Here is a 260193-nt window from a genome sequence, read left to right as displayed (position 1 = left end):
GCTTCTGAGGTATTCATATAATCTGCAATCCTGAGCTATTCTTCTTCCCTTTCACATCCCACCCCCTCCTATTCCACCTCTGTTCCTAGCCCAAGGTAAGGTACTTTATTCAGGCTACTTTAGCATAATGCAATCTCTAAAGAGTCTGAAAAATAAAGAGGATGTAATTCCAAGTGTGAAAATCTCCCTGGGTAGAGGGCCCTGGAAACAGACTGACATTGGACAGGCTCAGAGTATTGACTTATGGGTTTTCCAATTGGAGAAGGGACTCTAAATGGTGTAGTTGGTGTTGATCCTTGAGAAACAAGTATTGGATGGTTCACAGAAGCCATGTCTTTGCTTCACATCTGCAAATGAGCATGTCACCCAGATCCCACAATAACCCTCATACTATACCAGAGAAGTAGCCTCATCTCCTTTCCTGTGGACATGCATCTTGGAATATCTGCCAGGGTTCCACTCCTAAAGGACTGACTATGTTGCAGTCATTGAAGAACATGATTGGAAGCCACTACTTTGAAAGCGTTGGAGGAATATAAGTGGGAATGGGTAAGGGTGCTCTTGGGAAATACCAAGAGGAGGACATTCACACTCCCCTTCCGGAGACATATGCTGGTGAGTGCCTCATGGAAGATGAAATAGTGAGATCCACCTGTTTGTCAAAAAGAGGTGATTATTCTGCATCTACTTTGTATTCACACAACAAAGACCATCATAAAGCCTTTCACCCAAGGACAGACCTAAGAGATTTGGCAACTTCACTCTCAAAGCCTCATTGACAGGTCTTCTCAGATGCATATGATTGATCAGTTCTCACTATCTTCTGTGGACTCTCTCTGCAGATCTGACCAGTTCTATGCCCATACTGGTTTGGAGACACTTGGTGTTCTAGAAGCAGAAGCCCTCTCCATCTTCTATTACTCATCTTTTCCTTGGCCACCTAATAAGTTGCTGCCGTGAACTTGATTGCCAGAGAGTACTGGAAGAAAGAAAAAATCTCTGGTTCCATTGCTTCCAAGATTGTATTCTTGCCAATCCTCTAGTTTCTGCCACCAAGAATATTCTCAGAAATTGTCTCAACACCTGTCCCACCCCATCTCCATCACCGTTGTGCATTTACTCCACATCTTCATGATTGGTTGAAGGCTGCAGACATATATAGGGTCATTGTAAACTGGCGTCATCAATTTCCACGGTCCCATCTACCTCGGTGCAAATGAAAGCAGCACAAAGGATCACACGGGGTTGCTGGAAAGAAGACGGTGCCTCCGAACAAGAAGAATAGGTTGGAAGTCTGTCCGTGACTTTATTCCACCAGTAAAGAGGCTCTTCTTTTCTAACTCCCCAACATACCCCTATCAACAGCAGGACAGAGAGTGACCGAAGGTGAACCTTCAAGAGGCTTGGTCCAATGCAAATGCCTGTGTGTCTACTCCCCATTTGAGAACGCCTTTTGGCTACACTGGATTCTTTGTCCAAGGAGTTGTCAGCAAAGCCCTGGTGGATTCTAGTCCTGGGGGTAGCATAGCTAAGAAGACAAGGATTTCATCAAGTCGTTGGTGTGCTATGCCCCCTGGTCTTCTCAGGGACCAAGAGGTGAAGATGGACAGTGATAACAGAAAATGTGTGCTTTCTTGCATCCTGTTCTATTGTCTATAGGATTAATTTTCAGTTTCTTCAGATCTTCCCATATTTTGGCATCAGATCATAAGGTGAAATGTCACAAAACTTGGTTGCCTAGACTCAGAATCAAATGAAAACCCACCCTGATTTCCAGAATTCCCTGCTGTTCTTGGAGTGAGAAATGGCACAACGGAAATTGCTTTCCATTATCACTGCTACATGGGAGAGTCTCTGCATGGTCAAAACAACAATTGCATTACCAAAAAAAAAAAAAATAGGACTTGATTGGAAATAGGAGATTCTATTCTTGGCAAACAAAACAGATTTCAGAGGTTAGAGTAGAAGTTTGGACAAGCTAAGGGAGAGGAAATGGGGAAATGAATAGGAAACACGGTAGGTCCAGAACAGGGAAAGTGCTGGGATCTAGAGTGGACTTCTGAAAGCAACGCCAGGTAGCATAGTCAAGGCTGCTAGGCCTGGGCCTGGACATTGAAAGTCTCAGGTGGGAGGGGAAAGCACTCTCCCCCAAGAATGGGGCCTGTTTGTGCCTCCTCTCACCACGTCCATGGGTTCACCCTGCAAGCTTCCCAGATGCTTCCAGTGATTCACGTAGCTGTGCTGTTTCCCGCTTGTCCCTGGCATGTCTAGAAGGGAGAGACCACTCTCACCTGACCCTGGAGACCAGTAGAGGGAAAGTTCAGCTCCAACTTCTCTCATCAGCAGCAGCAGGAAGAACACCCTGGAGGTATTGTGTCACTCGAAGGTGGGCTACTTGGATGTCACTGACCCATCTAAAACTGATAGTCGGAAAGTCTCAGATTAGTGGAGACAGCAACCAAATAATGGTGTGATTTCAGCTGACTGCAAGCCCTCTTGCTGTGCTAGGGATGATCCTGGTGTTGGGAAGTATGTCTGAGCGAAAAACAGGGCAGCAGGAACCTTTTGGAAGAGCTGCCCCTTTTCTGGCCTACCTGGGAACATTGATGCATTTGGGTCTCTGGTCTCCACTAGAAGTTGGGGTCAAGAAAGGGCTGTTCCATGCAGATCCATAGAAGGAGCAGAATGAACAAGCTCTCTTGCTCTTTAGCTACTATCTATCTATCTATCTATCTATCTATCTATCATCTATCTATCTATCTATAATCTATCTATCTATGTATCTGTCTATCTATCATCTATCTATTATCATCTATCTACCTATGTATGTATGTATGTATGTATGTATGTATGTGTCTATCATCTATGTATGTATTTATGTATGCATATATTTATCATCTGCCTACCTACCTACCTACCTACATACATATCTATCTATCATGTATGTATGTATGTATGTATGTATGTATGTATGTATGTATCTACTATCTATCTATAATCTATCATTTATCTATCTCAATGCAATAAAGATATCCCTTGATCCATTACCCCTTTGAAGTCCACATGGGACAAACCAGAAAAAAACAGTTGCTGCTTATATACCATAAAGATTCTGGATCCACATGTGTCTTCAGTGCCTGTGCATATGGGATGATGGATCACAGGCCTGAGTTGCATTTCTAGATTTTTAGAAGAAACAACTCAAAAACACTCTCCCTCCCACTGTTTCCTCAGCAACCTTTTTCAGTCACCAGCTGTGCCAAGAGTACATGGCAGGATATTTCCAGAACTTTTATTTGACAATAGCCAGGGAGTAAGGGGCTGCACTATAACCATCGAGATGAAAATGTGATATGTCACAAGAATGTTTTATTTTGGGGACCTTGAAATCTAAAAGAATTTAGCATAAATACAAATTTAGGGACTATGGACAACCTATGTTGGGTACATCTTTAACTCAGCTTTCCGGTCCATGTAGGGACCTTGTATTTGTCATCTTCCATGTACGAATAACTTTCAGTCTATGTCAGTCTATGAATATGACAGCCTCTCTGGTCTAGAATGTCTGGACACTGATTTAGCCTGTCCTTTCTGGAACAAAAAGGCCACCATTCAGATATGTAGCACCACAAGATTTATAAAAAAATATAATTGCCAAAATAGTCAGCAAATAACAGACTTTACTGAACAATTACTAGTTGCAGTGACTTTGCTAGGCACAGGTGATATAAAATTATAGGAGCATGTGGCCCTGACATCCAGGCTATATCTATAAAAAGATAAACCAATCAAGGAAAATTCTGCAGGTCTTAACCTTCTCACTCGGTCATTTCTCTTTTTTGTGGGGTGGGGCGGGGAGGAGGACTCAAAGTTCTGGCTGACATGGTAGCCATTTGTGGCCATGGAAATGTTACAGGCACTGAGAGGCTGAGCATGATCTGATTATGAGGTTAGGGATAGAAGATTGAACTGGACACTGTTCCACTCTTGTACACCAACACTCAGTGCCCTGAGCTCCTATTTAAGCCCCAGGGTCATATTCTCTACTGATAAGCCAGCTACTCTGGCCAGGTTGCAACCTGTACAGTTTTCAACGTAACTGCTTCTCACTCCTTTACAGAATGGACGTGATAATGTGATTTCTTAGAAGATCACGAATGACCAATTCTGTCTCTGCTCTACCTACTTGGTTCCCCTGTCCTCCTTCTCCTGTCCCTAGCCCTCAGAGTTGCAGGGAAGGCATGGGGGGAACTCTCATAACTGCAGGGCCCTGGTGCTCAGCAGTCTCTGCAGTGGCCCACACCCCTTGCTGCTGCTGCTGCGCATGCTCCAAATGCTGCCTTTCGCATGTGGCTACAGAGCTCTCACCTACTAAGCTCACTGCTTTCCTTATGCTGCTGAAACCACAAAGCCTGGGGACGCTTCAGAGATGGGACCTTAATGTTCTTTCCTTTTCTTTCTTCCCCTTGTCTGGTATCCATTTGCAAACAGCGCTCCTGTTGTCTCCAGGTAAGAAGTGTTTTGCCCCCTCTTTTTTAATTCCTGCCAGTGCTTTTATTTAATTTGAAGACCAATGTCCTTTAATTTATTTAATAGAAACTGTAAGCTCAAGTTAAACTGACACGTTCTCCTAAAAACTCAGAGATTTATTTTTTTTTGTTTGAATTAATCATGAGGAAGTAGGCAATTCCTTGGGCACCATTTCCATTGGTGGATGTGGGTACAGTCACAGACCAATCCTCTCTGGGACTGGGAAGAGAACTGAAACTTACCAAAGAGATGGTGGGTCATAGACTTCTCCTGAGTCTTAATTTGTCTGTCATCTCATATGGGGCAAGAGAGGATGAGAGTCAGAGCTGAATCTCCTAATAGGATCATGATGAGATTTGAAAGAAAATACTTTGATCCTGAGCAATCCAGGGGAAAATAATCAGTAGCTGCTGTGAGAACATGAAAAGCAATTTTTAAAGAATCTGGAATTGTAATGATCCTGGAGATCTTCCATCTTATCACAGCCAAGGTCTGAATTGCTAGAACTTTGGTTCGTCATTGACACTTGAAGTCACGTGTGCCATGAACAACAAGAATTGGGATATTATTGGAGCTGAAGGTAATTGTCCAGCTGGAAATTAAAATTTTAGAAAATTTATTTTGGAGAGATTCTCATGCAGAATCTAGATCCTATTGTAGGACATACACCTACTTTAAGAGCACTTTGGTGCAGGCAGAGTGAACTATATGAGCTGTCTCAAATTTTGTTAAAAGAACATTTCACACAGTATAAGTTCTTCAAACACATAAAAAAAATTAAGGTCATTTAAGAGGGAAACATCTTATAGAATTCATTGGTGTTCAATGCCACCTGCAGGCTCCACCTTGGGTTTGAGCAGGGGCAGTATACATAGTAAGGACATTTGCCTTTTTGGATCCTTAAACAAAAAATGTAGTTTAACCTCTACATTTTCCTTTTCTGAAAAAAAAAAAGTTACTCCAGTTTCCCTGTTCTCCTGCTTCCTTTTTATACTAATAGTGTAAGAACTACCTCCGACCCATGTATCCCACTATTCTCCCAGGGTATTTATGTCTAGTACTCCCACCAACCACACACATATACATACAACAAACATTGTGATTTAATTTAAGTTTCTTTATGCCTTCGATGTGTTTGCACAAATACCAATAGAAGCTAAAAAAGGAAAAGAAGGTGTCATTTCCTAGGTCTTTCAATCTGTAAACCTTTAATTTAAGAGCCCTTGGTTTAACTTTAAATTCACTGGAAGTTTTAAATCTTTGTTTGAGTTTTCCTGGGTGGACAGGCAAACATGGTTAACAATGCCTAGTGGTGAAAGATGTTCGTTCTGAGCTACACCACAAAGTTCAGGGACCTGGGAGTGAAAGCACTGGCTGCATCGCCACATTTCTTTCTGAGGATGCCTGTAGAACATTCGTGCCAATTTGTTCCCGTCTGGCCTGGCAAGTTCTTTGTTCTTTTCAATATTTGCTCAATCTTTCATCCTATTCATTCTCATTCTCTCTCTCTCTCTCTCTCTCTCTCTCTCTCTCTCTCTCTCTCTCTCTCTCTCTCTCTCTCTCTCCCCCCCCTCTTCCTCTCCCTCTCCCTTTCCTTCTCTCTCCCACTCCTTCCCTTCCTCCCTCCCCTCCTTCTGCTTCAGTTTCTGCCTCTGCCTCCCTCTCCCCTCCTCATTTTTCTGAATTTGAGAGTTTGTTTAGTCGCTCTGAATATCAACATCGCCTGCCATTTATTCTCTTTGCTTGAAATTCTGAAGAGTCACATAGAGAAGCGATAGGATCACTATGGTCTTTTAGGTTTGAGATTTATCACTCTCTCAAGAAATTAACTTAATTCGAATTTAAGGAATGATTATTACAAAAATAGAATAAGGGAGGAATTATTACCAAGCCAAAACACTAAATCAGAGCTGATTTAAATGGAATCCATTAACAGGTATATAGAATGTCTTTCTGGGGCTGAGAGAGATCCAAAGATAGAGGATTGATTATTTGTCAAAGACATTTCTGCAGAAGCCAGATGGGAAAACCGATTGTCACCACAGAGGTGGACAGGTCAGTAGGTTGATCAATATCCTGCCAGATGGATACAATGCTAGATTGATTGCTAGACAAGGGGTTAGACAGGTACATTTACATGTCACTGGAGAGCTCATTGTGTTGGTATGAAGTTCTTGTGGCACACGTAAAGTATAACATGGGGGAATTGGGAGGGGGAATAATACTGTCACTGTTAGGATAGTCATTGCAATATGGTTCCAAAACCCACAGGCAGAGGGAGAGCACCATGATTTTAAGAAATCTATCTATTTTTCCAAAGGCTTTTTTTCTCAGAGTGGCTTGCAGTCTGGCTTCTAGGATCACTGATTTCATAGCCAGAACCCTGGATATACCCAGATTTACCTTCAGAATTAACTAACAAGAGACTCAGAATTAATGGATTCAATAAATGAAGGCTGCTAGAGGGTGTCTACTAACTTAGAAATATACAGTAGGACATAGAACTTTGAGAAATCATTGTTTCTGAAAGTCGTCACCAACTCTAATGGAAGGACAGCACCATGGACAGCTCCTAAACATTTTGGGATTGCCTTCTACGTGTGGTGCCAGAAGCACTGAGCGGAAACAGCCAGCTCAGGAATCTTCTGCACACTGTGTTACCACCTAGTCAGGCCAACTAAGAAATCCTTATATGAGACAGGCTCCCTGCTTAGTAACTTACACACTTGGCTTATAGTCCTCTCAGTGAATTCCTTGCCTGGCAACCTCAAGAACTCGAGTCTCACCCCTCCCCACATTTCGCCAGTTCCCAAGATAGAGAGTAAAGAAGACCTTCTTGGCCTCTGACCCAGTTTGTCCTTCAGATTATCCAAAGACTAGAGGATTTCCTTAGGAAATTCGCTGTGTGCAATGAAAGCAATTAAGGAGACGAATAAAAGAATTAATTGCATGTAAGAACGTGGACTTGGATGGAAAGATGTTTAAATGAGCTCTGAAAGAAACAGGCTGCCAAGAGCAATTTTCTAATCAAAGGGGAATAAAAAGATTCGATCTCTATTTCACTCTAATCCAGAAAACATGTCTTCATGGTAAAGTGGTCTTAAAATGAACTCGTCAGCTGAAGTGGAAAATTTTCTAACTATTCATCATAAGAAGGGACTACTGGTAATTGAGTCAAGACGCTAAGGGACACAGGGAATGCTTCAAAAGAAAGTAAAGAAAGATCTTTTTGTTGTTGTGTTTTTGAACAAATATTTATGTTCCAGAAGAAATGTGCTTGCTTTTTATAGAAATCCTGAGGAACTTGATTGGAAAATCATGAAGTTTTTTGGGAAATCTTCCAAGTTTCTCATTGTGAGGATAATATTCACTTCCATGAAATGTAGATATTCCTGGAAATATCCCCCCCTTTGTCCTTTATGAAAGGGACAGTGCCAAGAGTATTGGAAATAGATGTGAATGTGAACCAATGGACATTACACTTGAATTAGATGTGCCTCTGACCTCCAAGAACACTCACCTGAAGTAGCTGACGAGTCAGGCACAACAGTTCAAAATAGTTCAAAGTCAAGAGATATGTTCCCAACTCTTCAGTATCTCTCCATATGACTTGGGCACTTTTCTTGGTATTTATCAGGTCTTTGGGTCACGTGGCCCACTGAGATATAAAATGGAAAGAGCAATGTTTATCCCAGGTCTACAAGGAACCCCTTCATGATCTGATGGTCATAATTTGTTCAGCACTTTATAGAAAGAGGCACTCAAGAATACACAAAATTCCCATTTCCAAGAGCTATTTAGTTTATGTCCACTGCCCAGCCTAACACTCTGAGCTTTAGACTTTTAGGGAATGGAGAAAGTGCTAAAGCTAGTCTGATTTTGTTTTGTTGCAGAGGTGACAGACAGGAAGCTGACTATGGAGGAAGAGGAAGCCAAGAGGATAGCAGAAATGGGAAAGCCAGTATTGGGTCAACACCCCAAACTAGAGGTCATCATTGAAGAGTCCTATGAGTTCAAGGTCAGGCCATAAGTGAGATCTAATTGAATAACAGAGTAATGGGGTGGGAGGTAGAAGACCTGGAGTTTAGTTCCGGTTTTCCCACTGAATTTACGAAGTTGAAAATGAACAAATCACTTGCTCGCCCCAGTCTCAGTTTCCCCATTTGTAACATGGAACAAATAGTGCTGGCTATTTTGTGTCCAAGGAATGTTATGAGGAAACGTAACAGCATATGGAATAGATGTGTCATTGCTATGGTTTAACTGTATTTTTAAAACAAAGATACTAAAATTTACTACTTCAGGGCAAGGTTTATTGATATCATTATTGTTCTCTATTGTATTACTCTAAATATCCAACATCAGCGGTCACAACCAAAGAAAATGGAAATAGAAGGGTTTCCCCAGAAGATACCTCCCAAGCCCACCCATGCGTAACTTTCAGAACGCATGGAGCAAGGTATCTTTCATTCCCTTGAAATACCAGAATCCTCAATGGTTCTGAGCATTCTAACCTCATGGTTCCAAGTTTTTATTTCCCTGACAGAGTACAGTGGACAAATTGATCAAGAAGACAAACTTGGCCTTGGTTGTGGGGACTCATTCCTGGAGGGACCAATTCATGGAAGCCATCACTGTCAGTGCAGGTAAGAGGTCTCAAGATAGGTACAGGCTTTGCTGGGAGAAGCAGGTAACATCGGAGAAGGAAGAACACAGCCCTATCAACAACCCACCAAATTCTGGGAGGCCTTGGTGTCCAGTCTTCCCACCTCTAGTCTTAGATGTTTGCATTTCACTAGGCCTCTTTGAAAAGGATCATGGGTAACTAAAAGAACATGGCTATCCCTGACTTCGAATCCTGGTTCTGCTGTGTAAACTAGGACAAGTTATCCTCTGTAGGCCTCAATTTCCTCATCCAAAAAGGGAACTATTGCTACCTTTCTGAGAAAAAAATAAATAGAAAGATACAGTCTGGTACCAAGTGTGAGCTCAGTAAATTCTGTTTTCCATCATTCCTTCTTCTCATTACTTTGGTCCTCATTTTTGTCAAATGGAGAACTATTCTGATTTGAAACACAGGTGTCTGGAGTTTCTAAAATCTCAGCATTGACTGGAAGACCTCTATCTGGGATGATTTCAAACTTCTTTGTCACGTACTGACCAGTTCCCTCAGTGGGGACCCACAGCACAGCCAGTGTCCCGGGACTCCACAGACATGTTGCGATGGGGATGGGAAGGCTCTCACCACCGCTGAGGCCTCCTTGCACTGCCGAGCATTACTGGCCTGGTCTCTTTTCTTGAGCTTTTGTTGTCATAGCAACCTACAGGGTCATATCCTCGAGGCCCCAGAGCCACTGCAAACGCACAGCCAGGGAGAGAGAGCTGCTGCCACCGCTGCTGCCCTGCTTTTCACATCGCCTGCTTCAAATACTCCCAGTGCCCTCTCCAATGACCTTACTTCGCCCCTAAAGAGACAATAACGGAATGTAGGCCACATAATCTAACCCCCTTCCTTTTCAAACGAGGGAACTGAGGTTCAGAGACAAGAGATGATTTACACCGAGTTATAGATTCTCTTCACGGCAAAGCTGCAGTTGGCACTCCGGTGTCCTGACTCTGGCTCTTTCGAAACCCAGCTTCCATGTGTGTATGTGCAAAATATTACAGAGGTTGCCCTTGACAAGGCGCCAGCACGCCTCAGCACATCCTCTCCTCCCGGGCTGCTGAATGGGCAAGTCTGCCCACATTTCTTGGCAAGGACAAATGGCTCTCATCCCCACTTGTCTCATGGGATATTTAGGGGATGGCACTGGCTCTGTGGTATGCCTGCATGATCTGGAATGACAGCCATCCCTCTGGGGACAGATAACGACCAGAACCATGAGGTTATTGCTACAGTCATGTCAGAAAAATTATAAAGAGCCCCACTGGTGTCCGGTGAAAAGTGGGTACCTTGCTGATTACACTTTTTTTTCAGCTGGGCAACCAACTGCAGTCTGCTCCATTCTCCTCTCTTTCTCCTCCACTGCCTCACCCCTCTCATGGTCTCCCACACTATCTCTTAATTTCTTTCCTCTCTTCCTTGTTCTCCAATTCTCTTTCTCCAACTCTCCCCTGGGTACCCTACATTCAGAATGCCCAGTGAGGCACCCCGGCTCATTTCCCATTTCCCAGCCATTTTCTGGTGCCCAGGCCCTGGCCCATGCCAGCTGCCCAGGAGAGAGCTGGAGCCTCCTTCCAGTTGATGATGTTCATGATGTGAGTTAGACTCGACTTTCTCGAGAATGGGGATCTGACCTCTGGGGATCTGACCTCGCTGCCCTTTCCTGGGCATGTTTATCTTGCCTCCAGCAGGGGACGAGGATGAGGATGAGTCAGGCGAGGAGCGGCTGCCATCCTGCTTTGACTACGTCATGCACTTCCTGACGGTCTTCTGGAAAGTGCTGTTTGCCTGCGTGCCCCCCACAGAGTACTGCCACGGCTGGGCCTGCTTCATCGTCTCCATTCTCATCATCGGCATGCTCACGGCCATCATCGGGGACCTGGCCTCTCACTTCGGCTGCACGATTGGCCTCAAGGACTCAGTCACAGCTGTCGTTTTTGTGGCATTTGGCACTTCTGTGCCAGGTGAGAGTGAGGGGTGCTTGGATTTGCAAAGAGGTTATTACTGGGTTTAAGTGACCCCTGCACTTTGCCTCATTATCTTCCTTACCATCTCAGATCAGAGCTTAATAGATTCTCTGCCCCTAGGGTACCCAAAAGTCAATCAAAGAGATTAATGGTAATATTAATAATGAAAGCTAACATTTCTTTGAGCACTTTTGATGTATCAAGAACTATGTATGCTAAACAATGTACATGTTTCATCCCTGTAATGCTCACCAAAACCCTATTCAATAGTGACACTTACTGTCCTCACTTGACAGATGGGGAAACTGAGGCTCACTGAGGTTATATTACCTGCCCAAGTAAGTGGCCCAATCTCTTAACTTCCATGTTATACAAATAGGCCACAAACAATGTAATTAATAGAATGTAGATATTGTTCTCCTTCTGTTTCCCTCTGGCAGTCTCTGAGGGGCTAAAGATTGACCTGCTCGGGGATGTTATTATAGAAATTCCCACAAACATTCTTGGCCTCCTCTGCTTATAAGGACACCTGTGAGTACCAAGTGTCTCCCAGTGGGACAGGCGAAGCTTAGTGAGCTCTTGTCCTATCATATGATGTGTTACATATTCTTTTTTTCCCCCTTACAAACACCTAAAGATGACAGGAACAGGCATGCACTTATTCATTCATTAGACCAATATTTACTGAGCCTGATAACAGGCTTGTGCTAGTTATTGGGGCTATAGTGGGAGGCAAGACAGACAGACATGTTTCTCCTCTTCATATGGAGTTCATAAGCTGGTGATGGAGACTACACTCAACTACTGTAATCAAAATCGTCTCAATAAGTTCTATGAAGAAAATGTACAGGTACCGTGCAATTATAAAACAGGAGGACCTGGGCCAGGGTAGGTCAGGGGTGACTTCCGAGGGAGGATATATATAAGCTGGGCTGGAAGGACAAATAGCAGTTAGCAGATAGAGAGAGGCCGCATTAGCTCAGGTTCCCCACTTAGTTCACTTGGAACCTTCAGGGTGTTTGAACTCTGAACTCCTGCTGGCCTCTCAATTGCTACAGAAAGAGAGAGCATCCTTCTTCAAGAGGATTAGGTTGAGTTTCATCAGACAAGGACTCTGCTGGCCGGACTCAGGAAAACCCTTCCTGGACCAAGAAAACAAATCTTTTTGGAGAGTAACTGAATTTACATCACACTTTAGGAAAACTTCTTCCCCAAACCACAGCACAGACCAGTGGGATTATTTATACACGGGTGAAGCAAGAGGTTCAGCTATTATGGAACTGCATTGAGTGGTAGAAAATTATATGCATGATCCAGAGAAGGCTTTGTGGAGAACATGCCCTGTGATCTCTGTTCTCCAGGCCTCAAGGGGCGGAACTATCAGAGGGAAAGGAATAGATATGCCAAAAGGAACAGATGTGGGGAGAAATTTCAGAGGATCAGAGGCAAAAAAAGCAAGGTCATAGGCAAGAGAAGGCAAGAGGCTTTCTCTGGGAGATCCGAGAAAACTGGCAACAAGGAGGGAAGCCAGGACAGCAGGGCGAGAGCTTGGAGCACTTCCAAGTCCTTGCGGTTGGTCCAGGGAACAGCTAGCAGTCTTAGGGGCTCGAAGAAGGTTTCAATATGGTCCACTTGGCTGATTTTGTGGCTTTGGCTAAGACCCTAGATGTAGGTTGATGGTAGGGAAAGGGCCCTGATGTGAGAGTTTTAGGGTTAAATCTCTTTCTCACTTCCCATGTGACCTTGGGTAGATTCCTTGACCCTTATTTTCCTTACTTCTAAAATAAAAGGGTGGCTAGTTGTTCCTGACAGTCCCTCCAATGCCCACAATCGATGCCAATGTCTAAACTCAAACAGCCTGCAGGCCCTGTGCTCCATATACTAATTGCAAAGGCAGAGGCCCCTCTTCCTTGAGTCCATAGCTCACCCTGCATGCCTTCGTCATGGTTCCCCATCATGTCCCCTGTCCCCATAAATCCAGCAGTATGTAGCACAATGCTGAGCTCATGGGCACTGAACAGTAATTGTCTGTGTTACGTGAGTAAAATTCTCCATGTGACAGTTGCAGTCAGGGATCTACCCTAAGCGTCTTCCCAGGATGTCATGGCTCCCTGGGGAGATAGAATGGGATAGCAAACTCCCCTTACTGGGGGAAAAAAAAAAGTTAAAAGGGAACAATAAACCCACTTGGTAAATCTCAGGACCAGAAAGGTCCTTATGAATCTTTCAGACTTCAGCAGATGAGGAACAGGAAGCTCAAAGAACTGAGGTGACTTGTCCAAGGCCACACAGTTTGTTAATGGCAGAGGTGCCTCTCCTTGGGCTCAACCCGCTGGGCCCAGTGCCTTTTGGACATACTCAAAGGTAGGCCCTCCACATCTCAGCCTCCCACCGTTCCCATTTGTCTCTGCCCCTTTCCAGATACCTTTGCCAGCAAAGCTGCCGCCATCCAGGACGTGTACGCAGACGCCTCCATTGGCAACGTCACAGGCAGCAACGCCGTCAACGTCTTCCTGGGCATCGGCCTGGCCTGGTCCGTGGCCGCCATCTACTGGGCCTTTCAGGGACAAGAGTTCCACGTGTCTGCAGGCACACTGGCCTTCTCCGTTACCCTGTTCACCATCTTCGCGTTCGTCTGCATCAGTGTGCTCTTGTACCGCCGGCGGCCCCACCTGGGTGGGGAGCTCGGCGGCCCTCGTGGCTGCAAGCTTGCCACGACTTGGCTCTTTGTGAGCCTGTGGCTCCTCTACATACTCTTTGCTAGTCTGGAGGCCTACTGCTACATCAAGGGGTTCTGAGCCACAGCCCGGGCCTCCAGCAGGGCAGGCCCATGACTTCTGAGAGAAGGGCACTTTACCAGGGACCTCTCTGGGATGAGCAGCCCTGGAGAGGCAACTTTAGGACCTGAGCCCCAGGAACTTCACCCAACCTAGGCCCTGGCAATGAACTAAACGGGCAGAGTCTTAATCAATCCAACGGGATGGAGGAAACACCACCCACTTTGCCAAGTATTTAAGTCAATACAAACCAACATCAGCAACAAATCCACCTCCGCCCATCTCCCCACCCATGTCCCTCACCTATAGCAAAGATCAGAACCTTTCACTATCTTCTATTTCTCCTTCTGATTATTCCTGAGCTTCTGCTTTCCTTGGGGGCAGAGTTGCTCCCGTCTGTCTAACTCGATGCATCACTGTTCTCTCACTCAGCTGGTAGGGCATGAACATGAGTCATAGCCATGTGGTTGCTTTGGGGTTCTCTTTTCATTGTAATTATTATCATGGTTGCTTTCTTTTTTTCATCAGGTTTTGCTCATTGTTTGTTTTGTCTTTTCTTTCTGAAGTTAGTGACAAAGGTGCTGTGAAGGAACTCAAGGTCTGAGCCAACAGATAGAGGCATTAATTTTCAGACACACATTCTTCCGCTGTCACCGCGTAACCGCTGTCTCTTGGCTCCGTGAAGGTCCTGTCTCCCTTCTCCTCTTTTTTGTATCTGAATTCTTAAGTGGGCTGATGATGTTTGGATGGAAGTAAGTTTGTACATACACGCGGGGCACTAAAGGAGCTCAAGGGGCGGTGGCTGGAGCAGGAGGACCTTCATATGCTTATGTCAAAATCAAATTTAAAGAAAAAGTCATTGTTCTTTTCCTTGCCCAAACCTTTCAAATTCCGTTTCATGGTGTCAATGACTATATGTTTATCCTTTTGCAGGATTCACCAAACAGAAGATATGGGACAATTATAGGGATGGAATGAGATGACAGAGGGCAGCTGGGGAAGTAAAAGGGTTTTTTTGCATTCTTAAGTATTTTTGGCTTTGTATTTGAGGCAGGAGAGGGAGGATGTCCCACTGGTGAGGTCTTTAAGGGAGAAGAGTATATTTAAAATGTCAGTGCTCCTGAGAAAGGTCAGCTTCATGGCCCCTCGTCTGATGCACTGTACTAAGAGGTCTGACTATATTTCCTGAGGTAATGCAAAAAGTTGGAGGTTTATAAGAAAATAACGTATTTTTCTCATTGCCCCTGAACTCCTAGATCATGTTTGAAAACATTTTCACAAGATAGGAATTGGAATTCCTCATCTCTCCCACATTCCTGCTTGGTTTTGAGCCTCCTGAAGCTCCTTTTCCAGCCCGTGGGCTATTTCTTGCCCCAGTAGGAAAAATCTTAGTTGCCATAATCCCATGGAACTTGGGTTTATATAAAAAGAGATTATCATGCCCTACAGACCTTTTCCCAACAAATTTTGAAGGGACCTGGCTTTAAAACACACACACACATACGCACACACATACACACACACACCACACACACACAACACACATGTAAAATCACCACAAAACTGCCCACAAATCTTCAGGCTTTCTGCATTGACATAAGTGAATTTTTTAAGGGGGGAAAAAAAAGAAATTAAAAAAACACCTGTTTAGTTTTAAACACATTTTATAAGAAAAAAATAAACTAAAAAAGAAACAGTGCTCATGTCATAAGATATGCTGACAGTTGCCAGTGGAAATGTTGGGTTGGTTTTTAAAAAAAAATAAAAAAAAATAAAGCTATACTTATATCTCTCTAAATACAGCTTGCTTCTGCCCATGTTTCTCCAGGAGAAGTTCCAGGGGCCACCTTGTGTTTCTTCTGGAGCAGATGTGGTTGAGGTGAAGGTGTCGTCTCATATTTGTATCTCCTATTTGTAGCTATTGTCTCCTTAGATGCCAATGTGTCAGACCCAGTATTTGTAAAGCAGAAGGCGCTTCAGGGAAACTCCTGAAATTGTCAAAATCTGGGCTTTAAGATACTGGAGGACATAAGCAATAGAGCTGCGATGATTAAAGAAGAAGGAGGTTCTTGTACTAGAAAGGCATGCTGGGGCAGGATTCCAGCTAGGCAGACAGTGCCCCGGATCTATTACCAATAGGCATATTTGTTCATTTGTTTACTGATCATTCATTCAACAAATGTAATTTGAATACCTCTATGCATTGAGCTACCTTCTAGTGATACAGGAAGAGTAAGATAGAATTTCTAACCTCAAGAAACTAACAGTCCAGCAGGAGAGGTAAAACTTCTTTTAACCAAGGCTCTTTTGGTTACAAGAAACAGAAACCCATTAAACTAGTTCAAGAAATGGAGGGAGGCAGTACTGCACGGCCTGCTGGGGGATGTCTGGAACCCAAGGCGGGAGGCAGAGCAGCCCACAGGAACCTGAAAACCCTCAGGAACCAAGGCCACTCTCCACCTCCCCAAACCATGTAGCATCCCCTGTCCTTGCTTCCTTCTCCCTCTGGGCCTTTTCCCCTTCCTCTCCTTTCCAAGGTGCTTCCTCTGCTTTGCTTGTCTTATACCTGGTCCAGCACAGCCACCAGGCCTGATGCCACGTCAAGACCTCATAGCTTTATTCCCCCAAACTAACTTAAACATCCCTTTTTTAGCCTGAGTGCAAATTCTGAATGAGGAGAATGGGGTCAATTTTCCGTCCCCAAAGGGCCATTCCCAAAAGGCGGAATCCTTCGTAGAAGAAGGCTGTGTCATGGTGGTTGGGGTGCCTGTGGACTGCCTACTTTGTGTCAGGTATCCACTCCCGGTTCAAACAACTCAGGTAAGGAGAGGAGGGTGGCAAGCACACTGTACATTCTATTGCTCTCTCCGAAAGCTAAGTGTTGGGCCACCAAGGTACAAATAATAATTAGAGTTCTATGTCGCGAGCACTCTGAGAGGCATAAACCATGGGAGCACAGTGGAAAGAAAGGCAAACAACTGGGACCTGGGAAAGACTTCAAGGAGAAGGCAACATTTAAGAAGGGTCTTAAAAGGAAGAATAAATAGTGATTTACCCTGAAGGACAGACAAAAAGCAACCGTGTGCTCAAAGGCATGAGGCGGGGTGAAACAGCATGCGGTACAGTCGTGGACCAACAGCAGTGCATGGCGAGAGCATAGAGTTCAATAGGCACCAAACAACACAAACAAGCAGGCAGGGAGAAGGGTTTGACTAAAAAGCATGTTCAGTTTTTTGCCAGCCACTAAATTGAAAGCGAAAAATGCCCTTCAGCCGATTAAACGGTAGATACAAAATCATGAAGCCCATTTGTACCCATATGTCCCCCTATTCTGAGTCATTTCTGGGTTTTTCAAATATTAGGTTTTTGTCAAAAGAGAAGCCAGGATGAACCACAGAGAATAAAAATGAGATTTGAAGACAGGAACTGTGTCCTAATCTAGATGCCACCACTGACTAGTTCTGTGTCCTTGAGCCGGTCTAGCTCCTCTCTGGATCGGTTTCCTAACCTACAAATAAGGTTTTAATAGGTGGCCTCTGAAGCCTGTTACTTCTGGCTAACACTGGGATTCTAGAATATATATACAAAAGTGGCATGGGTGTGTGTGTGTGTGTATGTGTGTGTGTGTGATCAAATTGCCTATCAACCTCATCTGACAACATCGAAGATGTTCTTTTGCAATTTCTTGGCCCTCTGGCCTATGCATTAGGGTTAAAAAGACTTCGCCAGCCATCGTGCACATGCTTATTTGTGGCACTTTTTACTGACCAAGCAATGACCTTCCCAGCCTCTTGACTCATTTATCACTTGGAGTAAGGTTAGCCACTGTAATAAATAGTATTTCCATGGCTTAGTGAAAGGAAAGTTTGTTACTCACCCATGTAATAACCCAGTGAGGATGTTTCCAGTCGCAGGTGGCTTTCTTCCACATTGTGATTCAGAAACTCGGTTTCCTTCCATTTTGTGGTTCTGCCACGCTCTGCGACCTTGGAGTTCTCTTCATCCACACGCAGGTGGGAAGAAAATCAAAGAAGGCACACACACTTCTAACTCCCTTGCTTCTGAAGTGATACTTATCACTTTTGCTCATACTCCATTAGTAAAAGCTACAACTCACCCACATGCAAAGGAGACTGGGAAATGTAGTTCAGGCTGCAGGCACGTCCAGTGACCACTCTATTCTACAGAAGGACGGATTATTTTATGAATGTGTGCCTCTACCACTACCTTTCTATGTTTATAGATAGATAATTTTAACATCAGTGGCCAAGACCAGCACCAGAATAAAGAATGAGACTCCCAGGAGGCCTGTATAGCTGGTGAGATGGCCCCTCGGAGGTGGCCGGGATCCAGGAGGGAAGGCAGGTGAAGCCACTAGCAACTGGCCCTCTTGTCCTCCTCCAGTTCCCTTCTCCTCCCCTTGTCTCCATTTTTTTTAAAGTTTTTTAAAATTTTATTTTATTATTAGTTTCAAGTATATAGCACGTTGGTTAGACATTTATACAGTTTATTAAATGACCCCCCTGATCGCTCTTTCTCTCTGCTAGCTCTACACTTAGCCATTACATTAACACTGACTGCATTTCTTATGCCATGCTCTCCATCCCTGTGACCATCTATCAGCTACTCAGTTGTACGTACTTAACCCTTCACCCCTTTCTTCCAGCCACCCAACCTCCCTCCCCCTCTGGCCATCACCAGATTGTCCTCTATATTTGTGAGTCTATTTTTTTATTAGTTTATTCTTTTTGTTCCTTAGATTCCTCATATAAGTGAACTGATATGGTATTTATCTTTCTCTGTCTGACTTATTTCACTCAGCATAATAATCTCTAGGTCCCTCTATGTCATTGCAAATGGTAGGATTTCATGTTTTTTAATGGCTGAGTAATATTCCTTTGTATATATGAACCGTAACCTCTTTATCCAATCATCTGTTGATGGGCATTTAGGTTGCTTCTCTATCTTGGCTATTATAAATTGTGCTGCCATGAATATACCCAGCAATTGTACTTCTGGGTATTTATCCGAAGAAAACCAAAACAATAATTTGTAAAGATCTATGCACCCTTGTCTCCATCTTTACTAAGCAAAGAGCTTCCTCTGGGGGTAGGAGAAGTGACTGATGTTGCAGTCAGAGCCCTGCTATACCAAAGGCTTTGCTACTGATGTTAAGTTGTCCCATCGCCCTTAGCTTCTCCTTGAGCAGTTATCTCCCCACAATACAGCCCCTCATTACACCTTTTTGCAATGGAATGTACATCTCATCATGCTATTTCCACCTCATTTCACTGTCTCAGCAAATAGATTCCATTATACCTTTACCTAAACATCTCGTGTTTTAGATTCTGACATGATGCACTACTCATCATCACAGTAGACACTGTTCTTCCAAATTAAATGGACTTTTTTCATTCATATATGTTATACCCCTCTTTAGATGTAGCAAATTGTTATCAAGAATATGAAATTAAGGTTCAACCTAAGTGGATTCTAAGTCTAGCTCTACAACAAGCTGGGTGTCTGATCTGGAAAAGGCACTTAACTTACTGAGGAATTGGATTTTTCATGTATAAATATTAGAGCAGGTGATTTTCCAGATTCCATCCAGCACCAAAGTTCATTGATGATGCAGAGGAAGAGGAGATGGATGACTCACAGAGAGTGAGCCCAGCTTTGACCAGGCACTGTGCCGAGTACATTACCCTTGTTGTCTCACTGAACTACTATGGCCACTCTGTGAGAAAGGATCATTATCCCCATTTTACCAGATGAAGAAACTTGAGAATCAGGCAGGAAAGTGATTTGCCCAGAGCCACACGACTATTTAGCAGCACAAGAATGTATATTTGGATCTATCTAACATTAAAAACCAAACTCTAAACCAATGATTCTCAAAGTATAGTCCCCAGATGAGCAACATCAGCATCACCTGGGAATTTATTATAAATGCAAATTCTCGGGCCCCACCCCAGACTTCAGACCACTGGGCACTGTTCCCAGTAAACTGTGTTTAACAAGCCCTCCAAGTGAATCTGATAGATGCTCATGTGTGAGAACCAGTGTTCCAAGCCATTATGCTCTACCAACTCTTTCTTTTTCATCATACAGATCTCATTACATGCTCAAATATGCAGATGCCAATACTGCTCCTTAAACACAGCCTCGTCTTTCTATTTGAATATCCAATTTTATATTTAAATGTGCTGGTTGCACAATTCTTCCCATATAAACATTTCAGCACATCTCATACATCCTTTAAATATTTTATGATAACTGCACTAATTCAGTTTTGCAAGGTATTCTAAGCTTTATAAGGCAGTGACTCCAGTCTAGTAGAAGAAACAGATGTGAGAATTAATGATTATTATAGATGTAGAAATATGCGCTAGGATGGATGTATGGGCAGGCTGTCAGGAGCCTGAAGCAGCAAGCAGCATTGGATTCTGAAGCAGTATATAATGAACAAAGAAGTTAGAGATTCTTTCTAAAAGGAAGTGATGCTTGGGTAAGAATTTCAAACATTTGCCAGAAGAATAATTATTGCTATTGTGATCTACTTGTTTTAATCTTAGTTCTTTATTTAAAAAAAAAAAATCAAAAAAGAAAATCTTTTTGCCAATTCGAAGATTTTAGGTGACTGCTCCCCAATGATAAATTCAGAAAAGATCCCAAAATAGAGACTCACAATTTTCACTATATCCCTCCAGAAAGCTCAGGGCTATACTGAGTTAAGAACAGGGTGGTTTGGGAGCATTTGAGATTCGGACAGGGTGAGCTAAGTTTTGAAGGACCAAGTACAATTACTTATAGGAGGAAGACAGATGAAGGTATACATTCTAGGCTGTTTAGCAATGTTATATGGAGAAGTGTTTGAGAGCAGAGAGTGTTTTATTTGTAAAGACCTGGGTTCAAGTCTTGCTGTCCTATTACTAGCAGGGTGACCTTTACAATGTCACCTAAGGTTCTGAAGTCATGAATTTTTCACTCAACTACATAATTAAGATGCTATTATCTACTTTAGAGTTTTAGGGGGTTAAAATGTATAACTGATGCAATGTATGCATCATGCTGCCTAGATTTGTGACCCCTTATGTTATAATTGATGTTGTTGTTGTTCCAGGAGGAAGCGCAAAAGGCATCGAATAGTATTTGGCCCAGAGTGATAAAATATATATGACTTGAAGAGTGCACTGAATGTACAAGTAGTAGGGTTTAACTGGATGTACACCAGTGAAATGTGTCAACATCACGGCAATGAAATGTGCAGGAAAATGAGTAGAGGAGGAGAGGTTGAAGATCAGGATCAGATCAAGAAGTTTAGTCTGTGGACTAAACACAGGCAATTGTATTTACCCTGGAAGCTATGATACTAGTCTTCTCAGGCTGCCATAACAAAATAACACAGACTAGGTGGTTTCAACAACAAAAATTTATATTCTCCCAGTTCTCGAAGCTAGAGGGAGATTCATGATCAAAGTGCCATCAGGGTTGGTTTCAGATTTGGCCTCTCTTCCTGCCTTGAAGATGGTGACCATCTCGCTGTGTCTTCACTACGCACAGAGAAAGCTCTCTGGTGTCTCTTCCTTTCCTTATGAGGACACCAGTTCTATTGGATTGGGGCTCACGCTCATAACCTCATTTAACCATAACCTCCTTGAAAGGCCCATCTCAAAACACAGTCACATTGGAAGTTAGGGCTTCAAGTGTGACTTGGCGGTGGGGGTTATACCACTCGGTGTTCCTCCCCCAGTCCCCACCGAGGGGCTTTAAGTAGGAGCTGTCTGTATTGTGGAAGATGGTGGAGGCGGGGAGTGGATGGAGTGGAGACCAAAGGCCATTTATAACTGCTGAGTATTGTAGGAAGCAGACGGGGTGGTGGCAGTGGGAGTGGAGAGGAGGGCACAGGGGAGAGGGAATTAGAAGGGGGTTATGGGACCTGGTAATGAAGGGAATAGACAGGGAAGAAAGGACATTGGATGGAGGAGGCATGGAAGGCTGTGGGATTCCAGGCTTGGGGGAGTGGCTGGTTGGTCTACCCAGCACTGATAAAAGGTAGGGGAAGATGATGTGTCCAGCTTTAGGCATATTGAGTTTTTGGGAGTCTGTGGGACACCCAAATGGAAGTGTCCAGGAGTCTGGACTCAGTAGAGACCTAGGCTGGAGTCTGAGACTGGGACAATCTAGTAGCAAATTTCAAGTGTAGTTGCAATTCTCCTGAACATCTATTCTGAACCAAAAATAGCCCACACGCTAGCCTGCACAGCCTTCTAGTCAAAAATATGAAAACCTCAGATACCAAACAAGCCTTGCAGCAACACCTCAGCCTATTTCTAGTTTGCTTTTCCAGCTCGAGGTGTCTCATTCCTCCCAACCTCAATTCTTCCATCCACATGCCCATGCCTTTTATTCTCCACCATCCCCGCCCCCACCCACACACATATACACACACACTTCCCTCCCTCAGTCGTATTTTCCCCCTGGAGGCAGCCCATCATGACTTTTCTTCATCAAATGTAATGCTTCCTTGGCACTCTCTCTGCCACTCCTCTGATTGCTTCCTGCCTCTCTCTTTTTGTCCCCTGCACATATTTTTATTCATCTTCTGTCCTCATCTTATTTCCTCTCTAAAGCATACACATCTCATCTTCTCATTTCCTTCTTCCTTTAGTATTATATTAATCACAGCCCCATAAAGTGAATCCCCTCCAAGGAGACTGTCTACAACCTGTCCCACTTCCTAAAGGTGTATTTGCTGCACCTTCCCACTCTCTATTGGCCCCTTAGCATGTCTGGACCCTTTCCTTTTCCGTGTGTGCCTCCCCCTTCCCTGAAATACACAAGCTTCCTTCCATGCAAGACCTGCTTACCCGTGTGCAGTAGAGCAAAGAGCCCAGACAGAAAGAATCTAGGGCTGTGAAAGGCAAAGAGAGTTACCCAAAGCCAAAGGTAGTTCAGTGGCTGAACCAAGATGAGAAGCTGATCTTTTGACTCCAAGTCCAGGACTCTTTCTGAGACACCTGGGAAATTAACCATACCAGATGGCTCAGTCCACACAGACTCTGACTCTGTCACCTCAGCTGGTCTCTTGCTGCTGCCCAGGGGTCCTCCTCACCATCTCCTGCTGACTCACCACCACCCTCCCAAAGAGAATGCTGCAGAGCTTCCCTGGTTCTCCTGCCTCCAAGCCCACAGTCTTGTTCTGGTCTCTGCAGGGTCTTGGTCTCCATCCCACACCTATCGAGGATTTTGAAGGGACCTATGTTCAAGAGGGTTAGACCAAGCGTTCTGGAGTCATCTCAGCCCAGTATAGCTCTACCTGAGTCTCAAGAGTGACTCTTCAGGAAGCAGACTTCTGCCTTTAACAGGGAGGGGGTATGCCTGTGGGGAAGAATTGCTAAACACAGGGTAGTGGGAAGAATGAGGAACCTAAAAACATTGAGGTTTTCATTTGTAGTTACACGTCACATCTCTAAAAGTAGCCCCCTTGAAAAGACCCTACTCCTTCCACATGCCAGCATTGCAAGGGGTTAAGTAGTAATGGAAATGGGCCACTCGTGGGGATTTAGAAGATGTGCTTACACAACACAGAGGCCTCTGTAAGGAGTGGAGATGAGTGGGTCCTTGGGGATCCTGTCTGGACCCAGGGTAGATGCTCGAGAACAGAGATTTCTAGGGCAGCAGGCTCAACAGTGTTCTGAGATGTTAGGAGTCTGGAGGTCCTTGGACCTGAGGTTAGTGCCATTGGGGGATTCTCTCTGGGATAGAGTTCTCTTGCATCTGTCACTACACCCACCATAACAGGAGTTTGAAGGGAAACATTTTCCATTTCCCTATAAGTTATTAGGGCTCAAAAGTAAGAAAAAAGAGATGTTAAGTATTTTATATTCTATAGAACAACAGTCGAGGCCCGACATCTTCCCCAAAGATGGCATGATACTTGAAATAGCTCTGCAGCTAGCCACCCAGTCCCACCCCAATCTATGAAAGAAGGCTGGGGAAAAGATAGGAGGGAGAGAGGCAAGAACTACTGGATCGTTTACTCTTCTCCTCCTTGAAGCTGAAAAAGCAAGGAGACTTTGAGAGAATTGCTCCTAGGAATTTAGGCGGACTGCAGTCCTGGCATCTTGTTTCCCTTCCGGACATCTGTGATGCTGCAGACTTGCTGATCGATTAGTCTCTTCTACCTAGTGAAGCAAGGAAGGAGAGAAGTGGGAGAGACGCAGAGCCAAGACGGGCGACACTGAGGATCACCTTGCATCTCGGCACTAAGTATGGCAAGGATGTGTGTGTTGCCCATGTGTGAATGGACACCCCAGCAGGGAGCCGGGCATGAACCATATTACAGGTACAAAACCAAAGGCAGGGTCCTTAGAACAAAGCGGATGTGGGGTATATTGGTGCGGAGAAGTATGAAAGAGGTCAAGCCAGAGCTGGACTCCTCACAGAAAGGCCCTGTGCAGAGGGATGGCCCCACCCTAGGACCCCACATGGGTCCCATACAAGAGCCAGCATTTGTGCACCTGCAGCAGAGTGGGCAAGCCAGCATGAATCTGAGAAGCTTACACAACAAATGAAGAAGGCCACAACTCTTGTCTGTTAAAGACCCTTGTGATTTCCCTTCTCTCCAGCCTACCCCATCACCTCAGAAGAGCTGAGTCTTGTTTGATATAGTGGAGGAGGAATTGTCTTAGAGTCTGACTGGAGCTCCCCTGTCCTCCTCCAAGCAGTCAGGATGCCAACTCACTTGTGCCAGGGAAGGGGGTGGGGGATCTCAGTCAAGCTGGAGATCGATGTTTTGTCATTGGATGGAACTGAGCTTGTTGTAAATATCCGAAGTCACCAGGAAGCTATGGGACCTGCCCAAGTTGTCATAAAGGATGCACCATGCAGTGGAGGGAATATGCAGCCGAGAGCAGCTCAAAGTAATGACCGCAGAGGGAAAGTTTCATATTGATCACCCAGGGTGCTGAGATCCCTCATCCAGCTATCTTCGCCCAGCCACTGGGCCAAGATCGCCAAGCTCTCAAGCACTGAGGACGTGCCCAGTTACTGCAAGGCCTCAGTTACCTTAGATATAGCTTCAGGCGGGGGCTGGGAGCCCATAGATAGGCAGGTATTGTCACACTCCTCTTTACTGAGGGAAAGGGGGGAGGAAAGGACAGTAATTTTCATAAATATGATAGATCTCTCAGAAGTAATGTACATAAAATGTACCATGTAGACTGGGAGAAGAAAGTCTTTTTGTTCTTTGACAATGGAAAAATTGCAAATTTGCAATCAATATGGAAAAGAAAACACAAAGATAATCTACGTCGTAATAGTCACCAGAGTTCACCAAATAGTCTACTTCTGGGTACTTACCAGCTGTCTTTGAGTTAGGTGGGACCATGTGATTTGCTTCAGCCATTGAAGTGTAGGCAGAGAAACAGAGATCACTTCCAGATGGAAGCGTTAAGAAACAGAGTGCAATTAGCTATGTTTCTTTCTTTCTTCCTTCCTTTCTTTTCTTTCTTTCTTTCTTTCTTTCTTTCTTTCTTTCTTTGAGGGCGGGAGGGCGGGGTATGAGAAGGAAGGAAGGAAGCGAAGGACCGGGTAAGGAATGAAGAAGGATGGGACGGGGATGGGGGGGAGGTGCAAGGGAAGGTGAACTTCCTTTTTTTTCACTTACTTCTTCCTTCACCTCCTTTCCTTTCATTTCATTTCCTTTTCCTTTCCTTTCCTTTCCTTTCCTTTCCTTTCCTTTCCTTTCCTTTCCTTTCCTTTCCTTTCCTTTTTTTCTTTCTTTTTTTTTTTTTTTGGCCTCCACAATCATGGAAAGTGGAGCCTCCCTCAGCCTGGACCCCTGAGCGAGGACAACGAAGAGGAACGAAGAGGAGCGCCCCCTCCTGGCAGGTGATGGCTATGTTGCCGAAGTAAGAACTCGGTGGAAACCACTGAGATTGAGAGGGTGTGCGTTACCGCGGCTTGTCCTGGTCCCTCCCGGCTGATGCCCCTGAGCCCTTCAGCAGTGCGCCCTCCGTCTGTGGCGAGACCGCGTCCAAGAATTCCTGCATCACCCTTGCGAACGACGGGGGCTGCCCTGGTCAGGGGCGCCACGTACAGGATTATGGACCATCGGCTAGCGTCAAAGATTTGGCTAGGAAGACACCAGGCAAACGGACCTCCACCTTGTTTAAAGAGAGCACCTTATTAAAGGAAAAAGGGGTGGTGCGGACAGGAGGCCTGAGGCTGTGTTGATGAGGTATTGGCTGGGGCCAGAGTGTTCACCCAGAGTTGATGAGAAGTAGCAAGAGATACTTAGACCCTGTACTCGGCATGGCCATTTAGTAGGCAGGCATATCACCCAGGTCATGACCCTTCTCCGAATCAATTCATGAAAGTCACACAAAGAGGAATAGTAATCCAAGCCCTAGCATTGAGGGCTTGACTTGGTGGCACACCATTAAAAAGGTCACGTTTTGTCTGCCCTCGTCTATGCAATGGGGAAAAAGCCAAATACCACAGACCAGAAGATCGGGGTGCCTGGGAAGATCAATCTCCTAGGTAGGCACACCTGTAGCTTTGTGGCGCATTCAGGAACTTAGGAGTAAATGGCCAGGTGACCAGCCTGGGTCTCTCCAAGGGGGTAGGTGCTGCTAGCTTCCTCTCAGGAAGCAGGGAAGGTACCAGCCCAGATGCCCCTCCTCTGATAGCATCATAGGGGCCCTGATAAGATGCCTGGCCCCAGAGGCAGTCATCTCATGACATCCAGACTGAAAATGTCCCCAGTCTTCCCTTCCACACAGAGGCTAAGCATGGCTCAGGAACCTCTTGGTGAAGAAAAAACAGGATGACTTGACTCTTGGTCTTGCTGTGGAGAAACTTTTTTTTTTTTTTTTTTTTTTTTTGGAGAAAGCAGAGGAAAGCCTAATGGGCTGCAGGCTGTCCTGTGGTCAAGTGTGAGCTCAGACCTGCCCCCTTCCCACACCGGGCTGGGTCTCTTTGCTGGAGGCCAGGTCGACCCCAAGTCTCCCGATGAGGTCGCGCATGGGCCAGTGCCTCCCTCATCTGTCTTCCCCAAATCCCTAAAGCCCTAGGCTGCTTTGCAAATTAGTGGCTTTTAATAAGACCCTAAACTGCTCAGAGAAAAAAGGCACTCACAGCTGAATGCAAGCACCCGAGGTCCAAGCCGGACAGGAGGGAGAAGGTTGCTGTTCTAGCCCCTCAAGGAAGGCAGCTGGTGGGGGGCGGGGGGAGTTGGTAGAGTTCTGGACAGGAACTCAGAAAATCTGAGGTTGATTCCTGGCTCTGCCTTTCTCAGCTGGGTACACCCAGCAAGTTGCTGAACTCCTGAGTTTGAATCCACGCACGTGAATGGGGTGCCTGTCTCGCTGGGCTGTGGTGAGTATTAAATACGACAGGGCTTGCGACACAACAGACACAATGTCAGCACTGGAGGAGGGACACACGTGACCACATTCAAGGGCTCAGACCTCTTCCCAGGAAAGCTTAGCTGAAGAAAGGGTTGGGGGAGAATTTTTCAAGGGGAATCGCCTTCTGTTCACCTGCAAATGACAAGGGGTCGAAGTGGGGGCAAAAGGAATGTGGGGGAGGTTCTCAGCCGGGGGCAGTGAAGAAGCCATTTCCTGGGACAGCTGTGTATGGAGAAAAGGGGCAAAAAGAAAAGACGCCAGGAGCACTGGAGAAACTCTAGAGCCTGTTGTCCACTGCCAGTCCTCACCTGAAGCCCTCCAGGTCTGAGAACGAGACCGGCAGCCTCGGCCTGAACATGCACACCACAGACTGGAGCACAGACGGCATGAACCCCATGGGGCGTCTGCTCCCTGTCCGCAGCTGCTTCCCAGCCTGGGGTCTTGTGATCTGGGTCTTGCGGCCAAGGCGCCCACTCCCACCAGCCTGAAGCCATGGGATGGGCTGTGAACAGCAACCCCCCTCCCCGCATCCTGCCCCCAAAGTGCTGCCAGCGACAATCCAGTGATGGTGCGTGGGTGGGGGTAAGAGCGAGCATTACAAAGAGGGCACAAACTTTGTAGGCAAGGCCCAAGGGGCATCACTCAATGTCCTCACAGCAAAGCACAGTGCCACCTCGTGGCCACCTCTGGGTTCCCTTCTTGTCCAGCAACTCGGACTTCCCAGGATGAGAGTGGAAGGCACCTGTGGCAGGGAAAACGACCAAACCTTTTAGGAAATGAAGTTTTTCCTAAAGGCTTCAGAGGAAGCCACCCAAACAAAGAAGGAACAGCTACCAAGGTTTACTCATTTTTATTTTTTATAAAACAAGCTACAAATAGTCTTCCCCGCCCCCCCCCCTCCTCACAAAGGAAAACCACACAACACAGCCTACACATATGAGCACAAAGATGCCTGTGGCAGAGTCCGAATTCTCTGAAAGGGGGCTGGGCTCTCCTGGAAGGCCCATCCAGCTCCAGTTTTCTGGGTTCTCTGGGCTAGGCGCATAGGTGAGGGCTCCTCTCCACCTTACCCTGTGGGTACGGGGCCTCCGGTCATCTCTGAGACAGGCTCTAGGACTTTTGCTGGAACAGCAACAACCTTCAGATCAAGTCCCAGAAGGGCTGTGCTTCTCCCTGAGGAGTCCTCCCCTGAGCTGGGCCTTGAGGGGCCTGTGCTTACAATGCCAAAGCTCTCCAGACCCAGATGAGCTACATGATCCGCAAGGTGGCTGCCCTTAGTGGCATACTAGGACAAGACACGAGGTGAGGCCAGATTCCCCAGAGCAATCCGACAAGGGCACAGTCCTGGGGTACCCACCCTCCCTCGCTGCTGCCACGGCTGCTCGTGGGGAGAGGCTCTAAGTGTCAGTTGTTCTCTGTCTGAATGGACATGGTCACCTGGACAGAGGAAGCTGTGCATCTGACCCAAAGGCCGGGCGGCCCCCACTGGAACCCTGGCAAAACATCTGTGAAAGCTGGGCCAGGATTCTCCCCTAGCTGGGTTACTATGCTTGCATTTCCTGGGAGGCAGAAGTAGGAGGCCCAAGGTCAGGGTTGCTCTGGAAGTAGCCTCAAGTAGCTCTGGAAGCACTTAGGAGCATCCAAGGGAACAGGAACAGCCTCAGTACTGGGTGACGCAATGTAACCATTCAGTTACCAACGAGGCTACCAACCCAGTTCCTCCCACAAGGATGGCAGTGGCGAGGGGACATGGAGGAGGGGCGGCCTTGAGAGGAGACTCGGGAGCTTCGCCTGTGGTCTGCAGGTGAGGAGCCCTCCTGTGGGCGCTGCACTCACCAGTACTGCTTCCTGTCCTCTTCCCTCTGCTGCTCATTCAAACATCGACTAAGGAAAAGGCCCCATGGTTTGCTTTCCTCTTCTTTGCCTCCCCTCTCGTGCTTTACACGGAGTAGATGCTAATGTGAGTGAAAACGTTTCAACTGACCTAACGCACATCCTCTGAAGAGAGCTGCTCAGTGGGTCACTAGGAGACCAGTGTACCCACCGTTCCTGGGCCACCGGGGAGTCTGCATAACAGCAACACGTGGGCGTGGAAGAGCCATTGCCTGAGCTGGCTTCTGCCCTCCCTCCAGGGCACCTCCCATCTCTCCCCAACCCAGCCTCCCTCGGGAAAGCCGACCATCACGTGGCTCGCCAGCCTCGGTGGCTGTGCTGTGGGACGGCATCCTCCTCCCGCTAGAAAGGGACCGAGGGGGTCTGCAGTATGATCGCAGGGCTCCCGTGCATATGCACACAGGGGGCAGTTTCCAAACAGCATGCAGGGGGACTGGGGGTAGAGTCTCGGTTTCCAGAAAGCTGGGCCATCTGTCCAGAGCTCCCGCAACCCAGAGCAGGGAGGGGGAAGGGAATAAACAAACAGAAATGCTGACGCCTGTACAAAAGAACTATACAATTTACATATATATTTATGTACAGTATATAAATCTCTTTCTTCTCAGTCCCAACAACACCCTCCCCCCGACAAAAAAACAAAAAAAACAAAAAACTAAAAGTTGTCAGTAGCAGATCCAAAAACTTACAATAAAAGAGAATAAACAGTCTTTCTTCCCTTTCCTTTTCCCACTGTGGTATTAGGTATTGGTGTTTACAAATGAAACCAAAAAGAAAACACACAAATAAGACTTATTAAAAGTGCAAACACGGTGGGCTTCACTCATGTTACGTGGGATGTGGCCGGGCCGCGGGCAGTGTAGCTCAGGTGTCTGGTGATCTGTCCTGCCTCCCTGGTCTCTCCACCTGCCCTTTGGTTTTCTGCTCCTTAGACGAGGCGTCCTACTGAGAAGGGAAGGGACATAAGCAAGAAGAAGTTAGAGTTGGGCTTATGAAAAATCCAACTACATTTATCTATTTCCCTGAAAGAGCGGCCTTTTTCACCTGCTGTTGGATATGGGTCTGGGCCAAACACAGCTGGCCTAGACTTGCAGATCGACCCATGTTTTACCAGCCTATCCTTTACCACGGGAGGCGTCCCCAAGGCAATCGGGACGAGCTTGGCATTTCAGAGAACTAGGCTTTGCCTCCTAAGCACATTGAGGGTGTGCGCTCTGCACAAACCATACTTCTCTCAGGTGCCAGCCTTTCAACCTGGGGCAGAAGCGCCAGGTGCTTGTTTACAGGTGGGGATGGCAGTATCCTAATAGCACTAACCAATCTTTCTTTTGTGTCCTCAGCAAAAAACTTGAAAATGGAAGGCTAAGTAACTTGGCCAATCCCTCCACTCCCGCTGCACTACTAAAGCTGCATGAGGGGTCCCAAAGATGGGACCCCAGAAAGAAGGCAACTTACTGAATGGGTTTGTGCCTGCTCGTTTTCCCTTGGAAAAGCTGCCAAGACTACCACCTGCAACAAATAGGAACATATGACACTCGAGCGGCCTCGACCCAAAGAGCTGGTAGAGTTTCTTCTATACCTGGGTCCCTGTCCCCTCTGACCTCTAGTATGAAGTGCACTTGGGGAAGAGCCAGAGGTTGTATGGTCATGCTTCCTGTTCCGTGGGTGCCAGTGGCCCTTTTATTTGTTTGTTTGAGTGAATCCATTGCTAGCATCACCTTTTAAAAAGTCCCTCTTCCACAAGGTCAGGACCCCACTAAGGTACTTCTATGGAATCCCTTCAGCTATCAGCTAAGAAGGGCTTTGGTGCTGATGGGCGTTTGCATAGGATTCTTGGGTCCTGGTTCTCCAAGTCACAGAATGTCAGAGGTGGAAAGAATCTTAGTGATCCTCTGATTTGGCCCCTTTATGTGACAAATCTGGAAACCGAGGATCAGAGCAGTCAAGTGACTTAACCAAGGCATGTTCTGCTAATACCCAATCCACCCCACAGCGAGGCTCCTGCAGGTCTCAGGTCCCCTAAAAGGAGAGCAGGGAGCTGGGCTAGTTCCAGGTGACCCCTGGAGGCTGTGTCACTTTGCGCATGCCCCTTAACCCCTCTGGGTTGGTCTAAAGAATGGAAATGAGGATCACAGCTGTACTTCTGCTCTGTCTCTCTCACAGGACTGCCTTGAAGATTGAATTTATGGAGGTGGATAAAGGTTTTCACGGAATATAAAGTGTTGTGGAATCTACGTGAACCCACAGCTCAACGTGCCCTCAGCTATGCTAACATGGGTGTGTGGGGGTGGGGGGAGGCGTGCAGAGTAGCTATTGGTATATCCAATTTTACAGATGAGGAAACAAACTTGGAAAGATAAGCAGCTGGAAAGCGACGGAGCCAGGTCGCCTGGCTCCGAATCCCAAATCGATCTGTCCCATCCAGCAGCTGGTTCTCTCAGTGATAAGCAAAAAGATCTAAGCACATGCAGAGGGGCCGACCGCAGTCCCTGCCCACCAAGCTGAGACTTGGGAAAGACAACGTACAGCTGGCAGTGACCAGCTGTCCCTCCTGAAGGCTTACCATGCCAGTCCCTTTACCTGAGTCATGTCACCGAATCCGCGGGGCAACTTTCTATGAGAGCTATAAAAGGATCAAATGATCCGCATTTTAGGATGATGAACCTGAGGCTTAGAGATGGCATAGCTTGTATGTAGCGAAGCAAGCTCAGACCTGGCTCTCTGCTTCCAGGAACATCCTCTAACCACCAAGGGGAGAACATGCCGGAACCCAGCAGCATCCTCGGGCAATTCAAAGGGAGAGTTGGCATTTTTTTAAAAAATGGAGGAACTAGTCTCCACTCTGAGCGCCTCACAGGATGGCGACAGTGACCCTGATGAAGGTGCTTCACAAACTGGAAAAGACCAGTTAAGAACAGGCCCCAGCCCTCAGAATGTCTGGCCTTTTCACGCTTTAGAGAATTTACCTCCCCAATAAGGAGTCTGGCTGCTAAAAATACCTGTGTCCAGGAGGCATTCCCAAAATTAGGTCCCTCGTACACAAAGCTATGCCAAACACCATGTCCTCCCCTGACCCCTTGTCTCCCCCTACCTGGCATGCAAGCCCCTCTCAGCCCACCAGAGGGCACCGCGTGATACCAGATGACCAAGGCATGGGCTCCATTCCCTACATGTCATCTACCCAAGTGGCTTTCTGCTGGTCCCCAGAGCAGAGGGACCACGGGACACTGACTTCAGCTCGTGGGTGTGTTCCTCTACTACTACTAATTTGCTTTTGTACGTTTACCACGAACCAGCTATTGGGCAAAGTTCTCCACATGCACCATTTTGTTAAATCTACACACCAAATCTATGGGGTAGATAATATCTCCATTTTGTATAAAGGAAACTGAGGCTCAGAAAAGTTAGGTAACTTGCCAAAAAAATACAGAGCTAATAAGAGGCAGAGCTGGGGGCTCCCCTCAGTTTCTGCGCATCAGCCGGGATCGGCAAACATTTGGTGCCGGCAAGGCTTCTAAGGAAGGTTGAAAAGCTTCCCCAAGCTCTGTGGACCTAGGGTCTCCACATGCAGCCTCCCTCAGGCCCATGTGCTGCACAGACCAGAATTACAAGCACCGGGCCACGACCGAGAGCAGAGTCACTGCGGACCTCTGATTCCACCCCTGCTCGGAGTAGACGTGCTCCTGGGTGGCCAGGTGTCTACACTAACCCCAGGTGGTCTCTTTCCAATATTGGCACTCTGCCTGTGCTCTGTGAAATGCACACCGATTCCAAATGTGTCAAAGCGTGATGTCACCACAAGGGGCGACCCCCTCATTTATTCATTCACTCATTTGACAAGGATCTAATGGATTGCTACTAGGTGCCACTCACTGTGCTAGAGGTTAGGAATTGAAAAGATACAGTCTATGGCTTCAGGGGTGAATCAGAAAAGAAAACTGCAATACATCGTGGTAAGTACTACGGACAGAGGCAATAATCTTCTGAAGAATAGTAACACTGAAATTCTATTGAGTTTTTTCAGCATCTGAGGCACTATGATAAATGCCCTCACTTATTGTCCCACTGAATCAGCACAAGGGCCCTGCGAGATGGATACTATGGCTGTTCCCATTGTACAGATGAAGAAACTGAAGCCCGGAGGGTTGAGTGGTTTGAATGTGGCAAAAGAGCCCGTCTGGCAGAGGCAGAGTTCAAACCATGACAACGCCCTACGTCCTGGGGACTCAGAGTGCTGTGGGAATACAGAGAAGCATCCTCCTCAGATAGCAGTGGCCAGAGTGATGAGGTCACTCACCCCAGAAGCAGGGCCAGAACCCAGCCCTGGAGGGGGCAGGTCCTCTTGGTAACTCAGCCACTGCCTGTGCTGCCCTCTGGGTTTACACTGTCATCCGAGGGTAGGAACAAGGAATAGCCCTTAAGTCTTCTCTTAAACAATCTCACCTTTTCCAAAGCTTCCATTTCAAATAAGTCAGCATCACCCAAATCGGTATCTTCAGCCCAGACCCTTCACCTGCATTACAGACCCATTCATCCTGGGGATGCATCCAACTTGACATGTCCTAACCAAACTCATCATCTCCCGGTCCCCCACACCCGCTCCGCTCCCCCTTCCGTGTTGCCCGCCTCAGTGAATGGCCCCACCCTCCAGCCGTCCAAACCAACCTTCATCTCTATATCCACATAGTCACCAAGTCCTGCAGTTCTACCTCTCTCTTGATCCCCACTTGGCCCTCCATCACCTCCTGCCTGGACAACACCACAGCCTCCTGTTGGGTACTATGCCTTGCTCATCTCCATTCTATTACCCGCACTGCAGACAGAATAATTTTAAAGCAAAACTGATCCTATTGTGTCTCAGACTGAACCCCTTCGGCAGCTACCCACTAACCTTACAAAGTCAAAAATCTTTCACCTTGCCTCCTGCCACCTCCCCTCTTCTGCCGTCCTCAAATATGCCCTCGGTCACACTCGCATCTTTCACTTCCTCGAAAACTGTTTCCTCACCACTGCATCTTCACTATTCATTTGCCTCAGCTGAGAAGACTCTTCCCGCCCCTGACCTCTCTGCTTCACCACCTCCTACTCATCCCTCAGGTATTGTTTAGACCAGGGTTGGCAAACCTACCTGTAAAAGGTTCAATAGCAAATACTTTAGGCTTTGTGGGCCATGTACAGTAACTGTCATTTCTTCATCGTCTTAAAAAATACATCCCTCTAAAAATACAAAAACCATTCTTGCCCATAGGCCATGTAAAAACAGGCCCTAGAATAGACGGGGCCCACAGCCAGGGTCTGCTGACCCCTGGTTTAGACATTGGTTTCTTCATAAACTTTTTTCCTAAGGCTGTCTGCCCCAGGGCTGATTTAGATGCCTCTATGTGTATTCCTACAACACTCAGCATTTGCTTGCCTGTGACAGAGAGAATTAGGTGTCGACCAGAACCCACACTCTCCTCTTCTCCCTGGGCTTCCAGCCTTCCTTGCTGTTGAGTGTGTTCTAGTGACTGAGCTCTAGCCAGTGAAATACGAGAGGTAACTGTGTCACTCACGGGCTGACCCAGAACCGCGCCCCATCTGCACTGCTCCAGGTTTCACTCCAACTGGCTGACTGGGGATGAAGACGACCCCCAAGGTGACCACATGATGAAGCGACATGATGAAGATGGCAGGGTCATTCTCAGCCTGGAGCTTAGAGCGACTGAATGAAGCAATCCCCACTCTTTCCTTCTTCTATGCACGCACACACACACACACTGACCTGGAATCATGCTAAACTATCACATGAGCAAAACAAACAAGTTTCCACCGTGTTGAGACATTACATGTGTGAGTCTCCTTGTCATTGCACCTGGCCTACACTAACACATTCTCACAGCACTTATCGCAATGACTATAAACACCTTAATATCTGTCTCCTCTGGCCTGAGAAAGGATAGGGGCCTTGTCCTTCGATTCCTCTACGGTATCAGGCATCTAGCATGAAGCATAACACACTCCCGGGAAATCGCTGAATAAATGAGTACCTGGGGATCCCATCTACTGGTCCCTGTGTCCGGTGGGGCAACTGCCGGAAGGCCAGGAGCACAGGGACAAGCACTCACCATCTTTGCTCACACCCAGGCAGCCCTTTAGCTCAGGCAGTGAGATGACCTTGTCCTTGTTCAGGTCACAGTAGTCGGTGAAGCGCCGGGCGCATTTCTTGGGCTTGGCTTTCTTCTTCACGTAGCGCTTGAAGGGCTTCATCTCTCGCTTGTTAATGTCATTGCTGCCGTTGCTGTCCAGCTGGCTGAAGTACCAATGCACGACTCGCTCCTCCAGGGTGTGGCTGGGGTCTGGCTCTGAGAACCTGGCCACAGGCAGACACCCCCACCCCAGAAAACACGGCTCAGGATCCTAAAGGTGTCAGGGCACTAGAGCTGGGCTGCCGGGAACCAGGTAGAAATGGCTTCTTCAGCCAGAGACCTCCCAGACCCACCCAGCCTGTGGCAGAATCAAGCCATCCTCTCCAACTTGAGTCTTAAGACTGGATGGTTCATTTCTCAGGGGTCCCCAGGGAGGGGGCTCTCATTACCTGCTACCATAGCCAGGAGTCTTCTTGTACTATATGAGTGCTTGAGACCTAGTGGCTGCAGTTAATTCACCTGAGAAAACCACAGCTGGGATCCGAATTGTCCTCCTCCCAGCCTAGTGTTTCCTGCCAGACGAGTAGGTCTCCACACATAAACATATACACGACCACGGGAAAGGGAGCCCCGAGCACGCGCCACACGCCCAGCACCAGGCCCGCGGAGGGTATCTGACGCGAGCGGCGTGGCCCCTGGCCTCAAGCTGACTGCCTCAGCGATACAGGGGCGAAGCAGTGAAACTAGGCAGCGACACTTCAACATCAAGTGTGACGTCCCCATGCTCTGTCACTGTCGCGTACCAAGTGCAGTAGGAATTGGGAGAAGAAGGGGGTAGGCCCAGGAAGCCAACTGTTAACTAGGGCCCCAGGGATTCTGCTGCGAAGCACTAGACCAGAGTGACCAGAAAGCCTCTGGCGTCTGGGTGTACGGCCAGTCTAACACGACCTCGTCTAGGCGGTGACCGCACAGTGACAACGGCTGCACGTGTGACTGTACACACGGCCTACCCATCCATTTTACCTACTTATGCCTCATCTCTTCCCAAAAAGGAATTCGGGGTGTTAGCTAATATTCCCAACTTTTAAAGCCAACGCCGGGTCTATGGCAGAGGAAAGATGGGGGTCTCCAGCCAGGCAGAGTTACAGGAGTCCCACGGCGCTTGCCCCAGAGGCTGGCACTGAGCGAACGTGGTCCAGGCCTTGTGCTCAACATCCTGGTGAGTAAGACTGAGCTTGGGCGTTTTATCCTTTCAGAGACTCAGTCTGCAGGGCACTGGGACAGGCTGTGTGACCGCCATTCGTAAGAAGCGCGGTAGAGGGACCGCAGCTCCACAAGGATCCAAGACCAGGGGTCGAGGGCCTGCCAGCACATTCTCAAGCTGTACCTGGCAAGAAACATATTCAAGGCACTGGCCAACACCTTGGGGTTCTTCTCTGGGGTTTGCCAAGTTTTCCAGAGGGGAAGAGGCCCTCCCTAACCCCGTTCCTATGAACGAGCCAGCAAACTCCCTCCTCTTCTAACCCCCAGGTGACTTCAACGTTTAGGGAAAAAGAAGTTTCATTACCAAGAAAAACCTGCTAAATGCCCAGGGCTCGTTAAGTGGATTGCAGTCTTGGGCAGGCCCCCTTGGGTACCCTGGACCGATTCCAAGAGAGTGCAATTAGTGGATCTGCCAGAGAGACCTCATCTGGACAGGTTTAATGCGGGGAGGACCTGAGGAAGGTGGGAAGGACTGGCTGCCTCTGGCTCTTTGGGAATCTGCTTTGTTTGTCATGGAAACCAGGCTCAGGAGGTCTTTGAAACAGGCATGGAGTTATTCAAAGCGGAACTCAGAATTTTGTCTCTGCCAGTACCTGGTATTTGTGTGTCTTTTAGATTTGTCTATTTTACCTGCAACGTTCACTCGCAAGCCTGCTCCTGCAGAGTTTACCAGGTGGGCAGCAGAAAATTCTCTATTGGGATGCCCATGGCACAGAAGGGAGGGTGGCCAGCTCCCCCTAGGAGTACCCTGTCTGTCTGCCATCCCCTAAACGTGAGGGAGGACCCAAGCTGTGGAGGAGAGCCAGGAGGAGACCCAAGGGAGATGCTCCAGCAATTCCACCAGAGGCCCCTCTGGTCAGGGGGCCAAGAGAGTCCCAGGCAAAGTCAGCTAACCTTTAGGCTCAGCATAGCGTAATGTCTACCTAGAGACTGGAATAATAAAGCCTCAGTTGCTGAGACGGGAAGGGATGAGGTCATCTCACCCTGCCACCCTGCCAGGAGAGGCTCACTGCCTCCAACACATGTTCCTGGGGCTCCTGCCAATTCTCAGCACCCCCCATTGATGGAGCCCCTGCCTTCCTTGGGGTTAGTTTGCAGCAAGAAGCCTCTCTTCTCTCTACTTCACAGCCTTTAAGAGTTTCCTCCCATGTGGAGAGTGACTGCCTTTTGGCCCCTGCTCCTCTTCCCCTCTCTTTCTTCTGACTCTCCCTTCCTGCCCTACCTCCCTTGTCTGGAGAACCATGTTCCTGACCTCCTTTCTCCTAGGAGGACTTCAAGCCCAGAGGAGCCACCACTTCCAACTGCTGGTCTTCCCCATTCCTCTCCTGACCCAGCCCCTGGAGGCTCCAGGGACCCTTCTCCAGGAGATGTCAGAGAAGCCCCTCTGAGCGGCGCCTCTGGACCTCTCCAGAACTGACGTAGCCCGCAGCCTGCTCTGTGGAGACTGAGGGTCCTGCCTCTTTTCTCTGCTCTGAACTCCTGTGACCTTCAGAAACCCACGTCTGCCCGCCCCACCCCCATAACAGAGCCCAGCTCTATGTGTGAAGCTGGCAGTGCTGGGATTCTACTTTGGAACCCAGCTCTTTGTCCAGGCCAAGCTCCAAATGAATTTAAAGTGAGAATGTCTTAGCTCTGGAGAGTCATGGACCCTTCTGAGAACCTAAACAAGCTGTAGTCCCTCTCTATAGGAAAAAAACACATGCCCATGGAACTCTGAAGATTTTAGGGGTTTAAAGGACCCCCTAAACCTCATCTAAGATCATGGACTCAGGTAAAGAACCCTTGATCTAGGGGGAAGGAGACCGTTACCATGCCCCAAAAGAATGTGTAAGCATGAACCTTCCGAAAGGTAAGATGAGACAAAAGACAGCAGCAGGAAGAGGTTAGGGGGTAGTTTCCATCTCTCCAACAAAACATAACTAAAAAAAAAAAAAAAAAAAAAAAAAAAAAAATCCCAAAGGCATCTGGTTTAAAACTCTGTAAATCAAAATTTTGGCTTCACAATAGCCTTAAGTCCCAGACCTATCATGCTTCATACAAGGTCTAGTTAAGACAGAGCTCCGTCGGGAGTCCTGGCTTACCCAGGCCCGCGGACATGTGTGAAAGGAGAGGCAAGAGCCCTCTGTTAACTAAGGAGACGCTAAGACTTTCCCAGCAGAGTGCTGAGTGGGTGGGGCAGGAGGGCCTCTCTGAGAGTTTCCAGGAATCTCTCAAGCCGTATTGACTAGAGCGCTTCCTGTCATAGTTAAGACTCCCCCAATTTACCCCTCCCCTCAAAACCATACCCCACTGATTCCTCTAGCTCTTGTAGCTTTCTAGAAGTATCCTTTAAAAAACTTTGGCAACTTGTACTCTTAGCTCTAGGCTTATACGGGCACCAAACCTCCAACTTCGCTGTCACACCTGCACACATAATCCCTACCGGAAGTCAGGACTTCTGGAATTCAAAGCCCGAAGTCAGGCAAGGGCTGGGGACCCTGTGTTACAGGGTGCAGTGGTCTTTTAAATCACTTAACAGTGATTCGCAGGTCCATGCTATGAGCCTCCCTGCGGGTGAAGTTTCACTTCTACTAAAAGAGCTAATGGGCTATAGAGCATCCAAGTTTCCTTGGATGTGGTGGGAAAGATACAGTAAAATGTCAGTGCCTGCCCTGCCTCTGGGCTGTGTTAGTGGCTGCCCTGTTGACTTTTGCCTCTAGGGATGAGGAGACCGACTAGAGCCACAGCCCCACCCTGGACTGGCCTCCAGCAGTCTTCTCCCAAAGGGAGAGGTGGCAGGTGCCGCCCTGCTCCTCCAGCACTTTCAGTTTTGCTTCTGCGGCCTTGGCTGCGATGCACAGCTGGGGAGCCAGCCCCATTTACCACAAGGAAACTTGCCTCGGCCAAGATCTTGGGCCCAGTTCTGCTGTCCCAAGCAGTTTTAAAGAAGGTGAGGTGGGAAGGCCTGGAGGCACTAGCCAAACCAAGCAGACCAACTGAGCTCCATCTGGAGTCGGGTCCGGGGCCCCGCCAGCTGCGCGGGAGGGCGGGGCTGGGAAATGCCAAGTCAGCCGCATTCCAGCCTCTTCCTTGCAAGGCCATCAACAAGTAACCGCACTGGCAGGAAAGAGGAAGCCACAACACAGGCAGTAGTCTCTCCTTTGGGGACCACGTGAAGGACCAGGAGGCTCACGTGGCCCGTCCCACCTCCCCCCAGAGTTGCCTTTCTCTAGGGAGAGTGGAGAAAGAAGACAGCATTCCTGCTCAAAAAGACGCCTCCAGCTTGGATCTCAGATCTCTTCCTTTGGACTTGATGGATGCTAATGGGTGCCGTGAAAGGACTGACCTGAGGGAGAGCTCTTCCTCAGCAGGAAGGAGCAAGAGGACAATTCAATCACCCAACAAACATTCATTGAGAACGGCTGCCAGGCAATGATACTTGCAGGCCTCCCCCTGACACACGTGCTTCCGTAGACACCCCATTCCACTTCGCCTGTTTTTAGGTTTGAGCGGCACTGCTCCCCTCCCACCCGCACCACAAATCAGGCCAGAAGGCCAGAAAAGGAAGCAGACATTTCTCTCTCTTCCATTCTCTGCATCTAAGTCTTCAAATCCTACTGATTTCATTACTAAAGAGCTTCGGTAAATCATCCCTTCCCTATAGCTTTAGTCTACGCTTCCTCACCTTTCACTCTGACAATCCCGGTAGCTTTCCTGCCCTGCCTGGCTCCTCTCCCATCCGTCTTCCATAGGAATGCCCATCAATCAGAATCACATGGCCCTGCTGTCCTCTTTGGCATGAATCACAAGGCCCAGCATGATCTGGGCTCCGCCCAACTCTACAGCCTCATCTCCTGCTTGTCCACAGCCTGCCTCTCAAATGTGAACCATACTTGAAATTCCTTCCACAGGCCCTACCTCACTCATACCTCGCTATCCCTAGAGCCCTCTCTGCTGGTATGTCCTTACCCCCGGTCCATCTAGGTCAAGGCATTTTCCCATTTGTAAGTGAAGATGTGGCTCAAATGTCACCTCCTGTGTACAGCTTTCCCTCACATGCCTTCCCTCCCCTGAGTCCCTGCAGCACGTCATCTGCCTCTGTGATCATACTGACTTTATAGTGCAGTCACATGATTAGATATCTCTTCCTCCATAAGCTCCTCTAGGCCAAGAACTATGCCCTTGTCCTCGAATGTCCCCAGCACAGAGCTTATACGAGGGGAGGGTAGAGATGTAAGAGTTTGTGCGGGAGGTAGGTGAGGCGGGGGCGGGGGAAGACACCCTCTTTCCCACATGTCCCAAACCTCCTCCCTGGTCCTTCTTTCCACTGTCCCCGAGTAGCACTGTTCCCGCTGGCCTCAGCTAAGGTCCAGCTTTAATTGCCAGATGCTGAGAGGATGCAGGAAGGACCAGATGTGGCTTGCTTGACCTTCTCATGTGCATCAAGATAAAAAAGGCTTATCAAGGCATACTTCTCTGTGTTGGACAGTGATCTATTACCTATCTACCCATCCTTCTAGCTGTTTATTCATGTAACAAATATTTATTGAGCACCTACTATGGGCCAAGTACTATTCTGAGTTCTAGGAATACAGCAAGGAAGAAGGCAGAAAATACTCCTCTCATAGAACTTATATTTTCATTGGGTGAGAAAGGCAATAAATAAAAAAAAAAACAAACAGAAAAATATCAGGTAGTGGTAAGCATTAGGCTGAAAGTTAAAAAGAGGTGCTGCGCTAGAGCATGACTGGGCAGCTCCTTTAGACTGGGTGGTGTTTGAGAAGGTGACACAGACATGGATAACCGGGGGCCGGTCAGGGGAAGGTGGGGAGTTGGCTCTATAGCTCCAAGCAGAGGGAGCAGCTGATGTGAAGGCCCGGGGCAGGCAGGAGCTTGGCCTGTTTGAGGGAACTGAGGGTCAGCTGCTGGAACGGAATGATGGGAGGGGGAAGAATACAAGAGGGGCGGGCAGTGCCAGCCAGACCCTCCCGCAGGGCCAGTGCAGGTCAGAGCTGGGGCTTGCTCCGAATACAATGGCGAGACCTGGGAGGGTTTACACCCAGGAAAACCGGGAAGCCTGGCCAGCTACCTCCCCGCCCTCACTGCCTCTTTCTCTTCCCTTCCATCCCCTTCCTTGATTTCTAAACTATTTCTTGGTTCATCTTGTCTGCCTTTTGATTACAAGTCCAGCCTCTAGGTAAAACAATTACCAAATGCAGGTCAAACCTTTCATTCTCCTCAAAACCAAACACGATGAAGCTAGATGAGCTTAAAATGAAAAACATGTTTAGAAATCATTATTTTTTTAAAAAAAAAACTTCTCCCAACTCTATATCACACCTAAAAAAAGAGGTCTGTTTGTTTGTTTGTTTGTTCGAAAGGACACGCTGGTATGAAAAGCATTTATAAACTGCGTTGTTATTTTCCACAAAATCCCTGCAGCCCGTGATTCAAGGATAAGAAATCAGTCACGACCGCCCATGGCCGTGGGGCCCACCTGTGCTCTGGCCCCGCCGGCCCCTTACCTTCGCACCCAGGATCACAGTTCAGTCCTTTGCCAGCACCCTCATCCTGCCTGGAGCAGGCCATGCGGTGCTCAAGTGCTGGGCCCCCGAGGAAGCAAAGGGGACAGAGCTTGAAGTCTTGTCTCCTCAGCTCTGAAGCCCAAGCTCCAGGAGGCTCCCCAGGTGGCTGCCCAGAGCCGGCAGCCTGTGGCGAGTTGTGGGTGGGAAGCGCCCAGCAGAGTTAAGCCCATGCCCTTCCCTCTCTTCTTTTTTCCCTCTCTTCTTATAAACATAAATATCTCATACCTATTTTTGCACGAAATTATTTTTTTTATATTCTAAGCATAACATAAAGGCATATAATATAGAATGCGCCTTTCCAAAACTCATCCCCTCTCCTCTTCTTGGGGATCTGGACACAGGCCTCTCTATTTTAGACACCCAATCGCTGAGCGCTCTGGGATGCCCATCTGGCTGCTGTCAGACCCTGTGTCCACCTTCTCAGGCTCAGTGCTGTACTCCTCCTGGAGGAGGCTGGGCCCCCTCCTCAAGGTGAGCAAAACCAGAGTCAGGCCCAAAACCAGCCTCAGAGCTCACAGGACTATGGGGGCGCTGAGAGCGAGCGCCCCGGACAAGCAGTTTCCAACAGTGGTAACTCACAAGTCAACCACTGCACTTGCTTTGATGTGACTTAAAAACTGGGATTTTAGGACAGTGGCCTTTGTCCGCCTCGGGATACAGAACCACTGACAGCTGCGCCTGCAGTCACGGTTCCCCACCCGATACACGCACCCTGAGGTCCTGCTGAGCGCCACCGAGGTAGCTGCACTGGGGCCCTCTCCGGGCCTGGGGGCCTGGGCCTGTCATCCTGGTGGCTCTCCTTGCCTTGTTGATGATAGCTCTACTTCCGGGCAGATGTCGGGGGACCGGCCGCGCTCCTTGGTGAGCCACATAGGCTCAGCGGCAGGCTGCCCGTCCCTGCCAAGCACATGGTGCTTCCTCCACTGCCGTAGGCACTGGAGCACCTCCCACACTGCAGCGCCTGCCCCTCTAGCCGCCCGATGGGAAGCACACATCTGGTCTCCCAGGCCCTCAGAGACCTGGATCCTGCCCACCTCCTCCGTCTCATCTATTCCCACTTTCAGTTCCCCCTCATGCCCCGCATCCCATCCACCCCAGCTCAGCCATACTAAACTATGGATGTGCGTTTTCTTGGAGTCACTATGTTCCTTTATATTTCCTAGAATGGCTTTCCTTCTTTTACTGGCTAAGTCCTATTTACCCTTCAAAACTCAGCTCAGCTGTCACTTCCTCCAGGAAGCCTTCTCTGACTCCTCCGGACTGAGTTAGCAAACCCTTCTCTGTTCTTCCACCTCTGTTCTAGCACTTGCCACACAGCTTATCAGTATCTGTCTATAGCCTAGTGTCCCCACTAGGCTGCATTCTTTGAAGGCAAGGACATGACTCATATCCCTGGATCTTCGATCCTTAGCCAAGTGCTTGGTGTGCCATGCATCTTCAACAGGTGCTGAGCAAATGGGTGGATGGACAAATGCGTGCTCCAACCAACTGACCTAATGGGCCCAAATTAGTGAGCTCTGCTGATGCAGGTCCCTGGGGAGCATGTGCATTCTGGCTTCCTGTCAGGACTGCCTCAGCCAGCATATCGGCTCCTGAACTAAGTTGGATTTGGCTATGAGAGTGTCCAATCCCACTGCCCAGGGCTCCTTGAGATCCTCAGGAAGCTGACAAGGCATACAGCTCCTGCCTTCTCAGAAGAGAACCACCAAGTGCTCTGTACTCCCTCCCTGCCCTCCCTGTCCTCGTAATATGCCCATCACCTTTCCTGCCATTCAGGACAATCACTCCAATGCATCCACCTCTGAGACAAAAGTGCTAGAAGCCTCCAGACACCCCTAGACTTGTCTGTAATCAAGTACCTATAAGGTAGAGACTAGCAACTCTCAAGAAATAGAAAGTGGAGGAGGGCAGGGAGATTTTTGATGGAAGATGGGACAAAGTATAGTTTTATATGGTCTCAAGAAAAGGGCCAACTTCCTCCCGCCCTGGCCCACTCTCCCAGCCTCCCACAGCATCCAGAAAATCATTCCCCGCTGGGCCCGAGTCCTGCTCACAGTCTCACCTCCCACCTCCAGTAGGTGCTGCTGAGTTAATGGCCTGCACCATGTCAGTGGTGAGGGCATCCAGTAGGCTGGTAATAAATTCCATTTTCTTCTCTTCTGGACAGCCTGAAAGATAAGGCGAGATTCGAAGACAGATGCCAGGTAAATAATCAAGTAAACGGTTTCTTCAATGACCATTTCCCAAACCTCGCTAGATCCTTCTTGTACAACAGAATCCACTTCGGGAAGCATTGACTGCTCAAACGATTCTCATAAACCTCCACAGTTCCTCTACCTGCAGCCCACGAGGGACCATCAGACTAAATGGATAATAATGCTTTCAGTTTTCTTCCATTCCACAAATTTTTGCTGACTATCAATTCAGGCACTATGATAAATGTTAGTGATATAACACAGGTTACCAGGTCCTTGTGCTCATGAAGTACACAATCTACTGGGGAACTCAAGCTACTTCTGGTACAGTATGACCAAGCGGTCACACCAGAGTGTGAAAAGGCTGCTCTTCAGTAAGGACCAGGTGCTGAAGGGGCTCAAGGAACAGACAGAACCCCAAATGGTCACGGCCGACTCAAGTAGACCTACCGGTTTGTCCGTCTAAGAACCTCCTCCTTTTCTTACTTCTCTTCTCATCCAGCTTAGATTATGCTGATCAAAGCTCCCTCACCTACAGTCCTCCTCTCTGCAGTGACGATTTCATTCTCTTCCCTTTGCGAATCCTCCAGATCTCTGGATCAGCACCACCTTCTCAGAGAAGCCAGAGACTCTGAAGTGGACTCTCCCTGCTCTTCTCACAGCGCCTGGTTCTGTCCCTGCAGAGTACCTGTCACCACTGTTTGTATGTTCGTGTTCATCTAGTTGTGTGCTCTCTGTCTCCTCCACTATATAAGTCTCATGTCAATTTTGATCACCAGATAAGACCCAGTGCCTGGCACATCTCAATTCACATTTGCTGAGTAGATAGTTAGGAGGTTCCCTGCCTCCACGAGTTCATTCTTGTGACGGGGTGATTTCTTCACACCTCACGTGGGAGCCCCCTGACTTTCAGGATCCTCTGTGTTTAGCTCTCACTTTGGAGTCCTGATGGGGAATGGGGAGGTGGTCCCAGCTCCCACCTACGCTGATCTGCGTTTGTGCTGATTGAGATGACAGTGTTACAAGCTACCAGCATTCAGTAATTTTATAGTAACTCGCTGGCAGAGAACACTATAAATAAGGGGAAATACAGCACAGTAGCCATGTAGAGGTCCTGGGCCCCCGGCCTGTACCTCTTGTGTCATGCCCCCAGGGCTGTCCTGGGTCACCAGGGATCATTGCCAAAGCACCTTGCAGGGCGGGCGACAAACACCGCCCATGCCCCTCAGGACAGCCCCTCCCTGAAAGCGCTCTTCCCTTCCCAGTCCTGGGGAAAAGGGTTCACAACCCCCAGAACATCGTCCCAATCACCAGAGGATAAAGAAAGAATTGTAGAATTGCAGGAGTGGGATTTTCATCCAATGACTACATTTTAGAGGTAAAAAGGTAAGGGCAAGGAGGAGAAACAATGTGTTTAGGGGCAATTCCCAGACTGGATGCAGATCCCATGGCTCCCAGCTCCAAGCTCCCGGGATGCCGCTGCACGGCTTACGGCTTACGGATGGGGAAAGAGGCCCTGAGGAGGGAGCATTTCATACGATAAGGAGGGGAAGGAACAGAGAGAGGTGAGGTGCCTCAAAGGACAGCGTCGTGGCCCACCTGGCAGCTCCCTGTCCTTGAAGGGGTCGTCCACCTCCGCACTCTTGGCCCTGGCATCACTCTCACAACTGGGCATCACGTAGCTGGGAAGAGAGAGAGAAGGGGGTGGGGTGAGAATGGGCTGGGAACTGAGCCGACTTCGGCCACGACTGCCAGCAATGATCTGTGTTGTCACTAAGCCTAGGGCTGCCAGGGCTGGCAGTAAAGTACCTCCTGCGCTGCCCAGCAGCTACGAGGCAATCCTCGCATCAGTGGTACCACTGAGACATGCTCAGCATGTCCTTCTAATCACTCGGGCACACCGATGTCACCTTATGTCTGCACACGGGACCTTTTCTGATCCATAGAGCCTAGTGACTCAGGCAAAGCAATAACCTTCTTGTCGGCGAACTGAGAGTTCAGAGAGGTTAACTAGTTCTCCAAGGTATCCCAGTTAGGAAGGGACAAACATGTGACCAGCATCTAAGACCCAGGTGTTTCTACCAGAACCTCATCTGCCCATGAATGGAAATGTTGGCTGCCTAGTGCTAAGACCCCCACCAGCCAGGACAGCAAAGCCGGGAGGGGTTAGGGGCCAGCCTAACAGAAAGCTGGTCCTTTTGCCCCAGGGCCCACCCGAGGGGCAGGACAGACTCAGTGGGACTTACCGTGTGGAGGTCCCAGGCAGCGGGCGCCCCGTGTCCACCAGTACACACCAGCAGTAGCCAGTGGACTGGTGGCACTGCACTGGCTTATAGAGCCCCCCAGGGGCACATTCGGGGATGACAATCCCCTCACGAGGACTCTGCCGGGCCTCTTCCAGGGCACTCTGCCTCTCCTGGTCACATGAGTGGACTTTCTCTGCAAGAGAAGACACAGCCTGTGGTGACAATCACTCCTGTGACTTATCGTTGCTGCTTTCTGTGCGAGGACCTGGTCTGGCCCCAAGGAACCGATGGCTTGGCTGATGAATCACCACAGAGAGCAGTGTCTCCCACACCAGGCCGTAGTGAGGGCCAGAGCCCTGTCCACCGCCAGGATTTGAAAGCATTCACCCCAGAAGGTTCTAGCCAGGCACTGCAGGGTTGCTCCTCATCAGAGCAGCGGTTTGCCCCGGGAGTGGATTTCCTGGCCGCTGGCTCCAGGAGAGATGGGTGCAGGAGCCTGACTGCCCTGCGAGCCCCGAGCTGCTGACGAGCTGATGCAGGAGTACCTACGTGTGGACACCTTCTCAAGCCCAGACGCAGCAGGACAAAACCACGGGCTGCCAGCTGTAGTGGGAGTCATGCTCAGTGCCCAACAGGAACAGAATCGAGGCCCCACTCCACTCCTTCCCAGCCTCCAAGAGGGCAGGACAAAGTAAGATGAATGGACTTGCTCGTTACTTGATACCGCGTCCACCCACTGCAAGAGCGAAACAGGCCCCAGGAAGGTGTGCGCACTCAGTGGCCTCAAGAAACGCGTGAACGTGTCTGCACAGCCAAACCAGGTTTCCCCGGGGCCAGGCCCAGGCTGAGGCAGTGTGCGGTGGCCTGTGCCAGGCAAGGGCCGCTCAGGGAGCCTCAGACCCACTCGCCCCTGACCTGAAAGTTCTCCCCAGCCAACCAGTCAACCTGCCTGACCTCCCTTTCTCTTTTTTTGGTTGTTGTTGTTATTGTTGTGCTGTGCTTTGTCTTTTTATTTTCTCTCTCTCTCTTTAATTATTAAAAATAAATAGCATTGGTTTCTTTTCTTGTGCAAAGAAAATTTTGAAAAACCCATAATCCCACTAAAGTTAAGCACTACCTTCCCTAGATCTTTTCTTATGCACATACACACAATGCGAATACATAAGCACACACCTACTTGTATTTTTACAATAAAAAGGATCACATCATAAACCTGTACTATTAGTTTTTATCTACTTTATCTATCTATCTATCTATCTATCTATCTATTTACTTTCTTACTTTATTTCTTTCATGAACATTATTCTAGAACTTTCCTCTTGAAGAAGATGACAGGAATACAGTCTTGGGCATGCCATAAAATTTTCACAGTGTTACAAAATGCCATTCTTAGGGCCGGGAATTAGATATCAGCAACCCAGAAGCTCATGCTGCTCACTGAAAGGCAGCATAAATGTTCAAAGCAAGAGAAACTCAACTCTAAAGGAGCCAACCCCTTTGAAATAATGGCTCTGTTAATGACACACATGTGAACAGTGCCAGTGTTTTAAACTGTAGGTGTGCACAGAGACACCAAACAGCTTAGCGCTGTCTAAGAGAGAAGTCAGATGATGGGGAAATGGTTCTTTGTCTCACTCTGAAGAAAAATGCTGAGAAGCAAAATAAATAGCCCAGGAATTCTCACCGCAGGATGAGGGGAATATTTGCTTAGGGGCATAAGAATATCTGAGGGTCAGGAGGCAGGTACAGATAGCACATTCACTATTAAAAGATAATCTTCAACTTGGAAAATGAAAAAAAAATACTATTGTTTTCAGAATGCAAACACAGCAAAGCTAGACAGAATGTGCTTGGCTAGTGGAACAGGAGTTTTCAACAGTTGACAGATGTTAGACTAGGTAGGGACTCTGAACCCAATTATAACTACCACCAGAACAGCCTCTCAAGGCAGAGACATATACAGATGGGGGAAGCCTGACTTGAAGACCCAGAGCTTTCCCTGGAGCCCCAGGCTGGGATGGAGCCATGGCACCTTCCAGGAGATTACGTAAGAGTTTTCGACAGCTCCCCGAACCCAGTTTGGTAGCCTTATTTTCCAAACCTCATATTTCATGCCACAGAAAAGGTGACAGAGGAGCAAAACCAAAGGCAAACAGCTTTTGACTGGCACCATGTTCATTTGTGCAACAACCTCTGACAGAGGCTTTAAATTAGATCCTCCAGGCCAACGTTCTAAAGCCATAAATCAGACGGAAAGCCAGACGCAAAGAAATGGGGGAGGACGCTTCCCCAGAGGCAAAGCGAACAACGGACCTGACTGCACACCACTGGGGATCCTGAAACTGCAGAAGTGTGGAGAGGCACCATCTAAGAAGAGGTGGGAACTGTGGTTTGGGGGCTGTCGACAGTGTGCTGGAAGTCCCGAGGCTGTTCTGAAATGCTTGCAACCAGCTCTCATAGAAGCTGCACCAAGTTCAGTGGAGAATAAAAACCATACAAATGAGAAAGCTCTCTAATTTGGAAAAATGGGGGCTGGCGTGGAATCAGAGAGAAGGTTAAATGTAGGGTTTATTACCCTTTTGTTTGTTTGTTTGCTTGGTTCTTTGCTTGCTTATTACTTTATGACAGTTCCCTACAAGTGCCCCTCTAAGAGAGAGACTGGAAAGGTTTATGATAATAGCACCAACTGTTTGGGAAGAGTATACAGTTTATTTTCCAACAGAGAGAAAATCTCCTTTAAAACTATCTTTAAACTAATGACAGTCAAAGCAAATATTCACAGAGTAGTATGTGTCAGGCAATAGACTAAGGGCTTTACTTGCCTAATCTCTTTATCTGTGTGAAGTGGCCACTATTATTCTGCCCATTTTGTAGATGAGAAAGCTGAGCTTTGGAGAGATCCATGAATTTTTCCAAGTTCACTCAGGCCAGAGAGAGGAGGGCTGGGGTTCCAGTTAAGGGCTTTTGAAAATCAAGCCTGCCTTGTTAACTTCTAGATAGTCCTGCCTCTAATTATTTGCTCTCGGGGAAAAAAATATATTTCTTTTTATAGTGTGAAGTTTTTCCAGGTCAGTCGCTTTGCAAACTACCCCAAACCTGCTATATTCAAAACCAAGTGTGCAAGAACATGTACTTGCCCATTCAACACAGCACAGCTTCTTCCAAAGTGATTTTTGTCAAGCTTAAGCACACTACAAATTGTGTACCTGAGTTATTTTCCCTCTTTGCCTTGGAACTGAAAAACTTAAAGCCAAATTTGTAATTTACCTGCCATCACAGAAGAGTAAAATGAATACTAACAGCGAACACCTATTTGTGTGTTAAGTACAGGTTTGGTACTGGTCCTTTACTTGCATTAACTCACTTTAAACCTATCACAAGCCTCTGAGACAGGTGTTACTATTATCTTCACTGAGCAGAGGAGGACCCAGGAACACAGGCTGGCTGTGTGATTTTTCTCAGCGTTGTATGACTAGGAAGTGGCAGAGCTGGGATTCCAGCCCAGGCCGTCAACTCCCAGACTGTGCTCTTCACCTTTCTGCAATATTGTCTCTCGTCACCCAAGGCTAATCTGATTTTTATTCTAACCTCTAGTTTTCTTTTACTTGGTGTGGCAGATCGTTACAAAAGAATAACATCCCCCTGCACGCATCCCTTGTCAGACCCGTCCACGTTGACTCCGATTTGCTTTAACCAATGAAAAAGGCAGAGATAACAGTATGTGACTTCCAGTCCCAGGCCTTAAGAGGCCTTAAAGCTGCTGCTTCCCCTTATTTGGGAGCTACCCTGAGACCACCATGTGAGGAGGCCAGTCCGGCCCACTGGACGATGGAAGGAGATCTGAAGCAGCTCAGCCCACAGCCAGCACCAACTGCCAGATGCGTGAGTGAGGTCATCCGAAACATTCCAGAAGCCAGTTCCGTCCTTGGAGCCATTTTCACCCTCTAACTTTCTGAGTCCCCTCCCAAATGAATCTTACGATTCCCAACTATCAGTTTTCCTAGATACTAAGAAGTCACCTCCCAGAATGGAAGGCAGGGACTCTATGTCAAGGGCTTCTTCATGACCACCGGGTCAGAGATGGAGCTCCTTAGAAGTGAACACTCACTATTCTAAAACATTTGATCTCTGCTTAGGGAAGTTCGGGGAAGAATGGCTAGATTCGAAGGTCTGGCCTGATAACTATGAGAATGGGCCAAGGCTATCTATCCGTAAACACTTGAAAGGCATAAACAGAAGCGGGGAGGGAACAGCAGGCAGGGCTGTCTAGGGAGCACAGCAATACATGATCGCACGTTTGTACATACTCAAGCACACCCATCTCTATAATCCTATCCTGGGACGGTGCAGAGAGAGGAGAGCCAGATTGCTCCCTACCTGGCAATGGCTGGTTTAAGTTTCACTCAGAAACCTCTGACTGACTAAGAGAAGAAACACAACAGAAAAGCATCCTGTGGAAGAAATGGGAACATGGTCCAGCCTTTGCCACCAGAAATCACACCATCCTCTCTATCAGCAATTACACAGCGAAGCAGTACTGAAGTGGGGCAGGGGTGGGCAGGGAGGGAGACAAGAGAGAGAAAGCTGGGCTGAACCAGACGAACGTGAAACCTGTGCCCAGGGCACTGGTTCTTATGTGTCCAGCCAAGACAGGATACGCATGGAGAACAGATCTGTCTGCCCAGGCCTCTGAGACTCTCAATTACTTGTGGTAATTAGGAGTAAAGGGGAGTGGGGACAGCCTAAATCTTCAGCTAATCTCCGATCTTGATTTTAGCCCAGAGTTTATCCTTTTGTTCTGGGAACCTTTTCTCTTGTATCTTTTTCTTTTTCCTTCTTTAAGAAAGAGAGAGAGAGAGAGAGAGGGAGGGAGAGAGGGAGGGAGGGAGGGAGGGAGGAAGAAGGAAGGAAGGGGAGAGAGAGAGAGAGAGAGAGAGAGAGAGAAAGAGAGAGAGAGAGAGAAAGGAAGGGAAGGGAAGGGAAGGGAAGGGAAAGGAAGGGAAGGGAAGGGAAAGAGAAAGAGAGAGAGAGAGGAAGGAAGGAAGGAAGGAAGGAAGGAAGGAAGGAAGGAAGGAAGGAAGGAAGGAAGGAAGGAAGGAGGGAGGGAGGGAGGGAGGGAGGGAGGGAGGGAGGGAGGGAAGGAAGGAAGGAAGGAAGGGAGCCAACGAACATAAATACTAGAAGGCTCTAGCTTCAGGCCCTTGGGTTGGTCTTTCTTTCTGGTTGCTGCCTTCTAGAGGAGCTGCTGCTAAAGGAATGAGCGGACGGAAGAGCTGAGATGCTGAGTAACCCAACACCTGAGTCAGCAGGTACAGGTGAGCCAGTCATGTAGCAAACTCTTTGGAGAGAGAGTAGGGGAACCTTATGGTGATGGAGACAGCAAGGAGATGGATGGAGAGCAGGCAATAGTCAGAGAAGGACAGTAGTAGTCAAGGTTCTCTAGAGAACAAAACCAATAAGAAAGGGAGAGAAGGAGAGAGGGAGAGATGAGAAGAGAGTGGTTTATTTTTAAAGAATTGGCTCACAGGACCATGGGGGCTGGCAAGTCTAACATCTGTAGGACACGCTGGAAACTCAAGCAAGAATGATGGTGCAGTCTCGAATCCAAAATCAATAGATCAGGTCAGCAGGCTGGAAATGCAGGCAGGATTTCTATGTTATAGTCTAGAGACAGAATTCCCTCTTCTTCAGGAAATCTGTGTTTGTTCCTAAGGTTTTCAACTGATTGGATGAGGCCCACCCACACTCTGGAAGGTCATCTGCTTTAATTAAAGTCAACTGACTTTAAATGTTAATCACATCTAAAAAATACATTCACAGCCACATCTGGAATTGTGTTTGATCAATCTGGGCACCATAGCCCACCCAAGTTATATGAAAAATGAGAGCAAAAAAAAAAAAGACCAGAAAACCATACATAGAAGGACCAAGAAGAACCACAGGCCACAGAAACACGTATTGGGAAGGTGCCTCAATAAATTCTGAGATCTTTCCAAAGCAGGAACCAGAAGCTAGCGGAGGCTCAGTCGGTAATCAAAGGCTCAAGGGTGGCCGCTCAGGCCATCCCGACCAAAAATTGCTTATCCCAGAGAAAAGGGGGGGTGCGAAGCTGTCTGGGTAGAAGACGAGGTCCTCAGAGGGAAGAGTGCTCCTGAGTCTCAGACCGAATGGGGATCCTGAGAAACACATGTGACTAGGGCTCACAGAAAAGATGCAGAGGAGGTCAGGGGCCTGATGGTCCCAGGTTCTCACACAGGCTGATACTGAGTATGTGCTGGCATCATATCAGGCTCTGGAAAGGTCAGAAAAGTTTTGTAAAACGTAGGAAGAAGAAAGAACTGGCCATATGATCTCAACCTACGCTCGCTCCAGCCTCCCTCCATCCCTGAAGCTTTCCCTGAGAGCCTCACACTGGAGTGCCATCTCCCTCTGCTGAGTCCATGACTGAGTATCTGTTTCCCTCACGCACGCACCCCTGACCCTTGCTACCATGACTTGACCAGACTGTAGGCTCCTGAGAGCAGGGACTGTCGCATCCTTCCTGATCCTTCGCCACACCCATTCTTGGCGTCCTAGCTCTGAATTCATAGCAGAACCAGGAATGCTCGAGTTTAAAGGATCTATAAAGAGTATTTAGTCCAAGAACCCCACCATTGCTTGCATCCTGCTATGCCAACCCCAGCCACAGAATTCTGCTGCAGCCTGACACTTCAGAGGTGTGACCACCCACTGCTCGGTAAATGCCAAACGGTGGGGATGAGACCACAGACGCTGAGACAAGAATATCTGCCCCTTCGAGTCATCCTGGGAAATGACACGCTCAACCACCAGACTATCGAGTTTTGGATTTTCTTAGGGGAAAAACCAATAAAAGGTTACCCGCCTGAAAAACGAGAGGGGCTTATTTATGTTTCATTGCAGAAGGAATCATCCCGGCAGGCCAAGAATAGTCAGGAAAACACTAGCGTTATGTTGCCTACAATAACCCCGAAACCTCTTCAAATACCTCACGCCCGCCTCGCTGCTTATCAAAAATGAATGAAATGCTGAACGATAACCCGAAATAACAAACCATGTGTTAAAAACAACCTTCTCTGAATCACAACATGAAATTCCAGAGGCGTAAGAAATCGCGTGGCTCCTGCGCCTGGATCCTCTGTGCCGGTGTGAGTGTGGGAGCGTGTGCTGTCAGGATGGTCACTGAGGATCTGGACGAGGAAGGGATGGACAGCAGAAACCGAAGGAGGGACAGGTAGCACCAGGTGTGAAGGCACTGACTCCTGTTTTTGAAAGGCCGGCCCGGGGACTGGAGGTGTAGTTTCCATGGGAAGAGATACGGTAAAGACCATAGTTTTGGGGAGAAGTTAATGGTACATCACTGAGCAGGCTCTTTTGTTTATTTAGCCACACAGTGTTTTAGCACTTGTGGTTTCAAGCCAACTATGTAAAGAGGTTATTTTTCTTACTTGTGGACTTTGCGCTTTTTAACAGGAGGGGCCAAATGGCCCCTGGAGGACCATTTTCCAAAGCACCAGTTGCTGGACTGCCTCTGCCCTTCCACCATGGGCTGTCTGTCCATCATGTCCGGCAACAAGCTGCCACTCAGCCATTTCCAGTTTCCGAGTCTCAGAGTCATCCAGGAACTATCCCCCAAAGAGGAGAAGAGCCCACAGAACCATCGCTCAGGGCTTCCTCTGGAACAGAGGCAGGCATCAGGCCTAGAAAAAGGGAGTCCCAGAGGGACAGCCCTGGGAGGGCCTGGGAAGGAAAAGGCACACCAACGACAGGACGTCAACCCCCGAAATCGTGCTCAGGTGTGTAACAGCTACAGGTGGGGCAGGGAGAATAGAAACAGAGTATGGACACATTGGAAACAGTCACCTTTTCCACTGGAATGGGTTTCCCCATCTCATTTAATTTAAAGTCCCTTTTCCCCCATAGAGCAGGCAGCCAAATGAAGTGAAAAAAGTAACATCATCCCCCAATCTTAACCTACAAAGGGACCTCGGAGCACTTCCCTGGAGGAAGGCAAGTCCTTCTGACGGACTAAGTGACCAAGAAAAAGGATGCTCTTTAGCTCTGGCCCAGAAGAACTAAGAATGCTATAAAAACTCAATGGGGTGGTTGTTCCCCAAAACCAGAGGGAATTCAGGGAGTCGGAAGGAAGATGTCCCAGGAACAGGAGTGGGGGATGTGAGGGGATACTGAGCTTCTGTGGCAAGGCTTAATACAAGAAGAAATGCCTATCACATGCCAGCCCAGGGCCCAGCACGTAGAAGATTCTGTCACTGTTTCATGGAAATCAACAAGAGTTGGAATAAAGGCAGTAGAGTGTGGTCATGAGCTTTGGGGTCAAATGGCTCAGCCTCCACAGCTCATTAGCTCTGTGACCTTGGCAGTTGACTTATGACCTCTACATCCCTGGTTCCTTACTTGTGTAAGCAAAGTAACAACGGCCTGTGCCTCATAGGGTCCTTATGAGGATTTAATGCAATAGTATATGTAAAGCATTTAACCTGGCACCAGAGTAAGTAGATAAATGGTAAATTATTAGCTGGTCTAAGGTAGCAGTGTCCTCAGCCAATGTGGAGTAAACCCGGACTTCCTGACCCATCCCCAGAAATGACCAGTCCCCCTAACTGGACTGCAGGGGCTGACCACAGGCAGGCAGTGGGAACAGTCTGCTCCAGGCGCAGGCGACGGGGGGGAACACTGTAGGTAAACTAAAAAAATAATAATATAACTAAAAATCAGTCTTCTTTTCATGATCACCATGCCAACAACTCAAAACAATGTCTGTGATAGAATATTCCTCCCTTTGGCACGCCACTGCCCAACAGTCAACTTCTTCTTGAGACATACCTTGTATTTTTTCCCTTGACCTCTTAGCACCAAGTAGAGGCTGTGGCACGTGATAGCTGTGGATGGGCCTGTGACCTTGGACAAGGCCCCTAGCAAGTCAGGGCTCCTTTCTCTCACTTAAAATGAAGCAGTGGTACTACATTAGACCACATTCATGGCCCACAGTGTTACAATTAGACAGGTTTGGTTGCAATCTCCATGGCTCAAGGGCCAGGATCAAACCCTGCCTCTCACATCCAGGTGAACCCCAAGTGCCAGGAAGGGGCTGAGTGAAGGGCAAGGCTGTTGGGGGCCTTCGGGCCCTCCCTTGTACCTCATAGAGCCCTCCATGTTCATGCTGTGTGGCCCAACCTGCTGCGGCTCAGAGGCTCCAACTGCAGAACAAAATTCACAATGCCCATCCCACATGCCAACGCTAGCTGAGAGCATCTACTCACAGCGGTGTTTGCAGTGGGCTCTGGAAATCGGGCACGCAGCTAGGATGAAGTGCTGTGAGTGAGGAGGTGTAAAGGAAAATTACAGACCAAGTAGCCTGCCTACATAATTTCTCTCTGTGCAACCTAAAATGGCCATGCACAGTGCATCACTGTCTGCAGCAGTGACCTCTTTCTTCCCATACAGACAGAAACTGAGGAGTAGAAAGAAAGCAAGATATATATTCTACTAAAGATATTTCTCCTAGGATGGATTGTCCCAGTATATCGTATAGGCACTTTTTAAAAACTTTTCTCCCAAAGCATCACTGACTCACATCCACTCAAAGTTTAAACAAGGATCCATCTCTATTGACTCATACCATTAAGGGAGTTCATATGACCCTTCCACCAAAAAAAATATGAAATGCTTCACAGCGATTTTGCAATGAGAAGTGGCAAGCTGTCTTCTTTATGGTTTTTCTCAGTAACTCGTTGACCTTGACCTGACAAACTCTGTCCTTTAAGGAGAGAAGGAAGCAGAGGGCACAGGCCAATGAGGAGATGGGAGACAGATTTTTTAATTTGTCAAAATAAAGTATCATAACTTTGCTCTTCAGCCCCCAAAATACTAATGCTACATGTGTGAGCGTGTTTATAAGATTTATACCCTGCCTACTTCTAAAGCCATGTCACGAGCACAGAATGAGGACACTCAGACCAAAGCAGAGACCGCAGCTGACCTCTAGCAGGTTGGAAGGAGTCAATCACAGCACTTCCGCAGGACCTTTAATTTCCATTTCTTATCTACAGAGGCCAAAAGGAAAACATAGGGACATGTTGCTTTGCTATCAACACCAAAAAGCGCACAAACTCACCTACAAAAAAACAAACAAAAAAACAAAACCTTTGCTGATCAAGCAAGTTTCAGAGGCTGGATCATACCCCCACACTCCACTTCATTACACCTCTGTGCTCCAAGCAGACGTGGGATGAAGGTGCAAGGCAGCTGGGAGAGCTAATTTTAAAACAAAGTAAAAATGGACTGAGGGGCTAGGCTCCTCCCTGTCATGGGAAAACTTGAGAAAGGCCTTTGTTGCCAGAGAGGAAGCCATAGGGATGACCGCCCGTCCCAAGCTCTACCCTATCGGCCATGACCAACCGAGACACCTGCATGAGATAGATGGGCAGACATCCAGAAGGCCAGTTATGGAAATACACATCAAGGGTTTGTTTTTATAGAGATATTTTAAATGCACACATGCCCAGACCCGTCCGCGGCTGCTAACGTTGGTGGATTACTCATTCTTCCTTCCAATCGCGTCATGTGTGAGGTTCCAGGTGGCTGTGGGGTATTTGCTTACAACGGCTACCGCTGGTTTCCCTGAGAGCTGTTTATTTTTCCAGGCCTCAGGTCATTACATCACCCCGCGGTTTCTGGGCAGGCCAAGAGTGTCGGTTTGGGGGTGGGGGAATCAGCCAGGAGGCGAAGTTGCCTCAGTGACCCCAAATTGTAATCATAGCAGCAGCTATCCCAGCAGCGACCCCCGATGAGGGAGGGGCAATCTGAAATGCAGCCAAAGGGGCCCAAAACAGGCCTAGAGAAGCAAAACGCCAACACCAGCAGGTAAGGGCAGGATGCCGTGGATAGCGGTCATGTGACATGGATGGGGAGGCAAACTCACTCATGTGTAAGGAGACAGGGAAGCATTTCCATCACTAAAGTTAAAAGAAACGTATTTCCAACTGCATCCCCGCCGATGGCTCTGTCTTTGGGACGCAGTTACCGCGAGCGGCTGCACTCACCAGTGCACAGAAGGAAGGTCTGCTGGGCAAAGACGGAAAGGCACAGTCTTTAGGATTTAACCCACAGGGCCAGGTTCTGGGGCTTTCTTGATGTCACATATCAGATTATAAAAGAAGTCAACTACAAAAGATGGAGATAAGGGAAAGAAAGAGATAGGGAAGGAGGAAGGGAAGTTACATGACTCTACCAGAGGCTGCAGGAGTCAACGCTGAAGCTGAGGGAAAGGCCTACGTGCCACGCTGCCCAAAGAGAAGCGTTAAGGCTCAAACAACCACATTTCCTGAGAGATACTGTCTTCCTGGAGGAGAAAGCATAGACTTTTGTCATACAGAAAAAAAAAAAAAAGACTTTTATAAATCACAGCTGTAGAAAAGTGTCTGCATACAGTAAAATTAGAAACAGTAGGACATGAGGTGAAGAATGACACGAAGCCTAGTTTTTGTCATTTCTTGAATCTCTTTACTCTCTTCTGTAAATGCAGATGATTTTTAAAAATGCTTTCATTCTAGTTATATTAAGGAATGCCTTGGTAGCTAGCCTCCAATATTAAACTCAGCAAGAGTTCATATTTTCTTATAACGGCAGAACAGAGTTTCTGGCCAAAGCTCACGCGTGAGAAGATGCCCGCCCCCACGTGCTGGGTGTTAGCTGGCCAGGTACACGGTCCTCCGAAACGCAAGAACTCCTGGTGTAACAGAGGCGAGAATCAGAGAGAAGCGCAACGAGGCAAACCTGTCAACACCGAACTTGCCAAGCCCTCAAAAGGCGACACCAACAGTGGTGAACACACAATAGACAAAGCTCTAAAAACAAGGACCGAAACCTTCCGAAGGAACGAAGGAGACAGGATAAGTCTGCAGGCACATGTGTCATGTTATTGCAAAACTTCAGCTGCCCAGTGGAACCTTTCCAACACCAACAGTCCCCAGGCCAGAAAACAAACCTGGCGTCACAGGGTCTGAGTGTGAAAGAAGGATGTTTGAGGTGTAAGGGGAAAGGGATGGCCTCTTTGCCTCTGGGACAGGGAGCCGAGAAGAACTGTTGCTCAGTTGGTTCTCAGAGTCCCACTTCGATGTCCCCAGAGATGCTGGCTGAAGCTCACTAGAACCCAGAATCTCTTGGCAAACTCTAATGTCTCAGAGGCTTGCCCCGGGGGCTCCAGTCCATACCAGAGCCAGCTGCCCAGGTACGACTTATCATTACAGTGTATCTGACTTCCCATCAAACCAAGTGAGATCATGTGGAAAGTGGCTAGCACAACACATAAAGATGTTCCATTGAGAGTAGCCATTGCTTTCATCTCTCCCCCAACTACCCTGTCCTACACACTGACCTTACAGACATAACCTCACAGACATAACTTGGGCTCACCAGTTATGGTTGGGTCACTGCTACAAAAACAAGGTGATTATACCTGCCTGGAAGCCATTTTTCAACGTATTTATCCAACTGGAAACTATATAGGAGACATGAGAAAGGAAAGCAGAAGAACTTGAGTGGAAGCGAACATTATTAACTAATTTGACATTGCCACTTTACTATGTGCAGAGAATGCAATTCAAGCAGACAGGCACCCTGTTCTCAAGGATACATGTAGTTTTCTCCAGCCCCACGCTTACTAGCTATGACTCAGAACAAGTTACTTCCTCTCTCTCTGCCTCTGATTCTTTGTCTGTAAGATGGAAACAATAACAACACTCACCTCACAGGATTATGGTAAAGCCCAAATGAGGTCACACATGTAAAGTTCTATAAGACCTGACACGGACTAGCTATGACGACAGTGATGACTCTGATTTTACTGATAACGATGATATTTTCTCCTCCATCCCTCCCCAAAGCAATCAAACACACTGAGCTAGATTCTATAATAGGTATAACGGACAGGCAATAAAGCCCTTGCCCTCACAGAGTTTATAAAATAGGTAGAGAAATTAACCACTGGTAGATGAAAATGAAGCAATTCAAGAGCAATTGCTAAGTCTCAAATAAATGTTCCAGGCAAAAGGTGCTATACCATTTCAGAGAGAGCTCACCCATATATTGACCACTTGGTCACCGAACGAGAATTGAGCCTTATACTGGGGCTCTGCAGAGGAAAGTTCTAAGAAGCTTCCTAATAAATGCCTTTGCTTAGAGTAACAGTCACAAATTCTTTCCTGATTAAAGAATTCTCACTACAAGCAGTATCATTAATATTTCCATTTTTCCTACCAATAATGGTAATAACAAATCCATGTACTTAACAATTTATCACATACTTATTATTTAACACTTAGCCAGGCAAGTACCATATAGACACTAACTCAGTTAACTTTTAACCACAGTCCTCTGAGGGAGAGATCATGGTCCCAGATGAGAACTGAGGCTCAGGGGGATTATTTGACTTGGCCAGGTCACTCACGATGTGTTGGAGCTGGAAAGTGAACCCAGATCTTGCTGATTCCAAAGCCTGTACTTTAACCACAGCCCTGTTTTGTCAAAGAATCTGGCCCACAGGAGTTCACATGGCCACCTTCCCACTCATCACCCCACACTTTCTCCAGCTTTTATCAAACAGGAAAACAGGTACATGCGGAGGTACTGACCAATCCAAGTCACAGGAGAAATCAGCCAACGCCTCATGGGTTCGTCTCGTGGCCTAAATCATTCCATGTGTGCCAGTCCCCCACACTACTACCTTTAGGACAGAGCTGGCATACAGAGAAACCGAAAGGGGGCCAAGGACAGCACGCTCATTAATTCTGGTCATGTAAAACTCTGCCTGCCCGTTGAAAGGATTGTATCTTCTGTTTATAGTCCTTGCTATCCATAAGGAAAAAACAATATAACTAAATTCGAAAACCAGACGTAAATAATGCCAAGTGGCATTTCTTACAGTAAAATCTTAGGCTGAAAGAAGAATGATTCCCCCAAAAGAGATATAGATTGTGTCTGTTAATGCATTCTCCTGTCGACAGACATCTGGTCTTTATTGATGGGAAATAAACTTTACTGACTTTAGTCTTCGTTGATGGTAAATGAACTTTACAAATTTTATTCCTCTTCAAAAATTATCACTTTTCTATAAGAAGTTTAGCCAATACCAAAACCTGACTGTTCACAAGACCTTTAAAAGAGCATACCAGAAAGACAGAACCATATGCAGCTAGCTAGTAAGAGCTTAAAAATACATAGAACCAAGGCTCTTGAGGCCTAAAGTCCAATTTCTCTTTGCCCAGCTATTCTTCTTTCAAATTCTTCTTCACAGCATGTAGAATGTCAATTAAAATATTAAAACACACAGTCGAAATTTTTTTCACCAGAAGTGTCAACTACCCATGAAAGATAATCCATGAGACAATAATTGAAGATGAAGATCGAAGGGATCAGTTCATCGGATCTTATTTTACAGCTATAGAAATAGAAGACCAGACAGGTTAAATAACTTGCCCAAGTCCACACAGCAGGTTGTCATGGAGGGACCATGGGGCAACCATGGACGGATCAGCTACGTATATAATCCAAGGCAGGTTATTTACCTGAATTTCTTACATTGGTGTTGTTCAGTTTGGAGTCCTTGATTACCAAGTGCTTAATCCATAGAGTGGGAGCTGTGATTTCTGAAAGAAAAAGAAGAGAGAGAGAAAATAAAAGTCTGAGAAAAAGAGCATGTAAGTTGGCGTGTAACTCCCTCCCCCAGACTCTTCAATAGCTGTTTTCCCAGCTATTCAAGGTTTGAGCTATCTTCGTCATTCCATATCCACTTTGTCCCAACGCCCTCTCCCTTCCTCGCTACGGAAGCTCCTCTCCCCATCAGCTCATTCCCAACAGGGCCTCCTGTGCTGGGAGGCAGAGTGGTCAGAGTGCAGAAGTGCTGAGCCACTCCATCCAGGAATAAAAATATTATCCAGGAGGTGAGGAACATGGGCCAAGCCAAGTCTCTCTCAGCTGCTTCCCTGGGAGAAGATTTAAAGGGGATAAATCAACAAATGAACACCAAACAAACCACAAAGACCATTTTGGAGGAAACGGCTGAGCCACAACAGATTTTAGGTGCTGAGATTCTGCTCTACATGGGAAAAAAAGTAATGAATCTGATGTGTGCTTCGACACCCTTTCCAACGGTTTCTAGCTGAACAGAGGCTGACCTCCATCCAGAAAGCACTGGGGTGTCTCTAGGTTCTCCAGGTCTTGGGTCACCCAGTGGATAGGAGGTGTGTGAATCTAGGATGACCCTGAGCACACTGTCAAGTGACAATATCTTCAGTGAGGCTCTGGGGAGATCTCCCAAGCTGGCATAGTCTCCATTTCCCACCCAGTCCCCCATGGTCGCAGACTCGCCAATGATAAAGGACCTTTGTGAATCACAGAAGCACTTGAACTTCAAGGCAGAAAGACACGTGTTCCACTAAATGTCAGTTGCAAAGGCTAACCCACCTTTCAATCCATCTGGAGCTGAGCCTGTGTGACGGACATCCCTAGCCACAGCACCAACTGGTGATATAATTTCTCTTGAATTCCTCTATCTCACTGTCTAGTTTCATGATCCAGTCTGTATACACTCGCCTGAAAGCTGCTAAAAGGTTGCTGCATATTGCACTGAGAGCTGAATCACATTGTAAGACTCGGCACTGTGCCAAGTTTCCTGCTCCTGCTCATGGGAACCTGGAGGGCTTAGCAAAACACAGTGAAAAATACAAGCCCTGAGTAGTTCAGACTCAAATCGGGGCCAGCCTTCCACACCCTGAGCTCCCCCTGTACACTCCTTGCACCTCCAGGGTCATCCATCCTCTCTTTTGCCACCGCCCAGCACTATTTCTCTTGACCTAGAATTTCTCCTCTCCTAAATATTTTGACTCAGTTCTCAAGGTTCCTACAACTTAACCAAGCCAGTTTCCTGCCTGGAATGCCCTAATTCTTCCTCCCCACTTTCAAGATGCAGCTCAAGTCATTTCTCTTCACAGAATCTTTTCCCAGACCACTGTGATCGCTTTCTTTCCTAAATGTCTACCAAAACAAAAGTTAAAATTATATAATTAGCACAAAGAGCTCTCCAGTAGTAGCTGCTGTTTTGAGAGCAAAGGCTTCATCTCATCTATTTCCCCTTTGTTCTCCCAAGGCCCAGCACAATGCCGGGCACAGAGCAGGAATTTGTAGGTGCTGCCCCTTCATTGACCGAAGGGACAATGCTGGCCTGACTGTCTTTCTCAGCCATGGCTCCTCAGTCTTGGCAGCTCAAAGGGTCTGTCCAGGCTGTGTTATTGTTGGACCTCAGCAGCCAGCCAGGAAGCCTGGCAAGAACACAGGGCCTTTCCAGAACTGAAGAGTGTACCAGTTCCTGGGAGGGTTTGCATTTTTTAAAAGGTTAAAACAACCCTGCTTAAACTGGGAAAAATTAAAATTAAAAAAGAAAAAATAATAATAATAGAGCTTAAACAAACATCCGAAGGAAAGACCTCCCCCAAATCTGAAAACAAGTGGAGGATGTGGGTCGGAAGTAATACCAGAACTTACCATCCCCGTCGAACACGGGCTGCGTCTCCATCGTGGGTGTCGGCTTAGACCCGTCATCTGAATTGAGGGTTAAAAAAAATCGAAAAGAGACTACCATTATTGAGGTAAATACTATCTACTCTCCAGCACTGTTGAATGGTTTGGGTTTGCACATGGCCCGGCCAAGTCCCAGTGAAGGGACCAAAGAGAAAGAAAAGAAAGAAGAAAAGAACAAGAAGGAAAAGAGAACCACAGAGAGACACCAAGAGTAAGACAAATCCAGGTGTGCGCTCGCTCTTCCAAGGGAGGAACAAAAGGGAGCTAGGTTGTCAGGGAGGGCCCTTCCTCATCAAACCGAGCGAGCGTAGCAGCATGACTGCCGGCTCTTGCTCCTCCTCACACGAAAGCTGGGAAGACTGTTTTCCCCAGAATCCCAGAGTTTGGGCCCGGCCTGAGAGGACGAGGTCAACACACACTGTGGCATCCAGTTCTGGCGTCACCACTTTCTTCCTGCCCTGCGTGGAAGGTTCTAGCCCAGTGCCTTTCTAGTGGCCCTCATTGAAGAACTTAAGGAACACAAGACCGTGGCGCTGTTCCCTCCCAAACTCCTAGCTATTTCTCCATCCTCATTAAAAAAAAAAATAATAATAATAATCACAGGAATGTGAAGCATAAGAATATAGTCAATAATACTGTAATAATTCTGTACGGTGTCAGGTGGGTACGAGACTTCCCAGGGTGACCATTTCGCAAGTTAAATACATGTCTAATCACTACGTTGTGCACTGAAACTAATGTAATGTTGTATATCAACTGTAATTGAAAAACTAAAAGAAAATTTAATAAATAAGTTAAATAAAAAAAAATAAAAAAGAAGAGAAGCAAAAAGGATCGCTCTCTCTCCAGCATGCTGAACTAGAGAGAGTTAGGAATTCTTAGAACATGTGTAACTGTGAAACACCATGTACCCCAATTCTCTGTGAAAGGTAAGGGCGAATAAAACGGATGGGGACATGGGAAATTGCACCATGGATTTGCGTTCAAAGTTCTAGCACAGAGGATGGGAGGAGGAGGGAGTTTCCGGTAACACAGTCCTAATATTTTCATCCCAAAAGGGTTGGCAGGTCTCTCTGCAGAGCAAGAACCTCTGCAGGTTAGAAGTGAGTGTAGACTTTACCTACCTTTCAAGACTCAGTTATTTTCATCAAATAAAACCTTAAAAGTAGTGTTTTTGAATTTTTTTTCATTATTGCTCACCTAAGGAGCATTTTTAGACACTTTTCTCATAACCACCTTCCTAAGGAAACAGATGCACTGTATTATCTGTTTATGAACTGTATGTATATCTGTGCTTTATATATAAAAAGAGCAAGAGTTCTTTTGCTCCACCTCCGAGAACCCAAGAACCAATTTTTGCCTCCTTGGTGAAAGCTGGGAGCAGGTATCTCCACTTCCATCGAGCATGCATAGTTTAGAGAAGTCTCTTTTCTTTGGGTGGGGGGGAGGGGAGGGGGAGGAGGAGGGTACCGTGGTCTTAGGCAGTTTCCTGATTACACTATCCTTCTCTTCCCAAGACTCCCAGAGGTCTTTTAGAGCCCAACCCTATACTCTCTGAGTATTAACAATTTATAGAGAATGCAAGTTCTCATACAATTTCTGCGGAGCCAGTTAGATCATCAATAATAACAACCCTGCACCATTTGGAGCTCTCAGAACCTTTGGCTGACATCCCTGCATCTTATCAACAGAGCGAAAAAGAGTAGAGTCCTGATCCCTTTCTGAGCCAACACCTCACTCTTGGATTCTTAAGATTAGAGACCCTAACCCTGGCTGGAGGCTGAGGCCAGTAGCCCGACAGTTGTGTGATACCTGACCCTGCTATTGTTCTCATGTGCTAACATCAAGATCCGGCTCCCACAGGGGCCAAGGTGATCCTGAACTATTGGACAATTATCCCAAGGAATAAAACGTAGCAGGAAGAGGCGAGTAACTGCTCTGGGTATCTTATTTGCCGCACACTGGAGTCCAGAACACTGTGGATGCCAAGCTGGGTAAGTTGGATCTGGAAGTCGCTGAGGGAGAACAAACACAGAGCCGAGCCACACAATGTCATTTTTTAAATAGCATCACTTCCCCTGACTCTATTAACACCTCTTCCCATTGACTTCAATGAGCCACTGAATGAAGTCTTTTGGCAGCTGCCGTGCACATTTGGTTGCTCCTGCCGGATGCAGAGTTCACAGTTTAGATAGGCCAGCACAGTGCGCTCAGCCTCCTCGCACAGGGGGGCTGCATCTTAGGAGTCTTAAAGGTAACAAAGGGAAAGTAAGAAATCAAATATTGCCAGAGGGACAATTCTGGATGAGAACCCAAGTGAAAAATGGCTTATGTAACATTTTAATATTCAATTAAAATCCTCCCATATCCCAAGAGCAGTATCTCTCTCGTAGGACAACAAAAAACATGCTGTTTATTTCTCCCACCATCCAGATGAGAGTCTGGGACAGCCCATCTGGTCCAGCAGTCAGAAAATAATGTCTGTTGCTCAGAAAGAAGAAGAAAGGTTTCTGGTCCCCTAGGGGAGTTTTGCACTTCTGCGGGTCAAGGGCCTCCACGATTATCCAGATGCAGACCCAGAAGCCCACAGAGCATGAAGCCACGTGCAGGCAGTGAATCTGCCTGCGGGGTAGGGTCACCGAGGGGGAAGAGAGACAGCTGCACTGCCTCAAGGGAGGCCCTAGATGGAAATCTTTATGAAGTGAGAAAAGACAAGGTTCCCTGCTGCCAGGAGAGCCACCTGTGAAACCCAGCATGCCCAAAGGTTGGGAAGCCCAGCCAAAGCCAACAGGACCCTCTGACCATCATCTCCGGGCACCTGGGCACATGGCTTCCAACTCAACAAACAAGCGCTCCCTTCCACCAAATAGGTCCAAGGCCTGGGTCCAAGGTCCACATCAGTTATGCCTCCTGGCAAGCTTTGGGCAACACCAGGCCCCACACTAGGCCTTGGGGAGAGAGAAAAGCTGCCACATGTGCCCCTGGCCTCCCAGTCTCCAACGGAGTCACACTCCAGATCCAGGCATTGTATGCAATAAGTTGGTAAACTGGATCCCTCACTTTTCTTTTCTGGGCAGTGCTATCCTCTTCTAAAAATGAAAGACGCCTGCCTCCCCAGCCTCAGGACATAGTATGGGAATAAAAGGCTTTAGGAAGTATAATAGTATTAAACCATCTTAACCAATAGCTTAATTTTAAAATTGAATTTGCAAAATTAAAATCCTATCAAAGTTTTTAAATTAAAAAATAAAATAAACCTTACAACTCAATAAGAAGAGAAACAACCTGATTTTAAAATGGACGGAATATTTTAATCGACATTTCGTCAAAGAAGATGTGCAGATGGCTAATAAATACATGAAAAGATGCTCAATGTCATTAGTTATTAGGAAAACACAAATTAAAACCATAATGAGATACCACTCTATAGCTAGTAGATGGGTAAAACTTTTTCAATGGACAATACCGAGTGTGGCCAAGGATGTAGAGAAACTAAAACCCTCATTCACTGATGACAGGAATGCAAAATTCGGTAGCCGCTTTGGAAAAGAGTTTGGTAATTTCTTTAAAAACTTAAACATAATCTTATCATTCGACCCAGAAATTGCACTCCTGGGAATCTATCCAAGAAAAATAAAAACATGTCCACCCAAAGACATGTGTACAAATATTCATAGCAGCATTATCCCCAGCCCCAAACTGGTTAACAATCCAAATGTCTGTCAACTGGTTAATAAACAAATTGTGATATCGCCATATAATGGAATATTATTCAGCAGTTAAAAGGAATAAATTACTAATCCATATGACTATATAGATAAACCTCAAAAACATTATACTAAATGAAAGAAGCCATGTATGAATATACTTAATGCATGAGTCCATTTATATGAAATGCCTAGTAAAGGTAAATCTATAGAGGCAGGGCTGGGGGTGGCAGTGGGGTATAACCAGAAATGGGTACAAGGTTTCTTTTTGGGGCGATGGAACTATTCTCTGGAAGTAGTTGCACAACTCCAGAAATGTACTAAATTCATTGAATTGTACATTTATGGTGAGTAAATTTTATGGTATATAATTACACTTCGATAAAGGTATTCAAATGAAAGGAGAGGTATGCCAAAATCATCACAGATAAATCATCGGGCAGCAGCTGCTAGATTATTTGAGTGATCCTTAACTCAAGGAGATTTTTCTGTATATTTAATATATATATATATCCAAATCTCAGTTTACATATATGCACATGATAATTTGATGCCTGACTCCTACTCTTGGTGATTCTTTTGAACCTCAAATAGTAAGACTTTATTTCTCTTTGATACCAACATGCTTCCGGACCAAGGGGAGGTGGACAGAACAGTGAAAAAAGCCAATTCGAAGATTTGCATTTTTCTTCCAGGGAGAAAAAGGTAAATTTCAAAACATAAAATAAACAAACAAACAAACAAACAAGGCAAACGAGAGAATTTCTCAAGAATGATGTCAAGATGAACAATAATAACACTCAAAAGTTTCTGGCAGGTGGCTTTTCTCATCTTTTCTCACTACCAGCCAGGGCAGAGGAATCCCCAGGTCAATAAAAAGAGATTGAGTTTCAGTAAGAAAGCGATTTGCTCAAGGCCCCAAAGGCAGTGAGCAGCCTTGGAAACCGCCCAGCGCCAGAGCCATGGTGTTTGGCCTTCCGAGTTTCCCCGGCCGCCCGCTACGCTGCGCCTCCTTGCAGGTGCAGCTCCAGAGAGTCACAGCCCCCACACAGGCTCTGGGAGCCTATACAGACAGTGGGTTTTTGTGACAGCACAATTTCTTGTCCTGCAAGAAGGCCTGGCCCAGGCACAGACAGCTGGAAGTCACTTCGACCCCCGATGACACCGTTCAAAGCCTCCTCTGTTTGGCTTTTTGATTCCTGATTGACATTCACTGGCAAGTGGAGATAAATGCTGGGCTGAGGACAATGTTGATCCGCTCTGACAATTCTCAGGGAAAGACTTTTCAGAATAACAAACAAAACAAAACAAAAACCCAAAAACATTGGTGTGCTTGAGGGACTGAATAGAGCCCAAGAAGTCCAGAGAAGCAGGGCCCAGCCTTTCAAGGGTCTGGCAAGTCCATTGAGGAGTTAATTGTTTGGGTGTACAATGAGTTTATTCTGACCACATACAAAGAGCTTTCTCTTCCAGGTCCTTCAAAAGCAAATGTGTCAAAGGGGCCAGAGGAGGAATCCGTATTAATGGCATCTCTTGGGGTCTCCCAGACTAAGGAGCCTTGGAGAATAAGGAAAAAAGAAACTGCAACCCCATCCTAACGTTTGGAAGGTCCCTCAATGATCCCAAGTCCCCTTCAATTCTTGGGCTCTGCCCGGATCATGTCCATCACTGGTCCAGCCTCCCTCTCATATTCTTTTCGGCTGCCACTGGCCACCTTTTTGAAAGGCATGGAGATAAACTTCAGCCTGGTAGAAGTGCTTTTGAAGGGGCCACATTTAAGCCAGACCCACATGTGACTCGGGTACCCAGTGTGGAAGTGGCAAACACTTACTCTGGGCATCACAGGGAGAAAACTGTGCCTATTTGCAGAAGTCCCTTAAGAATCTGGCCCAAATAATACCAGGAGGAGGATGGGATGTCAGTCAACCTCAGTATTTCCTGAGATGCATGTCCCATAATCATCGATGCTCAGAAATGTACCATGAGCTATCCTGACTCTGACCTGTGAGAGTAGAAGCTATCAGGCCCCTTCAGTCCTTTCCAGAACAAGAGATCAATGCTTTTACATTCCATCTACCCACTTGCTCACTCACTCCCAAAAGAGGTGAAAACAAACTTAAAGCTGTCTTTTGGCAAGCAAATGCCCACATCCTCAAGCTCCACATTCGCCTGAGTAAGAGCAAGAGGAAGAGGAGGAGGACAAGGAGGGGGAGGGGAGGGAGGGGGAGGGGAGGGGAGGAGCAAAAAGGAGACAAGGAGGTGTACAAGTAGCAGAAGAATCAGTTCAGGGCTGGATTTACACAGAAGACTGTGCTATTTTTTTTAACTTTTTATTTTGAAATGATTATAGATTCATAGGAAGGTGCAAAAATAATGAAGATGAGTCCTATGTACCCTTCATCCAGTTTGCCCCAATGATAACATCTTTATAATTAAGATAATTATATAGGTAACTTATAATTGTATAAGTAGCATCATTATAGTACAATATCGAAATCAGGAAATTCACGTTAGCATAATTCATGGACCTTATTCACATTCCACTAGTTTTACCTGTACTCAACTGTGTGTGTGTGTGTGTGTGTGTGTGGTTTTATACAATTTCTATGCAATTTTATGTGCAAATTTGTGTAACCACCACTACAAGCAAGATGTAGAACTATTCCATCACCACAAGGACCTCCCTCGTGCTACACCTTTAAAATCACACTTCCCGTCCTGTACCCCATCAATCGCCCCTGTCAACCACTACCTCCATCTCTATAATTTTTAATTTCTGAAATGTTATATAAATGGAATCATGCAGCATATGATCTTTTGAGATTGGCCTTTTTTACTTTGCGCAATGCCCGTGGGATCCATCCGAGTTGTTGCTGCAGATAGCCGCCATTTGTCCCTTTTTAATACTGAGTAGCATTCCATGGTACGGATGCACCACAGTTCGTTCCACGCATTGAAGGATCTCTTTGGCTTGTTTCCATCTTTGGCTATTTCCACCTTTGGGTTGTTTCCAGCATTGGCTAATACAGATAGAGCTGCCGTGACCACCCATGTGCAGGTTTTTGTGTGGACATAAGTTTTCAATTCTCTGGAATAAGGGTAACTGCTAGATTATTTGGTAAGTATACATTTCTTTGTTTCCTTTTTTAAATAAATTGACAAAGTTTTTTTAGAGTGGTATTATTATTTTACATTCCTTACCAAGAATGTATGAAAGATCCAGTTTGTCCTTGGCCTCACCAGCATTTGGTATTGTCGCTATTTTTTAATTTTTGTTCTTCTAATAGAGGTGTAGTGATATCCTATCTTGGTCATAATTTTTTTTTTATGACTATTGATATTGAACACCTTTTTGTGTGTTTATTTGCCCCCTCCTTATGTGCTTTGGTATAATGTCTATTTGTGTATTTTGTCCATTTTTAAACTTAATTGTTTTTCAACTGTAGAGTTTTTGAGAGTTTTCTGTATGGTCTAGATATAAATCCTATGTCAGATGTGTGATTTGTAAGTACTTTCTGTTAGTCTGTAGTTTTTTCATTCTCTTAACAGGATTTTCACAGTGCACGTTTTTAAATTTGATTAAGTCCAACAATTTAGCAATTAAAAAAACTTTTTTGGATCATGTGTTTGTTGTTCTAAGACGACAAAGCGCTAGGTTTACCTAGCTATAGGTTCTGAAGATTTTGTCCTATGTTTTTTCCTAAAACTTTTAATAGCTTTACATGTCACATTTAACTCCAAGATCTATTTTGAGTTAACTTTTGTGTAAGGTGTGAGGGTCTTCGGGGTTTTACTTTTGCCTATGAATGTCCAATGGCTACAGCATCATTTATGGAAAGTAATGTCCTTCCTCCACTGAACTGCTTTTCCATACTTGTGTAGTAGGCCTATTTCTGGGTTCTCTATACTGTTTCACCTATCAATGTGTCTATCCCTTAGCCATTACCAGACCGTCTTGATTACTGCAGCATAAGTTTTAAAATTAAACAGAGTATTATGATTTCAACTATGTGGCATTCTGAAAAAGGCAAAATTATGGAGACAGTAAAAAGACTAGTGGTTGCCAGGGGATGGGGATGGGTGGATGGAAAGGGATGACTAGGTGGAGCACAGAGAATTTGGGACAATGAAAATACTTTGTATGATGCTGTAATGGTAGATACATGTCATTACACATTTGTCCATTCCCATAGAATGTACACCAAGAGTGAACCCAGTGTAAACTATGGACTTTGGGTGACAATGATGTGTCAAGTAGGTTCACTGTCTGTGCCACTATGGTGAGATGTTGAGAATGGAGACAGGAGGTACATGGAAAATCTCTGTGCCTTCTTAATTTTGCTGTGAACTTAAAACCGCTCTCAAAATTAAGTCACTTTTTTAAAAAAGAAAATGAAATAAGCATTTAAAAGGGAGGAATCACAGCATATGTTCCTGAAGAACAAATGGAAGCATGAACTGAAAATTCATGAAGGGTCACGACGAAGTAAAAAATTAGAGATCTTTGTTTTTAAAAATCAGATAGAGTAATATCTCTAACTTTGTTTTTCTCTTTTAAAATTGTTTTAGCTCTTCTAGTTTTATTGCCTTTCCCTATAAATTTTAGAATAAGCAGTCCTTGAATCTCACAGCTTTCTTTCAGCAGGCACAGAATTGGTGCAACAAGACCCCAAAGTGACAATTCCTCAGCCTTTACCAGGGGAGCTATATGGAGCCTTGAGCTGGAGACAGGGGTTGAGGCCTTTCCAGCCACATGCCAAAATCCCTGCCTCCTTTCAAATTGCTGGAACTGAACTCAGTCAAGAAACAGTGAGCAAGTGAACATATTCTCAGTGGCCTGATGAGCTCTGAGCCATCTCACCTGAACTTCGGGAGCCCAACAAGGACACCAGGCAGAGGGACCAAACACCTGCCAGTGGGCCATGCTCATCCCAGGCAGCCTCCTCCAAGGGTCTTTCCTTAGAGGCTCTGGCCATGGGAGCTAACAACAAGGGCTATTTGGAGGATCCGCCTGCTTCTATCCCCGACAGAGGTGACAGTTTCCCAGGATCTAGAAGTCTGCACTCCCCTCGGAGGCTGTCCCTCCACCTGCAGATAACTGTACAAGGAGAGACTAAGAACTATTAGAATGTGAGCTCCACGAGGCGATGCCAGGACTCCTATTTACTTGTTCCTGGCTCATAGGAAGTTCTCGAATATTCATCGAATCAAAGAATAAGAGAATCAAGTAGAAAACACCAATGGTTACTAATAACATCAGGGACTCAAAAGAATCTATGACTAGGAGGCTTTTCCAGATACGAAAACCCCATTTCCTCTTCAGTCCTTGCAAGTTGGGGATATGGCAGGGATTCAAACTCTTAGTTTAGCATCTTCCATGCATAAACTTTCTTTTGCAGACCCTAGAATAGGGACCGAGGGGTTTTAGTAGATGGAGCCAAGCTGGGGGAGTACTTCAATGTGGGAAGCAGGAAGACATGGTGCATATGCATGAGCACTCAGGCACACTCATCACACCCTTTGCAACTGGTCTCTGCAAAGCCGCCATACTGACATGCCAGGCTAGGGCAGGGGCTCCAGAAAGCAGTAGCAACATCACGCAGAGAACAAAAAGCTGACTCTCATGGGTTTGGAGCTGCTTAGGTGCAGTTCTGGTCAGCAGGCACAGTATCGGAAGGGGAATGCTTCTCTACAGGGGAATCCAGTGTGCACAGTGGCCAACCCAGAGAGGTCACCAGCTGCCCATCTCCATTTCTCCAAGTTGGTTCCAACCCATAGACCAGGCTCCATGAGAAACTCTGAAAAGAAAGACAGAGAGGAACCTTGGAGAAAAATAACTGTGACTCACTCTAATTGGAGCACATACTGTGGAGCAGCCAGTAGGGTATGGGAAAAAAAAAAAAAAGTCTCTGCAAATTAAAGGTGGGTTAGGTTTTGGAAGTTCTGCCCCTCTCCAAGACCGGCTTGACAAATACAGAAGCCCATGCAGAAAATGTAAGCAAAGCCTGGGAATGTCATTTTTTTCTCCCTTTCCTTAAACAGCTAATTCCTAGACCTCCTACAAGTTGGAAAAAAGTAAACTGCAGAAAACTCCTAATGACCCTAAGCGTACACTTGCCATTTATCGAAGCATCACTGCAGGATCGTTAAGGTCCCGGGTGCTCAAAAGAAAAAAGCCCCCAGAGAACTAACTGCCAGAAATCATTTTACACGTGTTCTCTCATTATTCTCTCATGTGACCATCCTTCACCACTCCCCCATACCCCATCACCCTACCAGAGGCTGAGAACTTCTCTCCTGCACCTCACAAGCAGCGAGGCCCAGGACCAGTCCCTGACTACATCTGGTTATCCTGGAAGCTCCTAAATCATCCACATTCACTAGCATTAAGACTCCAAGAAGAGGCACCTCGGGAAGATCCACAAGGCTCGGTCGGCCAGGAAAAACCACTTGGGGTAAATTCATAATCTCTAAACTCATTTGCTTCCCAGTCACCTTCCTTTGGATGACTTTAGTTGAAGTCAAAAAGTCATCTCTACCTAAACTTCTGCAGCTTTCAACGGTTTTGGCAACAGATAGAGCTTAAGAGGCTGCTGGAGGCCCTTCCCTCTGATATTCCTCTGTAGCATCAATGAAACACATGTGGATGCACGTGTGTCCTGCACTCCCACCCCCATCTGCCTCCAAAAACACACAGACCCCCTTCCCTCTCTCTTCAAGGGTGAGGACCAAAGGAGAAGAGGGGAGGGGTGGCCAGGATGCAAGTGTCCCAGATCAATGGATATTTGAAACTCAAACACATGGCCAGGACCTACACTGAATGCGTTAATTACCACACATGTGCCCGTAAAGGAGTCCGTGAAACACAAGGGGCCCAAAGATCAGAGCGAGGCAAGGACATTCCAAGGGATTAAATAGTCTGAAGTTCTGACCCTCCTCCCTTCCCGGAGCACGTGCATCTGAGTAAGATAACAGCACCTCCCTCCCTCCTTACCCCCCTTCTCCCCTCAGGCCCCACACCTGTGGACCCAGGAGCCAAAGCAACCCAAGCCTTCTGTGCTGCCAAAAGGCCGCAGTGACCTGCTACTGCCTGGCCTCTCTCCCTCCTCCCTTCCTCCTGCTATCTCTCTGGGCCTCCTCCCCCAGCCTCCTCTTGGTCTGCCTTTCTCCTCCTCTCCTTGGGAGGACTAATTCCTGGCTGGCAACCAGACTCTCCATCTTTATACAATACGCCTTTTCATTCCTTCCAGGCAGAGAGAACCGATCCCTCCAGGCCTGTCAATGGAGCATGTTCAAGACAGCAAGAGGGTGGGGAAAAAACAGGCTGCGTCTGCTCCTCCTCTGCCGACCCACCCCCTCCACTCACACACCCAGCCCTCTGACCTCACCTCCTTTCTGGGCATACCCCTCATCCTACACAAGGGTCCAAGCCTAGCATCTGTCTGCAGCAGGCCCCAGGGCTGTGAGCTCCAGCTCTAGGAGATGCCTTCTAGGAGACCCCACATGTGGGCGCAAGCTCAGACAAGGGGCCTTTGTGTCTTCCCACCTGCTGCCCTCAGAGCACATTCCATTCTTAAGTGGCAGCTGAAAGAGGGACCTCGGTGGGCTGACACAGGATATTACCAATGCCCTCTCACACCCTATCCCCATTCAAACCCCAGCTTCCTGGACAGGTGTGGCTTCAGGTGGCCCTTTCTACAGGTGGCCTGAACCTGCTTTTCACTGAATCGTCTACGGCAGACAAAGAGAAAAATATCAGCACCTATGCTGATCCTACAAAGTAGAAGAAAAGAGAGCCCACTGGGCAGAAGTCAAGTCTCAGGGGCAAGTGAGCCCTAGCATTCCCCACTCCCAGCCCCAAGCCTTTGAACCAAAGAGAAAGCCTCGGCACCACCATCTGGGAGGAAGGAACCATCTATGGTAAGAAAGCAAAGCACTGGGAATTGATGGCAACTTATCTCTGAGATGAGGCTTCAGACTCTAGCTCCCTGTTCCCCGCATCATCCCTGGGGGGATCAGGGTCCCCTGCCCTCTTCCAGCTGCCATGCCCGCTGGTCGTTTCTCATCGTTATCCATGAGCTGCAAAGCCACATCAACCTGGAAAGTACTTTTCTGTGCAGTTTAAGAGCCCAAACTCCATGGTTGCCTTTCGTGGTATAGGCGCTTTATTCAGCACTGTTCACTCAGTTCCCTTTGGTGGGGAAAATCTGGGTGGTCAGTTTTGCCTGATTGCCAATTTTTTTCTACCACCAGGACTTCATGACCCGAAATAAAGGTGATGTTCTGAAGACTTCGGTTGCAACAAGCAAACCTGAAGGCAGCTTTCTTTCAAACCTAATGAATTGGAGACACATGCCATTCATCACATTGAGGATTTCAGGTCTTCGCAGAAAGAAACACTCACGCCCCGCCCACTCTCCCAGCCAGAAGGGAAACATCAATACTCATGGTTGTCTCCTCTGTGCTGGGAAGGACCTGGAAGGTACGTGTTCCCTTCTTTTCACCCACTTCCTCATTCCTCCTCACGGAAAGGGGAGCAGCCCATCTGGTCCCTAGCGTTTTCTAGTGGGTAGGTGGTGTCACCATACTTCACTTCTGGGAACATCTGCATTTAGGGGCAGCGGGTTCTCTAGACTCTCACCTCCTGCATTCAGACAAGGTCGACTTGCCTCCTCTTCCTGTCCTCATGGACTAAGCACCTGGGGCAAGGTGCAGGGACTCTCACTTCGGTCTCCCTGTGACGGCATGAGAACACACCTGTGCACCTCACACTGATCCTCTGCAGACCCAACTTTCACGTGGACTCTTTGTGAGCATGAAGTTCTCAAGGCCCAGACTCAGATGGAAAGCCTCAAACTCAGCCAAGGTCCCTTGTCTGTGTTCCAACGGAGAGCCCAAAATGGGGATTCTGGATTGCTTGCTCCTGCAGTGAAACTGACACTTGTTTCTCATGCAACTACAGCTCTCTGTGTGTATGTCATCCTGGGGAGGAGCAGTGGTGAATTTTAGCGTCTTTCCTCACTGGAAATTATGGTCAGCATATTCCAAGACCTATTCTTCATGGTGGATGGTCCACTAAATAGCATTCAGACAAATGCCTTAATAGGGGCTAGCAACATAATCTGAACTAAAACAAAAATGCAAGGCCCTTTGTTCAAAAAGCAGGGAAAAGTATCATTAAAGACATTAAAACATAAAGTTTTATCCTCTCTTCCATAGTCTCTCTCTTGACTTGTCATGGTTTTTAATTTGCTATTTAGTTGTTCTACGTAAAGAAAACTTAAAATTCTAAGCATACCATCAAAACTTTGTAGCATGCATCACAAAAACCATATGCACATGGGGGCCGGATATGCATATTGCATGTATTTCTTTTGCTTAATGCTTCATTGTTCCACCTACTTTACATACTTATAAAACACAAGTTCAGAGATAAAATAACAGAATTTAATGACAACAACTACACAGGTCATAAGCCCATGAAGCCAGCCTAGACTTAAGAGAATCCGGATGAGCTGGAACAATTATTAGTAAGAATCAATGAAGGAAAAAATGCTCGAATGTTTTTCCAAAATAAGAGGGTCAGGGCAGCCTGGGTACGCCTGCTTGCATCGTCCTTCTTGGTTCAAGGCTGGCTACACCAAGAGATGATTGAACTTCCCAGGAACCAAGATTCTCAGGGTCCCTGCCAGCTCCATGCCCTGTACTCGCTGACCTCCCTCAGAAATTCTGAGAGCTCTGTCTACATCACCGATGAGCCTTACTTACCTCCAGTGCTTCTGCGAGGAAACACAGAATAAGAATGGAGATTTTCTGTGGGGTACTTTTAGCTTTAACCCCAGATCCTTCCATCTTGTCCAAGAATTCCTGCTTGGAATGGCTTTAGAAGCAAACATTTTGATAAAGCATAAAACTCTACTCACCTTTCCTTCCTGAGTTACCCTGGCTCAAGGGCTTGTCAGTGACTGAACCTTGAGTGAGAGGGGAGACAAAAACATAGACATTCAGAATGCATCGCGGTTGGCTCCTTTCAAAGAGCTGGCGAAGCCTGATGTTAAGAGCATATGGTTACATGCATGTATATATAGTTTACACATCTAGGGACATTATATACAAAGTTAGTATGTACGTGCATGTCGAGTGGGGTTTGTTTAATGTCAGTGTCACTGATATCACAGTACAGTTAAGATGAACCATGATTTCCAGGTTCCCTGGCAACAGTCTTGACCAGATTTTTACAAAATTCCACATTCATACAACTGCCTTATTAAACATTCCAAACGCTGCCCTTCACCTCCGCTCTTCATCTTCCCCACTTCCCACCAACTCCGTGTTCTGAGCCATATCCACTCAGTAGGGCCAACCAAAAACAAACCCCCTCTTACTATGAATGCAATGATTGACATCTCTTGCTGGTTAGGGCAGGAAATCAGCAATTTTCCATCTGCATTAAGTAGAAAATTGTTGGCCCAATTGTACTCAATGGGCCAAAATAGTCTGAGGCATGGAAACAATTTTCTACATGCAGCCCGTTCCTCCAGGAAGGGGCCGTGTGTGTGTTTGGCCAAATGCTCTGCCCTCGGTATGCCAGGATACCTGTCCTATGCTCCTGACCCTGTGGCACACGTCTTCTCCACGAAGCCCACACAGGCAGGGCACCGCCAGCTCACCCACCGAAGGTCATCTGTGGCAGTCCCACCAACAAAAGAAAATATCCGTATTTTCTCAATCTATGTTATGTCCCTTCTCCGTAAGCAAATTTTGTGAGAGTCCAATTATCTTACCCTGCATGACTTGTTTCTAGTGCATTTGTTTGCTTTAAATGAAACGTTCCAGGTCCTTTGCAAGGAGGGCTCGTTCCGGCCCTGTCCCCATACCAATCCCAAGTAAGGCTTCCCATCTCCATGTAAACCACAAATAAAGTAAGCTTTCCTTTTTGACCTGCAAATCTTGACTTCCTAATGTAGATACTTACTGATCTTCCCAATTACTTCTCCTTTTGTATAGCAAAGCCAGTAGAAAAATGAATATATTTTGTGAAAAAATAAAAATGTTAGGATAACAAGACTACTAACTTTTGGAATTTCCCACAGGTTTTAGAATGTTTTCATGCTTTGCTTGAACTTAAAAATTAAAAATAAGTAAATAAATAAGACTCATATACACAGATACAGAGAAATATGAAGCAGCTAATTGTGGGACAGGGTTTTTTGAATGAGGGCTGAGCTGCATAGTGAATTAAGATACTGACTCTTGAGTCCCTTACCATCTTAATGGAAGTGGAAAGTGTGGGGCTTGTATAAATCCATAATCCACAATCCCATGCAGTTGACCTAAGAGCAAAATTTCTCTGTGCTTATAAAGTTGTAAATAGAAAGGACTTAATTTTTGCCATGGACCATCCTAGAGTGTCACTACGACACAGTGGTTCACTAAGTCGTCTAATCATCAGAACCACCTGAGAAGCTTTATAAACTTGTGGACTCCAAGTCTCACTCCAGACCTACTGCGTCAAAATAGACAAGGAGGGGCCTCGATGCCTGGGTTTTTTCATTCCCCAGGCACCACAGATGACAGCCAGATTTGAAGGCCTCTGTTATGAAAGTTTTCCATCACTCTATATTACATTATTCAGGGGTGGAAAATATTTGGCTCATGGGCCTCCTGTACTCATGATAGACATCACTAATTAATCATCACAGCCTTTGGTGTTGAGCTCCCGTGCAGTCTTGAAACCCATCTCAATAAAATGCTCTGAGGGCTACTAGCAACCAGAGCATGCAAGCTAAAAACATATATGCTGCACTCCAGGGATTACAGCTGATACTCTGGAAACCTAAACTTAAAATAATCAATATACACGCATAGGCAGATACTGATCCTATCACCCTGCTGACTATGGAGCAAGTGTGTTTGAGCGGACTCCTCCCTGGCCTGGGGGATAGCTCAGAGCCACCATCAATCTGTCAAAGATTCCCCCACAAGATGCAGAAGACAGCCAAGGGGTCTCTCTCCAACCCTTTTCTTTCTTCCCGCCCCTCCCTACGGTACCTGAACATACAGGAGTTTTATTCTGCACAGAAGAGCCACTGATGGGCTTCCCGTCTGGGGTGACACACCAGCAGTACCCCGTGTAAGTGTGGCACTGCACCTGTACAGGGAAATTGCAAGGGGAAAAGAACCGTAAGTCTCGAGTTGCACTAACAATAGTTACCTCCCATCCCTGTCAAATCATCCCCTGGATGATGGATGAGCTCCTTCCATCTCTCACCCCAGCATCTGTTCCCAAAGCATCTCTTGCAGGTGGGTCCATCAGTCAACAACATTATGTTTTCTGCGTGATTCCTGTGCACACCACAGCAATTTATCCGCTTTCTTTTGATTTCTAATGCTGATTACCTTATATTATCCTTAGATACGTCTACTGTGTTTTTCCTGTGATGGTTTTCACCAATACCTACACATTTTTTCCCCAAACACTGGCATACACTCCTATATAATTGTAAAAAAATTCTGATTGGTGAATTTTGCAAGTACAAGTTGGAATGTCACCACTGTAGGTTGATGTGATCCTTCTTTAACAAGAAGAGATAAGTGGTAAGCTTTTCTTTCTCTGGGTTTTCTCAGCATCTATTCAGACAGTCAGGTTGCTTGTTGACCAGGTGGCTCTCCTGGGACGAGGGCACATGTGATGAGGTTTAGGTAAGAATAAGGTCACTCGTGCCTACAGGTTCTGGTCTAGCTGCCCTGCATGATTGTGAGATCTTACTCAAGCCTCTATGATCACCTTTACTCTGACTGGGAATAATAAAATGAAAATGAGGCTTTTGCTTCATTTGGGGTAATTCTTTCTCTGCCAATGGCTGTCATTCTAGTCATCTCCTCCCACCCTGTCATCCTCTTCCCATCCACCTTCTACACAGAGTTCCTAAACACAAATAAGGGCATTGCTCCCCTGCTTGAAAGCCCTCTGTGGTTTGATTTGCTTTAGGATTCAGGATGGAGATTAAGCTCGAAATCATGGTCCCTAGTGCTTTCTAGTGGGTGCAAATTTGCTTGAGGTCTTCCATGATCCGCCCCTTTGTAGTCCCACAGCCTCATTTTACACCTGTGCCTCCACACACACTGTCCATTCCAGCCACAACAAACCCTGTAAAGCTCACAAGCACATCCTACTTTCTAATGGTTCTAAACGTTGTTTGCTCTAACTATTCAATCTGTCCACAGTACCACTTCCCAACCATCCTAAGCCCACTCTTGATCCTTTTGTATCCCTACCCTCTTCATAGACACCTTCTCAGCAAAGTGGTCCCAGCCTCCCTGTCTCCTCGCCCTCCTTCCTCTGGCCCTCCACACATCCTGTTTCCCAAATTCAGAGCCTTTATCACAACGAGCTACAACTATTGATCCATCTTGTCTATCTTCCTCCGTCCCCAGACTGCAACCTCCCTAAAACAAGGGACTGCACACTGGTTATTTCCATATTCCGACATCTAGAATAAATGCCTGGCATTTATTATAGATGCTTGATGAGCTGAATAAATGCATGAGTTATTATATTTCCTCAGTTCTTGGTCTCCATCAATTCTAAAAATGTAACATCAATTAAAACCGCTGCATCACATTGAATGGAGACTTCATTTACGAGATGTGTGTACAGATAATAAAGTGTGAAAAAGTGTGCCTCTTGGGATCAAGGACATGTTGAAATTGAGGACAGACAGTAATAACATACAAACTGAGTACTAAGGACCCTGAAGGGCACAGAGGTAAAAAAGAAATCTGATGGCCTGGGTGAAATCCAAAAGTCATTGGCCAGTCCGAAAAGCTACAGAAAGGCTTCTGTTTTTGTGTGCTTTTCCCCAGGACCAGCTGTTTCACTGTGGACCTACCCCCAGAAATCAGGACAAGAACAAGATGGAGGGCATCTTGCTGCTCCCAGTATGATGTCTGTATGTAAACGAGACATTTCTCTCTCCCGTCCATGCATGAAAACGATATTCGATGCCTTTACCTCAGTGCCATACTCCATAAGACAGTTTACACCCCATGGCCATGGTTGCTGCCCCAGACACTAACTCAAGATGCACGTCTTGGGTTGTGTCAGTGCTAACTTCTGAGGGGGCGTAATGGTAAAATGGAAAGGAACCCAGACAGACCTGAGTTTGAATCCCGGTCCAGCCAGTTACAAACTAGGCACATTACTTAGCTCTTCGAGCCCTGTCTATAAAATGGGGACAGCAAGGCCAAACCTGGAGGGCTCTGGCCAGGAAAACAGACAGTGTGAGTCCAGGGCCTGGCATGGGTGCCGGCAGGATACAGGGCGGCTGCGGCAATGACTGCTCTCAGCTCTGTCAGAAACACCTGGCAAGCCGGCTTCCTCGTGGGCCGCAGCTCCCCCAGTAACCTCTAGAGGCTTGGGTGGAAGCGTGGCTGGGAACTTGGAGTTTACCCCTTCAGATTCTGTCAGCCCTGCAGGGGATAGTTCCTAGAGACGATTTCTCGCCAGTGACAGCATTTTAATGAGACCTGGCTGGCAGCTTTCTCCTCCTTGGCCAATAATCACCTCAGGGGAAAGCTGTGCCTGGGGCTGTGCCGCCTCGCTGACTTACTCCTGGGCCCCAGGCCCCATGGCCAAGGCTGGCCTCCCTCTCCTTGAGGACCGTACTGCCCAAGTCCAGCACCTGAGGCTGTGCCTCTGGCCCTGTGCTGCCTCCAAGAGCCAGCACTGTGGTCAAGCAGGCCATGGAGAACTGCTGGATGGAAAGCCCCCTCCTCCCAGGCATGCAGAGCCCCAACCAAGCCTAGTGGGGATAGAACTAAATTCATGAGTAAGAGCCTAAGCCCAAAGCTTTGTTTCAGGGGATATAATCTGACCTCTGGCCTCAGCGGGTCCCAAGGACCACATGCTCACTGGGTGCATCCACTGTATACCTGTAGACATGGGACACTGCCTCCCAGCCCCCCAGCCAGGCCCACAGGCCCAAATATAACCACTTTCTCACCAGGGCCCTCGGCATTTTCCTCAGCCAGACTCCAAGGAATAGACTCTAGATTACAAAATCCTCGGGCTGCGCACTGCTTCCAAGTCGCAGAAAACTGGAACCAGAGGAGGAATCACTGCCATGTTCCTCAGAGGCCTGGAGTACAGAGTCACGGGCACGCCTGTCCCAGGCGCACTGCAGGGGAGGGGCAGCGGCGAGCAAAGGCAGACACAGGCGGCAGGAAACCCAGGAGGTGCCCAGCGTGGTCACTACCCTTTGCTGAAAGAGCCCTGAGTGCATTAATCCCTGATTCTCCATCAAAGAGATGTCTGTAAGTCGTCTTCGAGAGTTTTCAAGGTGTCTTCTTGAAGAAGAAGTTACACGGAGACGGACAGCAGTGTAGAGTCTCACTGCTGCCCACCGTCCGTCACTAACCAACCCCACCCACCACTTCACCACTGAGCAGCCTCGGAAAGGTTCTGGGTCAAACCAAGCCTCGAACTGCCCAAGTCTATTTAAAAAGAGGATATACTAATACCTACCTCACTCTGTTGCTGAGAGGATTAAATTAGATAATGTAAATAAAGCACTTAGTTCACATGTAAGTGCCCAGTTAAGCTATGCTATTTATTGTCGTTGTGTTATTTTTCAGCAAACTAGCTATACACTCGAAATGGGCACAGCCAGATTTTCTGATGGGAACCAAAGAACATCTTATTCTGACCAGCTGCCATGGAAGGGGCAGTCTGAAATCAGCAAAAAGTTTGAAAAAGTTTGAATGAAAGAAAAGGAAGTTTGCTTTCATATAGCAATAGTTCTACTACAGCCAGAAAAGTAAGGCTTCTTGCAGAAAAGCGACCAGGATGTAAATTCTATAGAATTGATGGTTCATATATGCATCAAGATGTAAGTTCTACCTAGTTTAGTTTATATTCTTTCCTTGCAACCTTATTTGTTCTTTTGAATTAATAAGTAATCTCCTTTGGATGAGATAAATATTCGAATTCCCCACACCCAGCCTCAAATTAATCAACTCTCAGACTTAATCTATGAAAAAAGCAGGGCTTCTATCTCACTGTGCAGCGCTCAAAACTCGGGGTTGTTCTGGTCCCAAAAGTACAAATACGAACCATGGAATTTGCTCCTACCTCACTCTAGAGTATCCCAGGAAGGCTGAAATGTAAACTGACGGGCCTTCATAAGAGACAAAAAGTGTTTGTATGGGGAAGGTAGACAAGGGTAAAAGGGATCAAATATATGGCGATGGAAGGAAATTTAACTTCAGGTGGTAAACGCACAATGCAATATACAGATGACGTACTGTTGAATTGTATACTCGAAACCTATGCTTCTATTAACCAATGTTGTCCAAATAAATTTAATTAAATATAAAAATATAACCAGGAAAAAAGAAAAAGAAAAGTGTTTGTACGTCAACCTGAGTGAGGTTACCCTGCTTAGCCATCCTATTGAATGTAACTGGTATTCCCAAAGGTACTTTAAAACAGTATATTCTTAGGTAGGTGAAGTTCATCACTGACTCATATACTTAAAGGTTTTTGACTTGTAGTCCTTTGTGTTAACAGCCCAGTGGTATATTTCAGGTCAACCTCTGTCCAAATTAAGACAAAGTTAACATTATTTTAAGCCTGTTAATCTTCAACCTTAGCCCAACTCCTGGAAACCCGGCAGAATGTGGGAGGCTAGCGCTCCCCGCAAATGCAGCTGAGTGAGCAATGAGTAGAGGAGAGCAGAGCAAATACCAGCTCCCGGGGCGGAGCAGACTGGGGACTGCGTGGAGGAAAGCCCTGAGGGAAACAAAGGAGACACACGGACTATGCACACAGACAGCGGGCACCCACAGGGGCCGCGCCACAGATGGAGAACGCCACCTTCTACTTTTACAGCAGCTGTTCAGTCACCACCAACGAGCTATGCACTTTCTCATGTGGGCCTCAGAGTCGCCCTGTGTGCCCGTCTCTTACAGGAGAGGCACAGGGAGCAGAGATTACTGGTTCAAATGTCGCAGCTAGTTCATAACAGCACAGGAACTCGAATCCCAATCTCCGAGCTCTTGTAAACTTTTGGAACAGAGAGAGCTGGAGAAAACCGTAGCGAAAACCACTCTAACCCAAACATTTTACAAATGAGGAAACCAAGGGCCAGAGACTGAGAGGAAGCCTGATGGCCAGCACCTAGCTGTGACACGTGGCAGTCCCCCAGGCCTGGAAGGGAGACTGAGAAAGGCCTTGTTCCTAGTGCTGGTGTCTGAGGGCACTGATTGCATCTCCGTGCCTGTAATTCTCCAGCAAATGGAACTCTTTTGGGGGGGTGGAATTTGGGGGAGGGGGAGTAGCATGAGATAGGTATTCGAATCAAGGAGGCAGCGTCGGCATGAGGGCCTCTGCCACATCCCCTGGCCAGCTTGCTCTCCTTTGGCTGCTCTTGGAGGTGGGAAGATGAGTCTCTAACAGGGGTCGGACCTCACATCCCAAAGTTGCTTCTTTGTTGTTAGACTCTTGATCTCCCTCCTACCAAGGGCTCCCTGCTTCCCTAGGAGACCAGTCCCTCCTGCTCATGCCCACCTCTCTTCTCTCCTGGAACATGAAGCGGCTGTTCCCGATGCCTTTACTTCTCCCACTTTGACATAGTGAAGAGTGCAGTTGGTTTTCCACGAGATTTGACTAAGAATTATTGGGCATGCAGGAGTTCTCTTGCCAAATAACTTTGGAAATATCGGGTTAAAAAATTAAAATTAAAAGATTTCTTGACTGCAGAACATCTCAGAGCCTTAAATCAATTCACGATTTACCTCTAAGAGGAAGAGATCATTTTAGCATTCCTAAGCTTATTTAACTATGGGACCCTCCCTTAATTTTGTGTGGGGAGCATTTCATGGTTCACAGTGTTCTCCGAAATGTACTTTAAAAAAGGGGGGGGGGGCAGTAAAATAAAGCACAGGGACTTGCTGTATTTCTTTGCTTTTCTCAGCCCTACTTTCTTACAGTCCAAGTTTCAGACTCTCATTTTGTTCCCTATTCTTGAAATAATTTCCCTCTGGCAGACCCCCACCCCCACCCCCTTTTCATAACACATTCTCAAGCTCTATATCTATTGAGAAAACCATCTTGAACTGCCTCAGGCTTCACTGACAACTGGGATCCCCTCCAAGGCACAGCACCTTCTCACCCTGTGGCTTCATTCCCACCTCCCTCTGTTTCTTTGTGCTTCCTTTGTAAAACAGAAAATGTGAACCATATGCAAAGAGACAGGTCTGATTCAGCATCCTTTGTAGCAACTACCAAACTTGTAATGAAATGACTATTATGATGTACTTGAACATTTCCTAGTGGGAAAAAGCTAAACTGAAAGCAGAAGGCCTGTGGATATTTGTCTCTTTTGGCTGTGGCAGTATAAGACTGTCTTCTTATTTTTAATCTGCCAGTTGCTCCAAATCAGTTAGCAGGTTCTTTGGATTAAGCAAATGCATAGTGAAAGTTAAGTATCTTACTGTTGGTTCAATTGATAAATTTGATTCGGGGCAATTCCATTTTCCTTTCGTCTGATTCCCTGAAACCTCTGAGAAATTGTGTTTTGCATGGGTGCCATGGGCCCTGGCTGGCAGACTGTGTCTCCAGGCCACCTGAGGTTGACACTTGTAATGCCAGAACATCTCTCTCCATCAGAAGCTGCAGGAGAACATTTTTTATTGGGTGTACATTAAATTTACTTGGAGAGCTTATAAAAACACATGGCTGGGCCCCACCCACAGAGTTTCTGGATTCATTAGGTCTGGGTTCAGCCAGAGAATCTGCATTTCTAACAACTTCCCAGGTGATGTTGTTGCTGCTAGTCCAGGGACGGCACTTCAAGAACCACTGTTTTAAAGGAAACTTCTTACTCCACCCTTTCTGACATTTACCATGAAATACTCAAGAAACAGGTACTTTTCTAGGTGGAAATTTGGGAACGAGGGACTTTGCGACCATACTTCTTTCAAAAGTTTTTATATTCCAGGTGTTTTGATGACATGTGGTCTCTTAATTCATGGGTCTAGTGATTGCACGTTAAACCTACTGGGTGATTTCACACATGGAAGAGAGTCTGAACGCAGTGGGGGAGGGGGAGGAAGGGCTAGTGTGACCCTCTGGGCCACTGAGCCTGAGCATGTTTTTTTCTGCAATTTGGAAAAGGTTATCCTACAAATATCCTCCTCATCTTCAGTCAGGTTTGGGTCAGAAGCAATGAGATGCAGAAGGAATAACAGCTTCGGCGTCAAAATAATCTGAGTTTAAAATATCTCACCCACAAGCTGTGTGACTTTGGCAAAGTCACTTAACCTCTCTGAGAATATCTACAAAATAAGGCTAATGGTGTCCCTTGAAGGTTACTGAGAAGACAAAACAAGATATAGAGCATCTAAAATAGTGTCGGGTATGGAGTATGTATTCAGTATAAGCTGATTTCATCCTTTCTCCCTCTCCTTGTGCAGGGAGGTTGGAGGCCAAAGCTTCAAAGCACAGCTCTTCTTGTTGGCTGTAGACACTGTCTCCTGCTTTATGCCAGGTCTAGGGAGGACTGTCTGCTAAGGAATAAGAGATTTTCCTTTTATAGTATTTATCTCATCCTCCAGAATTTAATAGAGGAGATGCAGGGAAGGAAGATAACCCTTCAATTTCAAATCCTCCTACATATGGGACTTTGTTGATTATGTTTTTTATGAGTTGATGGTGTAATGTGGCTGCCAACATGATATTAGTTAGAAGTGGTGTGCTTAGAACAAGAGACAGTTGCCTTCTTCCCCAGGCTGTTTATGACCACATTTGAAATATCGTGTACAATTTGGGAAAGGACACTCTATAAGAAGGACCTTGGCAAACTGAGTTCAGAAGAAAGAGGCCAGGAAAAAAAAGAGACATAAATTTCTGTGATATGAGAATGAGTTGATAGAACTAAGGATTTTTGCCAGAGCAAAAAGAAATATTTGTTGGCTAAAAGATAAGATTTCACAAGGACATAATGGTGTCTGTTTTCAAATCTTTCTGTGGAAAGTGGGGTTTCTGTGGATTCTGTAAGTCTCACGGCTAAGAACTGGGGTCATCTGTTGAAAATTACAGGAAGACAGCTCTCAAATTATTGTAAAGAAGGACTTTCCTTACTAAATTGTCCCAAAATGCATTATGTACGTTGTAATTGACAGTAATAAGCTTCCTGTCTCTAGTGGCAATCAAGCAAAAGGTAGATGACTGCTTGGTGAGAACTTGTAGGTGGAATGTGAGCCTCGGATTAGGGCAGGGCAGGGAGAGTACGGAGAAGAGAACTTAGATACCGCTGAGGTCCCCTTTGACACAAAAGTTCTAAATTGAACTTTTGCTATTTAGTAGTAAGGTGGAAATTTATAAACTAATTCCTAAATGTTAATGTTAACATCACTCCTCCAAGTACATGATGAATAGCATTTTTCTGGTATTTTTCAAAAAATATGAACACCATCCCCTCGACACACATTGATATTTTTAAAACCTGGGTGTTACACCTAAGGGGCTCAAACAGTTTAATTTTCTTTGCTCCTGCCCCTCTGTTTTGTGCTTAAAATGACCCAGGTTTTGTAAACAGCAAATATGATACCTGTTGTTTATTCACTTTCATTTCCATTTGGGTGGAAAAATTAAATATGTTTTTATGCTTTATAGAATACCCAATAAGAGTCGCTCTTGTATAGGAGCTTTGTTTAAAGTAGAACTGTGAAAATCTAGCCAGTACTGGGACAAAGGTGGCCTGTAAGAGTGGAAGCTCTTTCTGGCTTCCCATATCTGACTCTGCTTTTAATTAAACTTTTCTGCCTTCATACCTCCCTCCTGTGTTCCTATTACCTCTCTCTACTTTGAGATTGGAGGAGGCGCAGAATCTGATCTCTTTAACTTTGCAGAAGAGTTTACTTGACTGACCTGCCTGGCATGTTATGCGTACACACGGTGGAATGGCAATAGCTTGAAGTATGGATATTAATGACTCTCTGCCTGGAAGGTTCCTCAATAAGTATTTCCTGTGGGCCTACTGTGGGCCTACCCATCCGGCTGACCATTAGCTACTGTCTCATAAAGTCCTAAAAAGTGTGAGGGTTACCTCCCAGGCGTCTGCACTTTAACCTCCTTCCCAGTCCAGTGGTGCTCTCTCCCCGACCCCCAGCACCCCTGCTCCGTGCCCATCCAGTCCCCACTTGACCATTTCCTGGAATGGGAAGTTAAGTTCTCTTTGAGTCAGACATTCCATCTACGGATTGTTCTACTTGCAAAAAAGTTCTTTCCGATTTTGAGTCAGAATCTGAGTCATTGTATATACTTCACTCGGGGATCCTGGGTCAGCTTTGTGAGATTATTCAGTAAAAAGCTATTGTCATCCAAAGTTTGAAGATGGCTCTCATGTATCCCTTTGGTCATCTCCTTCCCCTATCCTTTGGTTCTTAACTTCTCTAAACCAAACATTTCTGGCTCCCTTGAATATTTCTCATGTGACATAACTTCCTGACCTTACTCACCAGGGTCCCCCTCCTAGCTATGTTCTAGTTTGGCAACATCACTCTAAAAGATGCAGTGTCCTTTAGAGAGGCTGAGAGTAGTGGTTGGGACCAAGAACTGTGCAGCCAGACGCTTGGGCTTAAATCCTGACTCTACTACTCGTAAGCTGTATGAACCTAGGCAAGCTGGTCAGCTTCTCTGTTGTTCCATTTCCCCATCTATAAAATGGAAGTATAATAGTGTCATAGGTCATAGTGAGAATTGAATGAGTTATTGTGTCAGCCACATAAAACAGGCTGGCACAGAGTGCTGTATAAGTAAGTGTTGTTATCTAAAAAAGAAATAAACAGCAGAGAGGGTGATCGAAGCACCCCATCATGGAGCCTCCCCTTTCCCACAGGCATCGGGAAGGCCAGAGAAGCAGGCTTTCATCTTTTTCTCCCTCCCAAGTATATTCCCTTGCAGACGAGCAGCTGCAGATACTGCCCAGTTACACAATAGACAAACTGTAGGGACAGACTCAGCCAGGGCTCTGGAGAGCTCAGATGCCCAGCTGGGAGCACCCAGATTTTGCATGCTTGCTCCAGAGCAAATGAGGTCAACCAGTCTGGGAGAGGATGCTCAGTGGCCATTTGACTGGAGAAAAGCCATTGCAGAGTAGGACCAAGCAGTAGGTTGGGGTAGGCATGTCCCGACAAAACACAGCGGATACAATGTCCTGAGCACAAAGCATGCTCATCTACCCTCATTTTATTGCACATGTATGCATCTGATGAGTGACCCAGAGGGTGCCAGCACTCTCATTGAAAAGGTAAAAGTAGTGACTCCTGTCACGTGCGGGAGATTATATGAGTCACTTGCTAGACAAATCCTTCCTGCACGTGAATAGATCAGGCCCTGTCCCCACCATCATTTACAAAATTTAAAAATCTCTTTCACAGCTATATCACTGAAAATTACATGCCACCTAGACCACCATAGTAAAGCAGTAGAGCCACAGTAGAGCCCCTGTGGGAAGCTGGCTGCTGGCTGTTGCTCGCCAGGGCTCCAGCTTCTACATCTTTTCAGATCTTGATGGGCTGAGAACCTTAACGACCTTGGAGACTATGTCAGTGTAAGGAGAGGAGTAAGCAGGAGTCCAATGCCTGACTCACGCAGCAGCAACGCACACCCTCTAAGGCATGAAGGCTTGCTGTAACCCACAGCTTCTAATTTGAAAAAGGAATCTCTTCCCTGCTTGTAGATTCAAAGAAGAAATATTAGCTGGCCAAAGACTGAGGGCTCTAGTGATTCTAGAGAGTTTCTCATCCCCTAATTTGTACCTTTCTCTCCCTATCTTTCCCTTCCCTTGAAAATACCAAACTAAGGACAATGATATTAGTCGCAAAATTTAAACTATAGCACAGGCTTCAGGCTCCTGGGCACCCAATCTCCTCTCTCTCCTGGTGATGGCAGCTGGCATTAACTCCACACATGGATGAAGAACAACACTTACCTCACTGTTCATTTTAAAAAGAAAAACAAGATTCAGAACTTACTACAAAGCTATAGTGATAAAGGGAGCGTGGCACTGACATAAGGATAGAATAGGATTGAAAATCCAGAAAGAAACGCTTACACTTATGGTCAACTAATTATCAAGGAGAATGCCAAGAAAATTAAGGGAGGAAAGAATAGTCTTTTCAATAGTGCTGCGATAACTAGATATATACAAAATCTCACACCCATGTACGAAAGTTAACTCAAAGTAGATCATCAACCTAAATGTAAAAGTGAAACCCATACGATTTATGAAAAAACACAGGAGTGAATCTTTGTTGCCTTGGGTTAGGAAATGGTTTCTTAGGTCTGACATCACGATCACAAGCAGTAGTTTTACAAAGTAGATAAATTGGACTTCATTAAAATCAAAACTTGTATGCAATAAAGGACATTATCAAGAAAGTGAAAAAACAACCCATGGTATGGAGGGAAAATATCTGATTTGGGTCTTTTATCTAGAATATAAAGAGGTCTTACAGCTCAATAATAAAAAGACTACTGAATTTAAAAATGGACAAAGGATCTGAAATGACATTTCTCCAAAGAAGATATACGAATGGCCAAAAAGCACTTGAAAAGATGCTCAGTCTCAATAGTCATTAGGGAAATGCAAATTGAAACTGTAAGATACCACTTCACACCCAACGGGATGGCCATAGTAAAAAAAGACAGACAATAACAAGTGTTTACAAAGATGTAAAGAAATTGGAACCCTCATACATTGCTGTTGAGATGTAAAATGCTGCAGCCATCTTGGAAAACAGTCTGTCAGTTCCTCAAAAGCTTAAACAGAGTTCTAAACCCAGCAGTTCTACCCCAAGAGAACTGAAAACATACAACCACACAAAAAATTACACACAAGTTCACAATAGCATTTTTTACAATAGCCAAAAAATGGAAACAATCTATATGTCCATCATCTGATGAATGGATAAACAAAATGGGGTATACCCATGTAGTGGAATATTATTTGACAATGAAAAGGAATGTAGTACCAATTCATGTCATAAACAGGGGAGCACCTTGCAAGCATTATGCTAAGTAAAAGAAGCCAGTCACTAAAGACCACACAGATATTATATAATTCCATTTATATGAAATGTCCAGAATAAGCAAATCCATAGAAATAAAAGTAGATTAGCAGTTGCCAGGGGTTGGGGTGGGGCAGGTAATAGAAAGTGACTGCTAATAGGTACAATATTTCTTCTTGGGTGATGACAATATTTTGGCATTAGATGGTGGTGATGAGGGCACAACTCTATAAATATGCTAGAAGCCACTGAATTGTATGGTTAAAATTTATGGTATGTGAATTATGTCTCAACGAAGCCATTATGTTAAAGAACAAAATCAGGTGGCCCGCCCACAGGCCACAGTTTGCTGACATCTGGAATAATTGCATACACTCTCCTATTTTACAGTTGAGCAAACTGACACCCGAAGAGGAAGAAAACCAACATTTGCCAAAGTGTAATTACGTGCTAAATAGTGGGTGTTTTTGGTATGAATTAATACACGTAATATCCGGTTATTTGAAACAAAAGCAATTCAATGAAAAATACATATAAAGCAAGTAGTAAAATGCCCTAGGCACAGTCAATATTCAAACTGTAACAATAATAATACGTTTATTGAGCACTTAACAAAAAAAGAAAAAGAAAGCAACCACTTGCCCAACAGCGGGTCTATTGACCATTATGCCATCTATTCATAAAGGGTAGGCTTGGATTTTTCACAGTGTGACTGCATTAAAAAAAGTTGGCCTTGTACATGCCACAGAAGGCTGAGAGAGCCTAAAGCAGGTTACCACCCACTAAAACATACAGAACTGGCTTTGTTTGGGGGCATCCAATGGAGCTGTTGATGGTCAGAGAAGCTCAGAACACTCTACCTTGTGAATGCAGCCATGATCTTAGTACTGGAGTATTCTGAGCCTCTGGACTCTTTTTAGACCTCTAGGCTCATCAAAGATAAGACAAATCTTTTCCACCCTATGAAGATGCTCAGCACTCCAGCCTGCCTATGTTTAATCAGCCAAGGCCAAAGAAAGTTCACACTCCACACAAAGGATCGATACTTTTCATATTTGCTGGGGATCTGGAAGAGGGAGGCCCAGATGGTAAACCCAGGTGCTTCCAGGGCAAGCTAGTCACACCACTCAAGCCTGCGGGGGTGACTTGAGGAAGTGCAGTCCTGTACTGTGGGGGTGGGGAGGAGCAGGAGCTAAAAAGGAATATTATGACCTGCTCTATAGCTCCAGCCCAGGCACTTAGCTGTAGTTCTTATGTTTTGGCAAATGCAATAGTAAGAACTATAGAAATGCTGACAAGGGGAGTTCACTGTCTTTGCCAAAAAATCACAGCACTTTTTCTTCGTGCTTCCAGTTTCAGAGTAAAGCATCATGAAGAAGAAAGCACGGCTCCCCCAGGCTCCTATATGTTATATATATTAAAAAAAAAAAAAAAACTCAGAGAATAGAAGAGTATGCATATATATGCATTGGTGGGGGAACAGTAATTAGTGAAAATGGGGAAAGTGATAGTGCCAGACAAAGCTAGATCAAGAAAGACTGTTCCTGGAACATGGAGCTCAAAGACGAGAAATAAAATTTTCTCACACAGAAGTAACATTACGAATGGTGTTTCATATTCTATAGTACTATCAGAGCTCTACCCCATCTACACAAAAAAATTAAAATGGCTTGGGAACGTATTTGACAACAACCACTGATCAACCACACTGCAGCTCCACACCACGGAAGGCGATTCAGTGGTATGCATCAAATGCTTGAAAAAGTGCATGTCCTTTTGACTCGATACCCACATCGGGAAATTAAATTCCTGAAATTCCAGGATTCATGATATTTATACAATGAAGTATAATGCAGCCATTTAAAAACTGAGGTAGAGTTATATGTAATTAGCCTGGTAATAAGCCCACAATAAGTTAAGAAAATGTTATACAGTGATATATGGTATTATACCATTTCTTTCCTAAATAAGTACACAGAGAAAATAAATCTAGAAGACTACAGACTTAAATTGCTCCAGTTTCAAGAAGATGAAGTCACTGGCTTTGCCTTCCTTCCCCATGTATTTCTGTATTGTTAGAATATTGTTTTTTACAAAGTATAACTTTTCTTTTTAGAAAAAGAATGAAAATAGTTCTCTTTAATTATTTGATTAATTAAATTAAGTCCCTAACATACACACAGACACATATATGTAAAATAAGCCTCTACAATGCAATATATCATCTTACTTAGCTGCATAGTGTGGCTATGTTGTAATTTGTTTAAGCAATCCTTTATTATTGGATATTTAGGTAGTTTCTAAATTTTTGCTACTATAAAACCCTTGTGGCTAAATATTTGCACATATTTTTAGTTATGTCCTTAGACAAAATTCCTAGAAGTGGAATTTCAGGCTCAAAATGTGGCACAATTAAAAACTTGAACAACATTGCAAAATTATCCCATAAATATCAATGCCAATTTACTTCCCCAGCAGCAATGTGGGGGTAGACTTTTCTGTTCACTCAGGCATGAGTATTATTATCATTTTCCCAATTTTTACCAATTTGGTAAGCAAAATGACAAATTATTTTTATTTGACTTTTCTAATGACTAAGGGAAAACATCATTCATATTCACTTACTGGCTATTTCTTATTGTTGTGTGACCTGCTTATTGATATTTCTTGCCCACTTTTCTACTGCAATCTTTTTTTCCTGGTTTGTAAGAGTTCTTTATATAACAGCCCTTTGTCATTAAAGTTAATATATATCATTTGCCTTATAGTTTTGTTTAAGGTGATCTTTTATGTTCAAATTTTCTTTAATTTGTATATATTTGCTCAAAAACAAAATGCACTAGGGATTCCAAATTACTGAAATGTAACCAGTTATATATGTATGATCTTCAGTACTGGCTACTTTATCATATGTTTTCATATCTTCTCTGAACATGAGCTCCTTGAAGGCACAGGTCATGACATTTTTCAATTCCCCCACACCAACTAGCGCACAGCCTAGAAGATAGCGGAGCTCCAGAATGTCTGAGAGGAGAAAATATTATGTCTGAGATTTGCTTTGAAGCAATCCGGTTTGAGGTAGGAGATGAAAATGGAATAAAGAGGAAATGGAATCAGCCACATTACAGTCATTGTTGAATCTGGGTGATGGGTACATGGAATTCATTATACTATTATTTCTAATTTTCTGTATATTTGAAAATTCCCATAATCAAAGGATTTATTAAAAAATCTGGTTGATTGGTCAACAGCATCAGAGAGAGGACTTCTAAAATAACAATGATGATAAAAATGAATTACATTTACGTCAAGGACCCTTCCTTCTGTAGCATGAAAGAAGTTAAAAGCATGGGCCTTGAAATTAGACAAGGTTGGGTACAAATTCTTTCTAGCTTAGTGACCTTGAACCAGTTTTTCAACTCCTTTGAAAAATCAAATTTCCATTATAAATGAAGGTATTAATAACTACTTCAAAAGGTCCTAGTGAAGATTAACAGGTATAAAACTCCATGCCTAGCACCAAGTAGCAGTCAACAAAGAGTTGCCACGATTATCATTTGGTGATGCACAAGCTTGACAAGCTCCAGCCAACATTTCCTGGCGGTGGTAATCCAATCCCTTTCTACTACGGCTGTGGTATAGGACAACTGCTTGGCAGAGGACATGGTAGAACAGATGTCAGGAGTCACGTTCCTGATACTCAGAAGAGAAAACAGATAAGGCCACAGCAGCAGACAAAGCCTGTAGCCCCTGACCTTACTCAACAAGTCACCAAAGAGCATTAACTCCACATTTCAACAACACAACCAAGAACAAGCGTGATGAAGCCCTAACAACAAGGACCTATTCACAACTTTGACCAAAAATTGGTATCACCTGGGGAGCTCGAAATATCACAAGGTCTGGGTCCCACTCCCAGAATTTGATTTAATGGTCTGGGACATGGACTAGATATTGAGGTTTTTAAAAATCAAATGTGATCTAATATTCACCAACCACTCTGCTGTGTGAGTTGGAGTGGGAAGTACGGAGGGAAGAGAACAAGGGAAAACAAAAAAGAAAACAGAGACAATTACATCCCACATGAACCCCATGAAAGCCAACTCAGTCATGTGTCCCATACCAGGCAACCTAGTCCTATTCAAGTCCCTTCACTAAACTTCAAGAGTATTTTACTATAATAATTTACAGGGCTAAATTATGTTATTAACACCAAGATATGTGCATATCAATATTCTAAAGAATATTAAAGCAATGTAGTGATCTCTGAGTTTTAGTCTTAAAAAATAAGAAAAGTCCAGCTAAGTGACAGTGGAAGTTGGGGGAGGGAGAAAGTCGTTTTGTCTCATTGCCTTTTGGCAGCCCGTCAATGTGACTGAAGCACATTCAAAGAGGCAGCCTCATTTTGTGAAGTTATTGCAATGTCTTTGATCAAGGGGAAAAGCACATCCATTTCAATCACTGTAATGGGGACAGGCCAGCTGTCTGGCTGCCTGGCTGCCCACCGGGGTGAGCCAGCCTTGAGCCTGAAGACACATGGCAGTGTTTAGTGTGTCAAACCAATGAGAGGGTTCTTGACTGTCTATCCAACCTTTGCTGAACTTCAGGGGCCCTCTCTCTTAGCAATTCTGCCCTGACTAATCTGCAAGATCCTCTCCCCAGCAAACACCACCTGGTCTGGCCTGGCCTCACCAAAACAAAAGCTGGCCAGCAGCTGTCTGTCATGAGGCAGCAAACACTTCAGAACTAGGAGGGCAGGGGTCAAATGTTCTCATAAGCAACACACTCAGGGTTACCCAAGCCTAGAGAAAGGGGTGAATAAAAAGATTTTGGCTCCTCCCTATTACCTTCCCCTAGTCTCAGCCCTAAACTCAGCTAAGAGGTCTGTTTTTTCTCCCCTGTACGTGAATGCTCAGCAGTGTAGTTCCAAATCTGTATACAAAGATCACCTGCGTCCTTTCACTAGAATAAATAATAAAAAATTGATGAGGGAGCTCATCAATTTTCAAACTTTGGGAGGTTTAACAAAAGGTTTTATTTTAAGTGACATCACCCATAAAATCTGGGAAAGACTTGAGCAGCAGACCCAGAGTAGAGATAGGCATAATGATAATGATGATGACAGATATCTACACAGCAGTTAAATGCACCAAGTGTTTTACAGGTGTTAACTCATGTAAACCTCATCACAACCTCATGAAGTAAGCTATAATACTACTCATTACTATTCATAATAATAGTAACATACAATAATATGTGTAATATAAGAACTTTACATATATATATAATGGAGATACTCTCCATGTTTCACGTAAGGATCTTCTGACCCCAAGAAGTTCAGTGACTTGTCTGAAGGGTGGGGACTAGGAGTCACGCTCAGGCAGTCTGGCTCCAGGATCAGTGCGCTAACCACAGCACTGGATCGCCTTCTGCCAGTCCACACCTCAGAGTCTCCTTTAAAGCTGCCAGTTCAGAGAACAGCAGAGTATATGGAAGATGTTGGAGCTAGAGGGAGCTGAGTTTGAATCCCAGTTCTGCCACTCCGCATCCCGCTGCGCGGTTGCATCTTCTGTAAATGGGGATGGGGATGGGGATAATAGCACCTAGCTCACAGGCTTGGGGTGAGGCGTAAATGAGAAAAATGAATAAAAGCACCTCTTGCATGGTCGCAGCCAAGGTCCATTTAACACAGTGGCCCTCAGTCCTGGCTGCACATTTGAATGGGCTGAGAACTTTTAAAATTATGAGGCTCAATAGCTACCTGACTACCCTTCCATATTTTCACCCCAGCAGGTGGTCAGCCTGAAATCAGCCATTCCTTGGGCCCAGCCCCAAAATGAAACCCAAAAGCCATGGGACCAAAGACCAGCCCACAGCCTTTGCCCCATTGATTCAGAATTACAGAGAAGCTCTGAAACCTCAGGCCTCTGCTTCCACCCAGCTCTAAGGCAGTGGGCTTCCCCAGATGCCTCTCTCTTCCACAAACGGCTCATCCCCGACTGCACGCTGACTCGCCCTTGTCCAGTGACCTTCCCCAGTTTCATCCAGAAGGGTATTCATCCAGCCACCTCCTGCCCCCTCTAAGACTATATCTCTACCTCGAGCCCACAAGCTTATGATGGAGCACCCCATTGCCCCCTATGCTGTCTGTGTTTTAGAAATAGTCTGGGCCAACATCAAACTAGTCTGAGCTACTATGACACAAAGCTCTAACCAGAGACTATGCAGAACGAGAGTTGAGGCTACCTGAAAAGAAACATTAAATTTGTGTGCACACATACACATGAGTGCACACAAACATGCATGCACACACACACACATACACACACACATAGACCACACACCACACACTCCAAGAACCACAGTACAGTTTGTATGGTACTCAAAGGGATCACAGCTGCATTCGACGGCTAAGGGTAGGCAGAAGGGGAGCAGAGAGGGGTGGCAATAAACAGTAAAGGGAATACCAGGATTGCCCATGGAAACTGGCAGGGATGAGAAAAAATAATCAGCCTACATTTGACAGAAAAGAAAAACGGAGACGGCCAGCAGGGAGGATGGGGACCAAGCAGTGCCAGTTTCCTGGCTCGGACTTCCATGCGCCTTCTCAGGATCCACTGCCAGCTGGCAAAGGGCGGCGTGGAGCATCCAGGAGGGGGAATGTAGACACCAGAAGGTAGCACAGAGGGTGTCAAAGAGCCCTCAGCTGTTTCCCAGAGAGCCCAGGCGGCCCTCCCACTCTCAGGCACCTTTTCTCGGCCTCAGTCCAGGAAACGGACCTGAGAGACTTAGCCAAGGCCTCACCTGGGTAAAGGAGCCATCCTCGCTGCACTCCGGGACAAATACCGCCTCCTGGGGCTTCTTGGCTTGCTCTAAGGCCTGAGTCCGCTCCAGGCGACACTTGCTCTGGCCAGCGTCTGAAAGAGGAGAGGAGCGAGCATATTTCATACTTCACTTGGATTACACACAGAAGCCATGGACAAAATGGCTGCCCGGTTTTAGGGAAGCTGAGAGATAACCACTTTGCTTGTCGGCGAGCCCACACACAACCGCTGGCTTTTCCAATGACACAAGGGCAGTCGCTAGTGAGTGCCACTTGGCCTCATCTTTCCCTTAAATGCTATTCTTAGAAAAGTGGGGAACTGTATTTAATACCACCTTCTGCTTATTTTTTCTCCCAAGTACCTCCACTCCCTCCAAGGGGGGAAAAATGTTCTACTTCTATTATTTTTCACTGGGTTTATTCAAAAATGTGCAAACCCAAGAAGCCTCAAAGATGTTTTAAAGTTCAAGAAGTCCAAGTACTTTCTTTGGAAAATCAAAGGCTGTAGGGAAGCCTGCGTAGGCACCCACAATTCCTATAATGGATCTAAGCAGTCCAGAGGTCAGAAATTCAAATATCTACAGGGTGTAGGGAAGTCACATAAATTAGAGAAGCGAACTGGGTATGCAAAGAATGACATTCAGCTTGGAGACACCATAAGGAGCTCTGCGAACTATGGCAAAATGGAGAACAGGCCCCCCATGAAAGAGGGTAGCTGCTACTCAGCTCTAGCTGTGTGTTGCCTTTGGGAGGAAACACAGACCTAATATTACCAGAGCTTCCAATTCTTTATGAGAAGTACAAAAATCCAGATTCATGTTGAATCTCCCAATTTTTCAATATTGTCTCAAATGTTTTTAATATTTTTACACATGCAAACAGACCAAACAAAATACATCTGTTGGCCAACAATTTGGAATTCAGGAGCCAGCAATAATGCCTTGCAATTTTAAGCATCTCCATTTACAAAATAAAATAAATAGCACTAGCCACATAGCAGCACATCTCTCCAAGCCTTAGTCTGGTGGCAGTGTTTGAAAGACAGAAAAATACTCATTCCTTCAGGTGGCCCAGTCCTTCTCATATTCTCTAGTAGAAAGGATAGGGGAACAAGACAGCAAACTAAATAAAGGACTCATTCTGAGTTCCCCCATGGGGAGTGCACTGTGCAAGAAGCTGGGGTGCTCGGGTGCCTCTCCTCAGCTGAGCAGAGATGCACACACTCACCTTTGCATCTACCTCGATGTACCACGCCCAGAGTTGGCTCTCTGCACTTGGCTCGCTGGTACTCACACATGGACTCATAGGACCTGCCGTCAGAGGCACAGATGGGTTTGGGTTGAGTCCTGGAGCAGTGGAGGTTGCACTGAGGGTCACGGTCACTTATGAGAAACTAGATTGGAAAAATAAAAAGTGAAAAGTTTAATTTTGCAAGAAAAGAAAGGGTGTTGGGGGGAGCATTTCATAAATTATATAAATATCTACCCATTGCACTATATATCTGAAACTAATATAGGATAAATAAAAGTAAAATAAATAAACGTGGCAAAAACGATTAAAGAAAAGAAAAGAAAAAAGAGAAAAGTAGGGGTGAATCTATGACTTACAATACTGGTTTGCTTAAGCAAGTCCAAAAAAAAACCCCAAAGTTATCAAATCCTAGAAGTAGAAGAGAACGGAACAGTCACAAAGTCTAACCAAGGAAGGTACCTGTGCTAAGTAATTCACATGCAGGATCTCATTAATCCTCCCAACACCCCCATGAAATAGAAACCATCTATTTTGTGAATAAGGAAACTGAAGCCTAGAGAGAGGTAACTTGCCCAATGTTACATAGTCATAAGTGGTGAATTTGAACCAAGATTGGCCAGAAGTCAAATCAAAGCTTTCACCACTGGGACATTCACCCTTCCATCCATGCAGACGGCCATGAACTCTCTATTTTGGTACTTCCCCAAATGAGGAACTCCCTAGCAATTTTTAAATTCTGTCTTTGGTAAGTTTTATTTCTTAGAAAGTAATATTAAGCCCCCAATCTATTACCCTATAATATCTGTTCATTGCTCTCTAGGAGATTACACGTTGAATGAGACAGGAATTTCCTGGTTTTAAAAGTAACAATAATAATCAGCTTGGAAATGCTGAATCAAAAAAGTTTCTTTACTGCTAGACTTCTCAGACTCCTTGGATAGTCTTCTCCATTGTGAATCTTCAGGAGGCACCATGAATTAGATATAGCTACAAGTTATTTGCTACTCTTCCCATTGAGCTGTGGAGTCTAATTTCCTCTAATGGCTTTGGTAACGTGCTTGACCAATCAAATGCTATGGAAATGATGTTTGCGGACGTCTGAACAAGTTCATATAAAGCCTTACAGCGTCCGCCCAGGCTTCTTGCAACACTCGCTCTGGCAGAAACCATCAAAGAAGCATAATAATCTTGAGACCACCATGCTATGAAGAAGACCAAGTTAGCATGTGGCAAAATCATGTGCAGATCGAAATGCCAATCAACCCAGGTACGGAGACATGCGAGTGATGAGACTATCCCCAGCTACCATCTGACTGCAACTAACAGAAATGAAAAGAAGGAACTGTGTGGGAGACCCAAGTGATAACTGCCCAGCTGGGTCCAGTCAACCCACAGAAGTATGAGAGATAATAAATTGTTCTTCTAAGCCATTAAGTTTTGTGGTAGCTCGTTACGCAGAAATGAATAACCAGATCAAGGGGTATATGTGATGCTACATCTCCCAAACTAACTCGACCATGAACCCTTTTACCAGTGAACCCCTCTTAACAACTAAAGAATACAGCTGGAGAACAATAATTGGACAATCCATGTGCTCTGTTGAATAAGCCACGATTAGACAGCATGGGCCTTGCGGGCTGGGTCCTCTCTCATCCGCCCCCATAGAGCAGAGCTCTGGGAACACTGAAGGCTCTTCATCAGTATGGGCTGGAGGAATGGCTATCTCACGATGCATGGCAACGTCGTGGGCACACATCTGGCCATTGGTGACACTACAGTTGACTGAATAATCACACCAAGCTCACGGGGTTTAGGAGAGATGGGAACATCCCCTTTGTTTCGGGTATATCTTCAGGCCCTTTATGTGAAAGATGATGAGATATAAAAAGATGAGAACTTGTTGACCCTTTTCCAGAACAACAGAGGGAGGTCCGGAGGCAGCACCACTTCCTTCAAGGGAGCACTGGAAACGCACACCCCTACGGGACAAACTCCAAGAGAGTCCAAGCCTGTCCATTAGTACACAGACTCTCCCAGCTGTACAGCTAGTCCCTCCCGCCACCCCAGGTGCCGGCTTCTCAGCACAGGGAGGGAGTGGCCGAGGGCTCACACCACCACACAGGCCTTGTCAGGATGGACAGTGCAACTCTGCCCTCTCCTCAGATCCCATGAGCTCCCACGCTCACAGGTCCAACCTGAGACCTGCCCCAAGCCCAGAGGGAAATGTCCTGAGAGGATCTCACAATAGAGCCTAGTGTTCTGGGTAAAAGCGATTCTGTACAGTCACGTCCAGAGGAAGCCCTCCACCTCCTAGGCGGCCACGCAGATGAGGGGTGAGTTAACGGGATGGCTGGACAGGGTAGTGTCATCCACATCTCCGCCCTGCACGGGATCTACAGCCTCAACTCCCTTCAGGTTGCCCTTGCTTAAAAACCTTGATCAGTGTTCCACTGTCCTTGGGGACCTTCACATGGTCTCCTGGCCTGGCAGAATCTGACCCTGGGGACCCCTCTCTGGCCTCGGCACTTACTCCTCTGTCCCCACCTGTCTCGTTGCTGGTCAGGCACACCTCTGGGCCTCTGGACACATTGCCCCTTCTCCCTTCTCTCCCACTCCTACTTCAGACTTCCACTCATGTCATCTCCTCTGGGAGGCTTTCCCTGACTCCCACAGGCGAGGATGGAGATCCCCTATAACAACCTCTCATGCCTCTCTTTTCCTTCACTGCTCTTCACACGGTTTGTGACAATGAATTGATTTGTGCAATTTGATCAACAACAGAAGCCCCAGCTCTGAGCTCCATAAAGACAGGAAAGTGTCTATTCTGTCTGAGAACACACCCCTGGCGTCTGGCGCAATGCTGGGCACTCGATTCTTTGTGCGAAGCAGGCATTCCGCCATGGCATTGCCCACACAGCATTACCTCGGAACCACCTTGTGCGATGGAATGGCCTGGCTCCCCAGGATCCTGCCACCTCAGGGGATCACTGAGCCCCTCTTCAGCACCCCCAGGCTCTGAGCTTTCCCCTCCCTCCCGCATTACATGGTGGGCAGAGGTGGTCCACAGCTCCCTGCCCTAGCTCCACCTCAGAACTTAGGTTATCTCTGAGGCTGAGAGATGGGTCTCTCTCATGGCCACCCAGGCCCATTTGCCACTACAGCCCTTCCAGCCTACAACCAATTACACACCAGGGAAAACTTGGGACCCAAAGGTCCAGCTGAATGAGGCGGGCTTGCAAAGCCTGGGCCAAAGGCTCCTGGACGGACACAGGACACAGGTGGCTGCAAAGAGCAAAGCTGGCCTCCTAAGTCTCTCTTCCTCCCTCAGTGTGCCCCCCTCAGACCCACTCCTAATCTGTCTGCTACATAGAAACACAGCCAGACTTTGCTCTCTAATTCTCCCTGGTGAGCTGCAGTCACCCAGCCAGAGGGTTGGATCCGTGTCCTCACGTACAAGCTTCCAGGCCAAGCAGTGGGCTCAAGGCTGTCCAAGAACAGGTCAAGGCACTGCTGCTGTCACGCCACTCTCTCCTTGTCCATGGAAATCAGAGATACTTATGTGAAGTAACGCCCTGATTTTGAAGATGTATTCATTAGGTTTTTTGCCATGTGAATCAGCAGAAGCCAAGGAACAACATGTCCTTTGTTCTCACGATCACACAAGGACAGAAATATCTGTACATTCTAAGATTGGGGAAAACCAAGGAACTTGTCTTAGGTCACAGACGGACCTAGTAGCCATATCTGAAGTCTGAAAAGTAATAATAAGAGCTGATAATTATATACCATTTATGATATGTTAATAATTTAAACTTCATAATAACCCTATGAGGCAGGGTTATGTGATGATCCTCATTTTACAGATGAGATAACTAAAGCCCAAAGAAGTTAGGCAAATTCTCCCAGATTAAACAGCATGTCCACGTCCATGTCCATGCTGGGACTGACACCCACAGCCTGGCTCCAGAGCTGTGTTTTGAACCACTGAACAACATTGCCTTTCGTTATTACGGAGTCACGCTGCAAAGAGAAACTCTGACCCAATTGCAAAACTGATTCACAAAGTCAAAAACTGTTCGCCAAAAGTCTACTGTGTGCCAGACACCAACTGCTGAAGGTCTAGATAAGACAGCCCTGCCCACTCTAAGCCTACTGCGAGAAGACAACCCATCCCCCCAGAGGGGTCTTGTTCACTTTAAAGAGAAGAGAAGAGAAGAGAAGAGAAGAGAAGAGAAGAGAAGAGAAGAGAAGAGAAGAGAAGAGAAGAGAAGAGAAGAGAAGAGTAGAGAAAGCAAGCGAGAAAGCAAGAAAGAAAAAAAAACAGGGATCAAGAAAGGCAGTTTCTTTTCAAGTTCAAGGAGGCTGCCCTGTTGTCTCCTCCTCAGCTCACGGCAGATAACTGCAGGCGTCACTGTGGCATTGAACTAAAGGCCATAAATTTGGTTTGAAAATGGCTGTCTCTGGGCCAACAAAGACACCACAGTGGCTGTGCCAGAGACCACTCTGACAACCAGGAGAACACTCTGTCTACAAACAGACAGGTTAAAGAGCTGCAGAAGAAGCCCCACCTACCCTGACACACGAAGATCTTTCCGGCTTCAGAAGAGCTTCCAAAAGGTTCTGGCTAGAAATTACTGGTCCCTGAAGCCAAGTAAAAACGTTTCAAGACAGCACAGGGCCATTGCTAAAGACCGTCTTCAATCATCATCCGTGATGTCTCTTTTCCATCTGTTTTAGAAACTGTGTGTGTTTATGACTGGTTCCCCCCGCCCCCAAGGCAACAAGTTCTATAAAATGGAGTTTTGACAGGACGACTATGCCCTAATAGGATCACCCAAACGGCCAGGGTCCCAAGGGGATTACTCCGGGTCCACCAGCACCACACACTGCGTGTTCAGCTACCCATTCATCTACTTTTATACTCAACAAGTGGGCACAATGATGAGCCCGGCACCGCAGGAGGCATGGGAAACAGAACAGGACCAACACAGCCCTGCCTCCAATGAACTTGCACTCTAGGGTCAAGACTACAGGGAAGCTGACACTGGCCATCCAGCAAAGTCACAGGATACTGCAGGACCCAAAGAGGATATAGTCCTAGGGACTCTGCAGTGCTACAAAGCCACACGGTCCAACGGAACTTGCTGCAGTGATTGACGTGAACTACATCTGCGCTGTCCGACGTGGTAGCCACAAACCACATGTGGCTATTAAATACTAAAGGGGAGCTAATGCAACTGAGGAACTAAATTTTTAGTTGTATTTAATTTTTGTTGACTTAAATTTGCATATTTAAATGTGGCCGGTGGCTACCATTTTCAAGAGCACAGTTAAAGAGAGGAAGGGAGAGAAAGAGGCTCATCCTCAGATGGATTAGACCAAGGAGGAAAAAGAAGCAGGTCCTGAGGATGGTTTTCACGTTTTGAAACTAGACATGAAATCAGTTCATTATTTATGGGTCAACAGCAGGACACCCCCGGAGTTCATCACAGTCTACCTGTAGTCACAAAGGTAGATTTTTCCTCTTTTCTGCAGGAGACAGGAGGTGTGGGCTGGAAGCCCCCAGCATCAGCCTATGGCCAGGGTTAGTTCCCTTAGCAGACAGACAAAACTCGGACCCTGAGTCACTCTACTGGAACCTGCACCCCGGAGCCACAGAAGTCTGATGTGGGCTCAAGAGCAACCACCACTGGTGGAAATTTTTGGTGTTGGTCAGGGGAAAGCTATCTCCCCAGAGACACAAATGCCGAACCACTTCCCTCTGGGGGAAAATACTACTTTCATAAAAATCCTCACATATATTCCCTTGCTTCTTTCCAACCAAAAGACAACAAAAACAAAATAATTATGTTAAATATGTTTGCGTAATACAGAAACCAAGCAAAGGGGGCAAGAACAATTGTGCATTTGCAGTCTACTCCCACCCTCTCTCCTGAGGCAGCGAATGATTCCAAAGCAAACACAGGACGTTTTGTGGTCTGCTCACATGTGTAAAGTAGGACAAGCACTTGAAATACATAGAAACAATTTATCCTTCCCACTGGAATAGTAAGCTTCCAATGGGGGCTGTCTTCACCACAGAAGAGATGCGGGTAGAGGAAATCAATATTACACCAGCAATCCCTTCTGACTGAGACGCACGCACGCTGACCCTGGCCCCGCAGTCTCCAGCAGAGTCGAATGCAAACCCCAACACAGCTTTTGCTCAGAGAGACCACTCCATACCACAAGCTATGTGAGGTTTGACTGACTGCCAAGTTTCCATGACAATATGGGGAACAACAGAGGCAGCCTAAGGTTCCATCTGGGAGATGTCTGGTTCTTTACAGTACGGAGTTGGTTTCACTGTCTTAACTTCCACCTGCACCATGCTGATCTAACCAGTGTCTGAAACTCTACGCGAGCATTTTTCTGGCAACGTGTATTATCCCTGCATGTTCCCCAGGTGTAGAAGCCAGGAGGAGGAACCATACCAAACAACCGGAGCGGTGGCCTACCCACTGGGTTTAGAAGAACGATGTCCACAATTTGGAGCAGCCAGTGGCCTTCCCCTTCATGAAAACAGACTTAAAAATCACAGTCCAAACCTAACTGATTTGAGGGTTTTGTTAATAAATTCATGTGTAACACAGCTTTTGACGACCACTTTGAACACGTTTGGCTTCACTTATCTATTGCTGCAAAATAAACCAGCCCCAAACTTAGTGGGTTCAAACAATTACTTATCATTCCTCTCAATTCTACGTGTCGGGCTGGGCTCAGCTGGGAGCTTCTTCAGCTCCATGTGGTATCGGCTGAGGTAACGCTCTTGGTTGCATTCGGTCGGGAGATGGCTGGGGCTGAAACACCCACGATGACTTCACTCTCTGGTGTCTCAGCTGGAGTGGCTGAAACAGCTGGGGAGCCTAACTGGGCCTCTCGCTCCAGCTGGCTTTCCTCTCTAAGCCACGATGACTTCATTCAGTCCTTTATCTGTTGCCTCGACGCTTGACTCTTTACCCTCGACATTTCTTCCCCATTCCAGTCCAAATTCCATACTGCCACTGAGGTTATCATCCTAAAAAGCAAATGCTTTCATGTTTTAAACACCACCATTAGCTTCCTTGAACTTCCAGCTGCATTGTGCTCATATTTCTATCAAAACCCTTAATACACTGCATTATCATTTATGTGTTTACATATCAAGAAAAGACTGTCTTATTCCTCTTTATACACACAGGGCCTAACAGTATCTGATCTAAAACAGTTGTTCAATACCTTTTTGAAAAATGAATGGGTGAATATCAAACCTTACCTAAAATATATCCTAGATGAAAGCTCCTTTTTCTATCACTTACTGTGAAAAGAGATATTCTTTGTCCAGACACTACAAAAAGCTTAAAGCTCTCAAACGCGTAGCTTAATGGAAGCAGTTTCTTCCTTATTTTTTCTTTTTCAGAAACATCTATTAGATAAGGAAAGCTATAAACAGTATTTTCCCCTTGAATTAAAGGCACAGAGGGGGAAAAAAATCGCCAAGTCGTTGAAGAGAATGTACCAGAGTGGCTGAGACAGCACCTATATTCCAGGGCAGATATCATCACTAAGTCACCATGGAATTCATTCCCAACGAGGCTAGCCTTCGCCTGAGAATCTCCTTACACAGCCCTCCAGGGAGCCTTTCCACCACCCTACAGATAAGTCATGTCACCCATAAGTTAGGCAGTAATCCGAGATGCCCAGGGTTCCTGGTCCTGAAATCAGGATAATTTAAGAGCCAATGTGATTAGCACTCTGTTTTTTCTGACAGCTACCATATGCACCTGAGTAAGAACAACAGCCAGATGATAAAATTCATTCATTTATAAGTCAAATTCTTCACACCTTGAATTCATTTTTGCCATGGAATTATGGTTGTAAACCTTAACGGTGAGTTTCCCCGGCCTGCCCACAAATGCCTGTTCGGAAGGAACGGGACAGGGCAAATATGTGTGCTGCTGAGTAGGGAGCAGGCACAGTAAAAGCCCCCGGTGCCCAGGCCCCCAGCTAGGTCGCTGGAAGTCCTTAGCCCCATCGCCCTGTCCATCCTTCCTCCAAACCTGGCACGTGCTGGCCCTTCTCCCTAGGTTGTGCTTCCACCTCACAAGCTCCTACTTATCCACCTAATCTCAGAACAAATGCAGCTTCCTTGGGGCACTGACTTCCCAAGTGGATCAGGACCCCTGTAATGAGCCTCCATCTACCCTCTACTTTCCGCAGTAGCCTGTGTCACACTTGTAATTAAATGACCAACTGTTTAATTACGTTTCTCTCCCATTCTCCCCACTAAGCTGTAAGCTCCCTGCCAGCAGGAACCCAGATCTGCTGGGCGCCACACTGCTGAATCTCCAGTGCCCAGCAAGGGCCTTGCCCTATATGGGTGCTCAACAAATATCGATTGATTGAACAAATGAGGAGAAAACAGAAGCTCGGCCAGGTTGAGCTAGTAAGTGGTAGAGCATGCCTTTAAGTCTGACTCTCACGGCCCAGATTCTTTCTACAACACCACATTGCCTCCTTCAATGCAGGATATCCAGGGCTGAGCCCCAGAGGCGGGCCATGGGGCAGAGGGGGCTCTGTTGGTAGCTCTGGTGGACAGGAGAGAAGGGCTCTGCAAGAACGACAGCTTTCCTAGAGAGGGATCCTTTGCCCATCATGTTTGTAAATCAAAGTCCAGCTCAAGTTTTTAGAAATCAGGTACTAAAATACATTTCTGGGAGGTAAATCTGCTAGTGAAAGCGGGTAAAGCCACTCCTGGAGCTAGTGCCTGGAACAAAGGGTAGAGAACCGCATTCCAGATGTCAGGCTGCAGTCCAGCCTCTTACTCGCCAACCTGGGACTGTCCAGCTTTTGTTACTTGCCTCCCCATCTGCAAAACTAGACTGTGGCCTTTTTTCCTGGGGCCCACATCTTTGAGAATGAAGAGCAGTTTCCCATTAAAGCATCACTCACCCACCCACTATCTAATCCATCATCTGCCCTGAGAACCCACATCCCTGTTCCTGCCAGCTTGCGCTCACCCTTCCCTGACCCCACATCACCACATTTACACAGGTGCAAAGGGGGGCCATGAGGAGGGCCACTTCAGAGTGGGGCTTGTGAAGATGGAGGAGGGCAGATAAGGGAGGTCAAAGGGAAGGGGTGGTCCGTACTACGAGGCTCTGCTCTTCTTCTACACACCTCCACTGCCGGGCCTGACAACAGCGTGCCCCGATTAAAGGGCTTTTCACGCTGCTGAGGAAAAGCAGACATCTCCCTCCAGCTGTTCAGCAGCTGGAACCACTTCTGTTGTTTTAGCCAGGAGAAGCCTGACCTTCATCACCCCACTCCTGCCCCCTCCCCAAGGGAGGAATTTAGTGGTCACCCCATCCCATCCACCCAGCTTCCCTCCTCCACTGTGCCCCCACACACACAGCAATGGGGATGATTGGTCAGGACCCAGGGGAGAAGGCTGTCTTATACCAGAGGAGGGAGAAGGGGAAGGGAGGGTCAGAGGGTTTGACAAAGCAGCGGGGACTCTGAACTGCAAAGGTAAATCTTCCAACTCACACAGACCCCACCCACACTCCAAATTCATGCCCCATCCCAGTCTACTAGAAAGGCAGGTGCATAGAAAGTATAGGTTAGGGCCCAGGTCATCCAATTTCCAAAATATGAAGCATTATTCTAAGTAAAAGAAGACAGACTCAAAAAACTATGCACTGTATGATTCCATTGGTATGTGACATTCTGCAAAAGGCAAAACTATAAGAACAGAAATCAGATTAGTGATTGAAGGAAATGGAGGTATGGAGAGAATCATGAGAGAATGGGAGCGGTGGAAATATTCTCTATCTTGATTACAGTGGTGGTTGTACAACTATGTAAGTTTGTTAAAATTCATAAAAGTATACACCTAAAAAGGGTGAATGGTATTGCATGTAAATCATATGTCAATAAACAAAAAGGAGAACAGCATAAAACTAACAAAAAATAATTCCGGAGAATGTTTGTTTTGAAGGGCACATTAGACTCTTCCCATAGACCTTCAAAGAGGTTTCTGGAGAGTTTTCCGCCCACCCCCTTCAATTACCAGGCATCGTGCTAGGTGCACTGGGGGTTATGAAAATAAACAACAAAGGCTCTGCCCCCCGAAGCTGAGCTCCTCGCAAAGACTGACATGTGCAGAGCTAACGCCATAGGGACTACATTTTCAACACCAGCAACCAGGAAGCACAGCCTAAGTCACAAACAGAAAAAAAAGGTAGAATATTTGAAAATGGAATGCCAGAAAGTTCAGGATGTGAAGTGGCTAACTCTTTTTTAAAAGAGGGAGAGGAGAGAAGAAGAGAGAAGAGAGAGGAGAGGAGAGGAGAGAAAAAAGAGGCATCCATTCAGCAAAAAACTACTGAGCACCTATGATGCCCCAGGGCTAAGCTGAGGGCTGGGGACAAAGCAGATGACCCCATGTTCTGTGGGGTCAGAGTGAGAGGTTAATTCAGACTAAATAGATCTCGGAGATTTCTCACTGAGGGGGCCACAAGCTGGATTGTAAAGGATTTCTACAAGCAGGAAGGGACATCTGAAGGGCATCCTAAGCAAGGGCAGCAGGTACACAGAAGTAAAGAAGCAAATTTATTTCAAAACACAGTTTAGAAGTGACCATTTTTGGGAGAAATAAGGCTCTAGGGCGAGGCTGGAGGTAAGATCAAGGAAGATCTTGAACATTCCCAGATATATATATATATCTATATCGATATATATATAGATATATGTCTATATAAATATATATCTATATATAGATATATAGATATAGATATAGATGAGATATATATATAACTTCTATATATATAGATATAGATGAGCTATATATATCTTATATATATAGATATAGATGATATATATATATATATAGATATAGATAGATAGATAGATAGATAGATAGATACAAAAAACTGGAAGCCAGTGGAGAAAGTAAAAGACAAGATCAGACCTGAGCAGTAGAAGTCTCTGGCAGGCCTATGAAAGACAATAGAGGGACCAACTGTGAGGTTATTACAGCTGAATAGAGCAGCAGGAGGAATGGAGAAGAAGGGGACACTTGTGCCAAGGAAGTGGCTGGGTGAGGCAACTGGATAAGATAAAATCACCAAGAATTAAATAGCTGTCTACAGGGAGCAGGGGTGCTGCACATGGGAGATGGTCTGTGAACTCATCACAATCCTGCAGGATTTCCACAAGGCTGGAAAGGGAAAGGTGGGAGGCCACAAGCATGCATGTTGGCAGAGAAGAAGAAATGGAGGACAAGTGGAGATAAAATATTTCTTTGAGTAAGTGCAGCCCTGCAGCTTAAAAACCATTTAGATTTCAGCCCTGTCATCATCACCGGGGCATCAAGCCGTTCGATCAGAGGCGGAAAGCATTTATTTTTGTTTCCTGCTCACACTCCCTGTCACTACTTCCCTAAGCGATGGAACTCACAAAGCGAGGGTGTGGAGAAAGTCACTTGCCCATTCCCCCCATCCCTCAAACTCTGCCACCAGCATAAGTAAAACTTCTCACTCCAAATCAAATAAACAGAGTGCTCTCCAGGACCCAGATTTTTTCAATTCTCTCAGCCCACTAGCACTGGAGGAAAAAAATAATAAAGGTTAAGTTGATAGTATCAACAAGGAGCAGCGAAGTGGTCTTGTATTTGGGGTACATTCAAGATATTATGGATGACAAGAGAAACTCAGATGGTGTGCAAAGCAAGAGGACAGGGAAGGTGTTCTTAAGTACCATTTGGATGTAAGTGCCCAGCCCTTCATCCCAAGGACACACATGTCTGGAGTTAAAGGTCTGCTAAATTAGCACTATCTCTCCACCTGGCAGGAACAATTTATTCCACCAAGGCTAGTGGCGCCTTCCAAGGTTATCCCAAACTCTCTCACCAGCTCTGCCCAGTGACGTGCTTCAAATTTTCACAAGTTATTACTAAGAACGAAAGTATCTAACATGTCACTAAGCATCCTGGCTAGTGGCAATGCGGCCAGACACTGTGACTGCACACCCTGGCCCTGACCCACCGTACTCTGCCCCAGCGTCACTAGTAGCATTTTATGCCCAGTGATGTGACATGCGTTTTATAACTGGGGAAACAGTGAGGAGATTGTTCAGGACTGGGACTAATGACTGGGGTTGAGGGCAAGATCCAGGTTGTTCTTGATCGAGCTAGGAGCTAGGTGGTGACAAAGAAAGCCCCTCTGGCTGGCAGGACAAGGTCTCAAAATGAAATTGTTTTCACAGGAGACCTGGTGAGATTGTGGAAAGTGCAGAATCTGAAAAGGGTGTTCAAGAGAGTCAAGACCACCAGGAGAGATTCTAGGCACACACAGAGCTATTTCAGGGCCTAGGTGACAAAGAGACACAGGAATGAGGTGGGTCCTTTTCCCCACCTCTGCGTGGAGCACAGTCCTGCTCTAGCAGCTGAATCAACAGCTTTGGCAGCAGCTGGAGATAGTCCCATTGGCACAGGCTCGGGTGTTCTCTTGATGGGCACTGTCAGCAGTGAGGTCCCTTTGGACAAAGGGGAAAATTACAACTAGTTTGTGGAAATATTTAAAGTAGAGACTAAGGAAGATTGCCATTCGAGCAGATGAGGTATTGTAATTTGGGAGTAAAGGTAAATGTGGGACCATTTTGTAATCACAGACAGAAGAGGCTTAGAAAAACCACCTATAAGAATAGATGCTAATGGAGGTGCAGTTCCACATAGTAGGCTGTGGGAGTCTTAAACCTTGAACTGAAGAAGAATTTGCAAAGGCCAATTGAGGATCCAGAGATTGATTTTCCAAAATGGAGACACTGGACATGGTTACCAGGCTGGCCAATAAAATGTCTCAGTAGTTCATAATATGGCTAAAAGGAAGCTAATAACACTTGGCCCCGAGTAGCATGGAGAGTCTGAGGAGGGTAAGAGTTGGATAATCCTCCAATTTAGAAGGGACCGGTCAGCTGAATCTGTTCATGAGCAAAGGCATGTGTATGTTCATTTTATGGACACTTGCACATGTGTGTGTACACACACTCACACACTTGGAACAGCCCTTAGGAAGTATTTTTAGGGGGCGCAATCACTAGCCCTTGTTTAAGATACTAGGGCCACGAACACTGAAGGCGAAAGCTGCCAAGTTACTCGCAAAAGTACCAGCACTGGGAGTCTTCGTTTTCTTCTCCTACTGGATTTGCTCTGCCCTTGCAGATATAAGTCCTTCCACACCACAGTACACATGTTCCCCCCAAAAAGGTGAACAGAGATCCTATTTAGTGAACCAAAGAAAGTCATGATCAGATGCTCCTAGTCCCTTCTACAATATGCCAGCTGTGCCAGATAAGTCCCCACCCCCCAGCATGCTTCCTGCCGCCACCCCTCACACCAACAGCCCCACAGCATCCTGGGTGCTCCAAAGTCCCCTCAGGATTGGACCACCTCACCCAAAAGATAGACTCGTCGTGATCGAGTCTCCTTCCTCATTCCGCTAGAGGGCCACCTTTAGTCCTCACGAGTCCACCCCTTGGGATTCTTAGTGCCACTGCTATAACTTTTCTGACCTCAGAAAATATTTGTCCACCCACATATTTTGCAGTGAGTCCTCCAGCCTTTACAAGTTACTGCTCCTCTTAACACAAAGGGGCCTAAAACAGACTTACCATAGCCCACCTGAGAAAAAAGACTTCTATACAAAGTTTAAACACAGCAGGAAGAAGAGGCAGGAGTAATTCACCCTCCCAGGCGCTGGGAATTAACTCATGGCTCCATAATAACTATATGGAGAAACTGATATATTTTTAATGTCATGAGATTATCACAAAGGAAGATGTCATGTTAATGCCCATTTCATGTGGGCAAGATACTATGGCACACACGTGGGCTCATCATCCTATCCGCTTACACAGTGGAGCAGTTTATATTGACAAGGGAGATAACAGAGGAAGAAACACTTTATCTGTGGCACTTGAGGAAATCCACTCCCTTGCAGCACTAAGCCCTGGGGATAAAGCTGAGAAAGTACAGACTAAAACAAACAGAAGAGGAAATCCCAGTCTTGCTATGTCATCAAATTATGTGGGGCTGTGTGGGCTCAAACTCTTTGTTTCTTTTCATTGCAATTTCCACTGTCATCTTGAGATCCTGCTGTACCAGTCGTGGGCTGGTACACAGCCCACACACGCACACATTCACACCCATGAGCGTGCTTGCGTGTGCACGCGCTCACACATACCCCACATACTCCTTGAAAGTCACTTACGGATAAAAGAGAAGAAGAAACAGTTTGGCCCATGTGGGTCTGCCATGTGCCACACCAACCCCGATGCTGTCAGACCATCTTGGGCTGAAAATCCCCACTGTGTTGCTCAGACAAGGATTAATGACTGCTGTCCTGAGCTCGGGCTCACATCTTACTTCACACAAGTGTGAGGCTGTTCTAGGCAGGAGAGAAACCCTGCTGACCCAAACTGGGCCAAGGAAAAGTAAATAGAATCATGTCAAATTCTACAGGCAGGAATGGAAGATTAGTGGAAGACCAAAGCAAGCCCACTCCTGAGAGAGAAAGAATGGTTCTTCCATTTTCTAACCCTTTTAGTTCCTGGGCACAGAAAACGTCTTCCTCTGTTTGACTTTTGAGGCTCTTCTTCTTCCAGTCCAGACAGTTATGACTCCTAAGTCCAGATTGTCCTGAAACACTGACTGAGAAGACACTTGCCTTTGCAGCAGCTCCCATCTGGTCAGCAAACGAAACAGCAGGAGGTGAGCAGAACCTACTCAGGAGAGCTCTCGGGGCACACCCAGCAAGCCTGCCTGCTCCCAAGGAATGGGCTTCTCTGGCTGTCTGACTTGAGCTACAGTGTCTGCAAAGACTCAACACTAAAGACTTATTCCAGGCTCCAAAGGGGTTCTCAAGACTTTTTATTGGCCAGTGAAATGCTCATAATATAAAGTTAAATAAAACCGAAGCAGAATATCAAACATATATGTGTGTATATATGTGTTTATATGTGGGGTATATATATATGTGTGTATCATAGATGATAGATGATGGATTATAGATGATAGATATAGATACATACACATACACACATGCATGCATACACATAATACATATATGTACACATATACATAAGTCTAATCTCCCACTCCAGCAAGAGAGAACAAAAAGCAGAAGGAAATACACCAAAATGTTAACAGTAACTATCTCTAAATGGTAGGAACACAGATGGATTGGTTTGTTTGTTTTTTCCTTTGCCTTTTTCTTTATTTTCCAGTATCCTACCATATGCATGTTTTAAGGAGATTGAGAGCGAAGTGCATACAAAACTCCAAGCAGACTGACCTAGACCTGCCTCTTAAGTAACATCACCTCCAAAGCTCCATCCCAAACTCTGGTGTCACCTCAAGGGCATCAAAGCCCGTGAGCCAGTGGCCCAGACAAGGCCAGTGACTGGAAGAAGCTTGAAATGGGAGGGGAGGGGTGCCTTCCTCTTGGCTTCTCTATCTCCCGGGGTCTGATTAGGTTTCCTGTTCTTCCACATCAAACACACAGCTCTCATAAAGTAGGCACAGATCAACTCGGAATCTTTCCATGTGGTGCCGTGCTGGGCCCACATGACCCCTCTGCAGCCTCTATCCAGCAACAGCCTTGTCGCCATGTGGTCTCCCTCTTCAGCTGGGATGGTACAGCCAGGCGGTCTCCAGCCTTGTCTCTGGAAGGAATTCTGAATTTCATCAGCTGAGATGAGCTCTAACCTTCCAAGCAAAATCAGCGTTGTGACAGGGTTTGCCAGCAGCGTTCAGCAGCCTTTCAAAGGCACACACGTACCCTGCATCAGCCATAAGACTACAGGGTGAGGATAGCTGGTGAATAAGGAAGGAGTGGAAGCCACATGGCTAAAAATAAGGCCTAAGCAGCTCTGGCTTCAAGTATGGGAGGAAAGCAGAGAGCTACTGTTTTCCCTGAAGATGCCTTTAGAACAAAACTGTCCTTGCGTTTTGTTCCTTACAAATTAATCAAAACCTACGAAGCAGTTTTGTGCCCTGGCTCCACGACTTGCCAGTTCCACTGGGGGAATATTTACGAACCCCTCTATGGAATGGGCACACGGCGAGGGATGCAGTGTCAAAGCCCCCACTTTCACAGGCTGTGCTGAATCTCTACAGTCCTGCTATCCATAGTTCACATATGGATTACGTCCTCCTAGACAGAGGCATGTCCCAGGCACAGACTCCAGAGTAGAAATAAAGCCAAATCAGGATGTGCTACCCATTTTGGCAAACTCCTTGGGGAAGGTTCTTCTTGGTCTGAATTGTAACCCAAGTGCTCCCCTTTGCAAGAGATCCAGAAAAACAGATCAACTCTAAAGAGAACCCAGAATACTCACTGGAAGAGGGACTCATGCGGTCCACGGATCAACTCCTGATGCTGCTCAAGCTAATCAGAGGACTCAGGCTGCGTTGGGAACCAGGGTGACTGCCTCCTGCCTGGCCTCCAAGAGGGTAGAGCCAAGGTGACACGCTGGAGCATTTGGTCTTGCAGAAGAAGCTGTCCCTTCTAGGGAAGGCAGGAAAGATGGCTTCTAACTTGTCCCTCCATACCTCAACAGAGTATGTACTCCCAAGTGCTGGTGTATTTTAAAGTATTTCAAAAGAAGATGCTTAAAGGAGAAAATTCTTTCCTTTAAATAGACTCTCCATGCCAGATCTAAATCTGTTAGGGCCTCAGTATCTATCAGAAAATTGCCTCAAAACACTTTTTTTTAGCACAGAAGTTTAGTACAGAAGAAAGAAGACTGTATTTATCTATCGTAAACTATAAAGCACCTATATGGACAGCTAAAAATTCAAAGCACTCTAAGAGAGAGTTTGGGGGTCATAATGGGGAGAGTGTCCTTTATTCTATGACTTTATGTGTCAGGCACTGTGCAAGGAACTTTACATAAATTATTTTAATTGATCCTGACAACCAAACAAGAGATAATATTTGCATCCGCTTTGCAGATGAGAAAAGCGAGGCTCAGAGAAATTAAGCAGTTGCTCAACACCACAGTCAGAGTCCAAACCCAGACCTGTGACTCCCTGATACCACAGCCAGCAAGAAACAAAGAACCACATAGGGACCCATAAGAGTTACCTGACCTAGTCTTGGACTATATAAAGGCTCAGTGAATCTAAAAAAAAAAAAAAAAAAATCAGTCTGAGGTAGTTATGTTCTTGCATAACTGAATAAAGAAAATATAGACTTCTAATACCCGACCACCACATTCTCACCAACTCCCACCCATTCCCTTAAAAAAATATATAGGACAAGAAGGCAGTGTGGAAGAGAAGGAGTAAGGAAAGGTTCTGGACCCTTCCCAGGCCACAGCACCTTTCTCAGTACTCAACACTTCCCATGCCTATGGTCCAGCTTCCTAGCTCCCCTGGCTAGATCGGGAATGGGGGGAGGGTCACTCCGTGTCTCTGTTGGGGAGCAGCTCTCTAACATGGTGAGGTGCAAATACTAAGAACAAAGTTCAGAGTCAATACTATTCTATTTCTGATGTGAAGGAAAGAGTCTGCCTTCATTTATGAGTTGAGGGGAAGGTGGATACCTGACTAACTCAATACCCCAACTGTCATCCAGCGGTGACACTGTTAACAGAAGCCAGAGCCGAGCCCTCCGTGGAACACAGCCCAGAAGGTGCTGTTAGGGAAGGTCTTCTGCACTGAGCAGAAAATGCAGGTTTTGGAAGTGTAAACTGATCCAGCCCCTGGCCTGTGAACCTCAGTCAAGACACTTAATCTCTATAACTCTCAGTTTCCTTGTCTATTAAGACAAGGAAAAACAGTGGTCTATCAGGTTGACCTGAGGATAAAAGAGTAGATAGGCCTATTAAAAATTCTTGATAAATCTTAGCTATTACTATGTTGTTACTTCTATTAGCAACTATATCGAGGTCTTTTTTCAAACTACAGTCTGCAGTTCCACGTATTCTCACTGAAGATCCTGGGGATTCGTTTGCAAACGAAAGTTAAACTTTGGCTATTTTGTGAAACAGCCAAATTTTCTTGGTGTTTTACATTTGCATGAATGCATTTCTTTCTAATTTCATATCATTTTTTATACACTACTATTTATAACCCATAGCAGGATTATGAAGAACAATGGTAAAAAGAAGTGGAAAAATATTTAAGTTTTAAAATACTATAAATTAAAAAGTGGTAGAACTATCACTAACTATAGTCAAAAACATCTTTGATTTGTTTTACGGAGATGGCGACAAGACCTAGGACTGCTACGATCACCCTCGGCTGTCCTTTCTGCACATCTCACTACTCTCTAAGAATCCTTCCTTAAGCCTAATCCAAACCCCTCCCACTGCAACTTAAACTTATTTCCTATTGATCAACTCAACAATTATTTCTAGAGTATCCGTTAGCAGTCTGACCCAGGGAATAAAATAACGTTATCTGGCTCCTTCCTTCCTTCCAATACTCTGATTTAAGATAAAAGATCCACTAATAAGAAGGAGCCATACACTGCCTGCCTCATAGTCTACTTGTCAAAAGCAGTGATAGCACGTGGGCCTGTAAGGTGTCAAAGGATGAGCTGAAACAGCTGAGGAGCTTGCACAGAGGGCGTCGGTGTGGGCTGCTCCTTGAAGGATAAATACGAGTTATGCTCATGGCTGAGAGGACGGAGAGTGCCTTGAGCAGAATGACCATGCCTGTGCAGGATACAGAGGCGAGACCGATTTAGCTGAGGCAGAGTATCTGTGTGAAGATGGGGTGGGGTCCCTCAGAGCTTCCGGCCAGCAGGAACCCTTGGAGGCTTGGGTAGGAAAGTCACTTCATAAAACTGGTGTTATTCAGCTGGTTATTCTGGTCACAGTGCACAGAGGAGACTGAAGAAGAACGAGAATAAATGCAAAATGGACAGTTGAGAGGCACTGGCAGAAATCTAGGCCTGAGGTGTTGACAGGGGCCTGGGCTATCCAGCGGCAGTGGTGATGGAAAGAAAGAATCAATACGGGAGATGGTTTAGAGGAAGATTCTGGAAACGCCTGTCACCATCTTCTGGCTCCAGCCTACTTCAATAAATGTGATGTAACTGGGTCACTTCCTGCATTCCCTGCTCCAGGCCAAGAGCTGCTTCAGGCACTGGGGTGAGTGTCCTTGTCAGGGAGCGAGCTGCAGAATGCTCTCTCACCGAGAGAGAGGGCTCCTTGGGCTGAACGCTGTCTGCAGATCCTCCCTGGAGAGAGCACTTTCTCCATGGCCCAGCCCTGGAGGCCAGCAGCTCTGGCTCCCTGACCCATTCCTCAGTGTCCCCATGGCCCCTCCTCACATCTCCGACCCTCCAAACTCCAGCCCACAGACCTGGGGACTGGCTCCTACCCAGGAGAAGCGTTTGGAAGTGCCTGGATGGTGTTACTCTACACCCTGTTGGCTGCCGAGGGGACAAAGATGCCTTCCCCAATGCCACAATTTGGTTCAGGCAATTTCAGCTAATGTTCCACAAAAGAGGACTTGGTATCCGCTGACCCTTCTCCCAAAAGCACATCTGTCCTCAGCAATGGTTCTGGCACAAGGCAAGTGCCACATGGACCTCTCGAGTGGGGTGGCCCAACAGCTGACTCTGGGACCCACTGTGCAGTCACTCGGTAACCCAGCTGGAGATGTGCAGAGGCGGACAGGGGCCTATCAGGAGTGTCAGTCATGAGGGGACAAGTGGAGGTGGGATGTAGAGGATGGAACAGAGCCAGGAATGATCCAGAAATGAGGCAGCAGAAACACATGTGGATGTTGCAGCCCAGTCTCTGAACTGAGGGTCAGGTTGCTCTCCCGGGAACTATGACACCCCCTCGTCAACCCCCCACCTCCTTAGGGGAGCATCACTGTGAGCGTGAAGTGGAGCGAGCTCTCATTGAATTCTGCCCCAGACCTTACTTGACCCTCCAGCAGAGAGACCGTCTCCAGCCTGGACCAAACACCAAGAAGAGGTTTCCTTGTAAGAAAGCTTCTCTCCTCCTTCGCCAGCCAAACACCCCTGGGCCTGCCTCCTTCCGTGTCCACATTGAGAAACAAGCCCCACAGTGTCTGGCCAATCTACTACTAAAAAGTCCCACCTGTGTTTAATCCAGATCCAAGATGCTCTTTATTGACTTGTACTTTTCCCCTGGAGAGCACGCTCCCCCTCTCCCATACTGTCTGGGGGCTCAGATTTTTAAAGAAGCCTTCCAGATTCAATATCCTGTATCCAGACTTAACTCTCAAATGGCTTCCAGAGCATCTCTTTAAAACATGCACTCCAACATCCTAGAAAGCACTCAGTTTCTCCTCATCTCTGTGGCCACTGTAGAACAATTTTTAAAGACATGACCTTTAGAATCAGACAGACCAGCTCTACCGCTTACTTGCTGTGTGACCTTGGACAAGTTACTTAACCTCTCTGAGCCTCAGCTTCTTCATCTGTAAAATAAGAATAATGCCCATTCCATGAATTTACCATGAGGACTAGTGAGATGATATGTATAAAGCACTTTAGCACAATGTCTGGCACATTGTAAACGCTTGATAAATGGTAGCTATGCTTATTAGGACTACTCCACAGCCCTCAGACCAAAACTGGATGGGGGAGGCAGAGGGAAAGGGAACAGAAGAGAATGACTCCTGCACGTGGGATGTCTCTGGCTAGCTCCTTCCTCTTCCTCCTCCAACAGGTCAATGTAGGCCCACCAGAGACCTTGGGGCAGATACCAGCCTCAAGAAAGCCTCTTCCCATGCAGCTTGTGAGCTTGTCTGTCCTGGGAGGCTCCAGTCCCTCAAAAAGACCTTCCCGAGAGATCCAGGCACTCTAAAGAGTTGCCACTCCAGGGTAGAGAGACTTCCAGATGGTTGTTCCCTCTCTAGAAAGGTTTCTGTCCTCATCAAATGTCCCAGCAGCCACACCATCCAACCCTTGAGGGTTCAAGAGGTATGTTTCCTGACCCACCCTTGGCAAATTTACGATAAAGATGGAAAATGAGAACATAAGCTTAGGAAGCATAGATACGCATGATTTAACCATTTGGGCTCTAAAGACATATAATACTTGAAACTCTACCTAGATGGGCATATTAATTGGGCAAAATGGATTAGCCTAGATTTTCTCCCAAAAGAATTGTTGTGTGAGGCAGGTTCTTATTTCACTTGCACCCTGAAATACAGGACCCCGGCAGCAGATAAAGGGCCCACCAAAGAGCAGCCCAAAATAGGGCACACAGCCACACTACATGCACCGAGGGTCAGAAGGGTCCAGAGCTGGAGCCACACTGGAGTTTGCAAATCCAGCTACAAAGCCGTCTGGGCCGGGCCGGACCCTAACCCCTGGCTGGCTCTGGCTCTGGCCTCAAACACGCTGAGACTGCATAAACAAACGGGATTACGCTGACCCAGGCTGCAAGGAGCCTGCATTTTTGCTTTCTGAAAAAGTTGCAATTTGCCAAGAAAAACCATCTCTGATACAGAAGAGGCAAATCTTGAAATAAATCAGAACTGCACACAGACACGGCACAGCTAAGGAAGCCCGCCTGCTTCCTGGAGGAAGAGGCCAACTCAGGGTCAGCCCGACCTCCTACTCCCCAACCTGGGTGCCAAATGCAAACACCCACAGATATACACAGCCTCCTCCAGGCCTCAGGCCAGCCTCTTCTCCAACCTGGGCCTCAAGTCTGAAGCTTCCTGGATTTATTCGGGGCACCTCTTCTTGGCAGGAATCCCACTGCATTGAGCCCAGTGGCCTTCCTTGCCCTCCTTGTTCAGTTCCCCGTCACTCTGGACCTCTCCACTTATCCCCACCTGTTCCCCTTCTAGTTTTCTCAAGGGCTCTCTCTTAGCTTCACATTACAAGAGAGAAAGGAACACTGCTTCATTACCCCTAACCAAGGGGCCTGGCAAGTCCTGCCAAGTACTTGGTTCAAATGTGGGTAAGGAAGGAGGACCAGGCCCTTCCAGCCTCCAGAAAACCAGAGAATGGCTGGAGAAGTGGCCCCACCCCAAGCAATCCTGCACCTCCTCTGAGGTTTCCTAGCCTGGGTGAGAGGTTTCCTCATACCGTTCCACTGAGCCCAGCTCTCTACCCTGCCAACCCCCTCACATTCTCAAGCGATCGCAAAGCCCTTGCTGTCTGGCATTTGTGGGTCCCGGCGCACACACAGCAAGTGCTCAGATGTCGATGACCTCCCAAACCAAATGTGCAAACCCTAGGTGTGGCCCTTCTGAAGCCTCCTCGGATGTACAATACTAAAACAACTGGCAGTTGGTCAGCACTTCATGAAGGACACTCCGCACACATCATCTCGATTGGTTATATGAAAGAAATGCATGGATTCGATCTCTAGCTCTAATCTGTGGCCTTGGACATGCAGTTGAATTGATCTGTGCCTCCATTCCCACAGCTGTAAAATGGGCCTGATAACAGAACCACCACCTGTGGATGTTGCAAGCAACGTGAAGTGCAAGTGAAGACGTGAAGAACATAGAATCATGCCTGGCACAGCCTGAGTTCTCAGTGACCGTGAGCCATTATCGTCGTCATCATCACAACCATGTTCAGGTTCTCCCAGCAACCTGTGAGCCGTCCTGGGCAGAGATTAACTGAAGTGCAGAGAGGTCAAGGTCACCATGTTAAGAAGTGCTGGAACGTGGCTTTCAATGAGGTCACCGTATTCCAACATACTTTCCACCATTCGATAACCAAGAATGGTTATTTGGTGCCAATGGACCATTCTGCGCAAGGAGTGAAAACAGTGAGAGGAGGCAAGCATGGTCCTGACTGTGTGCCCTGTGGGGAGCAGAGGGTGTGGAGAGAGGACGCTGGTTTGGAAGCAATTTGACAGAACTGGCCAGAGGTGCTGACTATGGGACAGAAGTAGGGCCATCTACATGTCTCTGGAAAAAAAAAAAAAAAAAAGGCCATTTGATCTTTTGCAGAGTCTCTAGGACTGGTGGCCATGACAGAGAGATACCACAAGAGAAGGAGTCCAGACCTCTCCTGCACCCATTGCCCAGTCCCTCGAGCACTGTTTTTTCCACTTCCCCTTCTCCGTGCTCTCAAAGTCACCAGGACCAGCAATGTGTCCTGCCCCATGGCCTGACCCAAAGGTTGAAGCAGGATCTCAGTCTTCCTTTGCCCCCTGGCACAGAATCGGACACTAAAATCCAACCTAGCTGTTTGTAGGGGAGCGATGGGTCCCAGTACTGAGCAGCCTCCTTACAAAACTTCTCCTCAGAACACAATTCAGAGGCCTGACTGGCTCAACTTCATCACCGTCCTAAGACTCTCCCATCAGGAAAATCCTGCTTCTTGTTCTTCAAACAAAGTTGTCATCCAAGAGAATGTTGTTCATTTGTGTTTGTTCCCTGGACATGCAACTTCCAGACTTCATCAGGGTTTTGGTAACACCAAGTCAGGAGATGAAAAAATTTTTAAAGGCTGTGATGTTAACCAGCGCCACGGATCCTGAGACAAGCCTCTTGTGAGGAGTTGAGCAAGTCTCTGGGGAGGTGTGTCTTCACTTGGGAAGAGCCAGGACACCACTTCAGTGTGTACTCAGATTTTTCCAGATTCGTCTTTTTTTCCCAGTGGTCTGAGGTATAAGCAGGAAACTGGGTCTTGTTTCCCGCTCTGCTTATTTTGATAAAAAGAGTTGGAATAAGAACAACTTCTAACCTACAATGAATTTACTGGATAGAGCTGCCTGACTTTAAATGGGTCGCTGAAGATCCCAGAGAGCCAGCAGCCTTCACATCTCTTCATTCACTTCTCCCAGTGTTCATTCATTCAATCAACTAACACCTGAGCCTACTATGTGCCCAGCACTTTCTTAGTGCTGAGGATACAGTACTGAGCAATATATGCAAGGCTCTGCTCTCAGGGGATTTACATTTTTTATGTTGAGACAGGCGAATGCACAAATAAATGAACAAACCATTTCAGACAGTAATTTTCGTTCTGAAGAAAATAAAACATGGCGACAGCATAGCAAGTGACTAGATCATGTGGTCAAGGAAGGACTGTGGCAGGGGGACATTTGATCACAGGTTTTAATGGCTTCTCCCCTCAAGAGCCTCCCAGTCTAGTGGAGGAGAAAAGATGCGCAAACATGAAGGTCACATCTTACCTTACCTACCTCACCTCATCCTACCTGATGCAGGAGGTGGGAGAGGGTTGGGGAGGGGCAGGAGCTAGGTCATGGAGGACTTGACACAGGCCAAGTTTGAATTTCATCCTAAGTGTCGTGAGAAGGCACTGCAGGGTTTACACAAGGGGAGGATGTGATCTGACATAAGATTCACTCTTAATGAGAAAACAAATAACCCATTAAAAAGTAAGCCAAAGAAAGACCTTTACAGACATCTCACCAAAAAAAGATATGCAGATGGCAAATAAACATATGAAAAGATGCTCCACATCATATGTGATCAGGGAAATGCAAATTAAAATAACAGTGAGATCCCACTCATGCTTATTAGAAGGGCCAAAACTTGGAACACTGACAACACTAAATGCTGACAAGGATGTGGAGCAACAGGAACCCTTATTCGTTGCTGGTGGGAACACAGAATGATACAGCCACTCTCGAAGACAGTTTGGTGGTCTCTTATAAAACCAAGCATACTCTTATACGATCTGGCAATTGTACTCCTGGATGTTTACAGCAGCTCTATTCACAATTGCAAATTTTGGAAACAAATAAGTGAGTGTATAAATAAAGTGTGGTATGTCAAAACAACGGAATATTATTCAGCACTAAAAAGAAATGAGCTGTCAAGTCATGAAAAGACACGGAGAAACCTTAAATGCATGTTACTAAGTAAAAGAGCCCAATCTGAAAAGGCTACATACTGTATGATTCCAACTCTATGGCATTCTGGAAAAGGCAAAACTACAGTAAAAAGATCAGTGGGGTGGGGGTGGGGAATGAACAGACAGCATAGAGGATGTTTAGGACAATGAAAATACTCCATATAAAAATACTCCATAATAATGGATCGATGTTATTATACATTTGTCCAAATCCACAGAATGTACAACACCAAGAGTGAACCCTAAGGTAAACTATGGACTTTGAGTGATCATGATGTGTCAGTGTGGGTTCATCAGTAATAACAAATGCAGCACTCTCGTGGGCGATGTTGACAATGCAGGAGGCTGTAGGGCCATGTAGGGCCAGGGGGTAGATGGGAAATCTCCACACCTTCCTTTTAACTTTGCTGCAAACCTAAAACTGCTCTAAAAAATAAAGTCTTTAAAAAACATATTTATTCCACCTGCTGTGTGAAGAAGGGTTAAGAAAGGAATCAGGGCGAGCAACACTGAGGTTATTGAGCCAGTTACCCAGCCGGTTAAGAGCAGGATAGTGTAAGTGAAGAGAGAAAAGTCAACGAAGATTGGCTAGTTTGCAGGTAGACTCAACAGATTTACTGATGGTCCAGATGTGGGTGGTTGAGGGGGGAAAAAAAAAAAAAAAGAACCAAGAATGACATCTAGATTTTTGGCTTGAGCAAATGGGTGAGTGGTAGTGCCATTTACTCAGATAGAAAATTCTGAGGACTTAGTTTATAAGAGAAGAGCAATTTGAGGCATATTAAGGTATAGATGCTTATTGGACATCATAAGCAGCTGCTGTTGGAGCCCCATTCAGATCCCCTATCAGGCTGGTACATCCACACACCAGTTGCTGAAGGTACTGTAGATCTTCTGTACAGAACTGTCTTCATGAAGGCAGCAACCCCACCAGCGGACCCCAGGGAAATCATGTGCCTTCCCTCCCTACCCCCATCTAGTTGATCGGACCAAGGCCAGACTACCTAGCACCACATCCTCTTTTTCCCCAGCTTCATTGAAGTATGATTGACAAATAGAAATTGTATATATTTAAGTTATACAACATGATGTTTTGATATATGTATACATTGTGAAATGATTACTACAATTGAAGCAAATTAACATAGCCATCACCTCACACAGTTACCCTTTTTGTGTGTGACAAGAACACTTAAGATTTATTTTCTTAGCAACATTTTGAGTATAAATTAACTTTTTTGCTTGTTTTGATGAGAACATTTAAGTTTCACTCTCAGCAAATTTCAATTATACAATACAGTGTCATCAATTGTAGTCACCATGATGTCCATTAGATCCCCAGAACATATTTCTCTTATTACTGGACATTTATACCCTTTGACTAACCTGTCCCCATTTCCCCCACTGCCAGCCCCTGGAAAACACCCTTCTATACTCTGGTTCTATGAGTTTGACTTTTAGATTCCACATACAAGGTGGTGGCACCACATCCTTGTTCGGCCTCTTCCTTTGCCTTAGCCTGCTTCCCTCACTCCCTTTCCCCAAGATCTTGCCCTCAATGAATCCCATGCACCAGAATCCCCATCTCAGGCTCAGCCTACAACCGGAGAATCCAACTAAGGCAACACCTAAGAGAAGATGTCTACAGATGTAAATGTGAGAGTCACCAGGGCCTGGATTGGAAATCATGGGTCTTGATGATATCATCCAGAGGAACGGGTACAGCTGGAGGTCCAGAACCAAGGCATGGGCAACCCTTTACTGAGAGGGGACAAGTGGGAGGAGGTGGCCAAGGACACAGAAAGAAAAATCCAGTGAGATCAAAGGAGAGCCAGCAAGCCTCTCATTCCTTCTAGTCTACACCAGTCACCCCACACACTTCCACCATTCTGGCCTCTATCTGTACCTGGGTTTCGAGACAAATGAGAGGAAACTCATGTTTACATGGAAATGGTTTGCTGCATTTACTCAAACATTTATTGAGTCCTACTGTGCACTAGGCAGTGAGCTGGCATAGAAGGTGTATGGTAAAGATAGCCCAGACACGGCCCCAGGAGCTCAGCCAGGAGAGGAGAGAGTCAGCAGGTGAACCAAATTCAGTGTGATAACTGATGAGAGGAAGAGGTCAAGTTCTGCTGGTTTTCAGTTATCTCCTCTGCCCATATGTACCCTCTCCTCACCACACCAAAAATAGAGTGAGGCTCTAGCCTCATGAGCTGATACAACGTCAAGCAGGTTCTCAAACTTGAAGGTGCGTACAAATCACCTGTAGATTGTGTTAGTGTGCAGATTCTCATTCAATAGGTCTGAGGGGGCCTGGGATTCTGCATTTCCAATAAGCCTCTAGGTGATGACAATGATGCTGGCTGGAGGACCGTACCCTGAGCACCAAGGGTATAGAAACACATTACACCTAACAGCAATAGTCAAGGGCAACAGCAAAAGCTCAGCCTGAGCTACGACTTTCCCCAGGAAAGCCAGTTCCTGTAGCAGAAAGGGTTCGGCTAACCCTGGGCCACATTCCAGCATTTCAAGCAGCAGCACATACTGTGCTTGAGCATATAATGATGCATAGAACACCCTGAAGCATGATGGGAAGAGTAAAAGAAGCAAGTAACAACATTATTGAGCTTGCTGACTTTATGCCAGGCACTGTTCAAATGATATTAAGTGCATTTTTTCAGTCTATCTGCCCAGCTCGCACTTATATATTACCAATGAGAAAGCTTCAGAGGTCACATTACTAGCCCAGAATGACACAGCCCATACCCAGGCATTCCCACTCTGAAGCCAGAGCTCTGCATCATGACAATTGAGCTGCCTCTTCTATGAGCTAATGGAGTATGAAGCCCACCACTCTGAGCTGGGGCACTGCCCGATTCTGCAACAGATTGTTGGGTCCAGAGAGGAAGGAGGTCAGGGCAGATGAGAGCAGTGTGCCCAGGTAGGGCATCCCGTGACCACAGACAGGTTAATTCACCCTGAGCACCTCAGGGGGCCTGAGGGTAGAGGATGCCTCCTTCTCTCAGAACCCCCTTCCCCTACCTTAACGTCTAGCCTGCTGTTTCTGGTTGCCGCCACAAAGCACTGGAGGCTTTAACATCCTCTGAGCCATTTTATAAAAGGAAAGAAGCACGTGAGAAGCATCAGTTCATTCTCCAGCTGGATGCAATGAGACCACCCAAGTTAGGGCCCCAGCCGGGCCCTTGGAAATGCTTTCATGTTGGAAACAGAAAGCTAATAAGATTCTCCTGGGGTTTATGTCAACCCTCTCCCTCCCCAGAACACAAAGCTCCCTGCACAGATATAAGATTTCATCTACCCCTCTCATAGACAGTCCAGGGAGGGGGAATGGATTGGCACTGTCACCAGGTTGGGAGCCCCCAAGGACAGGTGCCAGAGCCTGTTCACCTCTGAGGCCCCAGGACACAGAGCCCAGGGACTCAGTATATGACACATCAAGAGTGTGTAATAAATGTTTGTTGAATGGACTGATGTCTCCTGCTCTGCTGGGAAACTTGACTCAGAACAGAGAAGAAATCAACACTCTAAATTTTGCAATGAGTAAGTAAAAATGAAAAACAGTACAGGCAGGGAGCCCCATGTCCAGGCATACTATTTGAGACATAAGGGGCTGGTCAGGACAGCCATTTCTCTCCACCAGCTTGCAAGATCTTGTCCATGATGTAATGACCAAGGCAGAAGTCTGCAGAACTAGGGGCTGTAGAGTGAAGCTCGCTCCCCTCCCTGACCCTGGCCTCCCCAGGCCGTGACTCAGGTGGGAGGCAGAGCTCAGGAGGCATCTGGCCAGCCCGGCAGCACAAAGGTGGTATAAGAGAGGACAGTTCGTGGCTCATTTTGCACAACCAAGTGTAGGCCCTCATGCTCAAGGAGTAAAGTGTCTCATAGGAGCCAGGGTGTGTCAAACACCCTAAGAAATCTGGTGCTAAGGAGCAGGGCTGCCCATCTGAACAGTGATTATGAACGGGCTTAAAGAATGAGTAGAATTTCAACAGGCCACCTCCAGCCACAAACCTTTCCCTATGCTGTGCGCTCTGCCTAGGGCTCCTCCCTCCCCTCTTCACTGAGTGAGTCCTCCTGCCCTTCCAGACCTCACCTAGAACATGTATCCTCAAGGAGGCCCTCCTGCCTCTCTGATCTTCCAGATGGGGTCAAAGCCCCAGGGCCAAGCAGCTCTCCTTTGTAGTTTCCACTAAGTGGAAGTTGTATTTTAGTTGTGTGATTATTTTATTGCCTCCCCCGCTAAAGGTAAACTCCTAAACTCAGGGGTGGCTGCAGCTGTGTCTGTTTTGCTTTCAGCCCTGTCTCCTCACCTGGGGCTGTGTCTGGCATGGAGCAGAAGCTCACTACGACTGTGCTGGGTGAGTGTTAGAACAGGGCTGGGAGGACAGAGTAGGGGTATTTGGGCGGAGCAAATAGTCTGCATATGGCAGGAAGCTGAGGTGATGTCTGAGCATATGAATTACAACTCTAAGTCCCAGTTCTGCAACACCCTTTTACCAATAATAACATGGGGGCTGCCTCTTCCCAGTAAAGACCCCCACCTCTCATCTGCACCTGCCTAATTTGCATATCCATAAAACCTACAGCCAGCAGGGGCACTAATCATATCTAGGATCAGCACATTAGGATTCATTCATTCTCAGTCAATCAGAGCAAAGCCCTGGAGAACCCACTCATGGAAAAAGTTTCCCACGACAGAATGTAAGGGCCCAGGGATGTCATGCTCGCTGGCACCATCCCCACAGCAGGGACACACTGTCCTTCTAGCAAGATCCAGTCCTTGCTAGAGACTCCGAGCCTCGCTCTGATGAGATCACTTCATCTGAATCCATTTCGGTGCCGCAGCTTCCACTGCCACCAGGAAGAGAGAGCCCATTGACACCTCCCAGGAGACCACGGACATGGCAGCCCCCACCTTGGCATTAAGGCATGTGTTCATGCCTCTTATCCACACTCCAGGGAATTGTGCGTTTGGGAGTACGGGGTGTTTGTCTTAATAGGATGATTGAGTCCAAATGGTTATGTTAATGCTATATTGGATAATCCTCCAAATTTACATTGAATAATTATATAATAAAAACATATTTTTTTGAAAAATCTACCTCTGGCAAGTTTCCACTGACTTGGTCAAAGCCAGGAGAGTAATGAAGTGGGATTCCCTGTAGAGCTTAGGCCCACTCACCCTCATGGCAACTCTGACAGCCATAAGTGAAGAGCATGAGGTTTAAAGTCATGGTCGGCTTGGGGCCCAGCTTTACATTCACAAGCCAAGTGATCTTAGGCTTAGGTCAAGTTTAATACCCCAGTTTCCTCTGCACATCCATAAAATGTAAATAATTACATAAAATGGTATGATATTGCATGTGCCTGGCACCTTCTTTGTCTCTGTAAATATTAGTAGTAATAATTGCTGTGGTTAAAATAATAATCATTATCATTTTTTAAAGTACAGAAGGCAAAAAAAAGGCTGAGGGTGCGTGTGGGAAGTGGAGTGAACTTCCATCTTGGCTGGAAGACAAGTCAGAGGAGGGAGACACGAGGCCCAGGAGGTAGAGTCCAAACCGGAGAAAGGCTGGGAGGGCTGCACCAGGGGCCCGGGCACTATTCTGCACCTCCACCGCCACCCCCCAGGATGCTTGGGTTTCTGAGCATAATCCCTGTCCCAGAAGAGGAGAGATTGCTTTGTTCAGTTCTTCCCACAGGCTCGACCTGGCTTCATGAGGCAGCAACGGGGCTTCTCAATCTGAAGCTAGCCCCATGAGAAAGCAGATTCTACCCCCTTCTACAAAAAAAACCCTCAGTCAGCACTTCCCTACTCCATCCCAAGTGACAGTGGCCCGGAGGCAGCCATGAAGCAAACACGTGGCTTCAAATCCAGAGAAGTAAGGATCAGAGACACTCCGGATCACCACCCCCTTGATTAACCACGTTAACAGAAAGAGGATGTGTCCTTATCCTGTATCATTTGCCTGGGTGCGTTTGATGTCCCGAGAATTACCCAAAGCCCTTCGAAATGCTACAATTCAGAAGGGGCAGAGGAGCTTTGTTCACAGCTCAATATCCTATGGTCTCTACCAGCCTAGCAGCTCTGAAAAGTATCACCTCTCAGAATAATAATAATAATAGTAATAGTAATAACAACAACAACTATTTTATTGTCAGGCATTGTTTTAAATATTTAACATGTTAATTCATTTAATCCTCAAGACAGTCCTGTAAGATGGATACTTTTTACAGATTTTAAAGATGAAGAAACTGAGGCCCAGAGAAGTTCTGTTACCTGGCCAAGGTCACCAGGTGGTAAGTAATAGAGTCAGGAATGGAATCCAGCCAGTCTGGGCCTAGAATTCATGGTCAAAACAACAACATACAGATAGAGGGGGAGGTGAAGCAAGGTTTCGTTTTTTAAAAAGGACACTGTGTGTTGCCTATACCTCTGGCTTCCGCTGTGTTCATTCGACATCTAACATTTATTGAGTGTCTATGGTGTGCTTAGAAGTTGTCTTTGGAATCATCCCTAATGGCCCTTTGGAAAAGACACCCAAGTTCACTAACCCAAGCTCACTAACCTGATGCGCACCATTCAGTAGATTTTATTCATAGAGAACCCCCCAAAAATTTGCCGTTTTTAAAAAGAGAGTTAAGAGAATAAGTCAGAACAGTTTAACTGTTTTTAAACCCATTATTTAAATGAACAACTGATGTCTTACTGTCCAAATTTTAACATACTAAACATCATCAACACATTTTGCTTATGCTCCCAAGATTTTTGCACCACATTCAGTAATAAAACTTCTCCCAGGCTATCTCTCTGTGTGTCCTTCAATGTTTTCTAAATATGCCATTCATTGATTAAGAAGCTAGAACTCTATGTGTTTTGTTTTGTTGTCGTCATTGTTGTTTTTTAATTGAGGCTACACGTCTGTTCATGTGAGATTCTGCACGCAAGTAAAGTTCACTCCAACAGCTCATGTGTAGTACAGTCAAATGCTCAGGCACATAGACTCAGCAAGTATTCTCATCAAGTGTTTTGGTCAATTGTTTAAGAACCAATGAATGCGTAACTTATCACATCATAATGACAGCCCATATTGACAGTTTGAGACCTTATCATAAATCTGGATTTCTTTCCTAACTGGCGGGTGAGTGTGAATGTGTGTGTGTGAGGGAGAAAGAGAGAATGAGAATGACAGCAAGATAGAGGAAGAAGGAACAAATAGTTGTTTTATTTCAACTTTGAAATAAAAATATCTTACTATCCTTCTTTCTAACTTCCGGGTCAGTATAACTCAAGAGTATTCTGCTATTGCAAAGTAAATTAGGACTTTCTCAACACTTTACAAAGGGGCAACAGAAGCAAGATAAAAATTAGATAAATTCAAATTGATTAAATATCATTGATATCCATCCTACAAATTGAGGTTCCTTCTAAATTTGTTTAGAAAAAGAATTATTCTGCTTTTTAAAAGTTTGAAGATCACTGCCCTATTCGAATCCAGTTTAAGTAACTCTGAGAAGTAAGAATTCATTCATTCAAGATGTTGCCAACATGTTCTAGATCTCAGGCATTGTTCCAGGCACCACAGAGCTTTCATTCTAGTGGAAGGACACAGCTAAAAAACAAGTAAATATGTAACCTAGCAGGTGGTGATGGGTGCTAGGGAGAAAAATAAAGCCAGACAAAGTGTCAAGGGTGTAGGGAAGTTGGAAGATGGCAGTTCTTATCCACAGCTTGCTCAGAGAAGACCCTCTGACAAGGCCACATCTTAGCCGAGTTCTGAAGGAAGTGAATGAGTGAGCCAGGTGGTTTTCTAGGGAGAGAACATTCTGTACAGAGGGAACAGTACGTGCGAAGGCCTTGAGGAGGGATTGTAACTGGTGTGCTCAAGAACCGTAAGGAGGCCAAAGCAGCTAGAGCAAAGGGGACAGGAGTATCAGTAGGTCAGATCAGAGAAGCAGCAAAGGAGCAAATCACGTGGGGCCTCTAGAAGGCTCCCTGTGCTGCTATGTTGACAATAGAGTGTAGGGGACAAAGGCTGAAGAAAGGAGAGTATGGCAGTTATCCCAGTGATCCTGTTAAGAGGTTATAATGGCTTGGACCAGGGTATAGCAGCAGAAGTGGTAAGAAGTGGATGGACTTTTTTGAGACATTTTGAAAGGAGAGTCCATAGGATGTGCTGATGGATATGATTTGGGATGTGGTTCTGGTAGGGTTAATGGGAAAAATCGGGAGTTTAGTTTTGGTCATTTTTAGTTTCAGAAACCTATTAGACATCTACATAGAGATGATGAGTAGGAAACTGGTTGTTTGACATGGATATATCCAGACTAGAGATGCAGATGTGAGATAGTTCTGCATATAGATGCTACTTAAACCATAAAATCAGCTGAGATCAGCAAAGAAAGGAATGAGTATAGAGAGAGAGGAGTTCCAATGGCTGAGCCCTGAGTAACTCCAACATCTAGAGGTAAGAACCAGAAGATGAGATGGATTGAGAGCATCTGGGAAGGTAGGACAAGAACTGAGAGAGTGATGTCCCAGAAACTGAAGGAGGTGGTGTGTCAAGTGCTGCCAAAAGCCTAGTTAAGATGAGGACTGAACATGGACCAGGAAATTAACCAGCTTAAAGGTCAATATGACCCTGACAAGTTGTTTCAGGAAAGAGATGGAGACAAAAGCCTGGTAGGTGTGAGTTCAAGAGAAGATGGAAGCAAGGAAATAAAGGAAAGCCTGCATCTACAAACTTTCAGAGAGTTTGCTGTCCAGGGCAGCAGAGAAGCGGAGTGGTAGCAAGAAGGTGACACAAGAGAAATTATAGCACCCATGAAAATGGGTGCAGGTTTGACACTGAGGAAATGATCTAGTAAAGAGGGGGGAAATAGTGATAGAGAAGACGGAGGCAATTGCTAAAGTAATGTCCTCGAGTAGGCTCAAGGAGATGAGCTCTAGTGCAAAAGTTGAGAGTTTGTCTTGGGTAGATGCAATGGCAGTTCATCCACAGTGACAGGAGAACAGATGGAGTATCTGGGGGCAAAAATGGGTAGATTTGGAGATGTAGTAATGGCAGCCTGTAGAAGTCCTCTCCTCCTGCCTATATTTTTCTCAATGAAAAAGGAAGCAAGGCCAGCAGCTGAGAGCAAGGAACCTTCTCTGATGACAACAGCTACCTGGTCATACCAGCTGTTTCATTTTCTTTCTTCCTCTGGTATCACCTAATTCTGATTATTTGGCTTTTTAGGAGCATTTCACATCTACCAATGAATGGGAAAAGCAAGTAACAAGCAAATCTGACTACTCTGAAGAAGTCTGAGTTTTTGCAGGGGTCACAGACTACTCAGAAGGGGTATCTGCTCTGGCTCCCTGCTTTTCTGAATATAAAGCCTTATTCACTTCATAACACAGCCACGCCCATTATTTTACATGTTATTTGTGGCTGCTCTCGCACACAATGGCAGAGTTGAGTAATAGTGACCCTATGGCCCACAAGCCTAAAATATTTACTCTCTGGTCCTTTACAAGAAAGGTTGCCTACCCCTGGTTTAGATTAGTGGTTCTCAAACCTTACTATGCATCAGAATCACCTCTTGGATTATTAAAAACAAGTTCTAGGGCCAACAACTAAGAGTTTCTGATTCAATAGGTCTGGGGTGGGGCCCAAATTTACACTTCTGATAAGTTCTCAGGTGATACTGATGCTGCTGGTCTAGGGACCACACTTTGAGAACCACCGTTTTAGAGAAAGCCCTGAATATGTTAGACCCATTGGCCTATAGTGCTCACATCATTAGGATCTTATTCATATCTCTCTAGTGAACTTGAACTTTTCTGTTCTAACTCTAGGTTCAAATACATAAATAAATATTCAAATAAAATAAACACAACTCTTTACAAAAAAAAATTCTCTGAACAGGCCAAGGATGAGCCAAGGAGATAAGGGAACATAAATCCACAGCACCCCTCAGTCTCAAAACCCTTGCCAGTATTTCTCTAAGGGCTGCTGTATTGACTTAGCTTATTAGCAGCTATGAAAAGGAAAACTTATTTTCACTTACTTCAGAAGAGCGTCAGAAGTCCCACACTCAGAGAAAAATTAAAACAAATTTCCCACTCTCATACCAAGACTGAGTGTGAGTGTGTTTCATTAAAATTGATTCTTCCTTACCCACTACATCAGGCTGAAAAGTTATCAGGGCCTTCTGAGACACATGTACTCCAAGTAGGGTTGCCAGATTTAGCAAATAAAAATACAGAATGGCTACCTAATCTGGAATTTCTGATAAGCAGTGAATAGATTTATAGTATAAGTATATTCCATACATTGTTTGGACACACTAATACTAAAAAAAAATTATTGTTTATCTGAAATTCAAAGTAAATAGGTATCATGATTTTATCTGGGAAGCCTGACTCTAACGTTCTCCAAAGCATCTAATCACATTTCATTTTATTTGATTTTCCTAGAAAGCTGGCAAGAAGTAAGTAAGTCACATGTATAAGGACATAGAACATTGGCTATGGATAGAAAATCCACCATGTTCCTGCCCTCAGGAGAATACAGTCTAACAGAAAGGAAGAAGGTGCGGAAATTATTTTGTTACTCAGAAAGCCAACCCTACAGGTGGAGCTACACACTCAAGATGCCAGAGATGTTGAAGCCACATAGAGCTGTTTGCCCTTATGCTACATGGCCTTAGGCTATCATCTGGGGTTTTTTTTTTTCTACCTCTTTCTACATTGTCAAACTGTCAGTGATCAGTGTCTATACATGCTAGCTTTTAGCCATCTTTCTACCAACTTTCTAATTTGATGCTTCCAATTTTCAAATGAACTTAAAGTAATAAACATGTTCAAATCATGCTTAAACTGAAAATAAACAGGCCCTAAGTAAAAGCCTGGATATTTCTCCTCTGCAGAAAGCAGTCACACATCCCGAAAGATAAAGACCAACTAGAGTCTAAGCAGACATTCAATAGACAAGTGAGGAAATGCACTCATCCACCATAAGAAAAAGCTGAAAGAGCCTCTTCTAGGTCCCTCTCTCCTGCCTTAAGTACTGTTACAGCTGGACCTCTAGAAACCATCCTGTGACCTTGAGAAAGGAAGCCACAGTCTAAGGACAGTGGCACAGAATGAGAAAAGAACCTGGGTCCCTGATGGTTTTGTAGCTCCAGACAGTCTACATCTGGAATTCCTTTATGTGAGAGAATAAACCCAGATATAATTAAACCTCAACTACAGTTGAATTTCTGTTCATTGCAACCAAACACCATTCCTAAACGCTACAGGCTCAGGGCATATTAAAATATAAAAGAACACCAAAACAAGGTTGCCAGAATAGTGTTAAATTTTAAATACAGTTGATCCCTGAATGACATGGGGGTTAAGGGCGCTGACCCCCCTGCACAGTTGAAAATCTATGTATGACTTTTGACTCCCTCCACGATTAACTACTAACTGCCTACTCTTGACCAGAAGCCTTACTAGTAATATAAACAGTCAATTAACACATATTTTGTATGTTATATGTATTATATACTGTATTCTTATAATAAAATAAGCCAAAGAGAAGAAAATGTTACTAAGAAAATCATTAAGAAGAGAAAATACATTTACAGTATTTATTGAAAAAAATCCATGTATAAGTGGACCCACGCGATTCAAACCCATGTTGTTCATTAGTCAATTGTATATACTCTTGACAAATGAATGGGGTTTTTTCCACATACAAAAATAATTGAGCTATTTACTTCTTTCAATCCTGAAAATTGTAACTGTATGTGTAACTTCATTTGGAAAAAATGTCAGAAACATTTCAATAGAAACGCAATTTAAAACCACAGTGAGATGCCATATACCTATGCTAAAAATAAAAATAAGTAAATAAAAATAATGACAATACCAAGTGCTGATAAGGACACAGAGCAACTAGAGTCCTCATACATTGATTATGGAAATAGAAAATGGTACAGCCACTCTGGACAAAAGCTTGACAGTTTCTCATCAAGTCAGGTATACTTTTACTCTATGACCCAGCAATCCCACTCCTAGAAATAAAAACTTATGTTCATATAAAACCTATACATGGATGTTTCTAGCAGCTTTATTCATAATCTTCAAAAACTGGGAACAACTCAAATATCTTCAACTAGTAAATGGATAAGCAAACTGTGATATATACTCGACAGTAAAAACTATTGATACATGCAATAACATGGAGGAATCTTGAATGCACTATAATATGTGAGAGAAGCCAGACTCGAACGACTACATAATTCCATTTACATGACATTCTGAAAAAGGCAAAACTATAGAGATGGAAAACAGATCAGCATTGTCAAGGGTTAAGTTAGGATGGGTCAATTAAAAGGAGCACAATGAGAGAATTTGGGAGGCAACAGAACTGCACCTTTATTATGATGGTTACACCATCACGCGCATTAGCCAAAACTCATAACTGTACACCAAAAAGAGTATGTCATTTACTCTACATAAGCTAAAAAATAATTTTTTTTAAAGTTGAAATGAGAAGTCTTCAGTAAAATAGTCCTGGGCCTCATGGCTTTCCTGGGGTGTCCACTTTGGCCACAGGCTCATTGTCCGCCCCAATCTAATCCATCCCCACCCCCTACCTGCAGGCACTGTCTGGACATTCTCCCAGACTTTAACACAGTGGTAGGCAAAGAGGATTCTCCATCCAAATCCTGGACACATTTTAACACCAGCCACCAACTGGCACCTCTGAAATGCAGAACAATAGCCATATTGTATGCAGCGCCATACAGGACACTGCATAAACATTAGCAGCAAGTTCCATGGTGACTCCCTGCCACCGGCCTTTGCAGCTGCCCAACTCCCAGGACTTGAGGATCTGCCCAGGGTAACATGGAGTTTGGACACAGTTCAATGTGTCAGTCTTACATCTATAGTTCATAGCAATCTCAGTCTTCAGAAACTCCCTGGTAATAATACAGACAACAGATCCACTCCCACCGAAGTCCCCAGTTCCAGGCCCCCTAATAGTTATCCCTGATGATCTCCCAGAGGATCCTAAAGCTTTGAATGTCCAGGGTTGATCCCTGAGAGTCAGGTCATGGAAAATCCATCTGTTCGGAAGGAATTCTGATCAGGGCCCATTTGCTTTGACACCTTCTTAGCATAAACACAGTCTGTCTCTCTCAACCTTATACAGCTACTAAGCCTGGTTTATTGAAAAAAAATTGAGTGTCCAAGGCTTATTGCAATAGGGGTATTTTTGTCAACCAAAAAAAAAAAAATCCTCCAAACATAAATCATTTAAGGCACCCTCCACATTAGCTGGCATGAAATAAACAGAGCCTGTCTTGTGGGCAGAAGGTGCCAGAATGGCTTTGCCAACTTCAAACCTCCTGCCTGGCCATCATAATCTCCACCCTAGATGCTCAAAATATAGTAAAAACCTTCACAGAAAGGTTTCTTCCCAACTATTTCTTTCCACCCACCTGTGCTGGGTAACCTGAACCCTGCTCTAATATGCTATTAGTTCAGCATAGTGTATTGGAGAACACAAGGACTTTGTAACTAGACAGACTTGGATTCAAACCGTTTGTTCCTAGGAGCCCTGAGCACTTTTTGTAAATTCTCTGTACCTCGGTTTGCTCATTTATAAGTGGGGATAATAACTGGTCCCCTTTGCAGGACTGTTAACTGAAATAAATCAGAGTATGCAAAACACCCCATATGGGCCTTAACTCATAAAACATGCTCATCACATTTAAGTCTTTCTCTCTCGTAGGTAATTTCCTCTATCTGGAGTTAGCCCACCTGAAAACAAAGTTAACACAGAAAGCAGAGGCAAATGATCAGCACGCAGGAGGAAGCCATCTGCTCCAAGTTAGGGAACATGGTTCAAAGGAGTGACCAATATGTGAGCGAAGAAAAGAAACTTGGTCTCCAATTGTGTCACCTTGACTAATCATCAAATGGGGTCCTTTCCTCGGGAGTGTTAGACCAATAAACTTCTGTTCTCTCACTCTCCCAATCCGCATTCACACCAGGTCGGAATTCTTTTGGCCCAAGAATCAATGAAAAACAAATTAAATGGCCAATGTCCATCAGAATACGGATTTTTTTTTTAAGTGTTTTAACTGCTCCTACCTCCTAGGGAGCTCTTGGAAAATGCCTTGACATTTTCTGGAAACTTTACACAGCATAACTTAAAACCCGAGATTGTTTTCCAATGAAAAATAGCTCTTCACAAAAATACGAGACTGAACATTCACTAAAGATACAGTCATAGTTTTGAAAAGCTTTGACATAAATCCTCGCCAGAAATCATGTTTCCTCAATATTACACTCTGAACTAAAAGCCATCTCCCTCCCCAGCCAAACCTTCCACCACCTAGACACTGCAGTGGGAACTTCGCAAGTCGGCATTCGATGGATCAGTCTGTGAAATCAAAGGGAAGTCCATCAGAAGGCACGTACCTATTTAGAGAAGTTTACCACAGACGGGGGGGAAGAGCATTAGACAATCCCTGCTATCAGATGTAGTTTATTACATGTTCAGACCATAAGGCTATATTTTATACACTAAAGTAAAATTACACAGCATACAGAGTAAATACGGAAATGTACACATTTATGATGAAATGCTGATTGGTAATAATCATTACCAATACATGATTATTCAACACCTGATACATGCTGAGCCCTGGAAATATAGAGATTGAAGACAGGTCCCTGTCTTCTGAGTTCTTTTGATATAGTTGATAATACGGGGTTCCTGCCCTCAAGGAGCCCACAGTCTAGTGGGGCAAAAAGATAAACGTACAAGTGAACAAACTAATCCATCACCATAAAGGGCTTTAGCAGACATGAGTATAAAGTGATGAGGGACAGAGAGCAAGATGAGAGGGACATTTAAAAAAGAAAACCAATCTGGAAAGTAGACTTCTCCCAAATAAATTTCTCCCCAAAAATAAATAAATAAATATACACACATATCTCACGCGCGCGCGCACATACACACACACACACACACACACACACACACCAATACTCAGCATTAATAGGAAAGGTGGAAGGAAAGAGAAAGAAAACAGAAAAACAACTACCCTGCACTGTTGGAGTCCAGCCCACCCCAAGCCCTAATTGTACCTGGGGAGGTTACCACAATAGACCGGAATGGTCTCCCCTAACAGGAAGCACATCAGAGGACGCCGGAAGGCCAGCACAGCACCCGCAGGACCCGAGGCACTGTTGGAATCAGAGAAACATCCAAGATATACATATTTTTCAAAGAAACGGGACAGAGGCCAGTTGAGGAATGTAGAAAGGATGCTGAGGCCCAGGCCCTCCAGTCCTGGCTCACAGATTCCCAGGGGTCTATGTTCTCTCCTTTTCTGCGTTAAACACAGCCTGTTTTGTGGCCAGTCTGTCTTGTTCCCACCAACCTCTGAGTAGCGACCACCACAAAGGTGCAACATGGCCTTATTCAAAACGTCAGGAAAAGTGACAGCCAGGACTTACCTTCTTGCATATAAATAACTGTGCAATATTATTGGTCAGCTTTGACATTTGAAATGAACAGACAGGCAGATTTAATGGTTGCTTGATTTTTACTACATGTACTTAGACACACCAGAAATGCATGCTCCTTTTAAAAAAGGAAAATGAAAATCTCTATAAATCCCACCACCCAAAGGAAATCGTTACCATTTAATGTGTACTCTTTTTTTTCTGTGCATATTTATCACTAACAAAATACAATACCATACATAATATTTGAACATCCTTTTTTTCCACACTAAATCAATCCACTTCAAACTTAACCATGTCATAAAAAAAAAAAAGCCACTTTTTTATAGATTGTGCTATAACTTACACACCTATTTTCTATTAGGTTCATTCTTAATTCTTCTCTTCTGTTTCTGTCTTATCCTCCCTCATTTTTATTGAAGGCCACTAATTTAGAGGCACACTGCCCTTAGAACCAAAAAATAGCAGAGTCGCCTTATATCCTGGGTCCTTACTTTTGTCCTCTCTACCCTTGGTTAATTATAAAATAAAATGGGATTTGAATGTCTTTTGAGTAGCTCTGAAGGGAGAACTAGGACCAATGGGTAGAAGTCTCAGAAAGGTAGAATTGCATTTAAAGAAAAAGTCAGTCATTATGCACTTAAAGAAGAAAACACATCATCAATAAGGATGTTTTAGAAAGAATTTAATCATAGTAGAAGCAAAAAAAAAAAAAAAAAGCTAAGATTCTTTGTGGTAGATTTCACCTTTTATAAATAGCAGTGTTAACTGTTTTGCTACCAGAACAATATTACAATTCCTCAGTGATAAGACATGAAATAGAATGGCACTGCTTCCTGCGGTTGTCAATCCCTGAACTCTAAGGCAATGTCTGTGCCACAAAGTAGCTCGTGGTGGCCACCAGAAATAAAACCAGTTATGCTTCTCGGCTTCAGAAACTGTCTCTACAACCATCCATTAAACCTCCTTCCCTCTTCACCAGAGATTCTTCAAGACCATTTCTGCATAAGTACGGTCATTTTCATCCAACGCTTCCTATTTCCTTCCAATACGTATTTTCTTTCTGTAGCTCCAACCACTTTCTTCTCTCAAATCTCTCTCATTACCACCTTTTAAAGAAAATTCTTTGACCCCTCGTATCTCCATCTAATTCTAACCCTTCCTGCCACATGTTTCATGGCCAAAATTATTGAAAAAATTCCTGCATTCCGTTTCCACTTTTCTCCTTCCCAACAATCTGGCTTTAGCCTCTGTGACACCCTGAAAGTGCTCCTGCTGAAGCTGCTAATGGTTTCCTAGTGGCCAAGCCATTGGAAATCTCCGAGGTGTTAGCTGTCTGGACCTCTTTCAGGCTTCCCTCTCTCTCTGTTATCTTTCCACTTCTCTTGACTCTTCTCTGTTGTCCTTGTTCTGGTTATCTAATTATCTATTGCTGCAGAGCAAATCATCCCATGTCATTGTCAGTTCAGACCGCTGTAACAAAAAATACTGTAAGGCTATGTGGCTAAAACAATAAACATCCATTTCTTACAGTTTTGGACGCTAGCCAGTCCGAGATAAAGGTGTTGGCAGATTTGGTGTCTGGTGAGGATGGGATCTTCTCACTAAGTCCTCGCATGGCAGAAGGAGTGAGAGAACTTACTGGGGTCACTTTTATAAGGGCACTAATCCAATTCATGAGAGTTCCACTCTCAAGACCAAATCACTTCCCAAAGGCCCCCACTTCCTAATACCATCACATTGGAGATTAAAATTTCAACATATGAATGGTGGGGACACAAATATTCAGTCCACACCACCCTAACACTTAGCAACTTAAAGCAACAATGTTGTCACGCTCACAGATTCTATGGGTCAGGAATGCGAAAAGGGCACAGTGGGGGTGGCTTTTCTCTGCTTCATGAAGGACTCAAAGGCTATGGGCTGAATTTATAGCTGGGGGTAGGGATCTACTGGTAGTGTTTTCATTCATACATCTGGCAATTGATACTGCTTGTGAGCTGAGACCACAGCTAGAGCTGTTGGCCAAAACACCTACACTTGGCTTCTCCCTGTGGCCTGAGTTCTTCACATCACAGCAAACTCAGATTTTACATGGTGAAACTCAGATTTTAAGGGCTTCAAAGGAACCAGAGGAATCTGCATCTTCTTTTATTACCTAGCTTTGGAAGGCACACAACATCACCCCCACTGGAGTCACAAGCCTGCCCAGTTTATGAGAGAGTGACATAGAACCCCCTCCCCCCGTTTCTAGGAGAAATGTCATTGTCACATAGTAGTAAAAAGAATGTGGGATGGAGGATATCGATGCAGCCATCTTTGGAAAATTCCATGGGCTACAACTCTCATCCATGAGTTTTCTTGCTATGCCCAACTTAATGGTAGCATTCTCCAGTTTAATCATGCAACTTTAGCTATACCTATGACTTTAACTCTCATCTACACATTGGTGGCTCCTTAGTCTGTGTCTGATCTAGAATATATGCTGAAAACTTTACCTGGGTTTAAGGTGCCTCAAATTTAACAAATCTAAAACAGTGCTTCCTTGCCCTTAATTGAGTCTGCTTCTTTTCCTAATGTGCCAGTGTGATCTGGGCACCACTTAATTTTTGAAATCTTCTAAGTGATGGTGATATAAGAAATTAGGTCATCAGCTAGCAGGTGGCAGAGACAGCCTTTGAGCCCACATGTGTCCAACTCTAGGGTCTGTGCTATTTCACTGACTCTGCTACCTTACTTGGTCTCAAGTAACTGATGCTTGGCATCTCCTAGGCATATTAAGGACAGACCAGGAACCCCAAAAGTCAAATGTGTGAGAGCCTACCAACTTCAAGAAGTCATCTTGGAGAGAACTTCTTCTAATGAGGTGGAGGAATGTCAAGTGTCAAATCATATAAGTGCCCAGTAGAGAAGGGTTGTTGAATGGCCTCCCCATAGGTGCATGTGCTAGAGAAACTCACCTTTTGAGGGACAGTGGCACTATCATTCAGATAAGTTCCAAAAAAAGAGCAAGAAATGGATTCCACCAACAAGTGGCTTCTCACATGCTTACCTGACAGGTGAAGCTCTAAATGGAGGCAGCTGATTTCACTGCCTCAATGGCAGAGGTGAGAGGAAGTTCCACAAAGGTATATTTCCAGTAGAGCTTAGTTTATTACATAAGTGTATCAGTCATAACTATTGCAAATCAGTCTCTGTTGCAAATGACAGAAAATAAAATCAAACTGATTTAAGCTTTAAAAAAAAAAGAGTATATCAGCTATTTATTGATATATAACAAACCACTCCAAAATTTAATGGCTTAAAATAATAATTTATGATTCTGTGGGTTGACTGAGTGGTTCTTCTGCTGGTTCCACCTGGACTCAGCCTGCAGCTGCATTCAGCAGCAGGATCCCTTAGACTAGAAGATTCTAAGCTGGCCTCACTGACATGCTGGGCAAATGGTACTAGCAATTGGCCAGGACACTTCAATTCTCCTGCACGTGGCCTCTCATCCTCCAGTATACTGCCTTTCTTACATGGTGGCTTCATGGAAGAGGTCTAAGAGGGTGAAGGCAGAAGCTGCAAGGACCCTTGAGGGCCAGTCTCCAGAACTCATACAACGTTGCCCCCATTACTTTCTATGAGTCAAAGCAAGACACAGACCAACCCAGATTCAAGAGGCAGGGGAATAGACTCCACCTCTTAATGGAAGGAACCACAGAGAAACTGTGGTCATGTTTAATCTACCACAGGAAGTTGCCGGCACATATAAATGGGGGATACAAGGGAGCTTAAGCATAGCTATATCCAGAAGTTCACAATATATTATAAGAAATCTACCTCTTTATCTTTCAGCTTGTTTTGTTCTATATTGGCTTTATGCTCAGGCAAGCTTTTTTACTCATGGTAATCAACTGACCACCAACCACTACAGGCCTATATCCAGAGCTTCTCTTTCCATAATTGCAACAAAAATCTCAGAATTGAGTTTATTGGCCCAGTGTGGGTCACATGACCATCTCTGACCCAGGAGACAGCACACACTGATTGATTAAGCCCAGGTCACACACACTACAACTGGGAGGTGGGATCAGTCCACTTAAGTTATGGGGACTGAGAGTGAAGGAGGGTTTTCCCCAAAAGAGGGTAGAGGTCCCATTACCAGAAAAGAGAGAATAGATACTGGGCAAACCAAAGCAACGGATGTTTACTACAATAGGCTTCTCAAGAAAATGACAGGGTAAATAGCTACTGAATGCACTGAACTTCTCTCTCCCAATGCATCATACAGCTTTGCCAGCTGACAAGTCCCAGTTTCCCAGTGGAGTGGTATGTGTACCATTGAATAGCTTGTTGTGTATTTGAAAAACAGAGACATAAGACAAAGCCTTTTGCAGCAAGCACTTGCACAATTCTTCTGTCTGGCAAAAGATGTCCTTTCTTGGACATTTGTCACATTGTTCTGGAAGACGGCCCTCCCTAAGAGGAATCAGGATGCTCTTTGTCTTTTAACTTAGTGGTTTTCCTGTATCTAATGCAAATGCAATTTCCTCCTTGCCTCCCACAGCCCTATCAAAGCAACCTCGTAAATAAGTGAATGAGGAAATGAATCAAAATGCATCTCCCTAACTAGAACAGTGCTCAGACCCAAAGCCCCATGTACAAGAAGCAAAGATGGTCGGTGGGGCAATCCGACCATATCTTTGCAACCTTTTAGAGTCCAATGTACTAATATACATTGTAGCACATCTTTTCATCATCCTCCACATCTCCTGAGTATGGGACAAGGGGCCGAGAAAAGAAATCTTCATGTTTAATTTCATCACATGGTATAGCAGTTGTACATGGCCCTTAATACTTGATCTTCCAAAGAATTGGACATCACCCTTTTAGAACTGCAGCTGTGCAGCTAAGAATCTCAATTTCATGTCAGTACAAAAATGGCTCTATCCCCAAAACAAGATTGGCTCCACCACCCTCAAACATGAACATAACGTTTGGGAGAGAAGATGCCAGAGACATCAGGAGGCTCTCTTCCTCCCAAGGGAGCTTGTCTTGATAGATGTGAGTAGCTACTGGCAAAAGCAAATGAAATATGCATTCATTTATGATCTTTTCAGTCATGGGTTTCATAGGCCAAGGGTTCCATGCCTTGCCCAATAGATTTTATCTCCTTCTACAATTTGAGCCTACAAAAGTCAAAAAACTAGAGTGTGCATGAGAATCACCTACAATACTTTTTAGAAATGCAGATTCCTGGACCCTGTCATGTCTCAGGTGAGCTACAGACTATACTTTCAGACATATACTCTGAGAAATATAATTCTACAGGAATAACAAGATTCTTAACTGGCCTCCTTTCTGCTCCTCAGAAAGGAGGCCAGTTAAGAGGTAGTTGAGAGGCCAATAATGATGTCCAGTTACAGGCTGGCCTGATTAAAGGCGCTATGCACTGTGCCAGGCCATTGTGGTATATAGTCATGAGCCCAATCAGCCATGGTGAGCAGAGGGATGGACAAGCAATCTACATTGGAATGCACAACACACTTTAGCAATGGAGAATACCTGGTTGCCAGATTTTTCATAATTAACAGAAGGGAGAGCCTTTGGGTGTTGGATATAGGCAAGAATATATACCAAGGTCTCACGATAACTATCAGAGAAAATCCCTCCATGCTTCCAACGAGGGGAGGGACAATTACCCACTTTGAAATAGCCAGAGCATTCTGTTCTAAAGAGGCCTGCCCTCAGGAGAAACTATTTTACCAGAGCCTAACTTATCAGGGTTTTATCAGAGTCTAACTGACCTAGAGGAAGGAAAGTCTCCAACTCTAGCTCCCCCTGGCCATTCTGTCCCACCTAAGAGGAGAAAAACACTGAGAAGCACTTGTGAAGTTCACAGTCCAGAGGCCCAGGCTCACTAAAAGCCCAAAACTTAATCATAGGACTGTGGAACAATTCCCTGCCCCCTACACCTCACCACTACATTACTAAAGGCCCATTTATTGCAGTTTTTTACCCAGGATATCAATCTAACTTTCAATAAAAAATTACAAAGCTTACAAAAATGCAAAAAAATAAAATAAAATAAAAAATAAAAACATAATTGGAAGAGAGAGAGCAACCATCAAAGCCAGATTCGGATATGTTGGAGATATTCAAATTACCAAATCAAAAATTTTTTAGACTATGATTAATATGTTAAGGGCTCTAGTAGAAAAAGTGGACAACATGCAACACAGATGGGTCATGTGAGGAGAGATGGAAATTCTAAAAAAAAATTCAAAAGAAAAGCTAGAGATAAACGCTGTAACAAAAGAACGCCTTTGATGGACTCATTAGTAAACTGTATACAGGTGAGGCCAGAATCTCTGAACTTGAGGATGTATCAGTGGAAACTTCCAAAACTGAAAAACAAAGAGAAAAGCAAAAAAAATAAAATAAAATAAGAACAGAATCTTAAAGAACTGTTGAACAACTACAAAAGGTATAAACACCTGCAATGAGAATACCAGAAGGATTAAAAACAAAACAAAACAAAACAAAAACAAGATAAAGGAACAGAAGAAATATTTGAAGCAAGAACAACTGAAAATTTCCTCCAAATTAATGTCAGACACCAATCCAGGAAGCTCAAAAAACACCAAACAGGATAAATGAAATAAATAAATAAATAAATAATACCAAAACAAACAAACAAACAAACCATGCCCAGGCATATCAGATTCAAACTGCATAAAATCAAAGATTAATTTTAAAACTATCAAAAAAGTGAGAGGAAAAAACACCTCACCTAACAAAGAAAGAACTAGGGTTCCCCTCAGAAATCACACAAGCAAGAATATAGTGAAGTAACTTAAAATGTTGAGAGATTAAAAACATCAACCTAGAATTCTATATCCTGCAAAGTTATCCTTCAAAATTGAAGGTATTATTTTTTGTCAGAAAAAACAAAAAACTTAGGGAACTTGTTGCCAGTAGCACCTTATAAGAAATGTTAAAAGAAGCTCTTCAGAAAGAATGAGAATGCTATAGGTCAGAAACTTGGATCTGACCTATAAGGAAGAGTATTAAAGAATGAATAAAAAAACTTTATTTTTCTTATTCTTATTTGACCTAATAGATAATGGTTTATTCAAAATAATAATAGCAACAATATATTCAATGATGATAGCTTATATATATGTAAAGTGAATGACAGTAATGATACGAGGGACAGGAAGAAAGAATTAGAAAATTTTGTTATTATAAGGTACAGTTGACCCTTGAACAACATGTATTTAAACTGCATGGTCTACTTATATGTAGATTTTTTTTCAATAAATATACAAGCAGCTCTCTGTATCCCCAGGTATCACATCTGCAGATTCAACCAAATGTGGATGGAAAATAGTATTTCAAATCCACGGTTGGGATCCTCATATTCAGAGGGTTGACTATATGCATTGTTCTTCATCATTTTATATAAGAGACTTGAGAATCCACAGAGTTTGGTATCCACAGGGGAACCTGGAACCAACCCTTGCAGATAACAAAAGATAATTGTGGTTAAATTTTTGAGGAGTCAAAAGTTATGGGCAGATTTTCAGCTGTGTCACCCCTAAACCCCATATTGTTCAAGAGTCAACTGTGCTTCCACTACCCATGAAGGGCATAGTATTATTTGAAAGTGAATTTGAATTAGTTATAAATGTATATACTGCAAACTCTAAAGCAACTACTAAAAAAGGTTTTTAAAAAATAAAATTTTAAAAAGTAGTATAACTGACAAGCTAAATCCAATAATAAAATGCTCAATTAAAAGCACGAAGGCAGAAAAAGAATAGAAGACAAAAATAGGAACAAAGAACACAACAACAGATAGAAAACAGAATCAAATATAATAGATATTAATCTGACTATATCAACAACAATCACCTTAAACATCAATGGTCTTAATACACCAATTAAAGTATTCAGAAGGAAAAAAAAGTGGATGTGGTTGGCACAAGCCACATTCTCTGGAAATATCCCTTCAGGAAATCATGCTAACAGCAAGGGGTTTTGTTTCTGAAATGCTCTGAAAGTAGCTTGGAGATAGGGTGTGGGCCTACCTGCAGAATGGCTTTCCAACTGCAGACAAGGGAAGGGTTGGCACAGGGTGAGGAAGAGGGCTAGAAAAACCAGGCCCTGCTCCTCCTGCTCCATGGAATTGCCTGGGGACCAGATCTGGAACATACTGGGCAGTCACCGCCTGATCCCCAAGCCCAGAAGTTATGAGGAAGACACGTCAGCAGGGCCTTCCTGTTACCTCTTAATGGCAAAACTGCTTCTCACGGTCTTAGAGAAAAAAGAAAAGTGATCAGGCTCACTCGAGCTTCCTTCAGATGCTAAACTCAGGAAAACGACCTACCTACCATTCCAGGAAAAGAGAAAACCAAAGATTTCAGGGTAGAGAAGAGTATACAGTTCCTGGAGAAGATGCAGCTAACATTGCATATGGAGAGATCACATTCAAAGAGCATCTCCTCTGCTGATTCCATTTAAGGGGTCCTCCTGACCTACGGCAGGTTGGGAAATGGAAGGAATTTATTGCATAAAATCTAGTTTCATTTTAAACAAAAGTAGATAGAACCACAGATTAGAAATCTTCCATATATTGGGGAAAAACTAAGGGAAACATAACAATTTTGGGCTCTCATATGAATCTCTCAAATTTTTTTTGCTTTATCTGCTATTTTTATGAACAGTTAACATTTACTGAGCATCCTGACATTATTTCATTTAAGTTCCACAATGACCTAATGAAGTGATAGCTTTAAATTACAAATGAGGGAATTAAAGCTTAGAATTTAGTTAATATGCCCAAGAACACACAGCTAGAAGGTGGCAAAGCTATGACTTAATCCTAGGTCTCTTTGGCCCCAAACCACTAAGTATACTGCATTCTAGACGGACAAGAAAGCAGGCAGCTAGTCAAATGGTAACAGCTCAAACTTCACCTGTCACCCAGCAGTGAGGAGGGAGATTCATTTCATTATCAAGATAGTTGCAGCTATGAAGAAAGAAAAGGCACGAAACTGGGAACTGGCAATCGATGGAGCCTAGGCTGTGGGCCTAGTTTTCTAAGCCTTTACCTTGATGGGAAAAGAAAGCATAACAACACACTACCAGGAGAGCGTATGTGACCCTCAAAGGCAAGGAGAAGATAAGATGTATGGAAGCAATGCTCTTGTCCTCTGCTCAGCACAGCAATGAATTCACCCCAAGGTTTTCTGAAGTCACTGTCAGAAAGGTAGGGAGAAAGTATCCACAGAGGGAGGGCCCTAGACACATTCGGATGCTCTTCAACAAATACAAAGGGTTTCTGTTTCAACCCTTGAAATTGGGTATTGATTTTAAAAGGCCTCCCAGGAATATATTGTGCCAACCATAAAATATGCCCCTTGTGCTCCATCCAGCCCATTTGCCATGTGACTCAGTGTACATCTGCACTGATTTGCATTGCTATTAACAAACATTAAGAGTCTGATGCCAAGATCTACCTTCGCGTCTTCAAACTATATTACCAGCTACTTGTTCTACTTGTTCTGCTGCACATTTCCCAACTAAAACCTTCAGCCTTTGCAGAAAACAGGGACTGAGAAACCAGAACCCTATAAAATGGAAGGTGTACTAACCTCAAAAGTCAGTGGCAAGAATAATGAAGATTTCCCGCATCCTCAGTTATTTGGCTGCAACCACTGTAAATTGGTGAATTAGCCAAAGGCAACTTAGAAATATAATCCTTTCCTAAAATTCAGGCTATTTCCTTCCCTTGGCTAGACTCACACCACTTTCCCAAGTTCTCCAGGGCATCTGTGAGTGGAAAAGTCATGGACAGAGCAATGGAGGTGAAGATCTGGGCTCTGGCTATGAGCTGTGGCTTGTTGGCCCAGGGCAGCCATTACCTCATGGGTAAAACTGTGGATTTACATAACCATGCTCTCCTCATTTGAGGTGCCTTCTAGAATCATCTTCATTGGCCTATTTATTCAATTCTGAATGTGTCCAAAATCTTCCTATTCCCTTTTTCCTATCAGCTCCTAATCTGGGAATGTCTGTGTTTGCAGTAGCCTTGGAAGTTATTTAGTCTTCTTTTAATAGATGAAGGAACTGCTCACACAGTACCAGGAGACCCTCCTCTCTAGACTCTGACCATCAGTGCCCAGCACACTCTTCACTCCCATCCCACCACTCTGATGGTCTACAAAGGCTATGGATCCCAGCATCCCTTCCACTCCCCGCCCCCCTAGTATGGCCACATATGCAGTCAGGAGAGAGGAATAGGAATAACTTGATCCCCAGCTCCGGAAATGGGTGTCCTGGGCCTACCTCACCACAGTTATTGGTAAAGAATCAAAGTCTAAGCCACTCTCAGCACAGCACTCTCCTTTCCAAAGGAATTGGTTAAAAAAAAAAATGGGCATTTGGTCCAATTTAGATCAATAAGCTGAGAGCCAAAGTTGTCTGAGAGCATCTAGGAAGGGGCTACTAGAAGCCAATTTTCTCTTCCCTCTTCTAGAAAGTGGGATGTATAGATACGAAGCATGGAACCACTGCAGCAATTCTGCTACCACGAGAAACAAGGCTTCGGATTAAACAGACATCACAAAAGGCAGAGGGGAGAGACACCAGTTCACTAAGTGTTTGCTGACACCATTAAGACACTGAATCAAATCTTATATCAATACCTGCTATTACTTGAGCCCTTCATTAGGTAAGCCAGTTCAAAATATGGTATCTACTTCATGTAACATAAATCCCCAACTGATGTATATGTACCAAAGATCACACACAAGCCTGGTCTACAAGTGCAGTTTAAAGACCTCCCGATGAGCACTAGAGAGTCAAACCAGCTCCCTCATGCCCTCAATGCTAGCACCCGAAACCAAGGAGACTCCCCTTTCTTGGCCACCAAACAAGAACTCGGGCAGAGCTTCCCCCTGACATCTCTGTAGTCACACACAGCCTCCCCATCAACAGGCTGCTGCTAAAACAGGAATGTTGGCACCTAAGCCCCTTCCTCTGTACCCCTCCATGGTAACACCAGAGACCAGAAGGAAGCCAATGCCACACAAAAGTTAGAAGCTCTTTTAGTTTAACCTGTTACTTGTTTAAAAATCAGTGACAACTCCTAACAAATTAATTAGGTCCCAAAGTGATCATCGCTGGGTGCTAATATCACAGATTAATTATATGCCTTCTGATGGACATACATACCAACTACCATGAACTATACTTGTCAAAAAAATATATCAAATCTATATCTGATCAAGCCTCCAGATTGAGCCATCACTTTACGAGAAATATAAAGGATACAGGAACATGTTACACAAAGCTGTGGGGATACAATTAGCAAAAATCTAGTGTGGAAGACCCTAAAACAACCTGTTTATTCAACAAATAAATTACAAAGTAAAAAGGAGATGGAAGGGAAACTCAGAGATTAAAAGAGATTTAAGATACAGTTAAGCCACTATGTAGACCTTATTTGAATCTTGACTCAAGCAAACAGAAAAGCATTCTGAGAGATAATTAGGGAGATCTAAATGTTGATTGAATTGTACTAAAGAATTATAGTTAATATTCTTTGGTTGTGATATGATATTGTGACTAGGTTTTTTTAATGAGTATCTTTTAGAGAGAGAGAGATATTTATAAATGATGAGATATGATGTCTTGATTTCCTTCAAAATAATATGAGCAGGGAACTAGGAAAATGTGTGGAAGAAATGAGATTAGTCAGGAGTTGTTCATTGTTGAAAATGAGTGAGGGTTCCATGGGCATTCTCTTCTTTTTTATGTATACTTGGCAGTTTTCATAAAAAAAAAAAAAAAGGTTGTTTTTTTTTTAATTAAAGCATCCAAAGATGAAGGAGAGTCTAAATTCTTATAATTTCTATAATAATAGAAGACCCTTTCTTATCCTGACACCAAAGGTAGAAACCATAATGACAGATTAACTATATAAAGATGTAAAACTTAGTAGATTAAAACCATTGTCTTTTCATAATGAAAGGCATTTACCAGACATAACAGAAAAACAGATTAATACCTAAGTATCAAAAAAAAAAAAAAAAAAAAACCCTCTTCCAAGTCAGTCATTGAGGTAGAAGAAAAAAAAGCTACCATTTCTATTTTAAAAATTAGCAAAATATCTGTCCAGATGATTCCCAAAGAAAATGAACTAATGGAATGTAGTATTGCCAGATACAATATAGAAGCCCCAGTAAAATTTAAATTTCAATAGAACAAGTAATTTCTTATTTGGGTCATAATGATACAAAAACATCACTTGTTGCTTATGCTACTTCAAATTCATGCAATTTACATTTTACATTACATCATTCGCAATTTATATTATTCCGTGACATTATTCAAATTTACACAATTTACAATTTAGGCAATCCTATATTAGTTTTTACTTACCAACTCTGGCAACCCTAACTAATGTCCTATGAATTTGAGAAAATGATCAACTTCGTCCCTAATCATCTAGGGAGAGCAAGTGCAGTGAGAAGAGCAGAGGCCCAGGGCAGCAAACAACACAGGCGCCAAAAGGCAGAGGCTGGAAAAGGAGCCGCCCCTGCACCTGGCCCTGAGCTGGGGGGGGAAGCGTGGCCTCGGGGCCTTGCGAGGGAAAAAGGGAGGTGACCGGCACTTGCAGCCAAGGTCACAAGTGTGGCCAAACGTCCCTAAGCATGTTTTTCAGGGGAAAGGAAAATCTTAATCAGCAGCATGGAACAGAGGGCCCCTTACAGAAGCATCACTTTTATCATTTGCTCTCAAAACTTTGTTGTGATCAATCCAAATACGCTTTTATTTTTATGAAAAATTTTATGATGTATTATGTAATACATGCAAAGAGGAATTTAAAAGTCCATGTACTCACCTCCCGCTTTAAAAACATAAAATGTTACCAACCAACATGTTTGCCTCCCTAGGTAACCACTAACCTGGGCTTCAGGGTTAATCACTGCCCTTAGTTTCCTCGTACATTTTTACACATGAATGTACCCCAAAACCACAAGTAGTTTTGCATGCTTTCAATCTTTATATAAATAGCAGCATTATACGTTCTTCTACAATTTGTCATTTTTCATCCTGTATTTTGATTATGAAACTGAGCCATGATAATGAGTATAGCTTTAGATCAGTCATTTTCAGTGCTGTGCAGTATTCCATTATTTAGATATACCACAATTTCTATTTCTAGTCTCCTGTTAATGGACATTTAGCTGGTTTCCAATTTTTCACTACCAAAAAGTGCTGCCGTGGACGTCCTTAAACATGTCTCTTGGTATATATTTAAGTATGTTTTTCTAGGGTTTATACCAAAGTGGAATTACAAGGTTAAAGTGTACGATTTCAACTGCAGTTCTACAAAGTGATCATACTAATTAAAATGCCCACCAGCAGCAATAAATACATTTTTTGCAGTTATGTCCTGCTGAGATAAATTGAAGACTCTCCTTTAAAGCAGACTGAGTTCAAAACACGCTGAAAATGAGTAAGAGTGCTGGCAACTTAGAGCACAGACCAACTGTGTCAGATGCAGACCGAATCCATCGGTGACTTTGGGGAATCAGGCTGGATTGAGACAGGTCTGAGCTTTCTTTTAAAAAATCATACAACTTTTAATGGTCATTACTTTCCTCTAAGATTAAAAGATGCTCATTGTAAACAGAGTTATTTTAATAATTTCTAAGACCCATCTTGCGGAAATGGAACATCCCCATGATAACCACCATTAACAGCGTGACATATAATCTACCCAATTTTTCTATACAATAACCAATTTCTTTTGCACAAAGGGGATGATATATTCTGGTTTGCATTGTACTTCTTTATACTGTTCAATATTTCTTTACAAGGAGAGAAACAAACTACACTTATCAAAAATTGTATTATTCAATAAACACTAAACACTTGTTAATGGGCAGGATGGAATTCATAAGAAGAATTAAACAGCTCTTCCATCAAGGTACTCCCAACTGTAAAGGAAAGAAATGAATAGATACAGGTCATAATAAAGGCCCCCATCTATCAAGCACCTTTTATGAGCCAGGTACCGTATTAGACCCTTAATGAATGTGGTATGCAAAATAATGGCCCACCTTGATGTCCAGGTCCTAATCCTCACACTGTTGTGTTACCTGGCAAAGAAGAATTAAGGTTGCTGGTAGAGTTAAGGTTGCTAATCAGCTAACCTCCAAATAAGGAGCCCAGTCGGGACACGCATGGTGGGCCCAATGTAATCAATTGCAAGGGTCCTTAAATGGGGAGAAAGGAAGCGGAAGAGTCAGAACCACAGAGATGCAGCATGAAAAGACTGGACCAGCTATTGCTGGCTTTGAAGGTGAAAAGGGGCTAGGAGCCCAGGAAAGCAGGCAGTGGGAAAAGCAAGAAAACAGAGTCTCCCCTAAACCTTCCAGAAAGAAATTCAGCCTTGCTGATTATTTAACCTATTGAGACCTGTTCATGGAAAACTCTCTTTTAATGTGTGTTGTTTAAGCCACTAAGTTTGTGGTATTTGTTACAACAAGAATAGGAACGGGAAGCTAAGACATTCCACTTCATTCGTACCACCTCTCTGGAACATAGATACTGTGACCTCCACTGGATGAATCAGGGAACTGAGGACCCAATTACTAGGCCAGGCTCACGGTGGCAGAGCCAGACTCACACTGGGTCCATGTGCCTCCAAAGCCTGTATGGTCAGCTGGATTACAGGACAGATGGGGACACACGCGGCTCCAGAGGGAAGCAAGGCACAGGGAGCTGAACTCTGCCTGCAGTGAGGCTGGGATGGCTGTGTGGAGTCATTCGAGCCTTTCGAGTAAAGGGCAGGATTTTAAAAGACAGAGTTGGGGAGGAAAGGAGAGGTCAGAAAATGCAACGTGGTTTCATGCAGCTGAAGTCTGGGGCACATGGGGATATTCAGTCAGAAGTAGGCTGGGCACGTTAGAGACCAATGCTGTCCAGTGAAATAGCCACTAGCCACATGTAGCCATTAACATTTAAATTTAAATTAATTAAAAACAAATTAAATTAGTTCCTCAGTTGTTCTAACCATGTTTAAAACTTCAATAGCCACACGTGTCTAATATTGGACAGTGCAGATACAGAATATTTCCATCCTGGCAAAAAAGCCTATTGGCGGCCGTTATTTCTGAGCAGGTCAGCAGCGCTGTGTGCCAGGAGTGATCCATAGCCTTTCATGACACTCTCTATTCCACCCTCTTACTTACTATCTACTTTTGTGTCCTTTCTCCAGGAGCTTTGCAGAATTTTTCAAGAAGAGATGCACAATAAACATCCACAAAAAATATTTAACACTCCCAGCACTGTCCTAGAGATGCTTATCTAGTCCTAAAAACAAACTATTCTGGGAAGTGGATCCAGTGTTTCTCTACTGTGAATACTTACCAAAATAAATAAATAAATAAAAAGCTCTTATCTTGCAGATGAGTAGTTATACTTATTACATCGACGTTGGAGTGTGAAATTGTTTTTAAGGGGGAGGGCCATGTTACTCATATTCACAGAGTATTTGTCAGGTTTCAAAGTCCCTGGCATATTGTCCTGGTCCTGCCTGGTGGTGGGAGAGGCTCTGCTGAGACACTAGTTCTCCTGAGTGGCCTTCTCTACTTTGGAGAGGCTGTCCCATGCTGGTTCCAAAAAAATGAGGCTGAAACCCACCGAGGCAACACCCAGGAAGTACACAAAGCTCCATACATAACAAGCTTAGATGTCTGCCAAAGGTAAGATTGTGATCTAGCAATTCAGTTTAGAATGATGTCAGTTGCAAAGGGAAATCCAATTAGTTGCGATAATGACCGATGTTGCTTTGGGGTCTTCTTGGAGCTGTTGGAAGTGTTCATGGAGATCTAATCCTCTTACCCCCTGAGTGACTCAGGATTTGTGCAGAGCACATATGTACAATGCTAACCCTGTTTGGCAGGCCTCACAAGCAAGTCCGATCGATTTCTCATCCGCAACCCAACCCTTGTCCTCTCCCAAACAGCTCCACAGTGACAAATGCTGAAGGAGGGGGGCCCTCCACATGGACAGCCCCGACCGCCACCAGCAATGCCAGGAACTTGGCTGCTTAAACAATAGATCTCTATGTGGTCGGGAGAGAAAGGGTGCCCTGTACCTGCTAAGCAAGGCTATGCCCCCCTCCCTGAGCCTCTGCGAGCGGGAGTGGGGAGAAAGGAGCTCTGAATGAAGACAGGCATCAAACCAGAAACAGACCTACCCCGCCCCCCGCCATTGGCAAATAAGGCTTCTGACCCAGGCCTCAGCTAGTGAACTTTCCTACTCTGCTGGGGGGTGCACTCAGATGTCCAGGGCTGATTCCCCTGAGCAAGGGAGAGGAAAGATTGCCTGCCGCCAGCTCAGCTTTACACGAGCCCTTTGGCCAGCTGGTGTAGATATTTATGCCAGGGTCTGGGCCTGCTCTGGGTCTAACTGGCCAAGAATTGAAACAAAAGCCAATAATCACTCCCCAAGGTGGTATTTTAGGGAGGGCCACATGCACATCTGGAAAGGGGGTGGGGGGAACAGAAGGAAGCAAGAAAGGAGTCCCTACTTAGGGTATATATTTTTTTCTGACCTCAAGTGCAAAGGATTGAATTAATCATAATTTTTAGTTCATGACACACTCAACATTGGTCCATGCAGGGCCCACTTTCATTTTTTATTTAATCAGCTACTAGATCTTTACTATTGACAAATACCTTCAAATCCACCCTCCTCCCTACAAAAAGAGGTAACATACTGGCACTAACTTACACCGACCATGTGGTTTCCCCCGCCAATCTTCCCTGCTGCCTCGTCCTAACTTCCCTTGAGTCCTGCGTGCATCGTTACTTTGCTTTTGTTTTTATATAGTTTTATTGCAGCTATGTGTATTCCTAAAAGATTTTTTTCTTTAATTTCAGCTATTCATAAGTTTATAGAAGCTGTTGTACTGCATTTTTGGGGGGTGCATTTCTTTTACTTAATGTCATATTACCAAGATTCAACTATATCTTTACATCTCTGTCATTCATTTGTTTTGATAGAGTTTAATTCTCCACTGTGTGAGTACGCCATGGTTTATTCATCTTCCCTTTAACTAAAAGGTATTTGGGCTCTTTCCAAGCTTGCGGTATTGTGAACATAGGTGCATTTGTCTCTTTCTGGACATGAGTTTCTCTTGGGCATATATGCCTAAGAGTGAAATTGCTGGGCCACAGAAATGTGAATGTTCAACATTAGGAGATAATAAGACAATTTCAAAGTGTTTTCCATTTGATTGCATGCCCTAGAGTTTCTAAGATGATTGTTCCCTTTTCCTGTCCTCCTCGATTTTGTTCCTTTAGATTTCACGTATCAGCTCTATCGAAATGTTTAAACCAAGTTCTTGGCCAACACCTGACTAGCATCTCAGATAAATCCCCCATGTGGAAAAGGAGGTGTCTTGTCAGGCACGCAGATAATAAGAAGGACATCTATGTAGACACAAATACCCACCCTGGTCCAGACACTGAGGCAGGCTAGTCAAATGGAAGGGAACTATCTCAAATGGAAGGGAAGCTGCCTCACATTAGACATCTGCAAGGTAAAAAAATAAAAAATAAAAAATAAATAAATTTAGGGTAAAACTAAAGCCTGTTTCCCATCCAAGTTTGCTTGCTCAGTCTCTCCTCCCCTAAACCTCCCATAACCACCGTACATACTTATTTTTAAACAAAGAATAAAAGCCTAAAAATGAGGGAGAGGGGAATCACTTGTAAGGAACCAATTTCATGTCTAAATGCAAGCAGGAGGTCCAGCTTGGAAATCACTGGACAGTCCAATTCATTTCAATAAATATTTCAGAATGCTTTGCAGTGTGCCCACTAAGATCTGTATTCCACCCTCAAGGGCTTTCAAGCTTGCTCATTTAACAAGCCAGGATCATGTGAGAAATGTTGAAGGGGCCAGTTAGCGCTAAGAAGACAAAGATGCTGGCTCGATTTTAAGATGCTCACTGCAGAAGCATTAGCAAAAGTTAAAACACAAGTAAATCAGATACAGAAGTTGTTCAAAGGTGAGAGTGATCCATTCTACCCAATAGAGTGTTCTGCAGAAGTTCCTAGAGTGATGCTGGTGCTGGGTTTTGCAGGATGAACCAAGTAAATGACAGGAGAGAGGACGAATAAAGAATAGACCTAAAACAATTAAAAAATCAAATCTCTTATTCAGACTTCTTGACCTTCCCATTTCTCCAACTTCTTAAATCTCTTTCCTGCCTCCAGTTCTATGAAAGCACCCAGAAAGTGGTACCCATGGATCATTGTGAAATACGTATTATCAGCATTTATTTGTTCATTCCACAAACACCAACAAAAACAACCCCCTGTGCTGAGTTCTGGGGATACACCGATGGACAAGATGAGCACAGTTCTGCCCCTCAGCCAGCTCCTGGTCTTTGAGGACAGATAGAGGATTAGGCAAAGATGGGTATTTGGCGTAGCCTGATCATCAAGCAGACTCTACCAACCCAGGAGGGCCTCACCCCCATCCCATCCTCCACCCGAAATATTTTCAGTAAATTGTACAGGATTAAAGAAACAGTTGCTTAAAAGGATCCTAACCAGTGTCCCAGGTAGCAACGCAGCTGCTCAGAGCTGAGAGACCAAAAACTCAGGTGCTTCCTACATAATAGCTTCCAATCTGATACTTGATTGCTGCTGGTTTCCAGAGTCAAACAAATGTCAGGAATTTTATGAAAGCAGGAAGCAAATAAGGGGGCAAGGTTTGGGGTCTAGGCCTCAGGGGAGCTCAATTAGTGAGCCAGATAAAGTTAAACCGAAAGGGCATGCTCTCAGTTTCCTAGAAAGCCAGCTGGAAAAGATGCCAATCCTTAAGCCTCTGTCACTCAAAAGATTAACAGAAGAGACCCAGGGGTGCCCAAGGGAATACTACAACAAGCCAGATGTTTCTGCTCCTCCTATGACACTGTCACTCATCACCAGAGCCACACTTCAGAGGCCACCAAAAAGCTATAGAAGAGACATGGAATCTTTAGGGATAGATAGGAACTCAAAGACATTACCTTTCAGTGCTATAGACACCCAAAAATATTATTAATGCTTTCTTACAGACTTGCCTGAGGCATCTGGGTTTAGTATGTTCTCACTGAGCCATCTCTTCCTTTAACTGCAACAGTATCCCAAGGTGGATGAACACTCCCTACAGCTGCTTGGTGCTGTGGCAGGCACTCAACCTGTAAATCCGTATAAACTGGGATATGGCTCCCAGGGCTGCATATGTACTGTGAGTATTTCAAGAAAGCTGTTTAGCTTCCCTGGGTCTCACTTGCAAAATGTTCTTTATAAGCATAAGCAATCCTAGAAATGCCTAGCCCAAGTGTTCATAAATGGTAGCCTTATTGTTGCCTATAAATGCACTCAGGTAACCATATACTCAATATAGCAGCTTCCCCTGGGTATTTCTAAGCACATGTGTGTGTGTGTGTGTGTGCACGCGCATGTGTGTAAGAGAGAGAAAGAAAGAGAGAGAGAATGTAGCTGGGACACACATGAACCTATTTACAATTTCTGTTTATGTTCTATCACTTCTATCAAATGAAAAAAGTAAAGAAGCTGGAGGGAGACTTAACCAATACCCTATTTTCCCCTAAAGTCCCTAGCTTTCCCCTAAAAGTTGCTTCCTCCAATTTCAGGAGAGACAGGGAAGGAGAGCCATATGGCTTGAGACGCTAGACATGCCCAGCAGCAAACAAGACCCCCACCATTTGTCCTCGGGCCTCTCATGTGGGCGGGCATCCAGATTTCAGTCGGGGTGCTCTGGTCTGCGTCTCTGTCTTGACTGTTCCTAATTATTGGAGAGAACGCCATGGCTCTCCTGACCTCGGAGTTTAAAAGCTGTGAGTCCTAATATCAAACCAAGCAGCTTCATTTAAAAGGCATCCTCATCTGCATCCATAAAAGTCACTCCCGGAGCCCTTACTTGCCCCAGCTTTGGGAATGCCTGCTGTCGAGGATTTATGACACGCCCTGGATCTAATCTGCCTCACTTTAACCGCTGCTGTTGCACATCTGGTCATAAAAGCAAGGGCCGGCCCAACACGGGGACAAACACTTTTCTTTCCTAAGTGGCTGCAAATCTGATCTCACAGTGATAGCTGGGCTCGGATGTAATCAGCCAGCATCTGGGCAGTCATTAAGGCTCGTCAAACTTTGCAAGGCTTTTGCTGCACACACGACAGCTATAAAGATGATTCTCATATAGCGAGCACTATGAATAAAGAACCTGCAATCCGAACAGGTGGTAATGAGGAGAGGCCCAAGGATATCCAGGAAACCACACGTTGGTTAAGCAGCCAAACTTGTTTTTCCAAAGATCCTAGCTACTTCCATGGACTCTGACTGATGCCAGTTGAGGCAAGCAGCTACCCTGAGAGGTGAATGCCCTGACATAAGCTAATTCTTGGCCAGAGATTGTCTGGATATGTTTGATCAAATGAATAATGAGGGAGTTTAATAGTACATTTTTAAGGCAGTGGACTCCTTCATTAGACCAAGGTGGGGGCGGGGGCGGGGGCGGGGGGTGGGGAGGTGCAATAATCTAGACCAGAAATGAACACAATGCTGTCGGTTCCAGGACAGTTTATAATGCCCTGGACAGCCTGTCCTGTGCACAGAATTGGCACATTTCATGTCGTTCAGAAACTCCAATCAGATCAAGGTTCAACAGTTAGTCCAAGCTCCCAGCCCCAAACCCAGGGGAAGAGACCCTTACATACATACTGCGCACGCAGCTCCCCTCCACCACGTCTCCACAGCCCCCCACCTCTACCCTTCTCCAAGGCCGCCCCAGCAGGAGGGAGCATTAAAATTATCTGCTGTGGGTTTTACGAGCAGCGATAGCTTTTTAAAACAACAACACAAAGTCCTTGTGTGGCTCTCGGGTAACTTAAAACTCTGGAGGCAGAGCTGCCCCCCGCCGCCTGCCAAGAACGCCAGCGCAGTGTGAGACCACAGGGCAGCCCTGCTTCGGCGGAGAGCGAGCCTCTCTAGGACAACGGAGGCACCTCTAAGGGTCTTGGAGCAAAATGCCCTGAGAGAAGAGACGGGGGGAAAAAAACATCAGTGACAGTTCGGGGGTAGTAGAGGGTAGGCAGAGTCAGTGTTGCAAGAAAGGATTGGGGGTGGGGGGAAAGACAATGGGAGAAATTTTTATTTCAGCAACTTCGCCAAGAAGCCGGCAGGGGACTGGGTAGTAGGTGATGGGAGGACAGGGTCTGACACCGCCCTTCTCCCTCCCCCAAGGATGAGGGCGAGCGACCTCGGACTGGCTCCGCAGGTGGGCGCGCGGCTGGGGGCGCACTTACCCGAGGACCGGCGGTGCGGTGGCCGCGAACCGCGCACAGCTGCACCAACACCAGCAGCAAGTGGGGCGTGAGCAGACGGGCGCAGCGAGCGGGCAGCATAGTGCCAGTGGGCTGCGGGCCGGGGTCGCAGGCTCCGCGGGGTGCACAGCCGCGCCTGCCTTGCTGCCTTCCTTCCCTCGGAGGCCCTGGCGGCGGCGGCGGCGGCGGCCGCGGGCGGCCGGCAGGGGAGGTGCGGCGCGGGCTGGCTGAGGCTGCGGGCAGAGCGCGCGGTCATGAACCGCGAAGGAGGGAGCTAGAGAGCGAGCGAGTGCTCTGCGCGCGGCAGACGCTGGGATCCGCAGGGCCGGGTCGGCAGCAGGTTGGATGCCAGAGCCTGGGCCATGGGAATTCCCGTTATAAACCCCCGGGAGGGGCGGGGCGGAGCCCGGCGGCCCTGATTGACGGGCCGAGAGGCCCGTAGCAGCCTCCCCTCTGGCAGGTGAAAGCCAATGGGAGAGAGGAAAGAGGGGCGGCTCGCGGTCAATCCCACTGAGGAGCGACACCCGGGTACTCCGCAGCAGTTGGCTCTGGGAGAGACCGGGATCTAGAGGAAATTTCTCCCTTCACTTCTGTCCGAGTAAGCCTAAGAGAGCTCAGCCTTAACCTACCAGAATGCCTACAAATAACAGTATCTTAAGTACGTATAGGTTTCAGCATGGGTACGTGAGCTGTCACAAAGGCCCAGTGAAATAGGCAGGGAAAATACTCCTAGCTTCATTTTTCAGATGAGGGTACAAGGGCGCAGAGGCGCTGAGAAATCTGTTCACCGCTGCATCAAGAACTAGGAAGTCTCCAGATGACCCGCACAGGGCAGGCTGTGACCAGCTTTGGGAGTAGGAAGTGGGCACATTCACTTCTTTCAAAGAAGTTTCCAGGAGGTGACATCCCAAGTTCTACACTGGTTGCCCCAAGAGAAGTGTCGGGGAGACAAAGTGAGGCACTGCTAGGCATCTGCCAGCTGGGGAGGACCCTGTGGTTATGGGTTATGCTCACTGTGGCCCTGTAGGGGATCTAGGATTGGAACCCAGGCGTTCTGGCTCCCTGCCTTGAACTAGAGGGCCGACGAGCAGCCTCTCTGTGGCCTCGGAGTCCTGGGATAGGAGGTCAGAGGAGAGGGAGGAAAAAGCATTGATGAGAGAGGTAGTCTGTGGGTGCAAAGACCCCAAACCGGAGTCAGAGAAGGGAAGCTAAAGCTCTCCTGGATGCCCCATCCTCTTGGTCATGACAGTGCAGCAAAGGGTCCAGTCGGATATCGGAGAACTCTGCCCAGGGTGGTCCCCAGAGAGCCATCTTAGGAATGGTCACAGCTGCATCCCACCAGCTCCACAACCAGAGCAGGGTAGTCCACTGCATCCACCCAAGAGAACCATGGTTTCTCTTCTCACATGTAGTACAACCCTTCAAGTTTACTTCCATTAGTGTGGGCCACTCGCTTCAGAAGGAAAAATGCTTTTCTCCGACCAGACTGGAAACAGCACCAGCCCTTAACAACAACTCCCTGTCTGGGCCTGAGAGGTACTGACGAAGGTGAGCTCTGCTCCCCTATGACCTCTCCAGGGTTGTATGAACAAATTTCCCACCCAACTCCTGCATTCAGTTTTGCCCACTTCCCTCACCTGCCCCATCCATCCTCCACCCTGAAGTCTCCACTCTTCCAAAGAGCAAACCTGCATGCAGCATTCCCTGTTTAAAGGGCTTCGACTCTTCTCAGTGCCCTCAGATTTAAAAAGCCTAAACTGGATGCTGGAACATTAACAAAGTACTTGTGATTCTCCAAACAAAAATGAAGAACACCTCTAAGAGAACTGCCCCGCTTCCTCTGCTGGAAAGTAGTGCAGTGTGCTCAGGCTTGCTCTCTGGAGCTAGACAGAACGGGTTCAAATCCTGGGTCTGCCACCTAGTGGTATAACCTTGACAAGTCACTTTAATAGTCTGGGGTCCAGTTTTCCTGCTCTGTAAAATGGGGATAAAAATATCATCCACCTCACAAGTTTTTGTCCAGGTTAAAAGAGATGGAGTATCTAAAGCCCTTAGAATAAGTAAGTTAGAAACACCACCATCTGACATATGACGAGGACAGGACAAATGCCTCATCTCATTTTGTCCTCAGAATGATCCCGTGAAGTAGATAGGTTCAACTTCATGGGAAGGTAAATGAATACTCCATGAGACTGTGACTTTCCTGGACTCAGTTGGCTGGTAAATGACATCTAAGGTTCAAGCCCAGGTTTTCAGAGTCTAATTCTGCCTCTATCATGTGATGACCGTGATGTTCCATCTCAAATACCATAGGGTTAGACGTGCCCTGTGTGCTCATTGGGAATTTATTAAGTGGCCTGCAAGGGAACTGAAACTTCTGAGCTTCACTGAGCATCAGGGGAAGCGCATGGAAACAGTAAGGGTCAGCCTTTCCTGGAAATAGCCCTTGTGATCTGACATCCTGGGGATTTGCCCAGCTGGACGTGTGACATTTGTCCAGTACCACTGTGCCTCACGTAGCGCTTACCTCAATTCCCATGTGTCCATCTAAGTGTTTACCCACCAAGGCCTCAGCAGGATGGAAATGTTACCATCGGGCTCAGCAGCCTGACAGGTTTGTCCTGACTCTACTACCTGGTCACATGCACCCCATTGAGCTGGTCAATTTCTTTCTGTTGCTGGAATTATTGAGAAATCTGTTGGAGTAAGTAAATATGCTTGAGATGGCCCCCCAGTATCTGGCAGCGCCAAATGCCCAGGGAAAAGGCACTGCAATCGTCCTTTCCATCCATAACACCACATGCTGCTTTCCAGCCAGAAAGCTTTTTTCCAAGTGATTGCTGGTCCAAAAGTCTATATTATTCTGGATTTCGAACATGTAGCTTAGTTTAAAATATGAGCAACTGCTTTCCAGTTACTTTGCTCAGCAAGTATTTTCTTTCCTTCTGGTTGGCATGCAGGGCCTGTTGTAACCATGGCCATCATTCAAATGATGTATTTTCTTCTCCCGACTCCTCCTAAGCCCAGAGAAGGTTAGAAATTCCAGAGAACAATTAGTCCCAAACAGTATCTCTCTGCCAGGTTCAATCTTCTGATCCAAGCAAAGAGCAAAATTGACAAGTTGTTTCTTTCCCTGAAGGCCAGGCTTATGGTCCAAAAATAAATCCAGCTATCCTGGCATCTGGTCTGTCCAGTTTCAGCCATACTCCTGGTCCTGTGAGACTACTATTTGCAAAGGGATATCTCAGTAGAAGAAAAATAATACTTTATATTCCATATTGAGGCCTGAAGGCCTCAAATATTTAGTACTAGCTAAAAACACCCATTTCAAATATATTTGTGTTTCGGTATAATTCAGAGGACACTTGCTTTGTCTCATATTCAGAATAGAATCTTTCCATTCATTTTAACAAACACTTTGAAGCATCCCTCATATAGAAATCTTTGGATGCACACCCTCTGAGAGGTTACAATCTAATTTAAGACACAGAGCAGACAGATATCAGATACCTGGAGACCATATTTAAGAGCAAAGCCTATTATGTATTTTGGGGACTCGGAAGACAGGGACCCACTTAAAGACATAATGGGCAGAGAAGTCTCAATAAGAAGGTAGATCTTAAATGAGACTTTGGAGAAAAGTGCTTCTATAATATAAATATACCTTGATTTATGTTTGCTTCACTTGTGATGACAGTACCAACAGGAAAAAAAAAAAAAAGTGAGGTGGGTTTGGGTCCAAGACTCTTTTCAAATATACCACTGAGCTCAGAAACCTGGGTTCCATTTCTAGATTTATGACTAACTTGCAGTAACACTCACTCAGCATTGAGCTAATGTAGGTATTATTAGTCCCATTAAGCAGATGAGGTTGACCCACAGAAGTAACCTTACCAAAGTCAGTCCTTAAATTTTAAATATAAATGACAATTCACCAAAAAAAAAATGTAAATACGTGAAGTGATGGCTGTGTCAATTAACTCTATGGTGGAATCTTTTCACAATATATACATATATTAAATTTTCATGTTGTACACTTTAAATATTTCACAACTTTATCAATTATACCTCAATAAAACTGAAAAAAAAATCCATGACAAAAATAATAAAAATAATCAGGGCGACTTAAACAATTTAGAAGCTTATTTCTCTCTTGTGTACGCAAACTCTCTTCAAAGTCTAGGGTAGCTCCCTCTAACCCAGACTCTTTCTAGTATCTCTCTGTCATTCTTAATAAGCAGCTTCTACCTCATAGTCCAAGATAGCTGCTCACGCTCTAGCCGTCACATCTGTTTTCCAGTCAACGAGAAGGAAAATGAGTAAAAGAAGAGCATGCCTCTCTCTTAAGGATACTTTCCAGAATTCACATTTTATTTTATCCATTGACTAGTACATGGTCATATGATCACATCTAGCTACAAATAAGGCTGAAAAACATGTAGTCTTAGTTCAAGGTGGCCAATGTGGCCAGCTAAAAATCAGAGTTTATGTTACTAAGGAAGAATAAAAAGCCGAGGGATTACTAGCAGTACAGACTATCATTATGATGGTACCTTGAGTTGATGAAAGAACCATGGATAATGCAAAGGAGTCTGGAGCGTTCAGCTGTGGCTTCCCTCTAACTCTGCATGTTCAGCTCCCTCATATTCAAAAATGTTAATGGCCTTAGGACCAGGCACTCAGACTCTTTTTTTTTTTTTTTGAGGTATAATTGACATATAACATTGCATTAGTCCAAGATGTGCAACATAATGCTTTGATACATATATATGTGGAGAAATGATCACAAGTCTCGTTAACATCCATCGCCTCATGTAGTTACACATTTTTCCCTCGTGATAAGAACCTTCAAGATCTACTCTCTTAGCAACTTTCAAATGCACAATACAGTATTGTTAACTATAGTCACCATGCTGTATATTATATCCCCAGGATTGATTCATTTTACAACTGGAAATGTGTACCTTTTGACTATTTTTACCCATTTTTCCCATCCTTACCCCCCTACCTCTGGTAACTTCCCATCTGTTTTCTTTATCTATGATCTCAGTGTTTTGTTTTGTTTCGTTTTTAGATTCCACATCAGTGAAATCATACTGTATGTGTCTTTTGCTGTCCGACTTTTTTCACTTAGCATAATGTCCTCAAGGTCCATCCACGTTGTTGCAAATGGCAAAATTTCCTTATTTTTTTTATAGCTGAATAATATTTTATTGTATACATATACCACATTTTCTTTATCCATTCATGCATCGATGGACATGTGTCCGCTCTCATAAATAATGCTGCAATAAACGTGGGGTGCAGATATCTTTTCAAGGTAGTGTTTTCATTTTCTTCGGATGAATAACCAGAAGTGGAATCACTGGATCACATGGTAGTTCTGTTTTAACCCAGATTCTTGATGCCACAAAACTTTATTTCTGACATTTCCCTCTCTGAGGCACCTTCAGGTAGGAGGAATCGAGAACATACTGGAATGAAGTGCAAGCCCTGTGGTGCCAGGATTGTGAGAATGGAGCCCCTCAAAGAGACCAGTGTCAATTATGATCACTATGAATAATGCACATCTTTATGGAAATATTCTTGGCAGTCATCCGTATTCGTCTCTTTCTCTTTCTTTCCCTCTCTCTTCCACCTGCAGGAAAATCTCCCTTTATACTTGGTTACTTTTCTGTGAGCTGGTCTCAAACTTAATGATAACAGAAGTAGTAACTAGGAGGGTTTAGCAAATGCCAAACATGCAGACACTAATACACACTGGCATTTACTCTACGAGGTACGTGCCATTATTTTCCCTTCTTTGCTAAGGAAGAAACTGAGACTTTAGGAGGTTACATAACTCACATAACCAGTAACGAGTAGCAGACTCATAACTTGAACCCAATACCTTATGCTACTAACAGCTGAACTTTTTGATAAACACTTTCCCTATGTGATTTCATATCCTCGGGGCTAGCCTATGAGGTCAGTATTATTAGTCCCATTATGCACATGAAGAGCTGAGGCTTAACCACTAAGGTTAACTACCAAGGGCAGTCCTCATATTTTGCATGCACATCAAAAATTTGGTCATCCTTTTAAATCTATTAGTTTTAAGAGTCAGAGCATACATCACATTTGCATGTGCTATTTTGTGTATTACTGAAGGTTAACTCCCATTTCCATGTGTATGAATTTTATCCACTCACCTGGTTTATCTTTCATTTGCCTGCTTTTTTAGTCTGTATTGTTTACACTAGAGCTCATTAGGCAAGGAGCCTTTCCCATGTCTTCAGGCCCATAACCAACATGCTTGAATTCTCTGGAGAAAGCATTGTTTGGGAAGGTGTTTAAAAAGATGCCTCACTCAGTCTGGAGGATTCCTAACTCAGTCTGGAGGATCAGCTTTCCCAAGGATGTGATGTTTAAGCTGGACAAAGAGCAAGGGGAAATAATTTTTGGCATGGCAAACAACATGTGCAAAGGCACTGAGGCAGGAGAGAACATGGAACTAAATTTGCCACTAATTGGATCACTCTCATCCCTTTAACTCTCAGAAGCCCAGGAAAAATAGTTATCACCATTTACTGTCTGGGTCTAATGGACTCATTTTATGTTTTTATAATGTACAGAAGTAGAAATAAAGGGATAATATATTTATCTATTACCACATAACAAATTACTCTCAAAACTTAGCTTAAAACAACAAATATTATCTCACACTTTCTATGGGTCAGGAATCTGGGAGTGGCTTAGCTGTGTGGTTCTGGCTCAAGGTCTCTCGAGAGACTGCAGTCAGGGCCAGCTTCATAGGCACAAAAAGTCCCACACTTAGCTTAATCCTCTGCTGTTGCTGTCTTAAAATTTTTAATAATTTTTTAAAAAGTGGGTCGCTCCCCACCCCCCTCGTTTTTATTTTGCTCTTGACTTCGTAAATAACATAGCTAGTTCTAGCTGCAGTCCACCTATCAGCCAGATAACGTCATCTACAGCTAGAGGACCCACTTCCAATCTCACCCACGTATTTGTTAGCACATCTCAGTTCTGCACTGACTGTCGGCCGGATACCTCCATTCTTCTCACAACAGAATAGCTCGCTTACCCCCAGAGCAGGTGATCAATGAGATAGCCCAAGATGGAAGCCACAGTCTTTTGTAATCTAATCTCAGGAGCGACAAACCATCATTTCTACCATCTTCTTTTGGTCACACAGAGCAACCCTGGTACGATGTGGAAGGGAACCATACGAGGGTAAGAACACCAGGAGGGGGGATCAGTGGGAGCCCCCTTGGTGGCTCACTATCACACATAGTGAAAAACAACTTTGTTAGAAATGTTAATGAGAATTTAAATATAGGAAATCCAAATTTTTATTCTATATTTTCCTAGTTTTGAGTGTAACATACCTGAAATAGACAACAGACTTTGACTGAAACCATCCACTCATCAAATATCATGAACCTGAAACATATTCTTCTCACAAATACTGATTGCAGATTTCAAATGTATCTCAAATTGATCTAGCTTATCATTCCTTATGGTTGTTTTGTCTGCATTTGCATCATTGAAACATAATACTTTTGAAAGTTTTGGTGGCTCATAATTTTGTTGAAGAAAGTATGACCATCTTCTTTACTCCATAATTGCAAAACCTTTTCATTTTTAGATTTATAAACATAATTTAAAATCTTCAGTATAATTAGTATTTTCACTTCTATATCATCTATTTCTCCTTTGCATACACACCTGCCTTCAATATTCATAAACCACTTCAAGTAAATTTTGGTGCACAAAAAGATTAAAGAATATTGTCCTATGTCTTTTTAGCAAAATAGGAAGGTTAGGCTTTTGTCATAAAATGTTGTATAATTAAGTCCATCTTGTTGAGTGAGTACATGAAAATAACATATTTCCTTCTTGTCCTTAAAAACATATTCTTAATTGGTAACTGAGTTTGTAAAAAATCGTCTAAGATATCATAATCTAAAGATTCATAAGTTAAGGTTCTCCTTATATAATCAATTTCACCATCATCATTTGCTTATATTCTAGAGTACTACTGCTTCTTTGCATTCATCTGCTGACTCGTGTAATAATTGTAAAACCTCTTCCTCTGCCTTTCTTTGCCATGATAAGTAGGAAATGAAAAATTCATAATTTTCAGTTATATCCAATGAAACTAAAAGCAGGCCACAAAGGTGGTGTTTCTGGTCTTCTTTTATATCTTCTTGCAAAAATGATGTAATAATTTAGGCAATGAATTGAGAAAACTGGAGGATGCTAAAATACTCTTGACTTATTATACTATTGCATTATCTTCCAAGCATTTCCATCATTCTTTAGTTTTCTTATTATTTTAGTGTTTTTTTTTCCAGCATAGTTGGGAATAATTGATTAGTGAGGATAAAATAATTCCTAGGATGATAAAATAACTATTTCAAGACATAAGAAAAAATAAGATCACTAAGATCTCATAATATATCTTACATTTATGAAAAGGTTCCAATGCACCCATATCATTTTGGCAAGATAGAATGAGTTATAGCCTATCTTTAAAAAATAAGTAAATTTTGTCTATGGCCATGTCACCCTGAACATGCCTGATCTCAACTGATCTCGGCAGCTAAGCAGAGTTGGACCTGGTTAGTACTTGGATGGGAGGCGCTAGGAATACCAGGTGCTGTAGACATTTTTTGTTTGTTTGTTTTTAAAGTAAATTTTTATCTCTGTGCTTTAGAAGATATCTTAAAAAGAATAAAAGTCAAGAAATAGTCGTGCTTTACAAAAGTTACAAGTGCTTTAAAAAATAACTAAAATTGGGTCCAACAGACCCCGGATGGTAGTAATACAACCGATCTAGCATATGTAAGAGAAGAGGCACCACTAATGGGAGCTGAAGCCCGTGCTATTCATCCACATCCCCTCAGCCCATAAGTTTCCTTGCAACTTCCTGAATTGGCGAGGTCTCAACTTTCTACCCAAGGGCTTCCTCTGGCTGTAGGTACCTGCTCATCTGATGCAGAGGAATAGAAGTACCTGGAAGGTACTAACCCCAGGAGCAACCTTAACCAATGAGGAACCAGAATTAGTGGGTAAATTCCCCAACTTCCTCACCCCCAAGCAAGACAGTTCTAAGATGTGTTCCGCAGACTGCGGATAAGTCCCCAACAGGACTGCACCCCAGCTGCCCACAGCAGCGGTCGTCTCAGAAATGAACCATCGGTTGCCTTTTCTTCCTTCCCGTCTGCAGTTTCCCACTCCCTTACTGTGCTTGCTTGGATCACCTCCACATAAACTACTTACACCAAATTTCCTTGTTTTAGAATCTTCCACTGAAAACAAGAAAAGGAAAACAGAGTTTTCCAATGACCATAAATCAAGACCAAAAATCTTCCACAAACCAAGGCGAAATCACATCACAAGAAAGCAGTGCAGCTCCGACAATCATTGGAAGGGCTATTCTTGCTCTACCTGGAGGCCTCACCATGAATACCATCAACCCAGAATGAGAAAAGTGGGCTGATGTAAGCAGGCTGAACAGCTGGGAGACTAGTTAATGGTGGTAGACTGCGCCTAGGAGAAATAATGCTTTTAGGGGTCATCACAACAGATGCTGTATAAAACCAGGAGAAAAACTTTCTCCATTTGACAAAAAGTTGGAATGGGCTCCTGGAGATGGCAAACGGACAGTCTTTTCTCATTTAAGAAACAGCCGGGAACAGCGGAATAGCCATGGGCGTGGAGATGGAGGGCCTGGATTGCAATCCCGGCCTCTCTGCCTTAAACTGCGCCGCTACCAAATAGGGATAATAAAGTCTTCACAAAGTTGCTGGGAGTAGTGAATGAATCATGGGTTGCAGCAGAATGTTCTGTGCTTTTCATCTTCTTTAGCAAGATAATTTGCCAGCTACCTTGGGGTGTAGGCAGGGGCAGAAACTCACCTCAAAGCAGATGGGCCTTGTTTGAAGGGGGTCACTAGATTTGTCTTTAGTCATGTAAATGAGGCTCTGCAGGCATCAGTGTCCTGGGGAAAAGAGTAAAACACGCCCTTTTTATGTGCTATAAGCAGTTTTGCTCCTTTGGAGGAATTTGGTCGCTGGGGAGACAGAGAGACCCAAAGGCAGGGCTGGGGTTTTCCTGGCTCACAGTTCTCTTGGAGCTGTTTGCACCCTGGGAGTGCCTGCATGCGTCAACTAGGATTCAGGGAAAGCCAGGACACTGGGACTCGGGTCTTAGGGCGAGGTCCCCTCGTGTGTGGCTGAGGGTGGGAGGAAGGCGCCGTTCCTTGAGGCATTTCAATACCAGCAGTAGCAGCAACATCGGAAAAGTCAGCTGCCCCCCAAGCTCTGCCTCCCACCTTAGAGGACTCCTTCGCCAGCTCTGCTAGTGTGCCCCACCTCTCTGGCTGCTGCTGAAGAGACAGCATCACTGTTTTGTCTACCTGCCACCTCCACCTCACTGCAGGCCATGAATAGCAACAACTGACCTCCTGCCCTCCCAGAGCCGTATTCTGGGGATCTGACCAATAGGGGCATCTAGAGCTTACCTTCTTTTCGAGGTTAGTACTGACCACCCTGGTCACTGTCAGCCATGAAGAGGCATAGGAGGCAGATGGGACTCCTTCCCAGTATGAAGGTCACAAGCACCAAGAAACAGCCGATGCAGAGTGGGGAAGGGGCTAACAGTCCTGTCCTGGAGTCTTCTTGCATCTCTTTCCAGCAGGTGAGTGTTTGCGTGGCAAAGCCTCAAGTATGCTATCCATACCTGAAACTCTACCTACAGGCGGCGACCTAGCAAACCCCACTCTCACCCCATGCACATGCTCAGTTAGTGTTTAGGATGTTAGTTCCCTCCCTATATCAGTTTCCTATTGCTGCTGTAACAAATTACCACAAACAGTGGCTTATAACAACCCAAATTTACTATCATACAGTTATGGAGCTCAGAAGACTAAAAGCAGTCCATGGACTAAAAGCAAGGTGTCAGCAGGGCTGTGTTTCTTCCGGAGACTCTGGAAAAGTCTGTTTTCTTGCCTTCTCTGGAGGCTACCTGCATTCCTCGGCTTGCAGCCCCATCCTCCATCTTGAAAGCCAGCAGTATAGCATCTTCAGTGCCAACCTGTGCTTTGGTGATTCTCAAACGAATGCCTTCAGCCCATATGCTTCATCATAAACAGAGTGCATGATCTCCTCACCACCCACAAAGTTTCACCTCACCCCCATGCCCCAGCTACCACCCATAGCACCTCTAGATACCGGGTCTTCCATCTTCAAAACCCCTCCCACCCCATGTTTTCCAAACCCTTCCACTTTCCTTCAGCTTTGCAGTCACCGCATTTGCGGTCCTCCACTCTGCCATGTGGTCTTCTCGTCTTCCAATGCATCTCCTGAAAATAAGCATCATTCTCCTGTTCAAGAACCTCCAGTTATCTGTATTTTTGTGAAAAAGGGAAAGTAATATTTAGAATATAAAAAGGAAAGATCAAATCTAGTCTCCGCTGCCTCTCCACATACCAATTCATAAACACCCATACACTTCATTCTCATGGCTCCTCACCAGGAACCCCCATCCCAACTGAGATATTTATTCATCAAACATCTAACAAACACCTGCTCTGCACGAGGCACACACCTTATAGAATTCAGCCTCCCTTCTTACCTAGACTACCTTCTCTTCAACAACTCAACTAGCCTCCTCCTCTGAGGTCAGCCATGATGATGTAGCCAAAGTGACAAAACTGTCTAACAATAAGGAGAAATAAATATAAATCTAGTAAGGTTTTCTTCATGAGCTTTACATATGTATGCATTTTAATAGCTACTATTTATTGAGCATTTAAAATCTATCCAGCACCTTACAAACATCTCATTTCATCCTCATGACAACCTTATTATCCCTGATTTTATTCCTGTATTTCAGAGAAGTTAACTAAAACTCAAAGACACTAAGACACCTTTCCTGCACTTAGCCAGGCCTCATTTGGCAGGGTGGTTTCAAGCCTGAGCATGTCCGATCCCAAAGTCCATGTTCTTCACCACTAGCCGATATTGGAAGAACTGGACTGCCAGATGGAACTTTTCCTGTGAGGCAGTCTGAAGACTTGGCCGGCACCAGAGGCAGGAGCCAGGCAGTTCGAACCAAGGTTCAGAGTTAACGGTGCAATCTGAGGGCTGTGGCCCCTGGACAAAGTGGCACTTAGGAAGGGTCTGGAGTCTGAGAGGCAGGACAACACCAACTACAGCTTCCTCCTCTAGGGTGCACCCAGCTGAGGAGGTAGCCCGCCCTCAGCCTGGAACACTCCCTGACTGACCACAGAGTCGCTGCAGTCAGCCTCAGTTCTCCCAACAGCCCACTGCTTCCTGTGGTCCTGTGCCTGTGCTGCTGGACAAAGCCTCTCAGATGGCCATATGTCTCTGGCCAGCTAGACCACAAACATCCTAAGGCTGGAGCCCATATCTTCTATTTTCTGGCTTCTCTACCTTCCCCCATAAGGTCAAAACATAATGCTCGCCATATTTCTTTGTTAAGTCATTTAAATAGCCAGATAATATTGAGATAAAGGACTAAGGGTGGCCAAATTGGATAAATTATTTTAAAACTAACTAAGATGAAATGCAAACTAAAGAGAAATTATTTGTTATTGCTGGTTTCCCATGTGAGAGGTGTACTTTCAATAAGAACATGTAAAAACTCCTTGGATATATTTCATTCTTATATCTGTGCCTTTATCAGATATCTTGCACAATTAGACATCTACAAGAAGACAGAAACACTTGCATTTGGTTGCATGTATTAGAGGCAGGAAATATAACAGTTAAGAGATTCATTGTGGGAGTTAGACAGACCCCAATTCAAATTCCATCTCTATGACTTACAGGCTAACCACAGACAAGTCATTCCACCTCTCTGACCCTCAGTTTTCTCATTTGTGAAATAGTAATTTAAAATGCTTTACTTGTTCATACCCATTAAGATAGTCATCATTTTAAAAAGAAAAAAAAAATCAGAAAATTACAAGTGTTGACAGGAATGAGAAATTAGAACCCTTGTTCATTGCTGATGGGAATGTAAAATGATCCAATTGCTATGGAAAACAATACAGTGGTTCCCCAAAAAAGTTAAACACAGAAATACCAATGACCCAGCAATTCCACTCTGGGTATAAATCCAAAAGAATTGAAAGCACGTACTCGAACAGATATTTGTACACTTGTGTTCATAGTAGCCTTATTCACAATTGCCCAAAGGTAGAAGCAACCCAATGGTCCAAACAGATGAAAGGATAAACAAATGTTGTATATACGTGCAATGGAATATTATTGTCTTTAAAAGGCAGGCAACGTTGACATATATTACATTATAGGTAAACCTTCAAGACATTATGCTAAGTGAACTAAGGTGGACACAAAAGGACAAATATTGTATCGTTCCACTTATATGAAGTTCCTAGAGTGGTCAAATTCATACACACAGAAAACAGAATGGTGGTTGCTAGGGGCTGGAGAAAATGAAGAGTTATTGTTTAATGGATACGAAGTCACAGTTTGAGAAGAGTAAAAAAAAAAGTTTTAAACATAAATGATGGTGATGGTGAATATACTCACTGTTACTGAACTGTACACCTAAAAATGGTAATTTTTATATACAACGGAATATTATTCAGCCATGATAAAGAATAAACTTTCCATTTGTGACAACATGGGTGGAACTTTAGGGCATTATGCTAAGTGAAATAAGTCATGCAGAGAAAGACAAATGCTGTCACTTATATGTGAAATCTAAAAAAAGAAAAAAAGGCTCATAGATACAGAGAACAGATTGGTGGTTGCCGGAAGCAGGAGGTGGGGTGATTGGAACAGGTAAAGGGAGTCAAAAAGCGCAAACTTCTGGTCATAAAATAAATAAGTTATAGGGATACAATGTAAAGCATGACAGCTATAGTTAATAATATGTATCAGGTATTAGGAAGTTGCTAGAAGAGTAGATCTTAAAAGTTCTCATCCCAGAAAAAAAGAAATTCTGTAGCTATGTATGGTGACAAATTTTAACTAGACTTGTTGTGGTGATTATTTTGCAACATATACAAATATTTAACCATTATGTTGTGCACTCAAAACTAATATAATGTTGTATCTCAGTTATACCTCAATTTTTTAAATAGGTGAATTTTATGTTTTATATATATTACCACTGGGAGGAGGGGAAAAGAGTGCCTTCCTTGCAGTTTTGTTGTGAGGGCTAAATGGATTAACACTGGTAAAGAGGATGACAGTGCCTGGCCTGTAGAAGGGGTTTACTAAGTTGTAGAATTCACTATCATTGGCTTTACTCCTCAGAGCCGGTGGCTAAATCTTGACCAACCCAGGGCCTACAAGTAGAACCGAACAAGGAAGCAGATGAGTAGAGAAATCCCAGACTGAGAAGAGGAGATTATAATGAGACAGAAAGGTAGAAAGACAACTGAACCCTGGGGGGACCTAAGTCCCAAAAGCACCCCAGGATGAAAAGAGGAGGCTGTAGAAAGACCAAGAGGAAAAGATCTGCAGGGCCTCATGCGAGAGAGGGCCAGAGTAGTTTGCCAGAAAAATCCAGGGTGCCCTGTTAAATTTGGATGTCAGGTAAACAGCAAATAATTTTTTTGTAATATGTATGTTCCAAATACTGCATAACTTATTTTATCACATGGGATATACTTATACTAAGAATTTATTCATTGTTTATCTGACATTCAAATTCAACTGGGCATCCTGTATTTTTATTTGCTAAATCTGGCAGTTCTAGGCCAAAGGCACAGCTCATCCTTCAGTACTTTACGTGAAGTCATAAGATGATTATAGATCCTAAAATATCCTAGTCTTTAAAAATCTGGACAGGGCAGTAGTAGAGCAACAGAGGATAGGATAGGATTCTTTGCTTTACAAATTTATTCTTTCACAGTTGAGGTCCTAGAAACGCAAGCTCCCTTAACAGTCTTAACACAGAAATTAGTTTTTAAAACTTAAACTGCAGCCCCACTTTTGAAAGAGCCCACCTGTCAAAACTTAAGGCAGCGCAAGCCATAGACCCAAAGGCTGTGGTTCGCCTAGTTTTCCAGGAGCAGGGGGCGGGGGTGGAGGGGCAGCGAGAACCCTCACAAGGTCCCCTACAGACAGAGTGGTCCCATGACTAAAGGCCACATCACTACTCCGTGCCCCGAGGGTCTGGTCTCCTTCCCAAAGACTTTGGATTCAGAACAACCTGAACACCTTCAGCCAGGTCTGCCCTGGCTATTTGCATTAAATACAGTGGATTCCTATGAAAGCAGAGACCGGAAAAAAAAAAAAAAAAAAAGGAGGCGTTGTCTATGTGAAACCAAACACAATTCTCTCGCCTCAGCCCTAAACTGATTAAAAGCTGGAGTCATTTGTTTTGTTTTGAGAAGTGCCAGGGTTTTATGCTCGAGGTCCCCCCTTCCCTCCTCACTATTTCCAGCTGCTGAGGCACATCAGTGTGAAAGACCACACACCAGCAGGCCCAGCAGTGCAGAGGCCTGGCAGAGATTAAACCCCAGGCTCCGGGAGGCCCCCCACACTCTCCGTGCAGGAGGGGAGCTGAGCTTGGACAGAGCCCTCCCTGCCCACCTGGATCCCCATTCACCCCAGCCAAGCCTCTGGTCCACCCCACAATCAGACAAGGGAGGGGTCAAAGGCCAGTCCCAGGAAAAGATCAGCACACTGCACTGGACATGGCTTCCTCTCAACTTCTTTTTAACTTAACCAAATTTATTTACCACATAACAAACTTAATTTGGGGGAAAATCCAGGGCAGAGGGAGAACCAAAAGGAGGCATAGTTTAGGTTTTCATCCCAGTTCCAACTGGGCCACCTGGGACCATCTTGCTTCGGCTTCACCAGACGTCTGCTTCGCTTTCCAAACAGGGAGGCTATGAACCAAGACTGAAAACCAGGTAGATGTGTAACCGGTCAGATTTAGGAAAATCTTAAGGAGCGTGTTTTGCTCACTTGTATTTTGTCGATCTCACCCAACAAAATGCCAGAAGCTTAACGCCGGAGACCTGGTAGCTAGTAGGGTGCCAGCTCCACAGTGTTTTTTGTAGAATGAACAAAGTGTGGAATAAAGTATGTGCTAACGAAGGAAGGCGCTGGACATGAGAGCTGCCTTCCCCACCTGAGCAACCTCTTTCCTTCCCTGTGATCTGTTTTCTTGAGATCAGAGGTGAGTTTCCTGAGTGCCTGGGGGTTAAAAGCATAGTGTTGGGCATTGGGATTTTATTCCTATCTCCTTTGCCTTTGGAACCCAGTATCTTCACTGGCAATGCTGAAGGGGTCACGAAAAACACGGTAAGGATATCCTTTCTGAGGCCACAGGAGGGAACCTTCAACGAACCCCTCTTTCTGACCCTACCTACCAAGTGCCCTACCAACAGAATGGGGTTGTCTAGGGCTAAAAGAAATAAAAATAGGGCGGAACAGACTTGAAGGAGGAGGGCGGGGTTTCTGGTGGGCTCCAGAACAGAAGCGGGCCTAGGCCCAGTTCTCACGGGCACGGGAGTCCTAGAGAGGACCAGGAGGCCTTCCCATCCGCACACTGGACTTGTGATGCGTGTTCACTCCCGTTCTCCCCTCCTCCCACCCCCAGCCCCAGCCCAACGCCATAACGAAAAATCCATGTTAAAAGCTTCCCATATGATCTGATTTTCAACACTTTAATTGGATTAATAGAAACAGGGAGTACAGTGAGCCCACAGCACCCCCCCCCTCACCACCACCTCCTCTCCCCTCCTCCTCCTCCGTGCTTATTTCTCTCTTCCGAGACTCCTTTCTCTCTCCACACTGTTCTCCCATCCATAGCCACCTTTCTGACCATCCTTCCAGCTCACTCCCAGCCACTCCTTCCTCTCTGTGCCCAGCCCTTTTTGTACTCCAGTAAATTTTCTTTCTTCCCCTACTGAAGGGAGAGCAGTTTCATTACTAAAAACGCTGAAGAATGGAATATTTCTAAATACCTGGTGAAAGGAAGGTGTCCAAAGAAATTTGATTTTGTCAGGTTCTAGAATATATGCTACCAAGAGAGTTACAGGGTAATAGCACTCAAAGTCCTTAACAGATAAGAATGAAATATAATCAGTATATTGGTTATTAGCATGTATATGTTATGGTTAAGAGCCCTTATTCTTAAGTGGACTAACATTTCCCAGACACAGTCTGGGCCCCGGCACTGCCACTCCATTTTTTTATAGATATAACAGAACCACAGAGAGAAAAGAAAACAAAAGACAAAAAGCAAAAAAAACTGTCCTAAGATATTTCAATGATGCATAGTAAAAGGAGGTGCTATACCCTTAACAAAAGCACAACAAAATTCTGTACAGCTAACAAGTTCTGAACAGGCAATTGTCTGAGTCCCAATGCCTACATGGTGCCCCAAGACTAAGTCACAGTGAGACCTTGAACACAACATGGCTTTATTCCTCTGTCCTTGGTTACTTCATCTGTACAACAAGAGGGGCAGTCTGGATGGGTGGGCTTCAAACATTTTTTATCATATGTCTCTGTCAGTGAAATGTTTTCAGCATACGCGCGCGTGCACGCACACACACACACACACACACACTATTTGTACCAATATATTATATACAGAACATATAGAAAATGTGAAGAGATAAGAGAAACATGGAATAAATTATATTTTTATGTTTTACTAACCATGGTGGCTTCAATTTATCAGTGGCTAATAGTTGAAGGCAACATACTTTCTTAGGATAAGATTCTTCATTGAGACTTGCTGTAAATCTATATTTCAAGTAGACTTCAAGATAATTTCCGTTTTTGTCAATGGTTTCTTGCCAGATCATTGTTTTACCTCATAATGTGGCTGCAAAGTACAACCCATAAGAGACGTTAGAGAAGTGTCAGCTCATCCATTGTCTTTATTTTTGCTTGCAAAACAATATGATGTTATTATATAATATATTATGATTAATATTATCTTTAAAACGCAGTTTTTCAAAGGAATCTTTTTGGGCTCCCTGTCTACTTTGTGAAGGTAGGTGTTAGTCTCACCTAAACAACATACTGTGTAAATTATAATTAGCAGGCACGAAGGTACTGCGGCACATCACAACACGCCGGAAGCGCAGAAAGGACGGGGGCGCCCACAGAGGACGCGGGGTCTTCGCTCACGAATCCGGCGTGGCCCATGACATCTAACGTACAGACCGCGTGAGGGAATTGGAGTCACTGCGATCAGACCTTATTAAGTACTTTACATTCTTGTTTTTAGACAGAGTGCAAATAGAAGTGCTACTATTCTCTTTCCACCATCCAGAGGGCTGTCTCGAGGCCAACCTTTGGTGACTAATACAATCCCCTTATCAGTAAAGCTCTTTAACTCTCCACTGCCTCCGTGAACGAAATCTTTCTCAACTCTTCGATCCACCTGCTGCTAGTCAGCACTCCCTACATGTGAGCCGACCCAAGGTTAAGGCTCGTGCTGAGCTCTGCACACCGCAAAGGGCTGCTCTGTCGGGCTGAGCAGCCCTAGTGCCCTTGGGCACAGCTGGGCCCCAGAGTGGGTCAGAGCGTGCGGCTCCGGGAATGACTCTCCACTGCTCCTCCACCTGCACACCCACTCTGCACAGTGAGCGGTCCCTCCCTTTTCCATGATGTGTGAGCCCTTCCCCTCTCTCTCCTCTTTCCCTACCTAGAAATCCTGTTTCTGCTCAGCCAACCCCACTTTTATCCTGCTGGGAAAAATAAGGAGAGTTCTCTTTGATGAGCATAAGGTGTTCACACAGGTGGAACTTCATTGGGCTTCCCACCTAGGACCTTTTCACCAGTTAAGCTTCTATGGGGAGTCAATGACTTGACCTGGGTCACAGACCTACTCCATGGCAAAGCTAGAATTTGAACTTAATGTTTAGATAATTCCAAAACCCCCCGTTTCCAATCTCCAGAAGCAGGGAACGACCAGGGTTTGTATGTGTACCATACATTTCCATATGTGCACATAAACATATATATCTATATAATCATACAATATAGTTGTTCACAGGGTGAACGGGTAGCTAAACAACTACAGTGGAAATGCTGACATATCCCAGAAATGGGTCCAACCATGGACTGACAGGTCAAGAGACCCTAGAGCAGGCAATCTCTTTAGCCCACACTTGAGATCAGCTTTTGGAGCTGATAAGAGAATGAGGGTGCCCACCCACAACTTCCTAAGGAAAGTGAAAAATTACACTCAGATTTGTCTGTTCATGACTCATCTGTTTGGCCTCTTTGGAGGGATGGTATTTACTCTGGCCTTGGACAGAAACCTGTTCTGATTTGAAGAGGAATCTGATTCCTTGTCCAGGTGATAATGACCCAGATACTACATGGGGACCTTCTACACCAGCTGTGCAAGCTCAAGGGGATAAATTCCATGAGGAATTTGTGGTCCTTCTGTATCTAGGTGACTATGCGATTGGCAACCAAGTTCAGGTTTTAAAAATAAGAGAGCTGACCCCCCCCCCCCCGAGTGTGACTGGTTGGGGGAGAATATTTCAAAATAAAAGTCTCCACTCCCTTTTGTCACTTTACTCCATGGTATCGCCAGGCCTTAGATCAGCCCCACTCTCAGTTAAAGGAGGGTTCTTGGCATCAAGATAATGAAAATGACAATGACCATGATGACAATGGTACACCATTCGTTGCACACATATTTTGTGCCAAGAATTGTCATAAACACTTCAAACATTATCTCAATTCACCCCATAGTCCTTTGAGGTAACCACTATTATTATCTTCAGATGAGGAAACTGAGGCTCAAGGCATTGGCCAGGTAATTATCCCAAATTCTCATTGCTATTGGGAGTGGACCCAAGATTTGAATCCAGATCTATCCGGTTCCAGAGGCCATGATCTTAACCATTGCTCTAAACACCCTAGGTTGCAAACCAAAGAGAGAAGGTCCACCCTCTTACATAGCATTTCTCATGAAGGAACCTGCCCTAACAAATATTTAAGGCTAAGTATTCTCTTCCCGCTAGGTGATCAGAGGGTGTCACCACCCTTTGTCTATTTAGTCAATAAATATTAATTGAGCATCTACTATGTGCCAGACATTATTCTAAGTGATATAGGTACAGCAATGAACAAAAGTAAGTTCCTATTCTCATAAAACTCAGAATAGAGTAAGAGAAGATAGATAACAAACAAATCAACTAATATGCAATGTGTCCAGGAGTGATAAGCACCATAAGGAAAGATAAAGCAGGTAAGGGAGACGGCGATAAACATTGTTGCTATTTTGGATAGTGTGCTGGAGGGAGACCAAAAGAATGAGTGACATTCGAGCCAAGATGTGAAGGAGAGCTAGGGACGGGACCCTGCAGAACTCTGGGAGAAGCACATTCCAGGCAGAGCGAACTGCAAATACAAAGAAGCAAGGGCGAGAGCATAACTGGAAACCAGGTTTGCCTTGCTTTTTAGGATCTCGGGTCTGCTTTCCCTTTTGCTAATTTGTAGAACTACATTATCCTTATTTTTCAGTGAGGAGGTCAGAGGCCTAGATTCAGAAAGTTCTTCTCCTCACTGGTTTCACAGGGAGGGAAAGGAGGTAACTTTTGTTGTGTTGACTTGCATGAGCTTATTTACCCTTACAGTGGCTCTGAACAGTATGTTGAAGTTATGATCTGCTGGCTCCAAAACCCGTATGCCCTTTCCGCCATACCATGTGAAGTCAACCACATGACTTCAGACTGATGTAATTCTTTCTTCTTAAGAGCTCAGAGCACCTGGAAACCAGAACTTTAGGTTTCCATCCATCCCCAACATTAGCTGAGAGCCTCCTGGGTGTGTCAGGCTCATGCTGAGAACTGTGAGGATAGAGTGATGAGCAAGACAGACATGGTCTCTCCTCCCAAGTATGACTCTGAGCACTCGGCAGAGCCACTTCCAAGACACACAACCTCAGTGTGTCTCAGGCACTTTCCCCCACTCGCCGACCCTTGGAGTTCCTTTCATCCTAGCTCTGGCAGAGGGAAAATGAGTCCTGAGCCTCAATCTCAGCTAACTTTGAGCTGCCAGCTGGGGTACAATCTCCACCGTCTGCCCCACTCACCCTTCATCCCATTCTGTGAAGTCCTCCTAGCTAACGGAGAGCTAGTTTTCAAGCTGAAATCTCCAATTCTTGCCCGCTGACTAAGGTATAGTGAGTGAAGTGACTAAGATCCTGTCACTTACCAAGGAATGGAATTCAGGAGACCCCATAGGGCGGGCCACGCCATTAGAAAAATTCAGGATGGGTTTGGGGATTCAGACAAGGTCTAGCCAGTTCTCACTTGATCCAAACAATGTGCCTGACAATAAGCCCACCACACACACCCTCACCTCCGCCTCCAAAGGGAATTAAACCCCCTCGAGTGTTGCCAGGAACCCATCTCTCAAGTTCTTCCACAGAAGGATATAATTTCTAAACCCCGTGGATCGACAAATGGATCCAGGGACAGCCAGCAGATGAGACATGCATTTGAATGGGGGCTGTCAAAGCTTATTCAGAAATGTGCCTGTCAGCCCACGGCTTCCCTCTATCCAGAAAAACTAAACAGGGTGGTTGGAAATAGGACTTGGAGGGATGGCAGAGGGGAAGAGTGTTTGTTAAACTGCAGCTGAAATCCACCTCCCCCAACCTCAAGGGCTTCTCCCCCAGTGTCAACAAATATGCAACCAATTGATGTAATTGCAGAGTTATTTATGGTGCCCAGCAACGTGCAGCTGGATCCTAAAAGACACGGGTAGAGGCAGGGAAAAAACTCCATCTCGGTTTTTGGTGTGCCGTTTTCTTGGTTGGATTTCTTTTCCTTTTCTTTCAGATGTTTCAGTCGACTTGTGGGATCCATGTGTCTGGTGGTCACGGCCCCTTCCAGTGTGTGTGCAGGTGTTCCTGCCCGGGGGGGAGGAAGGGGAGGGGGAGAACTAGAGGGAAAAAGCTAAAGGTCTTCAGATTTCAAACTGTGACCTGACATAGAAGACTTTTTCAAGGTTCCTCACGCTTTCTGCACCCCTCTCTTAACCCTCGCCATTGACCTTTCCATAACAACCACCACCAAAAATTGCATTTAGAGATTTTTTTTTTTTTTCATAGCTCTGTTATGCGATTGTTTGGAATGACAGCTGTGTTGCCATTCAGCGCCCCACACAAGACGGGATTTAATTAGAGTTATTGAGGGGTTTGAATTGGCACAATTAGGGCCAGCATTAATGGGGTCTCCATGTGTTCTTTTGAACAGTTTGGCCCTATTTTTTGTCCCAGGGCAGGAGGGGGTTGCGACTAATGAAGTGGGAGGGTGCAGATTATCTCAGCAAAGGGAGGGTGAGCGCGAGCCTCCCAGGGGAGGGGGCACGCAAAGAAAAGAAAGCGGTCACATATGGTGGAGACACACACACGTTTGAACATGCTTGTTTTCGTGTCTTCCTTTTTTAACGTGGTCCTTTAAGAAGGGAGTCGTGGCCACCAAAGATGTATCATTGGCTAGGAGGGAAAACAGAAAAGACACTCATCTTATGCCAAACTAAAGGAGGGGTGTGCATGTGTGTTATACACATACATGTGTTTTACACTTGTCCCAAATGCTTATGGGCATCTTAGAGAAAGAATGAGATACAAAGACCACGTCAATTATCCGAAGTCCTAACCCTTCACTATCTGAAATGTTGACTGATCTGTCCTATCCCGTTTCCCATGTCCTTTCTTTCCAGATCTCTATTCCTCTAACTCCTCAAGCCCTCATCCTCTACGCTCTCTTGACAGGACTCAATCAAAAAGTACAAGCCCCAACCCCAAGTCTCCGAGCATCCCTACCTGTGAGTGAACTGCAGCCTAGGAGGGTGCTGAGGACACTGGGCTGAAGCCTGGTGGTCCCTGATGTCTCTGATTGCCTAATGGACCCGACCCGCTCGCCATTTTTGTTAGTGGTGTTTCCAGTAAAAAGTCAGCACAGCCATCTGGGTACTACGAAGGTCAAAAATAGAAAAACTAACATGATGGAGCCCAGTGATCAATCACTTCTAAGTGAGAAAAGAGCAATTGAACTGAAACAGGCCTCAGTTTAGTGTGGCCCTAGAGCCTGAGGTTGGCTTTTGAGTGACCTGAGAAGCTTTGGGGACTGGGGAATCTAAGAACCATTCAGCAAGGCACAGCAGCAGCAGGCCACAGCAGGACAAGAGGGTGGAGGAAGGGTCACACGCAAGTTGCAGCGAGAAATGTTGTGAGCATTTATGAAAAGTGGGGTAAAGCCCGCCCACCATCACGAGCTGACAGGGGGGTTGGCTTCCTGCCACAAGGTGTAATTTCACAACAGGCTCAGGCGCCATTTTGCACGTATGACATCACCTTCCTTCATGCAGTCTTCGCTGACCACGTTTTCTGATATCTTAGCTCTTCTAGTGGCCAAGGCTATTCTTGCTCTTTGGCAAAGTGAACGGAGGAGGGAACTTGACTCACCCTCTGTGGGCCAGTCTTGGCAGAGAGAAATGAGGAGAGCAGTTGAAGACACTGAGGGCCACTCCAGACAGATACTCAATTCAAAATGCTCCCAGCGCTCAATATAGCGTTGGGTTCTGGTGTCCAGTGTGGCCTTGTCCGATTCAGCTGACTCTTCTGCGACACCCTTTACAAACCACCTTTATAAAAAGAGTCCCACATTGCTGGTCAAATTGGTTTCCCCAAAAGATAAAATACTGAGCCCAGTGAAAGCCAGCCTGACAGGACATGCAGCATGCCAGGGTTGCTTTAAAAGAACAATTCTCAACGAGGGGCGACTTTGCTCCCAGGGGACATTTGGCAATGTCTGGAGATATGTTGGGTTACCACACCTGGGAGTGGGGAGGCTGGGGAGGAGTTTGCTACTGGCATCTAGAAGGTGAAGTAAGGCCAGGGATGCTGCCATCCATCCTGCCTGCTTTAAAGTCAAACAGACCTGGCTTCAAACTCCAGCTCTGCCTTTTCCTAGCGGTGCAATCTTAGCAAGCCAATTATCTCTCTTGAGCTTTGGTTTCCACACCTGTAAAACAGGGATGTAAATACCTCGCTCCTAGATAAAGCCTTGTAAAGGGGCAAGAACCACCTATTCTCCAACCACCCCCCCCCTTTATTTATTTATTCATATATATGTTTTTTAAATTATAAAAAATGTTCTGGGCTATCTTTATTAGAATCAATAAAAGAATGTGGCATTTGGTAATCACTACTGGAGTCTTCAGCCCTGAAATTGTCTTTCACGCTTGCCCCTATCACCTGCCTCCTTCCCTAGGTGTTATTTCTCCCACAGAAACTAGAAAAAGGCTGGGCGCCCAAGCACTTTGGGGACACCTTCAGAGCATCTTATATTCTGAATAAAAACAGCAGAGGAAAGGATTCTGCAGGGCGCGTGTCCCCATCGCTGTCTGTGGCCACCTGCACTGTGGTCCGGGCTGCGCCCCCCACCCCGCCCCCAAGACCGACCCTAGGGGGGAGGGGCAGACTCATTTCCGGTGGAAGTGGACTTGAGGAGTTCGGCCTTTTCTTTTGAACCACACGGCAGCCAAACCTCAATTAGCTGAGCCCTGAAAAATGAGTGTGCTCTCCGCGCTCATGCGGGGAGGGCAGGGCGCCCTGGCCCCGGCCTGGGGGGGCTGCCCGGTTCCCCCTATTGTGCCACCAACAAGAGCGTTTTATTGAAAAGAGCCGAGTGCATCTAATGCAGTTATCCGTGTCCGCCCCATCGGGCCTGGGCTCGGGGCAAGGACGCAGCTGCCGGCGCCTCACATGCTCCAACAAAGGAACCGCCTGGAGAACGTGCTCCCCTTTGAACGGCTCATCTGGTTTCCATTTTTGAAAGGTCCCCAATCTTCGCTTTCACCCAGCCCCCACCCACCTGCACCCCGGCCTGTTCTAGCTGTGCTGGTGGGCAGCGGCGCCCCCTCCGCTCTGCCCCACAGCGGTCACCACCCTCCTTGGCGTTGGAAACATAAACTTCTCCCAACTCCAGCCAGAGCTACCATGGGGGCCGCGGGGGCCCAAGTGCCGGGTTTCCTGGCCAGCCTCAGTTTCCCCACCTTTAAAAGGCCGTATATGGTTGCCACCTTGTGCCTTTCAGCTCCAGTGGTCAGTGAGTCAACTTAGTGGTTTGTAAAATATGAGGCAAATACATAATACTAGTATAATTCAAAATTTTTAAACTGCTGTAAATTTCACAGCCTGGAGATAACCACTATCAACAGTACAGAATATTTTCTTCTAGCTTTTTTTATGTGTAATAAGTTATATATCAAATTACCATTGTTTAATCGGGATCACGTTGTGTCAACAGTTTTATCTCCTGTTTCTACTTTATCTAGAGCATTTTCCTATGTTGACGGTCCTTGAAAAGATTTTTAAACAGCTGCAAAATTAAGGCTTGTACCATGATTGATTTAACTGGTTCTCCTATTGTTGGACATTAAAGTTGTTTTCCTGTTTGCTTGGAGTTTATTTTGTTTTATTTTGTTATTCCCCACTATTATAAATTCAAGGAGATTGTTTTTAATATAATCCTCACGTGGCTTCCCAAGCTGACAGCTGGGACTAACCCCCTGCCCCACTATAAATCAAAGGCCTGCGGCAGGCACCTCCACCTCTTCCTAGGGCTAGCGTCGGGGGAAAGGTCAGCATTGGCCTCCTCCCTCCCTCCCTGACACCTCCAAGCACCTGCAAGTTGGAAATTCTCGTGTGAATCATGGCCCCTGTAAATTATGGCCTTGGGCAAGTTGTATAAACCTCGGAGAGTCCTCAGCTACATAATGAAGATACAATCATACTGACCTCAGAGGGCTGTTGTGAGAACAAAATGAAACATGACACTCAATGCCCTTAACTAATGCCTGGCACCTAGAAGTCCCGCCTTGTTAACCGACCCCAAATTCCCAAATGGGTTTCAGGTCCAGCCAGGCTAGTGGGGACTGGAAGGAGAATATGAGAAGCGGTCCTCAGATCTCTCAAAACCGTGCCCACAGAGCAGAGTGTGGACACAGATGCCTGGCTGCCCCGTGTACTGTGTGACCTTGGGCAAGTTTCCTAATCCTTCTGTGCCTAAATTTCTCTACCAATAAAATAGAGAGTTGTGAAGATTAAATGAAGTAACACAGGAAAAGTACATGAAACAGTGCCTGGCCCATAGTAAGTGCTCAATAAATTTAGCTATCATTATTGCGTACCTACTTCCTGTCCTGCTCTTGAAGAATAAGGTCCATCTCCCCCAGGAACTAGTTTTCTCTTTCGTCTCCCAGGGCTACTAGCCCCTTCCAAACCCTTATCACACAGTCTCCTGTCTTCATCCTCAGGCCCAACTCAACCTGAGAATCTTTAGGCCTCATGGAAAGCCGGACCCCGATGAGATGCTGAGCTCCAGCAAAGAGCCCAGATCCCAGAGAGATGCTCACAGAGCACCCACATCCCAGCTGCACCCTCAGCCTCTGCTTCTGGGACTTGGCATTCCCACCGGCTCAGTGAAAGGGACAGGCTGCGAGTGAGGAGGCTGCCTTGCCATGACCTTGAATCTTCTCTCTTGCCCTCTCAGGACTTACTGTTCATTTGTCCAATTAAAAGTAACTTCAATGACAGCCACCACCGATGAGTGCCCACTAGATGTCAGACGCATAGTTCATTTAATACGCACTGCGTCCCTGCAAAATGTTATAATAGCACCCGTTGCATGATGAAGTACGGAAACTGAGCTCAAGTGATGAAGCCACTTCCCAAAGTGGTGGAGCGGAGAAGTGAACTCATGAGAGCCTGAGCACGAAGTCCTGCTCTTCCCAAGGCATCCCCAGTTCAGGTTTCTTTATTGGTAAAGTTGTAGAGTCACCTTCCCTGGAGAACCTGCCCTGAGGGAACATAAAATGGAAGGACATTGGGGGTAGGATTACCAGATTTAGCAAGTAAAAATACAGGACACCCGGTTAGCTTTGAATTTTGTATAAACAACCTTTTTTTTTTTTTTTTTTTTTTTAGCATATGTATACCCCATGCAATATTTGGGACATACACTAAAAATTCTTCATTACATATTCGGATTCAAAGTTAACTGGGTGTTCAGTATTTGTTCTAGCAGCCCTAATTTGGGAGCTTCATTCACACTCCCCAGCAGCCAATTGGGCACAGGAGAGGCCCAGTGGTGGCCTCTGGATCACACACAATGATGTGATGTCACTTAATGCCCTCTCGTCTCTGTGCTCCTTTTCTGACTCAGAGGTTACCGTGACTCACCTGAGATCACACAGCTGGAAGCTGAACCACACACACCCCAGACTGCCAAGCCTCCTGTATTTATTACAGTGCTTAGCAAAGTGGTTGCCACAGCCCAAGGGAGGATCTGTGCTTTCCCGTGTAAAACCGTCATTCGGCTGCACTGACGTAAGCAAAACATTATAAATTTTCAACAAGAAATGTAACCTAAAGACACTCTCTTAAGAACTGTTAAGAATCCTTGGGTAACAAGTGACAGAAACCTTGACCTAAACTGGCTTAGACTAAAAAGGAGTCGATACCTCATGTCACTGAAAAATCCAGGTGACCACAATGATGGGAGCCAACTGAAAGATCTCTCAGTGTTCAAAGCCAGAACAGTTTGAGCAGCAAAACAAATAAAGTAGTATTGAATTATATCTCGAAGTATAAAACAAACACACAGGAGTCCATACTTTATAAATAAATGATTGAATAAATAAGTGGGGAGAAGAGACATATCTCCCATGCAAAATTCCAAATAATTTATGTAGATGCTCCATCTTCAAGGGGGAAAACATAAATCCCCACTCCTAAAGCATGGGCCACACATACTAACTTCCTTCCAAAAAGTACAAAATGGAAAGGGGAATAAAAAAATAACTTCACTTTGGAGGAGCATGACAAACCCAACCTCAGCATCAATAGTACCGTCATGTTGACCGTCTGTCCCCTTGATATGATGTGATGTGAATGGCAGTTTACTTCTGCCGTCTTCCTCCAAAAACATGTAATTCCAGTCTAATTATGAGAAAAACATTAGACAAATCCCAGTTGAGGGGCATTTTAGAAAACACCTGACCAGTATTCCTCAAATGTGTAAAGCTCACAAAAAAAGAAAAACAGGGAAAGTCTGAGAAACTGTCGCAGCCAAGAAGAGCCTGCCTGTAATGTCGTATCCTGGATGGGCTCCTGGAGAAGAAAAGGGATTAGGGAGAAAGTAAGAGAACCTGAATAAAATATGGACTTTGTTTAATAATAATGTACCAATATCAGTTTATTATTTGAGATAAATGCGGCATACTAATATATGATATTAATAATAGAAACCGATATGAGGTCTGTAAACTTCTCTGCCAATCTAAAATTATTCTAAAATATAAAGGTTATTTTAAAGTAAAAAGCCAGAGGCTTCAGGAATGCTTGGACTTGGAGTTCTAATCACATCCTCATCTTTTAACTCTACTTACTTCTGTGTATGCTTCAGGCTGCCCATGAAAGGAATATGGCGGCACCACCTCCACCACCGCGTCCTCTTGGGTTAGAGCTCAGCAGAAAGGAGCAGCAACTGCTTTTTCCCCAGAATCCAGGTAAGGCTCTTTATGCCTCACAACATCTGTGGTTGAGCCACAGGCTCAATCACTGGGAACAGAGGAATGGAAGGTCCTAATTAGCTTATGCCTGGCCAATGCTTCAGCTCTGAGTCAGGGGGTGATTGTAGAGGAGAGATAGATGCACCAAAAAATTGGAGGATTACCTAAAGCAGGTGAATGGGTCTTCGATGGTTAAAACTCATCAATGTCTAATGCCGCTTTTAACAGTTTTGGTGCTAAAAATGTCTCTATGTGAAATGATGATGATTATTTTTCTTTAATATTTCTACTACCAAAATCGTTAACTACTCTATATTCGTCATCATTTTTTTTTTAAATCCGAGTCAAGAAATCCCAACACGGAGGAACCACTGTTTAAGTCTGACCCACAGGGCTAAAGCATCTCAGATGAAAGAGTGGGAACAATGAATTTCAGGCCATCCTGACCTTTCTTTAGGACTTCATCTTGAGCCCCAAGAAACTGATGTGACATCCTCTACAAGGACCAATGGAGCAGAAAAGCTAGAGAGCGCCCCAAAAACAGCTCTTTTGGGACTGAAGCAGGAAAGGTTCAGAAACCCCCAGTTACCATAATATTTAGTGATGCTTCCAATGACCCCAGCACACTCCTAAGCAAGTACATGCATGATGCCTGTGACCGCCGCAATAGTGCTGTGCAGTAGGCATTATTATCCCCATTTTATAGGCAGGAAACTGAGGCAGAAAGCTTCAATAAATGTACCCAAAGTCACACAGCTGGCAAGTAATAGATTCCAGGCTCTGGCTCCAGAACCACTGTGCTAGAATCCATTCTTTAAAAACTAAAGGAGGAAAATGGCCCCAAAATACAGATAGTATTCAATATCTAGCTTCTCACCCCTAGTTTTTTAGCCTTGGGTTACCATTGACTGTCCTTTGGTTGGAAATTCACTTCAGTTTTTAATCTTCAGGGTCCTGGACCTTGCAAAGGAAAAAAATAATTCATCTTGCCGTCTCTAAAAAAAGGAAATAAAAGCAAGCAGTGAGGAGGAACTGAACAGGCTACCTGCAGAAAACACAGACTCGCGGTCCTGAGCTCAATGTGCATCTGTATGTTGTTTTCCTTGGCTGATGCATGAGATATTTTAGAGCCAACTTGATTCATTTCCCCACTCTGAGTCTGTCACCAGTTTGCACAACCAATTCACCCTGCGTGCTCCCCAGCTCTGGGCCCAGCACCCAGCAGGTGTTCCGAATGAAGCTGGCATTCTGAGGCAGGAGCACTTCCGCTGGGGACTCAGCCTGGCCCAGGCCCTCGTCTAAAAGTAGACGTGGGAACCCAGCATGCTGACCTCTTCCAGGAAACTCCCTTGGGACTCTGTTTTGGCTCCCGTATTACCAACCTTGAGTCCTCAGTAAATATCAGAAAGTCACTCCCAGTCCAACTCACCATCTCCCGCTATGAACCTGCCCCTCCGTCTGCATTCCCGGCCAGGAGTGCGGATGCTGCCGCCCCATCTAGCCAGTCATTCAAACCAGAGCCCTGAGGCTTCACACCCCAAGGCCAACCAGTCCTGAAGTCCTAGGAATTCATCTCCCCATGTCTCTCAACTGTGCTTCCTCCTCACCCACCCTCGCCTGTCCTTACTCCTCACCTGGTTTGTCGCAACTCCTTCAAACCTTTCCGCTTCCAACTCATTCCTTCACTGTCTGAGTCGTCACACTGTGGCCAGCATTTTCTGAAACCCAGCGACAATCAACTACCTAAAGTAGTCTATGGACCCCCGCTGCCTACAGGACCAAGGATGAACTCCTGAGATTTCTGGGGGCCCATCTCAGTTCTAGGAATCATGGGAAAGATGAGAGAAATAGAGGACATCGCTTTTGTCCCCAGAGAGTCACAACAGAACTGAGACATGAGAGAAACATATGAAGCTGCATAAGAAGCAGACCTAGAGGTTTATATAAGTACAGTGTTTAGCAGAGTGCCTGGTACATAGTTAGAGCTCAATATACAATAGTAATAATAGGCAGCGTTATCATTGTCATAGAAGATTATGTGCCCAAATCTAGCAGTGTTTGCCGTAAGGAGGTCAGGCAGAGTCCAGGAGCTGGTCGTGACTGTGCAGAGAACCCATCCCCATCCTACACACTCCGGGCCTCCCGCTTTACATTTGCCAGATGGAGACAGCTTTGGGAAGGAGCTTTAGGGTCCTTGAATGAAAGAAGTTTGAATATCCAGGCTTTTCTTTACTCGTCTCTCAGCAACTCTTCGATTCCTCCCAACCACAACCACCGCCACACTCCCACCTGGGTCGAGCTGGGTGTCTCAGAGCCGGTTCCTGAGGGCCCAGCCTCAGGGGCCTCAGCATGGCCTGGCCCACTGCCTGGCCTTCCCCCAAGAACATCTCCTGGCTGTGGGAGAGAGGACAAGGCCGCAGGAGAGTTGTTCCCCTCGAAGTCAAGACCTCGGGGTGCTCTCTCCAGCTTCCCTACAGCTGGCTTTCTTTGCCTAGGTAGATGGCAGACACAGGCCAGGCCTGTGCTACACAGAGCCTGACACCCTTAGCTGTTATTAGAAGTCCGTCCTTGCTTTCCAGAGAACCAGTGGCTTGGCCATGGGGCTAGGCCAGACTTGGGCAGTGCAGATGTGCACATGCTCACATACACACACACCCCTCCACACACACACACACACACACACACAATTCATCTCCCTGGCCTCTGCCCTCCCAGCGCCTCCTCCCCATTCCCCCCCACCCCCTGCTCTCAATCACTTGCTCTGTGCCAAACTCCAACACCCTCAACGGTCTCCCAACTGCTGCCACTAATCCTGTTTTGGGGAGCAGGTCAGCACTGAGGGAGCCAAGCTGCAGCTCATGTGAAAACAGCCCGGCTGGCCCCAGCCGCGCACACCTGCACGCTCCGTGCATCCTCACTGTTTACACATTGTCATCCACAATTAATGCTCTCCCGGCAACTGCAGCAGGCTGATTGTCCCACCGTCACACAGGGACCCCATTCTGAGCCCTTGTGTCTGCTAAATTGAGCATAGGGCCCTGTGATTAAATTAAGGTTTGTGGCTCTGGTGCTCTGGCCCCCACTCCAGCCCACACCGCCTCCTCCTTGCCCTCCCGTCCCTCTCCCTCCCCTTCCTTTTTCCCTTCCCATTCATCACAGGGCTTCCTTGCAGTTTGGTGGGGGGGGGAGGTGGGAAAGGGGGAAATGGCCTGGCCCCTGGACAGGGAGGAAGAGTAGGTGTCTTCCATTGAACACAAAGATAAAAGGGGATGCATGACCTCTTGGTGAGAGAGGCCCTAGGAAAGGAGACAGTGCTGGAACCAGAAAGAAGAGGGTGGTGTGGGGGTCTTTGCTGAATTAATTAATCAGTCCCTAGAACCAGCGTGGCAGAGTGATTAGGAGTCCAGTCTCCAGGCTAGGCCAGGCTGAGTTTGGACTTAATGCCTGGCTCTGCCACTTTCTACCTCTAGAATCTTATTCAAGTTTAATAAGTCTTGGTTTCTCTGAGCTGTGCAGAGGAATCACAATGAGCAAAGAAATAGAGGTAGCATGTACCCTTGATATGAAGAGAATGGTACTTTAACTTCCTCCCCAGAACCCAAAACTCAGTCTAATCATGAGGAAAACATCAGACAAATCCACATGAGGAACATGCTACAAAATATGTGACTAGTACTCCTTAAAAATAAGGAAAGTCTATGCTGTACACCTGAAACTAATATAATATTGAATGTCGACTGTAATTGAAAAATTAAAAATAAATAAATAAAAATAAAAGCCACAAAAAAATAAATTAAATTTAAAAAAAAGAAAGAAAACCTGAGCAACCATCATAACCAAGAGGAGCCTAAAGAGACGTGATGACTAAAATAGCCTAGGTGAGATTATGGAACAGAAAAAAATTAGGTAAAAACTGAGGAAATATGAATAAAAGATGGACTTTAATTAATAATAATATATTGGTATTGGTTCACTCATTATAATGAATGTATTATAATATTGCAAGATGTTAATAATAGAGAAACCCTTTTAATAATAAAGAAATCTCATAAAGATTACTCTAGCTAATCAACACAGAAAGCTTGATAGAATTAGAATATTATCATTTTTATAATCCTTAATGAATGCATAAAGGAATCTACTAAGCAATGATCATCAATGATTGATAAAACCACAAAAAAAAAGAGAAATAATCAGACATTATATACCTCCCAAGGAGGTATATACCCCCATTTACATGATAGTCTCACAAAGCAAAGAACAAAAAAGAAACAAACAAAAATTCCTAAAATGGACCTAACTTCAAATCTAATTTTTTAAAAACACAGGGGACAGAGGAACATGTTAAATACCACCACAGTTATGAAATGACCAAACAGTAAGAAATTCACAGAGCAAAGGATTAGTTTCTTCAACAACGAAAACAACCAAATTATCAAAAAAAAGAAAAAAAGAGATGGAGTCAGAAACTACAGATTAATAGTCATAAGAGGCATATCAACTAATTACGATGTATGAATCCTGGTTCAAACAAACATAAATTATATGAGAATCATGGAAATGTGTATACTGTTCTTTGATGATGATTAAAAGGTTATTAATTTATTTAGATATGAAAATGATATTGGAGTTATTATATTTTTAAGAGTCTTTAACTTCTAGAGATACATAATAAAATATTTACAGATAAAATGATATAATGACTTGTTTGAACCATCACATTGGAAGGTAGGGTTTGAACATATGAATTTTGGGGGACAGAAACATTCAATCTATAACAGACACCAAAGCCCAAGGCAGGGACTCAGCAAGTGCAGGGTTTCCACATGCTTACTAGGAATCATAAGTTTCCTGGCCCCACTGGGATCTGCTGGGAGTTGACGAGTCACTGGTGAGCCTACTTCACCCCATGCTTCTTCTCTGCTGGATGTAACTAACCCAATCCCACCGTTATGATTGCATGTGAAGAGAGAGGAGAAGCCCCGTGGGATAGAGGTGGCGGGCCAAGGGAGTTGACTTCCTAATCCTCCATAATGGAGGGTTCATCGAAGATTGTCTTAAAGGCTTCAGTGCCTAAGACAGGTCCTAGTGCCCAGATCAACACACACACACACGCGCGCGCACACACACGCACGCACGCACGCACGCACAACAACCCTCAACCCCGTAGTAAACATGGAAAATGGACTAGAAACAGATTTAAATAAGAGTAAAATATTGGGAAGGTTTTCATGTATTACTTCTGTCACATCACATAAATTTTTTAAAAGAATGTAGGAACACCAGAAATCCCAAAGTCCTTTTGTCTTTAATCATGGAGTAAGTGGGTCTTTCTTCCAAACCTCATCAAGCTCAGACAGCTTTCTAGTAGCAAAGATATTTCCCGAGTAGGAGAGACCCCAAATCCATATGAAAGGGAAAGTGAGCAAACAAAATTGTCTACCTTCCACCTTCCCTCTTTCCTTTCTTCCTCTTTCTTCTTTTCTGTTTTTTGTTTTAAGAAAACATTTTATTACATTCCCATTACACAAGGAATACATACTCACTGTAGAGTAATCAGAAAAAAAAAAAAAGATTGGAGTTTATCTGTACATGGTAATAATATGCAGCCATTGAAAGGCATACTTTTTTTAAGCAAAAGGTTGATCTATATGTATTGACATGGAATGATGTCATAACATATTGTTTAGTGAAAAAAGCAAATTACAGCACAATGTATATAGTATGACCCCATTTGTATTAAAATATACATACATATGTTTATATGCGCATACAAATGTCTGGGAAAATGTATACCGACCTGTCCACAGTGATCCTCTCTGGGGAAAAGAGTGGTGAGAAAGTGTCTATATACTTCTGTCTAGTTTGAATTTTTTACAAGCCTGTATTACCCTTGCGGTTTTTTAAAAATCGAAGAAAGTAAAAAATAATAATAATAATAAATGCAAAAAAGAGCTCGTATGGATTTTCAACATTTAAATAAAAGAAAATATCGATAAGCCAAAAGAAAAAAGTCATATGTAATCCTCAATCCTCCCTTCTTGATGCAATCACTGTATTTTATTGCGTAGCCCAATCTATTTTTTAAACATGTAATGAATAGATTATTTTTATTTCTATAAAACTATTATATTATGCATACTATTGCCATTTAAACTGCTTTCATCACCTAATAATATAGCACGAACATCTATCCAAGTCAATGAAAATATATCTCTTATCATTTTAAATGGTCATATACCTATTTAGGTTGCTTCCTTTCAATGCCCCTATTTTACTTTTTAAAAAATTTTTAAGCTTTTTATTAAAATATAGCTAACATACAATATTATATTAATTTCAGGTATACACCATAGTTATTCAACATTTATTTAGCTAAAGAAGTGATCACCATAAGTCCAGCAACCACCTGATGCTGCACAATGCTATCACAGTATTATTGGCTGTATTCCCTATGCTGTATATTACATCCCTGTGACTTATTTGTTTTATACCTGGAAATTTGAACTTCTTATTCCCCGTCACCTTTTTCCCCCCTTTAAAAAACTTTTCAATTACAGTTGCCATTCAATATTATTTTATATTAGTTTCAGGTGTACGGCACAGCGGTTAGACATCTATATAATTTACACAGAGATCCCCCTGACTAGTCTCATACCCACCTGGCACCATACATAGTTATTACCATATTATTGACTATATTCCCTGTGCTGTACTTTACATCCCCATGACTATTTTGCAAGTACCAATTTGTACTCCTTAATCCCTTTGCCTTTTTCACCCCACCCCACAACCCACCTCCCAGCTGGCAACCATCAGCTTATTCTTTGCATCTGTGAGTACATTTCTGTTTTGTTTACTTGTTTATTTTGTCCTATAGATTCCATATATAAGTGAGATCATACAGTATTTGTCTTTCTTTATCTGACATTTCACTTAGCATAGGTCCATCCATGTTGTCACAAATAGTAAGATTTTATTATTTTTGATGGTCAACTAATATTCCATTATAGATATAGATATATCTCACAATTTCTTCATCCAATTGTCTGTTGTTGTATGCCCCTATTTTTTTAAAAAGTTTACTGTGAACATCCCTGGGCAGTTATATCTTTGTGCACATCCTGTATTATGTCTTTAGGATAAATTACCAGGAGTGAAACTGCTGGGGATAAGGAAACGCAATGCTCATTAAGGATTTTACTCTACGACACCAAACTGCCTTCCAGAAAGGCCTTGCCAATGCTTCCAGCCCCAGCAGAGGGGGCCGGCTTCGTCTTCGTACCATTTGCCGACCCCACTAGATAGTTCCACTCTTGAAATTTTTGCTCATTTGGTAGTTGAAACAAAAAATGTAATCTCTTTGTCATTTTAATGATCCTTCCTTCAATTACTACTAGGGCTGAGCATTTCTTAATGTTTCTCAGTCATTCATTTGTCTTGTTCACATGTTCTTCCAATAGTCCCACTGAGACGTTTGTCTTTTGTAAAAACTCCTTACATATTAACAATATTAATCGCTTTCACATATGTCATTTTCCTAAGTATGTTACTTTGGTTTTTAACTTTGTCTATGGTTTTTTTAATGCACAAAATGTTTTTAAACTTTGAATTAAAAATATCATTCTTTTCCTTTATAGTGTCTGTGTTTGGTATTATATTTAGAATATCTTCTCATTGCAAAACTACATAAATATTTACCAGTGCTTTCTTCTAGTGTGACATTAAACTCTTCGATCTTATATATACATATAAAATGTAGGAAATCTCCTTGCAGGACATGAGGTCCTATCTAAAACATCCATGGACACATTTAGTCTATATAGTTCATATAAATCCCGCTCTGACCCATCTCCCTAACCCAATGTACCATTACTAGCCGGGCTACCAAGGCAAGAAGGATTATTATTGACAATATAGCCACAACACAATTATTGGACCAATAAATCACAATAGTATTTTTTACATATTAATCCCGTAAACCAAAAGTAGAAATAAGCATTATGAGCTGTTTGTTTGAACCCAGGGAGCGTCTTTTAAGCGTGAACATTTTGAACAGGACCAAATGTCCATTAATTGCTCATCAGGGAAATTTAATTAATAATTCATTGTAATTTATACAAATAATATGCAGATGTTATGCAAATGTCCCTGAGTGTTGACAGTCACAAACCAGGCCTGGGGCATGTTTGCCTGCACCCTGCCCCTCCACTTTCATCAAGGCCCTGCGGCTTCTTGGCCAGCCCTGGCAGCACGTAGCTGGGCTCCAGCCATGCAGAAGCACCAATTATCCTTGGCAGCAAGACCCAGGCTTGTGACTGGCCAAAGGAGGTCAGAGGGTCATTTCGGTGTGAATATCTCAAACTATTTTTTCTTCAGGCAGGCTGAGAATGAGGGTAGAGGTGTGTCTAAGTTTTGGAGAACTCTTCATGCCTTTCCATTTCCCTTCCTGGCTCATGCCCAAACACGTCCAGGGCTTTCCATGCAAACTTCAGGGAAGTGAGGAGCTGCCCCTAACGAGAGAAGCAAGGAGCCCAGGCTACAAGTCGGCAAGGCCTCAGCTTTATCTTAGAAGCGGGGAGGCCTAGCTGCAAGGAAGGCTGGAATCTGAGTGAGTCTCCGTAATGGAAGAACCCCACACCTGTGAGGTTTCCCACACCTTAGGAGACAAGGAGAGCCACAGCCTGCCTCATCATGTTACATTACAATCACCTCCCCCATCCCTCTGGCAATGCCACTGGCCGGATGATATCCATGGGTTTCACAGCCCTGGTTTCTAAAAATCAATTCAAAAGAATCAGATGGTCCGTGGGTAATACCGGCTTAATGGGCGTGGGTTTTAGTTCAGGGTGATTAAATGTTTAGGAACTAGACAGAGGAGATAGTGGCACAACATTGTAAATGTACTAAATGTCACTGAATTTGTTCACTTTAAAATGATTAATTTTATGTTACATAAATTTTACCTCAATTTAAAAAAATAAGGTGGTTTTTAATACAGTAGATGAATAGAAAATTAACACCCAAGTTATCTTAACATAGAACAGAAATATCCAGGTAGAAAAGGAAACAGGAAGGAAAGTCTACCTTAAATAACCAAAACAATGAAATACCTAGGATTAAACTTATTAGGAAAGGTATGAGATCTGTGCATTTAAAATTATCACACTTAATTTAAGGGCAGGGCAGAAATAATTTGAATATACATAGAAAAATTTGCCATAATCCTAGAGAGGAACTCCGAATATTATGTAAGTGGTAAATATACCCACGGTGTTTTATAAATTAAATGCAATCTTAATCAAAATCTCAAATTTTTTTCTGGAACTTGACAGTTTTACGATATAATTTCTATTTAAAATATAAAAAATAGAAAGTATAATCTATAATTTTTTCATAATCCTAAACAGCACACGTAACTTCTTTTATCAGTCTTACTGTATCATCTCACATACGTACGTGTACATTTTTGGAAAAGCTGTAAAACACAGTGGTGGAGACTTCTGGCTCTGCAGTCAGGATTGATCCCAACTCTGCTGCTTAAGGTTGTGTGTATGACCTTAGCCAGATTACTTAACCTCCCTGAACCTCAATTATCTCTTTTGCAAAATGGGAAGGATAGTAATACATATCTCATAGATATGAGGATTAAATGAAATTCTTATATCTGAGTACTTAGCCTTCTATTTCAGGCATAATGGATCTCAGTCTGTATACACAACCCTATCCACTCTCCCACCCCTCAACCCCAGCAGTTCCTAGGTGTAGTGCAATCCCATAAGAGGCGGTTTGCTGCCATCTGGTGGCAGAATTGGTAAGGGCAGCTGAGATTTTGTCCATTGGTTTGATTCTTCTGGTAAACTCAGAATGTGCTCTACCACACACAAAGCAACCATTTTTTCTTTTATTGGGATAAAATTGACATGTAACATTGTGTAAGTTTAAGGTGTATAACATGTTGATTTGATATATTTATATATTGCAATATGCTTGCCATTGTAGCAATCATTTAATTAACAGCCTTCCAGGAGCTTCAGCATTGTGTAAGTTTAAGGTGTATAACATGTTGATTTGATATATTTATATATTGCGATATGCTTGCCATTGTAGCAATCATTTAATTAACAGCCCTCCAGGAGCTTCAGGGAATGCAAACAGGGACCGGCCTGCGTTCTTTCCCAGAATCAGATGAAGACATTTTGGTTCCTGGGAAGCTTGTGATAGCTTGGGGTCCCTTCAAACTTGTTTTAACATATGTTTATTTGGAGTAGGGATTCTCTATTTAATAAAAACATATATTTCGTTATGCTCAAATAAGGAATTTCTTACATGTACTCAAATAAAGCTTTAACCATTTACACTTGATCAAGGAAACAGATTGTTTGCAAGCATGTGAGATTTAAAACAAATGTCCAAAAGTTCTTAAATTTTTTTTTATTGATTTTGTCCCCAAAATGTTTCCAACTTTCTTATATTTCTTCTCTCTTCTGTTTTCTTTTGCAATTTTCCTAATTGGGCAACTTTTTGAGAGCAAATTTAAGGCTTTAAAATGCAGATAAGACATCACCTCTTATTGATAACACAGACTGCATTTCTAGGGCACAAAAATACTTAATAGATCCAGTTTGGTGCTGTCAAGAACTGTTGCTTATTCCTGATCTAGAATACTAAATCAATGAAAGTGGGACCACTTTACTTTTCCCCAGATATGAACAGAGTTGCATTTAGAAATATAACTTAACTGACACTAAATTTCCAATTCATCCCAGTGACTTTTCTAGTGTTTATATGTATTATGAAATAATTTTCTACATCTAAATAATGCGCATATATATATATACATATACACACATGTATATAAAGAGTAAAATATATATACATAAGTACACATTGCCCAAATCAAGAAAGAGAACCTCGACAGTGACTTTCAAGGTGCCGGCTGCATACCGTATATCACCTCTACCAAGGAAAATCCAATCCAATAATGTTTTCGCATCTCACGTTGGTCAGAGTACCTAGCCGAAATCCACAGAAATCAACTTTGATGGTCTTAAACAAAAAGAGACGTTGTTGAAAGAAGAGGGGAGTTCTCACAGAATTCATAGGAAGCTGAAGGGTCGGAAGAGACTTAAAAGGGCAGGAATCAGCAGGGCTTGGTGCTGGCCTGCCACCCTCGACACTGGGTGACCACTCCCAAGGACGGAAACTCATCTTACCTTTGCTTTTAAGGAACCCTTCACTCACAAGAAAACAGTTTTCTAAACCCAAGTTCTGTGCTCACAGCAGGTAGGGTGGTGGCTCCTGGTTGTTCAGAGCCTGAAAACTGACCACTGCAGTGGAGTGCCCCAGAGCTGCCAGCTGGTTCACCCAAGCCTGTCTCTGCTCTGTCCTCCAGGAGATTTCCAACTGGGAGGGGAAGCCAAATAGGCAGAGAACTGAAGAGCATGTGGCAAGTGTCCTGTGAGGGTGCCAGGTATTTATTGAAGGCATCCGTTGAGTACATACACAAATGTGACAAACATTCAGAAGGGAAGAAATTACTTGCCTCCAAGGAGAGCTGAGCCCAATGAATGGGGAGGATCCTGAAGTGGTGTCAGGTCAGGGGAGGCTGTCTGTCTTCCTAAAGAGTTTGGATTTCAATCCTGTGAGACACTGACGGCTGCTAAATGGTGCATGTGTGTGTGTGCACGCGCGTGTGTGCATGTGTGTGCATGCGTGTGCATGTGTGTGTACATGTGTGTGTGTGCGCGCCTCTGTGTGTTGAACACAGCTGTGCTTTGGGCAGGTTAAGCTGAGTGTAAGACTCAGTTCAAGAGGACCTGTTTTTGGTCATGGCGTTGAACTGAGTTGGGCCACTGCTTGGATCCTCAGAAGAGAAAGGTAAAGGGAGCTGTGGGAGCCTCTCCATTCCCTTGGCTTTGGTGTAACTCTCCTGGCCCAGGCCCCACCCTTCATTCCTTCTCGCCTGAGGATGTACAGCAACTGATCTGAAGGGTGAACTTGGGATAAGGAGCCAAGAAGTCTGTATTCAGATCTGAACCTCCAGTCTGCCAGGCTTTCAAGAAGTTTTGACACTACCCGTTCCTGGGTTTCTGCTGCTTCACTCTTCATTCTTTCTGTCTCCTTTGCTAGATCTTCCTCCTCTTCCCAGCTCAAAATGCTGGGAAACCTCAGAGCTCTGACCTTAAATACCTTCTCTGTATCTCTGTCCATCACCGAGAGTATGAGCACCACAAATGCCATTCAAACACGTGTCCTGACTTTTCCTCTAAATTCCAACTCCATATTTAATTCTTCGGCTGACAGAAAGACCTCTCACTCAAACTTTCCTAAATTTCTTCAGTGATGGTGTCAATCTGGGGTCATGACACTGAGTGCAGTAGAGAGGATAGGGAACAAGCCCTTTCTGAAGGGTTTCGTTTCTCTCTGGCTTCCTTTCTGAGTCTCTTCCCTCCGCCTCCCAGACCTTCTGAAACTTTAAACCTTGGTCTTGAAAACCATCAAGACTCTTCTCTGCTTTGAGTTTTAAATATAAAGCTGAACTAAGAATTAATCTACCTTATGATCCAGCAATCCTTCTACAAGGTATTTACCGCAAAGACTTAAAAACCCATATCCAAAAAGATATTTGCACACTGATGTTCATAGCAGCATTATTCACAGTGGCCAGGACATGGAAGCAACTGAAGTGTCCTATGATAGATACTTAGATAAAGAAGCTGTGGGACACATATACAATGGAATGTTACTCAGCCATAAGAAGAGATGAAATACTGCCATTTGCGACAACATGGATGGACCTCGAGATAATCACACTAAGCGAAATAAGCCAGACTAAATAAGTTGAAAATCATATATCACTTATAGGTGAGACATAAACCTAAAAGCAACAAATGAACAGGACAAACAAGCAGAGATTCATGGCCATGGACTATAAACTAGTGATTACCAGAGGGTAGGGGGAGGGGAGGGGAGAGGTAGACGGGGTAAATGGGGTCAAATATGTAATGACAGAAAGAAATCTAACTATGGGAGGGGAACGCACAGTGTAAATATATATATGCCTTACTGTTAAAGTGTACAGCTGAACCTTATTGGATTTCATTAACCAATATCATCATATAAATAAATAAATAAATAAATAAATAAATAAATAAATAAATAAATAGAAAGGTAGGTAGGTAGATAGATAGATAGATAGATAGATAGACAGACAGACAGACAGAGCTGAGTATCCACGTGCTTCTTTTTCTCTACATTTTTAAAATCCTCTTCTAAAGACCTGAGAACTTACCAGCCTAACAGAGGAGGGCACAGGATTCAGGAGAGTGTGGATTTAGGCATGGGGACAGTTAACACTCAGCATTATCATCCTGCCACTTATTGAAAGGTATTCCTATTGAGATATTTCTATTGCAAGATAGCTCAATAATAAAAATAAAAGGCTAGAGCTAAAATGATCCATTACGTGACATGACAACACCAGGATGTGATACTCATTCCTTTCTTGTGGCACAGCCTATGATTTCCCGAGGAGGTGACCGACTATGTGCGGAAGGGAAAGCCCTGAGCCTTGGGGGTTTATGATCCAGAACCTCACAGTGTGCTGCCTTAGTGTGTGCTTCTGTATGGTTTCCCACACTATCCCTGCAGGTCTGCTGACCAAGGCACATTTATGACAAGTGCAAGTAAGCCCCCAGGGAGGCAGGAGGGGCTGGGTTCAAGGCTGGCAGAGAGAGGCACACACATTCTTAAACTGGTGGCCTCCATAAGGTTATTGCTCATCTAAGCTCACCTGCACATTTGCTTATTGCAGTGCTTATATGGTCCAAATCTCTTATACTTCTTTGCCTAAATTCTAACTAGCATTTATGGAGCCCTAGGAGTTCCTCCACAGAATCCAGAATCCTCTAGGAACCCGGGTGGAAATCACCAGACTAAAATATCAACCATGCTTATCTCTGGATGGTGAGATACTCATTTTCTTCTTTGTGCTTATCTTTATTTTCTGCCCACTCCAAAATACGCCCATGTGATTTGTGTAATTTTGTTTCAGCCTTAAAGAAATCAATGTTATAAAGGACTCCTGACCCCGTGAGTGTCCTGCTTTCCGCCTGGGGCCTATAGTCCCCCATGCCCTTTGCTCTCTCCAGGACACAGAATACTTACTCACATTTGCAAGTGGGTAAATGTGCAAGCAGATAAGAAGTGCCTCAGGGGGTGAAGCTGACCTCTCCACTCCACCAGCCTCACCATTTTCCAGGCCTAGTAGTGTAGGAACCACAGAGTGTGACAGTAAGCTCAGCCTGAGTAATTCCAGGAGGAGATTGAAGAACTTCTTCAGTAAAAGTGGTAAGACACAGAGAGTTGTCTTCCCCAACCCCCAGTTCTTGCTTATAATCATCAAGTCAGTGGATCACGGTCTGTGAAAAACCTAATGCCCTCCACTCACCTGCACACACCTGCACACACCGGCATCCACCTGCGCTGCCTCAGAGATGGACCAAGTTCTCTATTATGAGTATCACCATGACCACCCTAAAAACTCCAAGACCCCCAGCTAATGCAGCATCAAATTCAGACATTTGCAGATGTGTCTTGTGGAATGAGAGTTGTTCAGAAGTACCCCACCTTCAGGTAAGGGAGGAGATGCTGGTTATTCTTTGAACACTCCACCTTTTAGCATGTTTTGTATTAATTTTGGAATGGGATCGATCCTCTGAGAGTATGTGCTCTCTTTGCTGATTTAGCAGCTTTATGTATTTCCCAACCACTTTAGAACACTGAACAGGTACCATTTTGCTTTCATCTCAACAGACACATAACTAACAGATGATGCTTACCTTAGGATTGTGTGAACCCCTTCTGTTCATCCTCGCTTCACTAACATCCTCTCCCTCGACTAGTCTAACCCTAGACTCTCAGGTGCATGATAGTCTCCTTGTCCAGCTCTCCCCTTTATACTTGAGTCCCATGAAAAAAATGGTCATCCCCGACTGAATCTCTCCCACCCACACAAGCCCCAAAGGACAGGCACTTCCAAGGTACTTCATGCCTTTTTTAAACAGTGAGAAGTTAGAGGTTTCCCTATGTGGAATCAAATAGATTCACCTTCCCAACTCTACAATTCCCAAATCCAAATTGTTCTGAAATATGAAAGTTCGTTTGTAATTCCTCAAACCCTGTTCTGAACTGGCTTGAGGCTATTTGTAGTCTTTACTCATCATATGAGTCACTGCAGAAAACTGATGTTTGACTATGGTATTGTCCCAGGCCCTACTTGGGATGTTAGATAATATACTGTATATCACCTTACAGAACTCCGAAAAATTATAGAAAGTTTTGAATAAGAAGTTGTAAACCTCTGCTTCTCTAAATATATTTTGATCTATATCCCAATTTATTTTTTCCAGATGATCTGTAATGGATTGAGAGAAGTGAATTAAAGCGTCCTACTATTTATTTTCTTGTCTATGTTTTCCCTGTATCTCCTGTAACTTCAGCTTTATGAATATTGTGCTTCGTTATTTGGTACATAGGTTTTCCTTTCGTGAATGGCATCTGTAAGCATTATAAAGTGCATTTCTTCATCTTTGCCTTATGTGATATTAGGATTATGGCCTCTGCTTTCTTTTCTTTGCATTTTCTTCATATACCTTTGTACATACTTTTATTTTTGACCTTTTGGAAAATATTTTCTTAGATGGATCATTTGCTTGATTACAGTATAAAGGTAGGTTTATCACAGGGAAGAGTCTGATTTTTTTTTTCCTTTAATAGGTGGGTTAAGCCTATTTCAACATGTATTTATATGTTTACATGTTAGCCTTAGTTCTATCATATTAATAAATATACTTTGTTTTTATCATTTTTAAAAGATTTCACTAGGTAGCCTGTTATCTTTGTTGCTATAATTATCAAATTGAAAAAAAGGTTTTCATTTTTGCTCTAGTTGTTACTTGTATAATAAAAACTTTTAAATGATATCTCTAGTTTTCTATTATTTAACAAATGTCTATTAGTTCCTTACTATGAACAATAAAAAAGTACATTTCCTCCTCTTCTCTTCCTCTCCTCTTGTACCCTACTTTAGTCAATATCTTTCTCAGAGTTAATCTTTGTATTTTAAAAGTGTTTATTATGTAACTTGGTTCGTTAGCACTAAGGAATGTTTTATTGGCTCCCAGTTATTAGATATAGCAATCAGTAAACTTTAATTCCCATCTATTTTCCACCATCCTCTACCAATATGTTAATTGTTTATATATTTTCAGGACACATCATTTTTACATCTTTCTCAGTCACTCTACTGTGTAGAATAATGTGTAACTTTAGGCCACAGTAAATGTATTCAAACCTTGTTGTCAACATTTTTCTGTAATTTCCCCAAGTATCTCCTAGTTGGCTGACATCCACTGATAGTTTCCTCAAGAAAAGTTCATAGAATCAACATTCTCTGAATTCTTTCATGTTTAAGACTATCTGTAATCTTTATAGATGAATAGTAACTAAGCTAGATGTAAAATACTTGGATAACACTGTCCCGCATCTCCTAAAATGAGAACATTGTTCTACATAACCACAATACTAATTTAATAATTCCATATCATCTAATATGTAGTCCATATTCAAATTTCCCCAGTCACCTCAAAAAATGTTTTTAAATATGTTTTTAATCTAGTATCCAAGCATGCATTGCATTTGGAAATGCCTTTTGATTCTTTTAATGTAGAATACCTCAATTTTTCTCATGACTTTTACTTGTTTCAGAGTACATGCTAGTTTTTTGTTTTGTTTTGTTTTGTAAAATGTTCCATATTCTAGAATTGTGTGGTTAGTTCTTTATATTTCATTTGTTTTAATAACTCTTGTATTTCCTACTGGAAATGGGAAAGAAAGTGCCAGTCAGATCTAAAGGCTTGATGAGATTCAGAGTACACATTTTTGACTATAATTATATTGTTTTTCATGTTGCACTCCATCAAGAGGCACATGATTTCAAGTGTCTCACTATCAGTAATTCCAAGTTTAATCACTTGGTTAAAGTGGGTAACTGCCAGGTTTTGTCAATGTAAAGGTACATACGTTCCCTCTATAATTCTAATCTGTATGGTGAATGGTGGTAACTTCATCACCACATGAATATCCCATTCCTCAATTACTTTTTACCTAAAGGTTTCAACATCTATCGATGATCCTTACCTGAATAAACTATTACATTAGAGGTTCCAAAATGGTGATTTAAAAAAAAAAATTATTTGTGTTCTTGTATATTTATTTTGTGGTCCTCCTTCACAGAAGCAATGACCCAATTCACTTTTTAAAATTCAATGGCAATGTTTGGACAGTTTCATCTGCTCTGTGGCAACATTTTTTTGGTGACTGACTATTCTGCAACTGTTGAAAACTTTTGCTACTCTTTTATTCTTTTACTTTACAGTGGATTTAATTTGATACTGTGTATTACTCATCATTGAATCTGTGCTTATTTGCATGAGGCTCCTGCAGAGGGGGACAGAGTAGCCTTCTAGACTTCCAGGCTTCCATCAGCCAGATGTAGGCTGCTTCCTATAATTACTGCTCATCCCTGTGGTTATCTGTGTAGCCCTAAGTGGGGGATCCTGTCACCCAACCTTTATCTATGCAGGATTCCAGAGGCCCTCAGGGCCATTGTTGGAGAGTATTCATTTTTAGGTGTTTCCACATACCAAGCTGAAAGCTGTCCCCACTCCCACCCTATGGTGCTTCACCCCTGGTCCCTATCCTGCCCTCTGGAGTCCCACACACACAAAAAACTTAAACTCCGATTCCGGCAAATATGAAACTATGACACCTCACTCAGGATTGGTGGGTTCCAAGCCAGCAAAGAGGCAAGTGTGTTTCTGAAGACCACTCCCTTGCCCCTCCTCTAAAGGTACTACCTTGCCACTGGGATGGAGGAAGGAGGCTCAGTGCCTGGTGTCTAGTCATTACTCAATCATAAAGACCTCGCTGAGAAGGTCACATGTGAGCAAAGACTTGAGGGAGGCAAGTGAGCTATGAAGCTACATGTCTGCTTCAGGCATGCCTATCTCTGCCTTTCTCTTTCTAAAGCTGCTGCTTGCCCAGAGCTCAGCTCCCAGCCTGAGACACACAGGCTTAAAACAAAAGTAGAGCTGCCAGAAAATCAGTGAGGGGAAAAGTCTATGCATCCTCCTTCTTCCTCAGCAAGTTGTCCAAGCTACAGGGCCTTTCCCAGGCTACTGGCCAGGGAGTCTGGGCACAAACCTCCATAGCCAGGGTGCCCTCAGAGCTGCCCTTTGGAGAAAGACACCCAAACTTCCCAAGAGCCCATCCTCGCAGGCTTTTCCCTCTGGAAGTAAGTGTGGTCTTCCCCGGGGACCTCCACCATCCTAGTTTGGGGATAAGACAAGAGTTTCCCCAGTACAGGTGAGAAAGACACAGGAAGAACCATGGACACATTCCCTCCTGAAGGCCAATGACACACCTTCCCTGTCCCACAACCCCTTGGGATATGCTACCTATATCCAGGAAGGAAAGGCAACACTTGATTCTTTTCACTCTTGAGGGGTTGGGAGCAGATGGAGGTGACCCACTGGGCATAGGGAGGGCACCCTCTTAAGGCATCAAAGACTGAGCAGAGGATCAGAAGGGCTGGAGGCCCTGTGCTGGGCCCAGGAAAAGATTGTCTGTGGGAGCACTCAGTGCAAGGCAAAGGAGAGAAATGAGTTCTCTTGTCCCAGGCAGCAAAGCTGTAAAGGAGAGTGAGTGGCATCCAGAAAGGTTAAAGAATTCAGGAGAGTCAGGGCAGGCCAGGCCGTATAGGCTCTGGCTCCTCTCCAGTTTGGGGCCATAGTCAGTTGCACAATCCTTCTATTTGCATTCTGGCCTGGATCATCCAACAGAGTAGGACATTTCATGCCTGCTTCCAGCTCCATTTGTCCTGAAACTCTGCACTGAAAGGTTACTGAAGAACTTGCCCAACAGGAACTGAGCAGGGGAGGGAATCAGCAGGCGAGCCAAGGGTATGCTAGGACTCTCAACTTCTGCTGCCACACAGGAAGATGGAGGCCCACAACGTGTCAGCCCCACTCAACTTCACCCTGCCACCCAACTTTGGCAAGCGCCCCATCGACCTGGCACTGAGCATCATCCAGGTATTCATGCTGTTCATCATGATGCTGTCACTGGGCTGCACCATGGAGTTCAGCAAGATCAAGGCTCATTTCTGGAAGCCAAGGGGGATGGCCATTGCTCTAATGGCACAGTATGGAATAATGCCCCTCACTGCCTTCGCACTGGGTAAGGTCTTCCGGCTGAACAAAATTGAGGCGCTGGCAATTCTGATCTGCGGCTGTTCACCTGGGGAAAACCTGTCCAACCTCTTCAGTCTGGCCATAGAGGGGGACATGAACCTCAGGTAGGATTGGGGGGTGAGGAGGGAGAAGCCTGGGGATGGGGGCCACACTGGAGTGTCATAATCAAGGGGAAGGGCTGGGCTAAAGCCAGGAGAGGGAATGAGTCAGGGGCTGGGTGGATATGGGGGCAGAGGGTGGCAGGCATTTATTGTCAAAAGCATATGCTGGGCCGGGGGCAGGAGCTTGGGTATGTCTTGGCTTAAGCACCAAGCCAAAGGGGTCAAGCTGGTCCTGAGGACACCCCTACTCCCAGAGGCAGCCCAAGCAGGCATAAGGATTGTCTTGAAAGAGGGCTGATTTACACCAAAGGGGCCTCTGGAGAACTTTATCTGCCTACAATGGTGAGCAAGTTGTTGGCTTTGAGGCCAAAGATCTGAAACAGGGTGCGGATTGGTTCCAGACATCTCTGTGGAGAGCAAAGTGGCTTGGAACCAAATGAGCACCTCTAATTCCTGTTGAGCAAGCAAGAATTTCCAAAGTTCCTTTCAACTATCCGGGCAGATGGGACATCTTCTCTTAACTTTCCCTATCTTCCCATCAGATGCAAGAACACTTCCATCCAAAGACACAACCAGGTAGCACTGGGTGGGTTATTCTGGGCCTTACCTCAGTTATACTAGTGTGCAGTGGGGTGGGTGGGGGGAGCAGCAGCACCCCCTGTGCTAGCTGAGGGGACCGATTGGCAGAAGCTCCTGCCTTTTAAGCCTTAGTCTCAAGCTCGGTGTCCACTGGTTGGGTCTTCTGTGGAGATGCTTTTCTATTCCAGGTAGGGCAGTGGATTCAGACAGTCCGTGTCCGTCGCCACCCTGCCCCAGGCCAAACTTTACTAAGAAAACAAACCAAGAAAGGAAGCCCTTCCTGGTGTGCCAAGTGAGGACTGATTTTTAAATTAAAGAAAGTGATTGTTGGGGTTTGCCAGGACCTGTCATCCGAACAGTTCTGGACTCTCCGCGCATAAGATTCAGCCCTCAGTGAGGCAGTTGATGGGAAGACAGGAACAAAAAGGAGGCTTGGCTTATACTGTCTCCCAGGGGAACATAGCCAAGGTTCCAAGTCTTCCCTCTATCTAATCCGAATTGCTCCTGCTGCAAAGCAAGCCCTCAGTCTGGATACGGCCTCGGGACAAGGCTCATAGCAGCTCTGTGTCCAGAGAAACCAGGACCATATCTTAGTTCTGGTTGAGAAGGGATGCAGGGAGTCAGGTGTCAGAGGAGGGGTGCTGTGAGGCCTTTGTGGATCCTTAGAAGCTGCAAAACAGGGTGGGACCCTGTAAAGGAAAACAGGGGAGTTTTTAAGTGTGAGTAACTAGATGTCCCAGTCTCTGTAGCCAATAGAGTCTAATGAGGTCTCTTTAAGAATATCTGCATTTCTGAGGCCCTAGGTCCCCCACCCAACAGACCTCCATCAACTCAAGAATGTGACCCTATCCCCAACCCTCCCACCCCACCTCGCTTTCCCACTCAGCATCCTTGTCTGAGCACTTTAAAGTTGTCATATTGAGTGTGGTTCCATAGTGTAGTGGTTATCACATCTGCTTTACATGCAGGAGGTCCTGGGTTCACATCCCAGTGGAGCTATGGTCCATGGTCTATGGCCACACCACCCTGAACAAGCCTGATGTCTGATCTTGGAAGCTCAGCAGGGTTGGGGCTGGTTAGTACTTAGATGGGAGACCACCTAGGAAAACCAAATGCTATAGGCATAAATAATAATAAATAATTTTTTTTAAAAAAAAAAGGAAAGTAAAAAAGAAAGCTGTCATGTCTACCTAAACCCCACAAGAAATAATGGGATGGCCACCTTCAACTCTAGAGCCCTTGCCCACAGACAAACCTCCCATGAACATCAAGCCACCATGCCTCAGACCCCACCGGCACAGATTCATCAACCATGATATGCCGCCAGACTTCACATTCCAATCTGAGTTCCTCTAGGACAACTTGTTGCATGTATTATAATTACAACTGATAATGATACTGATAATAAAAAATAGCCAGGCACTACGCTAAGCACTTTACATGACATCCTGATACAGAGGTGGGGTGCTATATAAGAGCCCGTTTTAGAGATGCGGGGTTCCAAAGTCTATGCTTTCACTCCAGTATCTTCAGGGTCAGGCACTTACATAAGTGAACAGAATGGCCGGAGGCTGACTGCCAGCCTTGGCATCATGGACCGCCTCCTAAACAGGGCAGAGATACCATACATCTCCGCCATGGGTGTTCTCCAGCAGCAGGACCCGCCACTGCCACAGCTTCCTGCTTTTTGAGAGAAGGTAGAAGCTCCCTTTTTATATGAAATCTCCAAATTCTTAAATATTAGCAACTCATTCAAAAACTTTTAAAACACCATGCAAGCCAAACAATATATGTCAGAGGGCCAGATGTTATGCAAAGGCTACCAGTTTGAGATTTTCGTCAAGAGCAACACTGTCCAGTTTCCCATTTAGAGTAGGAATCTTAAGATACGGATTCTACTTTATATAGGTGAAAGCTGAAATCCAGAGACTTGCCAGAGGTTTCTCAGATTTTGTGAGAAAGTTGTATCTGGAACCAGTCCTGGGCTCTCTTACCAGTGACTCTATGGCTGGAGTGAGTCTGAGACAGCTGGCCATCACAGGCAGGCAGGCATATCCTGGAGGCTGGGCCACCAGGTGGACCCAAGGCAGCCAGGCACGGCAGCTCCTTCCTCAAGACAGCCACTCAGACAAGCTCCAAAAACTGCAGGTTACTCACAGGCAAGAGAAAACATCCTCAAATTTGAAGTGAGCTTGGCCCTTCAGGGACAGAGAATGCCAGAGGGAACTGGACCTTTTTGACCACCTTTGCGTTTGTTTTTCTCTTTTTAATTTCTGGAGTAAAATGCTTGTTAATTTTTTGTCTTCTTTTCCTATATAAACATCACTTCATTATAACATTGATGAGATGCTGTAGAAACTTAGCTCTTGTTTATATCAATTAGCTTATGGTAAAATTGGTTTCATATATATCTCATTTTGCTTAAAGTCATATAGAACCTATCAACAATATTAAGTGAAGACTTACTTTACTTTGCATTCTTTGTTTCTGGTCCCTCCCTTACTTTCTTACAGGCTCAAGTGTGTGCTTAAGTATTTTAGGTATTCATAGAGAGGGTTTTCCCATTATTCGGTCCATAATATTCTTTGTGAGGGTCTGCCCTCACCTCTGACAGCTTTTATCCCTTGTGATGCCTCTTCCTATTGCTTTTCTTGATGGCTATACTCTGGCCCCTTTGGACTGGGCTGTACTTGATGTTCATTTAAGCCATATTTCACCTCTTTGGAAACAATGAAGTGTTGATAGAGGATAGCACTATGGAGAGGAGAGATACACACTTACTGTGATTTTCCTGAGGTTTGCCAAGCTTTCACCTCCCAATCTTCCCACTAGAATAGAAGCCAGAGCTCTTTATTGTAAGGTCAATGGCCACAATCCAAGAATAATCTATAGCAGCTTTATTCTCTCAATTGGTCTTCCTGAGAAGCCTCTCTATACAAGGTCCTGGGAGTAACACATATTAGATTCCAAATGGAAACAGTAATAGGACAATTAGGATACAAATTAGAGCTGGGAGGATATTATTCAGGCTCTGATACTCACGATTCATCTTGAATAATGTAAGGATTTACCAGAAAGTAGAGAACATAGGAATATTGGTGTTGGGGACTAGAATAGTAACCAAGATACAAAGCAGGTCTGATGACCAGGTAATTTGGTCACTTATTCATCAATGAGGAAATATTGCTGCCTTCTCTATAGCTCTACCATTATGGTCCTTCAATTATTCTGTTTCTACTTCTTTGCTGCTATCTTTTGCAGTCCTTCTAATCATAGCTTCTGTTTATTGCTTTTTCCTTTGTGTGTTTTGGCTTCTGCCTGCCCATCCCTTCCACGCCACTCACTCTCAAAGACCAAGCATTCTGTCAGTCTCACATTCAAACTCCCCAAGAAAGAAAATGCTTTCAATGTAGTTAATCCTTGTTATCTCTGGTGGACAGAGCCACTACATCCAGCCATCCCCTAAGCTCTAAGGCGGACACTTAGCAACTGTGGGTCAAGTACTATTTCTGTGATCCAATGGGATATTGTCAGAGTGATGAGATCACACAGTTAGCTACCTTCCAAATGGACGGTGCACGTGGCAAGTGCTCAGAGCAAAAAAAGCTCTATTACAAAGGAGGTCTGAATGGCTCCTTCCACAATGAAGCACACAGGGATCAAAGCAGCTGGACAGACCTGGGTACAGATCCTGCTTCAGCGGTGATCCTGGCAAGTCACAATTCTTCTGGCCCCCAGGTTCCTTATTAGCAAAAAAGAAATAGTATGCTTACCTCCTGAGGTAATATTATGTAAAATGCTAGCAGTTTGGCACATAGCCAGCACTCAACAAAACAGTCTATATTAACGGGCTTTCTCTCTGCACTTTTTCTGTATCTCCCACCCAGCATCATGATGACCACATGTTCCACCTTCTTGGGCCTGGGCATGATGCCCCTCCTCCTGTATGTTTACTCCAGGGGGATCTATGATGGGGACCTGAAGGCCAAGGTACCCTATAAAGGAATTGTGTTATCATTGGTCCTGATTCTCATTCCTTGCACCATAGGGATCTTCCTCAATGCCAAACGACCACAATATTCACGTTATAGGAAGTTTGAGCTAGTCAAACTTCCTATATCATCAAGGTAAGAACCTGGGGGTCTGGGCAGGGAGCAAAAAGGCCACCATCATTTTAGTGTATAGCTTTGGGCTTTTTGGTTTCTTTCCTTATTTAAAAAAAAAAAAAAAAAAGTCTACTACTAGGACACTTACTTCATGGGAATATAATGTCCCTGAGAATACTTTTATTATGTACCTACTAGATGCTAAATTTTATGCTACACTCTGAGGAGTCACTTTCCTCAGAGTTTGTTTGCATAAAGTGAAGTAACACATGAGGAAAAAGACCCAAACATAGTATATATAATCAAGCACTGGCAGGATGTAAGGGAGTGAGGTTAGTGAGAGCCAGGGGGTCAAGGGCTTTGCTCTGGGACTTGGTGTGCCTTGTACACGTAGGGGTGTAGAAGCCAGGCTGCTATACTTCCAGGTACCTCCTCCACATGTGCAAGAGCTGGATGCTGGTTAGGGACACCCACTGACTGTCATGATCCTCAGTTTACCCCGAAAGACAGGGATGGGAAGTGACTTGTGCAGACACTAGTTCCAAGGTTGGAACAGTAACACTGTGGACCTGGCTGCCTCCCAGGGAGCACGTTTTGGTTTTATATTTATTCCTCCTGCTTAAGTTCTCAGAGCACTACATATATCCTTCTTTTGGACCTCTGTACACTGAGGAATGGGTTTTGAGCCCCTGTCAATATAAGCACTAGAGGCAGAAGCTAAGGGAGCTGTGAGGGGACCTGTCGGAATCTCTGTGATGAAGCAGAAACTTCTGGGAACCAGAATGGCTTGTCTCGACCTAGTCAAACTTCCTATGTCATCATGGCAGGACCTGTGGGAATCCTTAGGTTGTGTCCATGTCTGTTGTCTCCATAGCCACTGGCTCTGGTCTCTGCTGTGGGCTGGGTCAGCAGGAGCAGGTGAACTTGAGGAGGGCTTCCTGGAGGAGACAGTCTTAAACCAGACCATGAAGGATAGGATAGGATTTGGTTAAGCCTGAGGAGCAGTCTAGGGGAGTTCAGAAGGGGACCAAGGGCAAGGGCAAACCTGGCTCAGAGGGGAGGAGGTGATGGTGTATACTCCCAGCACTTCAGGAGTGGGTTGAAGGAGACTGGAGCCAGATTCCAGGGTGCTGTGGTCATGGACAGGGCGTCGTGGCACTCCCTTTCCTTTGAAAAAATCATGAAACCTTGAAGGGCAACTATTGTCCTTCTGCCAACTTCTGTGACCTTAGAGCTCAGTCCCTATCAGTCTCCACTCTGGCTGACTGTTCATCACTGGTCTGCAGGAAAAACACTACCTCCTAACATTCTGAGGGCCCATTTCCATCTTGCCCCTGGATCTATTCCCTTGGGCCAGTCTAGAGCATGCTACTTGGAAGTCAAGGTGTGGCAGCAGCTTGGGGCCTCAAACAAAGCAGCTGTGAGTCAGGTTTTCAGGATCACTTTATTTTCACACTATCATTGTCAAGGGCAGTTTTTCCCTTATCCTGGCCCAGTCCTAATACCATAGCAACGGCTTTCCTTCCCATGTGTTGGAAGACACGGACGTCGTTCTTCCTCCTGTCCATGGCTGATCACCCCACTCTGCTCTGGATGGCATTTTCCATTCTCTCCACCCTTGCCTCTCAGAGATCTCCTTTTATTGATCATGTTCCCTACCTCTGCAGCCTTCCCTATCTTACTTTCACTTCTAGAACAATGCTGTATTAGTTCTCCACTGTCAACACTGATACAGGTCCACATATCTCCTGTCTTTAAAAACAATCCCTCAGCTCCCACTCCAGCGGACCTCTTTCCTCCCCGCTTCCTAGCCATGCTTTGAAAAACACCCCTCCCCACAAACGCTTCCTATCACGCACCTTCCACTTCCATCATACCACCAACAGGCTGCTCTCACAAGTGAACAGGCCCATAACAATTAGTCTCAGTTACGTGAATCCCTTTCTGCTCTTCTCTTTGGTCTCCTATCCAGTAAGCATCTTAATGACCACTTGCTCCACTTTCTTCACTAAGTCCAATGGACATTTCTCAAGTCTTCCTTGACCATTTAGCAGCTTTTGGTATGGTTGACCACTGCCTCCTTCTCGGAAGCCTTCTCCCTCAGCTTCAGTGGCTAAGCACTCCTGCTTTCTCACAAATTCTCTGGGTGCTTCTTTTCTGGACTCCCTTGAGACTTCCTCTGGTAAGTTACTTCGCTACACTCAGCTCAAGCTTTCTGCTTTTCTTTTCAAGCTTCCCTAAGCCCAGGATCTCCCCCATTGCGAGATCCAGTTCATCTCAACAAACATCTACAAGCCAAGACAAATTCCAGAACAGCATCTTCAGGCTTCTTCTCTCCTGACTCCAGAATCCATTTAACTAACAAAACTTTCTACATGAATATGCCTCAGGCATTTAAAACTCATTATGTCTTAAATTAAAATCATCTCTTCCCCAAGCCTGTTTCCCCCTTGTCCCCACATTGCAATTATCTCAATGAATGGCATTCATTGTGCCCAACTGCCAGAAACTGGAAATTATTTTCAGCACCCCCTCTCCCTCCCCACTCACACAATTTGGCGATCATCAATCCTACCTGCTTTTGCTTGAATCCATCCATTCATCCCCACCCTGTGTCCACTGTTGTCATTCAGGGCACTATCATCTCCACTAGACAACTGAAATAGCCTTTTAACCTGGTTCCCTGACCCAGTTTTAATGTGAAGATGGAAAGCATAAACTCTATCAGGCCACTCCACTCCTTAAAGTGGTTCCTTTTTGTTCCCCAGGATAAAGTTTAAACTCCTTAATATGACTCCTCAGTCCTTCCTTGATTCAGTCTCAACTGACCTTTCCAATCTCAGCTGTTTTCTTTACACATGCCCTTCTCTCCAACTGAAACACTCCCCTCTCCAAGTCCCACCTCACTCACCACCTTTCACTGGACTCATACCTACTCACCCTTCCCAGCTCAACACGGTGGGTTAGCTTTCCTAACCCACAAGCCTGGGTAGAATGCAGGTCCTATTTACTCCCAAAGCACATACCACCAATCCCTTGTAGCAGTGATCATGCTGTTATATATACCTGTTTATTTTCTCCACTCACTTCGATCTCAAGCAGCAAGATCCTAAGATTGTCTTAACACTGAATCCCAAGCACGTATCACAGTTCCCCCACAGCCAAAGCCTGAGAATAAATAAAGTAATAAAGGCCAAATTCTGTCTCTCTCATACATTAGAAAACAAGAAAAAAAAAGTGTGTTTATTTCATTTATCCAAGATAGTTTATAGGGGTATAGGAATAAAGAAAAAAATTACAGAATGTAAAAATTAAAGTGACCCCTGATACGATTTAATGCAACTCTGCTTTCCCTTTCATAGATGAGAAAACCAAAATCCAGAACTCCAGTACAATTGATAGAACATAAGCCTCTTTTACCTCAAAATATCATTAAAAGTGTTCTCTGAGGATGCAGAAAGAATCTCAGATTTTAAAGTTGGACAAGACTTCAAGATGAAGTTCAGTCTCCTGCCTTATTCTCACTGTATAGGTTGAATAACTAAGGCCCAGGGAAGTTACCTGGCAGAGCTAGGATTATTAATCAGCTTTCCTGTTCCAGTTATGTTGCACATCCACTGCTCAACTCCACAGCAAAAATCGAGTCAATCTGACCCCAAAGAATATTAAAGGGGCTAACATACATCTGGGCTGAAAAGATGGGGACCAGTAACAAAGAACCAAAGTGATCTACAAAACATAGATGTTCATTGGACCCAATCAGCCATGGCTAAACCTCCAAGGTTTACCAACCAGAGGCCAATGGCTCCACTTATCGAATACTCCCAAGAAGGAATAACTCCCGTGAGGATGCACAAACATGTGGTCCCAATTCAAAGGCTGATGTTTCTTTGCTTCTGTGGCTCTTTGAGGACTATGTTCATCCTTCATCTCCCTGTTCCCTAAAACATAGTAAGTTACTAGCTAAAACACAAGCCAACAATCATTCCAGCCTCTTTGCACACTTAACTCTCCTAGAGATTTTCAAATCAAAATTATCAAACTTCTGAAAACTGGCTCTGGTAGAAGGTATCTGCTCAAATTCTGCTTGACCAGTCACGTCCGCTAGTGGGAGGTCACATTTAGACATGCCAAGAAATTAGGAAGGCAGTGTGGTGTGGTGTGAAGAGCCTGACCTCTTGGAGCTAGATAGGCCAAGAAACAATTTCGGGGATGCCCTATTTGGAAAGGCAATTCAAGTTAACACTTTACCTAGCCCATGCAAGGGTTTATTCAAGGCTATGTGGTTAGGTTGATGAGAACCTGAGCTTGAAGTGATCCGGCAGCCACTTGGACCATAAGCCACCCAGCACTCTTTTAACAAGGGTGCTACTGTTACCCCGTCTTGACTCCAATGCTTTTCCCACACACGCTGCTGATGAATCGACCCGATTCTCCCTTGCCACAAAGCTGCCAACTTGTAGCTTCTGCTGCTCCCAGGCATGTGTCTTTTACCACTTCCCTCTGCTCCTGCTACCCTCTAATTCTGCAAACTCCCACCATTAAGAGGACCTGACTAGTTGGGTCATTCGTCAACATGTATAGGTCACCTTTGAGTGAAAAGTTTGGGCCAGGTCATGTCCTGGGTCAAGCTGACGGATTGGCTATTCATGGAAAGCTCATCACAGCTTCAGTCAGGTAACGACAGGAAAGTCTGGTGGTGTGAAACATGGTCACCTATGGAGCAGCAGCTACCTATGGCCTCTTGTTTCAGCAAGAGGTTGTAGACATGAGATTTTCACAATCAGCAGGACAGAGTGATAGGAAACTTCGGGATGTTAATTTCTTCTTTACTTGTAATAATAGGAGCTACGATTTAGTGAGTAATTCTTATACGCCAAGCCCTGTGTTGTTAACCTCACTCAGTTAAATGACTTACCAAAGTTTACATGTCTTAAGACCAGCTGAGTCAGTTTTCACACCAGGGTCACACCAATGTCTGTGCTTATGAACACTCTATAGTCCCCCAAAAGTGGGAGAACGAAATGAGGGAATGAGAGTGTAAGCCCAAAGAGGCTTCTGGATTCATGGCAATTCTTGTAGCCCAATGCCCCATACATTACCCATTATATTCTTTCGATGGGGTCAAAAACAATTTGGTCATTAGGTAGAAGACAAATCCAAAGGCAAGAGGCCAAAAGAAGAAATCAATTCAAAATGCAAACTGAGCAGCTCATCAGTTAAGTTTTTTCAATAAAACTTGAAGCATGTGGTTACTGATGAGATTTGTGAAATTCCTTCCTATTCTGGGATAGGACTGCTAGTTGGTAGTTTTACATGACGTTGGTTGGAACGTAAGTTAAAAACATAGAATGCAAAACTGTGCAGCTGAAATTTGAGCAAATATTAAAATGTTACTAGACCACTATGAATGTAATTAGTGCCACTGAATTATATACTATAAAATGGTTAAAATAGCAACTTTTTGTTATATTTTGCAATTTTTAAAAAATGGTATTAAGAATATGTTACACATGTGAATGAACTGGAAAACTGAACCCAACACATATAATCTTGAAATAACATGGTAAGCTCAAAAAAGGTATGCTATATTTACCTTTACTCAAAAGGTGAGACAAAAAGCCTTAAATGTGTGCATATATTTTCAGTTTGGAATGCATCCTTCCCCAAAATTCAGACAGTAAAGGGCACTTTGAAGGCTTCAACTTTGTATCACATGCTGAAAAATCTTAATACTGTAATTTCATTGTTTTTGAAAATTTTAAATGGAATTTAAAATGAAACTAGAAAAATTTTTTGATATTGCTTTACTATTAACTTGATTAGTATTCACTCTCATACTATTTAAAGCAATGTCTGTTGCTTTTGCAGCATTTAATGTGCGACACGCTGGACCTACACTGTTTCTGATACCATTATAACTCAAAATATTTCTGAAACTCCTTTTGGAAACTTCATATCCAATTTGCAGGTCATTCAACAGAGCTGGCTCATCTCTTTACAGTTAGTTATACATTATTTGGGATCTTAAACCACTTTACCAGACTTGATTATCCAACATGTTTACCAATTTCACTTCAAATGACTCTTGATAACTTCCAGAAGTCAAAATGCATCCTAAAATGTATGAAGTCCCTACCCATAACGGAAATACTTGACACAAATATGACAGGTCCCAAGAATAACACCTAACAAGTTTCTAATCATTTGGAGCAATGGCAGTATTGTAGGGTTGTGTATACAAGCTCCACGGTTTAAGGCTTTGCAAGAGAACTTTCAATTTACAAGATCTACCTTGCCTAGACTGGTCTCATTCCCTCGAAATAACAGCACTTCACTGAAAATCATCTTATCCAGAGATTTCAAACTGAAGCTGTACATGGCTGTCTTTAGTAATAAGGGGGAATCAGCTTTCTGTCCTCCAAGAAGCTTGCCAGCTTATAAGAATTCTAAAAAAAAAAAAAAAAAAAAGGAAAATAAAGATCTTTTGTTTTCCTTTCCGCTTCAAATACCAATTTTTTAAACTGTTTTCCACCTCCAATGCCCACTGCTGCTTCCTCACCCTCTGCCCTATCTCACATCACTCTTCTAATTGTCTTTTTTCTTGTCCTCATTTGCAGGGAGGGATGATCATCACTCTTTTGGTCGGTGTGGCCATCATAGCACTATCATCAGTGTGGGCAAGAGCATCCTGTTTATCATGACATTCCACCTGTGGGTCACCTCCTCCCTGATGCCGTTCGTTGGCTTTCTGCTGGGCTACATTCTCTCTGCTCTCTTCCACCTCAGTAGAGAATAGGTATTACTTTAAGTCTGTCCTATGGGCCTCATTCTTGTCCTGGTCTCTTAGGAAGATCTGGGAAAGATATTTCCTAGCAATGTTCAAATGCATCAACTGAACAAGGAACTCTGGACTGTGAGAAGTACTGGGAAGGGAAGGATATGAATGGGTTAGAAACAAATCCAAAGACCACAGGGACCTATTTCATCATCCAAAAAGCAATGACTCATGGCAAAGAGCTTCCTCCTGAGCCTAGATTCCATCGCCTGCCCAACTCCCAGGTACCTAATGGCCCTGACATAGCTCCATGTCATTGTGACAACTGATAATATTCCTTTCCCACTTTTCTTCTTCTGCCTTGACAAGGACACCACAAAGTGACAGTTCTAAGGTAGCTATGGACTCGGGCTAATCCAATTCACAGGCAGCTGCTACTTTAGGAGAACAGATAACTTGAGAGCCTGCTGTGTGAACATAGGATACCCTATCTATACGGAGCAGTAGCACATTCCAATAACTTTTTTTCAGCCATAGTAGACAAATGCTGATGCACAAGTCTACACATCAATAGCACTCTAGCCCATCCCACCCAAACTCCCCCAAAACTAAAGTGTTTTATTAATAATACGATTTAAAAACAATTATTCATTTTTTAAACATGCTCAGAACAAATTACTATAGGGTGTAACACATGGTAATATAGTAGAGTCCAAAGGATGGCAATGACCACTCGATGTCAATTTTCTGAGTGACTCAGATCTTAACAAATGGCCACAGCATTAAGTGCAATCACAGCAGTCTTCCTCATAATGTGCTAGGACAGCTCTCTGAGGTTTCAGTGAATAACAAAACACTAAATCGCAATTCAATGAATTAAACACATATTCACTAAATACAAACATCCCATTCTTTAGCCATAAAATGGAAACCAGGAAAAAAAACAAGAGAACATGTTCCAAAAGTAGATAAATGAGTCTGAGTCAAGTTGGGGTTTTTTTCTGTCATCATGTTATAGAGTTAAAGGTGTCCAAGCCAGAAACTTGGAAATAGGACGTCCCCAGACATTTCAATCTTCTACTGTATGTTGAAATTGTATTGCCCTATATGTAAAGCCGGCCCCACATAACAAGCCCATGTTCCTCCCAATTTTAGTTTGGTAATCCTCTAAGAGCAGACAAATCGTAATTTCCAAGCTAGTCAAAGATGATCTCATAAAAATTTTCTGACATGAATCTACAAGTCACCACCTTCCAAAAAGCTGGATTAGTGCTTTTAGGAAATAGGTCAACTTTTTCCTTGAAACCACATGCACTCCACATACCAGGCTCACTTACGTCTTCCTTAGACTGTTCAGTGCCTTAAAGAGTATCTGGGAGGGAGGCAAGTGAGGCTGCACAGATGCCCCTTCTGAGGGAAAGTGTTGGTTTTTACATCCTACACAGGTGCAGACGCACAGTCAGCATGGAGACCGGATGCCAAAATATTCAACTCTGCACTACCATCCTCAATGTGACCTTTCCCCCGGAAGTCATTGGACCACTTTTCCTCTTTCCTCTCCTCTACATGATTTGCCAGGTTGCAGAAGGGTTTCTCCTGGTTGCCATCTTTCGGTGCTATAAGAAAATCAACCCTTCCAAGGGTGAGTAGTGAATTATTCCCCTTGGGAAATCTGCTCCCATATTAGAGAGCAATTAAGTTTCTTTTGGGTGGGAATATAACTCTTATCGAGTCACCAAGAACACTGGTGGGGACCTCAAAGAACCAAGGTTATTTCATTAACCACATTCCATTTCATATGGAGCTGGTCTCATGGAGCTGGGCTGATTCTGGCTGCTTTAACTAGAGAGACCATGTGTAAGGGCTCAGGATGAGGACAGAACTGTCCTGGTCATCAGATAGCTGTCAGTTATTAGTTTTGTGGAAGGCCCCTATTCATAAAAGTTCAAGAAGTTCGTATTTTTTAGAATGGGGTTCTCATGTCCTGGCACCATGTCAGAGCCCCAGTATCACTGGTACCCCTTCTCTCCCCACATAAGGGGAAACATTAACCCTTTTTCAACTTAGAAATAAAACATCTCGCTGCCAGCATTAACATCATACATAGGAATGCTGTACCCTAGGATTTGACATTTTCAGTGATCGGTAATTACCATATTTCGTAAATAGAAACATTACTACTAAAAACAATGCTGTAAACAGATGACGTCATTTTTCCCCCAAGGGCTAATATACTAGAGCGATGCAAAAATACTGGGGGGAAGATCAGGACTGTAATCCATGAGTTATTTCAGGGTAAATGCTGCAGCCGCAAGCACCACTGGTGAATACTCTCAGGGCAAAGGAGAAATGGGTTAAAACAATACCATCTAATAACCCCGAATCCAAAAGAGGTAGGTTGCAATTCTGGTTACACAGTTCAAAAATTTTAACTTATTAAGTAGTAACTTCCACAGTAATCTAGTTTGACATTATTTAAACCTTAATCTGATGACTACCAGATTATTAACTTCCTAGCCAATTAGCACCTATTTTCCAAGAAGTTCACATCATTTCATTCTCTTCAAAATATAATCAAACCTTGAGAAAGCTAAGAGCCCTTTCCTCAAAGCGGAATTCAACCCCCTATTCGCTTTTCTCCCAAATCAGGAAACTCAACCTTACTTAGTAACATATTTCAATATTTTATATTTTAAACATCAGTATATTCTAAATCACTCAAATCCTCCGCCTGCCTTTTATTTACCACAAACTTGAGGGTCCCGCTTCAAGACCTTTTTAAGACCATGGAGACTGACTTATGCCTTAGAAAATACAACTTCCCTGGCAGAATTCATCATCTTATAGTAGGCAAATGCAGAATTTACAATCTGCATTTGTAATGGTTATCAAGCAGACAAAAAACAAAACAAAACAAAACAAACAGTAAAATGGTGAGCATACTTTAGAACCATTTTATAAAGCTTTGGTTCAAAACTACAGCAGAGTTGTGAAAAACTTAAGTCCAATGCTTATCCAAGAGCACCTTGAGAAATCTGTTGCCCACTGAAGTAAGTCTCCACCCACTTACCAAAAAAGTATGAAGTTTATAAATCAATCAAACCAGGTTCCCAGGTTTGCCATTTTAGTCACAGAAAGGTCTGAAGTACCCTCACAGGGCCACAACTCTAATTCTGGGTGTTTAGCTCTTAAGACCTAAAAAGAACTTCACTCACAATACACTTCAGAAGACCACTTTGGCAAACTAAATGAAAATTACTTACTCCTTTAGAGCTAATGAATCATAAGCGCCCAAGCAGCAGTGCTCAGGGCAAAAAATGTCAAGTTTTTGTGATTTTGACCCCTGTACCCTTCTAGAGAGATGGGAGAACAGAAAAGGCAGACCCTGACTCCTATCTTCACAACTCCTCTCACCACATCCATGCAGCCAGGAAAAGTAGACTGAGCGACAAAAGGGGTGGGGGGGGGGGGTTGACCTTCACCTTAAAAGACTTCCCTAAACTTCTTTCCTCTTGACCCCTCAACACTCCCAGAATACAAGTCAACCTCACTTAAACTCCTATTATACTGCATGTACAAAAAACGAGATGAAGTCAATATTCTAAATTATTAGATCTTTTATTACTAGAATTACCATTAGAGATGTTGAGAAAAGGCAAGTATTTCCTGAGTTAAATCATAGATGAGAGATGGTAGATAGAAAAAACAAAGCACATCCTAGGGATAAATTGGTATTCTTTTAATCTTCCAGATTGAACAAGCTTTATGTTAACTCCTCTCTCATTCTCTTTCCCTACCTACAACTCTTTCCAACCTTACAGATAAAACAAAAATAATCTATACAGCTGCCACAACTGAAGAAATTATTATTCCAGCAGCTCTGGAAAATAGGAGTGCTCCCCTTGCACAACTTAGCCTTCCCCCAATGGCCTGGATTCAGATCAAAAGGCAATTCAGAAGGCCAGTGTGGTAAACCATTGAGCAGAAAGAAAAAAACAACACCAGCAGTGTCTGAGTCTTTCTCCAACATTTCCAGCTAAAAACTATCAGGATCACCAAGACTTGCCTGGAAGACAAAGAATCTACCCTAAAACTCTAACCTATCCTCAGCTTAGAATTTGACACCTATTTGAAAAATAGAAGACTTATTCAATGACAACCCTAGGAAGACAGGAACCAACACTGCCTTTTGCTTTTGCATCTCACAGCACCTGACAGGTATTTAAAATGCAACTCTTTATCTGAATTACTCAAAAAAATGTTTTTTTTTTTTAATCTAAAATCAAATACCCAAATCCTGTTCCAAGTTCTGTGACAAAATTAGTGTTTAAAGAGCTGTAGGAAAGTCCTTTCTAACCTTAAAAATTCAGATCCCGTTCCTTCCTTCTAGACATCAACACTGGGATTAAACCTCCTGAAAACACAAGTGACACCAAGTATACAAAAGCAAACATGATAAAATGCAGAAGCAATTACACAAGACAATCCCAAAAGTAAAGGGGGACAACTTTAACAAAGGAAATCCAGGCAACAAAACACAAAATTCAACAAAATTGTTTCACTAATCTAATAATCCTATCAGTTCATTAGATATCAATGGTTCACACCATTCTCCCTCAAAATTCAGAGTACAAAATAGTGCCAAAATGAGTGCTTTCTCAAATCAAAGAAAAAACTCAAATTAGAATTTATAATTTTCTCCAATGAAATTTAAACGGGTCGCACATTACTCACGAGCAAAGCATTACGTGAAAGATTAACTAATTTTAACACTTCAAACACCTGACCATGCCTAATTGTTTTTTTTTAAATGTCATTTAATACAATTAGATACAACTAAAACCAAAACAATTTTAGGGCATCAGTCTAGCGGTATGCCCAGAGCCAGAGCAAACTTCTAAAAATCACTGATTTGGGCCATTAACAAACACTATTAAAAATACAGATTTGTTAAAGGTCTACCATTTATTATTTTTACATATTATTATTATACCCTTATTGACATACCTGTTCGAATTTTCTCTAGCTATCATCATCTGCTAGGAAACTTGGTTAAAGTACAACAAAGTAATATAAAACCAAGTTTTGCTTTTTGAGAAAGGGAAGGTTGGACTTTAAAATGTAAATGTGTTATCCTCAGTGAAAAAGGTGGAGGGGAATATGGTCAATAAAATTGTGACAAGTCTGCATGACAGATTGCTAGACAGTGTGGCTATGACATTGCAAAGTATGTACCGAATCACTTTTTGTACATCTAAAAACTAATGTAACATTGTACACCAACTATTAACTTTAAAAATATGTATCGCTAAAAAATGAACTTGTAACCTCAAATCATCCTTACAGTTACTAGGTGAAAGGAATTTATGAATACAGAGCACAGAAGTTGCACTATCCTCTGGAAAGGCTTGCCTTAAAACTTTGCTTAGGCTTATATCCACATTCCTTATGACTCCTCGGGTCTTGGATCTGGAAATTTAGGCTAACTTGTTGGTTCGAACCAACTCCCAATCATCCCTACCATTTGCTCAAAGAAAGGGTCTTATTTTTATTGCCTCACTATTTAACCTTTGTAGTATTAGAATGGTAAGCCTCATGTATTTTAGGAGTATTAAGAGTAGGAAAAAATTTTTTAATGAAGTCTACTGGTACTAAGTACATATACCATCACCACATTTTAAGAGCCCAAGAGGAAAAGAATTGCCTCTCTCCATCTGATAGCAATTTCCTGGCCGATTTGTACAGCCTTCAGAGATAAACTACAAAGAAAAAACTAGATTCTGCCATTTTAAATAATGCTAGTGTCCTCCAAGTAGTATACCACATAAACTCTCCCTTAAAATTAGCCTCACGTTAAAGGATCAGCTTCACAATTTTATGGCCCAAGTTGTAGTCAAACACAGGGGTAGGTAGCCTTCATGCCAATACTTTCAAATCCACCTCCAAATATTCCCCCGCCAAATGATCCCCGCACTCTGAGGAAACCAAAAGTAAACTTTCTAGTTTCCTCAAAATCCCTTGCATGGCTTCTAGAGCAGGTATATCTACACTAAAAAGTGTGGCTTTGAGATTCTGAAACTAGACTTTGGAAATGCCAGTGCATCATTTACTTGCTCTTCTCTTTGACCCTGAATTTCCGTCAGTAAATTATCACATAGTAAATAGTTCTGAAGATTCAGTGAATGTTATTCAATCACCAAATATTTACCTACCCTAACACTAGAGAACAAGTTTGATCAGTCTCCAAAATTTCTAGTAAAAAATAAAGCCAATTTCCTGCAGGTAAAGGGCTGCAATACTCAACAAAGAAGGATATAGAACCATCTTTTTTCACTTGTTTTCCCCTTAACATGTTGTCACATCTATATCTCAGGACTAAAAAGCATGTGAAATCCCTTTAAAGCAGTCATGTGCATGGATTAAAAAAACCTTTACGTGATGATCTCTGACCATCGAAACTGTTTACAACCTTTAAGATAGTCATGAAACATTACTACTACTTACAAAAGGAACCTGATGCCAGAAGAATAGTCAGGTGATAAAGGGAAGCCACGTGGGTCACATATGAGGAAAACTGTCATAAACAGTGACCCATTGTTTCAAACAGTTCACTGACCTATGCCCATCTTTTAACTAGCGTGGAAATGTCAAAGGTACTATTTAAATTTTTTAAACTAAAAAAAGAACCCAAACTTCAGGATTCTCTAAAAGGAATTTTGAATGTGAACGTAGATGGGGAAGAATAGCATACTTCCTTCAGACAGAGACACAAAAGCAGTTTTATCATCTTTTATTATCAATAACAAACAGCTGCTTTAACGTCTTTGCCAGACAGCTGTTAAAGGGTAGGTGGGAGGACACCCTTGACCCTAACAAGGAAAACTCAGTAAGCCTCTATATACAAGCAAATTTAGAGCTCTTTTAAGTATCCAAAGCTATTAATTAGTTTAATGAGGCATTAAACTAATTCTTAATTAACATATTTGAATAACCAGGCACTAAAATGTTCAAATTTTTGCTAGTACAAAAAAATTAAATTTGCTTTAGTTATAAAAGAGCTCTGTCAATATACACAAACTATATACTTCAGACATTCACAAAAATGTGAGAAGAAGGCTTATCAAAAGACAATTTAATACAATTAGTTTTCAACAACCCCCTGGTGGTCCACATCTACAAAGATAATCCAGCCCAACCCGACCCCCCTCCAAATTCCACCCCCCTTCCCCAGAAAAGCACATACTTACCAGAATTTTTAGCAAGTATGGTTTGGGAATTTGTGTGTGTTTTTTTAAAAAAGGCCCCCAGGGCAAGTTATTCACAGTTTAATTGCCACTGTCAACTGATCTGGACCTGGACCGGGACCGAGACCTGGACCTCTGGCGATCCACAGATGCTGGAGACTTAGATCTACTTGAAGAACCACGTTTCTGGCTCTTCTCAGGTGCAGGAGACCTACTAACAGAACGGGACTTGCTCCGGCTCCGGCTCCTGCTCCTAGACCGGCTGTAAGACTTGCGACTCCGAGAACGAGATCGGCTACGAGACCTAGAGGAACTCCTGGTCCGGGAACGAGACCTGCTTCGTGACCTACTAGAAAAGGGAAAAATACAACAAACCTAAGTGGCAGGCCCTACAAATCCATTAAATAGAAGGTCTGACTGAAATAATATTAAAGAGATACCTGTGCCTTTTGCTGCCTTCAATTAATTTGATTTTTCTCCCATTTATTTCCTTTCCAGAAAGTTTTTCAATAGCATTCTTTAAGTCACCATAAGAGGCGAACTCAACCACCCTAGAAAAAAATTTTTTTCCAAAGTTACATATATCTTATAGTCTCACAAACTATCAAAATCTAGACTGTGCCTTTTCTATGCTCATTTTGCTACTGTGGTACCAAGAACATTAACTCTCGATGGGTTACGCATTACAATAAGGTTTCTCAACCTTTGAACTAACATTTTAAGCTAGACAATTCTTTGTTGTGGGGGACATTCCTGTGCATTGTAGAATCTTGAGCAGCACCCCTGGCCTACTATATCCACAAAATGCCAGTAGCACCCTCAACCAGTTATGACAACTAAAAAGGTCTCCAGACATTGCCAAATAACCCCTGGGTAACAAACTCATCCCTGATTGAGAACCAATGCATTTAATTAAATATGTGCAGACTTTAAGTACTCAGAAACTCAGTAAAATTTCCAAGATATTTCAAAAGGCTCTTAGAATTTTCAGTACATTACTCACCCTTCATTTAATTTAGGTCGATGTGCATCCGCAAAGGTTACTTCCCCAGCTTGTCTCATGAAATCTTTAAGATCCTTAACACAAGATAATTGTGTCAAGCGAAGAAAAGGAAACTTGACACACAAACAACTACATGGTATAAAAACAAGACTACTGAAAGAGAAGATGTTAGATAAAGTACAAACATGGCATTTACCACACTTGTATTCTATCAGAATTCAAAATGTATGTCAGGGCACGAAATAAGCAAATAGCATATTGCTTTTAAGCAAAATGCTAAAGAAATCAGATTTTAGCATTAAGTAGTATTAGTCTATACTAAGCTCAATACGAAAGAAAAACAAAACAAAAAAACAAAAACGAACAAAAAGAAACAGTACATGTTTTAAAAGTAAAGACTAAAGTAGAAATTTTATATTTAAAAACAGAACATTTACAAGACACCAGTTATTTTGTGCCCCATATGTCATTAAAAAAGTTTACTTTACCTTTATCATTATTTCCCTAGGCTAGTCAAGCAGCAAACCGTTAATCGGTCGAAGAAACCTTCATGACATATGCCCGACTGGCTCTTCGCCACCCACTTGAAGGACACTACCCAATCGATGGAAGCCTTTAATCGCACAGCCCTCCCTATTAGCAGACTATTGGCGGATGCAGACACGTTCTAATCTTGTGCAGTTACCAAGGACACTTTACTGCGATCAGGATTCCAACGACCAACGACCACCTAATTTCGTATCTTTCAACTCTTTCGACCAGGACCTCTTATTCGGAAGCGTTACAGGAAGACAGCTCTCAACTTAGGGATCAGATCACGTTATCAGCGCTCTGGGATTGCTGCAACCTGGCACTTCAAGTATGTGCCCGGATTACGTCTAGACCGGCAAACACAGATCTAGAGGTGGCCAATTGATCACTGTAGGAGCTGACTGGCAAAGTCAACCAGGCCCAACCAAGAGTGACCAAGACAACGATTAGGATAACCCACAGGCACTCCTCGTCATAAGGCCAACGACACAGATAGGCTGGCAAATAAAGGGTTTAATATTTGGTTAAAATTGATTTCGAAAACAAGAAAAAATATCCTCAAAACATTTACATTTGATCAGTAATATTAAAAGTTTGAAATATCCCCCAGTTACGTTTAATTAAAATTTTAAAATTACAATTAAATCCATTAATTTAATTAAAAATAAAACTAATTTTAATAAAATAGCAATAAAACATTAGCTACCCATTAAATTTTTAAAAAGCCACAATTAAAATATCTCAAAACTGAATTTTAACAAACCTGCCAGCTGACTCTTGAAGATAAATTTTCAACTATAAGTCGATTTTCTGTTCTTACAGGAGGAGCATTTCTGAGGAAGAAAGTGAGTATTCACAATAAAATAATGCAGCAATGTGTACTTTTGTTCAACTGTGACCAAGTTTAAGCAATCAGATGAGTCAAATGTCTTTAACAGTTTCTGAATTACAACTCATTACAGACTTATCAAAAATAGTGAATTGATACAGGAATGAGAGATGACCATATAACATCAGAGTCACTTATTGATAATGGCTCTTAAATCATTAACTACTCCTGCAGTAATGACTGCTCGAAGCAGCCATCCACCATCCACCACATACCGTCTATCATTTCGAGGTCTGCGACTACTAAAACGATCAGAGTAGCGTCCTCTACCTCTTCCACCTCGAGATCGAGCTCGAGCATGTTCAATAGTAACCCTACAGGAAGGGAAGAAAAGCCTTCATTATCCACATAGGCTATATAAGAGATCTACTTTGAAAAATATCCCAAGAGACCTAGTCAGCTGTAGTTTATGACACTAACTTATAAAATTGAAAAGTAAAAGTTCACCTTTCACTGCAAAGTTCTTTTCCATCAAGTTCATATACAGCATCATCAGCATCCCTGGGATCTTCAAATTCCTAAAATATAAGCATGAAAGAAATATAATGCTTAAACAATTTTAAAAGTATTCTCCAACGTACTAAGTGCACTAAAAACACGAAACAGAGAGTGCAGTATCTCAATGATAGTGCCATACAAATAACAAACCTAACTGAAAAGTGACCAAGAGCGGTTTCCCTCCAGCCATCAGTGAGGTTCTTTTGTTCCTTAAATTTCACTGCTTTAAGGATATTTTCTGAAGAAAATCTACCTTGTCTCAATAAGACCAAAAACGCTGCTTTTCAAAATCTTTTACCAACTTAACAATTCAACCAGTTAATACTTACCACAAACCCAAAGCCTCTCTTCAGATCGATATCTCTTATTCGTCCATACCCCTTGAAGAACCTTTCCACGTCTTTCTCCCTGGCCGCTGGATTTAGCCTCCCGATGAATACCCGACAGCCACTCATGACGCCTGGCTAGTATTCCCTGTCAGCAAATAATTCAATTGAGACAATACAAGTGAATGACAAGAATGCCTGATCAAGGGGTCAAAAACATAAACGACATAAAATAAAATGTTTACCGGGTGATGTTATAAACAAGACTGCCAAGAGCGCCTCTTATTAGGCCAGGTCCCTTGCAGACAAAATTAAAACTCGGCTCCCAACACGATCCTTCCCTGGGCCCAGAACGCAGCAACCGCAACGCCCACTGCCGCCTCTGGAACTGCGCAGCCTCACTCTCCCCGGCTCTTCTGGCCCCCTCCCATCTGCCGCAGTTAGGAAAGGCCGAGAAGTGCGGGTGGAGCCGGCCCCGCCCTCCGCAAGGCCAGCCCAATGGCGACGGGCCGAGCGCTTCGCCGCCTCCCAGGAGCGTCACAGCGGGTGGAAGCCGGAGTCTTGCGACGCCACGTCCGCGCCTGCGCAGACGGCCACGGGCGGACGCTAGGCAGCCACAAAATGGCGGCGGTGGAGCCAGCCGTGGGGAGAGCCGCGCGTGCCAAACTCCCTTCTCCCACCCCCTCCCCCGACTCCACCGTTCCGGAGTCACGGTACCCGCCCGCAGAAAGCCCGAACCACACCCCGAGCAAATCTCTCCGCCCACTACTCAAGGGGTTCGGCCGGAGAATAGGAAAGGAGGGGCGCACAACCCCTGTATAAAAGCGACCATAACCACGACCGCCCTTCCACCTTCACAACACCCAAAGGGAGACGTGCCCCAGCGCCCACCTCGAGTAAACTGCGCTCATTGGACGCCGTCCTCCGCAAAGAGAGCAGCCCTGGCCACTCGCGATCTGAGTGACCATGAAGAAGCCTCGATCCGAGAAGCCATTCCCTCAAAGTGAGTCACTCACCTACCGGACAGGATCTTTGGCAGCTGAGACCCAAGAGAGGTCCGTAGTCTGCGACGGAGTCGTCTACCTCCCCGCAGACCAGGACACAACTCGTCTATGTCTGTCCACAACTGACGCACTTAGCTGCTCCGGCGTTCCACAAAATGGAGGGCGCGCCTTTGCGTCACTTCCGGGACCGCCCATGGTACCGCCCCCTTGGATCCGAGGAGGCAGGATTCCGTGAGGGCGGGGACTTTTTCCCTTGACCGCTCGAGCGACCCTCGCCCGCGGTGGGCGGGGCCGAGGGGCGGGAACTGGCATGGGCGCGGCTGTCGCGTCCCCGGCCCTGGAGGTTCAGCTGAAGATGAAGTTCGCTTCACCTATGCCATAAAGTTCGGTTCATTGCTATCGCTCGCAAAAAAATACCTTAAGACAAATGACATCTCTTTTTTATCTAAATTGTTTAAAGATGCCCCAAAGAGTACCGGGTAAAAGAAACTCAGCTTTGCAAAAATCATCTCTGACCCTCTTGTTGCGATTTAAAGTTGCGCGTTTAGAGGACGCTCCTTGTTGAACAATGAATATTTTACCCATACCACGGACTGGTGGTTTAATTATAGTAAGAACACTAAGGAACTGCAGTATTTTTTTCAATGGAAAGTTTTTGCATGATTAAATATTGAAATTGGGACTACAGCTAAGGCCATCTTGAATTAAGTCCAGAATACAGATTTCTGCATTTCAACTGCCCTAGGACTGAACTGGCTAGAAGGTGTCAAGCTACTTTTAAGTCGAAATGATATTTGGTTGATCTTCCCTGTTCAGGTTTCTGAAAGTCTACCATCCTTCAGAAACAATGTTGTTTCTAAAGTGGGCGTGCAATACAACCCACCACATATTTTAACTCCACATTTTCCCAGTGAGGTTGTCAGGCTTAGAAATTTAGGCATAAAGATGATGAAATTTTCTTTTATTTCTTTTAAGTGGAACCCTAGGCACCCTATTTCTAAGAGGTGCCCAGAATCTACAGTTGCTTCTTTTAACTAGAGTTACACAGAGATAAAGTAGTTCAAAAAGAGGAGCTCCTGGCCCTTACTATGACCTTCTCTGACCTCCCGGGCATTTAGGAGCTCTGGATTTAGAACTTGGGTAATTTATATGGCATGAGCTCTTCCAGTCATGCATTTTTGTTTATTAAAGAGCCTCAGCGAGTACATAGCAAAATTGTGAAGTTAGTTGTCTGTTGTGTAGAGAACTAAGGATGGATTTAAAAGAAGATATATATTTGAGTTAAAAGAAAACTTACCGTTAGCTGCTAGCCTGATAAACACAGGCATTTCACAATACACAAATCGTCCCAAGCCAATACTTTTTAAATTCGTTTGCTTTCTAAATAGCGTTTTGACAACTGGTCTTCCAGTTATTTTCTACATTTTGTGTTGACTGAAGCACTACTTGTGGTTTTACTCACTAAACATTTTTTTAATGTTTTATTTCTTTTATTAAAAGATAAAGCAAATAGGGCCAACATTCAATAGTCATGAAATCTAGAAAGTGGGGACCATTGTCACAAGTAATGATGATATTAGTCTTTGAATTCTGAATTTTTTTATTAATTTATTTTTTTGGTGACATTGTTTGGTGACATTGTTTCAGGTGTACAATTCAACAGTAAGGCATATATATATTGCATTGTGTGTTCACCTTCTATAATTAGATTTTTTCTGTCACAACATATTTGACCACTTTTACCCATCTACCTCCCTCCTACCCCCAGCCCCCACTCTCTGGTAACCACTAGTCTATTGTTTATGTCCAAGAGTCCCTGTTTGTTTGTCCTGTTTGTTTGTTGCTTTTAGGTTTATATCCCATATATAAGTGATAGCATGTGATTTGCAACTTTTTCTGTCTGGTTTATTTCGCTTAGTATGATTATCTCGAGGTCCATCCATGTCGCAAATGGCAGTATTTCATCTCTTCGTATAGCTGAGTAATATTCCATTGTATGTATGTACCAGAGCTTCTTTAGCCAATCATCTCTTGTAGGACATTTCAGTTGCTTCCATGTCCTGTCCACCATGAATAATGCTGCTATGAACATCAATGTGCAAATGTCTTTTCGGATATGGGTTTTTAAGTCTTTGGGGGTAAATACCCATTAGAGGGGTTGCTGAATCATATGGCAGATCAATTCTTAGATTTTTGAGGAACCTCCATACTGTTTTGCATAGTGGCTGTACCAATTTGCAGTCCCACTAGCAGTGTATGAGTGTTCCTTTTTCTCCTCATCTTCTCCAACACTTGTCATTACTTGTCCAGTTGATTATAGAAATTCTAACAGGTGTGAGATGGTATCTTATTATGGTTTCGATTTGCACCAGCCTAATAGCTAGCGATGTTGAGCATCTTTTCATATGTTTGTTGGCCATTTGTATGTCTTCTTGGGAGAAGTGTCTATTCAGGTCCTCTGCCCATTTTTTTGAATTTTTGAATTTTTGTTGTTGTTGTTATTGAGTTGTATGAGTTCTTTGTATATTTTGGATATTAAGCCCTTATCAGACACGTTTCTTGCAAATATATTTCCCCATTCAGATGGTTGTCTCTTTACCTTGTTGACGGTTTCCTTTGCTGTGCAGAAGCTTTTTAGTTTGGTGTAGTCCCATTCATTTATTTTTGCTTTTACCCACCTTGCCTTTGAGGTCAAATTCATAAAATCCTCTTTAAGTCCAAGGTCCATAAGTTTAGTTCCTATGTTTTCTTCTATGCAATTTATTGAGTAAACATCATTTTTGCTGCAATGAGAGAAAGTAATCTAGAAAAGGTTTTCTGGGGGTGACAAAACAGGAACAATGCTGCTGTACACCATCAGAAAAGTTGCTGCCTTCAGCCTATGGTGGTGTGTTTTTCTTCAGGTCTGATTTTTTATAAAACCTTTTCTGTTAATTTACTTACCATTAAAAAGTTTATGATTTCCACAAATGTAATTTTTCAGTAGTATTGTCTAGTGATCTAATCTACTGTATTTTAAACTATTCGCCTGTTGCAATGTTTTTTTCTATGATAATCCCTAATAAGTTTCTCTACCAGATTGTTTCTTAACATTATTTCTTTAGTAAACACAAACTCATCCTCCATGTGCAGAATCACTCTCCCTCCTATGTTATCCTATAATATTCTGGTATGTCCTTAAAATTCCTTCTCGCTAACTTATAATAAAGATATGTTATTCATGTTTTTGTTTTACAGAAATGTCTAGCACAGAAAAGGCTCAATATCTGTAGACCTGGATTTGCATTAGCATTTTATTCAGGTCATTCACTTCCTATAGGAATGTTTCAAAAAAATGCCTTGGCATCCTTTTCCTAAGATATCCAACTGAGGGGCAAATCTTTAGTAAAGGAAAAAAGATACAGAGAAATCACAGATTAAAATAAATACAAAATTTATTGACTATATCTGTTGGGGACTTTGCGCATACCTGTGGAATGTTTCATTCATCCCATTCTTGATTTCATCTAACTCAGGAGTCAACAAATTACAACCTGTGGGCATAATCCAGCCTGTTCATATAACCCCAAAGATGGTTTTACATTTTTAAATGGGTAGGGGCTTGGGGAGAATTGAACGTGTATGAAATTCAAAAGTCATTATCCATCATTAAAGTTTTTTTTGAAAACAGCCAATCTTTTTCATTTAATTATGGTCTCTAGCTATTGTCCTGTGACAAAAGCAAGGTTGAGGTGTTGCAAAAGAGACCTACAAAAACTAAAATATTAACTTTCTGGCCCTTTACAGAAAATATTTGCAAACCCCTGAGCTAACCGCTTCCTAGATCCTAAACTATTCTGTGAACGCTCCATCCAACTCCCTTTGTCAGATAGTAAAATAACAAGGAGTCAGGATTTGGTCTTTAGTTCTAAAAAAGAGTTTATTTTATTCTAATTATAAAACATAATTCTTATTATATCAAAAATGTTCAACAGGAAAAATATTTGAAAGATGAGAACACTCATGATCCCATCTCACCAAATCCACATGATTATATTTTGCTCTATTTCCTTCCTGTGGTTTTTGTCCTCAGTGTTTAATATATGTTTTTCAATTCAAAATACATCATCATTTTTAAAAACTTAGATATGAGAAAGTAAAAGGCCATCCTTACTCCCCAAGGAATAACTATTTGGCTTTTTAAATAATTTCCCTTTCATGTTTTTCTACAAGCACAATTGCATTTTCAAAATATGAATCATCCTCATACATTGAATTTGGTATTACGAGTTTTCTTATTCATGAAACTTAATCATGGGCATTTTCCATGTTTCTTTGTTTTAATATATTTATGCTCAAAGTGTATACTCAGATTTGTATGTTTTTCCACTTAACATGACACAACTACATGCCTAGGGAAAACACTCATTTTGACCAGCTATTTTGCTTCTCTGAAAATGTCCTAAATCTCACCAGATGCTTTAAAATTCCTATTCAAAACTCCCAAAGCTAAGAAAAAAAACTGTTGCTTACTTGATTCTACCTAATAGTCCTAAAGATCTTTCAGAAGAATAAGCATCCTTAGCCTCTCTTGGAATTGTATAGCTTTTTTTAAATGTTTGGTTTTGGCTCAGATTCACCCCTATATACCTATATGACTTCTTTCTATTTCTACTCCTGATTTTTTTGTAGTTGTTTAATTTAGTGAGCAATAATTAAAACACCTGTGAACCCACTACTGTAATTTGAGTTCCTGAGTCAGTGTTTCTCAATATTAGCTATCCACCAAAATCACCCAGGAAGTTTTTACAACACTTGCCTGGGTCCCTACTGGCAGAAATTCTGGTTTAATTGGTCTGGGGTGGAGCCCTCCTTGTTTGTTAGTAAGGGCTGCAGGTAATTCTAATATGCAGCCAGTATTAGAGGTGCTGACATAGGTCTAGGAACTCACCTATTTGTTCTCCATCAAATCTGTCATCTGGCTCCATGTTTTCTCCTCCAAATACTCACATCCAACTGTAATGGCCGGAGCCCTACTGGGAAGCAGATTCGCAAACCCAAATCATACTAACATCAAGGTTAATTTAAATTTAGGATGCCTAAGTATATCATCCTTGCTATCCTTCTTAATATTGACAGCTGCCATCTCTTGAACCACTGTTATGTGCCTGGGACTGTGCTAAAGACATCACACACATCATCTCAGTCCTCACATAGACTCTTCCATGTAGGTATTACAACGTTTTTTAAATGAGAAAACTGAGGCTTAGGAGAATCTATTCTGCCCAGAGCATCCTACTTTCTGATTTTCCTGCCAAAGCCCTACTCACAAAAGCTTGTAGCACGACCTTCACGTAATACCTTTCTGTGTATTAGGGTGACCTAGAAACCGGAACCCCTTCTGCTAAGTTCCAGAGTCCTGATCACCAAGGCCAGAGAAGTTTGGGATGAGGTATGAATTAGAATAGGCAGGACATTTCTATGTGGGAAATGAACTAAAGGAGAAATGGGGCCATATCTTTAGAGAGAAGGGGCAAAGAAGGTTAACATAAGGGCTCCTGAGAGCATTTTCTTAGGCGGAAATAGAAAGTCATTCCCACTAATTCAGAATTTGTTTAAAAAACTTAGAAATTCTTTATAGGTCCATAGCACAGTGCTGATTTGATGTCCGCTTGAGCTATGAATTGATGCCCAATTTAACTTCCAGCTTTAGCTGCTACTTTTGTCCCACTTTTTTTTTTCTTTTATTAGGCGAGGCAAACCTTGGTTGACCACAAATTGCAAGGACCTTGTCAGCTTACAAGCCCTTACTTTTTTTTTTTTTTTTTTTTTTTATGCCTAAAGCACCTGGTCTTCTTAGGTGGTCTCCCATCTAAGTATTAACCAGGCCCAACCCTACTTACCTTCTGAGATCAGATGGGATCGAGTTTGTTCAGGGTAGCATAGCTTTGGACTTATTTTTGTCCCACTTTTACCTTTACTTTCAATTATCTTCTAATTCAATGGTTCTTTAAAAGAATCATTTGGGCACTATTCCAAATGCAGATTCCCAGGGGTCCGAACATTTAACTGGCACACTACTCAGGGCCCCAATGATATTTTTCCAAACAGACCTGCATTGTTTGGTTCACTCCTCCCTTTCTGACTATATCAGCAGCCATTCCCTGCCTTTCTCCTCTCTGAGCAACCATTTCTCCTTCATTGTTAGCAGCTGTTAGTTATCTATTATTGTGTAACAAATTACCCCAAAATTTAACAGCTTAAAACCACATTTATTATCTCTTAGTTTCTGTGACTCAGGAATTCAAAAGTGGCCTGACTAGGTGGCTCTGGCTTAGAATCTCTCATAAAGCTGAAGTCAAGCTGTTGGCTGGGGCTTTAGTCTCATCTAAAGTCTCAACTGAGGGCATCTTCTTCCAAGCTCATTCATGTGACTATTGACAGGCCTCAGTTCCTTGTTGGCTGGAGACTTCAATTCCTTTCCATGTGGGTCTCTTCATAGGGCACCTGCGTGTCCTCAAGAAATGGCAGCTGACTATCTCAAGAAAGAATGGTGAGTCTACAGCCATGCCACCCTGAACAAGCCCGATCCCGTCTGATCTCGGAAGCTAAGCAGGGTCGGGCCTGGTTAGTACTTGAATGGGAAATCACCTAGGAAGGCTAGGTGCTGTAGGCGTAAAAAATAAGGGATTGTAAGCTGACAAGGTCCTTACGATTTGTGAGGTCAACCAAGGGTTGCTTTGCCTAAAAAAAAAAAAAAAAAGGAGTGATGAGAGAGAAAACCCAAGAAGAAAGCTACAGTCTTTTTATAAACTGATCTTGGAAATGACATACCATAATATATTAGTTTCTTAGGACTGCTATCACAAAGTACCAAAAACTGGGTGGCTTAAAACAACAGGAATGTATTACATCACTGTTCTGGGAGCTAGAACTCTCAAATCCAGGTGTCAGCAGGCCATCCTTCCTCTGACAGCTCTAAGGGAGGCTTCTTCCTTGCCTCTTCCTAGTTTCCGGTGCTTGCCAGCAACCCTTGGTGTTCCTGGCTTGTAGGTGTAGTACTCCAGTCACGCGGCCATCTTCTGTGTGTCTTCATCATCTTCTCTCTGCACATCTGCCTTTGAATTCATGTTCAAATTTCCCCTTTTTATAAGGACACCAGTCATATTGGATTAGAGCCCACCCAAATGAACTCCTTTTAACTTAATTACCTTTGTAAAGACCCTATTTTCTTAACAACATATCCCGAAGTGTTGGAGGTTAGGACTTCAATCTGGGAGGACACAATATTACCTAAAACACATAGCTTCTGCCATATGCTATTGGCCATACAGTCCAACCCTGGTACAATGTGGGAGAAAAATACACGGGCTGTGAAAACAGGAAGAGGGGATTGATCGGGAGTCGTCTTGGAGGTTAACTACCCCAATGCTTCCTGCTTCACTTAGATAATAGAAATTATCAGGCCACCATTGCCTCAATTTCTCTCCCCTCTATTTTCAAATTACCCTGTACCATCAGTCACCTTCTCCTTGTCTGCATCAGAGAAAGAAGTTCAATTTCTTTTTAAGGCTTCAGTTCTTCATGCATGAGATTCCAGACATTATTCCATCAATTCTTTTCCTCTCTCCTTGTTTTTGGTATGTGTCTATTTCTAGTCCTACTCTCCCACACCTCTTTAATGCTTAACTGCCAAATATGCTTAGTTTTCTTCTTTTAAAAAAAAAAAATCCTCCTACCTATGCCACTTGTCAAGCTGCCCCATCTACCTTTCCTAAGCCAACATATTTCTTAACAGAGCAGGTAGTCTACACTCCAAGTCGCCCCTTTCTCAAACTCTCATTCATCTCCAGCCAGACTTCCACTCCACCTCTCCACTGAAACTGTTCTCAAGGTTCATCATCAACCTGATTGCAAAATCCAGCGGCCTCTTTACAATTCACATTCTCCTCAATGAAACCTGCCATTCATCTTTCCCTTACCATATGTCAGGCATGGCGCTGGGGGCTTTGCATTTATTAGTCTGTTCAGCCCTTATACAACTTTCTAAAGTCAGTTCATAGTCTCCTTTTTATTTTTTGAATACGTTAAAACCAACGCTCTAAGTCACATAGCCAGAAGTGGCAGAACCTTGAATTGAACCTAGTGTGTCTGTCCTAACTCTGTGCTTCTAAAGGATTTTCTTTCCAAAGTTATAGGAGTTACTCAAAAGGGGAATCAAAGGAGAGATTTTTGCATCATGGGTAAGTAACTTTACCTACATGGTTTCTCTGTGTTACAAAGCTGTGAGCTAGAATGTGAAAATGGATACAACGTAAGCCATTACTATTAAGGACCAAAGTATCTAGGCTCCATAATATCCACAAGCCAAGTCACACAGGGCAAGCAGCTGAGCTTATCAGCTAAGTGTGCAGGAGCTGGAATCAGATATGTGTTGGAATTTCAGGTCCAACACTTAGTATGGTAAGCTCTGGAGACTAAAATAGGGCCTGCCTCATCATAGGCACTCCAACAATATTTGTTATGGAGTGACTCTATCACTTTCAGCATGTTTCAGGACCTTTTAAACCTCAGTTTCCTCACATGAGAAATAGGTCAATAACAGTACTTAATTCATACAGTTGTTATGAAGATTAAGTGAGGCAATGCATGTAATGTATTTGATCCAGTGCCTGGTACACTCAACACTTTTCAGCTCTAATAAGTACTATAGGTAGCCTGGTTTCTCCATTCAGAAAGGAACAAAATCATAGTGAAAGGTTAAGCTGCTGTTACAAAGAGAGCCAACAAGACAGTAGCTTAAAGAACATGGAAATTTCTTTCTCATGCCCCCAAATTTTCTGTAGGTAAAATAAAAAAGATTGAAACATTTTGAAGACCAAATCATTCAAGGGATTTATAAAAGAGAGAGAAAGACCTGGACAAGGGCCATTTCTATCTAAGAGTCACCCCCCAATGCTTGTTGTCCCCTACACCTACTCCACCCCAGAAACTGTTAGGAACTGGGGACTGACCAATTACTGGGCTCTTTTCATCTTTAGTACCAAAAGGGAAGCTTCAGTAGTAAGAACTCCCTACAGAAATTTATAACAGAGCCATTGTGGTGGGGTACACATACTCCCAGATAGAGACACCCACACCCCCACCACCAGATCAGCCCCAATCCTAGAAATTGTTCCTTCTCTCATACAATAATTAGGGTCAAGACACACAGGACCAATCCAGTGAACAACACTTGATATCCTATCTGTTTGATAGATCAAAGTACCCACAAGTAGGCCAGTTTAGTCCAGAAGAATGGTTTCCTCTTAGATGGAGAGTCATGGAAGGGAATGGGAAGCCTACCATGTGTTCTTCCTTGTACCTCAAATAAAATATCCTGTTTTAAGAGCTTGGATATCGAGTATTTAATTCAAATGGCCATGGCTTGAGTGAAGGAAAACTAGAGTAAGCTCTCCTGCTGCTGTCATTAGATAACCCTACAGGGCTCTGTGAAGATCTGGTTAAATCCAGCAAGGTACTGCTAGGAATCCAGAGCTGCGGAACCTCGGAGCCTAATGGAAAACCGATGGCCAGGAAAGGCCCAGCATCTCCAGCGTTAGCATGTGAGACCTGGTACAGCTTCTGTGTCCAGGTCTGGGGTTTCCAAGCTATCTTGATTAGACTAACTGTCGTCTCTCCTTCTTGATTAAGGCTCATGTGCTTCCAGCCAAGGACCCTCTTCAGAACAGTAGGGCATATGATATAAATAGGTGAATGTTGCTCAAAACGGAAGCAAGAAAAGAAGAGCCTAGAGGTGGAGACAGAGAAGTTTGTAGTGGGCCTCGTGTTAATGAGCTTAGATTCTGTTAAGATTTCTTGCCATATAAAGAGTCCTAACTGATCTTGCCCACCATCTTCCCGACAGTCTTCCCCCTCTAAAACATAATCTGAGCATGCTATCTTTTTGCATAAAACCTTGCAACATCCACTGGACACAAGCCGGCTTGTACAGTACATCGCTTGCATAACAGAGTGAAATGCTCAGTCTCTGACTCCATCTTGTTCAGGCCTGCTTTGTTCCCTTGGACAAGCTAATGGTTAGAGGAATTCTGCTTGGGGCTTGAGTTTTTACAAAAGCAGCCTCTCCCATTTACCCTTCCCTTGACATAAAAGAAGCCTAACCTCTGTACGTAGATGAATTTGAGAAATTGCTATGGCCCATATCAGTTGGCATCTTCTTGATCAATAAATCTTTCCTTAATACAAACTCTGACATTTTGAGTTTTGGCCTTTCGAAACATTCATTGAGCACACAAACTTTGTACTGGTAACACTTGGGCTGGCAGATCAATGCTCCAATATTGCAATTTTTAAAGAAATACATATTTGGTCATTTAGATGGCCAAAATATATTTCTCATATATATGTGGTCTCCATCCACAGTTCTAGACTCACAGCTCCCCAAACCCTTGAAATTTCCTGCGTGTTGAGAGTGACAAAGATGTCTTTTGCTATGTGAGTGAGGTGACTTTTAGAAGCACCTAAGGATAGGAGCTGCTTGCCAGAAGACCTCGTGATGAGAGGATTGGAACTTTCCCTCCTCCCCTGACCTCCAGGGAGGAGAGAGGGCCTGGAGGTTGAATCAATTGCCAAAGGCCAGTGATTTAATCAGGCCTGTATAATGAAGCCTCCGAAACACCCACAAATACTGGGTTCAGAGAGCTTCCTGGTCAAAGAGCTTCCTGGTCGGTGAACTGGTGGGGGTGCAGGGTGGGTGGTGTGCCTGGAGAAGGCACGGAAGCTCTGCGCCCTCTCCCCGCACCTTGCCCTATGCCTCTCCTTCATCTGGCTTTTCCCGAGTTATAGCTTTTTATAATTAACAAGTGATCTAATAACATGTTTCTCTGAATTCTGTAAGCCATTCTAGCAAATTAATTGAACCCAAGAAGGGGATTTTGGGAACCTCTGATTTACAGCCAGTTGGTCAGAAGCACAGGTAAGAGCCTAGGCTTAGGGCTGGCATCTGAAGTATGTGTGGGGGCAGGGAGGGCAGTCTTGTAGGACTGAATTCTTAACCTGTGGAATCTGATGCTATCTATCTCCAGGTAGATAGTGTCAGAAGTGAGTTGAATTCTTGGGTATCCTACCGGAGTCTGAGAATTGTTTACTGGTGTGTGGGGAACAATGCCCCCCCCACACACACACACACGCACGCACATACACATGCATTAGAATCAGGTCTCAGAATACCACTTAAGTGCCCACGCTTAGTTCTTGGTTAGTGGCACATCCTGTCCTCATGGTTACACTCTCTCAGCAGCCATATTTCTGCCACCTGCAGCTACCCCATAGCCATCACTGACTCACCATGGGTTAATGAGATTCTCTCTACTCCAGGAATTTGGAGCTGTGAACTGAGAGACCCCACACTGAGGCATCTTAATGGTAGCATGCCGGAAGGAAGATGGTTTCCCAGTCTGTGACCGAAGTATTCAGAGCTGCCCTCATTTTGGCACCTCTTGAAACTGGGGTGTTCAAACCTCCTGGATCTCATGAAATGCTCCAGCACCTTCCTTCCACTAATTTTCTTCTTTTTGCTTAAGTTAGCTGAAGTTGGCTTCTGTAATGAGAGCAAAATGGCTTAACATACATTATCCAGTGTAAGCAACAAAAGATGGGTTTATATCAAGGATTCAGAAGTGTCTCCTGAAATCTAAAGGCAAGAATGTGCCCAGGCTTGAGAAGGAGTCTGGAAACAGAAAGTAGCAACTATGAAGAACTCAGGGATCTAGTCTCCCTCTCTCCTCTCTGTTTCGTTTTGGTTTTGTTTTATTTCATTTATTCTCTCCCTAGAGTCTGGCTTTTTCTGATTCTTGATCCATATGGCAGAAGATGGTCATATCATGTCACCAAGTTTCTACATATTCTCCAGTCAAAAGCAGATCCCGGAATGAGAATGAAACCTCTTAGTCACAATTCTAAATTCCCTGGAGTGGAAAATCTGATTAGCCCAGTTTGGGTGAGGTGTCTATCTTGGTCCAACCAGAGGAGATGAAGTCACACATGGTACGAACTCAGCTGTTGGAGAACCACCTCATAGATGAGGATGAAGTTTAAGAGGATCACTGTAAATTAGACTGACACCCTAAACATTGAATAAACAAGCAGCTCAGCTTCAAAATGGCCCAGTCTGCCCTAGATCCAACTTACAACCACCAACCACCCTCCCACTGGAGCAGGCCAAACCAGCTTATCTGTGTTCCTACGCTAGGCTCTGCTCTGGCAAAGACCTGAGAAACCACCTTATCTGTTTGGCTCATGCCTATTTTCCTCATTATGTCTAACATAGGAAGATCCCCTAATAATTATCTACTGTATCCTGTAACATTCAGGAATAAGTAGAGGCCTACTATATGCTAAATACTGTGTAAGGGGTTTCATAGGCTTATCTCATTTGACCTTCTCAATGACCCTAAGATAGGTATCACTAACCCTATTCTATGGAAGAGGAATTATGTTCCAAGAGGTATAGTTCCCAAGTTTAATAACTATTAGTGACAGTGCAGGGTTCAAACTCAAGCATTGTTGAACTCAAAGCCCATTTGCTTTTTTCACAGCCTAGGTCGATTCCAGTGTGGAAAGGAGGGGTGGAAGGAGCAGAGTCGTGTGCCTTGGAAAGCAGGTGCTGAAACTGAAACTGAGTTCAGGCTGAGGGGGTCAGACACTGTGGGCATCCTGCTTAGGTTCGGAGGCTCTGACACTGACTCCCCACAGTCCTAACCTGGCACACTGCCTTGCCGACCCAACCTGCCCCAGGTAAACAGAGCTAACAGGCCACAGAGTGACATGACACTAACAATAGGGCTTGAGAGTCTGTACGGTGATTTACCTTCTGAATCGCAAAGTATCGTATGGGCATTGCTTGTCCCAGGAAGATTTAAAAGCTAAGCTGAATGTAGGGCAACTGCCAATAATAATAGTTTACATTTATTGAGTGCGGACTGTTCCTGACGTTGTACTCAGTACTTTGTGGGCATTAAAACACTTAAACCTCAAAACAAGAATGTTTGCTTAAGAGGAAACTGAGGCTTAGAAAGTAATTTCTAAAGAGTACACAACAAGTAAGCATTTGAACTCTAGCCGTTTGTCTCAAAAGAGTTCAAACTTTTACTACCATGACAACTAAATAAATACTGGATACGTGCTGAAGAAAAACTTCAGGACATACCCAGAGAAGTTTAAGTGAAAAGAATTTGTCACTCAGGAGGGAGGATGAGGCCAAGGAGCCATTTTCTCATGAGACAGACACCAGTAGAATGACAAGGCAGCTCCAGGTGTGACGGGTCATGAGAAGCACCCTGATGAGGTGAGCAGCCCATCGCCAGTCAGTTGAGGTTACCCTCACATCAAATTCTAACCTGCAGCAGGCGCTCTGCTTGGCTTGCCTGTACATGAATGTGTGTGAACCCCTAGGGGACACACCAAGGCTTTCCGAGGGATATCTGGACATTAAATTCCATTTTAATGATCCCACCTGCCATTCTGGATCTTTGTCATACCCAGTGTGGGCTCCTATCACCAGATGTCATAAGGTGGGTGGCTTACAAACAGTAAAAATTTATTTCTCACAGTTCTGAAGAGTGGGAAGTCCAAGATCGAGGTGGTAGCAGATTCAGTGTTGGATGAGAGCCCACTTCCTTGTTCAAAGATAGCCTTTTCACTGTGCCCTCACCTGACAAAAAGGGTTAGAATTCACTGAAGTCTCCTTTATAAGGGCATTAATCTCATTACCTAATCACTTCCCTAAGGCCCCACCTCCAAATACCATCTCATTGGGGGTCAGGATCTCAACTTTTGAATTTGAGGGGATGCAAATATTCAGTCCATAACAATTCTACATTTCAATATGAACTCTTTTCTAAGATGCCCCTTGGCCCAGGTATCTCCTTATCCCACTAGACAAAGATTTGGAATTGGGGAGAGGTCACCTTTCTTTTGTCCAGTGGAAGAGGGACACCTCGAAGGGGCCAAACAAAGGAATAATTAGAAATATTAGGTAGGTATCAAGAAAGCCAATATGTCTGATGACAGGATAACAAATTTTTTTTGAAAATCAAATGGCTTCCCATCTTTGGCTTTTAACCCAGTTTAGAGGAGGACATAACCGAGTTGCTAACTAATACCTTATTAAGTATAAGTTTTGATAATTAAAAATATTTTGACATCTAATTCAGGAGGAACTTTACAAATCGAATGACATAGCTTTAACAAAATTCCATCTAATCCCATCTACTTGCTTACATAAACGTTAGAATACAAATGTCTCTTTCTTGCAATGAATGTTATTTATGCACAGTTATATGGAAAAAGTAACCCTATCCACCTCATTAAGAGATATATTTCCAGTAAAATTACTTTGGAAATTGAACAACTATCAAAATTTGTAATATATTTATGTCATTTTGATCAAAGGCAATTATCAAAATTTAAATGTCTATTTATATACCTAATTTTGATGCATAGAAATGAGAGGTGCTTAAAAACACTTTCAAATATAAAACCATATTGGGATCAAATTCTGAGAGGAAAGGGATATGGAAATGAGCTCAAGAAAAAAAATGTATATAATTTTCTATCTTATTAAAAGAGCTGGTTTCCAAGTATAAAAAAGGACCATGATGGGCATTAAATTTTAAGGGTATGCAGACCCCAATAGATTTATTTAAAAGAATGATATAATAGTTTTATTGTGAAATACTTAAAATACACTAGAAATCATTTTTTTTTGTAATTATGTACATCAATGATCAAAAGTTTTAGATGTCAACTTAAAAATGTAGAAAAGTTACGTTAGTTTACTTCTTTTAAAGGCTAGATGAGCAATCGGATTGGAAGGCCACAGGCCTGAGCTACAGAACACAGGGTAGTAGATTTAAAAGGATGAGTGTCGTGGGAGTCACCCCACCCCAGGGAGAAACCGGAGACCTGGCCTCACACTGAGTCCTATCCCACCGATCCCACCAGGTGACATTCTGTGAAGCAGATGGTTTTTCTCAAAGGCTCATTTCAGCATCCTCTCTTGGCAACTCTCCCCCTCCTAGTGGGGTCACCAAGGCTATACGAGCACCTTCCAAGTCAACAGCTTTGAAACTCATCAGAGTCAGACCCATTGCAGAGTCTGGTTCACCATGCAATTTCAATGGGTCCTCCTCAGACCCATAGAATCACTCTGGGAGCAGAGAAATAAACTGTCTCAAACCCAAGCTGCTGTGGAAACTGTGTGGTCTGATATGAACAGCTGTTCCTTCCCAGAAGAACTTAGCATTCCTGATAAGACACTTGAGCAATTTTCTGATCGAGTAACTGGCTTAAGAGCCTTTTCTGGGAACCTTATCCTATGATCTTGAGAGGGGCCCAAAGACCTTTACCCAGTCCTAGGAGATTTCTGATAGTCTTTAACCAGACATTCTTTTTATCCTTTTTGTCTCCAGTCTAACGATGATTATCTAAAACCATCACTGTTCAGTAGAAATATAATGCAAGCCACACTTCTCACTTTAAATTTTCTAATAACTTTTTGTTTGTTTGTTTTGCACCTATAGCACCTGGTCTTCCTAGGTGGTCTCCCATCCAAGTACTAACCAGGCCCGACCCTGCTTAGCTTTCGAGATCAGATGAGTTCGGGCACGTTCAGGGTGGCATGGCGTAGACTTAATAACAACATTTTTTAAAGGTAAAATAAAACAGGTAAAATTAATGTCAATAATATAATTTACTTAACTCATCATATCCAAAATGTCATTTTATTACATGATCAATGTAAAAATTAGTGTGATGTTTTACATTCTAACCATATTAAGTCTTCAAAACCCAGTAAGCATTGTAGACATTCAGCACAGCCCTGTTCAGACTAGACACCTTTCAAGAGCTCAGTAGCCACGTGTGGGTTGTGGTTACTGTATTGGACAGCAAACATTTAAACACTCTTATTTTTCTTTTTAAAATGTCTCTGCCGAAAAAGAAATCTGATTTTTTTTTTTTTAAGAAAGCTTCCTGTCTTGCAGCAAACTTGAAGCAAAACTTTGACACGTGTTTGTAATCACTGTGCCAGAAAATTGCTTTAACAAAAGGGCGGGGGAAGGTTAGAAATCTGCATTTTAAAAACTACTCCAGGTGATTCTTAGGCACACTTAAGCTTTTGGGTCACTTTTCTAATTAGTCCATAACTAATACCCACTTGCAAGTGACCAATCAATCTTCTCCAGCTGTTTCTATGGAAGCCTACCTATTAACTAAATTCTTTCATACTCCAGAGGCAATGATTGATACAGCCACCCAATGTATTGCTTTTCTCGGGGTATTGACCTCAACAAAGGGCTCTGCTACGTGTCCCAAATGTAGAAGGCTAAAGCATGTGCCTTGGGTGTAGAAAGGCTCAGTAAATGGTGATTGCTATTTTTAGATAGCCTGGTTCCAGAACCAGGTTCTCCCATGTAATAGCTATGTGATTTGGACACATTCCTTGACCTCAGGTCTTCATCTATAAATAAGGGGATAATAATGTTCTTACTTCATAGAATTGGACCTATGAGATAAAGCCCACCGGACCACAGCAAACCATGGGGATCTTAATCAAAGAAAGTCCAGAGAAATTTTTACAAGGTTTGGGGCTTCTACTGAATGATTCTAGGAAAGAATGTGGGGAAGCAAGAGCAGGTCTGAATTGAGTGTCGTCATGAAGTAAGGACAGGTGGAAGTTGAGTTTCTGAGAAAACTTTGTTCACGAGGCAGAGTGTCATTGGTAAGAAAGTAATAAGGATTCAAAAGGAGAGGGATGTGAGGCCTTGGCCACAGGCCCTTAAAAAGGTTGTTTTAGGTTCCATTAGAAATTTGAAGTCTGACTCTACCAGGGCTAGGAGGTGAACATGGAACCTTGTTTCCTTACTACAAAATTAAGCTAAATGTGGACTGTTGCACCCCAAATCCTTTATCCAAAGCTCTGCACCGAGGTTGGCAATCAAAGTCGCTCTGTGTTAGAGTGATCTGCGTGGCTGGGAACCTTCAGGCAAGAATGGGATGGTTCCTTCTCTTGGAAAAGATTTCAAGTAGCAAAGTTTGTCATAGTCCATGATTTTAGGGAACAGGGTTTCTCAACCCTGTCACTGATGTTAAATAATGCAATCAGGTTTTATGGATCATGGTCATAACCAGCGTTAAGTGAGAACATATGCAAAGTGCCTGGTGCATAATAAAGTCCCAACAAATGGCAGCTGCTCTCATTAGTGAGTATTAAATGTGTTACCATTAGTATTTTTCATCTAGGTTTCCTGTAAAACCATTCTCTTCTTTCTGCTGCATGGGCTACTGCCAGTCAAAAGTTGGACAGTTTTTAATTTAAACCTTAACCCTCCTCAGATTGCTTATTAAAGATGCACCACGGAGGCTCCTGGGCCAGGAGTCCCCGTGTTCCCACACTGCCCCAAGCCGGGGGTTCTGTTTTTATCCATGCCCACTGCTTCCTTTACCTAGGAATTCTTGCTTTGCTCTGTCAGGAAGGACTTCACCTCTCGACTTCGTTTTGTTTTTCATGTACAAATTTCCTAAAGGCTCCTTGGGCAAGAGGGTTACCAGAAGTCAAGCACTCATTTCAACCCTGCTGCGAGATCAGGGCTTCTTACCCAAAGGAGCACCCCCACGCACGCGCTCACAGACACGCACATATACACGCACTATGCCGAAAAGTTCCCCATGTTCTGTGGGGTGTTTTGTTTTCTTCGTACAACACCTACACCTGTATCCCCAACCTCCACTCTCTTTCACACCCAAGAAAATGAAGTCATCTTCTGCCTCCTCCCTCAGAACCTGTTTTCACGAGACTGGTTTTTCCAGCTCCACCTTCCTTCTCTGAGTGTAGCACTCAGGGGCTCTTCTTGCTTTCAAATGCAGTGATACCGGGATTAATGAAATAAAGGTGCACTTATATTGAGTGTTTTAATTGCTTTTAAACAAACCGCTTCCTTTCTCCATATGCACTTCATAGGGAAAAAGTAGACAAAGCGATGAGTAAGAAGAATTCAAAATAGCAGACCTCACATACATCATTAACACGTTGCCGTCTTTCCAGGCCTTCTTCCTACACATATGCTGTTTTGTCAAACTCAAAATTAGGATCACCCTGTTGGCAGTGTTATATCTTTTAGCAAGAATATGTGACAAATATCTTAGTCAAATAAATTTCGATGCCCTGATTTGAAGTGACTGCTTATCATTTATGAATTCAGTCTGCAGTGTTACTGAAGGCCTGCTTGCTTTTTCTTTTTGTGATATTTTTTCAACACCAGAAACACACCACCAAGTGGGTGAATAGTGGGTTACAAACATTTTGAAGCACGTGACAGACAGCTGTGCATCTCTCTCTGACCAGGACAAGAAGCTGCCAAACCCTGTCCCTCTACACAGAACAAGCTCTTTTTAAAAATAAACCACCGGAACAGGTCGCCGACACTAAGTGCTCAGCAGCAGTCAGTTGGACAAATTTATCTTGTGGTTGATCTGCCATTCCGAACGTCTAAAGATGCATGTCAACAGGAATGGGACCGTGCTGTGCTGATAATTTTTTACCATAAACCAGGAACATGTTTCCCTGTCAGTAAATATGATTTCAAACCCTCATTTTAAAAAGTATACTAAATTGATAGACTTTTGATAGCTGTTGAAGCACAGAAATAGGTATGTGGAAGTTTGTTGAACTCTTCTCTTAATTTTATGCCTGCTTAAAATTTCCCCTAATCATTTTCTTAATAGGTTCCGGTTTGCTCTGACATTCCATCTTTAGTTATCTGAGACCACTAGTTCAATGGAGGTGAGTGGTCAGCTTGGACATTCAGGGCAAGTGGTCCTCAGCCTAGACAAGCTATTGTGAGGTGAGCAGGGCCACAGGTGGAAGGGGATGCAAAAGGGGGGACGGCTATTCTGTGCAGCCGCCTGGCCCCTTCCCTGGAGCCACGGTGGCTCTCTTCCTCCTGTCTCTTGCTTGGGCTTAGGGTGCCATGGTCTATCATTAGCACCTGGGCCTCCTGGGAGGTGCTGCCCTCTACTCACAGGAGGCAGGCCAAAGGCAGGCCATGGATTCCTGGAGGATGCTCAGTGATGAAGGTAGGGTGCAGAAGGTTTCCCAAGGGAGCATTTTCCACTGCTCCTGCCTAAGGCACCCTTTGCCTACCCCAGCCCCACTCCCCATGAGTGTGTGGTTGCAGAGTAACCCAGAGATGCAGCTTGCAAAAAAGACTTGGGGCTGAAGAAGGACCTGGCAGTGAATTAAGCAACAGTAACCTGTTCTGGTTATGTGATCCCACTGAATTGATTGATGGAAGACAGGTCAGCACAGGTGTAACAAACAAAAAAAAGGATTGATAATTTACACAGAGAACTAAAACTTCTGGCCATACGGGCTTTTGGGGTTGTTTGTTTGTTTTGTTTTGTTTTTCTCTTTATTTCTTTCTTTTGCTTGTACAACATTTATCAACCAAAATAACGAACTTCTATTATTTGGTCTAAAACCAAAGTTACTATTTTCTTCGTGTAGAAATGAGCTCCTAGCTGTATGCTTAGTACGCCACCTGATGGACACATTATGTTGACGCAGTCTCTCTCGCTGGAGCTGAAGTAAGGTCACGGAATGTCAGAAAGCTCTTCAAATATTCTGAAACAGGTGTTCTCCCTCATTATCAGAACCATTGTCAATGCCTGACAACCACTTTATGAATCTAAACCCATTTATAACCTTCACGAGGATTTTTATTTTCATTTGAAAGGGGACCATGTGCCTGAGCAACAAAATATCTAAATGGAGCAAATAATAGAGCTTGGCTTTAAAATTAAATAAACACCCTGCAAAATCAATGTGGTGCATTATTATGATAGTGCAGGAGAGGATCTGGGCATAGGGCAAGCAACAACTGACAAAACTTCAGGGAGAACTGGTAAGTCGACAATTGTAGTTTGGAATATTACCACACTCTTTCATTGTCAGAGGCATTAAGCATCTGAGCAATAAAATTAATAAGGCTGAGATGTTAGCTGTATATAGCACTCTGTACCTAGAAAAAAAATGGCATACACACTCTTTCTGAGATGTGCAACATTTAGAATAATGCAGTAAACTATAAAGAAAAATTCTACAAATTCCAAAGGCTACATACCATTCAGACTATATTCTTTGACATTAAAGCAATAAAATTAAAATTTTATTTTAAAAAGTAGAGCTTTTTATAATCTAAGGATAGGTAAAGGCCTTTGACATATTTAGGAGAATAGAAACAAACACTTTGAAGTTTTTAGAGAAAAAAATGGCTTCTAAAAGAATAGGAATATAATTTCATGGCTCTCCAACTAAGGGAAAAATAAAGATGATAGAAAAAAACTAATAAATTTCATCTAAGTAGGAAATTTCTACTCTTTGAAAGACACAGCTAAGAAAGTAAAAGAAACAAACAAAGATAAGGAGCAAATATTTGCAAAATACATATCTGACAAAGGTCTTGTATCCAGAATAGAAAAGAACTCCCAAAACTTAATAAGAAAACAAACAATCCAATTTTTTAAATGTACAAAAGTTTTCAGCAGACACTTAAACCAAAGAATACAAATGAATGGCAAATAAGCACCTGAAAAGATGCTCCACATCACTAGTCAAAAATAGAAATAACACAAATGTCCTTCAACTGGTGAATAAATAAACAAATAATACATCCATACAATGGGATATTGTTTGGCAATAAAAAGTAAGACTTACTGATACATGTAACAACATGGATGAAAATCAAATACATTATGCTAAGTAAAAGAAACCAGACTTAAAAAGCTGCATAATGTATATTTCTATTTATATGACAACCTGCAAAAAACAAAACTATAAAGACAGAAACCATATCAGTGGTTGCCAGGTGCTGGGATGAAGAAAGGGTTGGCTACAAAGAAATATGAAGGAATTTTGGGAGGTGATGGAATGTTCCTATGACCTGACTGTGGTGGTGGTTACCTGATTGCATATGTCAAAACTAAAAATTAAAAAGGGTAAATTTTACTATATATAAATTATATGTTAATAAACCTGACCAAAACATATAAAACTAATGAAACAAATTTCTGATAGGATTGATTAAAAAAAAAAAAAAAAAGGAAAAAGTCATACAAGTAAACAATTTTGGCATTTGAGAAACATAAAAGGGACATGATTACAGATAATAAAATTTTTAATATCAAAACAGAATATCTTAAACCACTTTATACAAATTTGAAGAACATTAAAATAGATAACTTAAAAAAAAAACTCAATAAAATGAAAAGCCTAACTAACTCAACAACCGTTCAGGAAATCACACTGGTAATCAAAACTCTCTTACCGAAAGACACCACACACATATGGTTTTATAGGTCAGTTTTATCAAACTGTTAAGAAACTAATAAATTCTATATTACACAAACTCAAAACTCTTTCAGAAAATTAAAAAGAGGGAAGCTACCTATTTTACATTATGGGGCTAGTATAGCTCGGATTGCAAACAAGAACAAGAAAAGAAAATTATAGACCATTTTCACTTAAGAACATAATGTATAATTTTTTTTAAAAAAAAAAGCAATGTATTTTAAAAACACACATGCAAGCACTCCCACATACTCTTATAACCAAGTAGGGCTTAGCAAGGATACAAGGATGGTTTAATATTGATAAATTCTATCAATATTCAATATAATACATTACATTAACAGACTACAGAAAAACATGTTAGCATCTTAACAGATGCAGAAGAAGCATTTGATAATCAAATAACCAGATAATCAAACTATAGTTCATTGTTAACAACACTCATCAAACTAGGAATTAAAAGAGTTCCTTAACCATCCTGATGCCCATAGCCAAATACTATAGTCACACAGATGGAGTTTCTTGGTACTTGCTCCCACAAGAGAGTTTGCACATCTCAAGAAGAAGATGCTACTTGGGGTTTATTTTAGAAGTCGGCTTGTGTTAAGCATTTGGGGACGTTTCAAGGCAGCAGAGTTTTATTCTGGATAGGTGCTGCCAAAAAGTAGGGGCAGTTCTGTGATTAGATATTTTCATTTTTATCTAGGAGGCCTTCTGGACCCCTTTTCATGGTCTATGCCTGCTGCACAGTCTCTACCCCTGGTCACTGTGACACCTAGAGCAGCAGTCTCCAACCTTTTTGGCACCAGGGACTGGTGCTCCTATGAGAATCTAATGTCTGATGATCTGAAGTGGAGCTCAGGTAGTGATGCTAGTGCTGGGGAGCCGCTGCAAATACAGACGAAGCTTTGCCCGCTCGCCCACTGCTCACCTCCTGCTGAGCGGCCCTGCTCCTAACAGGCCACAGACCATACCCATCCACAGTCCAGCAGTTGGGGCCCCCTAACCTAGAGCATGCTTTAAAGCCTCCCAGGGTGCCCCTCCACCTACAGGATAATATTTAAAGCCATGAGAATGGCCTTGAAAGCCCCTCGCCACAGAGCCACAGTGTCTAGATGCGTGCCATTTGGCAGCAAACCCTCATCTATATACTCTTTTCCAACCACACCAAACTCCCCCACGCTCCCCAGCATCACAACCCCTTCCAGGCCCTTATTCACACTTTTAGCTCTGCCTGGAAGTTCCCTCTCCCTTGCTCATCTCTTTTCTGCCTGAGAAACTCCCATTGCTGCAAGACCCAGCTCAAATGTCACGTGCTCTGCAGAGCTCTAGCCAACTGTTCTGCACCCCTTCCCCCCCCCCCGTGTCATCTCCATTTCCTGCCCTTCTTCTGTCCTTCTTTCCTGTACTTCGATGAAATGCTGAGTCTCTGAGCCTGCCCTGCCAGGTGCTGAGAAATCAAGGATGAAGCAGGAGGCCGCAGATCAGTGACAAGAGCCACGTGCTGAGAACCTCAAGGACGGAGCAGTGTCTACATACTCAGCTCCACAAGCCCAGCCCAAAGTACAGGCCCGACACTTTTCAGATGCTCAGGGACCATCTTTCGGATGAAGAGAATCTGTCGTGTGTTGAACTGTATCCTCAAAAAGATGTTCAAATCCCTGCCCCCAGTATGTGTGAATGCGACCTTTTTGGGAAATAAGGTCTTTGCAGATGTAATCAGGTTAAGATGAGGGCACACTAAATTGGGCAGATCTTAATCTAGTGACTGGTGTCCTCATAAATAGAGGTAAATTTGGATACAGATATAGAGGGAAGAATGCCACACGAAGATGGAAGCAGAAATTAGAGTGGTGGCATCTATAAGTCAACGAATCATAGGATTGCTGGCAGCCACCGGAAGCTGGAAGAGGCAAGGAAAGATTCTCCTCTAGAGCCTTCAGAGGAAGAATAGACCTTGATTTTGGACTTCCAGCCTCCAGAACTATTGCCTTAATCCACCCAATTAGTGGTGACTTGTTACGGCAGCCCTAGGAAACTAATACAGAGCCCAAGACCCATTGCTCAGAAACACCTGGGGCACATTTCTCCCACGCCCCAACTCAGGAGCCGGAAGCCCAAAACTTCACAGCGGGCTGGATTTCAACTTTTGGGTCGGTCCCACCGGCCCGGCCTAAACCTCCCCTCCCTGACAGTAGAGGACTCTGCCTCACCCCACACTAGATGGCGCCAGCGGGCTGAGCCATCCTGGCTCCGTGGGCATTAGAAGAGGCTAAAGGGTGAGAAATCAGAGGCGGCGGATTTCTACCTCCCGGGTTCTTCCCTCACGGGCGGATTGTGCTCTGGTCCTCTAAGATTCCCTACATTTTCCTAAGAGGGGCCAGCCATTTCCACTTTCACCTTATTTGGAAATAGAGTCTAAGTTCTCTATTTAGAGGCTTTGATGCTCCCCACTGATCAAGTGTGATGGATCCCTCCCTGGGTCCTGGTCCCTCAATCCCACACTCCTGACAGGATTATTTAAGTTATTTTCAAATGTTGGCTTTATTAAACAATTGCAATGCCCCACTCTGTTTTAATATGTATCGCTCTTATTATAAGATAGTTTAATTATATTTGAATGTTTCTAATGAAAAACGGAAATTCGACAAAGCATTATAGTTGGATTTAACTACTGTCCTTCAATTTTTGCCCTAAGAAAAATCATTTCAAAGGGTAAAAAATACCTATTAATATTGGAATAGCGGCCTGGCTGTTGCTGGCAGAAACTCGGTTGCAGGTCGTGGGCATTCCTTCTGTTGTCCGTCCCAAAGAGCAACTGAATTGCCCCTGGACTGGAGACTGGAACCGGTCCTGCACCGCGATTTCTGAAGACGCTCCCTGCAGTCAGGGGCCGGGAGCCGGTGGGTTGTGACCCGAAAGTCGACTCTGCTCAGCGCTCTGTTTTTGTAGGAAATAGACCCTTGGACAGAAAGTCTCTGGACATTTGTCTATGGGTGTCCTGAAATTTTTTTCTTGTGATTAAAGTAATTAAAGTTTAGTCAACCCAGAGAAAGTCATTTCTAATTTTGGCAGATCTTAAAACAATTATATATTAGGTTGAAATTGCCCATATGTGGCTTTTTCTATTAATCTTTAAAAATAGCAATTTCATGTGATTCATAGTTTCGTATGTTGGTACTTCTGTTCCTATAGTTCTCTTTATAGCCCGAAAAGTCCTCTTTTTCACACTTCCCACCCAACAGCTCTTTGTTCACTCACCTTCCAACCTGTAGCATTGAAATACAATTCAATCTTCATTATGCAAAGGAAATAACGCCTTCCCTGGGGAATCTTTGCTCTTTCCTCAAATAAATTAACTCTTCCTCCCTCTCCACTCCCCTTTACAACACTTTGCTGGAGTTCCATTAGAGCTTTTTCTTTTTTCTTTTTTTCTTTTTTAATTCTTATTTTATTTTTGTCAAGGCAACCCTTGGTTGACCTCACAGATTGCAAGGACCTTATTTTAATTTTAATTTTTAATTTTAATTTTAATTTTTTACGCCTACAGCACTTGGTCTTCCTAGGGATCTCCAATCCAAGTACTAACCAGGCCCAACCTTGCTTAGCTTCTAAGAGTAGACGGGATCTGGCTTATTCAGGGTGGCATGGCTAGACTTTTTTTTTTTTAATTCTGCCTTAAGTTTTAGGTAGCCGTTTGATCTCCTTCTCCCATAGGAGTCTGTAAACTCTTTGAGGGCAAAGACTGAGTCTTATTCACTGCTGTCCCCTAGAATCCAGTACCAGGCTTTGTGTAAAGTAAACCCTAAAAAAGTTTTTTGTTGTTGTTGAATAAATTATCAAATGAATGAATGAACAAATGATTGCAGCGGGAGTGGGACTGGACATCCCGCAGAAAGACTACAATATCAAGGTTCACACTAGTCTTTGGAGTCTAGATGCTCAAGGGCCTCAGGAAACCACAGAGGACCCACAGCAGCCCCCATGTGTGGTATGTTCGTGTTGAGCCATAGTCTTTCCTTCACACACCCCCAGTGGCCATAGATGCTTAGCCTCAGCCAGCAGCTGCCTACTGAAGCTCTGCTGGGGGAAGTCCACACTTGCCAAACCCTCTGCAGTGCCCTGCCTGGTTGAGAATCATTCGCTATCCCAGGCTCAGGGACAGTTCAAGCTGCCCCAGACGGGCTACTCAGGACATTCCTATGTTGTGAAATTTCCTTTTCTGGGGACACTGAGTGTCATGGGACATCTGAAGTGTCAAACAGTTGTTCCCCTCTTGGTGTGAGATGGGACTGTCCCTGAGCCCCATAATGCCCGTCATGCTCTTCTACCACCAGGGAGCCTGGAGGAAGAAGCCAGGCTGTCCTGGGAATGTGCCATGTCTGGTCTCGGGTTCAGATTAATTCCTTGTCTCAGGAATTTCAGATGAAATTCCATATGCAGATAGAAAACTCAAATCTGTGATTCCCCTTCTAAATTAAATAATCCATTTATATATACTTCATATTCCAATAATCCATCTGTAATTTAGCAAGGAAATCAGTTTTGACTTTTTCTCTCAAACATGGACATCTTGGACATCAAACTGGACAGTTTTCAATATCTTTGTTATAAAGACTAAGCAAATATATATTTTTAAAATTCGGCTTCAGAAATAAATGAAACAGATGTGAATCAAAACAATATGGTTTTCTTTCAACGAGCATATTTTTAAAATTGATGATTGCTAATGCTGGTGAGGTTGTGGGAAAGTGAACACTGCCAATGAGAGTATAGTTTGGAATGACTTCGTTGGTGGGCAATTTGTGGTATATTAAAAGCTCCTAAATTGTGCGTTTCTTTTGATCCAGCAATTTCATTTCCACCATTTTATCCTAAGGAAATAACTTAAAATGCTATCAACCCTTATTGGTTTTAAGAGTTAAAAAAAAAAAAATGGCACCGTGAAAGTCCTAATTAACAATATGATAGAAAACGTGGCAGCCGTTAAAGTGAAGCAGACGGATTATCTATGGGGTTGCAGTACATCGTAAAGTGAAAAAAAAAAAAAAACCAAAATACTGTTTAAAACTGAGCTTTTTAAAAGGAAAATGTGTATAGGCATAGAAAGAAAGAACATTACCAGTAGGAGGTGGCGTTATGGGTGATTTTGATTTTCTCTCCACTGAAATAAATATGTATTACATTGGCATAAAGCTATTTTTAAGTAGTCTGAGAAAGACCCTGAGAGCTTGTCACTACTTTTGTTGCTGTCAAGGGGTCTCCACTTGGCAAGTTGGGAGGCGGGAGTTCAGTAGCAGGGCAGGAAATTCCTTTTCTCTCCTCCATTCACCTTTTCCTAATCTGAGGCAACCACTTCAAAGACAGCCCTTCCCTCAGCCGCTCTGCAGGTTTTGTGGGCTTTGCAATTTTTGTCCCCACTCACCAACTGCCATCAGGAGAAAGGCAACAACCCCAGGGGTGACCCCATGTTAACATGTCTCCCTTCCCCAGCATTCCTTTCCTGATGGGACATGTTTCTGCCTGTTTCCAGAGACAAAGACAACGTACCTATCACTGAAATAAGCAGTCTTTCTTTTTAATTTTTTTTTTCTTGTGGAGGAACCATTCTTGCTGTTTTGCGAACTTATTTCTTATCATGTCCTGCATAATTTAAATGTCCACCCCCACACACACATACATACACCTCCCATTCTTTGAAATAAGAGTAGTTTATTGTCCTAGTGAACAGTGTGCCATTTCCCTGCTCTGAAATTAAGTTTTCCTCCACCTGAAGCTCCTTGGTTAGAGGCTATGAAAGGCAGTTGGAAGGTGGTGAGGGATCTGAGGGGCAGGCAGTGTCTGACAGGGTAGGAAATGGACAGCAGGAGTCATTTTAGCAGAACTCCCTGGGTTTGAGTTAAATCCTAGCTCCACCTTGGGCAAGTTACCACGCCTCTTTAGGGCTGTTTCATTATCTGTGGTGCTACACACGACGACGCCAGCACCCGCTGTGCAGCGTTGCTGCGTGGATTCCACACTCGGTGCTTAGAACTGAGCTTGGGACGTTTAAGTGCTTTTTAAGTATCAACTATTATCACCGTTACTTTTAAAAGTTGGTAAAATGCTCTTCCCCTTCCTTCTCCTTGCAACTAATGACAGTGACGTTTGTGAGGATCCTCTTGAGGAGTCGCAGGTGCTGAGACTAGGTGGCTGGCACAGATGGCCCTAAAACATTTTCCCACCCAACACTGTTAGAGAGATGCATCCTGTTACCAGAGCAAGTTTAAGTGTGGCCCGATTTTTTTTTTTAACCCCAAATACCCTCTATGTCCCTTTACTCACACCCTTACCGTCTGTTGCAACTGCCCCACTACTGTCGGTCTCTCCTACCCGGCAATGACCCCTTTACCTCTCTATCTTCGGCCTTTTCCACCTTTAGATATCCATCATTTCCTCTCCCAAACTGTTCTTCCACATCTCTGTCTCAGGGTGGTGCTGCTGCTCAACTCGCTGCTCGAACTGTCCTCTTCCCCACTAGACCGACAAATTTCTACAAGGTCTCCAGGTAAGTATGCTTTATCACTCTAAATTCTCTTCCTAGGAGATGAAGGAAGCTTTCCGCCTCTGCCCACGCTCCACTCCCGCCCTGCCCCAAATGCAGAGCTTACTAAGTCACTGTTGCTTAAAACTGCTAAGGCACTTCCTGTTGCTCTTAGGATGAAGTGAAACTTCCCAACTTGGCTCCCTAGGGCCTCTACAACCTAGCCCCTGCCTCCCTCCCTCCACTCATCCGGAGTCACTTTCCCCTCAGCCCTGCCATGGAGCAGCACTAGACTCCTTTTAGTTTCTCAGCCTGAATGTGCTTTCGTGTGCCTTTGCGCTCACATGGGTGGTGTCCTGCCCCTTAGCCTCGCTTTACTGGCCCTTCACAGCTCAGCTTACAT

General features: G+C 44.2%; 4 protein-coding genes and 4 pseudogenes across 21 annotated transcripts in view; 4 read left to right on the top strand and 4 right to left on the bottom strand.

Annotated features, from left to right (window-relative positions):
• Positions 1-16535, top strand: part of SLC8A3 (solute carrier family 8 member A3) — a 156429-nt gene extending 139894 nt beyond the window's left edge. For 3 of the 7 annotated variants that reach the window (XM_036217993.1, XM_016131283.2, XM_016131284.2), the window contains 5 exons: positions 4492-4509; positions 8424-8548; positions 9077-9176; positions 10882-11157; positions 13582-16529. In XM_036217993.1, the coding sequence (XP_036073886.1) occupies positions 4492-4509; positions 8424-8548; positions 9077-9176; positions 10882-11157; positions 13582-13958 (896 nt within the window). In that variant the 3' untranslated portion in view covers positions 13959-16529. Of the gene's footprint in view, positions 1713-4491; positions 4510-8423; positions 8549-9076; positions 9177-10881; positions 11158-13581 lie in introns of all 7 variants that reach the window. The other 4 variants (XM_016131291.2, XM_016131288.2, XM_016131290.2 and 1 more) reach the window with 4 other exon arrangements.
• Positions 16536-28186: 11651 nt separating this feature from the next.
• On the bottom strand, positions 28187-161279 carry SMOC1 (SPARC related modular calcium binding 1). 8 transcript variants are annotated; one of them, XM_016131270.2, is made up of 13 exons: positions 160904-161278; positions 99082-99247; positions 97836-97948; positions 79008-79107; positions 76880-76927; positions 63214-63303; positions 61239-61319; positions 46636-46828; positions 45989-46071; positions 44257-44362; positions 35347-35591; positions 30698-30751; positions 30040-30187 (listed from the first exon to the last, which is right to left on the bottom strand). In XM_016131270.2, exons 1-13 carry the CDS (start codon positions 161000-161002, stop codon positions 30171-30173), a joined length of 1395 nt encoding a protein of 464 aa, XP_015986756.1. In that variant the 5' UTR covers positions 161003-161278; the 3' UTR covers positions 30040-30170. The 8 variants fall into 8 exon arrangements, with proteins under 8 accessions (XP_015986761.1, XP_015986762.1, XP_036094504.1 ...); XM_016131271.2 differs by having other exon boundaries at positions 30040-30184; XM_016131272.2 differs by having other exon boundaries at positions 63214-63270.
• Positions 161280-169475: 8196 nt separating this feature from the next.
• On the top strand, positions 169476-169592 carry LOC118600751 (annotated as a pseudogene).
• A 38976-nt stretch (positions 169593-208568) lies between these two features.
• On the top strand, positions 208569-224357 carry SLC10A1 (solute carrier family 10 member 1). Its single transcript, XM_036239549.1, is given in 8 exon segments — positions 208569-208924; positions 213388-213594; positions 218294-218297; positions 220227-220272; positions 220275-220394; positions 221540-221543; positions 221830-222026; positions 224206-224357. Coding segments are annotated over 8 exon segments (1086 nt in total).
• Positions 224358-227158: 2801 nt separating this feature from the next.
• On the bottom strand, positions 227159-232083 carry SRSF5 (serine and arginine rich splicing factor 5). 5 transcript variants are annotated; one of them, XM_016131305.2, is made up of 9 exons: positions 231892-232036; positions 231121-231306; positions 230879-231023; positions 230499-230569; positions 230267-230365; positions 229926-229995; positions 228632-228705; positions 228069-228179; positions 227159-227977 (listed from the first exon to the last, which is right to left on the bottom strand). In XM_016131305.2, exons 3-9 carry the CDS (start codon positions 231002-231004, stop codon positions 227710-227712), a joined length of 819 nt encoding a protein of 272 aa, XP_015986791.1. In that variant the 5' UTR covers positions 231005-231023; positions 231121-231306; positions 231892-232036; the 3' UTR covers positions 227159-227709. The 5 variants fall into 5 exon arrangements, with proteins under 5 accessions (XP_015986791.1, XP_015986787.1, XP_015986792.1 ...); XM_016131301.2 differs by lacking the exon at positions 231121-231306 and having other exon boundaries at positions 231892-232083; XM_016131306.2 differs by lacking the exon at positions 231121-231306 and having other exon boundaries at positions 231896-232046.
• Positions 232084-237693: 5610 nt separating this feature from the next.
• Positions 237694-237812, bottom strand: LOC118601482 (annotated as a pseudogene).
• A 603-nt stretch (positions 237813-238415) lies between these two features.
• On the top strand, positions 238416-238534 carry LOC118600693 (annotated as a pseudogene).
• An 8899-nt stretch (positions 238535-247433) lies between these two features.
• Positions 247434-247551, bottom strand: LOC118601287 (annotated as a pseudogene).
• Positions 247552-260193: the final 12642 nt, after the last annotated feature.

Source organism: Rousettus aegyptiacus, unplaced genomic scaffold, assembly GCF_014176215.1.
Source record: "Rousettus aegyptiacus isolate mRouAeg1 unplaced genomic scaffold, mRouAeg1.p scaffold_m13_p_3, whole genome shotgun sequence".
NCBI classification, from domain to species: domain Eukaryota; kingdom Metazoa; phylum Chordata; class Mammalia; order Chiroptera; family Pteropodidae; genus Rousettus; species Rousettus aegyptiacus.
This window is presented reverse-complemented; position numbering and strand designations above follow the sequence as displayed.

What these genes read in the sequence shown, in the direction of transcription:
- SRSF5 (XM_016131301.2), bottom strand. Translation starts at nt 231,004, where the DNA reads ATGAGTGGCTGTCGGGTATTCATCGGGAGGCTAAATCCAGCGGCCAGG. An exon ending in AAAGAACTTTGCAGTGAAAG is followed by an intron (nt 230,366 to 230,498) that starts GTGAACTTTTAC and finishes CCCTTCCTGTAG; the next exon opens with GGTTACTATTGAACATGCTC. An exon ending in CTTCAAGAGTCAGCTGGCAG is followed by an intron (nt 228,706 to 229,925) that starts GTTTGTTAAAAT and finishes TCTTGTGTTAAG; the next exon opens with GATCTTAAAGATTTCATGAG.
- SMOC1 (XM_016131270.2), bottom strand. Translation starts at nt 161,002, where the DNA reads ATGCTGCCCGCTCGCTGCGCCCGTCTGCTCACGCCCCACTTGCTGCTG. An exon ending in AGGATGGCTCCTTTACCCAG is followed by an intron (nt 79,108 to 97,835) that starts GTGAGGCCTTGG and finishes TTCCCTGTACAG; the next exon opens with GTGCAGTGCCACACTTACAC. An exon ending in GCACCTACTGGAGGTGGGAG is followed by an intron (nt 35,592 to 44,256) that starts GTGAGACTGTGA and finishes GCCTGTGGCCAG; the next exon opens with GTTCTCAGAGCCAGACCCCA.